Source organism: Drosophila kikkawai, chromosome 3R, assembly GCF_030179895.1.
Source record: "Drosophila kikkawai strain 14028-0561.14 chromosome 3R, DkikHiC1v2, whole genome shotgun sequence".
Classification (NCBI taxonomy): domain Eukaryota; kingdom Metazoa; phylum Arthropoda; class Insecta; order Diptera; family Drosophilidae; genus Drosophila; species Drosophila kikkawai.
In genome coordinates, this window is record NC_091731.1 from 25802298 (window position 1) to 26033914 (window position 231617).

The 231617-nt window shown below is 41.9% G+C and overlaps 23 protein-coding genes across 54 annotated transcripts; 10 read left to right on the forward strand and 13 right to left on the reverse strand.

Moving 5' to 3' along the window:
• Window positions 1-4504: 4504 nt before the first annotated feature.
• Window positions 4505-7086, reverse strand: Neurochondrin (neurochondrin). Its single transcript, XM_017175251.3, has one exon. The coding sequence runs from the start codon at window positions 6845-6847 to the stop codon at window positions 4676-4678; it is 2172 nt and encodes a 723-aa protein (XP_017030740.1). The 5' UTR covers window positions 6848-7086; the 3' UTR covers window positions 4505-4675.
• A 2931-nt stretch (window positions 7087-10017) lies between these two features.
• LOC121501910 (uncharacterized) lies at window positions 10018-11812 on the forward strand. The gene is made up of 2 exons (XM_041774479.2): window positions 10018-11556; window positions 11612-11812. Exons 1-2 carry the CDS (start codon window positions 10144-10146, stop codon window positions 11618-11620), a joined length of 1422 nt encoding a protein of 473 aa, XP_041630413.1. The 5' UTR covers window positions 10018-10143; the 3' UTR covers window positions 11621-11812.
• A 10362-nt stretch (window positions 11813-22174) lies between these two features.
• Window positions 22175-24406, forward strand: Cyp28a5 (Cytochrome P450 28a5). The gene is made up of 6 exons (XM_017175813.3): window positions 22175-22398; window positions 22516-22762; window positions 22834-22938; window positions 23054-23600; window positions 23661-23927; window positions 24098-24406. Exons 1-6 carry the CDS (start codon window positions 22211-22213, stop codon window positions 24262-24264), a joined length of 1521 nt encoding a protein of 506 aa, XP_017031302.1. The 5' UTR covers window positions 22175-22210; the 3' UTR covers window positions 24265-24406.
• A 1367-nt stretch (window positions 24407-25773) lies between these two features.
• Zif (Zinc-finger protein) lies at window positions 25774-27401 on the reverse strand. The gene is made up of 4 exons (XM_017176368.3): window positions 27140-27401; window positions 26480-27078; window positions 26282-26416; window positions 25774-26215 (listed from the first exon to the last, which is right to left on the reverse strand). Exons 1-4 carry the CDS (start codon window positions 27281-27283, stop codon window positions 25963-25965), a joined length of 1131 nt encoding a protein of 376 aa, XP_017031857.2. The 5' UTR covers window positions 27284-27401; the 3' UTR covers window positions 25774-25962.
• A 672-nt stretch (window positions 27402-28073) lies between these two features.
• Window positions 28074-34880, forward strand: LOC108081187 (uncharacterized). The gene is made up of 4 exons (XM_017176245.3): window positions 28074-29374; window positions 29442-29684; window positions 29749-30190; window positions 30259-34880. Exons 1-4 carry the CDS (start codon window positions 28605-28607, stop codon window positions 32740-32742), a joined length of 3939 nt encoding a protein of 1312 aa, XP_017031734.1. The 5' UTR covers window positions 28074-28604; the 3' UTR covers window positions 32743-34880.
• A 1964-nt stretch (window positions 34881-36844) lies between these two features.
• Window positions 36845-82931, reverse strand: gpp (DOT1 like histone lysine methyltransferase grappa). 9 transcript variants are annotated; one of them, XM_070287437.1, is made up of 10 exons: window positions 82719-82931; window positions 82201-82259; window positions 81913-82100; window positions 47445-48770; window positions 46764-47347; window positions 46521-46696; window positions 41942-45742; window positions 41648-41881; window positions 41093-41584; window positions 36845-38446 (listed from the first exon to the last, which is right to left on the reverse strand). In XM_070287437.1, exons 4-10 carry the CDS (start codon window positions 47721-47723, stop codon window positions 37398-37400), a joined length of 6615 nt encoding a protein of 2204 aa, XP_070143538.1. In that variant the 5' UTR covers window positions 47724-48770; window positions 81913-82100; window positions 82201-82259; window positions 82719-82931; the 3' UTR covers window positions 36845-37397. The 9 variants fall into 9 exon arrangements, with proteins under 9 accessions (XP_070143538.1, XP_070143543.1, XP_070143542.1 ...); XM_070287442.1 differs by having other exon boundaries at window positions 82824-82923; XM_070287441.1 differs by having other exon boundaries at window positions 82818-82923.
• A 1300-nt stretch (window positions 82932-84231) lies between these two features.
• Dmtn (transmembrane and coiled-coil domain 2 protein Dmtn) lies at window positions 84232-105191 on the forward strand. Of its 6 annotated transcripts, none has more exons than XM_017176205.3 (10): window positions 84232-84836; window positions 99292-99474; window positions 101915-102583; window positions 102651-102715; window positions 102783-103300; window positions 103426-103546; window positions 103622-103726; window positions 103835-103948; window positions 104037-104212; window positions 104639-105191. In XM_017176205.3, the coding sequence occupies exons 2-10, from the start codon at window positions 99333-99335 to the stop codon at window positions 104763-104765; spliced, it is 2037 nt and encodes a 678-aa protein (XP_017031694.1). In that variant the 5' UTR covers window positions 84232-84836; window positions 99292-99332; the 3' UTR covers window positions 104766-105191. The 6 variants fall into 6 exon arrangements, with proteins under 6 accessions (XP_017031694.1, XP_070142900.1, XP_017031697.1 ...); XM_070286799.1 differs by having other exon boundaries at window positions 84232-84366; XM_017176208.3 differs by lacking the exon at window positions 99292-99474 and adding an exon at window positions 100565-100647 and having other exon boundaries at window positions 84233-84366; window positions 101751-102583.
• Window positions 105192-106246: 1055 nt separating this feature from the next.
• Window positions 106247-106655, forward strand: LOC108080871 (PI-actitoxin-Axm2b). Its single transcript, XM_017175774.2, has 2 exons — window positions 106247-106352; window positions 106418-106655. Exons 1-2 carry the CDS (start codon window positions 106271-106273, stop codon window positions 106606-106608), a joined length of 273 nt encoding a protein of 90 aa, XP_017031263.1. The 5' UTR covers window positions 106247-106270; the 3' UTR covers window positions 106609-106655.
• A 666-nt stretch (window positions 106656-107321) lies between these two features.
• gzl (godzilla E3 ubiquitin protein ligase) lies at window positions 107322-114866 on the reverse strand. The gene is made up of 9 exons (XM_017176286.3): window positions 114530-114866; window positions 110309-110589; window positions 110073-110245; window positions 109911-110005; window positions 109653-109846; window positions 109403-109598; window positions 108979-109341; window positions 108789-108921; window positions 107322-108723 (listed from the first exon to the last, which is right to left on the reverse strand). Exons 2-9 carry the CDS (start codon window positions 110417-110419, stop codon window positions 108366-108368), a joined length of 1623 nt encoding a protein of 540 aa, XP_017031775.1. The 5' UTR covers window positions 110420-110589; window positions 114530-114866; the 3' UTR covers window positions 107322-108365.
• Window positions 114867-115131: 265 nt separating this feature from the next.
• On the reverse strand, window positions 115132-117289 carry TfIIFalpha (transcription factor IIFalpha). Its single transcript, XM_017176364.2, has 4 exons — window positions 117130-117289; window positions 116140-117059; window positions 115483-116082; window positions 115132-115417 (listed from the first exon to the last, which is right to left on the reverse strand). The coding sequence occupies exons 1-4, from the start codon at window positions 117151-117153 to the stop codon at window positions 115216-115218; spliced, it is 1746 nt and encodes a 581-aa protein (XP_017031853.1). The 5' UTR covers window positions 117154-117289; the 3' UTR covers window positions 115132-115215.
• Window positions 117290-117486: 197 nt separating this feature from the next.
• LOC108081168 (uncharacterized) lies at window positions 117487-119447 on the forward strand. Its single transcript, XM_017176223.3, has 2 exons — window positions 117487-117719; window positions 117787-119447. The coding sequence occupies exons 1-2, from the start codon at window positions 117585-117587 to the stop codon at window positions 119323-119325; spliced, it is 1674 nt and encodes a 557-aa protein (XP_017031712.1). The 5' UTR covers window positions 117487-117584; the 3' UTR covers window positions 119326-119447.
• On the reverse strand, window positions 119386-121035 carry LOC108081169 (venom allergen-1). Its single transcript, XM_017176225.3, has 3 exons — window positions 120811-121035; window positions 120304-120692; window positions 119386-120250 (listed from the first exon to the last, which is right to left on the reverse strand). The coding sequence occupies exons 1-3, from the start codon at window positions 121018-121020 to the stop codon at window positions 119542-119544; spliced, it is 1308 nt and encodes a 435-aa protein (XP_017031714.1). The 5' UTR covers window positions 121021-121035; the 3' UTR covers window positions 119386-119541.
• A 174-nt stretch (window positions 121036-121209) lies between these two features.
• On the reverse strand, window positions 121210-123189 carry LOC108081167 (HEAT repeat-containing protein 3). The gene has a single exon (XM_017176222.3). It carries the CDS (start codon window positions 123127-123129, stop codon window positions 121240-121242), a length of 1890 nt encoding a protein of 629 aa, XP_017031711.1. The 5' UTR covers window positions 123130-123189; the 3' UTR covers window positions 121210-121239.
• A 61-nt stretch (window positions 123190-123250) lies between these two features.
• LOC108081201 (transcription elongation regulator 1) lies at window positions 123251-129242 on the forward strand. 3 transcript variants are annotated; one of them, XM_017176267.3, is made up of 8 exons: window positions 123254-123551; window positions 123617-125127; window positions 125185-125518; window positions 125586-125736; window positions 127669-128106; window positions 128166-128530; window positions 128604-128933; window positions 128994-129242. In XM_017176267.3, exons 1-8 carry the CDS (start codon window positions 123349-123351, stop codon window positions 129118-129120), a joined length of 3459 nt encoding a protein of 1152 aa, XP_017031756.1. In that variant the 5' UTR covers window positions 123254-123348; the 3' UTR covers window positions 129121-129242. The 3 variants fall into 3 exon arrangements, with proteins under 3 accessions (XP_070142755.1, XP_017031757.1, XP_017031756.1); XM_070286654.1 differs by lacking the exons at window positions 127669-128106; window positions 128166-128530; window positions 128604-128933; window positions 128994-129242 and adding exons at window positions 126022-126233; window positions 126297-126516 and having other exon boundaries at window positions 123251-123551; XM_017176268.3 differs by lacking the exons at window positions 127669-128106; window positions 128166-128530; window positions 128604-128933; window positions 128994-129242 and adding an exon at window positions 126022-126517 and having other exon boundaries at window positions 123251-123551.
• A 1642-nt stretch (window positions 129243-130884) lies between these two features.
• Window positions 130885-140617, reverse strand: Pak (serine/threonine-protein kinase PAK 3-like protein). 6 transcript variants are annotated; one of them, XM_041775590.2, is made up of 8 exons: window positions 140569-140617; window positions 136108-136375; window positions 135868-136022; window positions 134698-134863; window positions 133993-134634; window positions 132157-133364; window positions 131866-132084; window positions 130885-131787 (listed from the first exon to the last, which is right to left on the reverse strand). In XM_041775590.2, exons 2-8 carry the CDS (start codon window positions 136250-136252, stop codon window positions 131704-131706), a joined length of 2619 nt encoding a protein of 872 aa, XP_041631524.1. In that variant the 5' UTR covers window positions 136253-136375; window positions 140569-140617; the 3' UTR covers window positions 130885-131703. The 6 variants fall into 6 exon arrangements, with proteins under 6 accessions (XP_041631524.1, XP_070142756.1, XP_041631522.1 ...); XM_070286655.1 differs by having other exon boundaries at window positions 132157-132881; window positions 140527-140609; XM_041775588.1 differs by having other exon boundaries at window positions 140527-140609.
• A 276-nt stretch (window positions 140618-140893) lies between these two features.
• On the forward strand, window positions 140894-141651 carry Bin1 (histone deacetylase complex subunit SAP18). Its single transcript, XM_017175828.3, has 2 exons — window positions 140894-141067; window positions 141152-141651. The coding sequence occupies exons 1-2, from the start codon at window positions 141002-141004 to the stop codon at window positions 141536-141538; spliced, it is 453 nt and encodes a 150-aa protein (XP_017031317.1). The 5' UTR covers window positions 140894-141001; the 3' UTR covers window positions 141539-141651.
• LOC108080923 (proline-, glutamic acid- and leucine-rich protein 1) lies at window positions 141646-147266 on the reverse strand. Its single transcript, XM_070287317.1, has 3 exons — window positions 147118-147266; window positions 141992-142857; window positions 141646-141930 (listed from the first exon to the last, which is right to left on the reverse strand). Exons 1-3 carry the CDS (start codon window positions 147136-147138, stop codon window positions 141705-141707), a joined length of 1113 nt encoding a protein of 370 aa, XP_070143418.1. The 5' UTR covers window positions 147139-147266; the 3' UTR covers window positions 141646-141704.
• An 809-nt stretch (window positions 147267-148075) lies between these two features.
• Window positions 148076-158327, reverse strand: LOC108080904 (organic cation transporter protein). Of its 2 annotated transcripts, XM_017175808.3 has the most exons (7): window positions 157766-158327; window positions 155081-155281; window positions 151225-151624; window positions 150358-150625; window positions 148867-149426; window positions 148477-148622; window positions 148076-148403 (listed from the first exon to the last, which is right to left on the reverse strand). In XM_017175808.3, exons 1-7 carry the CDS (start codon window positions 158144-158146, stop codon window positions 148311-148313), a joined length of 2049 nt encoding a protein of 682 aa, XP_017031297.1. In that variant the 5' UTR covers window positions 158147-158327; the 3' UTR covers window positions 148076-148310. The 2 variants fall into 2 exon arrangements, with proteins under 2 accessions (XP_017031297.1, XP_017031295.1); XM_017175806.3 differs by lacking the exon at window positions 155081-155281 and having other exon boundaries at window positions 157766-158317.
• A 250-nt stretch (window positions 158328-158577) lies between these two features.
• On the reverse strand, window positions 158578-178311 carry LOC108081251 (organic cation transporter protein). 9 transcript variants are annotated; one of them, XM_070287078.1, is made up of 8 exons: window positions 173654-173791; window positions 172565-172914; window positions 163830-164251; window positions 163522-163768; window positions 162618-162885; window positions 162034-162325; window positions 160669-160995; window positions 158578-160600 (listed from the first exon to the last, which is right to left on the reverse strand). In XM_070287078.1, exons 3-8 carry the CDS (start codon window positions 164235-164237, stop codon window positions 160427-160429), a joined length of 1716 nt encoding a protein of 571 aa, XP_070143179.1. In that variant the 5' UTR covers window positions 164238-164251; window positions 172565-172914; window positions 173654-173791; the 3' UTR covers window positions 158578-160426. The 9 variants fall into 9 exon arrangements, with proteins under 9 accessions (XP_070143179.1, XP_017031829.1, XP_070143177.1 ...); XM_017176340.3 differs by having other exon boundaries at window positions 172565-172925; XM_070287076.1 differs by having other exon boundaries at window positions 173597-173791.
• A 4155-nt stretch (window positions 178312-182466) lies between these two features.
• On the forward strand, window positions 182467-185082 carry Fer2 (48 related 2). Of its 2 annotated transcripts, none has more exons than XM_070286589.1 (5): window positions 182467-182595; window positions 183939-184138; window positions 184199-184481; window positions 184586-184797; window positions 184859-185082. In XM_070286589.1, the coding sequence occupies exons 1-5, from the start codon at window positions 182549-182551 to the stop codon at window positions 184984-184986; spliced, it is 870 nt and encodes a 289-aa protein (XP_070142690.1). In that variant the 5' UTR covers window positions 182467-182548; the 3' UTR covers window positions 184987-185082. The 2 variants fall into 2 exon arrangements, with proteins under 2 accessions (XP_070142690.1, XP_017031642.1); XM_017176153.3 differs by having other exon boundaries at window positions 184199-184454.
• Window positions 185083-185141: 59 nt separating this feature from the next.
• Window positions 185142-187780, reverse strand: LOC108081131 (growth hormone-regulated TBC protein 1). 2 transcript variants are annotated; one of them, XR_011445128.1, is made up of 5 exons: window positions 187386-187780; window positions 187088-187297; window positions 186384-187015; window positions 185881-186322; window positions 185142-185827 (listed from the first exon to the last, which is right to left on the reverse strand). XR_011445128.1 is itself a non-coding variant. In XM_017176151.3 (4 exons), exons 2-4 carry the CDS (start codon window positions 187114-187116, stop codon window positions 185991-185993), a joined length of 993 nt encoding a protein of 330 aa, XP_017031640.1. In that variant the 5' UTR covers window positions 187117-187297; window positions 187386-187780; the 3' UTR covers window positions 185142-185990. The 2 variants fall into 2 exon arrangements, 1 of the variants encoding a protein (XP_017031640.1); XM_017176151.3 differs by having other exon boundaries at window positions 185142-186322.
• Window positions 187781-187907: 127 nt separating this feature from the next.
• On the forward strand, window positions 187908-188950 carry Mic26-27 (MICOS subunit 26/27). The gene is made up of 2 exons (XM_017176154.3): window positions 187908-188196; window positions 188261-188950. Exons 1-2 carry the CDS (start codon window positions 188045-188047, stop codon window positions 188796-188798), a joined length of 690 nt encoding a protein of 229 aa, XP_017031643.1. The 5' UTR covers window positions 187908-188044; the 3' UTR covers window positions 188799-188950.
• A 587-nt stretch (window positions 188951-189537) lies between these two features.
• On the reverse strand, window positions 189538-203455 carry Sb (serine proteinase stubble). The gene is made up of 10 exons (XM_017176149.3): window positions 202709-203455; window positions 195032-195094; window positions 193637-194257; window positions 193297-193496; window positions 192922-193220; window positions 191772-192210; window positions 191046-191235; window positions 190674-190971; window positions 190117-190266; window positions 189538-190057 (listed from the first exon to the last, which is right to left on the reverse strand). Exons 2-10 carry the CDS (start codon window positions 195070-195072, stop codon window positions 189923-189925), a joined length of 2373 nt encoding a protein of 790 aa, XP_017031638.1. The 5' UTR covers window positions 195073-195094; window positions 202709-203455; the 3' UTR covers window positions 189538-189922.
• Between the last annotated feature and the right edge of the window lie 28162 nt (window positions 203456-231617).

Here is a 231617-nt window from a genome sequence, read left to right on the forward strand (position 1 = left end):
CGTGGGCGGGCCAATTAAATTGAATTGAATTCGGCAAGGCAAAGCACGGAGGAAAATGTTTCATAAATGTAGCCAAAGGACTACAGAACCCCCGAAAAACTGTAAGCATTTTGGTTTTGTTTTCAACTTCAATTGCATGGTAATTTAATCCTTTTTTGTTCGACAACGAGTTTTGTTCAGGGATTTATAGAGCGCAAAACCTGTTGGCCCCCTAATCGACACTTGGAAATAATTTACATACTTTAGATACTTGTAATTGCTAGTAAAAATAGGATAAGTAATGTGAACAACTATGTAACTCTTAAATAATATATGTATATAATTCTAAAGCAATGTTATATTTATTTCATTCAATAAATTAACTCTCTGTAAATTAGAACTTCGAGCTCCTGCGTTTTTCTAGTGCACCCAAAAACTCGCTTCTGAAACTGTAATAAATATTATTTATTAAATGGCAACAAGTGCACTTCGCTGGCTGAACTCCTTGCCATAAAGCAAGGGCTTGCCACAAAATTTCGATTAAGATATTGAGAGAGGTAACAAGGGTAATGGCGAAGGGCTGTCATTACAGTTAGCATAATGGCATTCATAACTATGCAAATATTTCAAATTCTTCCGCAGAACTCTAAATAACATTATAGACAATAACTTCAAAAGCAATTACCGTTAATTGTTATGGCCATTTAAATTTAACGCATCATTAACAGCGGCAAGGGAAATAAAATAACAGAAACAGAAACAAGCGGAAAGCTACAAGAATAATATGAAAATCGAGCTTTGGGACAAAAGCTTTTCCCAGCGTGGAAACCCCCCAAAGAGAAGGCTAAGAGAGCGTAGGAAGAGAGGACATCGTGGTCGTTGGTGAAATTCCGAATCGCGTTGCCTACTTCTGGGCGTCAGTTTTTATGACCGTTGACCCACGACCAATTGCCAGCTGAGCGTGATGACAAATTTAATTACCAACACCCGAAATAAAATAAAAGAAACCCGCCCAAAGAGCACCCACAGCAGGGGGAAAAAACCCAAAAATAAAGGAAATATGAAGAGAAGCTGCTGCCTTCGCTGCGATAATCCGAGTTCAATGAGACGCACAAAATTTATGGGGATTATAAAATTTGCGACATGCCTTTGGGGGACTCTCACTTTCCGCCGCCGTTCATGTCGTTGGCAAGGTCAAGGCTTAAATTTGCCCGAATTAAAATTTAACCAATCCGATATCTATTTGGGATTAAGTTTGGAGCCCCCCTTCAGTGGCATATGTTGCAGCGGGTGTCCTGGCTGGCTTGATACTTGCCAGTTGGAGCTGACAAGTGTCCTGAATAATTTATGACTTGCCCAGTTTCGATTGCAACATCTGGTACTGTTACCCATCCTTTGTGCTTCGGCTCCTGGTTGTCCACAAGCTCTGCATTAATTTTAATTTGCTGTGGGACTCGAAATTCGTCAGGACATTAAACGGGAACAGGGACGAATTCCCCGCTGGTAAGACAGAAGTGTTAAGAGCATTCCCCGCATCGACCATTACGTTCAATTGGAAATTTGTGAGCAGCATTCACTTTATTTTTCGCCTTATTATTGCTTGGGGTGGAGCCTCAGTCTGAGTCTAACATTGCTTGGGGTGCGCATTTGTGCGTGCATCATCCGCACCCTTTTACACTTTCTCTTTAACTTTCACTCTAACCAATTGCTTTTTTTTTTGCAGGGGCCAAAAGCCAACAAGTGGCAATTGAATATAGCAATCAAAATCGCATATAGAAGCGGATATTGTTATTGGATGTTAAGCAGAAAAATTAAATGGCACGCAAATCCTTGTTGCCTTAGCACCTCAGATGATTATTTTTATATTCCTTTTAAATCACTTAATTTATAAAAATGTATAAACAATATCTTTAGTATAAACCTTAATATATTTTTAACTAAACTTTAAAAATGATTTGCTTAATCCCTTAAACGATCATTTACCGCCGGAGGTACACAAATTTACACTATTGCCGCAAAGTAAAGCAAAGCTCAGAACTTAAGCAGTTGGCTTAGTGGGGGAGGCAATCCTTGACAGCGAGTCCTCCTCGAAACGTTGCCGTGAAGAGCGGACTTGAAATTCTCTTCGCTCCGTCGTTTTCCTTGGCTTTTTCCAACTTTGTTTTCATTTCATTAAGGTGGCAACAATGTCGGAGAATGCTACTAATTGCAATCAAGGTGACTTCAACTTGTTGCTGCAACAGCCACTTGAATCCAGTGCCACATGAGCTCTAATTTTTTGCCCCGGTTTTGATGCCGCTTTTGCACCTTTCTTCCATTTCGCCTTGGCTGATTGACGAGTTGACCGGCTTAATGAATGGATCATTGAGTGCAGGACCAATTGCATTCCAGCGTAATTACATCTTACACCTTGGCCTTAGGACATAGATATGCGGCTGACATTAGTAATTTATTTCACGGCAGTTGTCAGCCGCAAAAACCTTTTAATTTTAATTAGAAGCAAACACATTTAAGCCCACAGAACCCAGAACGGAAACGGCAAATGCCAGAGCATGTTTGCTCGCCCAAAAAATGAGGCAAACAAACAGCAAGAAAATAAAATAAAAATACATTTTTTTTTCGTATATATTTGTATATATTTTATAGCTTTGAGACGAGCAAACAGAGCAACAAAATCAACAAGCAGGCGACGACAACGCTTCAAAAGCCAAAGGCCCTTTTTATTACCTTTGTCAAATGCACAAATAGCCCAAAATCCAAAGCCACTGCCGGGTCACCCCTTCGCCGTTCGTTGTCACCCCCTGGAATTGGCCCAGCTAAGCAATTCCGGTGACAAAACACAACAAACGGCTCAGGCAAATTTACACATTCTGTAGACCAGAAAAAGTAAGAGTGCTCTAGGCGAGTGTCACGACCATAGAATTCCATGGAATTCTCTTCAGGCTACAGAGAACTTAAGCTTTAAAAGAGTCTACTTTAGGAGCCGACAGTAAAATATAAAAAAACTAAAGTGTTTTTTTGTAAATCTTGTACACTTTCAGAGATACAATATACCCCAGTTTCTCGCAAATACCTCGCCTGAAAAGTATGGCCAAAAAGGGTTGAAACTCAAATGTAGCGAGCCAAATATCCCAACATCTAAAGGTACACAATAAAATATTATATCGTAATAAAACCCCAATGCCCACTCCCTTAGATATGGAAGAGAAATGGCTGGCAGGTGTTGAGGCTGCGGAGATGGAGAGGTCCAACCCACCCATAGTGGCAGATAGCACGATTGAGCGATACTTTTCGCATAATATGTATTTCTTGGGCCAGAAGCGAGCCCCGGCCAGGCATCGCAATATGTATTTAAGATTTATTGGAGATTTATGCCCGGCTTTTGCTTCGGCTACCAGCTGCTACAGCACCAGCTCCGGCTCCCTCTCTATTTTCATTCATCGCTAACAAGCAATTTAGCATCTCAGCGGGGCAAATCCGCTCAGATACGGATATGTGGCCGATTTAGTGGAGGTAAATCCGAGGGCCAACCGACAAGCCCTTTAATGACAATAATTTTCATAAGCTCAGCAGGGAAAACATTTCCTGTCGGTAATTTGCATTAAAAAAAGAAACAAAACAACGATGCTTTATGTTGTAGTTTTAAAGTGTCTTTAAACAAATAAAGCGGAGCAAATATTTCCAACAAATATTATGGCCGGAAAAAATGCAAATAATGAATGCAACAAAAAAAATAATAAAGAATGTGCATGGGAGATGTATAAATAAGCAAATTAAGTACAAAATACACTTCATTTAACAATGTTTTAATTTAAAGAAAATTCTGTGATTTATGCTAATTAATGGTAATAAACTTTAACTTTTAAAGCTATAAAGTTTGCTTCAAAAATGCCTAACATATTGACCAAGTAATTTTATATAATATAAATATATTAGTAAAAATGTCTGATTAAAAAAGTTATAAAGTTATAAAAGGACTTTCAAAAACCTTGTTAGTACTTTTGATATTTTCTGCAACAAAAAGAAATGTTATCCAGCATTGTTAAATTTTATAAATGAAATTAGTTTTGTCAGGATAAAATCACAAATGTCACCGGAAAATTGTTGTACAGTCACAAAAGTTGTCATTCCGAGTCAACACAGTATTATTAATTCGCTGCTTCCTGTCCGTGTTTTGGGTAAAAGCGTAAGCTAAAAGTTTTTAATTAAATTTCACTTATTATTAGTATTATTTTCGGTCACCCCTTGCACTCGTCATCGTCGCACTTCGCTCTGCGCTGACAAACAAATTTGTTGGTCTGGCAAATAAGCAAATGTGACGTGTTTCCCTGGTCTATATTCGACCGTACATACATATAGCGCCATTGTTCGAAAATAAAACATACAACGGGAATGAAAACAAGCAAAAGTTTTAACTAATCCCATCGAGTGGGGCGCTGAACAAACGAAACTGAAACTGAATGAATGCCGAAACAACGTTTTGACGAGGGAAGTAAAAACTGAAAACGAAATTTATGTCCGGATGTGTTTTTAAAAATGGCTGTATTTATTTTTTTGTTTTATATAAATTTAGTTGTTTAATCATTAAAATAGAGCATATAAAATAGAATAAAATCCATACAAAATATTTCCATTTTTCGCTTGTTCACAAATCACACACAAAAAATGCCTCCGCAAGGTAGGAGAGTGTTGAGACTTAGTCGCCAAAGAGCTTCTTGCCTAGATCCATCATCCTGTGGTTGCGGCACACGCGCAGGGCATCCGCCTTCTTGAGCACGGCCTGGACATCGCCATTGACGTCCACCAGCTGGGAGAGGAAGTCCTCGTAGGCGGATTTCACATTGGCCGGCAGCGTGCCGATCTTCACCTTCTTCAGGGTTTTCACAATGCCCTCGGCCCAGCCGGATTCCAGGGCGAACTCTGATAGCCAGGGCACTAGAGGTAGTACTCCGCACATGGTCTGCATGCCCAGGAACCACAGTTCCGAGAGGTCCGACCAAAAGCCCTTGTAGGCAATGGACACCACCAGGGCGGTGGGGTCGTTGCTTTCGTCGATGTTGTAAGCGTCCCACAGGAAGCGGATGGTGGCCTGGATGTAGCGACAGATGGAGAAGTCGTTTTGCTTCACCTTCTTGGACTGCTGCTTCAGGAGGAGCAGTCCCAGGACCGCTAGGTTGCCGTGGATCACCAGGTTGTCGGGGGTATCCTTCAACTCGGGCAGGTTCTCGACCACGAACTTAAGCAGGCTGGCAAAGGTGGCTCCGTCCTCGGCCTTTTTGGGCTCCAGAACCGTGAAGTTCATCAGGATGTTGCACAGCGCCACGATGGCAGTCCTGGCCACCTTCATCTCCGCCTGCTGCTCGGGCGTGGGAACCGGATCCGGCTCGTTCATACGCTTCAAGCGCTCAGCTCGCGGAATGGGCGGCCTCTTCCAGTGGGCAATGCTGAAGTAAAACTCCAGGGCTTCCAAGAGCACCTCATCCTGTTTGTGAGTGAAAAGCACCCTCCTGGCCTCCTCCTCCACGGCAAAGTGGCAGAGGGCCGGCAACATGATCCTCAGGACATCGATAGGGGGTTCGCCCTCCCTGGGGCCCGCCCTCCAGGTCTTCAGATCGTGGAAGCTCTCGTTGGCCACTTTGAGCATAAAGGGCAGAAGCTTGTAGATGGCCGGTCTCATGGCCGTGGTTTCCTGGGCAAGCCAAGCGGACAAAACCTTAACGATGGCCACCACAAACTTCTTGTCCCGGGGATTGGCACTGTCCCGGATCTTGTCCTGGCTAACTCGGGTCAGAACAGCTACGACCTGATTAAAGGCACCCTTGAGAGCCGTGTAGGTGGTCTGCTTCTCCTTGGGTTCCAGGTCCAGCTGGTCGGTGGCCATGTACTCGATACACTGCTCCAGGATTACAAAACAGCAGGAAAGCAGATCCGCCTGCTTGAAGGTGGTCTCCAGCTTCTTTTCATCCATCTGCATGCGCACCTCGATGGCCGCCAGCTGGAGGAGCTGCAGGAAGAACTGCTTCTGCTCGTCCATGAAGGCCCACTGGATGCCCAGAACCTGCAGGGTGGTGGCTATCAGGTGCAGGGCTGGATCCCTCTGCTTGGGCCCAATCTTGGCCTTCAGGATGTCGCCGCAGCCCTTGAACAAGCTCTCTGGCCAGATTTGACCCTCCAAAGAATTAATCACAATCTCCTTACGACAGGTGATCAGGATGTCGGCCAGAATCCGGCACAGCTCGTACTTCCTGTCCGTGTGGTCGGTTTCCATGTCCAGTGCGATCCTCTGGATCAGGGCGTGGAAGGCGGTGGGGTCCTCGGGCCAGGAGATCTTTCCGAACTGGTTCACCAGCAGCACGATCAGATGAAGGGCCTCATCGGTCTGGAAGCTCTGGGCGGAGTAGATCTGGGACATCTTGGGAATGGCACCGGTGGCCAGGAGAGCCTGCTGGCCCGGCTCATGGCTGGCGATGCTCTTCAAGCAGCTGTAGGCCTCGCTGACCACAATCAGGTTGTCCTCGTAGTCCTCGTCATCGGCCTGCTCCACGATCTCCAGCAGCGTGGGTATGGCATCGATTATGTCCTTGTGCGTGGCCAGCTCCTCCTCCTGGCAGAAGCAGGTGAGGATGGACAGGGCCACGCTCTTGTACACCAGCGGGGGACAATCGCTGGGCAGGTCCTTGGACACCAGCAGTTTCTTGAGGAAGGGGAATCCAATGGCCTCGAAGAGCAGCTTCTTGCCCTCCGCATTGCAGTCCTTGCCCTTCACCAGCTTGGTGACCATGAACAGGGTTGCGAACTTCTCTGTGTCGCTGCGCGTGCCCTTCAACAGGTTGGCGCACTTGCGCACGGGCTCCGGCACGTCCGTCATCCTGGTTTCCAACTTTCCGGGTGTGTATCTCGCGGATCGCCTATATACAGCCTTATATACCTAACGGCTGCTCGCTGTGGATGTGAATATGGACGTGGTATGTGCGCAGCGTGGCCTTCTATAAATATCTCCTCACACTTTCACTTGGCTACAGTCTTCCCGTTGGCTCTTTTTTCGCCGGATTCTTTGGGTTTCTGGGTTCTGCGTTCCGTGTCTTAGCTCGACGACGCACTCTCGCGCACTGATCTCCGCCAGCGGAAAACTCGCGAGTGGCTTTCCCAATTTTCCAAAAGCTGTGCAGCTGTTGTCGTTCGAACGGGGAAACCTACACATAATTTATTTATACATATCATGCCATACTCTTTACTGATACGCTGGGAAAACTCAATTGAGGATCTATAGGGCATTATTATTTTTCTGATTTTTACAAATTTAAACAAATTCATTAAAAATATACTGTGATTCATTGCTCATTTTAATTTGTAGAGTTTAAAACTTATTAATAATTCTTTCTAAAAAAAAGTAATAATACTACAAGATGCGTAACATATTTTAAAACAAAATCAAGCAATCATAAATGAGACAAGGGTATAAAACCCACCTTAACAATTAAGAAATCTGATGAAAATAATGTCTTTTTATACTGTAATATTAACAAATTTTATATAGAAGGTAAATATTATACCCATTTAATAGCGTATTTCAAAGTTCATTTATTTTTTTTGGCATTAATTTTCCCATTTTCTTCGGCCTATTTGAAAAACATTTGAAATCAAACGGATGACCAATGCAATGCTTTTGGCTCTCTGCTTTTCCTTCTCCACTTTTCCACTTTGCTCTCTTATTTTTTCCGGCTTTTCACTCTCCTGAGTATCGTTGTGTATATTTAGAAAATGATTTTTCGTTTTTCCGACTTTTTCGTGTTTACATTTTAGTCAACTCTGAAATGTTCACCGCCGGCTGCATTTCTTCCAGAATATTTTGAATACGTATTTGCATTCTACGCGGCACGTACATAAGCTCCTATGTGGCCACAAATATCTATTCGGATATGTATAAATATGTTTGTACATAGGTGTGTCCGCATCAATATCCAGCCAGACATATAAATAAACCACTCCGGTGCAGCGGGAGTACACATATTTTTAAATACATAAATTAAAAATTAACTTAGTTATATAGACACATTGTTATAGGCATATATGGATCGCAAATTTGCATATTTAATTTGAATGTGATGCTTTCTGCCATTTCATGCTGGGGTCAATGAATTTAATTGCACATTGCACTTTGTTTCAAATTAAATGGATTTCATTAGGACTCATTTTAAAAATCTATTTATTTTCAACTGTACACAAGCTGATTTATTGTTTATTTTTACTAAATGACGTACACTGTTATGTTTTGGCTCATAATTATTATATTTTTTCCTGCTTTGTTGCCTTAAAACATCTGTTTATGTATATTTTACACTGACAACGTCGTCGACAGAGACATCATTGGGGGCTATTTATTCTTTTTGGCATTTAATTCTTTTAGCACAATTTTACATATTTATTGGCTAATGAGGCATACAATCTGACACATTCTCGAAAGTTGGCCTTAAGGCGAGAGAAATCTCTGGCCATTTCACGCTCTCTCCACATAACCGAACATATATAGTCGGCCATTAAATCTTTAACACGATTTCAGGGCCACAAAAGTCGGTTATTCGGCCTCATATTGATCATAATGCAAATGAAAAACTTTATCCATTCTGGATTATTTACTGCCGCGCACAAAATGCAAATTTGTCTGGACCAGCAGCACCAGCAGTCCCGCTTCATATCAGAGGACCCGGAGAATATATACATATATGCATAATATATAGTAGATGCAGCAGCACAAATCGGATCCCATATCTGCTGCTGCCGTTTTGCGTTTGCCTTTGTTATTATTATATTTGGCGGTCCTGCCGCGAACATGAGCCAAGTGGTCATTGAATGCGGTCGTTTGACCGTTTTTGGGCAAACGCGGCTTAATTGCGTTGCTAGCAATTTCAATAATTGGGTTATAACGAAATTGATTAATTTTTACATTTCACTAATTATGTGCCGGGGCAAATCCGCTGCTATTGTTATTATTATAATTATAAAGCGGAAATATGCTGGCCATCCATAGCGTTCATTTGTCTGTTGGCTCTTATTTGTTTACTCAGCTGCACTTTTGTGTGGGTGCTTGACCATTTTTCGGACTGGCGTTGCCTACTCTCGGGCTGCGGTGAGAAATTCGCTTAAATCAGAAGAGCCTAGCTGTGGAAATTGCGAAAAATTACCCACAAACTGGCTACTTCTTTGGACACATCACTGGGCTCTGCCCTTATCTAGCTCGGCACATAACCAGGAAGAGCTAGAAAAGGCAACATCAACATCAATAATTGAAATAAATCGCTTGACAAACGATGTTCGGTCCAGAGGCAGCAAAGGAAACACAAAAACAGAGGACACAAAACCAAGGACAAAAAATAAAGAGGAAAAACCAGGACCAGGAAGAGTGAGAGCACAAAAAAAAGAAAACACTCTTATCACTAATCATGAGAGCAAGTCGGAGTCCAAGCCAAAAGGGGGAAAAGTGAACCCACAAATAGGAGAGGAGGAGTAACTTACACAAAGGGAAAATTATGATAAAAAAAACTATTTTAAATACCCTAATTAACTTTATAAATGTACATAAAAAGACTCATTAATTTTAAAATAATTCTTAAAACTTGAGAAGGATTGCTCAACATGCTCAACTTAACAAGTTCCTTATAAATATAGATTAAGGTGCCATAAGTTAAAGCATAACATGTTATAAATATCACATAATATAGTCACAAAAACCCAATTATATCCCTTTGTAGCAAGCAGCCACACTAACCGATTGTAGCAAGCAGCCACACTAACCGATGTAGCAAACAGTCACACTACCCTATACACTTACACACCTATTGTACATACACGGCTGGATTATACGATAGTTATAAGCACAATAGATACATCTCGCTCTCACATGAAGATCGTGCTTAGGAACATTACTCTGTATGTCCCTTTCGCACGATCGTCAACTGACACACCAATACATACATGTAATAGGCTAAGCATAGAATGGAAGAATGAATAAAGAACACTTCGTTTTGTGACCACCGAAAAGACAAGAACGTGCCTTCCTACAATTCAGAAGTGGGATAACTGAGAATAAATTTTTCTCAGACGCTCAACCTACAAAGTGAATAAAACATTAAAAATAAACAGTGGTGTTACAAACAACAACGGAAAATGGAAACCATCGGTGCAGACGACTACACGGTGGCGGAACTACGCAATTGGCTGGGAAGGCTCAACATGCCGAAAAGTGGAAACAAGGCAACGCTTGCGGCGAGGCTCAATGGAGTGCCCCCCGAAGCGCGAGGAGTTTGCCCGGCGATGGAGGAAAACGACGCTGGTAGTAGCGGTTTGGAGCACGAGGACGCCGGATCGGCGGCGCCAGACAGCGGCGTTGAAACCGTGAGCAACATGATCGAACACGAGGCTGGAGCGGCGGCGCCAGGCAACGGCGTTATAACCGTGAGCGACATGATCGAACACGAGGCTGGAGCGGCTTCCCCAGTGGCTGAGGGAAGCGTGCATGTTCGCGATGACGCCGGGCCTTCGAAGTTCAACAGCCGGGGCAGTCGGGAGCCGGCAAACGAGGTTTCGACGCAATTGGATGCCCTAAAGCGTCAACTCGAGTTAGTCCAATTGGAAAACGAGATTCTGAGAATGGAATTTGCTCAGCGTCATAACAGTGCTGCCACACCGAACCAGAACAGTGCTGCCACACCGAACCAGAACTGTGCTGCCACACCGAATCAGAACGGTGCTGCCACACCGAATCAGAACGGTGCTGCCACACCGAATCAGAACAATGTATCCACACCAGATCGAAACGTCGCTGGCGGAGACGCCAGATCGGAGGGGACACCAGTAAACAACAATTCTTTGCTGGCCATGGCCAGAGAAATGCTCCCAACATACGACGGCGCCGCTAACAACAAACTGCCTGTCAGCACCTGGATCGCACAACTTAATGCTATCACGAAAATGTACAAGCTGAGCGATGACGTGATCCGCATGTTAGTAATGTCGAAACTAAAGGACCGCGCTCAAGTTTGGTTGCACTCGTCTGAAAGTTTGCTGACCTTGCCGATTCATGAACTACTACGACAGATTGATGAGGCTTTCAATAGCAAGGAGAGCAAGATAATGTCTCGACGCAAATTTCAAGGGCGCAAGTGGAATCCGTCTGAAGATTTTTCCACATACTTCAAGGAAAAAACCCTTCTAGCCACACACATCCAAATGGACGACGAAGAGCTAATCGACAGCATCATAGAGGGGATTCCCGACACTCTTCTGCGACAGCAAGCACACATGCATTGCTTTAACTCGTCTGCACAGCTGTTGCAGGCGTTTGCGAAGGTTGCTTTACGTAAGCCACCACTGTTTTCGTCAGGACGAGCTAAAGTTTCGGCCGGGGATGGACCTACTTCGGCCCCTCCAAAAAGGTGCTTCAACTGCAACTCCATTGGACACTTCGCTGCTGACTGCCGCAAACCCAAGCGTGAGCACGGAGCCTGCTACGCATGTGGCAGTATGGATCACCAGGTGCACCACTGCACTGAGAAGAAGTTCGTGCCCAGCAATGAATATGTAAGACCGTTTAAGATTTATTTTGGTTCAGAACCTGATCAATTTTTGTTTTTAGAATGCCTAATCGATTCTGGGAGTCCAATTAGTTTCATCAAGATGTCATACGTGGAAAACATACTAGAAAAGCAAAATATCAAGTCAAATGAAAAGATTCTCACAAATTACGTTGGCTTAAACGGTAGCCCCTTAGATATAATCGGAAAAATATCATGTTTTGTTATTATCAATAAAGAAATGCTTAATTTTGAGTTACTAATTGTGGCGAACAAATCGATGGCATATGGAACAGTTTTGGGACGAGATTTCATGAGCATTTGTAACTTTAAGATTGTGAGAGAAAATGATAGTTCAAATGATAGTTATGCTAAAAATGATAGTTCAAATGATAGTTATGCTAAAAATGATAGTTCAAATGATAGTTATGCTAAAAATGATAGTTCAAATGATAGTTATGCTGAAAATGATTGTTCAAATGATAGATATGCGAAAAATTATTGTCCAAATTACAGAAATTTAGAAAATGATTGTTCAAATAAAAAAAGTGGCGAAGACGATAGGTCAAAATGTAATGATAACAAATTTAAGGATACGAACAATGTCAAGTCGATACAAAATACAGTAAAGTCACAGTATGATGAACAAAGTCGTGAAAAGGGAAGCAAAATGAATAGTCAATATGATAACAGTTTTGAATCAGAAATGTTATTAATAGAATATCCCGAGGCAACTGAATGCAGCCAGCTGAACATAAATGAGAATTGCGGTGTGAATTTAAGAAGCAGAATGATAACTATTTTTGAACAATTTTATGTAAAAGCGAAACGTCCAGTACTCCCATCAATAAAATGGGAAATGAAACTTAATTTTGAAAAAACTAAACCGTTCAACTACCCTCCGAGACGTCTATCGTTTGCGGAGAAAAGCCAAGTTCAAGAGTTATTAGACGATTATATAAAAGATGGTATTATACGTGCAAGCGAGTCTGAATATGCGTCACCAATTGTTCTAGTTAAGAAAAAGTCAGGAGAGTTAAGAATGTGCGTTGATTATCGCACACTTAACAAAAATATGCTAAAAGACAACTACCCCACCCCCCTCATAGACGATCTAATTGATAAACTTTCTGAAAAAGTCCTTTTTACGAAGCTAGATCTTAGAAACGGATTCTTTCATGTGCACATGCATGAGGATTCGGTCAAATACACCGCGTTCACTACGCCAATGGGACAATACGAATGGCTTAGAATGCCGTTTGGGCTAAGAAACGCCCCCGCAGTCTTTCAAAGATTTGTAAATAGAATTTTTGCTGATTTGGTTAGAGAGGACAAAGTTCTCATTTACATGGACGATATTTTGATAGCAACAAAAGATAGTAAGAGTCATTTAGAAATATTAACAGAGGTGTTTAAGCGATTAGTAGATAACAAGCTAGAGCTAAGAATAGACAAATGTGAATTCCTTCAAAGTGAAGTAAAGTATTTAGGATATATTATATCAGGAGGTGGCATTAAACCAGATTCAAAGGGTATGCAAGCAGTTAAAGATTTTCCTGTGCCAACCAAAACGCATGAAGTTCAGAGCTTTCTTGGATTGTGTTCTTATTTTAGAAGATTCGTTAAAGATTTTTCGACGAAAGCAAAACCGTTATACGATCTTATACGAAAAGATAGAAAATTTGATTTCGGTGCGACAGAGTTAGAATGTTTTGAAACATTAAAAACAAATCTTCTAGAAGCCCCAATTTTGGCATTGTACAGTCCGACAGATCCAACGGAATTACACTGTGACGCTAGTGCTTTAGGGTTTGGTTCAATTCTTATGCAGAAAAAGAAAGATAATAAGTTTCATCCAGTAATTTACTTTTCCAAACGAACGACCGATATTGAAGCGAAATATCATAGTTTCGAATTAGAAACCCTTGCGGTGATTTACTCCTTGCAACGTTTTAGGATCTACCTTCAAGGAATAGAGTTCAAAATAGTCACAGATTGTAGCGCTTTTACCCTAGCATTAAACAAGAAAGAACTAAGTCCAAGGATAGCCAGATGGGCGCTTTTTCTGCAAGATTACGATTATGTTCTAGAACATAGAGCCGGTAAGCGCATGCAGCACGTGGATGCACTTAGTAGAAACACACACATACTGACAATAGATTCTAACTCATTTGAGGAAAATTTAATTATTTGCCAAAGCAGAGACGAAAAAATCAAACCTATAGCTGAGCAGCTTCAACGGACAGAACTCAAAGATTACGAAATGCGGAACGGAATAGTTTATCGAAAGAAAGATAAAGGAGCACTTTTGTTTTACGTACCAAGCGAAATGGAAAGCCATGTTTTGTTTAATTATCATGATCAGTTAGGACACGTTGGCATAGACAAAATGGTAGAAGTTATTTCAAAAAGCTACTGGTTTCCTAAAGTTAGAGATAAATGCAAGTTACACATTAGCAACTGTCTAAAATGCATTGCATACTCTGAGAAGTCTGGGAAGGAAGAGGGATTCCTTCATAATATTCCTAAAGTTAACATTCCATTTGATGTCGTACATATAGATCATTATGGTCCTGTTGATAAAAGTAGATCGAACAAACACGTATTAGTGATAATAGACGCGTTCACAAAGTTCGTAAGACTCTATCCGGCAAAAACAACGAAATCTAGGGAAGCAATAGTAGCGTTGAAAGACTACTTTAGGGCTTACAGTAGGCCGAAATGTATCATTTCAGACCGCGGTACGTGTTTTACCTCTAAAGAATTTCAGGACTTCTTGGAGGAATGCGAAGTAAAGCACATTAAGATAGCTACCGGATCCCCACAGGCTAACGGTCAAGTAGAAAGGGTGAATAGAAGCATAGGTCCCATGATCGCTAAGTTGACGGAACCAGACAAAGGATTGTACTGGGACACAGTTTTAGAAACAGTTGAATACGCTTTAAACAATACAATGCAAAGATCAATTAATCAGCACCCAAGTAAAGTTTTGTTCGGAGTATCTCAAAAAGGCAGAGTTATAGATAGTTTGAAAGAAAGGTTAGAAGAAATAAATAAAAATAGCGAAGATATAAATCTGAATAAAATTAGAGATAAAGCTAGTGAAAACATCGAGAAGTTGCAAGAATACAATAAATTACGAACAGACTCGAAAAGAAAAGACCCCTGTAAATATGAAAAAGAAGATTTGGTGATGATAAAGAATTTCGACTCGCATGTAGGCGTTTCTAAAAAACTAATTCCTAAGTTCAAAGGTCCGTATAGAATAACGAAAGTTTTGCGGAATGATAGATACGTCGTGGAGGATGTTGAAGGTTTCCAACAGTCCAGACTTCCTTATAAAGGAGTTTGGGCTGTAGCAAATATGCGCCCGTGGATAAGCAAAAGTCAAAGTTAACGTTAAGAGATCAGGAGCTCTCCGGTCAGGATGGCCGATTGTAGCAAGCAGCCACACTAACCGATTGTAGCAAGCAGCCACACTAACCGATGTAGCAAACAGTCACACTACCCTATACACTTACACACCTATTGTACATACACGGCTGGATTATACGATAGTTATAAGCACAATAGATACATCTCGCTCTCACATGAAGATCGTGCTTAGGAACACTACTCTGTATGTCCCTTTCGCACGATCGTCAACTGACACACCAATACATACATGTAATAGGCTAAGCATAGAATGGAAGAATGAATAAAGAACACTTCGTTTTGTGACCACCGAAAAGACAAGAACGTGCCTTCCTACACCTTGAATATGTTTTAATTGTTGTTAACTTGAACAATTAACTCCTATTTTACCCTTCATTTGTAATGAAAGTTTCGAGCGCTGAAATTCCCTTATTTTTGTTGCCATGTAAGCTCGATTGTATAGGCAGGACCCCCCAAGGACTCTGCGAAAACTCGCACTCGCACTGGCACTCGTGCTTCCGCTTCCAATTCCGCTTCCGTCCTCACACGCCGCCTTTTGTGCGAATCGAAGGCTCCGTGCATCGCTTTTCAGACCGCTGTCCAGAGTTTGCAGAGCCGTTTCGAAATGTTTTGACAAATGATTTTGTTTATATTTTCCATTTCATCGACACTTCTGAGGGCAGCCAGGACCCCTACACCACTCCTTGGTGAAATCGCATAGATAACAATGAGAAAGTTTCGACTTTTAGCTGGCCTAGAGATCATCAACATTGATTTCAACTTTTTTGGCAGACGGGGCGGTCGGTTGGTCGTCGTCAATAACATTCAGTGATTGTCATCATCACGGCTGGCCCGCCCAGGCTAAGTTTATTTTGGGGGGCGAGGCACTGGTCCAATTTGCAGACCGGGACCCACAAAAAAATAAATAAATTGTCTGTCATTACGAGCTTTAAGTTGGTCAACGAATCATTTCGCTTTCGATGGGCCCGAGAGTTCAGGCCGAGATCCATTTAAGTTCAGCCAAGTTTGCGGCAGACGGAAATTAATCTTTGTAATGCGGCCAAAGTCATTTTATACAAGCAAACGGCTTTCATTATATTCTTAACAAAAGGACAATTTAAGCTAACAACTCGGTAAACACAACCACACAATATTGATCTTATTTTGTGGGGAGAAATATTTGCACAATTTATTATTAATAAAGTAGATGACTCTGATGGCCCCAATCTTCACCTGTTGATATTATTATAAATAATTGAAACTGGTAAATTGGCAAATCATAATTAAAGAAAGCAAACTGTGTAAATTGACTGATTGTTTATATTTTAATATAAATATTTGTATTTTAAATTCAGCTTAACTAATGGCAAAACTAAAGTTTTAAATTTCAATTACCATCACTTTATAATAAATAAAACTGCCTTAACTTGCAGTTATTTACCAATTTCTTCTTACAATTTCACATTTTCTCTTAAGGGTGGATTGCTTATGAAGCCAACTTTCAAATACAATAAGATCCTCGGCCGCTAAATGAATTTCTCCTGTAATCCCAGAATTTATTCGGTTGAACGTTTCCTTGGAAAAATCCCCGCGAAAGCTGTTACAATTAAAAACACTTTGGAATCATAAGGAACTGTTTCCCTCCCGGCCGCAAGAAACCCCACAGCTGTTCCCAAAGCACATGAAAGTGTGCATTAAACCTTCCTGCCACCCAAGGACCTTCGGCCACCCCAAAAGATGAGTTCAAAATAATCACTCATACACGTGCACATCGTTGTTCCTCCGGTTCGCTCCGTTTCGATTTCCCCACTTTCGAACCTTTTTCGCCGGCGAGCGTGTCCTGATTGTTTGCGCAGCTTGGCACGTGTCAATTTATATTTAAATTTAAATGCAAAAACCGAATCAAAATTCCAGCGTACCGAATAGAATTAAATTTCAAAAGGCGGCAGGAACAGAGGCAGCACAAAACAATCATATTTTCGGAAAGGCATCTGCCGGCTGTTAACGGTTTTGGTTTACACAATATTAATGGCTGATTAATGTGGGCGACAGCCAGCTGCGGCGGAAAAGAGCGTAGTTTCCTAAAGGATTCAGCGGGTTAACCGATTCCCTCGAAGCGTCTTTGAACAGATCGACTTTCCTGTACAATGAATGTGAATGAGTGTGAGCACGGAGCAAAATAATGTAATTTTCAGAATCTGATATTAATTTAATGCTTAAAATTTCCAACTATTTCTGCTAAAGGTATTTTATACTATTTATTAAATTAAATTTGATAATTTGTATATTTATATTGAAAAATGTATGAATACATTTTAGTTTAACTATTTCTTTCAGATCAGTCAGCCCTCAGCCAAATATGTGCTTACAATTCCCAACTCCTTTTAGCAATCCTTAGGGGTGAAATATACAAATTTTTTGTGTGTATGCATTCTTTATCCACTTTAATATTTAACCGTTTTTAACAATTTATGAATACATTTTCATTATGCTGTTGAGTGTACGGCCTGGTGGGTCGTCGTCACTGGGTAGAACTTTTGTAATTGTGGCCCCATTGTTCACTTGAGTTGTATTGTGCGAGAGCAACAAGAGAAGTGGCAACAGAGGAAGTTGGGCCAAATGGGAAATCGGGGGTCCAGGAGTCGGCAACAAATTATGCAAATCCCCTTTTGAATGGCTTATCCTTCATGAATTTATATCGAAACGGAAAGCCAATGACGACGCGGCTTTAAGGCCTCCTCGGTCATTGGAACAATAAAAGCTCATTTGTTGCTATTATCATTTCACTAACAAATAACAAATCATCGGGCAAAACCGTCCGTTTATCCTTGGGAGCAAGGTGGTGGCATTATTGGTGGGTGGGTGGCTGACCGGGATGGGATCACTGGATTTTGGGGGTCGGGGTAACCCCAAAACGTGTTCACCTCAGCGGCAACAACAATAACGGGCGGCGGCAAGCTGAGACTGCAGAAACTGCTGCCAATAAATTCTGTTAATAAACCAAAAGTTGTTAATTTAAATGATTTATATCTGAAGAGGAGAACGTGGGAGCGAGAAACGAGCAACGGAAGTGGTGTTGGCACAGCAGGAAAGGTACTGTGGAGTGGGCGGGTCGGAATTCCTGCCGGTAGCCAGGCCAATGCGCTTGTTATTGCTGAGCCTCAAAAATTCTCGTAATATGGCATAACCTTTTGGGCAGGACCACAGGGCCAGAGAGAGCCGTATTTGCCTTTCATTTGTTTGCTTAGACCCAATACAGTGAAGAAAAATATTTATATTTCATTTTAAAAACTTTATGGAGACAATTTTTAGTTTTATTTTACAATTTTCAAGCTAAAGACAATGCCTGAAGATCCAGAAATCCTTTAAAACATTACGAAATAATTACATTTAGGAATAGGAAAACATTGAGCTCTTAATAAGAACAATATATTTATATAAATTTATGTAAAAATATAATATAAAATGTAAGAAAAAAGTTTAATTATTGGTCTTGTACATTAAAAGAAGAATCAGTAAGACATCAAAACAATATCATATACTTTGTTCAGTGCAACCTACCTCATCCCCTTGAAGCCCCCACTATCCGTAGACCCCCACTTTATGTGCAAGTTTTGCGTGGTGGGGCAATAGGTCAAAGTCGGTGTGCCACTGGATGCCCTGGGAGGATCCTAGGAAGCTGAGTGCTGAGCTTGGGAGATTGGGTGGGTGGGCTGTCCGTTGCCGTCAGCTTAAACCAATTTACGTAGACGATGTCTTCATCACAGGCCATATCCGTGGGCTGTGTCCGTCTTCCCCCCGTTTCTGGTCCCCTGCCCCCTGTCCGTATCCGTATCCGTGAGTCGTGCGCCGAGTGCCGTGTGTCATGAATTATGGCGCCTCCCGCAAGCGGCACAACTGTGCGTATGCGTAATTTAGCAAAGCGGACTGGACAAGGCCGTCGGCCCAACCCAGTGCCCCCCCACTGTCTATGTGGCGCTTTCCCCCTCCGCTTGGATTATACATTATACATAGATAGGCATACATATAGATGTTCGGATTCAAGCATACTTGGACCGGACTGGGGCTAGAATTATATGTATATTATATATACCCCCATAAACGTACATATAAATTTATGCCCTTTTGTTTGCAGTCGAAATTATTTCATTTGTTTGTGTTTATTACGGCCAAATCTCGTCCGATGCCGGGGCCACGTTTGAAGAAAACATCGTTCATTTTCCACAGCGTTTACTTTTAATGCTTCGACTGTTTTTTCGGGGGGATTTTCCACATCTTAACTTTGGCCGAGACCTACAAATATTTGATGCTCCAGAGCGCCAGTTGTTTCGGGGTTTTATTGATTGGCGGTGGCGTGCCTGGTTTATGGGGCAACCCCCTTTTCCCACGCCCCGTTTTGGCTCCTTTTCCGACTGCCCCCCACCTACCCGCTGATTGCTGCTCTTGTTTTTGCCTGGCTGTCAAGCGTGAATGTTGCGCTACATTGAAGGGGATTTTTCGGCATTTAAATGGGTTTCCCTTTCCAATGGAAGGGAACTTTTAAGGGTTTGGTTTGGGGATCTTTACGAAAATGTATTAATTATGCTTAGATAAAGCTGGGTAATTGCCGATCAGTTACCATTTAATGTAATAACAATTTTATAGATTTTAAGAGAGATATTTTAGAGGTCATTTAATTATTGAGATATATTATATTTTAACTTGATTAACTTATATATTGCTAATTATTATTGCTAATACAAGAAATATATATTTAGTAAATGAGATTAACACTCTTGTTCCGTACACACACCTCTGGCTCCTTCTCCTCCAACTATTCCACTTTCTCTGGCGGATACCTCGACTATGAGCAACTAATTTCCTCGGATGAGGCAGCCGCAAATGGAATAGCATCCTGTTGCACATGCATTAACCATGGCATTCACAACATATTATGCAAACTTACACACACATCCCACGTTTGCTGAACCACACATCATGGTATAGCTATACCCTATACCTATACTACACTATCGCATATCCCGGCGGCACAAGGAGCTCATCAAGTCTTCCGGTTTGTCGTGGATGCTCACATTGTTTATGCTCCGGAATAAATGAATATAAAGCATTTAGTTTACAGCTGCCATTTGACAAGCACTCGCCCCAGTTGTTCAGCGAGGGGATTGCGGGAGCATTGCGGAGGCGGGGACAGGATTCGTTGTTGGTTTTGCATTTTCTTTTAATAAAATACATGAATTATGCAGAATAGTTGACGGAGGGCGAGCGACAGCCGCAGATGAAGACGAAGATGGCGACACTTCTGAGATGCTTTCTCAACTTTTCCCGAAAACCACTTGACATTGACACGCAAATGCATATACACTATCACCGCGATACAGTGGAAACGAAAGTACAGTAAATATTCTTTAAAGAATAATTTTAGCTATTACAAAAGTAATAAAAATAATCAAAATAATAATGTTTGAATATGCTTTGAGTAGCGTATGTTCTTGAGGTATTTAAATCTCCTTTTAACGTGTCTAAAAGTATGCAATAAATAACTAAATAACTAAAAATAAAACAGAGAAAAATGATAGTATGTAAATAAATTGATTTTTTGAAGTACCTTATAATATTGTATATTTATTAACGAATATTTACTGTGCTTGTTTCGAGCTCTTGCCATTGGGAAAGTTGGGAAGGCAACCAAAAGTTCCTCGCCTTTTTCCACCTGTTTCGTATGCAAAGACTCAAAGATTTCCAAATGCCAGCAAAGAATTTGCAATTCAGCTCGTAAATTTACTGATTTGTTTGCCACAAAAAAGGTGGCGGGACTTTCGTGATGAGTCAAATCCCAAACATTCTCAGTCGATTTCCACAAATGCAAAGTCAGGGCCAGGTCAAGGCCAGAGGTGAGCTCCCCCAAAAAAAAAAAAAAAGGGTTTCCATCGCTGCGTTCTACAGGGGGTATGTGGAAATAAATTCGCAATTGATAGCCCGGACTGGCTCGTAATCAGTTTAAAAGGGCCGAATCTCAATTTGGCAATTGAGTTCAGCGGCTGGCTGACTGGTGGCTTCGCGTTCACACCCATAATCCAATCGTTTGAAGCGCTTTTATGGATTCCAGTTGTCAAATCGCGTGCAAATTTGTCTGAATTTGTTTTCGCCCCACCATACTTTTTACGTGCTTCATCTGCTACACTCGGAAAATAAAGAGTATAATTTAATAAAAAAAGCCCCATTTTGATAGACTTGAACTTATAAATAAAATTAACCCCATCTCATGGACGCTCAACCACTGTGCACTGATTGATGTTTGTTTTGAATCGCAGTAAATTGAAACACGTTTTTCCCGAAACTAGTTTTTATGATGCGGGCGTAAACAAATCTCTCTCAACTCAGCGTTTGTTCTGTTCTCAAAAAATTATTATTTTTATCACGATATAACTGGCTCTCTAGACAAAATCAAAAACGTAAAAGATTTGTTTATAATTTGTGATGTATGATGTGATGTTAATTTGAATCTTAGAATATTTTCGTAGCTTAAGCTTTTTAAATTAATGCAAATTATTTTATTAAAAAATTTAATAAAAATTAATATCTTAATTTTTATGGTTTCCTATACCAAATATTATTATTAAAGCTCGCATAAATATAGCATTCTTTCTGAGAAGTACAATAAATACAATCTTAAGTTTAATCTTTACAAATACCCTTAAAAAAAAACGAATGGTACTTATAAAGATTAAACTTATTATTTTTAGAATTTCTCATTGATTGACCATATTGCAACATTAAATAGGTATTATTTACCACAATTTTTTATTATATTATATATATTATATTACAATATCTCCTATATTAAAAAGACAAGAAGAAAAAATATATATTTTTCTATATTAAATGTTACTTTTTGGTATTAAATTAGTTATTTTCTGAATTTCGTATAAGTTCGGAAGGATTGCAACACATAACAACAGTTTATTTATGAACGAGATTGTAAAAAAATAATAATTGTATGCGATGGAGATCGCCGCCTGCAATCGCGATTACCTCTTATCTGTACACCTTCGAATGGAAGTCTGCTGGGAGACCGAGCTCGTTGGCGAGCGCCACGCTCTCCCGGTAATTATCTATGGGAGCAATCCAGCCCCGATCCCTGAGAATTCGTTCCAGTCGGTGGCTACAAATGGAACACAATTAATGGTGCCGCCTCAGAAGCTTTACGGAACTCATAGCGAGCGGAGGCGAATTTCAGAGCTGCGAGAATGATTTTGATTACTTTGACCCTCGGCCTGTTGGCAGCTGGTCTGGTGTATGTACTCATGACATGGAACTTTAACCACTGGCGAAAGCGGCGGGTGCCGGGACCCAAGCCCAAAATATTCACTGGCAACTACCCCAATATGTACACCATGAAGCGTCATTTGATCTACGATTTAAACGAAATATATGGGTGAGTTTTTAGGAACCAAAATAAGAATATAAAAATCGATTTATAGGTTGAAATAGCCACTTTTTTTTTAATTTAAAATATTGTGAAATTCACGAGCTTTAACTTAATTTCTTTTAGAAAATATAAAAACAAATACGACGCAGTTGGCATTTTTGGTGGGCGTTCTCCCCAGCTGCTGGTGATCAGTCCGGACTTGGCGCGTCGCGTCTTTGTGTCCGACTTCAAGAGCTTCCACGACAACGAGATATCGAAGAGCATTGATGAGAAAACCGACTTCATTTTCGCCAACAACCCATTCTCCTTGACTGGCGAGAAGTGGAAAAATCGGAGGGCTGATGTCACCCCCGGCCTAACCGCGGGACGGGTGAGATACTGCAGCTAATGGAGGGACAATTAAACATCAATAATGTCTCAATGTATCCAATGCCCCCACAGATCAAAACCGTCTATCCGGTGACGAACAAGGTGTGCCAGAAGCTGAGCGAGTGGGTGGAAAAACAAATACGACTGGGTGCTCCGGAAGGTATCAATGCCAAGCACGTAAGTGATTATTTTAGAACTATATAATATTAATTAAAAAAGGTAACCCTTCACATTAACTAATACTTATAATATGTCGAATTTTATACTGAGATAAATAACCTTATTCCCCCAGATGAGTCTCTGCTTCACCTCAGAAACAGTCACCGACTGCGTTTTGGGTCTAAGCGCCGAGAGCTTCTCGGAGAAGCCCTCGCCTATTATGAAATACATCAACGACCTCTTCAACCAGCCCTGGACCTTCATGCTCTTCTTTATACTGACCAGCACCTTTCCGATTCTAAGTAAGGTGATCAAGCTACGCTTTGTACCGGCGCACGTGGAGAAATTCTTCGTTGGTGTCATGGGCACTGCAATAGAGGCACGCCGTGCTCAACTGGCGAATGGAAAGCAGTTTGAACGGACGGACTTCCTGGACTACATTCTGCAGTTGGCGGAGAAACGTTCGTTGGACACGCGCAATCTGTTGGCCCACACCATGACCTTCCTGCTTGACGGATTTGAGACGACGGCCACGGTTCTCGCTCACATGTTGATGCTGCTGGGACGCGACCAGGAGGTGCAGCAGCGTCTGCGCGAGGAGATCCAGGATCACCTGAAGAATGGCATTATCGAATTCGACAAGCTCAATGATTTGCCCTACTTGGATGCCTGCATACAGGGTGAGCTGATGCTAACATCAAACTAAAAACTCCTAATTAAATCTATGTGCTTATCTGCAGAAACAATCCGCCTCTTCCCGCCCGCCTTCATGTCGAACAAGCTCTGCACTGAGGACATCGAGTTGCCCAATAAGGATGGACCCAACTTCTTGGTGGAGAAGGGCACCGTGGTGGTTGTGCCCCACTATTCATACATGACGGATTCCGACTTCTTCCCCGATCCCCAGGCCTTCCAGCCGGACCGCTTCATTGAGCCAGATGCGGCCAAGAAGTTCCGCGAGCGTGGTGTCTTCATGGGATTCGGAGATGGTCCCCGGGTTTGCATTGGTAAGGCTTGACTTTTCCATATACATTATTATATTATCTAAAGTGCAATTAACTGATAACATTTTCATATATCTAATTAACTGATAACATTACTTTGATAAACCTTGATAGCTTTAATAGCCACTAAACTCATGATAAACTTTATACCTTATCGATTTATTTTTAAACAGGAATGCGGTTTGCCACAACACAGATTAAGGCAGCGGCTGTGGAACTCATCACAAAGTTCAACATCAAGGTTAATCCCAAGACCCGCAAAGACAACGAATTTGAGCCCACCGGAATAATCACAGGCATACGCGGCGGCATATGGTTGGATCTCCAAAAGCTCCAGTAATTCAATCAAGCGACCACTACCCCCTAATGCGACCCAGTTAATGGTACTATATATACTGACCTGTCGTTGTGATTGTTTTTGTGTTTTAGAAATACTCGCAATTTGTTTAACTTTATTAAATAAACTATGTTTAACAATTGAAGATTCTATTTTTATTCTTTCTGGATGTATAATAACAGGGTATTTGATTCGTTGTATATTTATAAAGAAAATATATTTGTGGGACTGTAGTTGTTTTTACAGGAAATAAGCTAATAAAAAAAAGTGTTCAAGCTCATATTGTTCAATTTAATATAATTAAAAATACAATTTAAAAGAGCTAAAGTTGATGATGATGCTTTTTATGCCCATAAATTTTTTAATGCTGCATTTATTTATTTAAATTTACATGCCACTGATTTTTCAAACTATAAAATTTTAATTTAAATATATATTTAATATATTTTAATTATTAAAAAAAAAAATTATTTATAAATTTTTATCTGTTGGCTTAAAAATAATTTTAATATCCGCATTATTTAACATTTTCATAAACAATTTCAAATCAAAGTAAATCGAAATTCTTTTTTTTTTTTTCTTTTTTTTTAATATATATTTTCGACGGAAACGTTAAAAAAATCGAAATTCTGCAACTGATCATAAAGCAACCTATCCGAAAATTGAGCCAAGTTTAAACAGTTTCTTTAAGTGAACCTCCCCCTTTTCAACCCCTGCAATCAAACGCAAAAAGCATAGGGGTCCCAACGGGTTTTCTCGTGTCCATAAGAACTTTTTGGTTGTTTATACTAAAGTGGTAAAAATACGCGGGGGACCAGAAAAAAAAAACGCCAGGCGATGAAAAAAAAACTTATTCAAGTCAGGTAATTTGGTCTTTTTTCTTTGATATGGTACATTCGGTTATGTTTCGTATGCATTCGGTTCAAATTGGTTTTGTTTCGTTTGTTTTCATTTCATTTTATTTACTCGCGGCAACATGAAGCCACCCACATTTATTGCATAATTTTCAGCATTGCTCCCTCCCACACACGCACGAACATTGATTGTGCAAATAAAGGAACTCAAATATTACACGGCACTTCAATAACGTTGTGATTTTTGCTCCCAGGATAATTGGGTTGACAGCTCTGATTTTTTGTTTGTTTTTTTCATCACTTGTTCAGTCCTTTATCAAATGCATTCGTTGGTCAATGAAAAAGGGACTTGAAATTGATGTTTATAATGGAAGTTTGGAAAATTAACTTAATTAACATTTTAAAATGTTGGGAAAAGATAGTTAGTACGTATCAGAATTCAAATACATTAAAGGATTTAAGGAATGCTTAAAGCTCAAAAAGTTTTTTGTATCCTTTTTATAGAAACTTTATAAAAGCTGCTATAAAATGTTATCTATAAAGGGAAACACAAAAGTGGTGCAAGAATAGGACAAGGCTCAAGGCTACCGATCTAGGATTGTTCTTCAATGTTATTTAATAAATAACTTTAAAAAGTTCTAAAATCAATAAATTACTATTATTCAAACATAAAATATATATTTCTTATTGTTTTTTTTTCTCGAATTCGTACATTGAGTTAGCAGAGATCCCTTAAATGTATGCCTTAGAACTAGTATTGAAATGGTCCTTAAGGATTTTGTGGGATAGCACTTAAGATTACCTAAAATAATTTCATCTATTCTGCGTCCTTCATGAGTTTGGCTTCTTAGCTCATCGCCCCGTCGACTTCGCCCACCATCTCTTCCTTCATACTCTCGGCCAGCAACACGGCATTTTGATGCAGCTTGGTCTCCTCGTGCTGCCGCATATGATGCAAGAGACGGAAGTCCTTGTGGCAATAGTCGCAGCGGTATTGCTTGATGTCCGTGTGAATGAGCTCGTGCTTGGTCAGCGAATGGGCGTAGGCGAATGGCTTGTCGCACACCTTGCACACGTACGGCTTGATGCCACGGTGAACACTTGAAGAAAAGAAATTTAACATCATTATATATTTGATCTACTATTAAGTATATTATTTCACTTACTTTTCATGGGACTTGAGCACGCTCTCGTAAAAGAATTGTCGGCTGCAGAAGCTGCACTTGTAGGGCTTGCTGCCGGTGTGGGAGAACATGTGCTTGCGCAGCTGCTCTCGCACCTGGAACTTGGCATCGCACAATCTGTAGTCATAGAAGTAAGACCTAGTTACATACATGCACAGGAGGATAATCAGTCACACTTACTCGCATGCATACTGGCAAACGGCATCGTGCCTTCGCCGATGCTCCATCATCCTTCCTCGCTTCTCGTAGAAGTTTCCGCAGACGTCGCAGATGTAGCCGCCCTTCTCGGTGCCGTCGGATGTGGTCAGCGAGTTGAGACCGCGACGAACGCGTCCACGCCGGGCCTTCATACTGGTCTTGGCCGCCTCCTGCAGCACCAGCTGCTGAGCGGGTGTCTCCTCGTACTCCTCCCTGGCCTCCTCCACCACTATCTCGCTTTGTTCTTGATTCATGTCAATCGTATAGTTATCATCTAGGTACTCGATGGTATCACCCATGCACTCCTGCTGATCTGTGGCGTCCACATCCAGGTACTCCTCATGCTCTTTTTCAACAGTGCTCTCCTCAATGACATACTCATCGTCGCACTGCGTTTGCGAGCCCTCCTCTTCCTTGATCAATACCTCCTCGGACTCTTCTTCAATCAGCCCCATTTCGCGGAGATAGGCCTCGATCTCCGCCTGTTTGCGGAGGGCCTTCTCGCGGAACTGAAAGGCCATGTTGAGCTCCACCTTGCATGACCGGCAGATGCCATCGGGGATGTGTTCGCTTTCATTTAACTAGTGGGAGGACAAGGATATAATTAATACCTTATCGGTATTATCAGGTTGTTATTTGTACCTTGCTATAGGAAACTCCCAGAAGTTGGGTAAGCATCTCGTTTGGCGTCTCCTCGCCCTCCTCGCGGCACTCCTCCAGTCTCTGCAGACGTGTACTCGGCTCCAGGCAAACCCGGCACGTCTGCGGTGTTAGTTCACCGTGCATCTTGTTTCCTGGTCTTCGATTTAATTAAAAGAACCGCTCGACGCAGTATTTTAGTGTTAAAATTTGTATTGCTCAAAAGTGTTGTGTAAAGCGACCGAAAAAAAACTCTGTCTGAAAATGGCGACTTCACTTCCAGGGCTGCAAAACACACAAGTGTGGTTCATTTCACTGGTTCCACGCAGCTGTGAAAATGAGTCGGTTCTTGGAAAATATAATATATCTTATTTGAAATAATCGCGTTGATTTTGAAGTAATGAAGAAACATTGATGTTGGCAGATAACGATTTTTATAATGTTAAGAAGCAAAATTCAATAAACATCGATGTTTTAATAACAAAGAAAATATATTTAAGTAACTAGTTAAAGAAAATATGGGTATAGCTAAAATTAGTTATTTATTGATGTAATGTTAATATTTTATTTTCTAATCTCAACTTAAATGTGTGTAAAATTTGAAAACCTTTTTTTTTTGTAGATATACTTTTGCGCATATTGAAAATATAATTATTACAAAATATCATCAGTAAAATGAAAATATTCCTGAATTTAGTACTGATCTGTGTTTCTTTCAATTATTTTTAAAGAAATTACACAGTAGTATCCAAATTTAGAATGAAAATAATACAGCTCAAAAATCACATTACAATGCAGTGATTTCACAGGTTCATTTATATGCAGCCCTGGTCAGTGGCGATAACGATAACATAATATAATCAGAACAGATTTCTGCATTTCCGAGGTCTGCTGCATTGACCAGGCGTATATTACATCTAATTAGCTATTTACATTGATATAAGTACCTACAGTTTTATTTAATAAGATCAATAACCGAATACAAAACCGTGTTTACATCCGTGGACCGTGGCAAAAATAGTACTTTCCTGCCCCGCGCCAGTCTGGCAACTCTGCATATTTTCGAGACGCAGAACGCAAGATATTTCTTATCTCTGTTAAAAAAAATGGATTATTCCATTCCGATCGGTGCCTGTCTAATTGGAAAATCGCACACTAGTTGGCAGTAGAGCACGCCACGCACTTTCCACGCCCCAGGCCAGACCACCGCCTCCCGCCCGAGGGGAAAATGGGAAAGCAACATTATCTGGCATCCGTATCTTCGTCAAAATGTTAGTTATCGACTCCGCAATCTCCGTCTCCTAAAGCTCGCACGCACACAAACGTACCACACGCGCCAGCTGCGTAACCTTCCAGCGGGAAGTGGCTGTAATCTCGGGCAGGAACCACAACAAAAGCGCAAGCAACAGGGGAGGAGCTGCATCGAAGCAGGAGGGAAACGGAGGCGCCGCTAGCACTAGCACCTAACATGTCCGAGAAGCACGGCCAGCTGGGTGCGCAGTGGACGAAATCAGCGGCGCCAGCAGCACCATCCTCCACCACCATCCCCGTTCAAGTCCCTGTTCCTCTTCCGATCCCAGTAGCAGTTCCCCTCCAAAAGGCCAACCCAAATCCCTACGGCAACTGCAATCTACAGCCAACGGATATCACCTACACCGCCGCCCGTTTCCAGGCGCCCGTCATCCATGCCAAGGCATCCCCTCTGACGATTACGGCCGTGGGCAGTGTGGGAGCAGTGCCTGCTGGCTCCCAGATCTCACCCACGAGCCACACCCATGTACCTGTACCTGTAGCCACGCCCAGCGGCTTTGTGCCGCCTCCGTTTCCCAATGCCGTCACTGGAGCCACCTCCGTGCTCACGCCGAATCCCTTTGTCGCGGCTGCCGGAAACGCTGCTGCCGGACTGGCCTTCGCCAATGCCTTCTCCTTTAACACAGCCCAGCAACTGGGTCTGGGAAAGATTATGCACGTCATGGGAGGAACGCCGCCAGCTGCATCAGCACCAGCTACAACAGCGCCGGCAGTCGCTGCAGCACCGACCGCAGTTCCAGCAATACCGGGTCAAAGGCATCCCAACGAGGCTGGACCAGCGGCCAGTGGTGTAATTAATTCTACCATTGCCGAGAACGTGATGAATGCCTTGACCAACTCGCAGTCGTCGGCGGCTGCAGGAGGAGCTCCGGTGCCCAGTGAGGAGAAAATGCGACGGGTGCAGCAAGTCATTGAGTCCAGTTTGGAGTGAGTATTAACACTTGGTTGTTACCTGACTTTCTACAGCTCATATTGTTCGGTATTCCTTTTACAGTGACACTGCCAAGCTGCAGATCTCGCAGATTCTGGAGCGTGTCTCCGTATTGAAGCCCATCGAGAAGCTATTCCTATACCTTCGCCTGCCCGGCGAATGTGCCGACACGGATCCGCTAAGGCAGCCTCAGAATCCGTTGGGAACGCGCTCTGAGATTAATCACACCATCAATTGGGTGCGTTCCCATCTGGAGCACGATGCACAGGTGTCTATACCCAAGCAGGATGTGTACAACGATTACATGTAAGTGGTGTCCGTCCACTTTCGGATTTCCCAGAGGTAATTTTTTCCCCAAATTTTTTTTCAGAGCTTATTGCGAACGCCTGAGCATCAAGCCCCTGTCGACAGCGGATTTTGGCAAGGTAATGAAGCAAGTCTTTCCTGGCGTGCGCCCTAGGAGATTAGGAACGCGAGGTAACTCCCGCTACTGCTATGCGGCAATGCGAAAGACCACCAAGCTGACTCCGCCTCAGCTGCCGCAATTGAATAAGATCGAAAAAGGTCTGAACGATGATCCCTTGACTGATTCCAAGCAATTGGCGGCTGGCCCCAATATGGTGGGACTACTGACTACTGCAGGAGCAGGGGACTCCGAATGTTGGGATGTGGTGCGAGGATGGGCTGAGAAATTGCTAAACACCAAGCTGGAGAGTGTGGCTGATTTAAGTAACCGCATTAGGAGCAACAATGCCACAGTTTCGGCCAAGAAATATGCACCGCGAGAGCCCAAGGATAAGAGAGTTCTAGCCGTAAGTTGGAGAGTTTAGAGGTTCAGTTAGTAAACAGTAAATTAATCGAAACGAAATTCCCTCTGCAGGACATTGGACCGCTGAAGAAAAGACGCAAAAAGAAACGCAAGGGCTCAACATCCTCGGAATCCAGTTGCAATCAATTGGCCACTGGTCAGGATGCGGGCAGCAGCCAGGAAGCCAGCGACGAACAGTTACTCAAGATCAAGCAGGAGATCATAGACTCACCCATTCATAACCATCAGCAGCAAGCACCCCTGGCTTACCTGCAGCAGGTAACGCCCATGAATCTGGCTACAGACCAGCGAAGCAGCAGCGCTGTGCGCAACCTAACGCCCAAGATCTTGGAAATGGGCACGCCGTCCGTCGTGCTTACACAGCAAGAAGAACCCTCGCCCACGGGGTTAGTGATCAAGGACGAGGTGGAGGACTACACTACAAACATTTTCTGTAAGAAAGTTTTAAAGGCGCAGCAGACGAAAGGCTTCTGGGCCAATTCACCAAGCAGCGGGACAACGGGAGGCGGTGGTGGTCTGCTGGTGCCGCCAACGATCACCACTACCTCGGCCACGCCTCCGCCGCCAAACTCGGGTAATTCTCCTGTTCCCGGCCCTGGCCCCGGACTCTCAATGGGTCCGCCCTCGCAGATGATGATTGTCAATTCGGTGAGTCCATCGAGCAGCATGGACGCCACCCCAAAAGTGGCCTCCCGCAATCAGATGATGATCCTAAGAGCCAAACGCTTGATGGCAGCGGAAAATGCCGCACTGGCAGCGGCCGCCGAAGACTCTGGATTGCCCGAGAACTTGGGTTTGCCCAGAGAGCGAGTGATCAGCATCTGTAACATGGACAAGCATGAGCTGGATGACTATTTCTTGCCCGGCGAGGATGAGGAGAACTCCGAGGAGCCCGACAACGAGCTACTCCAATATTTTCAGATGGGAGACGCTGAGGAAAAACAACTAAATTCCTTGGATGCTGTAGAACCAAACAGGAATCCACAAGAGCCAACGTCGATGGGCTCTGCACCGGAGGCGATGCCCGCTCCCGGCCGCGGAGCTGCAGCCGTCGCAGCGATGTTGGCGCCGGTCCCGGCGCCTTCGATGCTGCCCGGTCAGGCGGGAGTGGGTTCTGCCTCAGCGTCTCTGGCCTTAATGTCAAAAAAGCATCAACAACAGCAGCAGGAGAAGCAGCAGCATCAACAACTGCACCAGCAGCAGCAACTGCAGCGACCCAAGCAGCTGACCAGCATCATCAACAACAACAACAACAAGCGAAAGATCAGTTTGAGCAATGCGTCCAGCAATGGTAGCAACAAGAACCATTTCCTACCCATTTCGCCGAATATCAATGGATCCAACGGAGCTGCAGCAAGTGCATCCACCGCGGCATCGGCACCGACTTTGGCGAATTCCAGCCAGAACTGTTTTGCCAGTCCGGGCGTGACCCGGATGAAGCAGCGATCCAGTCTGCTTAGCAAGCAACAATCCCTGGACTGTGACAATCGAGATCCCATGATTGGAGCCCATCGCAAAGGACGTGGCTATGTGTACAGCTATCCCACAAGCACATCGGCTTCCGCACCCCCGAGTCCTTCGCTTCTCCAGCAATGGATGGGTCCCAGTTGGTCGTTCAGTAGCGGCGGCAATACCTGCAGTTTCACGGAGAGCAGTCAGAGTGCCGATCCGCTGGTTAACCAGAACTCAATGGATCTGGAGACTAGTCTGGCCCTGACTGGCGCCAATGATCTCGATTCATCGGAGATGCAGCGCTCGCAGTCGGTGCCCCTGTCACAGCTGCAGCGGAGGTGCAGCCAGCAGTCGCCCAGCCTGAACTTCTACTCGGAGAACAGCAACAGCCAGCAGTCGGCGCCACTGAAGGATACAGGTTTGCTCTACGAAGATGTGGATGTGAGCTCGCTGATCTCGCCCAGTTTCAATCACAAGTTCAACAGCATGGCACAGCAGACGGCTACGACATGCAGCTCCTCGGCGGGCTCGTCATCGGGCTACAGCAGCGGTGGCTCTGCGGGAATAGTTTCGCGATCGGTGCCCTCCACCCCGCTACCCCACCAACAGCAAAGCGGTCTGACATCAATGAATGGAAATGGGACGCCAGCCAACGGAGCAGGTGCAGGTGGAGCAGGAGCAGGAACTGGAAATGGGTCAGGTTGTGGAGTAGAGAATGGCTTCTTTAACATCTCACCCTCGTTTAACTGGGGCAAAGCCTCGTCGGGAAATGGAAACCATTTGTCATACGCAACGCACTCTTACGGCGCCCGGAATCCGCTGGATATATCCAAGTCTATGCCCACAACGCCCATTGCTAATCAATGCTTCCGTTATAGTCCCGCCGAGATGCCCCGCGATTTTCTTATCAACGGCAACACCATTGACAGTTTACCCTCGTCGTCGGCCTATGGAGCGGGCATGGTGGCCACAGATCCTGGTCTGGCCCTTAGCACGGATACCCTAATCGATGATAGTGCGCCCAGCAGCGCCGATGTGGTGGAGGCGATGATTGGTGTCGAAGACATACTCGATGATTTTTAGAATTTGCATGAAGAGAAGGCTCAGGAGATCGTATTGCCCCAGCGACAGGAGGTGGATGCGGCGGATAGTGAGGAGGTGGAGAAAGAGGAGGCTGCCGAGAAGGATGCCAATGTGGTGGCCTGTCTGTTGCAGCATGTGGATCAGCTGTAGAGCCACCCGAACTCTTAAGGGAGTTGACTCCATGTTTTAAAAAATCAATAAATTGCTTCCTTAACTTGTAACTATAAGTGCTTAAAAGGATTTTTTGCATCTAAAAAACGGCAGCCACATGAGTCAACCCCCTTAAGATCCACCTCCATCTCTTGTCGCTTTTATATAATTAATTTGTTGTTGTGTTCACTCCCCGTTTAGTTAGTTTTTAGTGTAAAGTTGATCCTGTTTCGCTGAAATCAGACAAAAATAGCAGGATCATCAACCCCTAACCAACCTCCTCCTCCACAAATGAGCTTTCTCTTCATGTTACTCGCAAGCATAAAATCCCACAAAATCCCATCTTCCTTCTGTCTAATCCTAACGTTAACTAATCACCAGCTTAATCGTAGCCTCTAATTGGTTTCATCAAGTGTCGCGACAGCATTAGAGCTACATATCTGTGCTTAAGTCGACCCTTATAACCTAATCGTTACCCTCAGGCCCTCGTTGTATAAACATATATGCACTTGGCATATTGTTATTATCACTAATACATTTAACATTAACACGATGACGATGATGATGGCATCGGAATGTAGTTGCATAGTTTTACAAGTTGAACAACCTTACAAATGAAACGAACTTAAAGTCTGAATGAAGGAAACGTGTGCAGCGGTTTTAAAAACGAAAACAAATTTACAAAATTGTAACTGTAAATGTATGTAGTACTATAGACCTGCCTCGATTGTAATGCATATACTATATAATGTATACCTCCGTTTCTAAGGAGCTTTTCCCCGTCGGATTTACAAAAGGAGTTGCAGCCAAGTTGCAGTCTCTGTTCAATAATTGTCAAATTGAAAATTGTGTGTTTGTATGGTGTTGTAAGAAAGGTATTGAGTAGTAGCGAGCTTCGTCAATTGTTCACTTCCTTTGCTTTTACTAACACAACCCCCCCACATCTAAACCTTTTATTTGTTACTCTCTTTCAACTTATCAATTGGCTTGGATTCTTCTAATTAGTTGTAAGTGTTTGATTGTTATATCTGTTTATTATTTTTGTTTAATTCGAGCTATTACTTTAGTTAAGCTGTCAATGGATTTGTCTATCGGTTGCCTGAAATTCTAGTTGTAATGTCGTTTCTTGTGCCCAGTTGTTCAGCAGACTCTTTCAGTTCTGTTTAATTGCTTTGAACCGAGCTTAGCTTTAATCACTTCGATATAAAACGATTCACATTGCAAATGAATGTTAGTTTGTTTGTAAAACAAAGTAAAACACAAGCCCCGAACCACTTTCCGTTCTAATACACACACAAAATTCAGCTGCAGTGTGAGCAAAAAGGCGTTTTTAAAAAATGTTAAGAAAATAAATCATAAATGTGCCTCAGGCCTTATTGTAAAACAATTAAATATATATACCACAACAAGAAGAAGAAGAAATATTCATACAAACATACAAAACGCATAAACGAAAAGCAAACAAAAGTAAAAGAGGAAACAGAGAAGTTAGCTACGTATACACACGAAAATAAATAGATTAATAGAACGTTATACGAGTATAATTAAATATACACTCATTTACAATACGCAAGGCTAGGAAATTAATGAATTTGTTAGAGAACCTCAGATTCAATCTATAATTCAAACACATATATAGTCAACAAATAATAATACAATAGTCGTCGCAGCAAAAATACACCCATAGCCTATCGTATAAACATTGTCATATAAATTCTAAACCGATATCCTGAATTCAAACCGAGTATTTATTTTTAAGCAGTGAATTAACCCGCGGTCCGCTTTGAACAACAAACACAATATATATACCTACGATTTAATAGCAATAGCCCTAAGTATGGTAAATAAATTAAACATATTATCACCGGGAACACTTTAGATGAGATACATGCAATTATACAGAAACAATGCATTAAAGTTAAACGAACCAAAACTGTACTTTTTATAAGATATTTGAATGACATGCAAATACAGATAACAAAAACGAATGTTTAGCAAATTTATTTATTTGGGTGAAAGGGGTTCAAAAAAAGGGTTTCTTAATAATTTTATTGTTAAGTAATTATTAAATCGGAATATAAATATACTTTTATGCCCTTATGATGACCTGAAATATCATTAAATCGATAGTTTTACAGAAAAATTTTGATAAATTGAAGTCTTAAAAAAACATAACTAAGTCAAAAAATCATAAATTTCAAATCAAAAAGCTTTTCTGTGTTGGTTTTAATTCGGTTAATAAATCTGTATATTAAATTAAAAATTCGTAACAATTTTTTATTTTTTAATAAAGTTTAATGATGTATCTTTTAAAATGTTTGATAATTATTTTAATAGATCAAAGTTTTAAAAATTGATAACTAAGTAAAAAAAATATTAATTTGAATTCGAAAGCTTTTATGTCTTAGTTTTTATTCGGATAATAGATTTGCATGCTGAATTGAAAATTCTTAAGATTTTTTTTTAACATTTGAAAAGTTCTGTACAATATTTTTTCTTTAAATTACAAAATAGTTTTTTTGGTCATACCTTCCCAAAATGATGGCCCAGAGTCAGACGAACTTTCCCACGATCCTTGACTACACTGCGAGAAAACCAAGTCGCAATTGGGATTTAATAACTTTTGTTATTTAACCGCAAGCCATACCCATCAAAAACCCTGTAAGATTATTGTTAATTATATTTTAATATTTTTTATTAAACGTTTAAGTTTAAAATAATAATATGCAATAAATATTTGTTAAATATACATAATAATACCTTTAATGTTAATATGCGTATGTGCTCATTTAATGTTTATCATCTGGTTTCCCATAATAACCATGACTTTTTTAGGTTCTTCGTTTATTGTTTTATGAATTTTACATGTAAATTTAACTATTTATTTTTATATGCACTTTACATGACATTTGTTTTAATGGCGCCAAAATTATTATATTTTCATTTGCTACACAACTCTTTCGTCATAATATATATATTACGTATAAAAATCATTTAGCGCCCATTATGCACTCGCCCTCCTTGCGTTTAATACCGTTTAATTTTATTCAGTTTACTCTTTCGTTAATTATTTATATATAATATATATTACACTACGCTAATAGCACATTTGAAATTCCCATTATTCGCTATAAGTTACTGTTACTCATACAAGTTTTATGTTTTGCTAAATATTTGTTTGCTTATGCTTGTTGTTTATTTTAAATGCTTGTAAATCATTTATTTGTTTGTTTACTGTTCAATTGGTTTCCTGATATTCCCTTACCCTCCCGCTGCTGCTTGCATCGTATATAATATATATATATATATAAGTATCTATATGTATATATGTTGTATATGCCTGCTATAATATAATATAATATAATATAATATATATAAAATTGTTGTTTATTTCGCTGAGGTGGAAAATTCATTAATTTATAAGGTTACTTGTTGTTCTGCTTCTGTTGCTGCTGCTGCTGCTGCTGTTGCATATTGCATGTTGCTTGTATACGTTATCTAATTCCTCTACATCAGTTTAGAATTATTGTTTTGCGATTAATCTGTTAAAGTATATATTGTATATATATCTTTTCTGCCTATTTGAGCGCACACACGCGATATCTAAAAATCTATGCGCGAGTACAGATATTAAAGAATTAAGAGTTATAAAAAAAATAAACTATAAATTCTAAAAATTGATCAAATTGTGCCATATATTAGCTAATTCGCAAATGTGAAGTCTCTTAATGGAAAGTTGTGTACTTTTCCTAAAATATTTCCTTTAAAATGTTCTCGTATATATTCGTTTTATGGAAGCAACTTTCATCTAAGCCATTTTCGTAGTACTGAAAACAGGAACGGGTTCGGAATGTGAGGGTTGGTTGGTCCCAATTCAACATGGAGGAGAGAGACTGTAACAGCGTTGGTTTTTATTTCAATTATTTAAACGAAAATAAAAAAACAAATCATAACCTTTTCAATTAGTTGACAATTTTATTTAAAAAATTATAATAATAATAAGGACTAAGGACAAAACACTTTCAACTTATAAACAATAATAATGCAAATTAAATACAATAATAATAATAATAATAATAAAGTATAAAGAAGTCAGTAGTAACATTGTTCATCAGCAGTTTGGGTTCAACCTTATACTTATAACCTAGCCTAATTATAGAATTCGCAAGGAAATAAAGAAAAAAACACACACTGGTGTGACACACAGGAGGAGAGCTGGTGGCTAGCAATTGATTAATTAAATAAAACAAGGCAAATAATGGAGAGCTGTGCTATACAAATTAGTTTGCTATATGCGTACACAATTCATTTAGTTAAAATTACAAAAAATCTTCATTTAAATACAATATATATAATTCACAGGGATCATATCCAGTCGCAGATCCAAAATGTACAATTCATTTGGCTAAAGAGCGGCAATCGAGTTGCTTGCTCTTCCGCCTTCATGCTTCTCGTTTCGTCCTTCGTCATCCTTCAGCAAAATTGAACTAAATTAGTTTACTAAATTAATTACTCGTTGTGGTGGTCGTGGAGTTGTTTATATTTTGGGGCAGCATGTGGTCGCCCGTCTGGCTGCGACTGTCCATCGACCAGTCCCAGTCCTTGCCCTTTGGCCGGAATTTCGAGGATTTGTGGTGATGATTATAGCCGCTGTTATGGTGAGGCGATAATTTCTCCTTCGGTGACTTGCCCGACTTTCCCAGCTGAAGTGGTGCAGCAGCAGCACTAGCAGCAACGATTCCTCCACTAGTGGCCGTATCCACCAGACTCTGTGGCCCATTGCCTGCCGCATCAGCTGCTGTTGGCGGTGCACTCGAGTTGGAGTAGGCCAGCAGTTCATCGCAGTCGTACTCCCAGTTCCGCTCGCAAAACTTCTTCTTGTAGTGCTTCTCCGAGCCGCTCTTCGACTTGCGTTGATACTTCAGTGGTATTCCAGCCACATCTCCACCGGATAGAGCTGGGCCACTGGCCAGTGGAGGCGTGGCCACACTGGCAGCACTGGGACTCGGTGTTCTGGGCAAACCAACGTCCGACAACGGTGGCGATTCAATGGCACTGGGATCCACCGGCGAAACTGTCTTCAAAGAGCTGCTGCCAGCTCCGTGCAGCGATGAGGAAGCCGATGACTTGATGCTACTGCTGTCGCTCAGATGATCGGTGGTCAAGTGCTGGTGCTGTTGCTGTTGTTGCTGAACCTGCAGCAGTTGCTGCTGCTGCTGTTGCTGCTGATGGCTGACCGCCCCATTATTCCCACCGCTGTTGTACAGACTGTTGTTGCTGCTGCTGCCACCGCTGCCAATGGGCAGCTCCAGTTGCGACGAGGAGCTGGACGAGGTGGACAGGAATGTGCGCACTGCATCCGAATTGCTGCTGCTGTGCGTTATGCCCGAGTCCGGCGAGGTGTTGCAACTGATTGAGGCTGGCACCGTGTCGATGCCATCGATGCTGCGCCGCGTCTTATCCAGTTCAGTGCTGGCGAAGGCCACCAAGCGATCGAAGCCAGAGCTGACTCGATGCTGCCAGTGGGACTCGTCATCGGCGGCTATAACATCATCTGTAGTTAGATTATACAAAAATTATGATTAGTTATTTTCCATTTAAGCTTGTCCTAAAAGTAGTGCGAGTTTTTTGGCGTTATGGGCTGGAATTTTGGGGTGAGATATGGTGAGTTTCGGGGTCAGTCGATGATTTGTGATAACGATAACGATAACAAGTCGTGTCCTAAGCTTCTTTCTTTCTTTTTTTTTTTTTTTGGTACAGTTGCGTTGCGTGCAGGGGACATGTATGTTCTTGTAATCCTCAACTTTTTGTGGGTGTTTTTTATTTATTTTTTTTATGTGTGTGTAATGCATGTGGTAAATGTTAAAAAGAAAAGTTTGTTACATAATGAAACTAAAAAATAAAGTAAATCATAAGTAAAAAATCATAATTAAAAGAAAGAAAACCAATTAGGCGCAACAGAACTTACCTCATGCTCGATTTAAAATTTCATATTTTTTTCTTTCGGATTTTTTATATAATTTTTTTTTCATTTTTTTGGCATATAAATTCTGTACTTTTAGTAGGTAAATTATTAAACGCAAAAATTAAAAGTTGTCTTTTTTGTCGGCTGTTATTTTGATCATCGGGTTTTTTTTTTGTACTTTTGCTTATTATTTATTAGTTATTTTAAAGATTTTTTCTCTTAATCGCCCAACAACAAACATGTTCTTTTTTCGGTTTTCGCTTTTCGCGTTTTGGTTTTTCAGTTTTTGAGGAATTTTGAAGTATGCAATGTCAATCAATTTCAATTCGATTCAAATCAATTTCAATATCAATTTCAATTCAATGTCAGTTTCAATTCAATGCAATCGATCATTGGTTATTGGGGTTACTTGTGGTGTGTGGGAGCAACTACTACTACTATCTGCCAGAACATATCCATTCAGACTGTGATTACTAGTACTGTTAGGCTGGGCAGCTGATAGTTTCGTTGGGCCCCCAGACAGAGTCGTGCGAAGGCGACGTCTGGGATCGTAATTAGTTATAGTACGTTGCGCTGCCAAATCGTTAACTGTATGGGAGGAGAGCATAATATAGAAGGGAGTCATAAGAAGAAGGATATGGGGGTTTTTTTTTTCTTTTGTTTGTTTTTTATGTAAATATTTTGAGGTCTTGGCATTACCAATTTTCATTTGCAGTCTTATTTTTTATTTGAATTTTTTAGTAAAATTGAAAATTAATTATGCATTATAATAACATTCCAAGAAAGTTGATTTTTTTGTTGTTGTTAATTTTGAAATAAATGTTTTGCTTTTATGGGGATGTGTGTATTGTATGTGGTTTTAATGTATGTTTGTTTTTTACAATTATGTTTTTTTGTGGGTGGATTTTTGGGGTGGTTCTGAGTAAAAGTTTATATATGCTTAGATATAGACGACTGATTTGGCATGACGCTTAGGGGAAAGGAGAAAGGAACTATTATGTACTTTTAGTTTTTTTTCAGGATGTTGTTGGTCGTCGTTTACTTTGATTTTTCTTATGTTACAAAAATGTTTTCAGATGGAATATATATGTGTGTAGAAACTAGACATATACGCCGCCGCGCCACGCCGCCGCCGCCGCCGATTTTTGCCTTATTTGACGCGCCGCCGCCAAATTATGAAAATAACGGCGCGCCGCGGCGCGCCGCTGGTGCGGCATCGGCGCAGCTTCAGCGCGGCCTTCAGTGTCATTGTTCTTTATAAAACTTAAAAAAAAATAAATAACTCATTAAAATGGCCTTTTTGCCTTATTTGACGCGCCGCCGCCGCCGGTTCTTTCTGACTACTACGCCGCCGCCGCCGAGTCATTTTGACCTCTACGCCGCCGCCGATGCCTTTAACCATCGGCGTAAACCTCTAGTAGAAACCCCATTTAAATATTTATTTCATTGGGGATTACTGTTCTTCAATCTTACACTCTGAATATTTTTTTTTTTGCTTGTTAAATTCTTTGAGTTACGCCGTTAGTTTTGTTGTTTTTTTTCCACCCTCTAAATAAAAATACAAATTACCCAAAATGTTAATGGCAAAAATAAATAAAATCATAAATTGAAAGCAATAACAAATTATAAACAAATAAAACATAAATATCTAAAGGCTACTACAAAATAATAAGAAGAAACAACAATACAGTGGATGCTACAAGTACAGATCAAAAAGCTACGGAACAACACGCAACAATTGAAATAACAATAATTACAATGATTTCATCAAAAAGTGTGTGTAAAAATTAACAAAATTTTGGATTTGCAGATGCGTGTTGTGTATTTACAAATAGAAAAAATTAAAGTGTTTTCAAATGTGTATGAGTGTATGAGTAATTCAAGCCGCCTCAGAATCGGAATTGGTAGCACTGGAACTAGAACTGGAGCTAGAGGTGGATTCGGACACAGCTTCCTCCTCTCCCTCTCGCTCAGATTCAGATTCAGACTCCTCCTCCTTCTCCTCCTCCTCCTCCTCGCCTGTCTCGTCTTCCCCCACTTCCGATTCCGCTTCGGCTCGCTTTATGGTTAAATCTTCCGCCACCAGTTGGGCGGCGTGTCGAGTTGGGTATTTGTGCTGGTAAAGATTATGCTGTTCTTGCGGATAGGCTACATGTGCTGGTGGTGGTGTTGGTAGTGCAAATGCATGTGTGGGTGGTGGCCAGGCCGAAATAGCTTGGTCTACGTATAGCTTACCATCGTCGGCGGCATTGGCATTGCTACGCTGTCCGCCCAAGGTGGGGGTGGTGCTGTGACCATGACCATGACCATGTCCAAGATGTGGCACCCTGAGCTGCTGCAACTGTTGCTGGTGGTGCTGCTGCTGCTGCGATTGGTGGTGATGAAGCATCTGCTGCTGCTGCTGCTGCTGTGAGTGATGCGACAGCTGCAGTGGTCGCTCATCGCCCATCAGTGAGTTGATCTCGGGGCTCATCAGCAAAGGAGGATCCACCAGCATCTTGCCATTGTTATTGCTATTGCTGCGCCTACCGCAGGACGACGATGATGAAGAGGGCGTCGGTGAGGGCGTGGTGGCATCATGAGCTGGTGGCGGCGGCGGCAACACTTGTCCGTTGGCATACAAATGGGCTTGATGGTGCTGCGGTGGCGGTGGCTCATAGTGTGCCAGCTTTGAGGGACGCGGCGGTTGCTGGTGCGGTGCCAGCGGCGAGCTTCGTTTTACTCCAACTGAAAAAAAGGATGGAGAAAGCTTAGAATTATTTCATTTTGGTAAATTTAGACCTGGCTTACGCTCTACTTTGTGCGGTGTTCCATTAAGACTGGCGCCATGGTGATGATGATGATGGTGGTAGCTATGGGCTGGCGGCGCCTGGTGGGCATAGTGAGCTGCCATTTCCAAGCCAGAGGGCGGTACTCCCGCAGAAGACGATGACGAAGCGGCGGCTGCCGCCCGGCGTTGACGCTCCTCGGTCTCCTCCTTGTACTTCCGCGCACGAACGTGATCCTGCAGTGAAGCAGCTAGACCTGCAAGCATTAAAAAGGGACTTAAGTTTCCTATTTTTAAAAGAAAATTCACCAAGTTACCCTCCAAAGGCGGATTGGCTCCGTTGAGTCGCGTTCCCCGCAAGGCGGCCGCTCCTGTTGATCCTGAGCCCTTTGACTGCTTCTGCTGCTGCTGCTGCTGCTCCTCGTGGAAGTAGGCCTCGATGCTACCCTTGAGCTCTGCGCGTGGCAGGGCCACCGGCTGATAGTCCCTTCCCGAACGAGCAGACGAGGAGTGGCTGCTGGCTGGAGGCGGCGCTGTACCCACGTTCGCTCGACCTCCGCCTGCCTGCGCCTTTTGGACATAGGCCACATGGGCCAGAGTGGCCAGATTGCTGTTTCCTCCAGACGCCGCCTGAGGACCTGCTCCCCTCTCCTGGGCATAGCTGGTGGGATGCGGCTCCTGGGACTCGTCGGAGAGCGGACGTACATGAACACGCTCCGGTCGCTGGGCATTCAGATTGATGAGCAGCCGTTGATCGTTGGATCTATCGTTGAGGAAGGTGGTTCGCTCCATGAAATGGGCACCGCCGGTGCTCATGTTCACAGCTGCATTGATGATGCTCTGATGTGAGATCTCCAGGGTGCGTTCAATCTCCCCATTAACCAGATCCCCAATAGTTTTTCCCGAGGTGCCAGCTGTGGTGACACCTCCCTGTCCCGGCGGCGGTGGTGGTGGCGTGGCCTGCGGCGTTGCATGCTGGCTAAGCTTCTCCTGTGACAAATGCCGGCGCAGGGCCATCTTAGCGGGCGAAACCTGAGTGTAATCCGGTTGCGAAGAGTTGGAGCTGGGCCTGCTGGGCGGACGGATGCGATAGCCACCATAGTCAGAGTTGGCGGAACTGGCCCGAGGCAACAGCTCCAGTGGTTGTTGCTGTTGCTGTGGCTCTACTATCAACTGCTCCCGGCTACTGGAACGCTGCAGAAGAAGGTTATCAGCTGGCGGAGCCTTGAACTCATTGGGATGGTGATGATGGTGGTGTTGAAGGTGCTGATGCTGCAGGCGATGTTGCTGAAGGTGCTGCTGCTGCTGCTGGTGATGGTGATGATGCTGTTGCTGCTGCTGTTGATGATGATGCTGTTGCTGTTGCTGTTCCTCGACGCGCATCTGTTGACGCTGTGCAGCATGAGCGGCTGCCGCCAGCATTAGGGCATGCTGCTGTTGGTGCTGCTGCTGCTGCACCATAAAGTGCTCATAGCTGCTTGCGCTGACGGAGCTGCGTCTCCTCTGCTGGTAGGCCAAGTCCGCTGGAGTCGACGTCTGCTGCTGTCCCGCCGAGTACAGGGCTGCCATGTGGGATGATGGCGGCGGCGGCGGCGGTGGTGGCGCATACTTGGGCTCCTTGGCTGCCTGCTGATACTTGCTTGATCCCGGAACCTTGCCCACTGCCCCACCGTAGGCTCCGTAGGGAAGATTCGCTGGCGGTGGCGGCGCCGTAGAGGCTGTGGCTCCAGCTCCCGGACCCGGCAAAGGTGGCGTTATCGGGGATATAGTTGTGTTGGCATTCAGATGCATCAGGCCTTGCGTCGACACCGTGATGATGTTGTGCAGCGACTGGGTGGGATTCAAGGCTCCACCGCCCGGCTGCTGCTGCTTGGAACGCTTGGGCGCTGGACTGTGAAGCGGAGAGGGCGATGGTATAGGATCTACCGCCTTGCTGCGCTGCTCCTGATCCTCGTTTAAGGCCGTGGTGATGATACTCTTCAGCCGATCCTCAAAGTTGGCCACCTTGGGTGATTCCTGCTTCCTACTTCCAGCTGACAGACCCGGCAACTCACACTTGGGCAGCAGGGAAGAGGGCGTCGTCACCTGTTGCTGCTGCTGCTTGGGAGCGGGCATCAGTGTGCTGTCCTTGTAGTGGTGGCCAGGTGAAGATTTGATGCTCATTGCTGGAGCAGCTGGCGGCGCCTGCGGTGGTTGTGATTGTGCCTCCAGAATTACCTTATTCTTGCCATTCACCTGGTAAGCGGGCACAGCTGCTCCTCCCTGGAACTTGCCCGCCTCGATTTGACGGCAGGTTTCCACGATCTTCTGGGCAAGCACCTCGGGATTGCTTTCCTGGATCTTGCCCACCTCGGGCACCTCTGGCCACTCCTGGGAGCGGGCTCGGTGCTCGCGACTGCGTCGGGAGTTCTTTACATTATTTATTTTATTATTTGTTGGCACGGTTATTGGATTCGAAAGTGGGGTGGATGTGGTAGTGGAGGAGGACGTTGACGAGGAGGAGGACGACGAAGACGAGGCGGAGGCTGCTGTGGTGGGCACGGTCATCATGTTGGTACCCTGCGCCAGAAGCGTGGCTGCTGTGGACCGCTCCTCGGCCGTTTTCTGCAAAGCCGTCGTCTCCTGCTCAATGGTGGACACCTGGGCGTAGAGCTTCTTTCGCTGGCTAAGCGTATTGGCAATTTCCTTGAGCACCAGCTCCTGGGCCGTCGTCTCAGACAGTTCCGGTGGCACTTCCAGCTTCACCTTGCCATTAACACCGCCGCAGAGTTTCTGGTATTCGGGTAGATTCTTCAACTGGTTCTTCAGCAGATGCTTCTGCTCGCCCTCGTAGAAGGTAACCTCGTTCCGCATCCGGTTGACAGTGTGCTGGAGATCCTTGTGCCTGTGCACAATCTCCTTGGCCTGGGCAATGAGATCGTTCGAGGAGTTCCCATGGATGCCAAGCTCGTTCATTCGCACCTTGAGCAAGGCCACACTGTCGTTGATCAGCACCTTGATCTGCTTGTCCAGCTGATTGGCTCGATTCTTTAGCCGCGCCATCCTCTCCTGCTCCTGGGCAATCTGCTTCTGGACCTGCGGCACATAGGCACTGGACTTCATCTGCTCAATCATCGTCATATACTGCGAGCGGAACACATCCAGCAGGATTTGCAGGGCATATGGTGTGTCCTGTGGCGCCGTCGGTATATCCAGCTCCGTGTGCGCCATATTCTCGGTGAGCAGGGCCGTCAGCTGTTGATCCACTGTTCCTGGCGCTGCTGGCAGCTTCTTGGTCATGGCATCCAGGGACGTACTCAAGACCGTTTGCGTATGCAGCGCCTCGAGACCAACAATCTTCAGGGATTTCCTGCCCCGGGCTCCCTTCTTCAAGCGCCCCTTGCGACCGGGTCCCGCACTGGCGGCCCTTGGCTGATCCTCCTTGGAGCTGGAGTCCTTGCTGGCCATCGCTGCCGAGGCCGCCGCCGCCGCAGCCGCTGCCTCTGCTTCCCTTTGAGCAGCTGCTGCCGATTTACTAGCTATCGCCGCCTTCCTGGTGAGCTTTTTGCGCTTCTTTTGGGTGGCAGCACGAGCCTGACGGCCAACAGCTCCTCCGGCTCCGGGGCCAGCAGTCCCACCACCATTACTGCCTCCATTGCTATTGGAGTTGTTATTCTCCTCGTCATCCGACTGCGAACTCTTGCCCTTGGAACTGCACCAATCGGACCACACCTTCCTGGTCATGGGACCATTCGAGGCTGATGTGGTATTGGTGGCCGTGGTGGTGTTGCCGCCATTGCCATTCGTCGCCTCACCATCGCTCTCAGTGCTGCTCTCCATGTCGAGGCTGCGTTGTTGCTGCTGCTGTTGCTGGCGTGTCTTGGAGGCTGCTGCTGGATGCCCAATGGCAACCGTTAGTCCCCCACCGCCGCTGACATTGGCCGGCGACTGCGATTGATGGCGCTGTTGCTGCTGCTGTTGGCCAGCGGTGTTAATGGATCCGTTCGACTGCTCCCGCTCCCGCTGATGGTTGTTATTGGCGTGATTGTTGATGTTATTATGATGGTTGTTATTGTGATGGTGGTGCTGGCCAACGTTTGCCTCACGCTTGGCACGATCGCGAGTGGTGCGCACAGTTCCTGCAGCGAGAAGAGAGAAATTCGGTTATAGAATATTAAAAAAAAAAAAATCGATAAAAACCTGAGTCCTCATTGATTGTTAAATTTATAAGAAAAAAAAATTATTAAAAAAAGATTATAAAAAAAAATTATAATAAAATATATATAAAACAAATTTATAAAAAAAAATTATTAAAAAAAATTATTAAAAAAAATTATAAAAAAAAAAATAAACATAAAAACAAAATTATAAAAAAAAAAAATTATAAAAAAATAAAAACAAAAAAAAAATTTAATTATAAAAAATATATAAAAATAAAAAAAAATTTATAAAAAAAAATTTTTTTTAATTATAAAAAAATATATAAAAAAAATATTTAAAAAGAAATTCGAAAAAAAATACCTTTGTAAAATATTACTATTACTACTACGTTAAAAGAATTTTTTTTTAAAACTGCAAGATCTTCCGTGTAACCTGCTTAATTCATTAATTATTAATAATTAAATTAAATTTAGTATGACTGTCACATTATATTGATTATATTGAGCAACAAATAATCTTATTAGATATTTTGATTGCGATAATGAAATGATTGATTCGAGTGAGAAAAACCATAAGACATGAAAACGAATTTTTGATTTTGACAGTGATTGATGGACAGTGTAGGGATTTATGCTATGACGATAGATAGTGACTGTTTTCTGTAAGTGTGTGTGGTCTCGGTTCTTTTCGATTTCATTTCCAATTGGTGCATCCTGCATCTTCTTCCTTCGTCATTCGCCCTGCTGATGAACTTACCAACACTGTCGTGATCATTACCGCCTTTCGTTTTCAGGCGTTGAAAGTATCGCTCCAGTATAGTGCGATCGATCACATGCAGATAATACGAAACGGGCTTGCAGGTCCAGGACACAGAGCCCTTGAGGGGCGGAATCTCGCTTACGTGCATAATAGTGCCGATGTCGCTGAGGTTTCTGCAAGCAAAAATGTCAATAAATAACACATTTCAATTTTAAAATTTAATTATAAACAAAAACTCACCTGTCTGTAATCCGAAAGTTTAGTGGACAAAACGATTTGGAGGAAACAACTCTCGCTCCATCTCTCAGATCCGCAAATCTCTCCTTCAACTGGTGATCCACCGTCGGCCCAAAGGCAAAATTATTTACAAATACCAGCGTCGAGGAGGTGATCTTCTCCCGATGTTCGTCCACCAGGAAATCGCCCTTGATTAGCTTGTATTCGCAATAGCGCTTCCCAAACCAACCCATATACTGGCGAAAGAACACATCCATGCGCTCCGCATAACGCGCCGGCGTATCTGCCTTCTCAATGCCAATGCAGGTTTTTAGGGGAAAGGATCCGGCCATCTGGAGGACAACCTGGCCCACTCCTGAGCCAAGATCAATGAACGTGTCCTCCTTGCCGACGGTGACGTGCTTGAGCATTTGCTGCACCAGCTCGTAGCTCGTCTCGCCATAAACCTCCGGCGAAAAGGGCTCATACTGGTTGAGCTTATCCGGATCGAGTACGGCAGCATTGTAAACTAATTGCAAAATATGTCTTAGAAGGCTAGGATGAGCGAACTTGTTCAGGCGCTCGGCGGGCAGTGAAGTTCCTTTTTCCTAAAATGATGGAAAGAGAGAATGTATTACTTCAAGATCTTCAAGATTTAACTACGAATTTGATTTTGCCATAAATGTGCTTGAGAAAAGTACTTACCAACGCAACGATACTGTCGACGGCCTTATTGAAGCGGTCGACCAGTCCGGTCATAGTCTTATAGCAGGCAGTGTCAATTTGATTGAGATTGGTCTCCTCGAAGGCCGATGACATCGATGGCAGTTCATCGCAGACAAACTTGATGGTATCGATAATGTCGATGCCATTATCGTGTTTATCTTGTCCATGTCCGATCTGCAGGGGCCAGGCGAAGGAAATGACATCGGAGGAGCCAGCGGGCGAGCGCAACACCAAGTCCTTGACTTGAGGTGTGGCCATATTTTTCCGCTTTCCTTGGCCAGCCTTTTATTTTGTGTTTCTATTTTGTTGTTGTTTTTATTTTATGTGTGTGTGTGGTATTTTTTGGTGTGCGTGGCAAGGGGCGAGATCGGTTTTTGGTTTCTGGGATTTTGGGATCTAAAACAACTTTTGCTTTTTGTTGCTTTAGGTTTTCTCGTTGATGGATCGCTTATGGGAGTGAGTTTATGTTACGTGCAAAACGATTCGATGATCAAAATTGGCATAGGGTTTGTGTTTCTGTAGTTTGTTTTTCTTTTCTTTTTGCGTTTACGTTACGGTTTACGGTTACGGCTACGGACTACGCTTATTTTAAATGGTTTCTTCTTCTTCCGTTTCTTGTTGTTATTGTGGATGATGATGTCTTAGGAACAGTGGCAGCGTTGGGTTAATGTATTGGGCTAACAATATTAATAGTATTATGCTTCAACTACTCTTCACGTCGCTTGGCGTTGCGTTGCGTTACGTTACGTTGCGTTTGCTTTTAACGTTACTGTTGCTGTTTTTGCTGCTGCTGCCGTTCTGCTTCCTCTTCTTCTACTACTACTTCCGTTGCGACCGCTTCTTCTTCCGGTTCCGGTTCCCTTGCCTCTTGCTCTTCCTCTCACTTCCGCCCGTCCTCCAGCAGCAGCGACAAAATACAAAAGTAACTGATGATAGTTGCGTAATTTGATATTTTGCTGGATGTTAAGAAAACGATGCATTTTCTTCAGTGTACGGCAACAACAACATTTTCCAAATGTTCCTCTTCTTTCTTGCTATTGTTCTGTTTTCGTCTTCTGCTCCTTCTGGCTGCTGGTATATTTCTTGTGGTTGTTCTTGTTGTTGCATTATAGATTCCACGCGTCTCGTTTCAATACAGTGCGTTCCGTGGCACGCGCGCGTTCCCGAATACCGTTACGCATATTGCACGCGCGCCTCGATTCAGTGTTGTTAAGTGTACTGTGTGTTAGCTCCCTTCAAGAAGGTTTTGCAACACTTGAAGTTTGTTTATGTACAGTTTTTGAATGTGTTTTTTATAGTTTGAGTCTGTAAAAAGAGAGAAAAGAAGAAAAGAGAAATGGTAAAAACATAAATAAACTGGGTTCGGAATATGATATAATCAAAATAATTGTGGGAAGAATAATGATTGGGGTTCAAATAGGTAATTTATGATTAACGAATATGAAAAATGTAGTTTAATGCAAATATTTTGAATTCATCAAATGGTATTTAACACTGGTGCGTAGCAAGATATGGCCTTATAAGGATTACGATCTATAGATTAGCCTATATGAATTCTATATAGTTTTTTTTTTTTATAATGGTTAATATTTCAATCTAAGTCTGTGAGGTTGTGTGTTCACTGATTTGGTTTACTTCCTCTTATAAAAAGTAAACTATTGTGCTCATGCTAGATAATATTATTTCAATTTCAAAAAAACCGTCTCAAAATAACTGAAATTGATTCCCACACTAAGCCTTTTCCGTCATTAATATGCAACACAACATATCTCCTTTACCTGCGTCTTGATTTATTTTACTTATTTTGTTCAGGGTGGCTTTCGTTATATATTTTTGTACTAAGCTAATTAATCATGCCTGGCACGTTTCAGTTTTTTTTTTAATAAACTTTTTTCGCTTTGTATTTAATGTTATGGCATTCATTTTTTCTTCTATTTTTGGTGGGCGTAGACGCAAGCCAGCGACAATGTGACTTCATTAGCATAAACAGCGTTGACGACAGCTTTCATTGCGGGGGGTGGCGGTGGTGGCCGGTGTTAGTAGCTGTGGAAATGCCAGCCAAGGAAAATCGATAACAACCCCCGGGGTCTGATGGCTCAAATTAAAGAATAACTGAAAATGGCCGTCATTTGGGTATTTTCTAATTAAAGCTTACACACCAGGAGCCATTGAAAATCCCCATTCACCGAGGGAAAAGGCATAGCGAATTATATATTTTATTAACTGAAGCTATTTCTCTAAATCCGTGTGAAAGGGCGGGCTTACTCGCAGCTTTAAGCTTCAATAAACCCATATAGCGAGAAGGTATCCAGTGTAGCGTTAAAAATTTTTGGCTAGACAAGCGCCACATTAAATTGAATGGGTTTTTGGCCTGTACACATACACACACTCGATATGCCCAGATGTACGTTTATATATAGAAAGATATACATATATATATATATATCCTAACCCCGTCTGGAAACTGGCAAACAAAACTGCAGTACATTATATGGCCGATGCAAACATACTATATATGTATATATACATTGGAACGAGTTCCGTTATGTGGCATCGCATCGTTGTTGTTTATGCATGCACGTGTGCGCATCTCGTTTCGCAATATGTATCTCTGCGTCTCTGTATCCTGTGGGTGTGTGTATCTATATCTATATGTGGCACCATGACAGCCCCCAAACAGACGGCCAGACAAAAGCTCCATGTAGCATCCGTCTGCTTCGCTGCTCCGCTGCTCCCTCAAACCGAAAACCGAAAACCACCGCCCACAGGTCGCCCATTTCGCCGGTCAAGCCGACAAAACGACAACAATTGACCATAACAACAACGATAGCGGCGACAACGAACGACAGCGCCACATCGACAATTTATTGTTAATCAATACCCGACTGGGCAATGAATTTTATTTTCAGCATTTAAGCGCCACCGGACATTTGCAATTTAAGAGAGCTCTTGAAAGTGTATGTGCGTATGGCATTGAAAAGCCAGAGAAAAATGTCTGGGACTGGAACAGCGATAAATAGTCGATGTGGAAATAGGAGAAAGTGTTGAGAATATAAAGAAAATATTAAGAAATGGGAAAAGGTGATCAATTTGAGCAATTATTATATCAGTAGCCAAGGTTAAATATTAAAAAAAAAATTCTTTACTCGAAAAGAGATTATTTCTTAGGTTTCTTTAGTTTAAAAATGGCATTTTAAACATGCGAAATCACCATAAATAATATTATTTTAATCCATCATTCTCTGAATTTTCCCAATATAAATATGTATGTTATATATATTTATTGAAATTTGTTGGCTAATTTGTAAAGCCAGACCACCCCGTTGGGTCCAATGTCTAGACCTGTGGTGTGGCCAAAACCAAACAAGACCATTTATCAGGCATTGAACTTATAGTCTGCCAACTGAACAATAAAGCAGACCAAAACAACAAAAAAAAAAAACCGAATGTTTTGGTCGGTGGCCATAACCGTAAATTGCGGCTCACAACCGAATATCAAAAAGTCAAAGTCATTTCCATTACGGCAGCCCAGACAGTTGTCGGCAAAGGATCCCATCCTATATTTCTATATCATCCTTATGGCCCTTTTGGCTGCTGTCTAGCCGCAGTCGAGGAGGCATGTGTGCGTGCCTCTGCTTATTTCCAACCAAAGAGCCATTGAAAACATCAGACTTTTTGGAAAGGGTTCTGGGGAAAAGCCCTTTGTTTGGTAAGTACTCTGGGTGAAGTAGCTACAAATTACGCATACGCAGTATTTGCGAAAGGCTGGTGATACACATATAGAATAAACTAGAGTTCTTTGGAATTAAAAACTTGGGATACTCCTATTTATTACTCAGAAATTCGAATTATTAAGTTGGGTTTATTGAGAGCAATGAATGAATTCCCTCTAAATTAATTAACAAATTCAATTTAAGCTGAAATCCATTACTGTGGGATTTATGCTCGAAGCTGGTGTTTTTTTTACAATAATAATATTTAAACTTTCCCCCTTAAAAGTCTTCTCTTAATTAATGTAAATATTTCCCTTATTTATAATATTTGTTGTTTATCAACTTTGTGGCAAAAGCATTTCAAAGCTAATTAGACACGGCTGCGCTATTTATATCATATATGTTTGTTATATTTTGTTTGCATGCCCGTGGAGACGTGACACACATTTCGCTGATCTAGTATACACAAACATATTCTGAGAAAAGCTGACACAATTATGAGGCTCACAGAGGAATGAAAAAGGGGACGGATTGGGGGTACACATTGCCATCGGCAGAACGCGCTTTTAATCAACTTAAAAGGCGCGCACACACCACCCTCTCGTTCTCTAGCAAACAAATACACAACAAGAAAAAAAGGGGTGTAAATAATTATCTTTTAAGCAAATAAACCTTTATAGGCAGGCAATATAAAACAAGTCTTGCTAAAGAGTTTGAAGTTCTTCGTATATCTGAAATATCTTTAAATTTTAATCAAATCTTTCTAAACAAAGCGGCTAAATTATAAAAAAATATATTCAACAATCTTAATTTAAAATTATTTTGGCTAGTTTTAATATAGATTTCCTTGTGGTGTAATAGATGGCAACGCCCACGCGTACCACTTTTATTATTATTATTTTTCGCAATTTTATTCGCATTTGTTGTTTTCTGTTTTTGCCTTTCCTTTTTATACCCTTGCAGGGTATTATAATTTCAGTCAGAAGTTTGCAACGCAGTGAAGGAGACGTTTCCGACCCTATAAAGTATATATATTCTTGATCAGCATCAACAGCCGAGTCGATCTAACCATGTCCGTCTGTCCGTCTGTCCGTCTGTCCGTCTGTCTGTCTGTCTGTCTGTCTGTCTGTCTGTCTGTCTGTCCGTCTGTCTGTTTCTACGCAAACTAGTCCCTCAGTTTTAAAGCTATCTGAATGAAACTTTGCATATAGTCTTCTATATGCTTTCACTGCTATATATGTCGGAACGGGCCGGATCGGACGACTATATCATATAGCTGCCATACATATGTTCGATATATTTGTAGAAAAAAATTATAACTTTGCTGTTTTTCAACATTTTTGCACCATTTTTTAGATATGGCCATTTTATATTATTTCAGAATTTTGGTTAAAATTTTATGAAAATCGGACGACTATATGATATAGCTGCCATAGGAACGATCGGAAAATGAATAGGAAAAAAAATTATAGTTTCGTTGTTTTTCAACGTATGTTTATCTACTCTGAGATATAAGCTTTTTTTATTATTCTAGAATTATTGAATAAATTTCATAAAAATCGGACAACTATATCATATAGCTGCCATATAAACCGATCGGTAGATGTAGAGAAAATGTAAAACTGGGAATGTAAAACTGTAACTGTAGACATAATAAGTATAAGTAAAATGTAATGAAACTCTGTTTTGTGAGTGTTTTCAGCATTTAAATCTATAATATAAACATCGAAACCAATCTGCAAGGGTATACAAACTTCGGCGTGCCGAAGTTAGCTTCCTTTCTTGTTTTTTTTTATTTTATGACTCTTTGCCTGCCACGCTGTCTGCCATCGTGTTCAGACCGCTCCTCTCCCACTCACTCTCGTTCTCGGGTTTCTCTGTGCTTTTGCTGATATCCCAAACTAAAATAATAAAAACAAATTGCCTATAAAATGTGAGCTATGTACACAACAGTTCTAAAAATTTATATTTCAAGAGAGGAAGTATGGGAGAGATGGGGGTTGTGACTAGTTTTATTATTATGGCGATTGCGTTGCGTTGCCTTCCTTTTGTGCCCGTTTTTCTAGTGTGTCAAGGTCAGCAATTGTGGCAGCAATTAAAAAATTTGTCAATTATTCCGTTAAACATTTCTAGCGTTCCATGTTAAGTACCTTTTTTTTATATTTTTTGTGTTATTTAATACATTTGCATTTCGTGTTCAAATAGTTTTTCATTCAGCGTTCTAACAATAAACATTTGTCTATATTTATTCTTAGTTGCATTTTACATGCTTGTATTATATATATATTTTTTTTTATTTTTATTTCGCTGCTCCCATGGTCACGTGTCATTGTAGTAATTGTTGTTGCTGAAACAAGGTCGAATTAGTTTACGCTTTGATTTCTCGTTAATTATTGCTGTACTGCCTGTGGTTCTCAATGCCCAATAAGTTTTACATTTTCTCTTCTCGTGTTTTATGTTTGTTAGCTCAGAGAATATTTGTGCAAACATCTTTAGCTATAAATCTTTGTTTTTATTTCCTTGTTGAAAATACATCAATAGCATTAGTTAAAGCTTTTTTTTTTTAATAAATTTGTAAGGTTTAAAAGCTTTTTAAAGCAGCTAGAAAAGTGTATATTAAAATTTTGAAAGGTATTGCTCACCAGTTAGCTTTAAAGTAATGTATTATTTGCGATATTTCTGTTGAAGAACAGAGGGGTTTTTCAAGACTTGTAAAAGTGGAATATTTAAACAGCTGTCTCAATTGTAATTTGTGAAATTCCTTTAAGGGGGTCTTCTCATTCAAAAGCTGTTTTTTGGACCCTTTTTAAAAAAATTCTTATTTGAAAACGCAAAGAATAATTGAAAACTTTTTTATTTATTGTATTCAAAAATGTTCAAAGTAACTAAAAAAGTTGTTCTTGCCTCGATACGAGGGTTGTTCAAAGAGTAATGAGACTTCAAACTTGGTGGTCGAAAAAAAAGGTGTCGTCCTGGCGGCCACGATTCAGGGTCTCCAGAGCGTCCGAAATGAAAAATAAAAACGGGGTTATAATCAGAATAGATGTCATTTTCGGCTGACGGAACAGATTTTTTTTTTAAATTTTTTAAACAAAATGGCGGCCATTCAAAAAAAAAATTTCGATTTCGGGCGTTTTTTTTGTAGTTTAGTGTAAAAAAAAAAATCTGTTCCGTCAGCCGAAAATGGTGACAATTCTGCGTCGATTCCACTTTGTTTCATGAAAATCGGTTCAGTTGAACTGGAGATATCATGGCCGCCAGTTCGAAAAACGTGGTTTCGAGATAAACGCGTTTGAAGTTTGAAAAAAGCTCATTTTGCATAGATCTTGCTTCACAAAAAAGGCTGTATCTTCTAAAGTATTTCGAATTTCTAAAAATCCTTTTGGGGACATATACACACCATCCCAAGCTATAAATAAATGCAAAAAAAAAAAATCGAAAAAAAAAAGTTGCCCAATGAGAAGACCCCCTTAAAGAACAAATGTTAAAAAAAAAATATGAAATAATTGATTAATTAATCCAAAGAATTTAGCAGCTGTCACTATGAAGGGTTAATATATTAATTATAGTTAAGTTAGGGCTGATGATTGGTATTATATATGCTTTTAGCATAGGATCAAAGTCTTATTTTGTGTTTGTATCATTGTTTTTCAAACCCAATTGAGGTCACCCATTATCTGTTTATATATATAAAGAAATCGTACTGAAAAAATATAGGAACAAAAAGTAGGTATTTTCTTGAAAAACAAATGCAAGGCTGTGATTCCGTATGTATATTCTACTGATAAGTAATGTTTCCTCTACGTAAAATAAATATTATAAAAGCGCAACCTGTTGTCATGTAGGGGCCTTCAAACGTTCACTCTAATGCCATAGACAAACAACAAAAATGACTGATAAGATATGAAATTCTTTGACCTAGTTACAAAACAAATGCTTTTTATTAACAAAATATTTATGGGTAACAAAAAAAAAAATATATATATACATAGCATGTGACACAGCAAACCGCAACAAGGAAGTTGAATATATTTTCCTGTAATTTAAAAAACAGGCTGCAAGTCAAACACCTGCCGTTAAGAGGGAGAAGCGGAGAAAAACAAAAGATCAGGGGCACTTTGGTACGTGCCAGGGGGAATTCCCCTCTTCTTTTTTTTTTACTGAGCTCCCCTTTTTTTGAGATCCGTTCGGAAGGTCATCAATCGCATTGCGTATACATATATAATTTGTTGTCCTGCGGTTTTGTAAGATGAAAACACATCTGCGTTTTGAAACCACATGACAGAGGGGGAAGCCAGAGCCTATGACAGGAAAATGCAATGCAAACATGTGCAAGAAGTTGTCTGGAGACACTTGCCAGGGATGGCAACCAACATTGCAATTATATATTCACTGGGAATTAAAATAATAATACTTTGTAGGAGAAGCTGTTGAAGTTTAATTGATGAAAGGAGCACATTAAACGGAAATTACTCGTTAACAAGGTGGAGTTAATGGATATGACATGCCAAGTGGTCTTTATTCAAGGTAACATCTTGTTTAAATACTTTTAAAAATATAGTTAAACTATCTGAAACCGGGAAATATCATCTCAACCAAATTGAGAAGTACTTGATTTGATTTTTATTCAAGTTTATTAGTATTAAGTTCTTTCCAAGTTTTCTATTAACAAATTCGCTTAAATTTTCATAATTCCCAGATCTTAAATTCAAGTTTACTAAAATCTATGTTCTTAAAGTTCCCTATCTACCTTGTTGCCAAACTTCACCCAAATACACACCATTAACGCATTTTTAAGCTGCCACACCCAGAACTTGAAATGCACAAAGGAGCACCAAGAGAACCAACCAAAAATACAACAAAAAATTATATATAGCTATATACGTACAAGAGGGAACAACGAACGACCCCACCCACAAAATTTGTTGAATTTTCCTGCCAGCAAAGGTGAGCCAGAGTTCAAAAGAAGAGCAAAAATTAGACAAGAGCATGGAGCTCAGAGAGTAATCGATTTTAAATTACCATAAAGCACTCCTCTCGCCAACCAAAAACTTTGCACTTCAAAGCAGAACAGCAGAATCGCCGCTTTAAATGATTTTAAAGGTCCGCCATAAAACAGAAAATCAGAAAGTTAAAGCGGGGTGGTCGAAATGCTTCCCAAGGAAAAGTCACTTTGGGCCGAATTTTCCATTCTTTGTTTGTTCATGGGGGTGAGTTGAAACCCAACCCCCCAAGTCGAAAGAAAATATCCACCCCAACCCCCCAAAAAATACACGAATGTGGGAAAAATGTAGAAAATGCCAAAAGCCATGACGAAAAAAAAAATTGGAATGAAAAAGCCGAGGCAGAGCAGATGACGATGATGATGACGGCGAGAAATAACTAACCTAAAGCTTGGGCTGTGGAGGAGCCCAAACTTATAAAATATACAGTAATGTGGGCGGATGGACTACTGTGCGGGGTTTTGGGATCCTGAAATATGCAAAAAGTTGTTGAAAAGTTGGCATAAAAACGCAGACCTCGACGGCGACGCTGACTGAGCGCTGTTCTGTCAGGAAAGATGATGTTGATGGCTTTTGCAGAGGGCGAGGCGAGGGATGAAAGGATAAAACTTGAGTAGTACATGCGTTGTATACTATAGGAATTCTAGATTCTTAGGGTATTGGAACTTCAAAGGCACAGTGTGAGTATTCAAAGACTTAAGACCTAACCACTATAACAATTTTGGGACCTGTTATGTCGAATCTATTACAAAAATGTAAAAAAGAAAAATAAACGAAATTTAAGATTTATATTTTTTATTCAAAATATTAATTTTTAACTTCAGCAGTTTATATTATTTTGTATCCAATATCTTTAGCTGCTTGTTGTTCTTATTGCATCACATTACCCATAAGTTAAGAGGTTTTCTTGATATTGGACACATCAGAAATAGTTTTCTGATGGCTGAAGTTTGAATACAAGCCGACAGCTTTCATTTTTGGGGAAGAGGAGGAAAAGTTGTGGCAGCTAAGGGATTTGGCTGTTAAATAACGGCATCAGCTTAATCAATAATGTTGGCAAGGAAAAGAGAATGCCAGATAAGCCTCTGGCTAAATTTGCTCTTAGTAATTTCAAATCCAAGCATGTGCCTTACATTTTTTGTTTGTTTAAGGACCAGAATTTTCCCTAGGGCAGACTATTAGCTATTAGAAATTGTTTGTTTTTCAGGATATCCAATGAAAACGAAGAAAGAAACAATATGTTAAGTTAACAAGTTCTTTAAACGAAAAAGGAAAAACCCAATTTTTAAGATGCAATATCTACATTTTATAATATATGAGTCCCACAAATTGAAATATGTGTATAAGAATATATATATATTTTTTAAATTTCAGACCAAAACTTAGATCAAGTGACAGGAATGGGCGTTACGAAGTCAAGTAAGGAAATTAATTAAAATATATTAAAGCCACACACAGAGACACGCGCTCACCAGCAAATAAATAAGTAATGTTCATTAAAGCTAAGCTCATCTTTGTACATTCCTCTCACTCGCTCTCGAATGGTTTATGCAAGTATTCCCGCATAGCAACGAGGGATGGAATAACAATAACAAAACCAAAACAAAAAACAACAATATAAAAAGCAGTAGCAGCATTAAGACCGCTATAAGGCCCAGTAATAAACACACTCGAGTCGAAGTAAAAAGGGGAAGAACATAAAGAACGGAGCTACTTTACAAAATCAGTGAATGCTCTAATTAAGACCACCCTTAGAGGTTATATTTTATATTTATTAGGTGAATAGTATTAAGAATTCCCTCCGAGTAACTTAAACTTAAAGAAATATCAACTCAAAATCTAAAATCTTATTGGAAAGCTAAGAAAATTTCAATTTAATTTAAACGAAAATAAACCTCTTTTGCTGAAAATTAATTAAAATTTAGATACCCAATACTTTTTTAGTAAGGGTATAGAAACAGCAGCATCGCACCAGCAAAAGTCTGGGTATAGGTAGGATGGGAAACTGATGATGGCGGTCGGCGGTGGTGTTCTTGGTGGCAATGGGGAGGTTTTATTAACACAGACGACTGACTAGTCGTCGCTGCTTCCTTTAGCTTCTCTTCTGGTTCTCCTCCTCACCACATCTTGTTTATTTTTGTGCACAGGGTTGCTTGCTGCTGGCTGATTCGGATTCGGATTCGGATCCCGATTTCCATTTCATATTCTAGTGCCCGGTGGGTGGAAAACGGTAGTGTGCCTGCCACTCTTTTGGCATTAATTGCTTTATCGATTTTTTTCCTTTCGAGCATTTCCCCCAAGCAAACACCCACCCTCTCCGCCTCATGCTTGTTGTTGTTTTTGGCACAAGGACGACGTGGAAAATAAAACAAAAGCCAGAAACAGCGGATTCCACTCGTTTGTTGCCGTCTCTTTCACTTGATGTGCCGCGCTGCTCTCTCCCCCCACTTCCGTCTGCCTTGGTTACTGTGAATGAATGCTAAGAACCATTGGAAAAAGCGGGCGGCACTGGGCTGGGGACCGATGAAAATGCAGTGGAAAGCTTGGAAAGAAAATGCACTCTCTGAATGAGGGGAGTGGTAGAAGCAGAGAAAAAAAATGCACCTGCCGCAATTTTCAAAAGGTTCGCAAACAGCGGCGAGAAAAGCAAAATAAAAGCCGGAGCAACAGAGAGACAAGTGAAAGAGAGAGAGAGAGCGAGAGAGTGCGAATGTAGGCCAACCCATTTTCCCGCCCACTCGGAAAAACCAAACAGCGACAGAGTTGCCATCCCAAAAAGGAAAATGGAAAAAAACAACGCAAAATGCATGCATGCAAAATGAGTTCAGCTGCAACTACAGACCGCCAGGCGGCGCCTCAACAAAAACTTCTCTGTTAATCCATAAAAAACAACCTCCCAAAGCAGGAAAACATAAAAAAAAATTGTATATAAAAACTGCAGTAAAAGTGTGTGCAAGCAAAAGCCCCCCAAAAAACGAGGTCAACTATTTCTGCGAGAGAGCGAAAGAGAGCGAGGGGCGGCAAGTGGGCGCTAGTCGACTGCATTTGTTTCAATTGCGTGCTTAGTTAGTAGGTTATGTTTATGTAAATTTGCATAATTACAAGCACACTATACTTGCAAAGTAAACATAAACTATGTATGTATGATATGTATGCGCACATATTTTCTCTTTAAATAAATTATTTTCTATTCTTTTTAGCTAATTCAAACTGCCTTAAAGTGATGCATGGTAACACTGCACTGAAAGAGGAAACGAAATGAACAATTGCTTTAATTTAATTTAATAAAATACATTTTCAATAAAAATATCAAGTCCTCTGCTCTTTTTAAAACATTCAAAACTTATTTAAATAAGCCGTATTCTATAAGTCAGCTTTAAATATTAGCACATCTTTAAATTCTTCCTTTGTCTTAAACTAGAGTGTGGCAACCCTGTAGCGTAGGAGGAAGCCAGTGAAAATGGGTCATTAATTAAAACTCAACGCCTGCAGACTTCAACTGTTAAACGTTGCACAAATAACAAAAAACAATATATATATTAAATTGCTAAAGAAATGTCTAACTAATATCTAGAGAGAGAAAGGGAAAAATAGAAGAATTAGACATAACTGGGACAGAATCGGAGTAGATGAAAGCAAAGCACAGAAGCAAAAGAAACTAATTGAAAACTGGCAAATCCCTTGAGGCTCTTGAAGTTGAAAGGAATGTGAATTGCGTTTCTCTGATTTTAAATTAAATTTACTTAATTTGAAGCATATTTAATTTCTTGTTTATTAGAAGCCTCTTGTTTTTTGAAGCCTCTTTCTAGTTTCTACAGATTTGTTATTATTGAGTTAATGAACTCTGATTCCTTATTTAATTCTTATTTCAATTTATTCGATATTCACTGTATGCTACGTGCCAATGGTCACGTTACGTATGTACAATATAATGCAATCAACCCATCCAAACCGAAACCCAACCCAAAAAGCAACCGTTGGACCCGAAATAGCATTACTAAAACATGCTGAAAATACAAAAGGGAGCGACAACGAACACAACTCAAAGGAAATGGCAGAGTGCCTTAAATAAATAAGAGAAAAGCCTAGCTAAATTACAGAGTTAAAAGAAAATAATGTAGAACGAAACAGCAGCAACCTACACCAAAACATAAAAAGAGAAGAACAATAAATAAAAAAGAAAAACAACAACCCAAATCAAAAGAACAGCGGCAGCAAGCACACAACACAACACACACACCACACACCCACCAATCGAGAACAACAAAATCAAGAGGACAAAGAGCCTCAATGGAATGGAGAAGCCCGGAATATATAGAGCGATGTTGCCAATTTTCATCGTTCTAAACACACAGACAGCAGCAGGGTTGCTCCGTCACTTGCAGAAGCTCAAACGACCGATAAAAACGGAATGAACCAGCGAACAAAGGGAAAACTATATAAAACAAAATAGAAATTGAAACATCCTTCCTTGGTAGCGTTAGTCAGGTTGGTGGTTGCCCAAACTACTGATGAAATTTATATGGGAAAGCAGGAACAATGCCCGGCCCAAGGGGGTGGTGGCGACCATGCGGGGGTGAGTTTTCCCAGCACCAGAAGTGCAACAATTTTCCATGGTGTGTGTGTGTCTGTGTAGCCGAAGAACCTGCCACAAGGGTTGCCAGCCAGAAATGCTCGAGACTCCGGAGTTGCCCCCGAGGGGATGGTTATGGATGGTCGAGGTGCATGCTTTAATGCCAGTGCAGTGCGGAAAAAAGAGCATAACAATATTAGTTTCACTTTTAAGGGTGTTATAGGAGAATATTTATTACAAATTCCAATTGTAAATCATATTTAATATAAAAAAAATGTCTGCTTAGCTTTGAAGTTATCTTTTAAACCTCGGCGTCAATCCGAAAAGTTAACTCAACCCTAGGGTACAAAAACAATATCTATACATCATCGTAAGAAAGCACCAAGCTCTAAGGATAATACATTTTTAGATTTATTTTGATTTTCTCGAGTTCACTGTTCTATATAATTTCCATTTTAAACTAAATAATAAAAGTCCCAACTAACTTATTATGTTTACGATAAAATAAAAAGGATCCCGATTTTCACTGTGTAGGGACCCACGTTTGCTTGCTTTGAGTTGGTGTGGAAAGGGTGCGACGAGCATTTCCGGGTAAGTAGCAAAAAGCGCCATAATAAAATCTGTCTAACATTATTGGGTGGTTCGGGTTGAGCAGAGTTCGAGTTTGGGTTTGGGTTTTAGGGGCTTTCTGTGTTAAAGGTCTAGGATGTTCCGGGGAGCGAAAAGTGGGCGGCAGCTCACTTGAAGTATCCGCAGTTGTTGCTGCCTGGTGACAGCGTAGAAAATAAAGCACATAAAAAAATAGGTAGAAAAATTAAAGGGGGTTGGTTCACGGGGCAGAATGTCAGATGAAAAATATGGTAAAAAATGTAAATTGAAAAAAATTTGTTGTTTGAGGTTGAGGCAGAAAATTTATGGTGAAACGAGCAGCGAGAGAGAGTCATAAACTAAAGTAATAGAAAAGTTGGGCGAAAAAATAATATTAAAATGAAAATAGAGGAAGCAAGGTACAAAGCAAGTTGAGAAAAGCGATTAAATTTCATGAATTATGGCTAGCACAGCTACACGAGGATGGGAAGCTGTAAGTAGAGATGAGTTACGATAGATGGAAATGTAACTGGAGAGTAGAAAGTTTAAGCTTAAACCGTCAGTCAAGCTCTAACTAAGGTTGCCAACAATGCTATTTGGCAATGCTGAACTGCAAGTGAAAAGTATTTTTGTATATGTGTCACTCTATGATTCACTCTGATGTCCATCTAAAAATTAATTTGCATTTTATATTTACGCAATAAAAATAGCTTGCAAAAATAAACAAAGAGCAATAATTTATATGCGCAAAACACGTAAAAAATATTTGTATTTGCATTTCGCCCAAAAATGCGGGGGAATGGAACAGAAAAGGAAAAATAAAAATTAAACACACACAGCAGAGCAGACGTTGACAGTTTCAGTTCATTGAACCGAACTTAATTAAAAATCAAGTTGAAGGTCGCTCTCTCGTTCCAGAGTGCGAGTAAAACATGGCCAGGCCACAAAGAAAATATGCCGAAATGTGTATTTAATTTGAATATACAACGTTTCGGGCCGACAAAACCAACAAATAACAGACTTTTACATGGCCAACCAAAATATATACATACATATACACCGATTCCACGAAACTGGTAATTCGGCAAAGGTCAGTGAACATATTTAACAATAATAATAAAGAGAAATAACAACAAAACCCAAAACCAGACACAACAAGTGAAGAGCGGCGAAGAAAAGGGGGTAGGAAAGGGGAAGGGAAGGGGATGCGGACCATCATTTCGATCATGATCGTTTTCTGAGCAATGTCTCGCGAGAAAAACCTGTTTTAATTGAAGCCAAGTTTTCGGTGGCTGTTGCGTGAAGTTCGGCAACGCCGCTCGCACGCAACAGACGAAAATGTAAAGCAAACAAACAGTTGGCAACGCTGCACAACAATCGCGTCGGCACCAACAGAATCCCAATCAGAATTTCAAGCATTTTAATATGAGAAACGTGACGTAGCAACAATAGAATAAGCAGAAGGAGAAGAAGGAGGGGGCGGATGAGGAAACAGTAGACAACAGCAGACAGGAACAATTGGTAAATGAAACGACAGCAGCAGCAGGCAGCAGCATCAACAAACAAAATAAAAAATATACATATATGCTTGCAGCTGCTTGTATCTACAATTGAGGTCAACACATTAACACCCTGAAGAAAGCAGGTGTAATCAGATAGAAAGGTGTTTCTAATTGATAGCTGTTACCTTGATATTAAAGGAATTTCAAATAATATTTTTAGTTTGGGTTTCAAATCATTATAAAGTTATTTAAAAAATTATGCAAAATTTGCCACATACATATAGCATAGTTAGTTTTTTGTATATATGCAAAAATATTATTAAAGAGGTCTGAAAATTGCACTAAAGAGGCATAATAATGCTCTGCCATAACAGTATCGTCTCAAATTAGGTGGATTAAAAAAAACCGCAATTTTTTTATTGCGTTTTTATGCTACTTTTTGTGATATAACTTTGAAAGTAAGCTAGTATCTTAACCACCGCTGTATAGAGATGCGCGTTGATAGCATTAGATCGACTTTACACTTAGAGAGTGTTATGTGCGAGTGGGAAAGAGTTCTGTTTGTATGTGTTAGTGACAGGTGTTCGTTCGTGCGTGCCTGCGTTTAGTATCTCTATCTGCAGCTGCTATATCAGTATCTGTGTTTGGGTTAGCGTATGCGTTGGTGTCCGTGAGTGCATAGACGACGTAACAGCATAGCATAACTGCATCGATTGCCAGTCACGTACGCCACACACCACACAGCACAACAGTGAGGCCCCGAAAAAAACAACGCAACAAAAGCTAACAATAAACCAGACCAAACCAAACGCAGGTGTTCATTTTCATTCGGCGATGGAGAGCTTAGAGAGCTTCTCAATTTCAATGCAACTTAACGACAGCAACGACAACAACAACAACGGCGACTAACAAGTGTCACATTAAATAAGGAAATGACAACAAGTTCTACTTGCCCGCTTTTTTTTGTTCGTTTCAGTGCTGCTGTTATGCAATGCATTTCGCCTTGGTTTTTTTTATACAGCTGTAATACAATAATCACTCACTATGTGGCGACTAAGGCTTTAAAATAGGCAGAAGGAACTTAAAGGTCAACGGTTGGGGGTATATGCGCCATTAGCTATTAGCATCTGAGTGTGCGTGCTCGCTGCCTGCCTGCCTTAAGGCTTGATTAATTTCAGCTTTGAACTTGCAACCTAAACGGAATTTGGTTATTAACTCTGGCCTGTTAGAAGATTCAGCATGAGGTAATCACCGGTGGCCCTGACAACTTGTTTCGTATTTTTTCCAAGGGCCCAAAAGTTGTTCCTTTGTCTAATTTAATTTGCATCATGTGTGCTAAAAAAAATTATGTTCTTTAAATTCATTATGACTTATAAGCAAGATTTTAATCTGACAAATTAACAAATTTTAACCTACAATACAACATATCCATGAAAGGTGTAGAACGTAAACTAAAGTTTTAGTTTAATATTACATTTTCGTATGTAGCATTTTATGAAATTGAAACAAAATAAAAATAACGTCCATACATATTTTCACTTTTAATACATAAATATAGGCTATGTTAACTCGAGCTTTCAAAATATTAATGTTTCAGATGCTGCAAGCATTCTTAGTTTTCAAGCTTCCTTATATTTTCACGACTTTATCGCATTCCATGACAGTTTATCAGTTAAACGCATTTAACTTCTAGGTTTTTAAGGCCCTTCAACTTTCGGTTGACAGTAGTGCACGGGGTCTCTCTTATTCATTTCCATTCTGATTATGGCCTTAAAAAGGCTGACAAACACGCCCACACAAATGCACGCACACACACAGTAAAGCCTTCGCCGCAGACTCTTTCCGTCTCTTTTGCTGACTGCGTTTCTTGTTTGTGGGCTTTTGTCTATTTTGTGTTTGCTGGAGTTGTTGTTGTTGATTTTGTTGTGCAGGGAACGTGTTTTTTACAGACGACCAAAAACTAAAGCGACCTATACATAGCCACAAGAGCAACAGCAATAGCAACAGCAACAACTGAGACTGCGACTGAAAAAAAAAAACCTGCAATACATTTCATGCCCTTAGGCTAAATAAGTCGCCTTGTGTTGCTCATCGTCAGTATTCTCTCTCTCTCCATCTCGTTTTAGCCCTGTTTTCCCCCGACTCGCTCCCTGACTGCCTACATTGTTGTTGGTTTTGTTGTTGTCGCGCGACTTCAGCGTCGCCGCATGGCCAACGACCTTTATATCACGCTCATACCGCAAACACACACACACAGGCACACTCCTGTACGGTTGCTCTTCTTCTTCCGTTGCTCACTCACTCATTTTATAACCAAACGAGAGATTACAGTAAGATCTCTATATCTTGAACTGTGTTAAGGAGGCGTTTGCTATTTTACCTAAATTTTGAGAGTTTGAAAAGATATCACATTTTACAAAAACAATTGATAAATATAAAAAGTAAAAAAGCATGTTGCAAATATGATTATGTGAGGGAGTTTTAGTTAGAGTTATAGAGGTACGACTGTAACTTCCAACTCAGTCAGACAATTTAGCTTTTTGTCTGCTCTGCTTTGGTCTCTCTCTTCTCTGTTTCTTTCTCCCACTCTCTCGCCTCGTTCGCTTTTACTCATGGTTGCTGCCTCGCCTTCTTCGTTTATGCGTGACTTGCGTCGTCCCCCCGTTGCCTACGCCCCTTCACCCCTTTCCACCCTCGCTCTTTTTTTAATGGAGCGTCGTCTGCAATTTAATAATTTCGAGTTTGAGAGTCTCATTTGAGCCTCTTTTTTATTTTGCACAAAACACATACACACACGCATAGAATACACATGCATGGTGCGCAACAACCTGTCTGGCACATTCGATTTTTATTTATTTTTTATGCTTTTGTAGCTTCTATTTTTTTTTATTCGCCTTGGCATGTTTTCCAATTAAAGTGCAGGCGGCCGGTGGTGAATTTTTAGTTTCCTCTAGTGCCATCTCTTTTTTTTATGCACGCTAAGCACCTGTCAGGTGAGTATGTTGTGTTTGTTGTTTTTGTGTGTTGTAATCGCCGCTTACAATTTACCGTTACGCGCCGGTGTAATAAAAACAACGGGTAGGTTTTTTTTTTATATTTTTGTTAAAAAAAAAAATAAAAAAATCTTCGTGAGCGATTTTTATCGCATTTTGCACGCACAATCAAGCAGTGGCGCCTTGGTGTGGGGGTACATAAAAATGCAATTGCAATTTTGTACGCAATTTTTGTATATTTTTTGTTGTTTTTCGAGCTTTGTTTTATTTGTGTGCACTCGGTTGTTGCTCTTTTATTCCACCTGAACTTGGTACCGCTTTTGTGAATCACGCATCGCCTTAAAAAGCAGGTCAACCCGCTATAAATGACACATAAAAGCAACAACAGAGAGTACAACAACATTTCCAAGCGAAGAGAATTCGCCATTAACATGCAAAGTTTATTTGACACAGATTTTATTTATAAGCTAATATGGGTTTTACGTTGACGTAGGAGCTTGTGCGTCTGAAATTGTTGTATTTCTTATTATTTTTTATAATGAAAATATAAATTATAACTGAAGAGTTTTCAATGCTAAAATTTAATAACAAAATATTTTAATAATGAACTTGGAAATCGGTCAGAGAACTGATACTGAGGTAGGATTAGAAGGTTCTCTACTGAATCAGCCGCATATCCTATTTTGCTGAATTTATTTTTTACAATTTTTTTGTTATTTCGCCTTTATTACTTTTATTTGTTTGTCGCACAAATCTTATCATCGTAGATTGTATAATTACTGATTAGCAGCAAAGTTTATCAGTAGCGGAAGTAATTTTCTTGAATAAGATTAATCCATCTTATAGCGAAAAGAGCTTATAAATCGAATCCATTAGGGAAACTCCATAAAAAAGATTACTCATCTATAAATCATCTATAAAAAGGCAAAAACCCTTTCCCTCAAATTCTATATCCGCATTCAACCAACTTTCTTTCCCACAATTCAATGGGTAGTAAAACCTTTGACTCACATCAGGCATAGGAAATTATATACCCGCATATATCAATGGCAAAGCCACCACCGACATCATGAGGTTTAGAGATTCCTAGGAATCCAGCGAAAATTCCATACAATTTAGTTTACGCTCATTGCGCTAGCTGGTCGCGATTAAATGTATCATATATTATAGTACACTATGTACCCTGTGGTATCGATTACAACAATTTGTGGTTTTCATTGATGTGAGGGGAAAAAATGCAACTTAAAACAGACCAGCAAAAACAGCTGTGGAAAAGTGAATAGCAAAAAGTTGCACAGTTGTTGGAATTGCATGGCAAATAAGCAAAAAGTGCAAATGGAAAGTAAGTAATTAACTCGACTCTGCTCTAATTATAGACCCGAAACCAAGTGATAGAGTGAGGGAGACCCATTGAACTGGGTCCCCCTCTCATCGCTTGGATAAATTATGGTGTTTGCCTTTCGAAAGGGGGCTCTATCTGTCTCTATCTCTTGTTTCTCGCAAATTACCTTTAAATCAATAGTGCAGGTATTATTATACAATCAAGTATCATTATATTTAAAGTGGAGGTGGCAGTGGGAAACACATTTTAAACGAACTTCACATGCAAATCGAAGGGAAATTCAAACATCTGGCAAAATGGGGAAGCAACTTGGTGTGGAAGTCTTTCCAATTAATAAATATATACTTTTTGTGGCATTTAAATGGAAATATAATATTTTTAAGATACTTTAAACCCTTTATTACGAATAATTTCTCACTTGATTTCCTGAAGTGTGCATTTCTAGTATCGTCATATCAATTAAATCGATTTAAATTACATTTATAATTATTTCTATTTAACCAGACCTGACCTACACCTACCTCTTTCGCTCTCACACTACTGCCCGCTATAGCTATCTCTCCCTTGAGAGGCCAGAGTTGCTCAGCGGATATTACGCAACACAGCAAATGCAAAATTGGAAGCGAAGCACAGTCACAGCTAATAAATAATGCAAATGCATTGCTGCAGTAGTGGCACGAAGGAGGAGAGGCGGAACGGGTTTTCAGGCAATTGAACTTTTGCTGCAGCAACTTTCTTAAGTCAAACAGCTGTTGCGGCAAAAGACAGGGCCAGAGACAGGCGTAGAGGGAAAGAAAGAAAGACGGGGAGGAGAGTGCAATAACTTTTCGCTTGTGTCCCGCCACATTTATTATCGCTTTATTTTTATCGCATAAATAAAAGTGCAAGAGCGTAAAAAAAGGGCTTGTCAACACACTGGCAGCAGCAAAGTCGCGACGACGTCGAGTGGAAAGAGATGAATGAGTTGAGTTGAGTTGAGCTGAGTTGAGGCGACTTGAGTTGAGAGTGGGACAGGAAATAAGACCAAGAAAGAGACGGTGGTGCACACAACACATCACATTGGGGGTAAAAAGTTTAAGGACATGTTTGTCATGTTTACATTTCACTTCAAGTGCCTTGCACTCTTTAAGAACTTTACCTTGGAATTTTATTGGTGGCAACAAGGGAAAGGGGGCAAAGTCGCGAGGTCAGGGGCGGTTTTTACGAAGGGTTAAGTTGCGTCTTCCTGTGAGTTTTATATTTATGATGGCTAAGCACGCGACTCGCATTTTATTACATTCTTCTGAGGATTTTCACGGAACGGTAAGGCTGAAACCTGAACCACACCCAACTTAAGTTATAGAACTGTCTGTCCGCAGACCCTCGTTCCCTTATTCTCAGTGTTTTACCGTTTAATGGTGTTAATAGCCTTTTGACTAAACTGGGCGTGTTCCCGGTTGGTAGACAGTTTTTGTTTTAGCCTTGCCTTTGTCTTGCTCTCATCTACCCAAAGAGGGGGCAACACACTCGTTTTGGATGGCAAACAAGAGGTGCTAGGTACGATCTGATAAGCAAACCAAACCAGAAACCAAAGACAGCTGAGAAATTATTGGTCTGGCACCGGGATTTGTGAGTAATGTGCGGTTACTAAGAGCTCCTACAACCAAAGAAGAAATGTGTTGCTGATGGGCAATTCTTTAAGTATTTTCAAGGGAAGATTGTACATTTTTAGATTCATAATTTAATATTAATATAATCTTAAATATAATTTCCTCTACTACAATGCCTGTTTAATTTGCAATCAGATGACAAAAAATAAACGGGCCTTGCCCCTTTTAGGAGGAACACACCCTGAAAACCACCCACACACAGAGAATAAACCAAGCTCTGACTACTTACACCATTCTTTTAGAATCTCCTATTCTCGTCTTCTATAGTACAATTTTGTTATGGCTTTTGGGCTTAAGCCCACACTCTCGTTTACGTAAGAACATTAAGAACAAAAATAAAACCACTCCTCTTGTTTCTGCAACATCACGAAAACCTTTTTATACTTTATAAATCTTTATTTAAAAAAAAAAAAGAAAAAATATGTGGCAATGGATGTTGACTTTGGGTTGGCTTTACTTTCTTTCTGCCTTTTTTTGTTTTTCTTTAATAATTTATTTGCAGCAATGGAGGAAAAATGTATTAATGTACATAAATGTATTTCATATATTAAAAAAATTCCGCACATGTAAAAAAAAAATAACATTATTTTTTTTTTTTAGTGATAATAATATAACAAAATTTAAGTTTCTTTATTAATTACTTGATTTTTTAACTGCAAATTTCGAATATCATTGAAATTTAGTGTTTGTTTCTCTTTAACAATTGCATTTACCAATTGATTGCCTCACTTTAAAACACAAAGCGTATAAATTAAGTTGGTCAACTCTCGAAAACACACACAAAATACCAAATACCAAATACAAAATGCACCTGCACATGCAAAGACAAACAACCAAACACACTATACTCGCACAAACATCAACTAAAATAAAACTAGCAAAGCATTTGAAAATTAATTGCAAAATCCATTTTCATTTTGGACCTCCGACAACAATTTCAACGGAGAGAAAGACAGAGATAGAGAAAGAGAGAGCAATGGAAACGAGGGCGTTGGTCACTTAAACGGGCGAAAAATGGAAAACTTAAATTCACCAAAAAGTGGTCGATAACGTTTTGCGAATTTAAATGCTGCAAAAAGGTATTTGCCGGCAAAAGATTAAAGCGTACGTTTGCTGCATGTAAATGTATCAAAGTGTGTGTATATATATGTACAAACATATATATTGGGTTGAATAAAGCAATTTCAGTGAGTGGCTGGTTGTGCTAGTGGGTGGTGCCGGGTGGCGGTGTTCGGTTCGACCCTCGTGTGGGGTTAAATGCCATAAATAACGAAACAGGCGGCAGTCAGCACATAAAATACAAAACCAAGCATATAATGTACGAAAACACAGAGCAAGCGAGATGGTTAGCAGCAGGGGAGAGACTGAAAGGGAAGGAGCCGGCCGGGGAATACACAGAAAGCTTAGCTTGTGTGCACCACTTGTGAGTGTGAGAGTTAGAGAAAAACAGAGAGAGAAGGAAAGAGAGATTGTCTTTGGGATGCTCTGAAAATTTAGATATTTTCTAGCCAAATATGGTCACACTGAACCAGTAGTATTATCTATTAAATTTAACCTACTTTGGAAAAGTAAAACAAAAACTAAACGTATTATAAAGTGTCATTTAAATTTTTTTTTATTTTTAATAATATTTATTACATACTATTTATTATTGATTTATGTGTTACTTAATGAAAATACATATGTATTCAAAAGATTTTATCAAACTGAAATTTGTATTTTCAAGGAGTGCTGAATAATTTTTTTTTTTTTTTTTTCAAACAATATATCTTATTAAAAAATAAGTTACATTACAAAGTTATATTTTAAATTCTAAATTAAAATCCAGCAAATACTTCTGTTTAGTTTAAAACTGGCAACACTGATTTCCGAGACCCGCTGACGTCGCTGCCAGCAACCGAAAAAGGCCAAAGGACGCCGGGTGGGTGGGTGTGAAAATCGATATAATCAAGGGCAGACAATGCTGATGACGCGCTGCCGACGTCGCTGCTTTTGATGGCAGCGCACGTGAGGCTTGTGCTTCTCCTTATTTCGTCCCCCTTGGGGGGCGTCGCAGCTGGCAGCGGCAGCGGCAGAGCAGAGGCAGCAACCCCCAAGGCAGCATTATTGTGAAAGTTTCCGACTTTCAGTGAGTGTGTGTGTTTATGTTTGGCTGTGTTTGTGCGAAGGCAGTAAAATGAAATGAGAAAGCATGAAAAATAATCATTTTGGGGCGCTGCTCCAACATTTCCCATCCCTTAAATCCCAAGTAACTTTTTTGGGGCGGTGCCTGGCAAAATATTTCAAATTGCAGAGCAGCAGCTGAAAAAAAGTAGAGTCCTTAGAGGGATTTTGTTGTTGGGGCTTTTCATCCGCTGCCATTTATACATTTGGGGTCAAAATACTAGTGTCCAACCAATTTACTGCTGTTATTCGCCCTTCAGATATGAGGGTCTCAAAATGTTTACTTCAGGTTTCCTTTTCTTTTATGGCAGGACTATTTTTGACACTTTTTTCAATCTGTTAACATGTTAACCTATTCTCTAAAATTGTTTTTACAATTTAAGGCCTTAAGGCTTTAGAACATATTATTATTTTTATTTAATTATTGGTCAGAAAGCTTCGGAAACTGACAAATCTTGATTTGAGACAGTCAGTATGCTATTATTTTGGCCAGAACTATAATACCCAAACTCTCCTTTTCTGTTTTGCCGTCTCTGTCTTAGTTCCTTCCTTTTTGGGCTCTGTCAGCTGCAGAAAGGACGAAGATGACAGCCAAAGGAGCAAGGAGCGGCGGCTTCTGTTTCGTTTGCTTTTATTTTGGGCTCGCAAAACTTTTTCGGGAGCTCCGTCAGGATGAGTGGGTGTGGGTGTGGCTGTGCTGTGTCCTGGCGCAGGATATTGTTTTTTGGTATAAGAAGGCGCGCCATCAACTTTAATGTGTGGACTAATAGAAAATGGCGTCTGCATTTAAATTTGCCTCAAGCTTTTGGCAAGGACGTCAAGGCGGATTCCTTTTCTTTCCTTTTCTGTTACCAACATTTTTGTGTTCTTTTTGTATTAAATTAATGTGAAAATGTCAAATTTATGGATGGCGGCAGGGTGTAGTCATCGGGGATTGGCTTTTGTTGTTATTGGTAATGCGATACACAGCGGCAGGGAATGGGCGTGGCAGGTTGCCTTCTTTTGTGGTGCTGGTGTCATTCTCATTACGCGTTAAATTTTGTTCCTTCGTTTCTTTTCAAGTTTGGAATTTAATTCTGTTGGCCGAGCTTTCAATTTTGTTGTTTTTAATTGAATGTGTAAAAAGAAGTACGTGTCTTTAAGTGAATATGAGAGAATATTTAAGACGATAAGATTTGATGGAAGCTTACAAATATGTATCATTTCCACTGTACTATACAAAGTACTATAAATCTTTTAGCCATATGATAAATCTATTTTAATGTCGCATATGTTTCAGAAATGTAAATATTTAAATGAGAAAATAAAGGCCATAAATTCACAAATCGATTCAACTAAACTTGATGCCAATCATTAATTTATGCTAAGTAAATCTATTCAGAAAGCTATAAATTAAAAGAAGTTTAACACAACAAAGTGGTATGTATAAATAAAATTCAAACCACAAGGGGTCAGGAAGAATTGATATCTCAATTTAATTGTGTGTTTGTAAAGAAAAACAACGACTTTTGCTGATAAATAAGCCATTAGCCAATATCAAGTCAAACCCCAGAGCTTTTTCAGTTTTGTTTCAAGGATAAGTTATCACAATTTGGGCAATCTAATTGGCCATTAGGATCCTGTCCACAATCTTGCTCGTATTTCATTGTGTTTTCCCTTTTGGCCTGCCTTAGCATTATCTTCGCAACTTATCGCAGAACACTTAAAGCTTTGCAAAAAGTTTGAAGCATTTAACTTTAGGCTTTAATATCTAAGTTACAGAAGAAGCTGAACAGATCCTAACTGTTGGTACACTTTTCACAGCAAACCTAATTAACCGAAATAGCGGCAAGGTCTGTTATCAAAGCAATCAAGATTCCTCAAAGTTTAAGTCATTTAAATTCTGGAAAAGGTTCCGAATGCAGAATGAGAAAGCCATCGCAATTTATCTTCATATTCAATGAATTAAATTATCGGCATCAAAGTGAAGCGGAGCAAGATGGCTTAGGCGATGGGCCTTTGGAGCCTAAGTCAGGTGCACTGAGAATACTTTAACAATATAATTATATATGTATATATCTTACCTAATCTTGTATTATTTATTACAATTTTTTTATTATTTCTTATTTATTATTTTTTTATATTTTGTGCTTCAGTACGTTTAGATTCACCTAATTTTAAACTTTTACTTTGGGAATACTTGAATACCACATTGAGTTTATTTATGTAAACTTTATTTTTTACAGTGCTTTTGTGTGTGAAATGCGGCAACAGTGGAGCGCCAAAGAATGCCAAAGTAAAAATGGGCGCAAAAACTAGTTACACAAACACAAGCCAACACACAAGCACAGCTACATCCACGGAGCAGACAAGATGCCAGAAACCAAAACCCACCCAACCGCCACCCACTGACCTGGCACGTTTCCTCCCACCAAACCCCTCTCTACTCTCAGCAGACACTGCCACCCAATGTCTCTTTCCTTGGAGCTTGGGGCGTTGTTGCCGCATTATTTTTATCAAAAAAAAAAAAAAATGTTATCAAAATGTGCGTTGCCAGCTGCGGCTCTAGGGGGGAGAGTGTGGAGGAGGTCTGAGGGTTTGAGAAAAGTGTGCTGAGCTTTTCACTGTGTGAATGAGGTCGAACGGTGGGCGGAGGAGGCGGCCAAGTGGGTGGCTTAGATGGCACGAGAAAAAGTTGAAAATGAAAATAATGACAGCGTTGACTGGGAAAAAGAAAATGGAGAAAAGGTGGGGTGCAAAATAGGGAAGAGAAGCGGACTAAATAGGGGGTGGGTGCAAGTGTGTAGGCGTCTTTTTTTTAGGGATGGTGTGCGTGTGTATGTGCTGGATTTCCAGCTTTTGTTCCTTGCCTTTTTGTTTTGTTTTGTTTTGTCTACGAGAAAAAGTTGCACCAAGTCTATATAGTGTGTAGTGTGGTGTGTGTGTGTGTGTTGACTGTGGAATTTTGCGCATGTACAGCAAATACATAATACATAAGTTCACTGATAAAAAAAAACAAGAATTTTGGTCATAAAAACGAGATTTTTCGGTCACGAAAATGGCTTAAGCATATTTTGGTCTTCTTTGGATATTTTCGGTCATCTTTTAAGTACTTTTTCATTCTACATTTGAGATTTTTCAAATATTATTTCAATCCTTAAAAAAGTTTAAAATAAGAACGATAAACGACCGAAAATCTTAAAAAATGACCATAACAAGGCTTAAATTAAGAAAAAAAAAAAATTTGTTTGAATCCTAACGAGACCGGCCTTAGTTAATACTACTAAACATTCGTAATACCAAACATTTTAAATTAAACATTATTGTTAAAGAATTTGTATAATCTGTAATTATAGAGCTAGAAATGATTATTGTAAATTAAATTAGTATTAGAAATTTTATTAAAAGCTACTTACATTTTTTTTCCCGGCTGGGATCCGAACCCATGTCTCAAAATTCACAGACCGACCGCTTACCAACTGGGCCACTGAGGCAAATCAAACACTAATGTCGGGAACGTAAATACATACAGTTCCAAGGACAGAGAAAACAAAAAAAAAAATGTATCTCCCTCTCTGAGCTAAAAATAGTTTTTTTAAGAATGGTCGTAAGAGCGAGACGGCACTATGACTTCCATTTTTGTGTGAAAAAAAAAGAGACAACACTAGAAGCCGTCTCTTCTGAATTTTTAAGATTAACAAAAATCTTAATTTACGATTTTTATTTCTTAAAATGAATCATTTTCGGTATTACTTTATGATTTTTTCTTCTTCTTATTAGAATATTTGGTCTTTTTTTAAGATTTTTTTTTTAAGAATGCCAAAAAATGTGCAAATCTTAAAAGTAGATTATTTTGTTCGTAAATACACCCTGAAAAATCTCATTTCTAGAATTTTTGGTCTTATAGTAAGATTTTAAATTAAGAATGCGCAAAATCTCAAAAGAAGATTTTATTTTTTTTATCAGTGTTTATATGTGTGCTTTTGCGTATATATACAGACGTAAATTGCCATCGATTTTCTCTGTTGCCATGTAAGAAGAAGGCAGGAAGCCCTCCCTACCCAGGAGGGGGAATTAAGATGAGGTAAAAGAGCACATGTAAGAGTGTGTGTGTGTGTGCGAGCCTTGTTTATGTTTATGGGATTTTAGCATAACGGCAGCATAGCGGCAAAGTAAGTCCATCTATGTATATCTATCCATCTGAAGGAGCACAGGATGCCGCTACAGCATTTTACATATACAAAGTACACACAGTGACAGTCAGAATAAAGCCATACACAACGGCCAGCATCAACTATTAAAGGTAATCAGAGAACGTTTTTAATAATTATTAAGTTATTAAAAAAAATAATAAATCAAATTGAATCTGACAAATTTCTAAGCAAAATATATATTCTTATCAATTTACAGAATTCAGTTCTACTATTTTGCCTTTAGCTGTACGTATGTATGAGTTTTTCCAGTTGCACGCCCCGATGGCTACAAAAACTAAGATGCTACAACTGAAGTATCCGTGTATCTAGGAGATACTTTTACCTATCTTGACTTCTCATCGAACCGCACGGCCGTGAATAAGAGAAATAAAGTATTTTTATACCATCACCAAAGCAAAGGGCAAAGTTTTCCTAAGGATTCCTCCTCATCTTGTCCATTTAATTTCCCATTCACCTTCTAGCCACTAATTAAGGTTTCATTCTCTGGGGTATTCATTCGCTTTCATTTTGTTTATTTATGGGATTGGGCAATAAATCACCTTAAGCAGCTGAAACTTTAATTTGTCAACTTTTGACAGAATGACATTTAAGACTGAGAGCCGATTTGGTGATTAACGAAATATTTAATTAGTTCATCTTAAATACGTGCATTTTAAGTCAAATTAAATAGTTCAATAAATTATTAAATTAATAATAATAACAATAGGAATATGTAATCTTTATAGTTTTATAAATCTCAATTGAGTTAATTTAAATAAATTAGTTGTTCTAATAAGTATAAAAATTTTGCTTCTGTTCTATTTAAAGTTCCTTATGGTTTTGGGTCTAATCGTCATCGTTCAATAAACCTAAAGTCCACAAAAAATATGGTAAACAGCTTGTTTTGACAAGGAAGCACATGCCAAAATCCTTGATAAATCAGTCAATCACGCCATTTGATCAAAGATCACGACTCCAAATGGAAACCCAAGAAGCCCTCTATTTCCTTACCCAATACGTGTTTGCCAGGAATAAGGAAATCTAAGGGAAAATGTATATATTTTGCAGTACATTTTCCCTATTTTACGTGCGTGTTTTCACCAGGGGAAATGGCAAAGAAAAAAGAGCCAAAAAAAAGGCGAGCTTTCAATGTTCAGCCAAAAAGAATTTAATATGAAAAGGAATATGTTTCTGTGCCACGAATTTGCTCTTTAATATACACTCATTAATTTGAAAGGTAAAATTTGTCTTAAATTCTTAATAAATACGGTAATAATTTTTATGTTTATACTTATCAATACAATCCATTTTGCTTTTATTGGTAAAATATATATCCTAATCTTAACATATTCAATTATTTTAATATAATATAATAATAATCCTTTTTCAACTGCTATTTTAATAAAAATAAAGTATCCCTAGATAGGGTATAAACAAATCCTTTTTGGCAGACGGCAGCAAAATCCATTTTATTAGTTTTCCCCAGCACCTCACGTCCCTGGAATTCTTTTTAACCCTAGAAAGGTCCATCCAACGGTAACCCCTCTCTTGTAGTTTATTTTATTTTGTTTTTTGTTTTCTTCAAGACTTTTACACTCTGACAGGCGACGCCAGTTTGTCTTGACTTCGCTTTCGAACACATGTTTTGCTGCTTTTGGCTTTTCCTTGGCAGCTGCTGGCACAGGAAAATCAGGCAGCGCAGGAAAATCTAGAGCAAAACAGCAAAAACAAAAAACGGAAAATAAAAAGCAGTTCGCATCCTGCTATATACGTAAAAGGTGTGGCCGCCGCGGCAGCCAGGAAAAGGAAAAAGAATTAAGCAAACATTTATCGATTTATGTGCCGACGAGAACTTAAAGCTTAAACTGGAACAGCACGAAAAATGCGCGCGTCATGCGTGGTCGAAAAACAGCGCCCAAAAAATTTGCAAAAAAGAAAGGGAGGGGAAATTGCCGGCGAATTGCTTTGTATATTATACAGTTGCCGTTCAAAAACCGGAACTTTTTTTTAGTATACACACATTAAATAACGTAAAGAAATAAACTATTTATTTGGTTTTTTTTTCACTTTTAATTTAAACATAATTTCTAAAAAAAATAATCTATATCTTAATGTCTGGTCTTCGTGGGTTCTCTTTATCGAGTAACCTCTGTACAAAGAGTCATACATGTGCGTCCCTGGTTGATTCGATTTTAAGCGAAGCCCATTAAACGACGAATCAGCACGAAAAATGCACAAAGCGACGAAAAATTCGGAAAAAGGAATCGAAGAGAACGAAGAACCATTTTGGTTGGGTAACCTCAATTTGTAACATTGATTGGAGAACTGATTCGATGAATGGAAGCCAAACCAACATACATACATATATAAATATATTTAAGGCCATGTAGAATCGATGAAATTATATTTTCATTGTTACCAAAGCATTTGAGAGCCCCTCAAGAAACCCATCAGCAGCCTACATCATCACTACAGAAAAATCTAAAGAAATCCACCCACATCCACTCAGAAAACCACTCCAAAAGAGAGTGAAAATGCATTAGGCACACACAGAACCTGAAAACTGGCAACAGTGTTCGCAAAAGTATTAAAAAAAAAAAAAGGCTAAAATGCCTGAAGACCAACTCAAATACATAGTTAAAGAGATAAAAATCACTTTATAAATATAGTTTGTATCAAATTTATTTATATATTCAAATCTTTAACTAGTAACCTTCAAAGTATAGTTTAATTTAAGATTCTCTAAATTGGCTTATAAAACAAAACACTGAACTTCAATTTAATTTTCCATTTCGTGCTATTTTTGTAAACATTTTCTGTTTATGTGTATGTTTTGCTGACCAAAAAACCAATTCTCTGTTTCTAATGTCCCATACAAAGTTGCATATTCAGCGCATCTGTGTCTGAACGATAGGAATAAAATATAAAGCTGCACAAAAACAACAAACAAAAAAAACATAAAACGAAAGAAAAAGAATTCAAATACAAAAAAGCGAGGCAGCAAAAGGAAAACCAATAAAGGCAACAACAACATTGCCGGGCCAACAACTCTACGTAAACTTCATTTACTGTCTGGCCTGGGACACCCTCCGCCCCTACCTCTTTTGTGTGTCCCCCCCTCCTATTCTCACATTTATTGAAAGGCCTGCACGCAGTTTTTTATATTTTGTCTTTTTTCCTTCTTTTTTCTAGCTCCAACACAAAATTACTTTTTGTGGCTTGACTGGTGAGGTCTTTCTTTTGCCATCTCGCTCTATCCCCATCTCTATCTGGCCCGCTTCCTCTCACTATCAGTATACAGTTGAGGTCAAATTTATAGTTTTCAATAGTTGTTGAAAAGCTTTTTTGAGACTAAACTTATTTAAAATTTGATTTAAATATTTTTGAAAAATCTAATAAAGCTGACATTAACAAAACCCTTTAAAAAACAATTTTTTTAGACATTATTGCAGAAGCATTTAAAAAACTCATAGTTATTTTAGTATGAAAAGAATCGTTACGCATTTCTCCATTTAAATTAAGAGGAATCAAAATATTGAATAAGATTATAATTATGGGTTTCTGTCTAAATTTCCTGTTCAATATTATAAATATAAAATCATTGTGCCTAGACACTTTCTTTAATCACTTTCACACTATTATCTTTACCTCAATTGTCTTACTTTTCGTTTATCTCGCATGCTCTTTCTGTTTGTAATTGTGTGTGCGCTTGTGTGTATTTAGCCTTTATTTAGTTTTTTGTCTCTCTGGTTTTTTTTATAATAAATGCTTGGGTTCATTCAACTGTCAAAATAAAAAGGCAATACACACGCATGGTGAAAGAGGCATAGATATATTAAAAAAGAAAAGAGATGGAAAATAATAAAGAAGATCAAAGCTTACGAAAGTTAATTAAAAACCAATTTCGTTAGCTTCTAATATTAAATATTCACACATACATATATATATAGATATGTTTGTGTATCATTAAACTCCCAGTTTTCCCCATTTTGTCTTTAGTTTCTATTCCCATTTTCCTCTTGGCGCTGCAGCTGCGTTTGAACTTTTCGGTTCTAAATTTAAGTTTAAATTCTAAACAGTCAACAACATTTTACAGCAGGCCATTTACCACACTCGCCATCGCTCCGCCACCGCCTCCACGGCTCCCCGAAATCCGGAATCCTCATTGCACATTCACATTCTGTAAAAGTTTTTCCTTGTTCTTTTCTGAATTTATTTATCTATTTTCGTTACAATCTGCCTTTGTGTGTGTGCATGGCATATTTGTTGTATTTATGGCATTGTTTCTCTTTTCATTTTTCCGCCATGAAAGTGCAGACCTCCAAAATGCAACTATTTCGGTCTTACACAGATACAGATAAACAGCCAATTACGGATGCTGATGCAATGGATGCAAAGATACATAATACAGATACATAGATATACCTATATATCTAAGATAAAAGAATCGAACAAAGCATGGGGAATAATCCACAATATGCCTCTGGGTGTCAGAAATTCCCTATGGGGGAGACTATTTACAATTCCCATTCAGAATATGTTAGGGTCACAAATAGAAACTGAGAATATGTTCAAAATTTAAGATAAATGCAAAGTTTTAAACCGCTCAAAAAATTTTAAATGTTTATTAAAAATATCTTTTTTAAATAAGTTCATATCTGGACTCATAGCAAAGTATTTAATAAATAAAATACATTTTTGTATTAATATTTAACTAAGCTCTATTAGTTTAAAGAAGTTCTGAATAAAAAGTTTTTAATATATCAAAATAAATTTTCCCGTTTTTACTATTTACTAACAGAAATAAAACTGATGCAAATTGGTGGACAAAGTAGTGCGCCAAAATGTAACGTTGTAATCTGCCAAGGAGAAAAAGACTCAACCAGGAAGAGAAGCGGAAGACAGGCGAAGAAGAGAGCAAAAAATGTGATGGAGACAAGAAAAGCACAAACAGAAAAAAAACTAATACAATCCACTGGCTGACTGGCAACGGTATCTTGTTTCTTCTTCTTCTGCTGTTTTACATGAATACATATGCCGGGAGAAGAAGGAAGAAGCAGAAGAAGATGGTAGAGAGAGGCCGAATGGAGCTAGAAAAAGCAGCAGCAGATTGGAGTGCAATGGAGACAACAACAACAGCCATGAAGGAGATAAAGTGGGAAGCAAAAGAGACGTCTGTTTTTATTTTTTTTTTTCGTGTGTTTGTTTTTATGTATCCAATGCAGCCGCCGCAACAGCAACAACAACAAAAAGAGGAACTTATTTTTGTTTGCCACGTTATTTTTGTTTTTTTTTTTATTCATCTCTTTGTTTTTACTGATTTCTCTTTGGGCAGTTTTTTATTCGACTTATGTTGTTTTTAGTTTGCGCCTTCGGAATTTTGCAAAATCGAACTAAGCAAAGAGAATATATATCTGGAAAAGCTTGCCTTTTTTAGTGTCTTTATATTCCGTATCTGTCTTTTTCTTGATGTCGTCTTCTGTGTATGTAAAGGGGGGGAAAAAACAAGAGGACAGAAACAAGGCAGCAGGAAACTATTGCAACCACTTTTAATTGACAGAGAAGCTTGGGTCCTTTATTTAAATATGTAACATAGATCGTAACCTTTTTTTTAAGAAATATTATTATTTATAAGTTCATATTTCTATATTTCGCTTTTACGATTTGCAATTAAAATTGGAAAGATATCAAAGTTATAAATTTGTTGGCTAAATAAGTTTAGATCGATATTTTTGTTGATAATCCTGCCCTAAGTTCTTAAACTTGGCCCAAGATCGTATTTGGCCCAATGGCTGTCAACTAGTATCAAGTCCAACTAGTTGGCCATAATTGGTTTTCGGCTTTTAGTCTTTGGCCCCATAAGAAAATCTCTCAGAAATGGCTTTCGGCATTTTTTTTTCCTTTTTCTGTTTCCTATTTACGAGTGCGTTGGCATTTTCGTTTGTGTTTTGGTTCTTTTAATTGGTTGTTATAGACTTTGACTGACGGCATGCATAACTTTTGATGGCACAACATCCAAACCAGATCCCTAACTTGGCTGTAACTGTCGGAATTCCTATTGGATTGCCAGAGGCTAATGGAAACTTCTTTTACTTTGATAAAGGCATTTTCCTGGAGTTCTGGGAAAGGAAATTCTAAACGGAAAACGAAAAAATAATGTTGAACTATTTAGCCTGTAACCTTTAGAAAATATATAACATAATTTAGCCACATTGTCAAACAAATTTTTTCCTGTTAGGCATTCATAATAGTTTAAAATTGAATAACAAAATATTTATTTTTATTTTTTTTTCTATTTTATTTATTATTTATTATAATAAATTTTTATAAGATTATTATTTTGATCAATAAATTTTGGTTTGGTTTTCTTTATTTTTCTTCGTTGATTTTTTATAGATTTTAATATTTTCATATTTTAGGTTGAAAAGCTAAAAACAATTTTAGCCAATATTTATTAATATTTATGTTTATGTCGGAATTAAGTTGCCCAATTTAGCTAGTTTCCGAATGCTAACCCGATTGATAAATACGTACATACATGCATATGTAAATAAACGGTTCCCAAGGTCTTTAAATTGCACATCCGCTCTTATCAGATACAATTGGCAAATAAAAGAGAGAGGCAGAAATACTAATACAGTGAACACACATTTTCTCACACTTTTGTGCAGTTTAAGAGCTGCAGATACTTTTTTTCCCTAGTTTTGAATTCGTGTCTTTGTCTTTTTCGGTTTAATAAGATTACTCACATTTCAGCGCAATCAGCGTTTTGGTTTTCCTTCCCTCCTTCTGATGTTTCTGCTTCTTGCTTGTGCTTTGTCAAATGATAAGCTGTTAGCCGACGCCTCTCTTTTTGTCTTCTTCTGTCGCGCTCTCTCACGCTCTCAAAAGTTCTTGTTTTTGTATTTCAATCCATTCGTTGGTGTTGTTATTATTGCTGTTGTCGGTTTTGATGGTTAAAAAACACGGAGAAGAGGAAGACATGCAAAAAAGACGTTTGAAACCGCAGTGTTCACTGTTTAAGCACTATATTTAACCTTGTTGTTGACTTTTCTTATACATATTATATACTATTTATGATTTTCGTTGCTAGGCGCTGGAAGAAATCATGAAATTAAACATTAATTTTAAGCACTCGAAATCGCATTTTTATGACTTTCAGCTGCTGCTTCTTTTTTTTTATTATATACACATGTACAAATATATAAATATGTGTATGCACACAATCACACACACGCGCGCGCAAAAAACTCGCGGCGGCTGCTTATTCTTCTTCTTTTCTTTAAGCAGCCTCTTCTCTTTTTATTCCTACGTTGCTTTCGCTCTGCTATTTGCTTCGTATACTTTATACAATTTTCTTTGTTGCAATTTAAGCATTTGTTTTAGCACACACACGCTCAATTACAAACACAGGAACACACAAAACACACACACAGACAACAGACACACGCCGCGAAGCATTTACAGCAATTTATATTTTGCTGCTCTCCCTCTTTCACGCCGCACTGATTTGCCGCCTCGCTCTGGCACACACGCATACAGAGCCTCTACTCACGTAATTCAGCTAACTTTTTCGTATTTTTGTGGTTAGATAGCACAATTTAGCTTATTCGACTTGCTGCGAGAACAAATACGAGTATTGTATAATAATTACACGAACTTTTCCTCCGTTATGCTGCGGCCCCAAAAATGTTTTTTTTTTCAGTACACACAGACACACCACACACGCGCGCGACGACGAAACCGTTCGTTCGTTCCGTTCAGCGTTAGAGGTGAGATAACTTCGATGGCAACTAGAGATGCGAGAAATATTTAAAAGTATCAATATATCGATATTTTTTCATAAAAATAAATATTTTTATCCAGGGTATTCCCTAGGAGTAATGAATGAATTAGGGTATTCCCGTGACGACTTACTGAAAATATTGCATCAGAAAACAGCAGTTCCAATAAGAACTGATGGAATTATCGGTTAAGTAAAGCAAAGTTTAGCCGATATTATTATTATCAAGTTTTTCAGAAAAGGAAGCGCCACGTTTAATCTTTTCTCTCCTGTTTTTAAGATATACGAAATTCTGTCCATTTCAGTTGATTTTTTATGATGTCTTATAAAAATATATTGAATGGGTTCTAAGACGATTATTTTTACAGTAGCATAAGCATTCACCACAACATACTTGATCACTAATCAGTGATCACTTGTTCTGATAAACACAACTATACAGGCTTCAAGGGAATACCCTTGATGTATCATCGATGCGATAGTTTTACAATATTTTTACAACACATCAACAGGATTAGAGGTGACAAAGCCATTAAAAGTCAAAACTACCAACTATCGATTGTTTTATAAAGCAATACATCGATACAATCTATGTTATATCCTGTAACCGATGAATTAATTCGTCGATAGTCAACCGAATTGTTAATACAAAATATAATATAAAATTAATTTAATTTAAATTAAAAAGTACGTTTTATATTTCATTTACGACTTTACAGCGAACATTGATATTCCTCCACCTGTAGTTCCAAAAAATACTTGAAATGCAGGTTTATCTTATTTCCAATTTGACTAATTATTTATTAATTATTTTTTCCATTTCCTTTTACCCTATATAGTTAAAAACACCCATCAAACCCGCGTAATTTCCCTTCAACAGGAGTTGCACAGTCCGGCAGCGCTGGTGGCTCGAGACTCACATTCTGGCAGCGCCTGTTGCTATAGATTCAAAAGTCTGGCAACGCCACAAGATAAAGTCGCCGCCAGACTTCTCGAAAAAGGTATGTAAAATCGTGTCATTCCCCCTTCTTTTCCGTCAAATTAGGTTATTTTTAAGTGTGATTGCAGGTAAAATTTAAATACAGCAGGAATTCCGACTTTTTAGAAAATTAAAGCAGACTTCATTTAATTTAGCTTTTACTACATATAAAGTGTTGTTTTAATATATGTCAATTTTACTTTCTGATAACTCTTATTTGCCATCCCTGTCAATAAAATGGTGAAAACGCGTTCTTGTTTGTTCAAGTGTGACCAGAGGCCTCGAAGGATAAAAGGTACTTTTTCTGGCAAATGTCAGCATTATTGTCGGAAGCAGCGAACGGTCGAAGTAAATAATCTTAAGCGGCGATTGCTTGTGTCGGGCGAATCGCGAAGTAAAGTGCAGCAGCAAAACATAGTTGAAGGCGAATTAAATTTAAATGTAAGGACCACGACCCAAGTGTTGCATGTTGAATAATAAATAGGCAGATTGCCCCTGTAGAGCAAAGATTTTCCGTGAGCGACTTTGCGCAGAGCGAAAGGAAAAGCGGTTAGCGAAATCGAAGTCCAAGAGGAAAATGTAATACACAAAGAGTGAAAAGCCAAATTGTTGTTAACAACGCGCGCGCGTGTGTTTGTAGCTGTGCGAGTGTGAGTGTGTGCGATAGTTGTTGTTTAGTTTGGTGAGAGAGAAAAACGAAAAAAGGGCGTCGCAGTTTGAAAATTTATGTGTGCATAAAAAATCAAGCGCTGCAGCAGCCAAAAACTACAAATCGAAAAGGGAGAGGCGAGGAGACGGCAGTGAGAGAGAGAGAGAGAGAGCGCACAGAGGAGAGTGGAAAAAGAGCGGAGAGACAGCGGGGTGGCTGCATTACCGTTAAAACCGCTGCTGTCGTTATTGTTGTTGCAAAGGTGAGTGCGTGCCGAATATTGTTTATAGTTCAAAGTTGCTTATTTAAGCCACAACCACACCCACACGCTCACGTACTTGCGGTCCACGAACGTGTGTGTGTTCTTTTTGTTTTAAGGTTGTATTTTTGTTAACAATTCTCAAGAGTTTTATTGAAAAAACGTTCGAGTTTTTGGGTTCCCAAAAATTGATTTTCCTGAAGGTTATACCCAAATAATGTAAAATGAACTTTTAAAATTTCGTAAAAATCATAATATTTTCAATCATACAAAAAACTAAAATTTAATAAAAAATAGTATAAAATATAAAACACCTTCTACAGTATTGAATAATTAAATTTATTACTAAGGTGCCTTTTATATTCGCGCACTGCGGTTTGACGATAAACAATAGTTGGCGCTCAGATGGCAATTAAGTTGTTAGAGATCCTATCAAAAGTTGGGGGATTTGCAAAAACCCCAGGCCCCCTAACTGCGCTCCTGGATGGCGGCGACACGGATGGCCTGGCTTTCGCTGCTCTGGCGGGGCGACTGCACTTTGATTACTATAACTATTCGCCGCTTCCCGTCCCCCGCTGACATCTGCATAACACAATTAAAGTTAATCACAACTTCAATTCAATTCATCGCAGTGAAGAAATGCGTTTTGTGGCTTGGCAACTAACCACACAAAACGTATAAATATATCGCTAGCGAAGGCAAGTCTTGATCAACTAACTCACTTAGCTGCACATTTCTTCTGTGAGATCTTTAGCAAGTTTTTCATTTGATAGCCTCTTCTTCCTGTTTATTATTAGTATTATTATTATCTTTTCTCGCTTTTGTTGTTACTCGGAGACAGGCACGGTTGATCCTACAACAACACGTTTTCGTCTGCAATTGAATTAAATTCAAACGGGAATAATAAATGTAAGCGGACTGAAAAGAATCGTCATTTTCAATGCGACTATTTTTGCACAGAGAGAAATAATTGTTTTGAACAAAAGTCAACGTTTAAAAATATGTATAATATTTATTAAATATTTACAGCGCTTATAACTTCCATATAAATAGTATCAACTCCCCTAAAAAAAGGCTAGCATTGATTTATTTCTTTACTTAATCTGGAGTCTTTATTTATTTATTAAATGGATTTATTATTACTTAATTATGTTAATAAGTATTATAATAAAGGACTTAAACCTCTCTCTGCCCAATCTATTGTGTTAATACTTAAAAAATCGATCTTTAAATAAGTAACATTGACCTACAAACACATATTAAACTAACATTTTGTATTTTTATTTTTTTCTGTGTAGCCTTCTCGCTCGCACTCGTTTGCTTGGCAGCTATTTTTGGGGCTGTGTTTATATTATTTATTTAATTTCGTGTGCAGATCAACCTTCTCTTTTCTCTTGTTTTTTTTTTCCACCAAATAATCTCTTTTGGCCTGTGACAACTGATGGTTTAATTTATGAGACTCTGGGCGCAGGCATATAATTATATATACATACATATCATCTATATCAGCATATCAAATTGTTCATTGAAAAATTCTATTGCCCAAATGTTTAGAATTTGTTTGGAAATTGGCGTAGAGCATGAAAAAGCCATTTCTCCCACTTTGTTGCCAACGGCGCCACAAACACTTGCCTTGCCCACACAGGCAATATCTGAATATATATGTATATATTAGGCATTTTGAGAGCCCGACAGAGTGCGAAGACCTAGACATCAGCCGGTGATGATGACGTCAACAGGCAGGTGGGTGGTGGGTTGGAGATGGATTATGAGAGAGCAGATTAACACATTCCAAAGATGCAATCTGTGCAGAGGTTTGTTGGCTCAAAGGAGAGGCAGCATTTCAAAATAACCGAAAATCATGTGGAGAAAATTTGAGGTAAAATCACAGCCATTTATTTTGTTTCAAAATGTTGATGATTGCGATTATATCTCTTTGGTGGTTTAATGGGCATAACAAATGCTTAATTTAGACAATTTTTCGTGGGACTCGATTGGTTTTTGGGGGTGGGCGAAAGTGGTTTGAAATAACTTTGGAATTTATAAATATCCATTCAATTACAATTGGTAAAAATCAATAAATCCTAAGTGAATTAGTATAGAATAAACTTATATTTAACTTCTTTAATATTTTTAGTATATAGAGGTAATTCCTTTTTATGACCAAATCTGTTTTTTAATAGGAAACTTCATAAAATGCACATTTCCTGAAAATAATTAAACTGGGAATTTTTCACATAAAAAAGACAATACGCCCTCTTTTTGGTGTCGTGGAGATAAATGATTATTCCCCATGAAATACAAACGTTAATTATAATTTACCCCTATGCGGATACGGGTGTTTTTATCAATTTTCAATACCCATCCCACATTGATTGATCAATTCGCTTTCAATCATTAATTTTCCACATTAATTTTCTTCTACATTTGCTTTTCTTTTGCTTTCTCACAACCTTGATCGAAAATGAAATCAAGTTTCTCTCGATAAATAAAGAAATAAATGAGTTTCGGATGTGACCGAGTCCCAGTTTTTCGTTTCTGCGACTTCCAAATCGCATTAATCTCCGAATATCGTGCATTATGCAATATAATCAGAGCATAAAAAAAAAAGAAAACAACCACGAAGGCACGCAAATTATTTGCATATTTAATTAAGTTCGCTTAAGCCGCAAAAACCAAATAAAAGCAGAGGGAAATTCGTGTTGGGTTTTATTTTGTTCTTGAACTTCTCGCGAACCCATTCGATTTGTTTTTGTTTTCCCCACGTTATTTCTTTCTGTTTATCCTCACTTATTTATTCGCACCACCGTTGTTGTTTTGGGCGTGTGCCCAAAAGAGAGGCGGGGAGAGAGAGTGCCAAATAATACTAGAGAGGAGAGCCACGTGGGGACCCGGCTCTTTGAATGGCTTTTGTCCTAGCAACAAGCTAAACCGACGCACCCAAGAGAAAATATTCAAAATGCTATGCTTTTCCGCCTGATTAGCCCTTTTTCGCTTAGCCAATAATTAAAAGATTTCCCTAGATAACCCAAAACAAACACATAAACTAGCTTGTTAGAGGAACCCATTAAGTTTTCTTATCTACTTTTTATTTATACTTCAAAGGAATGGTCAAGATTATAAACAAAAACCTTTAATTCCTAGCTGCTGTTATCCTACAGAAATGTATATTTTCTGGAGCTTACAACTAAAGGAATAACCCTCAAGAAATCCCCCCAGATAACCCAAGTTAATCGCATTTCCGACTTGTAAAAAACCATAATCATCTGCTACTACCATGTATTTCTTTTTTAAAATGCTTGTTACTTTGTGTTCTTACTATATGAAGCAATAAACCCTGATTAGATTTGTCTGAGAATTTTTTTTCCCACTTACCAGCTAATCTTTCTGATTGCGTTTATTAATCATAATTGACTGATAAAAGGATGTTAACTTCTTTCTTTCACATTTCTTTATTTAACACAATGTGTGCAGCTATAACAAACGTTGACTTTTCAAAGGAATTCAGCGCAAAATACGCAGAAATAAGCGCGGGAGCGAAATTTCTTTTTTAGATTAAAGTTCAGTAGCCAAGGTAAAGTTAGAATTATAATGGTCTTCGTTTGACTGATGATGTCAGGCATGCAAATTGATATTAAATACATTTAATTAGAGCTTTTGGCTAGACGAGACTAGGTATTTTGTGGTCTGTTTATTCATCAATTCGTAGAAATCAAGAAAACTAAGCATTAGATCTCATGATCAAAGTGGGGTACATTTTCCGGAGGAGTGCTTCTCAAATGAGTCAACCACTTGAACAAGATTTCGCTAGTAAACAATACGCATTTAAAGCTTTCTTTGTTCTACAATGAACTTCTAGGGAAAGTGTTGCCTGCCGGTGTGTTTTTGTTATGAATGAATGTATCTGTATCTCCCGTATCTGTATCTCGTGTTTGAGGTGACTCATCTGCTCGTTTGAAATATGCTCGACGAGCTGACCAAATATGACACTGACCTTATAAGTTTAACTATAGCGCTATTATTGCCGCAGTGTTACTGGATGTTTTTGCTGTTGCTGCTGCTGCTGTTGCCGCTCTGGTGGCCGTCCCACTATACATAAGTTTCAACAACTTCCGTTGTGAAAATTTACACATAAATTGTTAAATTGTTTTGCACAAACACTAAAAAGAGACAAGCAACAATGGAAACAGTTGTTTTCACTTTCACCTTTTCAGCTGTGCTCATGGCTGTGGGCGAAGGAAAGGGTTGAGGACACTTGTCAATCAATAATTTAATTTTTGATACATGCAACACATGGAAAAAAATAAATGAGGAAGACAGGGGTGACGACACAATGGCTGGGAAATGTCAGCGGTTTTGGGTAATGGAAAAGGCTTTTAACATGGAAGCTGATGACAAAGGCGTTGCTTAAATATAAATATATTGTTATTTCATATTGACAGATTTGCCATCCATTAGGATAACAAAGTAAAAGTACAAATTAAAAGAACTTTCTATTTGTTTTTGCATTATCATAAATTAAATAAGTTCTGTTATAGCTGTAATAGCTGTTCAAAAATAACATTTTTAGATGGTTTAGACTAGTAAGGTCTTTTGTAATACCCCCCCTATTGTTTTACGTGTAAACATTTAGTTGAGAACAATTTAAATTCATCAACCGAATGCGATCAACGTCAGCGGCAGTCGTAAATGAATCATTCCGATTTGGGGGCTCGGGTGGCTGGCTTGTTTTTGACGGAACACCCCACCTCATGCTGTGTGCTGCTGCTGGCTCCTTCCAACCGTTGAGCTCGCAAAAAACATGTTTTTGATTTTTTTTTCCCCCCTGTTTTTGTTCTTTTCGAGCTTGGTCTTTTGCTTCAAGTCCCCACTCCCCAGAACAATGACCAAATTAAGCATAAATATATATGTATAGTATGGTATATGCCAAGTTAGCAGCGTGCTTTGTATTTTCCTTTCCGGTTTTCTCGGTTTTCATGAGTTTAATATTTCATGCACGACACTCGCAGCGTTTCATTTGTTTATATTTACTTTATTTATTTTGTCGTATTTGCATTTTAGTCATGCGAACAGCGACTGCTTTTATAATTTTTTTTGCTGACGGCGTTTGCGGGTGGTCGGTCAATTCATTGAACATTCGGTGTAAAAATGTTAAGCAGGTTGATCTTTGTGTCCGATGATTCGGTGAGTAATATCAACAACAGCTGAACAAGCTGTTGAACAAAAAGAAGACACGACGACAGCAGCGCCAGGACTGTGACACAAAGTCCAAGAGAGCAATGAACACGTGTAAGAAGAGCTAGCTAATGGGGAAATCGAATGATTTTCGGGTTTATTTTTAAAGGAAATGCTTATGAAAAACGATTCGAGGAAAGCTCGCGCACACGACTCACCTAGAATTAAATCTTATTTATCTAACAAGAGGACGGGGGTCGGAAAAATTGTCACATTTTTCGTAGAATAAATTCAATGAGCAATTTGCCGATGTGTGCTAATCAATTTAGCATCTGTCCCACGACTCGTTGGCCAATACAGAAGAAATTGGCAGAAACAGCTGACTCAAAGTGACAATCACAAAATGTGATAGAATAACAAGTTTTCAGGAAACATATGCAGCGAATATAAATGGATCTATTTAAAATACATCTGTATTTTTAAGTGAGTTTCACTCAATAAAATGTTACAAAATGCCTTTTAGGTAGTCAGAATGCAAAGTCATGGCTCAAAACAGGTTTAAGAAATATTTGAATATTGTTTAATACATAAAAAGCTTTCTAGAAAAGCACATAAATAGTGGATATATACTGTTTAAATCATATATACTCTAATGGGTTTGTTTTAATGATAGTTAAGAAGTGTTTTTCCTTTTTTTGGATTAAGTTCTTTATAAATGCATGTAATATATAGTAATATATTTACACAAAGTCTTCCAAGAAATTATGAATCACCTTTAAAGAAATAAATAAAAAAAGTTTTATTCGTAACTGTTTCGGATTTCTTGAGCCTCCGACACCCGTCTTAAAGTTCAACACAGTGTGTCTCGTCTGACAAATGCCGTGACACCATAAAATTGATGTCCGAACCCAACTCAACCTCTTTCGTTTTCCAAACTCTCTGGTTGCCATCGAAAATGTTATTGACCCGCAGCAAATTTCAATTAAGGCGATTCGCCCAAAATGAAATGACGAAACAATCCGCTTTAGGGCGTGGTCGTTGCGGTATAAAAAAATAATTGTATGCATAATTTCCCAACAATTTATCACCGGGTTTTGAGCAATTAGTTAATGTGCAAACAATAATTATTATGTGTGTTTGTTGTTATTTAGCTAAATATATTGTGTAATGAGCAGCGCCAAAATAGATTAACCCGACGATTGACTTTGAATTGTTCGTTATTGGATTAAATAATTTACTTGGGAGAAACCGAATTAAATTGTTTTCCCTATTGGGAAGTTGCTAATGAAAAATTAAACACCGTCTGGAATTACATTGTTATGTGAGAATCTTTTTCATAGCAGCAGACAGCGTTTTATCTTAACCAACTTATCTTAAAAATATTTTAAGGCTGCAGTAAATAAATCCTAATCTGTGGCTAATGCCAGTTCAAGAACTTTTCGATCATCCGACAGACAGACACAAACCTTCACCTGTAGGCGAGGTCAAGGATTCAGTGGTTCGATAAGCTTTAAATTTATATAAACAAAAAACGAAGAAACAACCAAGTAATAAAAAAAAGAGCACCCACAGCTGGCTGTTTGTGTGGAAACACGCCATAAAATAGTTTCAAATGTGTCATGAGTTATGGCCGAAACATCAGCAGGGCAACTAGAAGTATCTGCCAAGTTTTCAGCACAGCATCACGGTGGCCCCACATGCTGGACTCGTGCTGCGAGTGTATCTCAAAGAAAGTGGCACAAACCAATTGCGTTAATGGGTAGCCGCAGCGGAAGAGAGAGCTCTGGAGAAGGGGGATGGGACAAAAAGTAGAGAAATAGCCATACAGAGTTTGCCAGAAAGCATTAGATAACTGTCATAAAGGTAATTGCCTGGCTGACTACTAATACTACTACTTGCTGGTAACTGAAAAACTTTTTCCGCACCACAAAAACCGCAGAGGAAAACAAAACGGGAGAGGAAAGTAATACGAGAATCGATTGGAAAATACTTAGTTTTTCCCTTAAAACAATCACTTGAATAGATTTCACTTTACAGTGACATTTAAAAAAATTAAGCTTTAATAATGACAAGGCAAGAAAAATAATTGCCCATCTATTGGATACCAATAAAGATAATATATTGATTTTTGGACTGGCATAAAAATTCGGTTTACTGACTAATAACAGCCAAAAGGAATTGCCTTTAAAGTTATATTTTAAATATTTTGAAATACAAACGAATAAGAATTAACTGGAATATTTATATATTATACTAGAAAATATTTTGTTTAGATAAATAAAAAAAGAAACAACTTTGTTATCAGCTCTATAATATAAATAATTCGTAAGCAAAAGTCTGATATTGCCAGCTACGATACCCACTATTAATGACTCACAAACAAATGCATTTATTTCCTATTTTACAGGAAACATTATTTGATCTGTTGAACGTGTCTAATAATATACAAATAAGTATATTCTTGTCTTTAAATGAAAAGTTGCTAGGAGGAGGAGTCATTCCGAGACACTCACCTCTATATACTCAATTACGTGAGTGTGTATCCACACAAATAATGATATCAGGTTTCCTTCAGTCGCTGCCCTCTGATTATTAAGAAGGTGAATCAAATTGTTATATTTACACACTCGATGTGGCACCTATTGGATGGACGTGGGTTTAGCCAACACCTGAGGGCGAGGGCTGATTAATGTCAGGTGTGTGGGCTTGTTGTGGACATTAGATAAGACCTAAGCACGGTCAATTGATTGCCAATCTTACTGAGAAAAGCTTGTAGCGCTAATAACTTCTATTTGGCAAAGAAAAACATGTGTGGGATGAGTAGAAATCAGGAAATATGAGTGGGGAAACAGAGTGGAACTTTTTTTGCAGTGACTTGTGGCATTTACTAAAGCTAACTAGCTTTACTTTACAGTGATTAATATAATGGCTGTTTTAAGATTTTACTAAAGAAAGATAGTAGGATGTATGTTCATATGCAACATTATTAATCAACATTTTATAAAATAAAACCTAAAGGAGTATACCTATTTTTCTTTAACCAAATAGCTTAGAAGACCTTAGTTTCGGGGTCATCAGCAAACGGATTATCTACCTGAATTTATCTTTATGTGGAATATTTTTATATGTTTTTCGCATTTCACAATGAACCTTAAATTTTGAGAAATCTTCTCGTTCACCTGGCGCTATCTCTCTCACGTTGAACTCTGTATGAGTTACCGGGAAAACGCAAAATCACTTTTTGTTTTCTGGCCCGTTCTTTTCGGGTTTGTTTTGGTTTCATTTGTTTTGCGGTAATTAGAGGCCGGGTGCTTGACCATAAATCAAATTTTATCTTATATTTTACGTTGCTGAATCACTTGAAGATTTCTACCTGGAATGTTTGCTAATTATTTCTAGCAACATGTTGAAAACATTCATTAGCAACATGTTGAAGTCTTGGAAACATGTAGCTAATGGAAAATGTTTTTCTTTTCTTTTTTTTTTCGTTATCTAAACGATTTGGCTTCAATTTGAACTCGTGTAACCCACTAATTATGCCAGATAGTGAAAGAAATTTCCCCTCTCACTTTTCTGACTTACACAACAATGCCGCTGCCAGGGGCTGATTGATTGATAAATAAGGTTTGTAATTAAAATACAATTGCTATATGGCTGATATCGTTGGGTGGCAGTTCGAAAATAGATCTGCTGGGGATCCATTGCAAGCGATAATAAGCTTATTGGAAATGACAAAAGCGTTTCTGTTTTCCTTTCGACTTTTTCTGCGGTTGCGACTGCGGTGGCTGTCGATTATGACAGTACCAAGTGCGCTTATCTAAAGCGAAAAATAAAAATAAAACGTCGCAATGTTGCGCAAGTTTTTTGGTTTATTTGTTACCCTAGCAAAAAGTATATTTGTTTTGCTACCCTGTGTTGAATAGAAAGTAAATTTCAGTTAAATGAAACTTTCAAAAATAAACTAACCAAGCTTGAGTTGGTTTTGTAAAGACGATCTTACAGGTTCTGTGCATATGCAGCTTTTGTTGCTACTAGAATTCCCAAATAAGTTGCTCAGCATATAACTAGTGTTGATAATAAACAATGGCTGTGTCTGAGAGCAACTACTGCTTGAATATTACCTGTTTTCTATAACTATAAATATTAAATTTTAATAAATTAAAAATAATTCTTCTTCTGACGAAAATAACGTAAAAATATAAGTCTTCCTACATCTTAAACTGCATTCAACAGTTTTGCTCTACCAAATTATCAACAGTTTAAATTTTGTGGGAATTAGTAGAGTGTAAAAAAAAAATTCACCAAAGTATTGTATGTTTATCTTGGTTTTCATGTGTTGGGTGAATCACGGCTAGCTCACGACACCTGCCAGGTGCGCTCTCGCCCCACCGTTTACACACTTTTACACCTCCCTTTCAGCACCCCCTCCTTTTCGCCACCCCATTCTTGTATCTGGCAACGAATGAGAACAAAGTCGTCAGCCACAATAAAAAAAAACGCTAGCTGACTGGCAGGCTACACTTTACTTTACCTTTGGCTTGTCTCGCGAATGGCAATTTAAACACCTGCAACAATAAAACACCACGCAAAATGCTGAAACAACAACAAGAGCAATCAGTAACATCTATAAAAAATACATTGACAACATTGCGTCTTGTTAAATTGTTGAGGTAATGGGGCAACAGTCAAAAGTTTACGCTCTTGTTTTTGTTTTCTTTGGCCTCTTTTCCATTTGCCTTTTACGGGTTTTGGTTGAGCAAACTTTGCAGTTCTTCATGGCAAGTTCAATGGTTGTTTGTATACTTTATAAATGTATATATAAACGAGTATATGTATGTATTACTTAATACCCTGACCTGGGCAACATTTATGATACTGTCGGTTGGAATCCGCTCTTACATAAGCGGCCCCGCAGAAGAAACACAGTGTGACATTCAGCAGAAGTGGTAAGTAACGATAAGGAATTTTTAAGTAGAAGTACAACATATATACAGAAAAAGTGAAATATTACTTGTGAGGAGAAGAACAAGATCAACAGGGAAGGGAAAACAGGAAAACTAAGGGATTTGAATAGTTGTTTAAAATACTTTTAAGTTTAATTCGATGCTTAATCTAAAAACAAACCTTTGAATACACAAAAAAATGACTCATTTAAGAACAATTGTGTAGGAAACTTGAGACAGCTTTCCGCTAAATTTCATAGCTTAAATCGTCTTGAACTGTAGGAACAAATGACCGCAGTCTAATTGGAATTAGAGGCGCTTCATGATGTCATTTTGAATTCAAATTACTACAGACAGTCGGGGTACTGGGTACTGAGCACTGTCTACAACATTACTTAGATGGCAGAAATGTGGACCAAAGTCTATAAAAAGCTTTTCAACAGCATTCTGTCTAATGATGGAATTACTCTCAGTTGGGCGTAAGTATGTGTATAGGGTGGAAATGCAAACGAGACCGAGAGTCGGTCTTGTAATTACTTGTTGACTGGCTGACTGACTGGCTGTCTCGTTGTCTGTATGCACGACGGACTTATAATTTAATGCTGTTCCTTATATTTATAATCCAGCCGTGGTGACCTTCACAAACGATAAGCAGCAGCAGCAGCTGTGCTCCAAGATGCTGTATGCGCTGCGGCTGGTCGGGATGCCCATTAGACATGTGCCTTTCCCAATGTCAGAGTCATTAGGAAAATGCCTTAGCATAATTGAATCTGCATTCAAAGTCTGTAAAAATGCATGTTTTCTGACGGAACAAACAATAAAACGGAAGAGTGTGTTGACAGAGAATGTATAAATAATAATTTGTTAGATTGAAAATCTCTTAAGAAAACCCCAATGATGTAAGGGAATGTTTTAACTTTTAAGAAATTTTCATAACTGTTGATGAGTCATGTATTATACTAAAAGCAAAGGGCCACAAAGATTTAGGGGAAATATTATATAACCTTTTTATGTCAATAGTAGGTGAACTTTGAAGCTATTACTTTAATATCCAGATATCCAGATCTTAAAACTCTATCTCTGAACTCTGCTCACTTCCCATTGTCCTCTATCTCCCATTCAATTCCTTTCTCAGAGATATGGAATGCGGAAGTTACGCCCGATTTGAATCGCTTCCCATTGTTAGACCTACCGAGTGCGTTTGCACTCGAATACAGACAACACTGATAACCGAAGTAAACTGGCACTTAGTAATAAAAACAGTGACTCTACTGTGACTGGAACAAAACGGAATAATCATCTGCTGCTTCTTATCGCAAGAACTGCGACTTGTCCATATTTCTAAGCTGAAATCTTTGTACAAAGTCGGAGACGGCACGGGTTTAACCCGTGCCAAAGTCGCGAGTGCAATGACCCTGAACAATTTCTCAATGTGCATTGCAACAGTTTTTGTTTTTCTGTGCTAAAAGGTTGTTGATAAGACATTTTGAGAAGATTTGTGACTACAAAGTAAATTGCTTGTTTCTTATATTTTAATTGCAGTGTTAATGTTTTTATTTGAAATTTTTAATGACATATACAAAAAATAGCTTTTAATTTAATTGAACACTTTAAAACTGTAGTTATTATCTTAATAAAGATTATGCGTTTGAACCTAATAAGATTTTAATTGGTGTAAGAACTTAGACCTTTAGCTTCTTTAGGATTAAATTTTATTATATTTTAAACGATTTTAAATAGAAATGATGTTTAAAAGATGTTTAGTTAAGCTGTTGCTTACAAATTACAAGTTTATGAAAAGAGCGCACTTAAAATTCCCAAGTACGAATTTAGTGACTTTAGAAATCCGTTGACTTTCTAGTTAAAAAGTTAGCGTATTCCCTAGTCGCCTAGGCATTTCTTCCGTTTCCCATGATATATAATTTCAATGCGCTTATTATTATTTTGTTTCTGTTTTGTTTTCTGTTTAAACATCAGTCAGCGCACGAACAACAACAAAACAAAACAAAAAATAACACAGAAAGCGAATGAGCCGCGAGTCGCGGGAATAACAAAGCACGAAAAACAGAAGAAGGTTACAAAATACGTTGATTAAAATTCACAAACAAACCCAAAGAAGAAAGGGGCACAAAGAAAAATGATTATGCTCGTATTCAGACAGCAAAACGTCGTAGCTGAGGGAGGCACCACCTCCTCCCTTTCCCCAACCGACTTTCAGTGCCCCTGCCACCTATCAGTTGTGAGGCGCAGTCAAGTGCAGATGAGCATTTGGGTTGAAAGCGCAACGGACTGAGTATAAAGTCCATCTTTATCTCTCGTTTTACGTCCCCCAATTTATCTGTATTTATTTTTGCACTCTCTCCCATGCTTCCAGCTGTTATAACAAAAATAAGTGGGTAGCTTAACTATTATTAATCGTTAAAAACATATAAAACTCTTTTAAAATATTATTAAACTTTGAAAGGGTGTTATGTTTAAGAGAAATTTAAGTTTAGATAAGAGTTTTGCAAATCTTTTAACCAAAAATATTTGGATCTACTACTAAAATAAAGATTAATCTTACCTTTGTGGTACTTTCAAGCCTTGAGGTATTTCAAAAAATAGTAAAAGCATAAGCTTAATAACGACCAAGTCGATACCACGGCTCGCTGGCGGGCTTTACAATGCAAAATGATAGACTCTAAAAATGTCTGAACATAAGCGAGAGTGTGTGTGGGGGGCAAAGGAGGGATGAGCTTAAAGGGATTTACCAAACGGAAAATTACCCGAAAAATGTAAGGCGAGCGCACAGAGCGAGAGAGTGAAAAGCGAAACGAGAGTGGAAAAGTGCTGCCTGTGGATTCTCAATTGGTTCAAGTGAAGTAACAATGGGGTAGGTCTCCGGGCGGGTGTGAAAGTGGCCTCCATTAAAGCTGATTACGATCTGGAAAGGCAGAGGCAGTGAGCCGACAAAAGAAGGCAAAGATTAACCTAACCGACTCACTTGAAAGAAAGCAGACATTGATGTAATGGAATTCAAGACATTTCATCGGTTTTGGTTGGGGGATTAACCACAGGGGAATTTTATTTCTAGAAGGGAGTGTCAGCTATCAAGGATTATGTCTGACCAAGAGCTATGAAAATAAACAAAACAAAAATATTTGGGATCTTAAAATGAGAAAAATCGTTGGCTTTGAAAATGCTTTCAGACTATTGGCGCTATAAATTTGTTGGCCAAAGTAAACATTTAAAGGTCATTGCATTGATGTATACATATTGCACTAAACTTTTAGTGATAATTAGTAAACAATTTATACATTTGGCGGCTCAGATCATAGGGGTTTGCTTTTTTAATTCCATTATTTGCTATTTAAAACACTGTTAAAGGAAAGAGGAATTTAACTTTAATAAGGAAAATTCTGATATGCTGAAAACGAAGTACTTTTAAGTTAAAAATTCCTTGAAGTTTGTGTTTATTCGAATCTTCGATAGCTTCCATGTCAGACCTTAAGCTCTAGGATGTTATTTATTGATAAATATACCACCATATACATAGACGTTGTCTTGATAATTCTTATTTAACAATTTGAGAACCTAGCATGTGCTGACGCTGAAAAAAAAAAATAGAGGTGCGACTGAGGGCTGGCATTGTTTATTAATAACTCAATTGGGTGTGCTGGCAACGAAACAAACAGAAACAGACTCAAATGTATAAATGTTTATAATCAAGTTAAGTAAACAATTGTTATCATTGTGTGCCACCCTGATGATGATGATGATGATGCCTCCCTCTACGGGTAACGCTCCAACATCATTGTCATGCCGCCCATGGCACTTGAGTTCTACGTTTTTTTTTTCAGACGCCAATACTAACACGAATCAATCTATATATGGCTCGTCGATATAGTCGATCGGTAGCTATGGCGGGTATATAGGAATCTAAAGGCATTATCTATACCAAATTGCTACCATATCTGGCTAAGAGCACATATAGATTGTATACATATCGCAAGGCTGAGCACGAAGCACTTGAAGTGTGCCAGTGATGTCACTATTTTTGGCCATTTGAATTTACTTACAAGATGGTTTCCATCTGCCACCAGAGACTCTTTGTTTCCTATTAAACAACGCTAGGAATGCATATAATTTATTATTCTTGTTTATTCCGTGTGCTCCAGTTTTCTTCACACTTGTATATGTATGGAATGTATATATAATCGGATTATACACCGATTATCAGCTGGCGGACAGTTGATTCACCTTTAGACTTTTGCAATCTACATAGCCTAGAAAAATGCTTGAAAATAAATATTGTATTGTTGCTCATTGGGTGTCGTCTTTTGTTTCTTGTTTACTTGCAGCCAGCGGCGAAATCGTGGTCATTGAATGGCAGTATGCAATAATGGACTCTACGCCTAATGCGGCCCACAATCCGAACCAGAATCGGGATCTCCTAACGCTGCAGCCCCTGCGCCCGTCCCGCGGTTCCAGCTCTAATCTGCGCGCCAGTCGCTCTCCATCCGCCAGTCGAAGCACCGAGCAAAGTAATTACCAATTATGATCATTAGTCCTCCTCTCTGATTAGTAATCCGAATCCTCTTCCTCGAAAGAAATCATTATTCCTGTCCTTTCCTCCATTCCCCTTAGCAATAGCCCGGCACGCCTAATTGGATTGATTGGCCTGGGTTAAAGCTTGAGCTTCCTGCTGCTTATCGCCGGGTCTGGTGTCAATCTGGTGAAGCTCGATTTGGCTAGGCAACGCTGCTGTCTTATCAGTGGGCGTCTCATTCAATTTGTGCTTCCGCCATTAACTAGTTTATATAGCTGTAGGTTGAGCAGAATTTATGAATGAAGAAGAGCCCTTAAATAGTTGTTGATAATCTTGAACACTTAATTATTGGAGGTTTTCTTAGAGAGATTAAAAGTTCATAGTTAGGGGGATATTTAAATAGTTGAAGATTTAAATTGGTATAGAAAATTCGAAATTGGAATTGGTTTAAACATAGTTTTGATATAATGAATTTATTACATTGTATAAAAAATTTAAAATAACAATTTAAGCAAAGTAATCAAGTAGAAAAATATGAAATAATGTTAATAGTACTACTAGGTAAGCCATAGAAAATATTTAAGAAGATAATAGATTAAAGGAAGAAATGCAAAACATTTAAGATTAACCAAGGAAATGTGTTGTTCAGATAGATCATATAGAATCCAGAATCAGAACTAAGCTTTCCTTTCCATTTCTGTTATGCTTTCCCCATTGCTGTATGTTTTCCCATTAAATTTCACCCCATGACGATGGATGATGGTGATGAGTCATCCTCCCAGAAAGCCACAAAAGCCGCCCAGCTAGCAACAACCCCCTTTACGACCTTTACTACCCCCCATATCACCCCGCCGTTATGTTTGCACTGTTTCTGCGAGTTCTCGTCGGCATCAACAAGCTTACAAATATGCCATGAATTAATTAAATTTGAAAATATTATAGCCCACTTTTGAGTGCTTTTGAGTTTATTTATTTCCTTGTTTTCATTTGGACTCCTCTGCCGTAACATTTGTTATCTGTTTGTGTTTGACTTCGTTCACTTTACATGTTTCCGTTTATCTCTTTTTTATTTTTTCCTTGTTTAGCTTTGTAACCGTTGAATGTTAGCCCGCCTAACTACTAGCCACACTTGCAAATCAAACAATCCCAATCAGAATCATTGATAAATGTAGGTATAAAGAACACATACATTTATTTATTTATTTATTTAGCTAGTTGCCACACACTTTCACACTATATACTCATCACACACACTCACTGCTTAAACATAAACGGATTGTTGCCTATTTTTATTCTATTCGCAGCAAGCTATAAACACGCGATTTTAAAGTCTATTAAACGCCTGCCACCGCTTCTACTTGTCTCTCTATCTCCCTCTTTTCTTGCCCCACGCACAGGCTGTCTAGCTGTCAATCAAAAAAAGTGAAATAACTCACTTGAAACACTTATTCATCGCACACTCAACCTCACACTCACACTTGCAAAAAGCATACACAACACATGGCGCCTATGCGCATGCAACACTTTTTTTGCAAGCCTTGCGAAAATTGATTTAAAAATAAAACTCTTAAAAATAAATACAGTTAGCTAGAAAAATTGAAACGTTTAAAAATTATTTAACCAAATTATCCAGAAACAAACAAATACATTTGCCGACTTCAAATAAAAACTATAAAATGAAAAGCTAAATTTGTATAAATTTAAAATACTAATAATAATACTAAAATTAACACAAATATAAGATGAAATAAGAATCGCATAGAACCTAAACATATTTCTGTATTTTAATAATGATTTTAAAGAATTTTTTTAAATTGTTAAAGTGTTCATAATCTTAAATTCATTTCTTTCTTGTGGTTTCCGAAGTCTTACTTAATCTATCCAAGTATTCCAAATATTGCTTAACCAAAATTAAACAAATATTATCAAAATTTTCAAATTTGGTCTCTACTTTTTGAAATTTTAAAAAACAATCTTTAAGATTACTCCAATTTTTAAAGTATTTACTTAATTTCTCAAATAATAATTATACATTATTTAAGAGGTTTAAATAACCTATAAATATCTAAATCCAAAGCCAAAACGCTAAAACTAACTTTAACTTTAAGAACCAAAGAAAACTATTAAAAAAATCCAACATAATTTCACATTCAGCACACTTGCTACATTCCCTTTATAATTCCACGCCATATGACCAACTGAGCTAACTAAATGAAATATACAATTTAATAACTAAAATAAGTACCTACTAAAAAAAACGCATTCCATCAGCATCTCACAAACAGCACACTCTCCTCCACACGCTAAACATATTTTTTTGGAGCTAACCCAAACTGCGCCTCCCGACAAACTGAATTTAAGAACAGGGAAACCGCTGAGTAGACCCAGAGAATAACCCAACATCACGTACTTTTCTATGCGCCACAATTCGCCAGTGTCCCGGGAGCGTGCCAGCGAGGCAGCGGCAGCCACTCAGACAGCAGCAGCAGCGGCGGGCGGAACGACGGCGTCAGCAGCCGGAGGTGGAGGAGCAGCAACAGCTTCGGCAACAACTGGGGCAGGCGGCACTTCCGGATCCGGAACAGCCTCCGCGAACACGAACAGCAATTCCTCAGCCTCATCCAGCACAGTGGCAGCTGCACAGGCGGCTGTCTACAGCGGCGGCAACACGGTGACCGGCAGTTTGGGCAGCGGCGGGGTGGTGGCTCGTGGCTTCCGCAGCCACAGCCCCACCCATCGGCGGCGTAGTCGCGAACGCCAGAGACGCACCCATGGCTCTGATCAGGGCGGCCTGCTGGCCTACAGCGGTCTCGTTGGTGGCATCAACGACATGACGGATTTCCTGGGTCCAAATCAGGGCGGCGGCGGCGGTGGAGGAGGAGGTGGCGGTGGCAGCGCTGGCACTGGCAGCGGGCTGGAGGACTCACGGTTGTCTGGCAACGAGGACTACTATTCATCATTCGTATCCGATGAGTTTGACAGCAGCAAAAAGGTGCATCGCCGCTGCCATGAGCGCAGCTCAAGCGTCCAGGCCATTGACCGTTTGAACACCAAGATCCAATGCACCAAGGAGTCCATCCGTCAAGAGCAAACTGCCAGAGATGGTGAGTATTAAGATTCCAAAGAAAAATTCCTACAGAGAAGTATTGCAACTTTCCAACTTTATTTCAGATAATGTCAATGAGTATCTGAAGCTGGCAGCCAGTGCCGACAAACAACAGCTGCAGCGCATCAAGGTGGGTTCTCCCTTATAATCCTTAAATCCACTAAAAGCACAAAACCTAACCACTATCCCACTTGCAGGCTGTCTTCGAGAAGAAGAACCAGAAGAGTGCGCACAACATTTCGCAGCTGCAAAAGAAACTGGACAATTACACGAAACGGGCCAAGGATCTACAGAATCACCAGTTCCAGACCAAAAGCCAGCATCGCCAGCCGCGTGAGGTGTTGCGCGATGTGGGCCAGGGATTGCGCAATGTTGGTGGCAACATCCGTGACGGCATCACTGGCTTTTCCGGTTCGGTGATGTCCAAGCCGCGTGAATTTGCCCACCTTATCAAGAACAAGTTTGGCAGCGCCGACAACATCAATCAGATGAGCGAAGCCGAGCTGCAAGGCATGCAGGCGAATGCCAATGCCGATGTCCTGGCGGCCAATGAACGATTGCAGCAGGTGCCCGGTGCGGGCACTTCAACAGGATCGGGCGGTGGCGGTGGTCACAACAACAACAATAACACAGGTGGGGCTGGCAGTGGCACAGGCAAATTCAACAGTGACAACAGTGAATGCAGTAGCGTGACCAGCGAAAGTATACCGGCCGGGTAAGTTCCGAAGAGTATTTGATTTTTCTTGATTTAAATGTTATTTTCATATGAAATCAAAGAAACAAATTCGTACTTTGCGAACATCTATCCTAAGTAATCTAATTTTATATTTTTCTTGACAGTTCTGGCAAAAGCCAGTCGGGTGCCAGCCAATACCATATAGTGCTCAAGACATTGCTGACCGAGCTGGCCGAGCGAAAGGCTGAAAACGAGAAGCTCAAGGAGCGCATCGAACGGCTGGAGGTATGTGTATACATTATACATTTCTAGGGAAGCCAGGAAAGTCTAATCCTTTTATTCGTGTTCTATTTCCGGTAGACGGGCCAAAAGGAATTCAACAATCTGACCGCCACACTCGAAAGTGAACGATATCGTGCCGAGGGACTCGAGGAGCAAATCAATGACTTGACGGAATTACATCAGGTTCGTAGTTCGTAGTTCACTTGGCCGACACGCTGAGCTGACGCCTTGGCAGTTTGCCCAACATTCGTGCGATGCTCATGCCTTTGCCACCTCTCTTTGTTCCCACAGAATGAAATTGAGAATCTGAAGCAAACGATTGCCGACATGGAGGAGAAAGTACAATACCAAAGCGATGAAAGACTACGTGACGTCAACGAAGTGCTCGAGAACTGTCAAACGAGGGTAAGTTCGAGGCGCAACGCCCAAGTCCCCCCCAAATCCGTTTGCAAACACAGAATCTAACCGGAGCACTTGCTTGCTTGCCACACAGATATCGAAAATGGAGCACATGTCGCAGCAACAATATGTCACCGTCGAGGGCATTGATAATTCCAATGCACGGGCCTTGGTTGTGAAACTCATCAATGTGGTATTAACGATATTGCAAGTGGTACTCCTGCTGGTGGCAACCGCAGCTGGCATTATAATGCCGTTTCTCAAAACGAGGTAATAAGTTGGGAATGTGTATTGAATGGGAAATAACTGATAAATCGACAAATATATCGAAATATGCCATATCAAAAATATGATATATCGATTTTTTAAATATAGAAAAATATCAAATTTAACATTTAAAAAATGAAAAAATATTTGTGAATTTATTTGATATATCGACAAAACTATCGAAATATGCCATATCGAAATTATGGTATATCGAATTTATATATTTATCGAAAAATATCAAATTTAATATTTAAACAACTAACAAATATTTGTTAATTTATTTTTTTCGATTTTATTTTTACGATAAATCAAATTGTTTATTAAATTATCGCAAATATATCGCTACGTTAAATATTTTTACTTTATCGATATATAAATATTTGCTGTAATCCTTAGTAATATTACTTATTACTTCTATTTTTATTTTAGGGTTCGTGTTCTCACCACCTTTCTGTCGATATGCTTCGTTATCTTTGTGATACGACAATGGCCGGATGTACAGGATATAGGCTCGGGCCTTGTGCGGCATCTCAAGCAATCGCTGGTGGTCAAGTGAACTCTGCCTCCATCTCATCTACCGAGTAGTTCGTACGTTCTTTAGTTAGCTTAAGGTCTAAAGTGCTGCATACCTTGTATATATAGCTTATCGATGATAACGAGAATAACAATTATTATATTTTTAACTGAAATTGTATCAATTATCCATACGAACATACACTCACTCTCGAGGAACTGTACAAAAACATTCAACCAATCATCAAACACAATCTCGCATCAAATTTAGCAAAATTGATTTAAACTATGTATGTGTATGTATGTAAAAGTAACTTGAAAATGCTGACATGTCTCCGTGCATCACTCAACTACGTATATTTGAGCATACATAATATGTGTATGCATAACCTATATAAAATATATTTACATTACTATATTAAATGCTATTGAAATTATATATAAAATGAAAGTTTGTATAAATCCCCGATTTACTGTGTATTTATTTTGCACAACCAACCACATTGTACGTACGTAACGTTTGCCTAAAGAATGTAGCAACTTTCAAATGGTGGCCTAAATATCTAATTATAGATATATACCAATTTACACAAGTCGCCTAGGATAGTTCGAACAGCTGCCGTCTTTCCCAGCTTAGATCCAAAATAATTCCTAGAGGAGCGACAATTAAAGTTGAAAACAAATATATATATATATCTATGACAAACAAGAATCCCCAATACGAGTTGTGTCTTTATTTATTGCTGTGTGTGGGTCAGGGAGTGGGAAGTTTATTGAAAATAAGCTTTTAATTGAATCTTTCAAAGGGTTTAATTTATTTAATAATATGAAAAGCTAATTATGAACTGGGAACACGCAAGGAAGAGCTTGAATATACAGTTGCCTCAAGACAAACGCGTTGTCTGTTAAGAATATTACATTTTAGATAAGTATTCTAATTGTAATGAAAAAGGAAATTGCTAGCTAAATCCTTAAATCCTTAATAATTCCTTGACATTAAAATTAACGTAAGAATACACTCTACATTAGCAGGGTATAATATAATCTAATATACCAGCCGAGTCGATCTAGCAATGCCCGATAAAAACAAAAAAACCCATTTTTGCAAATTTAAAATTATTTAAAATAAAAAAACGTTCATCTTTAAACTTTAAAATTAAAATTAAAGAAAAGTACTTCTGGAAACCCAAAAAATCACCTTGATACAACAATTATAAAGACAGACCGATGATTAAAAATATCTTTTGCAGCTGTATTGCGCTTGGAAAGTGGAAACTTTTGGGATAAATATACATATGTATACAAAATCAGCTTGGTTATTGTCCCAATACAGATGATTCTGATTCGGATGCCAATGGAAAGTTCAACCATTATAGGACAGTGTCTGTTGACTAGCATTATCCGATTGCCCCAAAATATTATTAACAATAGAGCCCATTGTTAAGTTGTTTTCGATTTGGTAATCGAGTTCCTCCCACTGACTATATAAAGCCATAATTTGACCGATCAGTCAGTTCAAAGTGAGCATCCATAAAGAAACCAACGAAAATGAAGTTCATTCTGATCTTGGCTTGCCTTGTCCTGTATTTGAGTCTCACTTATGCCCAGGACAGTTGCAGGGGCAGTCCTCGTAAGCAGAAATATAATTACATTAATCAGGTTAATAGGTTTAATATGTATGTTCCCCTATCCTAGGCAACCAGACTTGTATTGGCGGCAGGAATGAAGGACATCGAAATGGACGTAATTGCCGGAGATCAGCCATGAACGAAATGTGGTACTTCAACAGGCGAACCAGGGACTGTCTAAAGATGAGATATCACGGATGTGGTGGCAACCAGAACCGCTACTGCTCCAAGAGATCTTGCAGAAGGTCGTGTGGTTAACCATAAAATAGTGGCATGAACTTGATCCCGATATTGAAAAAAAAAAATTATTAAAAAAAATAACAATAATCTAATAAAAATATTTGTGCAAAACTTTATAAATGCAACTTGGTTTTATTGAAGAACTTCATTATTTTTCTAATGAATTTTTACCAATCTATGGTCTAAAAACTTTTCCATAAGTAATATAAAATTAGGTTGTATTATACCCTTGCAGAGTATTATAATTTCAGTCAGAAGTTTGCAACGCAGTGAAGGACACATTTCCGACCCTATAAAGTACATATATTCCTGATCAGCATCAACAGCCGAGTCGATCTAGCCATGTCCGTCTGTCCGTTTCTATGCAAACTAAAGCTATCTGAATTAAACTTTGCATATAGTCTTCTATATACTTTCACTGCCGGATCGGACGACTATATCATATAGCTGCCATAGAAGCGATCGGTAAATGTATAGAATATGTAAAGCTGTGAATGTAAAACTGTAAATGTCAAACTGTAAACATAATAAGTATAGGTAAAATGTAATGAAACTCTGTTTTGTGAGTGTTTTCGGCATTATAATCTATAACATAAATATCAAAACCAATCTGCAAGGATATACAAACTTCGGCCTGCCGAAGTTAGCTTCCTTTCTTGTTTTTCAAGATATTTTCATCTACTTTCAGACCGTTTTACGAGATTGTTATACAGTTAGAAAAACACAGTCGCTTAGTATATATTCATTACGTTTATTTTTGTTGAATGTAAATTAAATTTAGATTACACTGCCACAGCATTGCTATATATCTGCATCTATGCCCTAATTGATTTCGTTTTGTTTCATGAACAGTTTTCATCAGTTGCTTTTGTTATAAGTATTTTTATTTTCTTTATTATTATTATTATTTGTTTTTGTTGTTTTTTTTTTTGGGAAAAATAATCACAAACTAGCGCTTAAGTTTTCTACTTGTAGTGGAGTGTGTTGTGGCAACGACGACATTGACTTTGAAATATATTTTGATCATATTTTGGTAAAGTTATCTCTGCTCTCAAAACACGGGTCGAAAATCAAATAGTAACATTGGATATCAGAGTTTCGTATGCTAAGAAATAGTTAACTTAAAATTAGTTAAATCGAGAATAATGTACAATATACAGGCCAATGCCACATAATCATTTTTAATAGTTTACATTAATTTCATTCTGTTTTTTTAGCTGTTTAAAGTCGAATTAAAATGTCCACTTGATTAACAGCCGACTAATTTCATGAATCAGCAGCTTAGTCGCTGTGTGTAAGTGTTGCATCTGTGTGGTGTCGGAAAACAGAAAAAAAAAACAATAATTAATCCGAATCAGGTAAGCAATTAAATCTTAAATCGTTTTCTAACTTTCTTTCTTTGACTTTTTGGTTGTGTTTCGCTGGCGGGGGGAGGGGCGGACCTTGTAGTAAGCCGATTGGGTTAATTGTAAAATGTATATAAAATAAATCACAATTTGTTTACGTCGTGTGTGTGTGTGTGTTTTGTGTTTGCGTTTTGTCTCTGTGTTTGCGGGAGAATGTCCTGGAAGTGGGACAACAGCGCACAGTCCATCCAACACAGGGTTTGGCTACATATTTATTAATATTAATAATAAACATTAGTTAATTGTTAAAACAAAGCAGCTGGCAGCCACAGCATTGATAGCGAAAACCCAATCGAAAAACTGCATTCCATATTCTTGGATCGAGGATCATCGACTGGACAGACAACCTACAGGCTAAGGACTCGCTACTCATATGAGAAACTGGCGATCGGAGGCGCTGTGAGGCAGTGCGGCCACGCCTATGCCGCCCTGCGTGGGCGTTTGCAGAAACGCTGAATCATCGACGGCGACGGCGGCTCCCGTCGTCTCCGTGGCAGGCGTACTGATTGCTATCGGTTCGTAGATCGAGCGATGCGGTGGCATATCGTCGTCGTCCTTGAAGGAGCCGCTTAAATTCGGATTGAGGATGTTGTTCGATGCGGGCGTGGCCACAGCAACTGTCCCCGTCACCGGCAGACCCATGGCACCCATGGTACCGGACTCCACATGATCCAGAAAAGGCGGCGCCGTCACACTAATTGTGGTCGGCTGGCGTCGGAAGAATGAACTGTAAGAGAAAAGAATACATTTGTGTTTCTGTTTTTCTATATTTTATTGAAATATTTTCCTTACCCAAAGTTGATGCGCGACCAGATCGTGGGACGACGTTCACCCAACTGCTCGGCTAGATGGGCCGGCAGGTTGGGCGCTCGATCGAAGGGATTGATGCGTTCGTGGGCCGGACGCACGGAAGAGTCCAGCAGGGCTGTGTATAAAGCAGGATTAGTTATTTAAACAGTCAGCGACTGTACCAACGACGTACCATTCTCATCGTCCGAGCTCTGGGACTCCTCGAAAGGGTTCCGACCAGCGTCCCCTCGCCGGAACGTGCCATGTCGCGTTGTCCCGGCCGCAGCAGCAGCCGCTGAAACACTCGAGCTGCTACCAGCAGCTGCCCCTGCAGCAGAGGAGGAAGAGTTCACCTGGACTCCTCCCTGCCTGCCGTTCGATTGCTGTTGCTGCAACAGTGGCGTGGTGTCGTCGTCCGTATCGGTGACATTATCCAAAGAAGGCTGTCGACTCCGACTTGCACGTGCTTCGCCCTTCGTAAAAACCTTGCGCTTGCAAATGGGACATACGCGGCGATTTTCGGTGAGCCAGGGATCGATGCAGTGTGTGTGATAAGCTACATGCAACAATAGAGATGAGATGGGTTAATAAATCAGCACAGAAGTCACTTCACTTACGATGCGAGCAGGGCAGTACCCGCAGCTTATCGTCCTCCACAAAGTCCTCCAGACAGATTACGCAGGTATCGTACTTGTTATTTGCATTGTTCTTCGTGTAGCGCAGCACCGGCAGCTTTTTCAGCATGCTCTTGGGCAGTCGATGGCGACGCAAGCGACGCTGCTCGCGGATGCACTTGTAGATCATGTAGATAACCTGGCAGAAAATCATTTAGAGCAAGAACGAATCAATCAAGGATCACACACTCACCATTATGATGAAGCACAGGCCGATAAGTATGGAGAAGGGCAATATAAGTTGGGTGTTAATGTTGAAGGGCAGCTCATCGTTGATGATCAGCACCACCTCGGGCGTGTTGTATGTGGCCAACGCCTTGCCCGTGGTGTGGCCCACAAATACGGAGGGTATTCTGATGCCCGTCGCATTATCGGCGGACATTTGCTCTGCAAAGTTAAGAATGCATTGAGTATTATTGTAGTTTTTTCTTACGAAACTGATTTGGTTTACCCAAGTCATCGCCTTCATTATTGTAGACAATCACAGCAGAATAGCTGGCATTTTGGGCAACTCGCACCTTCCGCTCAAAAGTGCAATCGCCACCACTAAAGAAATATTCGAAAATTAGCCACAAAAGGTGTGGACAGATAACTTTATATGTTCGCTACTTACCGAGATACCAGGGCCACAAATTTGGCATTAACTGGATAACTCTGATGCGGCGGTTTGTCCAGAGTATCACAACCAAAATATGGGCGCCTGGCGGGAACCACATACACCTTGAGACCATTTGAGGGCAGATTACCGCCAAATTGTGCTGGCAGATCATTGAACTCTTCAATCAACTGTAAGTAAGCCACATGCGATTAGTGTTAAGATCTAAATAAAAGGTTTTAATTAGAACCTACCTGACTTGTGATTCGTCGATAGACCAGCACATGACCCCTAGCCACTGCCGCCTCATGACAGACCAGGCACAAGCCCAGCAGGGTAATTATGTGGCAACTCCTCCTGGACATACTGCCACCCAGGACGACACAACTTCCGGCTATAATCGGGTTTTTCACTACACTGTTATTGCTCTAGTCCGTTGTGTCCACTGCTTCTGCGATGCGTTAAGACCATTCGCACTATTAGCATGTCTCATCTGGGTGCCACAGCCAGCGTTTAAGTGATTTCCGACCTTAGACTGTAAAATAGAAAGGAGGCAAGAGAGTGAGTGAGCAAGTGTGGTCAAAATTGTAAGTTTTTAAGCAAAGTAATGCATAAAGCAACATTAAACTAAGTAAAGAAGTATTAGAAGTTGTTAGCTTTCAGCCCCAGCATACAAGAACAAGATACATTTTAAGTCTACAAAGTGTAACCTATGTATCTTTAGCTATGGTATTTACTTATTTATCATATATATTGTTCTTTTTTATTATTAATGTCTAATGTCTTAAGAATATTTTGTCAAAGTTTCACATCGATCATCACCAAATTGACGAAGTTATGCATGGTTAAACCGAGGTCATTTGGTGTTCAATGTATGAGTATCAAGTCGAATTTTAAAAGTCGATGTACACGGTACCTCAAAATCTTCTGGACCAAAGTATGACACATAATTTCTTTAACTAATTCTATAGGTACTCAAGTCGTCCTTTTTTATGTATTTTTTTTTAACAAAGCAACTTAATTTTATGGTACAAATTCAAGGTTTTTCCTTTCCATTTTATTAAAAACAAAATTAGGAAAAAATTTTAAAGAAAAACAAGAAAGAAAGCTAAATTTTGTATACCCTTGCAGGTAACAATTAAAATATATCATAACTAAGCCAAAAATGCATTAATTTCGATTCAGAAAGCAGTTTTGTGTTAGTTTTTATTAATTAGAAAAAACTGCATACAAAATTTAAAATTTTAAGAAATCAACATTTTTGGGAATTTTTGCTAATTTTAATGATGTTACCCCTTATAAAATTTCACAAAATTGGCCAAAAAATCGATTTCTTCCGGACATGTCTAGAAAGATTCCCCTGTTGATGCTGATCAAGAATATATATGGTTTATGGGGTCGGAAATGATTCCTTGACTTAGAAAAATATTATTTTGTATTATAAAATCAGATTTTTTATATTAAAAAACTTCTTGATTTTTTTTTTAAATTAAAAATATCATAACTCGGCCAAAAGAGCATTAATTTTAAATCGGAAAACTATTCTGTGCAAGATTTTCTACACTTAATAAATCTGCATACTTCATTTAAATATTTTGAAAATTCATTTTTTTATCAAAATCAAAAATTTTAATGATGTAACCCCTTATAAAAGTTTGGCAAAAAAAATCGATTTCTTCCTGGCATATCTAGAAAGATTCCCCTGTTGATGCTGATCAAGAATATATATACTTTACAGGGTCGGAAAAGTCTCCTTCACTGCGTTGCAAACTTCTGACTGAAATTATAATACCCTGCAAGGGTATCAGGAAAAAAATGCAAAAAAAAAAAATTACGCTATGTGAGTACCTCGGGAAACTTATCCTTTACCGATTGCATAATATTTTTTGATATTGGATGATTCTGTGTTTAGTTAGGATTTAAACCGCAAACCAATTTTTTTTTTTTTTTTTTGAGGATACTCAGGAGTTTTCCTATAACTCCTATACCTCAGTTAAAAATTTAACACAAAATTGTTTAAATGTTGTGTTAGTAACAGCTCATTTTCTAATAGCTTTCTAAGTTGTCAAAGGTGTTCACTCAGTTCACTCAGTATTCACTCCCTTGTTCATTTAGTTGCTCACTCTGTTATTCACTCAATTACTCACTCAGTTGTGCGTTCTTCACTTAATTGTTACCTCATTTGATCAACTAATAAGTTGGTTGCTGAGTTTTGCACTTGCTTAGTTAATTAAATTTTGTTTAACTTCCTTAGTTGCTCTCTTGGTCATTTGCATACTTTTAAAATTCATTCATTTTCATACGTTTTTCTCTGGGAAATTAAGAAGGTTGCTTCTCACTCTCTCAAAAGCAACCAATATTAATAAATAATTAAAGTATTTAAATCTGCAAATATACGATATGTTGTCCCTGGCTGTGCTATTAACCTGACCGACATGGTAAATAAGGATCAGGCGCGAAGGCAACCTGTGATACATTCGGCTCGGCTTCGCGTTTCAATGGTAAACAAACAGCTCAGCCAGCTGATAAGATAAACGGCTTGTGATCGCTGGTACATTATAATTTTACGACCAAGTGCGCTGGCTGTGCAGGGGGGGTAGGTATGTACATATTTATATTGTATTTACATATGTATGAATTGCCGTTGATATGGCTAAATTTTACTTTTCTTCAGTCATGTCAGCCGAACAGCTGTTTTGTTTGTTGACACAGCAACGACGGTCAGTCAGTCCGTGCGATTTCTCGAAATTATTGCAGTTGATGTTTATGCAAGCAGCAGAAACAATCAACGCATTTGGCCGCCTGTCTGTGATTGGGCTCAATTTGCCAATCAATTGATTTTATCGGCCAAGTAACACGATTCGATATACTGACCGAGATCTCAGTAGGCAAATTCAGTAATCGCTTCAAAGCATATGGGGAGCTTGCCGGCTCAAACCAGATGAGTCACTAGCTGATAAGACCCAGAGACCTATAGCTAGCTCTAATCGCCACCAGGACGCAGATGGATCCCAGCGGATGACAACGAAGCAAAAGTGGAAAGTTTGGTTTATGAAAAATTAATAAATCTGCTAACCCGTTCGGCACTCATACACACCCCCTGGTGTGTACAAATATGCCACAAAAATGTGTATTAAATTCACAGGCCAACAAAGAAAGAAACGTCACCAGGCATTAGCACATCGATAGACAAGCGGATCCGCAGAGACTTTAATGAGAACGTGACTTTGTTTTTATTGGATGGGTAAACAATAAAATGGGGAGGAGGCCGACGACACACAGGGCTAAATATTCCGATGCGAAATTCAATCTGTAAAGGCGCGTGCGTCTGACAGAATTTCAATTTCCAATTGGTACAGGAATTTTACCTGCAAAAAAACAAAACCACAGAGCCTTGGATCCTTGCAATTTTCAAAGACAATAAATGTAAATGTTTATGCAGATATTCTTACACATTTTGGATTAATTTGTAATGTAATGTCTAGTATTAAATTAAAAAAAAAATATTAATAATAAATGTACTCTATTTATTTCATTAATAACTGAAATAGCTGTAGGATTATCTTTTGCCTAATCTGTGAATAATGAGTAATCTTTTACGATTGGTTTGTTAATAAGAGATAAGAGCTTTGCTTTGGGCCTATAACTAATCGGTTTGGCCTAGTTTTTGTTAATAAAATTTAGAACATCTCTTATAACTCTTTATTAATATTAAAAATCTTAGGAATTGAAAAATGTTTAACTTTTTACAACTAATACTATAACTACTTACTGATTACATTGTTTGGGAAAATTATATACCAGGAGGAAACAAAAAAAAATCTCTTAAATTCCTCTGATAAAAAAAAAACAAATATCAAGGCTTTCTACACTTGGTCCTCTCAGGGCCACTTTTTCAATATCCGGTTAAGGCCAACCATTCACTTTGTATTTAACGAGATCCGTTTATTTATTATTTTATTTAAAATGAAATTAAAATCCTGTTCCCTACAATATATCTGCACAAGTGTTTCGTTAATTCGCTTTGTTTAGAGGGCGCCGATATATCAAATTACACATTACACACCACCGCACACACGCAGCTCCCGCCCACATACACGCACATGTACACCTTGAACTTTACAAGGCACCACGAAGGGGGGGCTTATTCAAGGTTTTCTTGTTGTAAGAATATATGTATTAACGTATAAATATGTAGAAAAACGCCCCGCGGGTAACAGGTGAAACGCGCCAAAGGATAAACGAATAAAGCGCCGCCCAATTGGAAGCAGCAGCTAGAAGTTAATGTACTTCAATTTCGTAAATTCGCTTTTGTTATGCTTTTTTCAGGCGTATCTGCTGGGACATGTGCATGTGTGTGTGGGTGCCTGTGACTGCTTCTGTGTATGCGTTTAATTAACACAACAACAAAGCAGCTGAGAGCGATTTCCTGTGTTTTCCCAACCATTTTTCACGTACACTCACTGCAAACTTACTTGCTGATGGTTCGCGCAAAGCTCTTGGCTGGTACTTTTGTTCCCTTTCTGGCCGATTTCCTATATCCAATCCGATTTTTTTTCAACACTCGCTTGCCTCCCCACCCGTCGCCATCGCAGTGGAATTGCGTTTTACTTTGTTTTGACCTGCTCCGGCAGGCTGGGATGCACTGGCTCCGTGTCCGGCAATCAACGGAATCGTCGTTGTGTTACCCCCTGGGCATGACAGTAGTCGCGATAAGGGGAAAACGAAAACTTTTTGGCTCACTTGCTAATTATTGGGATATTACAATTTACATTCCACCCGAACGTTAGAGCTGGCACAACCGATGTTTTTAAAAATGATCGATATAATATCGATTATTTTGATTTTGCCATTCGGCATTTGGGTGCAAAATCGGGATATCGACTACTATCTCTAGATTAACAGCTGCTTTTGAAAAATGTTTGCCCGCTCTCATGAACAATACGACGATACAAAATCCATGAATTCTAAAGAGGAAAGGTAACTTTAACATTATTATAGTTTAAAAAACCATAATAATAAATAAACTAGATTAATTCTCCAAGTGGAACCTAATGACAAAAACAAGACACTAAACTTGGTTTTAATTTTTGAATATTTTTACTTTTGCAGAACAATAGAGCATTTTCGATTATAAAGTTAATTAAATCACATGCGGCGACTACTTTATCCAGAGGTACATCTTTCCCTGTATGGTGTGCTTGACGGGATTGATCTTCTTCAGGATTTTCGTCATGGTCTCAACCAAACGGTCGCTCGAGACGCCAGTCTTCTTGTTCTTGAACTTGGTGAGCAGCTCGGTAGCGGTCAGAGGCTTGCGCTTGAGATAGCGACGCACTGCCTCCTCGGTGATGCCGTAGTCCCTGCAAGTAGTGAATACACAAGTTAAAAGAAGTCTAAAGGAGGTCACTGGGTACACTGTACTCACTCTACTTTAGCACCGGAAAAGGATGTGGGCAGCGAGTTGCTGATCTCGTTCTTTGGCCTCTTCGCCGGTGTGCTAGTGGGACTGTTGCTGGTGTCCGAGCCCGTGAGATCACTGGGCAGGCTGTTCATCTTGCGTTTGCTGGCATCTGTCGAGAGGGTTGGCGTAGCCGATCGCGATTTGTTGGCATTGCTGCTGCTGCTGGTAGACGCCTTGCTACTGGCAGCTGCGCTCTCCTTGTCCTTCTCCTTCTCCTTGTCTTTGTCCTTGGAGGCTGTCTTCTTTTTGGGCGGACCATTGCTGAGATCGTCCTCAGAGTCTGTGCTGTCGGAGCTGAAGTCTGTGTCTGAGGAGTCGCCGCTACCATTCGACTTGCCCTTCTTATCGTCCTTGGCTGCTTTTTTCTTCTTATTTTTGTCCTTGGCGGCATCATCCTTGCCCTTCTCCTTCTTTTTCTTCTCGCCATCGCCATCTTCCTTGTCCGATTCATCGGACTTCTTCTCATCTTCCTCCTCCTCGTCGGAGTTGAGTAGCTTTCGAAGCGCATCCTCCTCGGCTACGCCCTTCATGTCCTTGTCCAGCTTTGCCTCCGGATCCGGTTCGCTAAAGAGGAAACATAACAGTTATTCTACGGAAAAATTAAATATTAGTTGGACATACTCTTCGCTGGAGCTGGTGTCGTAGTCCATTTCCCTGCCCTCCTCGTCACCATCATCAGACTCCTCGAAGGCCTCATCGTCTACGTCTCGCTTCTTCTTCTTTTTATCGGCTCCCTTTTTGCCCTTGCCCTTGGCCTTGTCATCATCGCTGTCCTCCTGCTCCTTCTTTTTCTTATCCTCCTCTTCATCAGAGTCGGACTCGTCCTCGGAATCGATCCATTCGTCCATGTCGGTGATCTTCAGCTCTTTGGACTTTTTGGTGGCCGCCTTCAGCAGCTTGGCCTCCTCTGGATCCTGTTCCTCTTCCTCGTCGCCTCGCAGACGCTTCCGCAACATGAGGGAGAAGTAGTTCATCACCTTCTTGCGCCGCCCAAACTCCTGTTCAGCCTCCTCCGCCGACAGGGACTTGTAGCGCTGGATGGGCTGGAAGTTGTACCACTCGTTCAGGGGATATGCCTCGATGGCTCCGTCCGGAGCATGGGTGAACACGTAGAAGGCGGCATTCTCGCCAACGCCGCCCTCCCGGATACCCTTAAACTTCTTGCCGGTCTTGCCACCGACTTTCAGGATCCAAGGCTGCGCCTCCGGGCGGTATTTCCGCGCAATAATGCCGAACTTCTTGCGACGCGCCTCCTCGCGCTGATCCCGATTATACTCAGATCCGGCGCCGAACTTGGGCTGATCCTCATCCATGCCGCGGAACTCCTTCATGTTGTTCTCCCGCTCCAGTTTCACATTACGCCACTGTGCGAAATCCACATTGAGGGTGGCATTGAACCGCATCACGTGGTGCTTCTTACGCATCTTGGGCACCCGGATCTTGAACTCCTGCACGTTGGAGGACGTTGCCGCGGCTGATGCCGAGGCAGCGGCTGCGGCGGCAGCAGCTGCAGACGTGGAGCCCCCGCTGGCAGCGTTCGTCTGGGAAAAAAAATCAAGTTTAGTGCTTAAATGAAGCGTTGGCGCTAAAACAGAGAGAGTTGCAACCTACCGCCGACTTGGCTGCGGACGACATGGCAAGTCTTGCTTAACTGTTTAGCGTAAAACTAAATAAAAGTCGTTTCTTAAACGGTATTTTAAGATATTTCTCAACTTTTAACCCGAGTCGCGGGCACAGGTAAGTCTGGCGTGCTAGAGATGAGATGGTTTCCGATATACGCTGCAGGTAGTTATCGAATGCGACAAAAAATAATTGTTTTGTGGCCTTTAAAATAAAAAATGAAATAAAATTAAGCCATGTTTATCTAATATTAAACCTTGTTTTTTAAATTTAAGAATTAAACTTGCCTTTGTTTGTGAAATAGGAAAGCGAAAGCTAATTTGGCCACACCGATCTCACAACATTTCAGTTTTATCGCTGATCGCCCATCTCAAATCGATAACACGCAAATCTTTAAATTGTTTATATTATATTGTTTATGGATAGTGGTGAAATTGTTTGCGAAAATGTCAAAGAACGTATCTCTAACGGATGAGCAGAGCCGCCTGAATGCGCGCCTGGAGGCGCACATGGTCTACATATGTCCAGAATGCGGCAAAGCCTTTCGCACTCAGGCCGAGTGGCGTCAGCATCTCAATACGGCAAGTTGGAGGCTCCCGAATACCCCCGTGGCCACTTTTATTAATTGGTTATTTGCTTTACATACAGAAACATGACTACCTGAACAAGACCTACTCGGACTTTAACTTTATCCAAATCGACGAGCGCTTCCATGAGTGTCAGCTGTGCTTCAAATGGGTGGAGAACGCCCACAACACAATCGCCCTGCTGCAGTACCACTACTTCATGCATCTGGAGCACAGTGAGACCTACCGTTGCGTGCACTGCCGCATGGCGTACACGAGGCGCAGGGCATTGAACGTTCACCTGATGGACACCCACATGCGAGAGATCGAGAAGTACGAGAACAAATTGCGCCAAATGAAGCGGCAGGAGCAGAAACCTTCCACAGCCCCTGCCGCGAATTCTGTTAATCCTGGGAATGCGGAGAAGCAAGTCGCAACCAAGGGGCCATTACGTGGACGTCCAAAATTAAATATGCAAACCAAAAAACGCAAAGACCTGCTGCAAACGGCACTCATGGACATTGACCTAGTGGCGGAAATGGAAAAGCCCAGCGCTCAATCACCACCAGCTGCGACCAAGACGACAAACAACACCAATGCCAGCGAACAGAACCTGGACAGGTGTCTGAATGCCTACGAGGACATTCTGCGCAAGGAGGAGGAGAAGGTGCCCAAGTACGAGGCGGATTTGGATGCATTGTGTCAAGAGTTTTTCGAAGATAAAGAATCTCTCACCCAAGATAAAGGAGATGAAGAGAAGGATGAGGCAGCGGCACCGGTGGCCCAGGAGGCGCAGAAGGAGAATCAGGAGGTAGTGATAATCGAGATCGATGCCCTTGGCAAGGAGGAGGTGGCTCAGCTGAGAAAGGAAATGAACACATCGAGCCCACAGCAACAGTCTGCCAAGCGCCGTCGGCTGTCAACGACGCCCACGCGGGACTCCGATACGGAGATATCCACCAATGGTCTGACCAAGCTCATCTCGTATTTGTGCCCCAAGTGCGGCAAGGAGATCGCCTCGATGGACGAATGGCGGGCGCATGTGTTCAAGAAGCATGACTTCGAGCACATCATCGAGAACAGCTTTAAGATCCTGGAGCCGGGTCGCAAGGCCATGTGCTTGCAGTGCCGTGAAGTCCAGCCGACCACCAGGCGGTCGCAGCTACAGAAGCACTGCTTCAAGCATCTGCCCTTCCGCTCCTATCTCAAGTGCACGCTCTGCTATCGCACCAAGACCAGTACGTCGAAGATTTTCAACCACATTCGCTACAACCACCAAGAGGAGCTGCAGCGGAAGAACAAAACGCAACTGCTCATCAAGCCGGAGCCCAAGTGGGCGAGTCCCAAAAGGCCAGCGACAAGGCCGGATAAAGCCGGTTCCGGTGGCAAAGACGAAGACGGGGAGGAGGAGGAGGGAGAAAGTCTGATCTGTGAGCACTGCAACAAGGTATTCAAGACGAAATGGCGATACGGGCGACATATCGCCGGCTGCCGAAGGGCAGGCATGCTTCGGCCCAGCACCCCAGTCGAGGGAAGCATCGCAGCCTTGCTGAGCCACCTCCGTGAGGGGTGTCAACGCATAAACCCCATCTGGAGATCAATGCAGCTTAATAAGACGTAGTACTTGGACTATTTAAGGTACAAAATGAATATTTATTTCCACCAAGGAAAGGCATTAATATTGAATTTTTACAAATTTAATGAATATCATAATTAAACTGTTTCCAAAATAGAGAAATTAAACCTTAAAGTCTTTCAGTTCTATATATTTTTAATGCTTATTCGTTTATGGTAATTAAAATATTAGACATTAACGCTGCAAACATCCCGGAGTACATCAAGTATTGACAACAATCCATTCGGGTTTCTTCTGTCTGCGGGAACTTTTTAGTCTCCTCATGTTTCCGGGCTTATTTTCATTGTGATCCTTGACTTCCTCGAGTTGCGACATTCCAGTGTCTTCCACCTCATGGTTGCTAGTTATTATAACTATATTCCGCCTTTCACGTTTTTTCTCTGCTATTTTCATCTCCCTTAGGAATTTAGCGAATTTTTTCTGTAGCTTTGGTTTATCTACATGAGGCGCTGGTATTGGTGCTCCCGTCGTAGCATCTTCTGTAGTTGCTCCAGCTGCATCTTCTGTAGTTGCCTTCCCCCCATCCCTGGGTTGATTACCACTTCTCCTCTGAACTTTTGGCATAGATGTAGCTTTAGCATTTGAGATCGCCTGTTCGTTATTCTGAATAATCTGTTCTGATTTATAGTCCCGTTGGCTGCTCAAATAATCGAATTTAAGTCTTGATCTTGCCCTGCTGTAGGTTTCATCTTGCGAGCACAGATTTGTGTATACTTTATGTTTACCAGTCTGGCAGGATGAGGCCGGCGTTTTGCTGGACTCGAAGATGGGAGCACCCTTAGTGGGGGCAACATCAAAGTTGCAGGTGAAGAAGGTCTGCCACCATCCGTTGTTGGACTGCTGGAGGACAGCGCAGCCCACATGCTTGGCATTTTCGACTACCATCTGGAGAAAATCGACCTTGGGCACCCTTGGTAAACATTTATTATTAAAAGGAATCAAGTTTTAAAGAAAGAATCTTACTTGGAAATCTGATCATCATTTGTGTCTGTCATTGAGCTGGAAAAGCGGGTCCGCACCCAAGTCCTTCCGATATCACTTAGGATGTCCTCCAAAGTCGGAATGTTTTTTTTAAAGCCGCGATAACCAACGATCTGACCAACGTGTTTATAGTTTTTGGTGTTCAGACAACTATCGGAGTTAAGCATACACTTCTGCACATTGAACTCGGCCAGATGCGATAGCTCCGAGTCCCAAGTTAGGGTGGACATGCGGGCAGCCGGATTCACTCCATTATATCCGCCCTGCGCAGCATTATTTCGCAGCTCGTTAAGGCGATGAGTTACAAAAGTCCGTAGCTTGTCAGTTATTGTTACAAGCTCAGCGTTCATTGAACATCTTTTGTGGAGTTCCTTTAAGAATATAATAATATATATATAAGATAAGAATAAATAAAATTGTATTTTAAATTAAAATTAAGCAGATTTATTAGGCTTATAAAAACTAACTCAAAACTGCTTTGTTACTTACGTTTGTAATGTTACAGGCGACATGGCGTTGACCTTTAAGACATAACGAGGGATCGCAATAGTCTACATTTTTGCCAGCTTTATCCTTCTGTGTTGTTCCCGCTTTTTTTGGTGTGGGTGTTCCTTCTGCAGCCTGGACTACGGTCAAATGTATGGCGAGTCCCAGAAAAAGGAGACCGCCTAGGGACGACGTTTTCGAAACAGAAATCATGGCTTAATAAACGATTTCTTTCCAAAATGAAATAGTCAAGCTCTTAATCCGTGAAATCGTGATATTGCGAGTAAATCGAATAATACATGAACTTAACGAAACAATCCAATATCCCGTGGCATTCAGCGGGCTAAAAAAGTGCTCATCCAGACTGGAGATCCCTTTTTAAATTAAACACAAACTAAAAACTTAATTTTACTTATTTTTGGAAGTTTAAGTTTATTGTTTACAGTTCTTGTTTAAATACGAAACAAAGCGTGCAAAATTTGTTTTTACTGTATAAATAGTAGCTTTACGCTCTTTGAGCTCTCTTTTCTGTTGACGCAACTTGGATTTGAAAAGCTCTTCTAAAGCCAGGACACGTTCGCACATTTCCAGCTCAGCGATGATCTGCGGCCAATCGTCCACTGCAAATATGTCCATGAGAGCATCCAGGCCTTCGGACAGGGCCCACAAATCGTCCTCGCGTGCACACGAGTTCAGCAGGAAGAGCACAATGGCTTTGACAAGCGACTCCGAGAGCAGGGAACCCAAGGTGCCAAGCATCCGGTTCCAGTTTACTCGAATGTCCATTACGGTGCATTTGCTGGCGCCCTCGATGATCATGTTTAGATCGTTCTCGGTCATCTGGCCAAAGAGATCCCTACGTGACTTTAGCAAACTCAGTGAGGAACGCATCAGCGAGGTTATGGCCTCCATGACGGCCGCGTCCTCGGTTCCCTTGAAGGCCTGCTGGCCCAGATTCATCCACATGTTGTAGATGTCGCTATAGCCACCCAAATTTTCGGCAGTCAGCACATTGCATAGATTCTGCAGACAAATGAGGTAGGACACCCGCATTTTCGCCAGCTTTTCCCGAATGTTTTCTTGCTGATCGAGAAGCTTCTCCACAGAAGGATCCAAAGGCTGAGCTTTTTCCCACAGCTTTTGCACCATTTGGTTCTGTTTAATGGTCTCCAAGAAGTTGGCCGGCAAGCCCCCACTTCCACTGTCCGCAGCATCCTCCTCCATCTCGTAGTCGGCCACACTCTCTGTCTCTGATTGATTGCTGTCCGAGCCCCATTCGCTTTGGTCGTCGCTTGATCCCAGGTTTGTGATGATTTCCGCCACCAGACGCTGGGCGTCCAGCAAGTGCTCCAGGTTCTGCAGCGCCTCCTCCCCTTCACTCTCATTCGTTTTGGCCGGATTGGCGCTCTGGGCTTCACTGAGCTCCTCAGTTTCCATGGATATCTCCAGCACGGGGGCCTCGTTCTTAGACTTGGCCGTTTGAATCTCGGATTTGCATCCCAACAGCTGGGCCTGTGTATCGATGGTGAGCAGCTGGTTTAGGCTTGTCAGGATCTCCCGGGTGTGGGCAGCCGCACATGCGGGTACATTGCACAGAATTCCAGCGGCCAGGGCGTTGAGGTAGAGCTGTCCGTGGCTCTCAGCCGGAACAGTAAGAAGCTCCGGCAGTATGTTAGCGTTGGCCAGAAGGTTCCAGGAGCTGGAGTTATTCTCGGACACTACTAGGACCAACTGGGCCACTGAGAGGGCAATATCTAGGCCGAATTTTCTGTAATCCAGGCACAAGAGCAGCCTAGACAGGAGGTTTGCCTGGTTGAAGGCTTCCGTGGCCGTCGGCGAACTCTCGCACAGATTACGCAGCAAATGCACTGCCTGCAGGAAAATGTCCGAAAGGATTTCGCTGTCGAAGCCATTTTTGGTCAGATCATAGTCCAGCAACAGTGACAGCAGGGCCGTTAATATGTCGTTGTCCACGAGAAAGTCGCACACCTCCGAGCCGAACACGGAAAGATTTCGGAAGGCCCCGGCTGCCGCATCTCGAATGGCTGGCTCCCTATCGCACAGTAGGGGGGCCGCAATCCGGACCAGCTCGCTCTCGCAAATCTCCCGCACCTTCTCCTTGCGCAGCGCCAAAACCGCGAAGGAATGCAGTCCGTTCAGCTTGTCCTCCACATCCGGCCGCTGCAGATGCACACAAATCGCCTCGATGGGACCGCAGCCCGTTGCCTCCTCCTCTGTCGCATTGTCAAGTGCGTTTTCCAGATCCACAGAGGTATCCACGCCGGAGGGCGTCCGTGTTTTTACTTTCCGGATTTTGCCCATTGCAACAAGCCGTCCTGCACGTGTTTACCAAACCGCGGTGTGACCAGGCCACTTCTTTGTCAGTCTGGCAGCGCTTTCTGGGCTGCCACTTGCTGCCATTCGATAAACCAATATTTATCGAGAGCAATCTTGGTTTTATTTACATCTCTAGCGGCAGAAAATTGCAGAAAATTTCGGAAAATTTTCTAAATGCAAAGCGTTAAGTGAAAACTGGGTAGAATGGAAGCAAACGTAGATGAGAGCATGGAAAGCGAACTTGCCAAGTCGCCGAATAACAAGCTGGAGGCGAACCAATCGCCTCCGCCAGGCGTGAGTTTCAATGGAAATGGAAATGGAAGTGGCAGTGGCGATGGTGGCCAGGAGGCGGCCAACCCTAATAATGGCGTTGCTATAGCCCAGGAAAAACCTAACGAGGCCCAATGGTGCGTAGTCAAGGAATTTATAGTGCTAAAACGAAAAACACTGACTTACCTTGACCCATTTTCAGGAGCAAACCCTTTAATGCATTCAGTGGACGCCCCATTGGGGAGCACACGGCTCAGCAGCAGGCGCTCCAGCAGCAACAGCAGGCGCTCCAGCAGCAGCAGCAACCAAGCCAGCAACAGCCGCCGCCTGGAGCGAATGGTGTGATCGGAGGACCTCCAGAAATCTGGGTGGAGACCAAAGCTGGGGATGACCGCTCCTACTACTACCATGCAGTGACAAGGGAAACCACATGGACGCGTCCCGAGGGCCCTAATGTCAAGATCATGACACAGGCCGAGGTGGAGGAGATGGCAAAGCGACCAGCACAGGCCGCTAAGGCGGAGCCAAAAAGCACGGAACCGCCCGGAGAGGTGCCGGCAGTGTCTCATCTCACCTCACAGCCGCCGCCACATTTGATGAGCCAGCCCCCGCCAAATGCCGCGGCGCCTCTGCTCTCCCAACCGCCGCCCAATGTGCGTCAACAGCCGCCGCCCATGTTCCAGCCGCCGGGTATGCAGCCGCCTCCTGGATTTGGTCAGCCCCCGTTTTGCATGCCACCGCCGGCTTACGGATTTCCAGGAGGAGCTGCTCCCGCCGGCGCACCCTGGGGTGTGGGCATGCCGCCCTGGCAGCAACAGCAGCACATGCACGGACCTCCTGGTGGACAGGATAAGCCTGCCAAGACTCTGATAATCAAGCCTGGTGTCATCGATCCTGCGGTCATAGCTCGGGCTGCCGAGTGGTCGGAACACCGAGCCCCGGATGGCAGGCCCTACTATTTCCATGCTGGACGAGGCGAGAGCGTCTGGGATAAGCCGCAAGCCTTAAGGGACATGGAGGCAGCTCGAATGGCCGCCCATTCGGGAGTGGCGCCAGCAGTGGCAACTGCTCCGACAGGCCTGCCGCCCCACCTGCTGCCCAATCCAATGATGCACCTGCCGCCGGGCACAGCACCCCCGGGATTTGATCCGCATGCTGCTTTTGCGGCAGCTGCCGCTGCAATGAAGGCCAATTCAGAGAATACCAAGGCGGCGCAGGCTGCCGCTCTGGAAAAGGAGGCCAAGAAGGCGGCTGAGGAGAAGCGAAAGAAGGAGGAGGAGCAGAAGAAGGCGGCGGCCACGGCCAAACAAACGGACAAGAGTCGACCGGTTACAAGTACCCCAATCGCTGGCACACCTTGGTGTGTTGTGTGGACTGGAGATGCCCGCGTTTTCTTCTACAATCCCTCAACCAGAACATCGGTTTGGGATCGTCCCGAAGATCTAATGAATCGCGAGGATGTCGATAAGGCCGTTAACGAGAGACCCGAACAGTTAAAGACGCCACAGGAGAAGACAGCCGAGGCAGAACAAAAATCCACCGAAGAGGCGGCACAGGACCAGACGCAGGCACAGGCACAAGCCCAACAGCAGCAGCAGCAACAAGTGCAGCGGGTGGAGCCGGATGACGATGACGATGACGACGAAGTGATCAAGATACGCACAGAGTCCGAGTCCAGTGTGGAGGAGGTGCCCACCAAGCGAGTGCGAATGAGTAAGTTCTTTACTCTACAAATCATAAAATTCTTAATTATAAATTTCCATTTTCAAGTTTCAAAGTCAAAGCGAGCCGAAGATGCCGCTCTGGAGGCTGAACAGCGGGCGGCCAAGGAGCGGGCCTTAGTGCCGCTGGAGATGCGTGTCACTCAGTTCAAGGAGATGCTAAGGGAGAAGGACGTTTCGGCATTCAGCACTTGGGAGAAGGAGCTACACAAGATCGTGTTCGATCCACGGTATCTACTGCTTACATCGAAGGAACGCAAACAGGTATTTGAAAAGTATGTCAAGGATCGGGCCGAAGAGGAGCGCAAAGAGAAGCGGAACAAGATGCGGCAAAAGCGGGAAGACTTCCGAAGCCTCATGGAGGAGGCCAGGCTGCATGGAAAGTAAGTATTCTTTTATGGAGCCCTAAGGGGATGACGGTTTCTAAAAAATCGAAAATATTTTTTGCAGATCTTCGTTCTCCGAGTTCAGCCAGAAGAACGCCAAGGATGAGCGTTATCGCGCTATCGAGAAGGTACGCGAGCGGGAGAGCCTATTCAACGAGTACATCGTGGAGGTGCGACGGCGCGAAAAGGAGGACAAGTTACTGAAGAAAGAGCAGGTAGGCCCAGGGCATGCTAACGCCCCAATCCCATCCTCCTTACGTATCTCGATGTTAAAACATTTATATGCATATATCTTTATAAACTATATTTAATAACTTACCCGTATGCCAAACGTATTTACATAATGTGATTGATTTTCTGTTAACTTTTAAACCATAAACAACGTGTGAATCGAAACTGAATCAAACCAAACTGAAAATGAAACCGATACCGAATCTGAATCTGAATCCCCCTGAACGAACGTGTTGGGTTCCCGGTGGTTTGCCACCCCGATACTTTAGCCACTAGCTAACAGGTTACAGCACAAATGCACCACCCAACACACCAAAATACACAAGAGCAACAACAGCATCGACCACTACGACCTGTACAAGTACCTCATCGTCCTCAGCAACCCTCAGCCCGTTGCCCGCCGCCGCCCGTCGTCTGTCATCGTCATCCGTCGTCGTCCACTGATCTTGACTTGACCACGCACACGCTTGCAATCTGTGTGGTGAGTTACTTGAGTTACATACAAAAGCAACAAACATTAAAAATTTGTTTTTCTGCAAATAAGAAACAAATTTGGAACAAAAAAGTTAAAAACAGTATCAATCTAAAATCATTAAAAACTATAAAACAAAACTGTGAAGAGGTTTTTACCTGATAATTGTTGGTGTGATTTCCACTTCCCGCCCCACGCCCCACGTCGCCCAAGTCTCGGATGTGATGTGCGATGTGATGAAGAGAAAGATGATGATGTGTGGACGATGTGTGCATAATTGGCATTTGGAAGATCATGATTGATGATGTTTGATGGTCGCGTTTTGGGCTCTCGGATGGATGCCACGGAGGGGAGTCGGAGTCGGAGCCGGAGACGGATCGGTCCAGTGATCCAGAGCGACAGCAATTCGTGTGCAGGTGTCTGCGGCGCTGAGCAAACAGTATGAATAATACTTAATTTTAATTAACCCACTATTTTCGTTTTGTTTACAAATAATAAAAAGAACACTCGGCAGTTTTCACCTGTCACCTGACAGAGGCAAGCCCAAGGAACCAAACCCGGCCCATATATCCGGGCCTGCATAGACCAAAGAGTTGTGAGCTAAATCATTATGGCAACCAAACTCACAATCTTTGCTCTCGCAGGTCCAGCAGGCAGCGGCCGAAAGTCGCTGAAAGGCTCGAATTTACTGAATATATTATGTACCATATGTTTACTATAGCTCTACTGAATATTATTGTATTGTACGCTTCGGCCTGGCCTGAAGATTATAAAAAAAACCCCAAGGTTTCCTGCTAATCGAGTGAGAGAGAATGATAGAGATTGCAGAGGGGTTACGTAGTGGTCCGTTTGCAAAGATTAAGCACGCCACTACGTCCTCGCAAGTAGCGCTTATTCCTAGCACCCTTAGAAAAGCACATTTTCTTTCTGTAACACTAAGGCTATTTATTTTATTTTGCCTTTAAACTTAACCCTCTAGTTACTGAGAGCTTTCAACCCTTTTTATTCTTCACTGCTAACAAATATTTAAACGTAGAAAGAGTCTTTATTACTTTTGGAATTGTGCATAATGTAGTGAGTGCCTCAAGTAACTTTGGGGCCTGAGGGTTAACTCTGTGATTCCGATTTCAGTCTGTGTTGCCCCTGCACATTCACTCCTCTCTCAACTAGCAGGACCTGAGCTAATCTAATGTTTTGTTTCAGTTACGTATCTGACCGCTAATCGCTCTCTTTCAGGAACCCAAACATCTCGTGTAACTATGTTCTTAGTAGTCTTAAAATGCTTAGCTGTAAGCTCTAAGTTCGACATTTAAGTTGTAGAGCGTTAAGCGAAGGACGCATCAATGCCAGATTTCTAATTCGATCTCTTTGTGACATTTCTCTTCTCTTCCGCATGGCTGTCATGTCAATGTATTCCTTTCACACACAAAATCACACAATCTAGATCCGCAAGGACTTTCTGGACATGCTGCGCGAGCGACACGACATTGAGCGCCACACCAGATGGTATGACATCAAGAAGAAGTTTGAGTCGGACTCTCGATACCGAGCTGTGGACTCCATGTACCGGGAGGAGTACTTCGAGGATTATCTGCACATCATGAAGGAGGAGAAGCGGAAGGAACGGGAGATGCGGGAGCAAAGGGAACGAGAAAGGCACCGCGAACGCAAGTCCGATCGAAGGGATAGGGACAAGGATAAGGATAAGGACAAGGATAAGGACAAGGAAAAGGATAAAGACAAGGAAAGGGAGAAGGACAAAGGTCGGAAGGACCGCGGACGCAGTCGTTCAAGGGACAAGGACCGTGAGCGTAAATCGTCCAAGGAAAAGGACAAAGAGGACAAGGCCAAGCCGGAGAAGAGCAAGAAACGGGATTCTCTGGTAAGCCACGATTAAATACTAAATAAAATGTATGTTTAAATTGTTTATTTTACCTGCAGGAGGAGGGCGAGCACCGCGAGGACTCTGATCGTGAAGAGCGAGAAGGCAGCGAAGACAGTGAGCTAGCCCGCCAGCGGGAGGACGAGGCTGAGCAGAAGCAGAAGGAGCGGGAGAAGAAGATGAGGGCCGAGCAGAGTATTAGGGAGCGGGAAAAGGAGGTGCAACGCACTTTGGCCGGTCATCTGAGGGATCGGGACAAGGAGCGCGAACACCATATGCGTGAAGAGTGCATTGGCCACTTCACGGCCCTGCTGACGGATCTGGTACGGACGCCGGACTTTACCTGGAAGGAGGTGAAGCGGCAGCTCCGCAAGGATCATCGCTGGGAGCTGATCGAAACACTCGATAGGGACGATCGTGAGCGGTAAGGATATAAATTAAAAAATATAATATAATTTATATAATATTTATATAAATTATCCCCTGCAATAATTCAGGAAATTCAACGAGCACATTGACAATCTAATGAAGAAAAAGCGCGAACGGTTCCGGGAAATGCTGGATGAGATTAGTACGCTTCAGCTAACCAGCACCTGGAAGGAGATCAAGAAGTTAATTAAGGAGGATCCCCGATATCTCAAATACAATTCAGACAAGGGCGAACGTGAATTCCGCGATTACATCAAGGATAAGACGATGACGGCAAAGACATCGCTTCGAGAGCTTTTGCAAGAGTGCAAATTCATAAACCACAAGAGCAGCGATCTCATCAAGGAAAACCCCAACCATCTCAAGGAGATTCAGGACATCCTCAAGAACGACAAGCGGTAAGATAAAATTCTATAAATAAATGTGAAATTCAGTTAAAAATATACATATTACCATAGGTACTTGGTTCTGGATCATATGGAGGAGGAGAGAAGCACCATTGTGCTAGGCTTTCTAGAGGAGCTAAACAAGCGCGGCCCACCGCCGCCACCCACAGCTTCTGAGTCAACGCGCCGCAACAAGTAGCTGCTGGCTGCTAATAATACTATTCAATTTAATCATAACAATTAAATTAATACTTTATAAGCCGAAGTTCTGTAGCTTCAAATATTTTAAATGAATAAACCACACACAGTAAAACAATTTAAGAGTCTTGTTTTCATTCATAAATATTTATTAATCATTATACGTTATGTTAGAGTTGCGTTTTTCATATATATATATATATATATCTATATATATATAATGATCTTGTTTGTTGTTTTCGTTTTTGCAATTTCATAATTCTATTTCTAGATGTACTTATTTCTCCATTCATCATCGGTTTGCTTCATCGCCACCGTTATTGTTTAATACACATTCTTTCTGCACTTTAGCCGAGCTTCCTACTGGCTACAAAATAAATACAAGTACCATTATCTCGTTTTCAATGCCAGACATTATTTGGCTATCTGCTCGAAAAGGATTCAGATTTGTATGCAAATGTTTTTTGTATTTTAGGAACTAATATCGAAAATAATGCCCTCAGTTGTAGTGTTGTAATCAAATCTTTTCCTCTCGTTTGTATAAAGTTTATCCGTTATGAGTTTTTTGTGTTTAAACCAGGGATTTATGTGTATCGAGTGGAAAAGTTATCGAAAATATCGTACACTTTGATAAATCGGTATTATCAAAAAATATCCGAGAATATGGTCTGACACATCAAGCCGAATATAAAGTTTTCGAAATGTTAAAATATCGATTTGTATCGATTTTCGCATAATGTATCGACACAGTATCGATATATAGATATTTTCTGTAATCCCTAGTTTAAACAATGCTGTTAACTGAAATACTCAACTAATCTACTCCTTGAATGAGGGTCAGGTATACCATTTATGCAGACTCTTTTTTTGTTTTCTTTATTCCGAAAATATTAAACCTTTCTTAACATAAAAATTATAGATTTCATCATGATTTATTTATAAATTAAATGGAAAAACAAAACCACAAACGTATGAGAAAGGGGGTGGAAAACTTGAAACTTTAAAGAAAAGCACTCATTGAGCATGATCAATTTTTGTGTTAATAAAAACATAAAGAAATGCTGTAAATATGACAGCCTCAATATACACGCACCCACATTCACGCTCGCTTTCTATCTTAGCTGGTGTTTTAAGTTGACTGCTCCTGCCTCTTCTCTCTCTCTTTCTATATGCTAAAATTTCGATTCACTATTTTACGCTACAACTTCTAGTTAGTATTAGTATAATGTTTACTTGCTGTTGCTCTTATTGATTTCCTTTTTCGGTTTCGGTTAGGCACAAAGTAACTGGTTTTATATTTATATTTCCCTTTTCTCATGGTTCACGCTCTAATTTTACACTCTATTATTTATTTTCTAGTTATATTTAGTGGCTTCTTTACCAACCAATTCATTGAACAGTGTAGGGTGGATCTGTCATAACCCACCCGAGTTACATTTATCATATTTTCATTTATTGCTACAGTTTTGTTCTTGTTGTTGTTCCATTGCATTGTTGTTGTAAATTGAAAAATACAAGAGTGTGTGTGTGTGTCTTCTATATATGTGTCTAAATAGTAAATTCTATTACAGATAAATGTTTATTTGTTTTTGATTTACATTCTACATACACAGACATACAAAATTGTGAGAAAAGGGGCGGGCGTTGTGGAAGTTGTTGTGTTGTTGGAATAAAGCAAATAGCAGGCTTCATCATTCCACTAGAATTTGGAAGCAGTTGCAGCAGCAGAAATAGAAGAAGCAACGAAAAAAAGAAACGAAAAATGTTTAAATCATATAAAAAATATATTACTTTTATTACATAAAGCAGTTTATATAAGCTAAATGAAACTTTTACTAAAATCAGCAATAATACTCCAAGTCATATTAGGTTAGTAACAGCAAAGTTTCCCGTTTCTCTCATAAATTATTCATACATTCTTTAAGCTTTCTTATAGAAATTGAGTGGGGAAATAAATGAAATTAAGCGTGCTTTATACAATGTAAAAATATGTTGGTATATTTCCCTTTCGTTTTGTTTAAATGCAAAAAGTTACCAATTGTAATGTATATGTATGTATAAATCTTGACAACTATGATGTACGTGTTCCTTGAATGATCGATCTCTCTTTAAGCTTACAATTTGGATGAGCATTCAAAATGCTTGATACAAATTTTGGTTCTATACAAGTACAAGTACAAATACAAATTTAATTTTATGTTTTGGTATAACAAATGTTGGAAACATGTTTTTCGATGGTGTGTGATCTCTATCTTTTCTTGCAGGGATTGTATAAAAATCAGATAACCGAATTGTGTAAATTGAACTACGCGTGTCTCTCGGTTGCTCTATGCAGTTCCTCTTTTGTTTCTGTTAGAATATATATAATATAATATGTGTGTGTGTGTGTGGTGTATATAATACGTTTATATAAATAATTAATAATAGTAATCATAATCATTAATTAATTAATTCATCATCTGTTCAATATGCATAACTGTTATTGTAGCTATTGTGGTTGTTGTTGCTGTTGTTGCTCTTGTTGTTTTCTGCAGTAATAATTCATTAGTAATGGTTAAATAAGCGGCTTCTTCTTGGTTGTCAATCAGTTGCCCTTGGTGGCCTCCTTGGCGGCCATAATCAAAGGCGTCAGACTGGCCAATGGACGGGCCAGTTTCAGGAACGGATGCTGGAGTTTATACGGAGAATATATAATATTAATAAGTAGTAAGAATGTGTATATTGAGAGTAGAGCTGAGAAACCCACCTTCAGCAAGTCCATTGCACTGGCTCGCCGCTCCACCTCCACCTCCAGACACTGGTCGAGGAAGTCCTGAAATGCTGCGGACAGCTTGTCTTTTTCTTTAATCTCGGGCTTGCCATTGGTGGCAATGAGGTACAAGGCTTTAAGCGGATTCTCGTTTAAATACGGCGGCTCACCCTCGACCATCTCGATGGCCATAATACCCAGCGACCACAGGTCCACCTAAAGGCACATAAAGGTGACAGTGGTCAATTCTTACATATTTGTAAAAAAAAAGTAAAAAAAGAATCTCACCTTGGGTCCGTACTGCTTCCGGGTGACCACCTCGGGCGCCATCCAGTACGGCGTACCCACCATCGTTGTGCGTTTGGATTGCTCTGGCGAGATCTGCGCACAGAAACCGAAATCAGTCAGCTTGACGGAGCCATCGAGGCCCAGCAGGATGTTGTCACTCTTGATGTCTCGATGAATGACCTGGTTGGCGTGGAGGAACTCCAAGGCTTGCAGCACCTCGCGGCATACGGCCGCTATCTGGCCCTCATCCATGCAGGTCTCCGTAACGACGTCTGTGAGCGAGCCGCCGGGTAGATACTCCATGACCACCCATAGTTCTTCGGACACCAGATAGCTGTCCAGGTAGTTGACAACATTCGGGTGCTTGTTCTCCCGCATCACAAGGATCTCGTTGATGATTAGCTCCTTTTTGGGCTGCTGCGATAGATTCATTTGCTTGATGGCCACCTCCATGCCCGTCGAAGATTCAATCGCGGTGTAAACAGTTCCCGAGGCTCCCTGACCGATCTTCTCCATCTTGGTGTACTTGCGATTCGGATCGCCCACGGAGACGATGGTGCGCAGCTTCTCCAGGATCTCCTCGTCTGACATCTTCTTCTTCTTGGCATTGGCCGCTCGCGTATTCGGCGTCACCGCGGCCGCCGATGCTGCCTGTGGCACGGCTATCTGATTGCCAGCCGCCGGCGGAGGAACAGCTGCCGCCGTCGTGTCTGGCGTATACAGATCTGATGATCCAGCAGTAGCGGGTGTGGGTGTGGCGGGCGTTATAATTGGCGGCAGGGGAACCGCAACCGGAAGCGGAACGGTCGAGTTACGGGCGGAAGACGTTGGCGTCGGCGTTGGACAATGGATCGAAGGCAGGCCGTGTGGCAGGTGCGTGGTGGCATCGTCGTCGTGGAACGATGGAAATGATGAAAAGGAGGAAGCAGAGGAATGATGATTAGTCGTTGTTGTTGCTGTGGGGGCTGCTGTAGCTGTTTCTGCTGTTGCAGTGGTGGCTGTTGCTGCCTCGACAAGGCTACCACGCGGCGCTGCTGGAGCAGGAGCAGGAGCAGTAGTGGTAGTGGTAGTACAACTAGGGTTAGTAGCAGACAAAAGAGAAGCAGCAGCAGTTGTTGTTGCTGCTGCCGTTGCTGATGTTGTTGTTGTTGATGTTGCATCGATGCCTTCTGTTTCTGCTCTTGCTGTGGTTGTTGGGGATGTTGGAGCTGTCGTCGTTGCAGTTGTTTTTTTTTTTTGTTTTTTTTTTTTTTAGCAGCAATTAGAAGCAGAACAAAACAGAACAGAACACAGAGAGGCGATACAAATACCAAAATACACATACATTAAATATTTAATTAGCATTATCGACCACAAATAGTTCATTAGTTACAGCAAAAAGCCAACAACAAAGAGAAGTTCTTCACGGCACATCAAAGCCCCCCCCCACGGGGTAGCGACATGAGACCGTGCGACATATCTCCGCCAAACTAAAAATGAGCTATGACGTTTAAAAGCAACATAACTTCGGGTGGTGAAATGTCGTTAGTTGGCGGAGATATTTCGCTTGAAAACGACAAAACTCCGCAAAAAAAAGCGAAATATTTCCGCTCGAAAAAGGTATCAGGCGGAGATATGTCGTTAAGCCCCCCTACGAAGCCCTGGCAGGAGATTGGGATTATTTAATTCAAGTATATATGGATATATTTTCCATATGCCTAAGTTATCTGCTTAAAATTTTCTTCCTTCTTCTTCAAATACAAGTCCTTAAAGCTGTCCTTTTCTGAACTTGCTGCCAGGGCTCTTTATTGGGCTGATAAAACTGATAGAATCCACATATCCTAATGCGACACTCACTTGCGTTGTTCTTGTTCTTGTCCAGCGTCGTCGTCGCATTGTTGTGCATCAAGGGTGACGCCGTCGGCGTTGCCATTCCACCCGGCGCTCGATGATTCTGCAGCGGCGTTGTGGGCGTGGTCGCAGGAGCCGCTGGCATGGGCATGCTAATGGCTGGCGGCATCGGTTGCAGCTCCTCGATGGGCCGCGTATAGATGGATTTCGTACGCTCGGGCCTAGAGGCCACCGGCGGTGGCGGCGGCTGCTGTTGCTGTAGTTGCTGCGGATGATGTGGATGCTGCGGTCCTAGCATGTCGTCCTCATTGGCGGATGAATGTTGCGATGTGGAGGAGGAGGCCGTATGGCCGCCAAAGTTGTACGAGTGCGACTGACTGATGCCAATGTGATGCTGGTTGTGGTGCTGGTGCAACTGTTGCTGCTGCTGCTGCTGCTGGAGGAGATGCTGCTGCTGTTGTTGCTGCTGCTGCTGGTAGTGGTTTCCCAGGATTTGTCCAGCGACAGCCACATTATTGGCATTGGGTCCTAGGGTCATGCTGCCCAGTTGCACTCCAATCAGGTTTCCGCCACTGTTAGAGCCATGGAGCTCCGAGTCCGTGGGCGTGCTGCTGGGACTGCTGCTGCTGACGCGGCTAAGCGAAGAACCTGCCAAAAGTAATCAACACTCTTAATACACGTATCCAGATTTGAGTTACCCGAGTTACCCACCTGAATGCGTCGTAATGGCATTTGTCATGTACTTGGAACTTGGCCTCTGTTTGGTTGTATTATCGAACCACTTGAGCACATCGAGCACGGCCTGGGGATTCTTCTTCTGCTCCTGCTTGCTGATGTTCGAGTTCATCAGCAGACGCGCCCACGCCTCTGGCATGCCCTGTAAGAAGGAGAACAGATCAATTAGATTCACGGTAGTCTCGGGGAGCAAGCAAAAGGTCCTGGAGCACAGGTATATGAGAGCACATCGAAGAGGCGAAAGGGTTTAAGGGTAAATTCTAGGACTTTTGGAAACATCAATGTTCGGACAACGATTCCGATGGGGCTTTTTTGGGGATATATGAAAAGCCAGCGACTAAAAGCATTTCATCTACAAAGTCTAGGCTCAGCCATCTTGCAAAGTAAGTGTGTGTGTGTGTGGTGTGTTCGGTGTAATGTTGTGTGGACTAGCGTAGGAAGAATATAGTGTGATAACAAACACATGGAAGGAACACGATCGTAACGAACGAAACGTAAACTATGAGTAATGCCGATCGAACTTGAAACAAACACCGAATCGTCTAATGGACAGACAAAGGAACACAATGGAGGTGTAATACTTTTTGAGTAAATAATGAAGGCAAGTTCCTTGGCGTTAGTCTTCGAGTTTACTTACTTTCATTGGCAGCTTGAAATTATAATGGATAATAGAAAATCGGTATAGAGCACATATGTATGTAACGCGAGAGAGAGATAGAGAGACAACAGATTGTATGTACAAATATGTATATGTTTAAAGAGTACTTTATTTATGTAACTGGAAAGCGCCGAAAGGGAAGCAAATATAATACGACAATCCTGGGTTTAACAGAGGTACTGTTTAGGTGGATATTTGTATATATAACAATCAATCCTCGCTTTCTTACAGAAAAATTCATATAATTATTCCCCAAATCTTAGTCTATCCAAAAACTCCAAGATTGTCGTTAAACTAAACTTAAAAACGTTTGCATATAAAAATAATTCATATTTATATTTTTTTGAAAAGCTTAACAAATGGTGGACATAAAAGCATTGAGAACCGAAGATGTCCGATTTGCTATTCTTAGACGGCAAGCCATAAACATAATGGCGAGGCAAACACGGGCATAAGGTATCCGGAACTAAACATAATGGCAAACTCACCGTAAACTCGCCGGTCACGGCATCGAAGCCCACATGGACCGTATGCTCAAAGTTCGTGGGATATGAGATGTTCGGCTTGGAGTCCGTGTGCGAGGGCTTGGAGCCCTTAATCTTGCTCTTAAGCGTCTTCTTCTTGCGATCGGCGTCGTCGGGTTCTTTGGGGGAAAAGGGAAAGCAGCACATGGTTAAGCGGACCAACGGTGTCCACATGATGCGTACAACTGTTCGAATCGTACTCACCTTTGGGCAGCGGACGCATATCGGGCGGAACATCGCCGCTGCCGCCGCCTCCGCCGACACCACCTCCCGCAGATCGCTCAATGCCACCTCGGTTGCTGGTGAGGCGCACGGGTGGCGCCGGCGGTTTGTCTTCCTCGCTGGACATGCCGTTTTCTTCTGCCTCTTCGTCTACGTCTGCCGCTTCGTCTTTCTGTTTATTCTCCTGCTTCCTCCGCCGCCTCTACGTCTAGCGCCTCTTAATTCACAGCTGTTCTAAGGCCAGAAACAGCTGTTGAGATACAGAGAGGAAAAGAGAGTGAGTCGGAGAGAATTTATCGTTAGTTCAAATATTATAAAGGCGACAAGATGAATCTCATTTTAATACCGAAAACAAATCTGTTAAATGCGGAATGGAATATTTTTAAAGTCATTAATCTTTTGTTTTTAATCATTATCACTTGAAATTCAACTCAAGACCAAGGGATTATATTCCGAATTCTAACGAAATCATTAAATAAAAAGGTTTTTGTCGAAATACTTAAATTTTGTTTATGATTTTTCTTTAAAGTTGAAAACACTCATAAAGCGATCACATTAAATATTAAAAATTACTTCTTAGGAAATGTTCTTAAAATCTGCACCAGTTTATATTCTTAGTAAACATGGTATAAAATCCACCTAATAGAACTAAAAACGGGAACACTGCCCAAGTGATTCAATCCTCTGAGTATTTCCCTGACTTTCATTCTTCTCTTATCTATCGCGAAAATAAATGTAGCGCAGCTTATCTTACTATGTATTATATATATACATTTCGTTTTTTATTTGTCGCCCTATTGCAGTCGCGTCATAAGGTTCCGCAAAACTTAACATTTGTCATAAAAGCGGCAAGGAAACGATTGTTTGAATATATATAATGTACATATTTCCCGAATATACACGGACAACGTCGTGTATTTCACAGAATTCGGCACACAATTATACAACTTTTGCCACTTTAATAATTTTTTTTTTTCGCAATCTTGGTGAAGATCACGTCAAAATTGTATGCTCTCGAATTTTTGGCATGCGAAAAACATTTTGTTTTGCTTTTTTAAAATGGTTTAGACACCCACTCACTCTCGGGGACTCTTGCAGAAGAGCAGAAATACGGCGAGAGTTATAAATTTTTCAATATCGGCCGTCCGGCGAACTGAATCGGACTGTCGGCGCTGCCTCCGCTCAGTGCTCAATGCCTTCGCCTTCCATCGGTAGGCCGCCGTCTCTCCCGCTCAGCAGTGAGTGTCACTGCCACTAGAGCAGCCGGCAAAGTGCCCCAGACGACAACAACCAGAAAAGCCTATCGCTCATAAGAGAACGGAGAATCGTAATCGTAGAGAGCATGTCTGGGAAGAATTGAGACGAAGTCTGGGCACAGTGCTTGAAAAGCGTCTTTTACTTGACTAAAAGCATCTTCTTTGGCAATCTTTTAATTGTAGAATTGTTGAAAAAATTGAATGGAATTCGCTAAAATTCTCAACAGGTTCTAGTTTGAGCCGTGAGATAAATAATAAGAGAAAAGAAATGGGTACCAACGACTTTTTATTACCAAAACTGTCCAAAGATCATGAGTTTATTTAAATAATCGGGTTTTCGGCTTAATAAAAGTGCAATTGATTCTAGATTGCTATAGCGGAACCCCACTGTACAATGTCCAACCAATTTTAACGGTACACACGGTGCGCTCTCTCCCACTCCCGTTCTGGCCCACGCCTGCGATCGGGGGTCGTAAAAAATACGATGCGATAACAAAAGTGGCTTCGATTAGCGCACGAAACAAAAACAAAGCATCTCACGCATTTGGAATTACAGCAACACAAAAGAGGAAATTAAACGCTGGCGACAACAACAAAACTTCAAGAGTGTGTGTGGGCGGCAACGCAGCCAAACATATGACCAACCTGAGAGAGAGAGAGATGTGGTGGGGAGAACCGAGAGCAAGAGCTGGGCGACGTTGGCGCCTGTCTGCTTTTGCCGGCTGACGTCGACTGCGCTGCTTTTATGATTCATTTATCAACGTCAAAGCGTTAAGAGTCAATGCAACTAACGGGAGACGCAAGGAGGCAACTGAAGGGTGTGCAGCATAGTGTGAAATTTCTGGGCAAACAGCAACAATCAGTACAGCGGTGGTCAAATTAATAAAGATTATAAATACAAATGAAAGAAGTTCCTATTAAACTGCAGTTTTAAGGAGACTTCAATATCAATACCCAACGCTATAAAAGGAAAATGTATAGCCAACAGTATTTCTTATCTGTCAGAATAGGGGGGCAATATATCAATAGCGCTGTAAAATGTAGCCTATAAAAGTGCAGGGCCTATAAATAACAATGAGATCTTACGGACAGTAGGTATTCAAGTTCGCGGACTTGTGATTCCCAACAAATATAAATAACTTAACAAACAAATACGGAAGTTAAACCCTGAATAAAAACATATCTTACATTTCCAGCACTATTAACTTGCCCAGATCTGTGTATCTGCACTATTTGTAGGTTTGTTGGCTGCTTGCCGAGAGATCTATACAGGCATACATAGGTAATTTTTCGTTTTTAGATCAAGAGGCAACAACAAACTTTTCGGGAGCGTGTGGGCGCCCAGAATTGGGTTAACGGTGTACCGCATTGGACTGCTTTTGTTTGTTGTTGGTGCTGCTGCCAGTCGAACTTCAGGTAAAATCAATAAAATATTTTTTGTTCATACTGCAGAGCCTAATGCAGAATTATTCCCTAATGAGCAAGGCACACTATACACAGACAACCACTCGCACAGGAAGCTCGACAACACTTGCGGCATTTAAATTAGTGACAGTGACAGAAGGGGGGGGACGGCGGACGCGAGGAAGAGGACTCTCGAGTGGTGCAGGCATAGAGGTGCATGTTGCAACAACGGCTGCAGAAACAACTACAAACATGGCGTGTTGCAAGTGCATTGAGTGGCGCTGCTGGCTCCAAGTGCTGAAAGAAGCCACAAGCATATGCAGACGACTTCTTCGCCATGTTCATGCGGAACAGGGAAACGCAATAACTCTTTAAAATGGAAAATAAGGTAACATATTGCTTACAAGAACTAAATGTACATAGTTCTATTGGAAGTAATTAAGGGCTTTAGACGGGTATGTTCCCTGTGAGGGCGGCAGATGAAGAGCTTTTTAAACTTGAAGTTCTTCTGCCAAATATATAGGAAACTCTGTGTTACATCTTCTTCAAGAGAGTGAAATGGAAATGTCATTATCCGCGCGATCTTCTCGATTTCCCACGCATAACCGAGGGATGGCTGGCTAGCCAGCTACCTCTCTGCGGCGCTGCGACGTTGTCTATTTTGGTTTTGGACGCCAGCCGAAAGCAGCAGGCGGAAATGCTATGCCTTTTATATATTTCTCTTTGCAGTTCCCTTCTTTAGCCACTTCCCCACGCCCGCCGACCCCCTCTCCCAGGCACCGTTGTTACCTGTGACCGTGCTAAACAAATATGTTTTTCCATAAGGAAAATGGATTGGGGGTGAATGGGGAGGGGGAATGGGGACAAATGGACATGTGCCGTTGGGGGCTAACTGTTAAATGCCAAATCGACTGCGAAATGTTCTTAGTGCTTTATGTAAATGTCTTGTGTCTTGTTTTGTCACGTTTGCTTCTTTTTTTGCCGCATTGCACGTGTGTGGGTTAACGGGAGGAGTTGCGGTGGTGGGGTCGAAGCACATGGGTCACCCTATAGGGGCAGCAGCTTGTTGACATTTTTCTCAAACATTATTTTTATGCTGGAGAAACGGGAGCAGCAATGTGTTAATCCCAAATAATGTGGCAGGGAGGCGGAAACCACTTGAATAGTTTCTTAATCCAGGGAAAACACTCACACATAGGCACAAACATAGTGTTTATGTGTGGGGGAAAAATCAATGTGTGCAACCTCCTGAGCCTGTAGCTGTATGTGCGCCACTGTGTTTGTGTTGGAAGCCAGACCAATTGGACTAACGGTGCACTCTCTTTTTATGAATGAAACTCCCTGCTCCTCCCACCATTCCCCCTCCACAAATACCTTACACTTTAACTCACTGCAGGTACACATGTATGTCTTGGTTGCGTTTGCTTGCCCGGGTCACCCTGTTCGGCGCTTGCAGTCGAAGAAGCGTTTAGAATTTATTGCTGGGCCCCCACTTTTCCGTTGGCTTCTTGAAGTTTTCCGAGCCCACAACACTTCAGTGCACACTCGCACACACACACTCACGCACGCACAACACACACTCGGTATTGTTTTCCCGTTTTCTCTTGTGTGGTGTCATTAATGGCCGACAGCAGGAAAAGCCAACCAAACAGTTCGAAAGCGGCGACGAGTCTCGAATTTGGCTTGAGTTCGGCAACGCGCGCACATTCCGCCCACTTGTTAAACCAAGAAACTAGCTTACATTATCCACGATCTCGTTAAATATAGTATGAAAAATAATTACAGAAAGACGGCCGCAGCAGACAATGTAGCGATGGCAAAAATATATCAATACATCAATATATCGATATTTTTCTATAATATTTGTATCGTGATATTTTTATCGAATATGGCTTTTGTTTAACTATATTTTTTGATACATGCTGTTTTTTAGAATCAATGAAAATGGGCATGAAGAAATCAAAGGTTTTTCTAATCAATAAATGTGCAGTCAGTTGAAATCCAATAAGAATACTTTATCGAGCTGGCAGAGCCAGTGTATCGTTTTAAGTGTGCCCAGATTGCTGAGGTGAGAAAATCCTGGCCTTTTCTGCAGAATTTTTAGCATTATACAGTTGGTAGAATTTTAATATTCAAGTCCAAACATTTAAGAAAAACATATAATTTTGTATAAAAACTCATTAAATAGACTGAAACTGCTGCTGAAAAGGGTGATCATGGCCAACGTGGAATCTATGATTGTGGAGGAGAAGCCGCAAGTTAAGCAGATTGACCGTGAGAAGGTTTGTTTTGAGGGAACCGGCGTGGGGTTGGGCGTGTTTTTCGTATATTTAAACTTGTTTCTTTAATTTCCCTGGTCTTTGCAGACCTGCCCGCTGTTGCTACGCGTATTCTGCTCGACCGGACGCCACCACTCCGTCTCGGAGTACACGTTCGGCAATGTGCCCAGCAACGAGCTCCAGATCTACACCTGGCAGGACGCCACTCTGCACGAGCTGACCTCACTGGTGCGCGACGTCAATCCGGATACGCGCAAGAAGGGCACCTACTTTGACTTCGCCGTGGTGTACCCGAACTTCCGGAACGGACACTTTCTAATGCGCGAAATCGGGGTTACCTGCACCGGGCAGAAGGGCATCGACGACAACAAGACACTGGCCCAGGCCAAATTCAGCATCGGTGACTTCCTGGACATCTCGATCACACCGCCGAACCGGCTACCTCCCACCGCCAGACGCCAGCGCCCCTACTGATGATGATGGATGCGCCGCCGATCTCTACAAACTAATAATCCTTTTTTATTCTTTCACTTGACACTCAATGAAGTATGGACATAATTATAAGTGGAATACAAATTAGAAGACGACCTACGTGTACGAGCTGCTTGACTTAAGGGACTATACTGCGAGCTGGTGGCTATCAGTTCCGGTAGATGCTGTTCGGGCGCTTCGACTTCTTCTTGCCCAGCTGCGTCATATCGATCTCCAGGCCGTTGGGCAGCACGGCGCGGTTCTCCTCGTAATTGATGAAGCCGTTCTCCTGCAGCTCCTCCTCGTTCTCGCGGGCATTGGGATCGCACTTGATTCCTGTCTCGTAGTGATATTCGCGCTTGTTGCCATCGGGATCAACGTAGCCGTAGGTGCCCCTAGGGGATGAGAATACGTTTATAGATGGATTTGGTTTTGATATCATTACGCTGTACTCACTTGGTGATGCAGTCGGTTCCGATTAACTCCTCTTTGAAGGATCCATCATCGTTTTCGTAGCCCCAGGTGATGCTTCCATCCTCGTTCTCCTCGCGCCACTTTCGGATGGTCTGGGCCACGGGTCGCTGACGTCTCTGCTGCTGCTCGCCACGCTCGTCCTGCAGTTGATTCTGGTCGATGATTGGACGTGGTTGAACGGGCTTGGGACGTGGTCTAGCCACTGGCTGCGGTGCTGGTGGCTCAGGACGGAAGGCTGCTGGTGGCGCTGGTCTCGTCCGGATCACAGCCACCCTTTGCGGCTGAGGTGGCGGCGGAGGTGGTGGCGGAGCAGCTGCCGTGGGCGTTGGTCGCTCCAAGCCGAACCTCTGGGAGTTCTCGAACCGTCCGATGCCGAAGTCATTAAAGGCGGCTGGCCGGTTCAGAGGCGTTGGAATGGAGGGGCGTTCGGCGGGGAAGCGAGGAGGAGCGGGCAGGATGGCCGCGGGCTGAGAGTCCTCGTTCTGGAGGAACTGCTGCACGGGCGATGGCTGCTCGACGGGCTGCTGGCCGGCAAGGAAAGCGGCGGCTGCCTGCTGGAACTGCGATTGCTGGGCCTGGGCCAGCTGCTGTTCCCTCAAAAGATTCGGCAGATACGGCTCCGGTTGCTCATCCTCCGCCGCCTCAGTGACTGGGCGCTCCTCAATAGCCACGCGCTGCGTCACCGCTGGCAGGATGGCGTTTTGTTGGCGCAGCGACGGTCCCGGACGACGGACCCTTAGCACGGGCTGACGGTGTGGCAGTTGGCCAGGTGATGGCACAGCTCCGGGGATGCTTAAACGCTGCGGGTAGTTCTGGGCCTCGGCCAAAGCGAGGGCGCTGCACACGAGCTGCAAGTGAATTGGAGTCATTCATTAGTGGAGGCCATACAAGGACCGAGACTGTGCCAATTGTCGGAACAAGGCAGTCAGCCGCCTTTGGCAAGAGCATGCCGCACGTGGCCAAGTTGCTCCAAGCATTTGGCTCTGCCCCTTTTTAAACGTTTTTATTTGGTAAGTTTTTTAGTTGGTTGGGCAAACGACAACGGTTTCTTAGAATTCTCTTTGACAGTTTTTTGACGGTTTTGGGGGCGGAAAACCCCAATCTTAATTGGTAAATTAATTCCAAAAAATTTGTCAATAAGTTAGCTTAAGGTTTGAAAATGTATTTGCTTTGCAAATAGTTTAATTGTGAAATTTGCGTTAGTTTTGATTTCTTAGGTGCTCCTTTTAGGTTTAATTCGCCATTAAGCTTGGTTTTACACATTCGTGAAAGAATTAGTTATTGGTTCTTTTAGTTTTAATTTCCATCTAGCATTCTTTATTTTTACTGTAACAACTTTTAATTTCAGAAAATTCAGGACTACCTTTCCAGCTTTCCGCTTCGGTGGCAGACACACACTTTTCAGGTAGCTGGCTCAACTCACACCTCCGTAGAAACTGGTTTAAAGTTTATCAACCGCTTTATGTACAGCGCCAACAATTTGTAATTGTAACGGTGTGGTGCTGCCACCAACAACAATTGTGGCAATAATGTAATGGCAGTAAATGTGGAACATAAAACAAATCGCGATTTCTGCCCCGCCTCGCTGCCGATCGATCATAAAAGCCGAAACCCAAAGCCAAAAACCAAAGCCAAGACAAGCCAAGCCGAGCTCTGAGCCAGTAACGAAACTAAAAATAAAAAAAAAAAAAATAACAGAAGAAAAACGAAAACATTTCAGACTTGCCGTCTGAGTTGCGTAATTTGCATGGCCCGCCGAGTTATGCGACTCTCTTGGCGGCGGCGGCATGTGGCATGTGGCAAACACATTGGCCAAAAAGTTTCCGGTCCGCGAAAGAAGTCAAAGTCTAGGACAAGTGACCGACTAGCGACTACCGAGTTGTTGCTTACCGTTTTTAGCCACGATCTCGGTGTTTCGGCTTTTAATTAGCCGTAGTCTTTGTTCATTACACAATTCTAAATACTCTGTGAGTATGTGGCCGGCTTATTGCCTTTGAGTCTCGCTTTCGGTTTCAGTTTCAGTTTACATCTGGCCACGGATCCGATAACTTTTTGCCCCACTTTATATATAGGAATCACTGGAGTTGGGGAAGTAAATAAAAGTCAATACGGAATTACGATTTCCATTAGAGTTCTTCACACTATTGGAAATCTCAGCTGGGCTTTGGCCAGAAATGGTTGGTCAGTAAAAGGCTATTATGTTGGGTAATATGATAATATGTGATTAAAAAATAAGCAGATTTTTTGGGTTTGGACTTTTGGACAATCCTTATATTAAGGCATACAAATACTTATTATTTTTAAAATTAACATAAAGAATAAAATGGAAATAATTTTGGCTAACAACCATGGACCAATAATTATGGTAAATAATTAAAAAAATAGATTTCAATTTTAGTAAAGATTTAATGAAATAAACGTACTATTTCTTAAGCACATAATCCCAGGTACCAAATACTAACACTTCAAATAGTTCACACAACTAAACTCCAGCATTTTTATAATGATTTTCCAATTAATATTTTTACAATTTCAACGACCTCTTAAAGTCACTAAACCCCATTATTTAATTATCAAATATTTCCCAGTGGGCATACAAATAGTCCACTGTGTGCTTTTGTCTCCCATAATTCAATTGTTCAAACATGGATAGCTTTTTTTCAGGTTTATAATCAATCGGTTCAATGAAGCCTTCGGCTCATGCAGATTTTGTTATGTGTTGCAGGCAGTCAACACATTTTTCAGCTCTTGTTGTTGCTGTTCCATTATTATTATCCATTACTTTCCTGTATTTGAGCCACTGGCCTGGCCATTCAAGCTGAACATTCCAGTGGCTTGGCTGGCTGCCCAACTACCTGGTCAAGTGAACTACTTGGCTTTATAGCTAATGAAAAGCCAGGCCAGCCAGTGGTACAGTGAGGCAAGGCCTGGCAGACACTTGCAGCCATTTATTTGGGGTGCATTGCTCGGCGGGGAACTTGATTTGGTTTAATTGCTTTCATGACTCCGCCTTGCGTCTACGTCGCAGTTCAAGGAAACCGACAAAAATTTCGAAGCCATGTGTGAGTGCAATGGAAGGTGTTCCCGTCGTCTCTCGAAACCGAACCAGGTGAGGCCAAGCCCAGGCCCCAGCTGGAATGGTTCAGATCGGTTCGTGGGCGTAGTCGCTGGCGGAGGAGCATCATCAGCGAAAAGACAACAAAAGATGATGGTGCAGACGGCCGGTGGTCCATCATTAGTAACAATAACTTGGCTAAGGACTCCTGGAATAATGGCCTGGCCTTGACTGGACAACGCTGGCTATTGACCGAACGAAATTGAAATCGAAATCCCAGGCGAACACAGAAAAAAATTGAAGAAAAGTTGCCACTTGCAAGGCATTTTTGAAAACATTTAATTGTGTTTCTTAAAAAATATACTTTTGACCTTCCATCATTTAAGAGATTTACTTTTCATTATTATTTTAATTTAAATTAAGTCAAAACTGACCCTCAATTCAAGTCTATATTTTTCGCTGTGCAGGAGTCCGAGCTCGTCGATCTGGGATAGTTGCCAGTGCACTTTCGAGCCGGCTTCAGTCTCTCGGATATGTAACACTTTAGCATGTATAAAGACTTATTTCTTATTTATGTAGGTTTATGTATATACCATACACCCGTTCATTACGTAATCCTCGAGCTCAGTGCACACTACGCCCAACTGCGTTGCCGTGTGGGCCTGTATCTGTATCTGTATCTGAATCTGCGGCAGCAACTGCATCTTGAGGTGGAGTGTGCGTGCCGAGAATTTGCATCGCTCCCTGGCTGCCTTGGGTGCGTTTTAGTGGATCTCGATTGGCCACAACTAGTTATTAACTGCGACCTTGATACACATATACTCGTAACCTGAAGCTCACAGCACAATAACGTGTCGTGACGAACTGCGCCCGAAAATAACCGGCAAATTAAGTGTTTCTTGTCATTAACAATTCATTTTCTGGTCCAAATTTTTGGCGAACTCATTAGGCCATATCCACAATTCGGCCAAGCCACAACAAGTCAATCAATCAATCAATCAAGCAATGGCATGAAAAATCTTATTAGATTCGCTAATTTATGGGGTTTTCAAGAGTTACAATTATTTAGTGGAAAAATTATGGAAGGATTGCAGCAAGGAGGCAACAGATTAGAGACTCTGTTATTAGAATGATTATTTATTGTTACGTTTATATTTATTTATTTTTTATTTTTCCGATTCTTTTTTAAATATTTGTTCTAGTTTTAAAGTTAAATTGAAGATAAAATTAAAGGTTAAAAATATCTTTTAATGCTACTTTTTCGCATTTTCAATAGGGATTCCTAAATTTCATCATCAAAAAGCAAGAAATAAAGATTTAAATAATTATCTTTTCATTTGTAAAAACAAATTTGACTTGAAAATTATTTACTCGTTAAGGAAACAAAGCTCAATTATTGTTTTATACTTCTTCTCTCTGTCTTTTTAGATTTCAGCGATTGTAGCCGCAATTAATTTAATTTATTTAATCCATTATTGACAATTTATCAGCTTTGTGCAGTGGCAAATTCCTTTCAAACAACAAATTGAACTTAAGCCAATTGTGAGTCCATTTTGCGAGCTGAGTTTTTGGGTTAATGGGTAGGGTGGAGGGAAATAGGGGGAGTAGGGGGAGTTTTGGCAGACTTAAGGTGGAGCTGGGCCTGAAGCCAACAAATGCTCGTTAAAATTTCTGACCCGAGGGCTGCCTGGGTTGGGTAATTCCTCAAATTCCTCATTCTTTGCAAGACAATTGCTGGGTGATTGTATCGCGTATTTATGATGCGAGTGCTTTTGTGCCCAGAGTCTGATCTCTGATTTTATGATCAAATGAAATGTCAGTTGGCCAACATTAATTGCTAATTGCATTGCATTGACTCGGTCACTTTCTATAAAATGCAAATAAATACGAGTAGCAAACGTCTCAATCTGCGATTGAATGCGCGTTTTTAAGCTGGCAACCGAATGACCTTCAACTAGCAGCACTATTTTTTTACGTGTGAATCATAAATGGCTTATAAACTGCTCACTCGCCAGCAGGGAACACACAGGCACTGGTTAATCCTCCGACTTACCGCGATTAGTTGGAGTTTCATGGTGGATCCGGTGGCACTGGCACTGGCTCCTCTTCGCTGTCCCAGTTTGTGGCAACACTTCCGCAAGGTATAATATATTCCCGAAATTAGTGGACTAACCGCAGGGCACTGGTTCTTATTGGCCAGACGCTGATCGCTCAAATGCTGGGCCCGCCAGGTGCGCAGACGGTTTTATAGCCGCTGCTCCGGCTACAGCTCTGGCTCCAGCTCCAAGCGGAGCTTTAGCCAGGCGCGGGAAATTTATGTGAGGCGTGTGCTTGGCATGCTTGGATATGCAACTGAATGCCTAGGCCGAAAGTGGAGCGCATCTCTCGATGAAGTAACGAAAGTGACAGGGCATTAAGCCCACTTTTTTCTTTATTTTTCGCACTCATTTGTGGACATGAGAATGGTTTGACTCGATCAGCTCCGGGAACGTGATGTAGTTTTAAATTACTTTTACCGCCTCCAGCGAGGTCCGTTAAAATATGGTTTGCTGGCAACGCTACAAATCAAGCTTTTCAGTAGGGCTAAAAGCAGACAAAGTAATGCCAACGGAGCGTATGCGCAATGGTTGTTGCCCTGGCTGAAGGACAGTATAGCAAAGTTAGCAGTGTTTCAAACCAAAAGTGTGAAAGACTTGGTTTTATAGCAACGTTTAATTAATTTTTACTTTAAGGAAAAGGATTATATTATTTTATCAAACTAACAAATAAGTTTATAAACTAAAGCAATTTTTAAATTAATTGTTTTTAAATTAAATTAAATTAAAGTAATTTATTAATTTAATTTAATTTATTAAGAAAGAAGAAGTCAGCAGAAATTTAAGTATGTCTAAATAAAGTTTTCATTCTCAAATTAAATTAGTACTTAAAAAAATTCATTAATACCCAAAATATTAGTATAAAATACCCAATTATATTATTTCACAAAAAATAAAAAAAAAACAAGAAACAAACATCTTTTTGCATATCATAAAAATAGTGCGTTTTTAATGCAATCAATGTAAAATAAGTATAAATAAAATAAAATCATATAATAGATAATGGTCGAGTGAAATGAGAAATAAAACGATTAAGTGCGGTGTGCCATGTCCCCCGTAGTAGGTCCAATATATCACAGTTTTAGGCATGTCATAACGGATAGTAAGCTCGAGTCCCTGTTGCAGTTCCTGTTTTAATCCCACCTCCGGATCATTCCACATCCTTCATGAGGCTGATGGCAATGGCGCCAATCAGGCCACTGACCCCCATTATGTTCAAGGGCAGCAGGGCGTCGATGTGCTCCTGCAGGACAATGAAAAAACAAGGTTAACAAGATTGCAAGATAATCAGTGTAAACGGGGAAAGGAGCACCCACCAGTTGCCAGAGGAAGGGCACAAGGATTAGGGCGATTCCCGAGGCCAGGTTGCCCATGCCGACGCCAAAGTTACGAACAATTGTGGGATACTGCATTGCCGTATAGGTGGGAATGATGGCGTTGTTGGCTCCTATGAGGCACTTGGCTGTGGAGGATTATTAACGTTTAGTTATTGCAATTATAATGTTAGGCAAGGAAACTATAAGGAAACTTGGGAGTACTTCTGCAAGAAATCGGAGCATTAGATTTATGTTTTCGTTGAATACAACTGTACAGTTTTAAAATCTCAATTTAACTTCTACCAAGCTAGACTTTCCCTTAATAACAGCTCAGTTTCTTGAAGTAGCTTACCTAAAACCCTTGTAAAACTCCCCAAAATAACAACTCACCGATGGTGGCCAGGGCAATCACTCCCGTCTGATTCGGCACCAGATTCGTGGCCAGGCAGCAGAGGCCCGGCAGCAGCATGTACCCGATAAGACTCCGTCGGATGCCCACTTTGAGCACCACTACAATGCTGATGCAGATGGACGCGGCCTCTACCGTACCGGCCACAGCGCTGTTGATGTACACATTCCCGCCCAGGTTGCTCAGGTGAAGGGTGAGGCCAAAGTATATAATGATCAGCGTGAGCCAGATTATCAGGGTCAGGCAGGTGGTGCGCCAGTACTTGGCGCCGAACACCACCAGCAGGGGATTTACATGGCCAGTCACAGCGGGATCTGCAGCATCCGTTCCAGCGGCACGCACCTCTTCTACTTGGCCGGCCAGCTCTGGTGGAGATTGGGGGACGACCGTCCGTGGCACCGCCGCCTCGAGGGTCTTGCGATAATTGCTGGGCAGGTTGTCCGTGGTGCCGTTCATCCGGGCCGCTCGCTCAATTAGAACGCACAGCTCATCCAAGCGGCCCTGGGCCAATAGCCAGCGTGGCGACTCCGGCAACCAGAACCTAAGGGAGGAGGAGGAGAAAAAAGTAGAGCAGAAAAAGAAGGTGGTGAGAATCACAGTCGTGCTTGGGTATTTATTGGCTGCTTGGAATTTTTTCATTTGATTTCAAAAGCGGTCAACTAATGTGGCCTATCATTCCTCTGCCCCACTTGGCACCGAAGGATAAACACTAAGGAATGTCCTGGCCATGGGTTGCTTTGTCCCTGCCGGAATCTAATTGATCCTACGCATTGTGTTGTGCTCGGTTGTGAGCTCTTTGCTGTCAATTTATTTCGTTGACTGCCTGCTGAAAATGTTAACGCTTTGAAGTTGAAATCGAACGAAGCGAACCATTCCAAGAGTTAACAACAAATGGAAACTAAAGTTTAATGTTTGTGGCGTACCTTTTCTGGTTAAACCATTTTAAGTTCAAAATATACAAGGTTTTTCCCTAGAAAACCTAGTGAAAATTTGGAAAATAGCCTTGTTTGAGACCAGGCACGGTGATATATGCGATTGTAATCAGTTTTAATAAATATAAACTAAATAAGTGTCATTAAAGTGTAATACATCAATTAAAAGCACTCATGACAATCCACTTTATTTAATAGACTGTAATAAAGGCATCCAAATAAGCATAGTTGATGGAAAATTTTTTATGAAAATATAGATTTTGCATAATTTTAACATTACCCAATTAAATAAAACTTTTTTGTTTGAATTACCTTTATAAATTTCATTCTAAAAAAAGATACTTTAATTGGCAAAACAAATGTTCTATAGAAATACTCTAATTATGCAAAAGAACAAAGGTTAAATTGCTTCTATTAATGCATTAATATTCTTGTTTGATTTCGCTGAGTGAAACCATCCGTGTTACTCTACTTTAATTAATGAAACAAACTAAAATCAAAGCAAGAAATCAAATTAAAAGACCCCATAGCAAAACTTACCAAATGCTGAGCATGATTAGCCACGGCCAGGAGATGGCCAGCTGAAGGTGCCGCCAATCGCGAATTAGATAGGCCAGTCCGGCGGAAAGGACATACGAGATGGCAACGGGCAGAATGTTGAGAATGCCGATTATGGTGCGCCACTTGCCAGAGACCAGTTCCACCACCAGCACGAAGCTTACAACAGTCACGGTCATTGATGCGAATCCAATTATAACACGTAGCGACATGAACATGGCCACCGATGTTGAGAAGGCCAAAATTCCACCTGCAAAAACGGATGGTGGTCAGCAGGACGCCGTAGAGGAGGTGTAGGAATGTCAGTGGCAAGGTCGGACACGTAAATAAGAGTGTAAAGTCAATTAAAATCCCAGCCCGGCCCACAGAGCAGGACGAATGCAAATGCAGCTGTTAGTCGAGCGATTCACGGACAAAGCTGCATATAAATGACAATTAGAAAATGAATCCCACTCAAATTGCCATGGCCAGAATGGCAACAACCCTGCTCCCAGGCTTAAATCTGACTGTTGCAACTTGTTTGATATAATTTACATGGGAAAAATAGTAATTAAAGTGAAAGGATATCTTTAAAAAGTTGTCCTTTCAAAAAAGAAATAATAACTTCTCAAATAAAAGTACAATTTTTAATTTTTTTCTATTTTTACAAGATTTTTTTAAGCTTTAGTTTGTTTTAATGCAAGCAAAACTATCAATTTATCAGATCTTAACACTATTATTTATGTTATGGCTAATAAAAATCTATTTTAAAGCAGCCTTTTTAAATTGATTTTCTAGTTTATAACCAACCACATTCATTAAGCTTAAACTTAATAACCTGCTGACGTAATTTTTTGCATCTTAACTCACCAAAAACGCTTTGTATGGTCACGAAGGCCATCAACGTGTGGCGCCTGCCAAATCGATCCGATATCCAACCACTGAGCACAGCTCCAGCCGCCGCACCCACCAGGAAGCAGGTCTCAACCAGGCTTAGGATGTCGCGTCCGCAGACCAGCTCGAACTCCTGGACCAGTGTCTTGGCCGGTCCATCCACATCGGAGAACTCAAAGTGCGGGCATTGCCGATAGCCCAGCTCACTGGCGTTTGCTGGCCAGTTGATCAATTGATTGCCATTGTACGACACCTGCGAGTAGTCCACATCCAGTAGAAGGCAACCATTAGAGGTCTGACTTAGGTTGCGCCACTCGGAGAGGCTCATCTGCCGGAGATGGTCTGGTTGGGCACACCAGAAGTCTTTGGGAGCAGTCTAAAAATGAGTTATGAATAGTATTTGCTTGAGAATATTTTATTGAAATATAACCTTGCTTGAAGGTTTTCCCACTAGGTAAATATTTATATAGGTTTTTATCTCTATGTATACCTTATCTAGAATTTGCACAACGATCTTAGAGATAAGAGTTTGCCGAAAGGAGATGGCAAATGATCTTGATAAGATGACTTTCTTTAAACCATAAATCAATTTGCTTATAAAACTCCTATTAAGAGCCAAACCCTAAACTCAATTTTCTTAGAATTTCGGCAAGTTCTCTTAGGAATATAAAAAAATGTAGGCATTTTTTTTAAAGATTCGATTCACGTTTAATGGCAAACGTGTCCTACATGAGACATTAACTCTTCCGAAACAAACTTCGAGTGGGAAGTTTTGTACTTGTACAGCTATAAATCGAATCGAATCAGATATATATTTTAACCAGCCGACATTCCGGTCGGTAGTAAACGTTTAAAATTTCTTCCGCCTGCTGATTGCGATTAAACCGTAGTTAGTTTGTTTTACAGCAGCCCCATTTGTCAGTTGCGAGTGTTTCGTGACAGGTTAACACGGTGGAAATTACTGCATGTTGTTGGGCTGCAACACGAACACGAATGTGCGGCCATCTGATTGATGATCGAATCGATGAAAGCGGCTTATCAATCGCGGGAGGCGAAAAGTCTCCGTTGCCGCCCCGAAAAACAACTCGCTGTACAACAGGTTGATAGCCCCTGTCGGACATGGGACGTGTCTCAATTAAACATTTAGCATGCGGCTCCGAGGAAATGGTTTCAAGTTCAAGTCGGAGTGTAACAAAAAGCGAAACATTTTCAATAATTAATGGCAGTGAGAGGCGGCGGTAAAAGCGAGAGTTTCTGGTGAGGTTTCCTACGGGTTTCCCTGGACAGAGCGACCAGGGGACCGTTGATCGCGTGGCAGGTTGTGGCCGGCCGTGATGTCATTTGCCGCCGCCGTGGCAGGTTGTTCTGTCGCCCCGGCGGTTACATGTCACGTTTCAGACATTTGCATTTCGACTCTCGGCCAACAATGGAATTTCTGTAGCCGCCGTAGCCGCGTGGGCAGCTCTCGACTCGGACTACACACGGACCAGATACATTTCGTTTGATAAATCGGTTTGCAGCCGTGCCCCAGCTGCATCTGAGAGTGCGCTTTTATTCAAATGGCACACTGGGCCAAAGCGAACTCCTCCCAGCTTGGGATCATAATCTAAGAGAGCTGGCACTCAAAAGGTTTTCTAATTTTAATTTCCCATTCCCATTTAGGGAAGCAGGGAATTTCCCGGGTCAACAACCCTAGCTGAATGTTTTCCTAATAAAAACTCACTAATCATTTGATCTAACTAATGGCTATTGTTCGCTTCACAAGTGACAATAAATGAACCATTGTCTCTACATCAGATAAAGTGCATATCCGTAATTGATTGGTTCATTAAATCTTAATTAAATTTGCATTCAATTGGTTAGATGAGTGCTTGTTGTGTTTATTGATATATAATAGGAATGTTAAAGTTGTCAAGAGAACAACTTCCTTTTAGAAATGACTAAGAATATCAAGGAAATGACTAAATCTAAAGCTGTTTCTTATGACAAAATAAATGCAATTGGTTTTTAAAATGTAAATATTTCCCAAAGTTTCAATATTATTCCACTTGATTTATAGTACATCATTTGATGATTTCCTCTTCTTGACTTAACTGTTTTTAATCTTTTTAAAACAAAGTTAGCTTTACTCAACTTCTCCTCTTGGTTGTCTTTAGTTTTTCAAAAACCATTACCTAAAATAGCAAGGCCAAGTCTTCCCTTTTAGTTTAATTAAATTTAAACAATTTCAGTTAGAAACAAAGGTTTGTCTTAAAATATCTGTCATCTAGCCTTCTGAAAGATTTTAAGATCATAGATCTCCCTCCCAGTCTTATAAATATACACAGTACATGTGGCTTTGGTGCTCAAGGGGTGTTGTTAACTTAATTGCCACAGGGTCACCCACTGACCCTAGATGAGAAAGTATTTAAATTGCAATTTCAAATCCCAGTTCAGATCCGATTCGGTTTCCCCAGCGAATTGGAGACCAGTGTGCGCACAGTGCCTGCCAGTGGCATGCTGAGTGGCTCACCAAGTATCTCTGAGTATTTTTATTATTATTGTCTAATTAATATATTTAGACAGTTAGCGGTCAATATTGGCCTCTGGCAGGGAGTAACCTTTCGAGCCCAACCTTGGGCTGGCCGAGACTCGACACCATCGATACCAACACCAAACAACCACCACCACCTGATATGGATCAGTTGGGAGTGGAAACTAATTGAAAAGTCTTGCCGCACGGCTTCGTTGGAAAATCGTGTTGTCATGGTATCTGAGCCACAGAGCTTAGACCTACCATAATCCACAAAGTTGTCATCTTCACAATAAATAACACAAAGCGTGCAATTTGCGGATTTAGTCAATTAAGATAAGGCAAGCCGACACGAAGACCGTGTCAGATATATGCCATTAAATCAGTGTAAGCAAATCAACGACTTTTGGTTTGCAGGGCGAACAGATATTTTATATACATATGTGCTGGATAGTACAACAGCAAACTCGTTTCGGCCGTCTCAGACAGTGTAAATTTGTTATTACTTCACTGCCAATTATTGTGTGTCAATAATTAAGCCAAAAGCGGTTCAGTTAAGGTTGCTTATGTTGTGTTACTTAGTCTAAGGCGCACTTTAAGCCCATTAATATAATGAAGACTTGCCTATAATCGATCCATATTTTAAAAATATAGAGGAAATGTTAAAAAGAAATATATAGTTTAAAGTATAAACAAGAAATAGTATACCTTGTGTAAGGCTAGTTTTTTCTTTTACTTGACCATAGAATACCTGGTCTTTAGTTAGTATAAAAACCATTGCATACTTCCAAGCGTTCTTAGGTTCTCTTTCTGAAAACATACTAAGAACAAGTAGTAAGTTTCTGATTGCTACTCTTTACTATTAGTTAATATTAATACTGAAATTATCTTGTGTACTAGAGCTTAGTAATTTTAGTCTCCCAAAAAAACCCAACGCTTTTTATCCCCTACATTCAGGTTAATAAACACATTTATTATAGGGCAATAAAATGCATTTGATATTCGCTCTCAAAATCGCTCATTGAAACTGTATCTTTCGCCGATCAGGCAGTAGCTCGAGTAGCACTGGAGCACAAACGGGTTTGTCTCGCCAGCAAAAATAATAATAAAATAATAATAATAACGCGCTCGAAGACACCTTATCACTGGTAGGCACTGATAACTGGCATTGGGGGCGGTAGGCGGTGGGCACTGAACACAGAACCTTGTTAGTTGTGGTTTGCTTCGAGTAGTTGGCAGTGGAGCGAATCGGTGGCCAAACTGCAGGTTGTGGGGTGTTGGCCTCCAGCCGAGCACTCAACCCTCGCGAGTCGGACTCACCTGGAACACGTAAACGAAGATGTGGAAGGTGCAAATGGCCTGGAAGATCGAAAGCAGGCCGCACCAGAGACTCTGCCAGGCGCTGATGCATCCAAAGAGGCGCTCTAGCAGCCGGGTGTGCAGATGGTCCAGCTCGTCCAGATCAACGCAGCCCTGCAGCATGGGCGAGGCCTCGCCCGATCCCACGTCCATGTCCGTCAGCTCCATTTCTCGCCCGCTGCAGGTGGCAACCGTGTGCGCCTTGCGATGCAAGTCAACTGAATTAGAATGTCGGCTCTCGAAACTGAGACACAGACAGTGTCTTTTGAAATTCAAATTTGAGCTGATCCAGATGCCAGTTTGGGCAGGTCGCTGGTGTTGCTCAGGTGTCGAGAGCCGAGAGTGCGTGTGTGCCCCGGAGAGATCCGGCCGAGTCTCAGCTCTTTTTCTTTTTTTTTTGTCAGCGTTTTATGCAGGCGCGGCGTTATTACAGATTTCGGGGGGGGACCCCGAAAAAGATAATAACAATAATGTCCAACACAACGCGATGTTACGATAGCCGACGAATTGCTTGTTAACTTTGAGTCATTAAAGAACCACTTGACCTTTCCGTGGGGAGTGCCTTGAGCAACTCCTCCTCCCACAAGGCTGATGCACACTCCACGAAGCGCCGAATTCTTTTGGTGAATCCCGCCAGCATAAAGATATCTTTATACTTCGAACCGAACTTTCTTCGGGTCTAGTTCGGGGCCGCAATCTTATCTGTCTCTATATTTGATTGGTTCATGTAAATGTCAACGATGGTTTCGGCCAGATTACATTCTCCGGCCATTAACAATTGCTTATTGTGTTTCTTCTTTCCCCGATAACATTATGCCTATCAAACGAAAATAGCGCCGAGGCTATCAAAAAGGCGCCAAAGTATAACTAGTCTTATGCGTTTAATAATAGTATTGGCCAGAAGTGCCAGCTTATTGTCTTTTTCGCTACCATTCTCTTTTTATCTCCAATGAATAAATAGAAGTCAGTGGCACATGGGGAACTGATAAGTGAATCTTAGATTATTTTAATAAGCGGAGTAGAACCCGCAATCTCAGCACAAGCCATTAGGTTTGTTATCAGCAAACGGTTCGACAAACATTTTAATTAAATATTTATGGACAAGGGTTGCAGAGCAACAATAATTTTAATTGTTTATAGACCTTTTTGGGTTATATTTCAAGTAAACTATAATAATAATCTGGATAAACTCTTAAATTCTAATTTGGTTAAGAATTAGCAGCCGCCGCAGTCGGGGTAGGTAATTAATGCTGAAATGCAACCAAACCACTTATTGTTTTAAAAGTCTTTTTGTTTACTACCTTTAGTATATAAGTGTGAAATTAGCACTTTTAATTTATCTGTTTTATTTTCAAATGTCAAAAAATATTGCCTGCTTTGAGATTATATTTTATAACATCTTTGCCATTATGTTTTATGGTAAATATCTATGTCTATTTATTGATTTCTGGGAAAGCTGCTCCAATTTGATTTCGGTTGTATATAGAATAGTCTCACGAAAAATACGCTCTATAATTATAGTTTTGTAATTGTAATCAGACCTAACAAAGTACTAGTTAGTTGAAGGCTATATCAATACATATTTTATAACTACAAAATCACGATAAGTTTACCTCATATCTTGAGGAGTTCAGATAGAGTCATAAAGTCATTTCCTCTAAGAAAAGAAGGCTATCTAAGAGAAGGTTTCTTCTATCCTGAAGAAAATGACCCAACAAATGATCTCTCTTGCATCATTCGCCACTCGTTAAGGTCGACTGTGGCCAATCTCTGTTCTTATCGCCCAATTTATTGGCTCTCAATTAGTGTAATTAACCTCCCCTCCATTGGTCGAACTTCTTGTGTCTTTCGATGACTGTTGCAACTTCTACATCGATTATGGCTCCAAGCTCTATTCGCCCACCGATCGTGTGTGTCAAGGTCGTGAGTGTGTGCCTGTGTGTGCGGTTTCAGTGGGACATTAGCACGCTAGGCGAACGATTACCGTGATTGTGGACCTCGAAACCATAGGCAAATGATGCGCACGCAACTCCCTGCTATAAATGGCTTCCAAGTGGAAAAGTGGCTAGGTGACAGCCTCCCTGGAAGTTGGTCAAAGGTGCTCCAAGGTCACCAGTGTGCGTCTCGAGTGGCGTTTGCGAGCCAAGTGCTCCTCCGCCGCCTGAAAGTGATGGCCGAAATTGGCATGCGAATTGTGAGTCGTCGGCCAGCCAACTCAAGTGGAAGCCCCCCGAGAGTGTGTTATCAATTGTTTTCCGTCGTGTGTTTTGGCTGTAGCTCCATGTTACTCATTTTACGCATACTCATCTACTCAAAAGCAGGTGATAAATAGCATTTTGTAATAACCCAAACGGTATTTATCTCTACTACTTTCCCCTGGCAATTACTCCATTGTCAACGAGTTGCATCGAAGAGATACACTTCCGAATCACAACCAATCAGGGTGTTATTAGTGTGTGTCACTTTACAGCTATTAATCAATCAATTGCACAATGTTTTTTTTCCGGGGGAGTGAGTGTGTTTATTTGTGTTTTTTTGGGGGAGGTGGGTAAGCTATATACCTTTACTATGCCCACCAAAAATATTGGGTTTTGCGACGCAATCAACTGGGCAAATATTTGGCCAGCCATAAAAGCCAAAACTCACCTGGAACACAAACATAAACAGGTGAAAAGTGGTGGGCAGCTGGAACAGACAGAGGAGCAGGGTCCACAGGAAGCTCCAGCGGGTGTAGTGTCCCAGGAAATTTGATATCACATCGCTGTCCGCATCCTGGCTGAGGTCCCTGGCCGTCGGCGGTAACTGCTCTCCGTCCTTCTCCTGCTCCCCCTCCTTGGGCGGCTTCTTGAGGTCCTCGGAGTAGCGACGGAAGTCCAATGCAATGACACTGATTTCCGGAGTCTTGGAACCCGGCCTCGTCTCCCGATATCCGCCATACAGGTTCGCCTCGAGGCTACCCCTGCCCTTGTCCCGCGGCCCGCCCACGCAATCGAAATTCAGGGATCCGCGACGCAGCACGCCACTCATAATGAAGCTATCAGCGAGTGGTTTCTTGGAACTTCCAAGACTTCCGATCGATCGATTGATTGGGAAATTGGAAAGGAACTGTGTGGAAACTCGCGGCGATCGTTGGTTTCTCAGCCGTCGGCGGCGATCTGGAACCGTTAAAAGTTCCGCGGCTCTGTTATAAGCACTCTGTAAGTTGGCAAGAGAGCGAAAGCTCGACGGCTCAGAGGCATTGCCAGCAGCGAGAAAGATTGGGGTAAAGCTACCACCTTGACTACCCCACGATCACTCCACTTGGCGCAGGTCTTAAAGCTCCGCAAAGCTTGTAGTGGAGAGATTTATTAAAAAAATTTTTTATAAAATTATGTTATAAACACTTTTATATCGAGGAATCTGAAAAATGTTTCCAAAAGTTACCCCTCATCTTTTTCATATCCCATCCACACCATAAATTCAAAGTTATCTATTTATTCATACTTTATTTTGACACTATAATCGCGTTTGCTTTGGTAATTTTGATTTACAACAATTTTCATAAATTTATTCAAGTGTTTTTAGATTCGCTCAACACCGTCCAACTTATCAGTTAATTAAATTTCGTATTAGATTCTAGTATTCTTCCATTTATTTGAAGCTTAGAAAACTGACTTATAACAAATACATAACGAAGCTGATCCTGATCCTGATCCTTAACGGGTAAGTACAATAGGCAACAGAAGTTCAACATACAAGTTAAATAGGCGAAATAAAAATACGAAAAATAATACAAAAAATACACGTACAATGAGCAAATAACAACTTGGTAGGTTTTTAATAAGTACAACAAGTAATTCAACAGTTTTGTGTTGTCTAATTGATTGCTTCTGTTTTGGTTTCTTGATCTGTTTTTATTTTCACTAAATATTCATACACAAACGCACACGTATCCATATACACATAATTGTATACATTGTTAAATGCATTATATTGGAAATTGATTTAGTTCTCTTCATATACATATACATATATATATATTCATTGATGGCTCTTTAAACAATAAAACTCCTTGTATGTTCCATGTCCCTGCACACAAACAGACATATATACAAATCCATAATTGACCGATGCTTAGAGACTGATCTGTGGTACATATATAAGTATATATGGTAAGGATTAATTGACTACGATTACTAGAGATTACAATTTGCCGCTGGAGTCTGCTTTCAGCTTCGTTTCTTATTGATCTCGTATTGGGAAAAAACATTTATTAATAGACAACAAGAAGACAACGACGACGACGACGACGACAACGACAACGACGAGATTATGTGTACGTTGAGATATTGACAAGACGTATTGACAAGAATATATTTTTGTTTGTTTGTTTGTTTTTTTTTTGTGTTTGCTGTGCGAACATTGATTCGTTTGTAATTAGATTAGCAATACAGTAATTGTAAGGCTATACGTTTAAGGGTATTTTACTGGGCTATTATTTATCCATTTAGAAACTTTTCTTAGGGAGGAGCACCAAACGGAGAATTTTAATTCAATTTTTAATTAATAAAAATGCAAAATGAAATACAAAAATATATTATTGAAACATGTAAATAAAACAAAAAAATAAAAAAAGAGTCAAAATAAAAAGATATATGATATAAACTCAAAATAACTGAATCTTTACATAAAAATCTAGGAATACATAATTTTTAAGGTAAATAAGGAGAGTCAAGTAATGAATTTATTTATTTTACTTATTAAAAAATATTATATCTTCAATTTTGATTAAGATTTAACTATTTAAATCAAATAAAAACGTTTAAAATTATTAGTCAGTAATATTACAAATAAATAGCATTTGCAATTCCTCCCTAAGTTTCCGTTTCTTACCTCCGGTTGATCACCGAAGAACTTAAACTATTTCGAGGGTTCCTGGTGACGATCAGCGATCACTGATCAGTGTGTGTACTTAGACTACGACATAAGCTACAAGCCATGGTTGTTAGTTAATTGTTAAGATACATACTCACTACGTGCTACGCAAACAAGGTCCTGCCTGACATACGACATTCTCTAGCGAATTGGCATTACTCTTGGACTTTCATTGGATCGATTACCGTTAATTGCAGGTGGCTTAGAAGCGTGGCAGGTGGGCAGGTGAGCAAGTGCAGCAGCAGATGCAGCAGGTGGGGTAGGCTGGGACTAGGGTCAGGGTGGGGGCAGAGACAGCTCATTTTCAATGTACTTTTGGACCAGCCAAAGTACACTCTTCCTTCAGGTGGGGCGGCGAGCAAGTGGTAGGGTTTACTTGGGCATCAGCGGTCATTACACCTGCTTGGCTGCACTGGCATTGGCATGGGCATTGTGGGCATTGGCGCCACCCTGGTTGGTCATAGCTTTCGAGCGCACAGCGGTCTCCGGCAGGAAAAGCACAACGACGCCGCCGAAGATGCTCCAGGCGGTTAGCAGGCTCATCAGCAAGTGACCCTCGATCTTGTTCTGTAAATGCGGATTAATCAGAGTTAAAGGTGCCTTTGTTAGGGGTTTCTCCATGCCAGGACACATACCAACAGCGACAGGTAGGGAGTGAGAATTAGGGCCAGGCCAGCGGCCGCATTGCAGGCGCCTACGCCAACGTTGCGTATGGGCGTCGGATAGAGCTCCGCCGTGTAGACCGGCATTATAGTGTTGCCCGCACTGATGGTGAACTTGCTTATCATCAGGAATGTGATCTTCAGCCAGAGCATTTCCGGCTGGCCCTCGGTGATTGCCGCGCAGCAGCAGGCGACGCCGGTACAGATGAAAGTGGCGCAAAAGAGCCACTTCTTGCCCACCTTGGTGATGATGTACATGGCCACGGCGATGGCGGGTATTTCGACTAGGCCAGCTAGCGCCTGTGGGGGAGACGAGACAAGGAGGAGAGGATGAGCGGATGAACTGGGCAAGTGGACAAGATGTCAACTGTCGGCGGGCCGCATTAAATCAGAGCGGCATCAAAGGTGCGCCCGGCGATGTCAAAATAAATTATGCAATAAATTAGCTGAGAAGCCCGTTGGCGTACCCATTGTTACTTTTTGGCTAGAGATGAACAATTAGCGTGAATTTATTTAAGGGAAATTAAATTTAAATTTCTCTAACATTATTGATTATAATAGTGGAATTGATATTAACTTGATTGTGATAAAAATAATTTAAAATGATTTATGAATATTTTAATTATTTCATATTCTTTCCTTTAGTACAAATTTATGTTTTCAATTCACCAATATAGTAATAAAGACCATAAGTTATATGCCAGACAGTGCTTTGACATGGCAACTTTCCATTTTAAAGTCAATACCCCACAAAATCAAACTAATTACCGAATTGCTCGTGCAAAGGAAAGCAAACACAGAGATCAGACAACCTTAAGCGCTTTAGCGTTTTAAAACAATCAAATCCCGAAACAAATGCCGAGCATGTTTTGCATATTGTTTACTCTTTGGCCGCTAATCCAAGGCCCGTCAGCACTGTGCTCAACATCCATTTGGCCAACTGCCAGTTGGGGGGGCTAAGATGGCTGCGGCTGCGGCCGCGGCAGGAATTATCCACGGGCACATCTATTATCTATTTGGGCTGGGAAAGGGCAGTGGGAGGAGGCAACATCATAATTCGATTGCAAACACATTTTCACACAGTCCAGTGGTCGAACCAGCGGCACTTGACATCCAACAGACATTCTTCTCGCTCTTCGGCTGATGGAAGCGCTGACAAATCCAATTAGGCGCCCATCAGCCATCAGCAGCACCACTTGGCACTTGCTAAATGCGCTTGATTGATCCTATATGCTGACACGATTTCGGATGCTGGATGAAGTCTTTCCAAAGTGATTGTGCCAGGCGACCCTGCGTATACTTAACGCGCCCCCGCTGCGTATACGCAATAAAACTCACCGAATTCAAGTAGACATTGCCGCCGAAGGAGCTCATGTTGAGAATGATGCCGTAGTAGACCAGATTCATGGTGAACCAGATGCAGAAGAAGCAGATGGAGATGCGGCGCAGGTAGCTGGAGCGGAACAGGTAGGTGACGTCCTGCGAGCTGCTCTCCTGCGTCGGCGGCGTCAGCTGATAATCGGGGGGCAGCTGACGTCCATTGAACTTGGCGGCTGCCTCAATAATCCGACGCACCTCGTCGAGTCGACCCTTGACCAGCAGCCAGCGCGGTGATTCCGGTACCACAAACCTGCCGGATATCGGTACAGAAAGATATATACTAGGAATATATACAAAAGCAAAAGAGATCGAAGGGAAACAGCGCCATTTATCAAGCGAAACATGTGCCGCGGCAAATGATGCCCCTCTTTTTATAGTGGCGGGGAAACACCCACGCACCTGCTTTCCCCCATTTATTCACCAGTCCGTGATCTATATACACCCAGATGCGGACACATGCGAATAAATCTGTTATTCTGAGCACAATACCTTAGCTTTTCGCTGTTTGTTTACCTTCCGTTCAAACGGTCAAGAATTCTTACCAGAGAAGGCAGAGGAAGATGCCGGGAACCCCGATGCACAGCTGCAGGCGCTGGTAGTCCTGGGTAAGATAGGCCAGGCCCGAGATGATCATGTACGATATTGGCAGTGGAAACAGGTTGTACATTCCGGCAAGAGTCCGCCACTTGCCGTCCACATACTCGATGGCCAGGATCAGGCCCGAGTAGGTGACCGATACGGATACCAGGCCCAGCAGGGCACGGAGCGTCAAGTAGAGCTCAAAGGAGCTGCAGATGTACAGCCAGAGGCCTGAGAATATAATTAAATAATAATAATTTAAAAATAAATTAATCTATTGCTCTTAAAAAGTAATGTAAAGTAAGTCTGTAAGTCATATAAATGTTCAATACGCTAAACTTAAGCACCTTAAGAATTTAAACTGCTCAGAACTTAAGTCAAAGCTATAAATTTAAGGATAAAACTTTAAGCTCTCCCTTAGTAACCCAGTGACATCTTAACCAAAGTAATCCGTCGCAATGCAGCAGAGCAATCAGTGGGAAAGTCCGCACACGTGCCAGTCCCTCATTAGTAATGTCCTTTTGGATGCAAATTTCAATTATACATTGTGTGAGATTTAATCAACAAGGACAACAAGGCTGGCTGGCTGGCAAGAGCCGCCTGGCAGCCACAACTGCAGCTCGAGTCCCCAGCCGACCCTCTCAGCCACTCGACACATCGACCACTCGACCACCTGACAAACCGACCCCACACAAAACCCACTGAGAGCCACTCGATGTGCTCGTGTTGACCCCCCGTCGGCATGGCCAAGTTCACAGTCACCGGAGGAGGACATCGTCAGGGCCAATGTCGCTGTGACTTCCGTGTGTGCAGGGGCACACAAACACAGGAGAATGCGATGGCCTTTATGCACAGAGCAGTACTCACCGAATAGGGTCTGCAGCACGGCCGATATGAAGAGCATTTTCTTGCGCCCGAACTTGTCCGATAAATAGCCGGAGAGGATGCCACCTGTTGCCACGCCCAGCAGAAAGAACATCTCGGCCACGTTCTTCAGGTGCTCCTTGTCGCACACCAGATCCCACTCCGATGTCCAGGTGTTGCCCACATTGTCATGCGTCTCGTACTCCCATTTCTCGCAGGCCACCAACTGCCTATCCCCATCTGGTGGTTTCTAAAATAGGATGGATAGCAGTCAGAAGGTGTTTAAATTTAAGGTACTCCCTCCCGCTCACCTTCCACTCTGTGGGCATCGCTGTGCCATTGCCCACCTGACTCCAGTCGATGCCCTCCCAACGGTGGCAGTTGTCAAGGGAGCCGGTGAGATTGCGCCAGACGTCCACTGGCAGCTGCTGCAGTTCCTCTGGCCGCTGACACCAGAAGTCCTTGTTGGCCGCCTGGTAAATTGAAGAGGATATGTGAAAGGTGTTGGGCACCTGGAAGAGCGACAGCAGCACGGTCATCAGCAGCTGCCATTTGCCGTAGTGGCCCATTAGGTCACCGATCACATCGGTCTCGTCCTCGTCGTCCGTTGGGGCCTGGGGATCCAGACCAGCTGGTGACTGGGGCGTTGCTGTCATCTTGCTGGGCGGGATGGTGGGGCTGGTGGTTGCGGTGGGGGACGGCTTGCCGGTGTCGTGCATAATGCACAAAGGAACTGGAAGGTAAGTTGAAAGGGAAAAACATTAAAATATGGAAATTATTGGAAGATAAAAGGGTTTAGGATATATTTTTAATTCACTGCTAAATAATATAGTAATTTTCTTTATTGTTTGTGAGGATTTAAGTAATATTAAAGCCAAAAAGCTCCCTTTGAACTTTATAAAATTTATTAAAATTTTTAAAGATGAATAAAAACCTATCAATGGTATTCATTGCGGAAAACTAAATGTCTCTTTCTTTGACCTCTTAATAAATATTTTTAGTAAACAGAATCTCCCAACCAATATGATTCTCTTAACCCAGTTTTATTTATCAAATAAACTACTCAATTAAGTAACACACCAAACACAATTAGAGCCTCAAGACATTCGGTTCTCCATCAACCGAAGATAAATAAAGGCCGGGAATGCAGATTGGCAAGATTTAGCTGAGGGGAACATGCAAATAATTGACTTGATAGATGCCAAACGCAACGAATTCTGCGGTTGCTGTGGATACAGTGGAATTAATTTTATTGCCCGTGTCAGGAGCACACAAAGGAGCAATTAGTTAAGTGGTCAGTGACTGGCCATAAACCAAGTTGGAGGCAAAGGCAAAGGCAAAGGCAAAGGCAAAGGCAAAGCAAAGGCAAAGGCAAAGGCGAAGGCGAATCCGAAAGCCTCTCAGAAACAGTTCGAATGCAGTCAAGTCAAGCGGCTCTATTTCATTTATTAGGGCAACCCCCGCTCCGAGCTAGCAGCTTCCAGCTCCCAGCTTCAGGCCATCAGCTCCCAGCTTGTGATCCCGGCCAAGGATGCCTGTGTCCGGTCATTGGTCAACCTGCGTTCGATGGAATTCAATCACGTTGGAGGCGATTAACCACAGCAGCAGCCCGAGACCGGCGAAAGTTGGGTGCTGAGCACCGAGCACCGAGCACTGAGCCAGGCCGAACCGAGGCAGCTCTACAAAGTAGAAGAATAATAGCCAAGATTTAATGTAATTGCGTTTGGGGTGGAGCCGCCAGAGGAGGGGATGCTTCGTGCTCCTGCCATGTTCGTGTCCTTTTGCTGGTTGAACTTTTTCCCCCATTCCAAGCGCCGCATCCTTTCTCCGCTTTGCCCCGTTTGCGATTTCCTTTGTGGCTTTCGCAGCAGCGCATTGGCTTTGTCTGGGCTTTGGCTTTGGCCGGAATGGATCCAAAGCATATATGTAGTTGAGCCCGAAGGTATCAATGCCCAAAAGTAGGCAGCAGACGGACAAACTTTTCCTCAGGCATTACTTTACTTGGACTTTAGTTGGCCGACTTAAGTGTTTAATTCTTTTCAGTTGATTTACCAACGTGGTATAATCAAGCCAAATTAAGCGATTTACCCGCTGGATAAAGGCAATTGTATAGGTAGGCCAGGAAGATTTTAGGATTACCCAGGGATTATTCAGTAAAGAGAACTACAGTTGATGTCAGAATGCTAAAATAAATAACTCAAAGGGTTTCAAATCAAATCTCCTAACTTCTCTTGTACACAGCAACTTGTCAGCGGGGCGGGTATTCCAGGACAAGCCATGAATCAAATACTCTCACATATCAATCAGCAATGCCAACATTTATGGCGCAAACTCTGCGGGCCCAGAGCTAAATTTGCATATGTCCAAGCTCCCGGAAGAGATATTCCATTTAGGACGGGATTTAGCATATGTGACCGGGTGGCCACTGGGCACTGCGGCTGCGGTGGCACGAGAATGAGGATTTGGATGTGGCTGCGGCAGTAAAATTCACGCCATACGCCGCACGTGATAAGCAGTTGAGCGCACATTTTCACGCACTTGTAAACAGGAATAAGCGAAGCGTGTCCGCGAAAAGCCGCGGGCACAGACCACGTCACATTCGCTATTCTGCAGCCTCCGTCCCAGTACCAGTTTCCTGTCCTGTTACCCAGGCAGGATAATTAATTATCAATTTTATAGGCACCCTTCCTTCCATATGGCTCCATGTCCTCGTCCTCTGGCAGTTTTAGTTGCTGCTGGGGCTTAGCTTTTGGCCAATGGAGTTACTGGGCGCTGATGGGCACTGCTGGGCGTTACTGCCACAGATGCAACTGCTGGCGAAGGTCGTCGCCATGTCGTCGTGTGGGCACAACGGCTCAATTTCAATGCTATAAACTACGTAGTCGTCGTTTACCTTCAACTCGCACGGCGCACATGGCGTATGTGCAATATCATGGCACGCTGAAAATAACGCTAATTGCATTCTGCAGCTGTTGTCGGCCTGGTCACACCCCAGCTGCCCAGCTCCCCATCCCTGCTCCTGCTGCTCCCCTATCACAGATACCAAATGATATGATCGGACAGTTTGACAAATCGACAGGTTCCTGGTTTTGAGATTAAAATAACTCAATTAATAAATGAAAAGCTGACGTTAAGGGATTTTGATTTAATTATAAATCATTCATTTTAAATGATGGAACCTTATGACAGCTAATAAATATTTTTTCTCAAGAATTTTTAACGTTTAAAGGTATTAAATTCTACATAAACTAAAGGAATGGTGTCATAATAAGGTTATTTTGTCAGGGAAATGAAATGTTTATGTTTGAAAATATCAAAAGTTTGTTACAAATTACATAAATGTAACACTTGGTCTGTGAAAACACAGAAAAAAATATACATAAATTCCTTATCTTAGTTTTATTACATTGAAAAACTATAAATAATATTTAATCTGTCAAGAATTCACTTCTATGAAGTGTTTGGTTATAAAAATAATTGAATTTATGGTTTGATGTGCACATTAATATTTAATTGACTTGCTTTGCATTAAGTTATTCAAACCACAGAGAAGTACATCAGTCAATTCCTAGTTTATCTCCCCGACAGCTGTCCATAAAGAGCAGAACTGGTCATTGACGCAATATATCTACGCGATCTAGTTCTCGTTCTGTTTTTTACTATATTTTTTTATTCATAACCCAACAGCGAGCTCATTGTAGTATTAAAGATACATGGTTAGATAGTGCAGGCAATTTTCACACCCCATGCTAATCGAGCTGCAATGGCCCATGTCCAATTGGTAATTACGTTTACATTGCGGCCATAAATAACTAATTATAATTCCATACACGTTCATAGAAATGCATGCTGGCACCATAGAACCATCAGTTCCCAGGGAGGAGATTCCGCTTTGGATCTCTTGACACGATCCGCCAGCGCCGGGGCGCCGCAATTGAACAAGATCCACACACAAGCTCCTCTAATAATGATTTGTTTCAATTGAAAAGTCAATGCCAGAGCTCTCTCTCACTCACCCCCACTGGCCATTAATAATTTGCTTAGCTTCCATTCCTGGTTAATTAACAACAGCGAAAAAAAAAAATTAATAGCAGACGGCGCTAAAGACAATTGAGAAAGGGTGAAAGAGAGAGCGAGGCTTTCTTGTTGCTCATATTTGCATAAATATGCGAGAAATTGTTCCCGGTATCATAAAAGATGAATGAATAATAAATTTAATTAACATAGGGAGTGTATGTGTGCGGAGTTTCCCTCGCACTTAAGTCATTTTCACACATATATTTCAAATTTACGATAAGTGCACAAATTTCTTTTGACCAATTTTCTTGGGAATATTGTTAAACTATTTCCCAAAGTTAAGGTATATTAAAATTAAAGGAAATTCCAAACACACTCTAAGGTTTGGTTAACAAAAAAAAGGAAATATATATAAATATAAATAAAAGTTTTATCATAAATTACTTTCAAATAAACAGTGAGGTAAACAACTTAAATAAATCTTTAAAAAATTTCTTGTACATGAGATTTCTTAGGGCATTCGTTAAATTGTTATACTTAATTTTAATAAGTTTGCTATCATATTTTTTAAGAAGCTTATGAAAAAATAAGTAACTTCTTATACCTTTTCTTCCTATATATATTCCATTATCACTTCGTAATGCTTCCGCGGAATTCTCAGCCGCTTAAGCAGCCCCAACGAATCTCGCACAATGACAAATTCAGGGGGGTTTCCCCAGACAATTACAACTGGCCGGGTGTAAATAATCAGAAGCGAGTAAGAATCGCAGCAGCGTCATAATCACAAAAGCCGAAATGTGCTAAATATTTGTAATACAAAGGCAAAGCGTTTATCTTCGGGGAGGCAAGGGAATGGGAATGAGGTGCGGGGCGGGGCGGAGAGAGGCAGACAAATTGTCGCTGTAATTAGCCGTCATGCATATAAAAGTGCATTCACTTTCATGCCACGATAGAGAAGCGAAATAAGAGTGCCGGGGGCTGGTGATGATGACGATGATGATGATGACGCCTGCTGCCGCATCTGCATTTGGATTTGCATTTGTGCACCAAGCATGGCTCGGTGACGTTGCCAGCTAATTTGCACATTTATAGGATTTGATTTGTTTATTATGCAGCCTCCTCTCCGCGGAGGAGGAGGAGGAGGAGGAGGAGCGAGGAGGACTGCTACTGCTGCCAAGTGGGTAATAGTAATCTTCAGACACTTGCACGCAGCAATGAGCTGCGCTTCCGTTGCACCGACAAGTGGCCCTCGGTGCGGATGAGCGATGACGATGACTGAGATGGCTGTGAGATGGAAGCTTCGGGTGGGCAGGGCGAGGCAGAGCATCCCGCCGGATGACGGCCCGTCATCTTATAGCATTGGCCAGCCTCACTTCATCACTTGTCAGGCTAATTGCAGCTGTGTGACAGCCGCTTTCAGATAAGTAACGGCACAAACAACGGCAGACAAAAGGCAGCGCACACCACGGGGCGTATGAGCAACGCTTAGTTAGCAAATTGCATTTAGTTCGGCCCGCGGCTATTGTTAATATTCGATTTTCACCCCCTGCGAGTTGTAAACAATTCCATTTGAACTTTCCATATCGCCAATTTGCGCACGAACACACTGCAAACGGACCGTCCTCGGCCCGATCGTCTTTCGACTTTAGCTTTTGAAATTTACGAGTTCACGCTTCGCCATTAAACACAATTGATTCTGGCACTGAGTAAACAAATTGGAACACAAAACTATAAACTACAGTGTTTAGAGCCCCCGCATTAGCTAACTAATGCGACTAATTGGGAATTAAATCAGGCAGTTAACGATCGAATTTTGTTTCTTGACTTTACGCCAAATATCGCAAATTTACGTTTGCTTTTCCAGAGGAAAAAACAAAGGAAAATAAATATATGGAAGGCCCTATATACAAATTTCAGGCATCATAAACTTTGAGAAAAACAAGACGAGTGAATTATTCATAGCTTACAAAGCTTAAATAATTATTATTCGCGTGCTATAACACCTTTTCTAACAATTACAATGAAAAGTAATACAACTGTCATTAAGGATTAGTAAGTTAAATATTTAAGTAAAACAACGTTACATGAAGCTATATCATTTTCAAATTTAAACTCCAAATAATGAGCTATAAAAATACCATAAATTCCTGGAAAACCAACAAAACCAATGGCATCCAAAAATGAGCAGTTGTCAGCAATTTTCATATCAATGCGAGAACACATTTTGCAACTTTATAAGCCACAAAAGCCCACCGAACAGATTGGCGCACATTTGATTGCCACAAATTGGAGGCAGCTTGACAATTTTGTGTGATCGGATTCCATAAAATGGCAAATTTTCACAGAATTTCGAATGCCAAAATCATTACAATGAAGTGGGCCTCCCCCCATCCCCTTCGAATCCACTCCCACGCACAAGGATCAAATCAATTCAAATCAATTGAAAAGCCAGCCAAGCCACAAAGTATTTTAAAGTTTATGAGGTGGGCGTGCCCGCCCCCTCCCCTCCGTGTGTGTGCGTGTGCATGTGTGCTTGTTTGTTGATATATTATGCAAATTTTCGCTACCTTTTAGGGGGATTTAAGGTCCCAAAAGCCCTTTGGTACAATTTCATCAGCGGATATCTTTTATTTAGCAAAAAAAAATTACAGCGGAAGGAGCAGCGAGAGGGCTGGAAACATTGTAATATGGCAATTCCGTTTCGTTCTCGTTCACATTTGAAGGGTCCTTACTGGCTTCCTTCCTTCCTGCCGTTTGCCGCCTACCTTGGGCACTCGGTCCAGGCTTGCAGCTGCCGCTTGGATGTCCTGTCCAGTCCCTGTCCCTCTCCCTAACCGCTTCGGCTTGGTCCTGCAGTTGGCCGTCCGTAAACAAAGTCAGAGATGCGATGAAGCAGAGGATACTGGGACCGGACTCGCAGCCGGAATCCGTCCGTCCGGTGTTGTAGAGCCAAACAAAGGAATATAGGTCATCAGCCGAGGGCGAAATGGCGCCAACAAAAGGTATATATGTTGTCCATTTTAATTTAAGAATTTTCCTTTAGAAAAGCTTAGTTAAATTGCTAAAAAACTGCTCAAATTTTTAGTTCAAAAGGGGATAGCAAAAGCAAACCCTTCTAACTTCCAACTCTGTATCATAAATATTATAGTAATGATGGAAATTCAATATAAAATCCTTTCTAGTAAATATTATATATTCTTTTTGGTAAGGGTATTTACAATTTTACAAGCCTAGTCTGATGTAGCACCATATTTGGTTTCTATTTAGCTTCACTTTTAATGTAAATCCATATGGATGTTTAAGCGAATGCTGCCGCTGATCCATTGTTGTCAACATGAATTCACAAATCTATTTCCATTTCTGCTTGTCTGCCGCTGATGATGTGTCCTTTTGCCTTTGCTTTTGCCTTTTACATCCATTTCCCCATGCCCCGCGGGCCGTGTCTTGTTAATCGAATAGCAAATCGTTTGGCAATTTCAAATTTAGCCAGCTAAGCAGCAGAGATGCCCCCAACTCTGAGCCCCCATCCATTGTTGAGGAGCGCGCCTTTTTGATTAGAATTTCCATTTCAAAGTGCGCACTGATTTGCTACTTTTATGCGCTTCCAATCAGTGCCAGAGCGAGAGTCAAAGCATCCGCCATTAGCATAACCTAACGGCAAAGAGGAATAGCTGGAGGTGGGATCAGAATGGGGATGGGGATTGGGAACCGGCGCCAGGTGATTGCCAGCTATGTTTGTTTGTTTCCCTCTGCCGTCTGCAAATCTCTTGCTGGCTGCATTGTCGGGATTTCCCATGCCCATTAAAATATGCTTATGAGCCACTCAATATGTTCAATGCCGGGTTATGGCTCGTTGGGTTCAGCCATGTGGAGTTTTCAATTTCATTTCCATGAGTCTTTGACTTTCCAGACTCGCCTCCTTTATTTGTATTTCGTCTCTGATTCCTCGGAGGTATTCGAAGGCAAATGCCAGAACGAGATTCCTTTGAATCTGACTTGTGACCGGCCCATTAATCCATAAGTTTGAGCTTTGGGATGTTATAAATAAATGCAAAGGGAATGGAGAAATGTATATTAGCTTAACCCTTAATTTCCCTGAGGTATGAAAAAATATTTAAATTGGAATTTTTAAAGGCAATTTATTGGTCATTAAAGAGTTTTCTGGGATAAAAATCATAGTTAGATGTATATATAAGATGTATATATTCTAGGACACAATAAAAACAAAATATAAATCGATTCTTAATTTAAGCAGCAACATCCTACTTGCAAATCCCTATAGTTTGCATCGATAAATCCTCTCAAAATCACTTAATTTTCCCATGTTAGCACTGACATGTTACAGGCCTTTTTTTAAAGACCATTTCCGTTTATGTCATTTATGGTTACAATTTACGGGAAAATCCTCGTTGCGAATTCAGATACTTTGAGTGGGCCCCGTACATATATACATAGATGCTACACCAGAGGGACTAAAGCTCTGGCTTCAACAATCTGTCAGGATAAAGTCATTGTCGTTGTCATTGTTGTTATCCTCATTGTTGTTATCCTGCTGCTACCATTTATGCTGCCTTTGTTGTTGTTGTTGCAAGAGACAAACAAATAGACTCGGGCGGCAAAAAACAAGAAAAAATATACAAAAAAACAAAAAAAAAAAGAAAAAAACAAAAAAAAAGGCGCACAAATAAACAAACAAAGGAGAGCAAAGCAAACGTCGCTGGCGGCACGTCCGCGAGCAAGGATGCCATGCCAGGACTATCGCACACACACACTGGCTATACCTAGTACTTGGAGAGTTAATGGGTATATTGAACATTATGTAAAGATAATAATAATAAAAACATATATCATCGTATAACAAATAATATTAACAATACCCTCTGAAAAAAACACTTTAGAGCTACTAAAAAAGGAAGTTCCTTTTAAAAGAAGGCCTTGATTTGAGAGCCCGGTATTCTGTGGTCGGTACTTTCTGATTTTGGTTGCGTTGTCAACGTTACGAGGCAGCCTGTGTCCGTAATGAGCTTACCTTATGGATGTAAAAAACAAGTTGCTGCTCCTGCTACTGTAAAGCCGCTACTGATGTTGCTGTTGCTGCTGCTGCTGCGGGAGACACTGGCGCAGGCAATCCTGCAGCACGCGTCCTGCTGCACAATTGGCAGTCTGATGGCTCAGATGGCTGATGGTGACTTCCTAGCCCGCTTCCTGTTGCTGGAGCTTTTGTTTTGATGGTGTCTTGGCGCGGAAATCCGTCGCACGTTTGTCGCTTGTGTTTTTGTTTGTTTTTCTTTCCCCTTTTTTTTTGTTGTTGAATTTTACTTTATTTTTCTCGCTGTTTTACGTTTACGTTTGGAATAAATTTACGGGCAGAGAAGCGCACTGAACGGAAACTGACACATAACATAAAATCAGGCAGCAGTTCTTGTTCCCCTTTCCGTTCCCGTTCCCGTTGCCGTGCTGCTGCTGTCTGATTTTACGAGCGACTACGCTGCTGTCTCTTTTTTGGGGAAAATACGATATGGCTAAAGCGGCATTACGCATTCGACACGTGGTCCGGTGGCGTGCATGAATTCGGATGCATTTCCATTGCTCATACGCAGCGTGGTGCGGCCTATGGGCAAATTATTCGCGCGCGCTTCCCGCTAAACCAACAGCAATTTGCAATTTGGAAACAAACACGAGTGGACCAATGAGCGACGGCACTCTAGTAAATAATAACGTCAAATAATAATAATACTAATAATAATAGAGCGAATGAAATTATGAAATTTCAGCCAGGGCTGTGTGGGCCGCCGCTGATGCTGCTGCTGCTCGCTCCCATTATTTATGGCTTGTCCAAACATTGTCTGGCCGCCCGTCTTGGGAGGAAACAGCAGCAGAACCATGAGTCCCAGCGTCCGTATATATCGGCACATCGCTCTGCCCGTCTCATCTTGGTATATCAGTATATATAGCATCATTGTTGCCACTCGCATTTGTTGCTGCCGTTGCCGTTGCTGTTGTTTCATTTTGTTTCATTTCTTTTCGTTTATTTAATTTTATACTATGCGCACTCACGCACCCACACGCTCCCGCTCCCACGCCACGGATCTCGATGCTAGAGTCTCGAATCTCGCACCTCGAACCACGGACCGCTGCTTCCTGCTCTTGATTCGCACTATTTCCTAGACGCTGAGGCTGAGGATGGGATTGCGATTTGACGACGACGACGACAACGACGATGGCTGTTCCGTTGCGCGACCAAGCACATCACACGGCGACTGACCAAGAGCAACTGAGCGCTCGTCTCTGCGGCGAACCACTTTTATAACCTTCGCCTCTGTGGCTCCCTCTCTGCCGGCCCCAAGGCAGCGACGCCAGCAGATGTTGCTGTGGGGACACGATGCTCTTACTCGGATGCTCGCATCCTGCTGCGAACTTGGACCATTCTTTGCGGCGACGCACAGTAGCGCCTCTTGAACAAACACCGTTGCAGAAATAAGAAATAAACCATACCGTCAAGGTTCCGAATCTGCTACCCAAATAATTTTAGGATTTTTTTAGAAAATATGAGCTTTTAAAGTTGAACTTTTTTCGTTTTCTGCATTATAACAAAAACTGGGTAAATTTAATAAATAATATTAATAATTGATCACAAATTGTCATGGTTTTTTCTCTTAATGATGGATAAATTAAAAAAACTGTTTAAAAAAACCCCACCTGAAGGTCATTCTGATTTAAATACATTCGAATTTTATTTGTTATTACAATAGACATCAAATTTAAATAATTGAATTAAAAAAAATCTGAATTACAAAATAAATATGTAATTTTTTTTACAGTTTAAAAAAAGTAGTATATATATATATTTTTATTATCATTTTAATTCACATTTTTTCTTGTAAACAAATTGAATTTTTATTCTTTGCAACACTTAAAAAAGGCAAAGGTGGCACATTGTGCAATATATATATACATTTTACAACAATTACCTGCCGAATGTTGTTTAAAATATTTAATTTTTTTATTTGCTTTTTAAGTAATGATTTTTGCAACGTTAAATGAGAAAAGGCTCTACTGTGCGATGCCTAGCGCTGTGTTGTGTTGTTGCTTCCGCCGCTGCTCTGCTACTGCTGATGCTACTGCTGCTACTACTGATGCTGCTATTGCTACTGCTACTGCTGATGCTGCCACTGCTACTGTTGCTGCTGCTGCTGCTGCTGCACCTGATGCGCGTTCTCTTTAGCCCCACTCGGGCCTTTTCTAATGCCTAAGAGCGCGCTCTTCGGCTTTCGCTTCGCGTGGCGCGCAAAACTGTTGCTGTTGTTATTTAATCGCCGGCACCTATTGCTTTACTCAGCATTACTGCCAGTACACTGCCATAAAAATGGTTCTTCCGACTAATGATACTGATGATGCACTAGCCTGGACACTTGAGCAATAATTAATTATTACAAAGCAGTTAAAAAAGGTATAATGTTTTAGAGGATAATGATGATCATAACAGAAAGTAAACGTATGGAACAAAAGATTGCCCCAAAAGTACAGCTTTTGAATTCTTAAAACTCTAAAGTTTTATACATTGAACTGTAATTATTAAAGAGTGGTTATCTGCTTTGAACTAAGGAAAATTCATTAATTTTTTCTGTTAATTTATTATAAAAATATATATAGGGAAACTAATAATGAAATTATAACAACAACATACCTTGCAGTAACAATTAAAATATATCATAACTAAGCCAAAAATGCATTAATTTCGATTCAGAAAGCAGTTTTGTGTTAGTTTTTATTAATTTAAAAAAACTGCAAACCAAATTTAAAATATTAAGAAATCAAAATTTTTGCTAATTTTAATGATGTAACCCCTTATCAAATTTCGCAAAAATGGCCAAAAACTCGATTTCTTCCGGACATGTCTAGAAAGATTCCCCTGTTTATGCTGATCAAGAATAAATATGGTTTATAGGGTCGGAAAGGTCTCCTTCACTGCGTTGCAAACTTCTGACTGAAATTATAATACCCTGCAAGGGTATAAAAATGCTTTCTTCATTGACAATCCCACCCTTTTCTTTTCTTTCAAGGAAACGTACTGTCTCTTTACTATACGTTACTTAATAAAATAGCTTACTTTAATGTTGGATAATTATTAAATAAAGATTTAAATGCATAATGGAATCGTATCTTTTAAAAGCTATATTTAAATTAAATCAATTCTTGTAATATATGTAAAATTAATATATGTAAGATAGTGTATTCAAGTTTCGGCATAAACAAACCCAAAATCCTCTCTATTTCCACCAACCCCTTTCCATTTCCGTCAGAGTTGTAATGATATTAACCAATTGATCAAATGGATAAGGCTATACGGCTATATCTCTGGTGTTTGAACTGCAGTTACACCGAAAACCCTGGCTGAGATCGGCTGCCGATTGGCGGAGCGTGCCGAGAGAATCGTTCATCACTCGACGATCGACGGGGGTTTTACTCTAATGCCTATTGTCGTGAACAATTTGCCTGATAGATCACATCAAATATTATTCTGACAACTTGTTGACACTTCTGTGGCGCTGATGTTGCCTTTGTTTTGTAGCCCGTATTTATTTCGGGATGGTTAGTTGATGATGATTGTTTAATGGCAATTTTCTGGGACCCATATTTGTGTGTTTTATAATACTATTGACAGAGAGAGAGCGAGAGAACGGAGAGATCTCCAGCTATATGATTTTTCTCTCTACGATGTCCAAATAATTGTTGACGGAATTCGGCTACAAAGTGTGCCGGTTTATTATTGATTTATGGCTGGCGGGGCCATGGGGTCTGCCGCTTGTTTATTGTTAGTTTGTCTCATTACGCGAAAATGTATTATTTATTTGCTTTGAATAAAGCCAACTACAAGACAAAGTTGCCCAGTGAGCTCTGCCCAGTTCCATTCACATCCATGATAACAAACAAGATTCCTTGTCCGCTGGGTAAATTGTTGCTAATTGATTGCCATAAACGGCGCTAATTGTGAAATCAAGCTTGAACCTTAAATTATTAGTGGCGGAAAAGATTAGGATATCTTCGCCAAATATTTCAATTCCCTATCAGTATTTACCGACTTCGGGTTGTTACTATCTCAATATTTTGATTAAATATGTACACATGATTCATTGGTGGGCCAACCCAATTAATTCGTCGTAAGTGTACATCTTAATCATGCATCCTGTTGACTTGCCATTGCTGAGGAAATACCCACTTTCCAAGGGCAAATAACAAAGAAATGTTCTTATAGCTAATATAATAAATTTGTCATAGCCATCGGACAGGTTGTTGTCAATAAAGAATTTCGTATGATTGCTCTAGTTAAATTTAGAATTCATCAAAGAATGCAATGGGGTAGTTTCAAAAACTATTTTTGGTATAAGTGACTACAGAAAAAATTGTAAAGTGAGTGATCGAATTAATTAGAAAAGCAGTCAATTTATTCTTATGAATGAAACATTTTTTAAAATGTAATTTTCAAATGAAACATGATATTTATTAGCTGTGGAACTAGGTTATCAAATACAATGTTATGCCTTTTGAACTAAAAATTGTGACTTTAAATCGACTACCTTTTTTAATTAAATTAAAATTATTAAAATTGGGTTGTTGCGGTTTCTTATATTCTCCCAATATTTTCCAAATATATCCCATATTTATTTAGAAGTTTTCCCTAAGCATTTTCCACCCTTAATGCTAAGCGGTCTTTTCTCGCATGCGATATTTCTTGTTCAGCATGCGATAGAAAGTGCCTCTTTATCTTTTTACAATGTTTTCCCATAATAAACGTTACTTCTATTGTTTTTGTTTGTAGCATTGTTTTTGTGGGCTGAACAGATGTGTGGGCAAAATGTGCTGGGTTTATTTTTAATTCACAAACGACAGAAATAATTAGCTTTTGAGTGGGGAATAAACTGATGCCGAGCTTTTATCAATGAACCAAACAACAACAACAACAAACGAGGGAAAGGGGTAGGGTATAAACACTGTTGACATATAGAAAGAAATAATAGAAATACCAGACGGGGAGGAGGGGCTCGACTTGGTCCAGAGTTTTGGTTTTAATTTCAGGCGGGACTTGTGTCAGTCTTGATTTTATTGGCAATATTCTAATTGGATTGGCGCTACACGATTTCCATAAATTAAATGGCAATACAAATAATTCCTATTCTCATTCGATCTGCCAGGGGCATTGGGAATACAAAGCGAGGTCCGCAGTATAGCTTGGCCCCTTCTTGGCCCCCCAACTCCGGCTGTTGCATTGCAACGTGCAAGTGTCACTGATTTATGGCCAGTGTGTGTGTGGTGTGTGCCAGTTAGCCAGTTGTTTTGACCAAGTTAACTGGTTTAATGGCCCAACTGGGAGGGAGGGGTGACGAGACCACATGGTAGGGTGGTATACTCACTTGTCCCGCTCCTGCTCCGCGAACTCCGCTCCTGCGGCGCCAGCAGCGGCAACTCCAGTTCCAGCGATGGGCTGTCGTGGGTTAAGCTAGCACGCTTTGCCATTTTGCTGCCTTCTCCGTTTGATTGTATACTAATTATTATCGGGGTTTCTATTTGTTTATTTAATTTCAGTTTCAGTTTTAGCTTTTGGCTTTTGGCTCACTTCATTTACGACTTGGCGCCTCTTTCCGCACTCTTATCAATCACACTCGCGGCGCTTATCAAACCGGCATTGGCTGGGTTCCGTTGGACACTGACCAGCGACACTCGCGCGGATCCCAGATCACCAGCTCTATGGGGGGGCCCACTCGGAATCGGAATCGGAGTCGGAACCGCGCTCGGTTGCCCCACATAAATCACGTTCCAATTGCCCCAAAATTGGCCAGACGTGTTGGCATTCGCTGGGATTAGTTCCTCCTCGAGGGGTTCCAGAACAATGGCCAATGGTCAATGGGTTCCCGATAAAACCCGGGTCACTCAATCCGGGAGTGTTTCTTCTTGACGCAACGTGCGAACCCAGCGGCGGACGGTGGCTAACTGAGCAACTTGGCGACTGGACAAGTGACTACTGACTGGCTGGTCAGTACCAGAGGCTAAAGCGGCGACTATCGAAATTTAGCGACACGCCGCTGCAGAGGGTATTACGCGAATATTTCTGGTGCTGGCAGAGTCCCGAAACCCGAACGAAAATCGGCTATTAACACTGTATTAAAAAAATATATAGTATTAACTCGGTAGGGTATGCTGTAGTGTCCGTAGCCTATTGCTATTTATAATGCTTAAAACCATTACTGCTACTTTAAACGCTCATCTTTGCGTGCACTGAAAAGCTCTTTAAAACTCAATAGAAACAAATTAAAACACCTGTAGCTAACATAAAAATACAACTATTTTAAAATAGTAATAATTTTGAAGTATCGTTTTTAAAATACTATAAATATATTAAAGCTAATAAGGTTTGTTTCTGTATACTCTTTTAAATTAATATTTAATACTCATCTTAAAAAATTATATAGAAATATTAGATAAAGTTTTTATCTTATGAAAATTCAAGGAAATCAGTTGTATCTTTAATATTTAGCTTCTAAATAATATTCACAGCAATTTGAGAGCATTTAAAGATCGGCATGCACACATCTAGTAGTTAAGTTTTTGTTCGTGTTTTTCGTGCCGCCTGTTTGTTTTGCTTTTGTTTTATAATTAACACAAAGAACGGCATTAAAATGTATTTACACGTTCATTGATCACTAACTGCTAGTCTCGGAGCTAAAAAGCTCGCATGTTTGCCCATTCAGAAGCGATGTGAAGTGCGCGCGGGTGACAGCTGAATGTCATCCGCGACTGAATCTCTGAACCCCATTGAACCCGGGCATCAGTACATATTTCGGTGTTATTTAGTTGAGTTTTTCGAAAGATATGCAAATTCTAGAGAAGCGTGCTGAAGTTAGCCAAAAATCGGGGACAGGTTGATCCACCCGAAACCTCGATATTTCCGAAGTATTTCACTTGAATTATGGTATTTTGAGCGCTCACAAAAACGCAAATAAGCAGTATTTCGTATGAAACTTTTTTTATTTGACTTTATTGGTGACTTTATTTGCATTTTAAGTGTTAATACACTGAGAAATACCATCGAGGATAGAATGTTTGATTCTCAAGAAGATATGCAGTACATTTTTTATTGAAAGGAATCTTATAGAATTTAAAATTGAGTTCAAATTTAAAAATGCTACAAAATATTAACGAAAGTGTTCTATAAACTTTCCTTTTTAATATAAACTAAAGTTATTATCCAAAAAAGCCCAGGAAGGACCTCCAAAGCTCCAATCCGTATTCCTGCAGACAATTCTCTAACCAAATTTCCAATGGAAGCTCCTTGAAAAGCTTAAAAAGCAAATTTTCAAGCGGAAACTCACCTCAGGCACTGGCGCTAAGGATGTTTGCTTTTCCCAGGATCTACTCGGGCAAGGCGAATGGGACTTAGCACGCATTAAACAACATCAAAATAAACAAACAATTTCACAGACAATTGCTGCGAGGCAGTTGAAAGCAGCCGCAGCGAATTGCGGTTGAAATGAGGTTGGGCGAGGAGTTGCGGCGAGTGGAGCGGGGTGGGATTATCCCTGCCGAAAAGTGCTCGGTGCTTGTGCTTGGTCGTGTGCCGGTATACGGACCCTCAGAATGGATTTGCTCTGGTTTGGCTGTCTGGGCGCTAATCGATATGTACCAGACAAGGGTCTTTTGTAGAGCGGCCTTGGTAAGCATCCTGTCAGCATTTTGGCCTGCGGTTGATGGGTGCACCAACTCCTTGACACCATCAATCTGTTTTTCGTAGTATTTGCTCAGTGTGTGTGAGAACCATTTGATTCAATTATTCCGACGTGACTGCGCCTAGATCGTAGATTATCTTTCGCCAATTATTTCTTGATTTCTTTAAAAATAATCAAAGTCACAGAGAGTTCTTTATAGCTTGGAGAGCGCCACCCACCTTGATTAGAAAGCGAACTTTGAAATATTACGTCTTGAAACTATCACCAGAGAATATCAACTACTGTTTTTGATATTTTTAAAAGAGATAACTTAATAGAGGCTTGGCTTTAATCAACTCGATTATCGAATTTAAAATAGCCAATCTTACTTTAAGGTAAAAAAGAGCTCCGATTAGTTTTGATAATAGTAAAATTCTTAATAATACAAATCTTAAATTGGTTTTATATCAGTGATAACCCAAATACAGGTTATTTATGACGTGGAATTTCCCTCATATTAAAGTTTAAAGTTGAAATATCTACTTCTTCCCACACACAAAGCTAGCAACTCAATTAGGCACCTCACTTTGGGGTTACAGATTGGCCTGTTCCAGTGCAGCTTAGACCTTGTGGATAATTCTCTTATATGCAAATCAAATGGGCTTAGGTTATTCATTCTATTTATTTTTGGGTTTCCCACAGTCCGAGATTTACACTTCCTTGGGCGCACTCGCTTGAAATGCGATAATTTAATTGTGGTGCGATGACAATTTAGGGTTACGACCAGAACCAGTGCTCGTAGGGCGGTTTTCCTGCGGCAATTGCAAAAGTTAAATTAACAATCGTGTTTACATTGGTTTGTAACAAGATTTCACTTATGGATGTCAGCTTTGTCCCCGCTGGCACAGTCCTATCTGCTGCTCTCAATCGCTGGCACTGCGCCGGACCCGGGCACTTACCCTCCATCAAACCTGATTACTGTCATCAGAGCTTGGAGTTCTAGGGTGTGCGGGGTGTGTGAAGTGTGCGCCGACGCGTGCGACGACGAATTTGTCTGGTAATGAAAAGGTTTGCGCATCCGCCCCAACATATTGCCGGCCTTTGTTTGCCGGATCGCAGAGCTACGGATTTTCGCGCCTCGGGTCAGGGCACGCGACCTGGTCGCTCGGCTGGGCGGGTCTGACGGAGCTGACGTGGCTAATTTGCGAGGAAACCAAAACATCAAATAAACATAATTCAATTTCAACAATTGCACCGTGACGACTGCGGCTTCGAGTGGTTCCTGATCCCGTTTCTGGTTCTGGTTAGGGTAAATGATCCGTAAAATGTAGCGGCCAGCTTTATCTCTGCCTTGGATCTAATTGCTCTGGTCCTGATCCCGTGGGAATCGAACTTCAGTTAAAAGTCAGATCAACAGGTTACCCTAGGCCCCTATAAGGATCTCCGATTACTAGCAGACTTGTTTAGTGGGGAATTTTTCAGAGTTTCGAAGGCCATATGTCTGCAAAAGTTAGCTTTAAGGGTTTGTGATAGGGTTATCTTGGGCATGGTTTGAGCTGTCTCCCATCTCCTGCGTATTTACTTTCCGAGTCATTCCCCCATCATCAAAGTTGTGGACACAAACATGGCGGCTTCCTGCTGAGCGAAGTATAATGGCAAACTGTCAAAAACAGGTGAAGGAAAGCACAAAGCGAATGCTGGAGCTTAAAACCGAAGGGGAGTGGCCTGCAAAGTGGGGTTGTCGGTAAGGATAACCAAGGGATGCCCTACAGGTCAGATAAGTATAGTGCAAAAGTTGGTAATGAGAAATATATATTTATAAACTTGTTTTAGTCTCTACACAATTTTAAAATATTTTATTTTTAATTTTCAATCCAAGACATTCTTCAAATATCCACATCCTTAGGAGCTTGACAAATCAATTACCATAATTAACTCCAGGTCCACATCCTACGCCCATCAATCGAAGGGTAACTTCTTTCGGTTAAGTCCAACGGCTTTCCCACAGCATCCTTTTCGTTGGCAATGGGCAAACACCCTGTACTTTGCTGTACTTGACAAGCTCCGCCCATCGAGTTGAGCGCACGGCCACTGGCTGCCAGGATGCTCGGGGGTTGATGAGGTCCTGGCCTGAGTACTGGCATTTCCAATTGGAACTGCGGCACTATAAAAGGCTCACAATTCCCGGGAGATGGACTCATTAGGAATTTAAACTTATTGGGCAACGGAAGTGTCGAAAGAAAGTGCCATTTAGCAGAAAATAAGTCCAGTGAAAAAAAGAATATAAAAAGTGCAATATTTGTAGGGGGATAATGTCGCGAAATCAATTGCCGGATTCGTCCTCATCGCCGCCCATTAGGTGAGGTTTTTTTGTGAGATTTGTGATTTTTTTAGTTAAATAAAATATGTAAACATTATTGGTAAAATATCTATTATTGACATAATTGGTGAATATATTGACAAAATTGAAAGAAAAAAGTTAAAAAAAAAAAAGACAGGAAAGTGGTCGTTTTATTTACATTTATTTTGTGCCGTCGGAAGCTTATACACAATTAAAACAATGCAAATTTTTAAATTAAATTCTTGAGTTTATTGTATCCCAAAATATTGAAACAATAATTTAAACTAACTTTGGGGAGTTAAAGTTTGAATACTCTTGCATTAAAGATTTGAATAACGACTCGAAGTATAAACAAGAAAGAAAGCCAACTTTGGCCAGCCAAAGTTTGTATACCCTTGCATGTAACAATTAAAATATATCATAACTAAGCCAAAAATGCATTAATTTCGATTCGGAAAGCAGTTTTGTGTTAGTTTTTATTAATTTAAAAAAACTGCATACCAAATTTGAAATTTTAGGAAATCAAAATTTTTGGCCATTTTTGCTAATTTTAATGATGTTACCCCTTATCAAATTTCGCAAAAATGGCCAAAAAATCGATTTCTTCCGGACATGTCTAGAAAGATTCGCAAGTTGATGCTGATCAATAATATATATGGTTTATGGGGTCGGAAATGATTCCTTGACTTAGAAAAATATTATTTTGTATTATAAAATCGGATTTTTTATATAAAAAAACTTCTTGATTTTTTTTTAAATTAAAAATATCATAACTTGGCCAAAAGAGCATTAATTTTAAATCGGAAAACTGTTCTGTGCAAGATTTTCTACAGTTAATAAATCTGCATACTTCATTTAAAAATTTTGAAAATTAAATTTTTTATCAAAATCAAAAATTTTAATGATGTAACCCCTTATCAAATTTTGCAAAAATGACGAAAAAATCGATTTCTTCCTGGCATATCTAGAAAGATTCCTCTGTTGATGCTGATCAAGAATATATATACTTTATAGGGTCGGAAACGTCTCCTTCACTGCGTTGCAAACTTCTGACTAACTATAATAGGTAAAATAATGTCCTTCAAGGGTATACAAATGCTGGGCAGTACTCAAACAGATCATGTTAAGCTTAAAACTTGACCACACATTTTTTATGTCTGCTTCCCTATTTTTAAAACATTTTTAAAAATAGCTACAAATGTAATTTATAAAGGCTCTGAAAATAAGGTTCCAATTTTATTAATGAAAATGTAATTATTCAAATGATTTCTTTTTTAAATACTATAAACAAGTGTTACTTGTGATTTCTAATCTAAATTCCAAATCATAGTTTCTAACCAAGACTTCGTTTCCCCCCTTAGCCATTTACCCTTTCACAACTTTGACGATGATCTGATCAACGATCTGCCGTCCTGCATTTATGCTGGCCAGCATCAAGGGGGAAGTGCCGCCGGAACAGGAGGTGGTGGCGGGTCAGGTGGAGGCGGTGGCAACTCGGGGCTGCGTCTCAGCTCGAATAATCTGCGCCACATCCAGCAGCATTACCTGCAGCACAGCGGAGGTGAGACTTAACGAAAGCGATCTTTGGGGCATTTTCTCAAGCCCTACTTCCAACTTACAGAGAACCTCCTAGATTCCTCGACAAATTCCATGGGAGTGCACAATTCCGGCGGTGGAGCACCCTTAATGTGCAACAGTCCCAGTGCCAGCAGCAGCGGAGGAGGAGGAGGAGGCGGCAACGGAGGCTCAGGCACTCCAGGCGGAGTGGGCGGCGGTGGCCCCAATCCCGGATACGGTTCCGTGGGAGCAGCAGCTGCGTCCAGCTACAAAATGCAACGACAGGCGGCCAATGTGCGGGAAAGGAAACGCATCCAGAGGTCCGCACCAACTGGGTACACCAAATGGTCTTTTCCATTTTAAATCTTCCTGTCGCAGAGCCTAGACCTTGATTGGTTAACTAACGAGCATTCCTTGGTCTCCCTTTTTGGTTTTTCCTTGCGTCTTGCAGTAGCATCAATTCCGCCTTTGACGAGCTGCGGGTCCATGTGCCCACCTTTCCGTACGAGAAGCGTCTAAGCAAGATTGACACTCTTCGCCTGGCCATAGCCTACATATCCCTGCTGCGTGAGGTACTCCAAACCGACTACGATCCGCTGACCTATGTGGAGAAGTGTCTGCGGGGCGAGATCAAAGCGGATCGCGCCAATTGGAATACAAGTGGTGCGTAGAACGGGGTCGTTGAAACCCAGAAAAGCTTGCTAAGCCTAGTTTTCCTTTGCAGATCTCACAGCTCGCTTGTCCTGGATCAATTGGGAGAATCTGGGCGTCCATCCGGGTCGGCGAACACTGCTCACCTCGCTGGCCCTGTCCTCGGAGCCCATGTGCGGAGCTCACTGTGGAATGCCATAAAGTCATAGTCCTAGACCGGCTTACAATGGAGTGCAATCCAGTGCTGAAAGCAATTCCCCTCGAACTTATGATCTTCCCTCAAGATGCCAAAGTCTTCCCCGTTTTGGTTTAGACCTCCGAAATTAGTTTAAGGCTGTACAGGTTTCTACAGTTACTAACAGTTAGCAGTAGTATTTTATTTGAAAAGCATATTGGCTGCATCCAAAAAATACAAAACCCGCCGGCCATTGAAGTCCTCTTCCGAGTTCCGGAATAGTTTAGTTATTGGGTTCAATGGCCGTGGGGATAGTGCATTTACAAATCAATTCCTCAAATCATATTTCAGGATAAATCTTTTGTAAATAGTATTGAGTATTAGATTGCGGCTAACAGACGTCTTTCCAGTTAGGCAACTATGTAACAACTTTAAAAGCATTTTTTATATATATATAAAAAGTAAATACAAGTGTGTTTAATCTAGACGTAGACATTTACACATAGCTCCTATCGAAGTACATACACGTTATACTCGAAAATAAATACTCCTTCTTCTACTTTGATCAATAACAGAACCAAGAATCAACGAACTAAGAACACAAAACAGTTGCGGGGTGAAACGTGGGCTAAATGCGCTCGCGGATGACTGGACATGTACTCCGCTACATGCTCTATATACGGAAGATATCAACTAGAAATTTTTGGCTACTACTCTCACTACATACGCGGCTAAATAAATAAGCTATTTTCTGTTCTGTTCCGAATTTTCGCTTTGGTAACTCGTTTTGATTTCGTTTGGCTAATACTCGAATTGTTTTGGCCTTGGCTACAATATTGGTCGGCAATGGTAATACAAATGCGCGCGCTATATAGAGACGATTACATAATGAACACTCACAATCATGAACATGTACGTACGCAATGACAAAGTTGAACTACGCTCCTAATAATTGAATTTTTCGATTGCTTCTCCAATTTGTTATTTTGGTTTCTTTGCTATTTCAATTTGATCTGCTCCCGGGGGTCTCCTAGGCCGGATTGAGCACGGCCACCTTGCGCAGGCTCTCCAGCTCGCTGCGTTTCAGGCGCAGACTAAACATGGCCTGCACAAAGCCGTGACAGTCGGTCACAATGCTGTCCTGGATCATGGTGTCCCGGAATAGGTTTGCCAAAGCGGCAATATCGTCGCAGCCCAAAATGGCGTTCTTGTGTGTAATGAACATGGCCAGGGCAGCGCGGAAAACGATCTTGTGACCCTCGGCGAAGACGCAATCCCAGATGCGCAGCACCGTCTCCACCGGCAGCACCTCGGCAAAGATGCAGATGAACCATTTGCTGGCAATCACCGGATAGGGCAGGCCTGCCATTGAAATGTGAATGAATCATAAAGAACTCGAATTTATCACAATTTCCGTACTCACCCAAGTTCTCCACATGCCGATTCACAGCGGGTATCCGCCTGATGACCAGTTCCCGGAACACAGCCAGGTCCCGCAGCAGGTTGGCCATGTTGTGCGAATGATACTGCGGTACAATATTCTCCACTATGTGCTTTAGCAGCCAGAAGGACTTCTCCTCGTCGTCGGTGACGATGAGCAGCAGCCCGGCGATGTAGTTGAGGCCCTGGCAGTAGCCCACATCTCGATTGTGGTGGGCATAGGCGATGAGGATGTTGTACAGACGTTCCTTTTTCGAGTCAAAGTGAATATTGTCGGGGAAGGTACGAGGTAGATCGATTGATATGGAATCACTGATTTCCTTGTTGTAGGGCTCTGCGTTGAGCAGACTGCGATAGAGATCCGGAGAGCGGCGCTGGGCGGCGGCGGCGCCGGATATCTTCATCCAGACGTCGGGACGGTACGGCCCGGGTATACCTTTGCGTATGTACCGCTTAAGCTTGGGGTCCATCTGGCTGAGATCGGTGTTCTGCTGCAGTATGGCCTCCCACTTCATGCGGCGGCGCGTCAGCGTCTTCAGGTAGCCGTCCATGAACTTGCCGTAGTTCTTGTAGTCGAAGTGCTCGCCCCGCTTGAAGCCATACTCGTCCACATCGCTGGCCGCAGAAACCAAAGAAAGTTGAAGTTGCGGTGAAAAGATACTCTTTCGCTACGAGCCCACCACTCACCTGAACTTTGAACTTGCGGTAGCATCCATATGAACTAATGACTAGAGTTACTATATTGCTCGCTATTTAAGGTGTGTCTTGCTGGCCGTTCCGCTGTCAGCCGCTCCTCATCCGTTGCATGGCAGAAAATCCAATAGGGGGGAACTATTTGTATTCGGGGCACGTTGCGCGGTTACGTCGCAGCCTTTGCCGCTGCCACTGCAACTGCAACTGCAAGGGAATCAATGGTCAATAAACATTGTTCGTTACTGGGACCCGGGCCCTTAATTTATTTATAAGCCTATTTAGCCTTGCCTACCTCTGCCTACGCTGCGTCCTTGAGCGGTGGCCTTTTGTGCGCGCCCACTCGTCGTCGTCGCTGCCTCTGCCTTAGCGCGCCTCGGACCTGATAACATCCACGGACGAGGGCTGGGGGGCGGCCGACGCACAGGTGCGAGGTGGAGCGTCTGGGGCCGGTCCGCTGGACGTGCGCTTGCAGGTGCTCGATGGGATATTATCTGTGGCTAGTGATTTCATTGAAGATTGCTGGTCCGCTTATCAGTGGGCTTAATTGGTTTATTTATTTAAAGTTTCACTCTGTTTTCATAACTAATTGGATTTTCCCTAAAAATCTCAAACAGTTGAAATTCCCCTAGAAATTTCCACTTTCGGCATTTGGACACACTAAATTTGGCTTAGCGGTTAATTTACAGTGTCAAATGTAGCAATGGTGTAGAATTTCCAATCGGTTATGTAAAACGCGCCACCAAAAGTGCCAGATCGTTCAGCTTTTGTCGTGCTATCTCGCTTTCCGTCATTCCACGCCATTCTACTTCACGCCACGTCAAGCAGTCGTTCCGTGTCGTGACACATTACGCAATGTTAAACAACTGAGTAAAACTTATAATTTAGACCAGTTGCCCAAATTCCGATCGACCCACCACGCGAGGCTCTAAATCCACTGCTGAAACCTGCGAGATGCTGCGCAAAACGGCGACAATGGGACTCGTGGCGGCGGTGGCCGTGACTGCGGCACCAGAGCAAGGCAAACAGAGCTCCTCCAAGGCGGACAGCAGTTTGGTGTGCCGGCCCAGCGAGTTGCCCATCTACGACAGCTTGCGCAAGCCAGAGTGAGTGCCCTGCGGCTCATCTTCCCAATTCCTTTCTAATCCTTCCGTTTGGCTTCCTCCACAGGCCCAAGCTGGAGAGGCACAGGTCCTCGGATTCGGCGCTGCACCGCAACCTGGAGAGCGGCGTACGGTACGTGCGCGAGAGTGTAGAGGACAGCTACAAGTCCGTCGCCGACCAGGCCGGCATTGTGGGCCATTACCTGGAAACGGCCAAGGCCCATACGCAGCACACGATCGACATCCTGAATGAGCCGCAAAACTCACTGCACCGCAGCGGGGCCATCGTGGTAGGCGGTCTCGCAGGTTTCATCTTCGGCGCCCGCGGTGGTTTTATTAAGAAAGTGGTGTACACTGGCATCGGAGCGGGGGCGGTGGCCTCGCTGTGCTATCCCCGCCAGGCGGAGGAGAACTGCCGGGTGGTGCTGTACGAGGGGCGCAAGATCTTCGCCGTGGCCTACAACTTCGTGAAGGGCGTGAAGCCCGGAGAGGAGGTGCCCATCGAGCCCATCCAGAAGTTCCCTACCTCACTGGAGGACCTCAAGTATTTGGCCAGCGACCTGGTCGACGAGGCCAAGGAGTTGATCTTCCCCAAGAAGAAGTAGGAGCACCCCCATCCGGCCGAGAAGTGTGCATCGACTTAACATGAGCCTAGTCTCTCTCCGATTATGTGATCCAGCTGGAATTCGTTATCTCTATTTGTGGTAATCTTTCTTGTTGCCAGAAATAAATTGGCCTCGCGTCCCAAAAGTGAAAAGATGGCTCATTGCTTGCGCAGGTACCATGTGTGGGCCGTGGCCCAGGTCAGAACCAGCTGTCGATGCCGCCAGATCTCCCATGAGCCGCGTCAAGTGATTAATTGTTCAGCCGCTCGCGAGGTGTTGGTGTCAAGTCAAATGTCACTGGCGGAGCTGGGAGATGAGAGCTGAGGCTGTTGAAAAGTGAAATCCGTAGGAAAGTGGCGACTGCGGATGCCGACTGCCTTCCCGCGTACAAATCGATTGTGCCAATCATCTTCGATGGCCCGCAGCCGAACATGGCGATGACTGCAAATTGTGTGAATGGTTCAGGTTCGCCTGCCCTCGGGGGCCCCCAATTGCCGGAGATTGCCGACTGGAGAGGAAGCCGGCTCTTATGGCGATGGGCATCTCTCTCGACGGCCTCCCATTATGCTGGACAATGTTTTTCAGTTATCTTTTATTGCTCTCGAGCTTTCGCATCGCTATAGATAGACATGTTCTTTGGGCAAGATACAGACAACGTTGAGGTGTCTGCACGCAATTGTTTACAATAAATATAGATTTAGTTAATTGTTAAATATTACTACTACTTCTAAAATACCAACAACTTGTGGACATGCAAATGACTCTCCATTTCCCCCCCCGTTATCCCCGATAATCCCTTCGGCTATGTACAAATAGATAAACCCTCTTCGGGGACCCGATCGATATCTGACCGAGCGATTCCCATATGTGTTAGACTTACAGCGCTAACATTTTCGCTACACTAACTTAGTGGGCGTTGACTGTGTGTGTTCGGACAGGGGCGTGGCAGTGGCCCACGAGGCCAAGTCAAGGTCAATGCTATTAAAATTGTTAAATTGAAGCTAACTACGCTTAACATTCCTTTAAGATAAATCACACAAGACTTAAAGATACAACTGATAAATTAAAACAATAACAAATGTCGGGCTGCCATCATCATCATCGTCCAGATCTTCATTATGTCATCATCTGACATGCTCGAGTATCCAGGGCGTGAACTTGGAGATGCGCGTGCAGACCCCAGGCAGATTGGCTTCGGCACAGCCAATGCCCCAGGAGATGATCCCGGCCAGGAAGAAGCGACCGTCCTGGGATTTGGCCTGACAAATGAGAGATAGTGGATTAGTTTTCTCCTTGTGGTATCTGACATGGGTCTTACCTGTAGAGGTCCTCCCGAATCGCCTTGACAGGAGTCCTGTCCTCCTGTCTCGTAGCCCGCACAAAGGAATATGTCCGGGATGAATTCCTGGCGACCTGCGCGCATGAACATCGATTTGCAATTGTCGTTACTCACAATGGGCACGGAGACCTGATTAGGGAAGGAAAATAATTAATTATCTAATTAATTAAAGAGTTTTTTGTCAAAAAAATGTAGTCCTATGTATGTCAAGTCCTTTAAGTCGGAGCCATGACAATAAAAACTACTCCTGAGCAATGACTAAACAAAGCTGTCCGAGTTGACGATGTTTACGTTTTGTTTTTTATGAAATATATTCACATAAAAATAAAACAGGCATCTATTAATTCTTTGATATATTCTCCTCCTTATTGGTCCCTATGCCTTCCTTACCGATTATTCATCAACACAATCTCTCTAGAATCTCCCACTCCAAAAAAAAAAAAAATCATAGCTCAATTTGCTATGGTTTTCATTGTCGCTGAAGCTGAAGAAAAGGAGTTTAAACTTCAGCTGGAGCTGGAGCATTGGATACTCACCTCTTGGAGGACCGAGGGCAGGGTGCCGCCCTCGCTGAGACGACCCCAGCCTGTGACCGTGGCGTTCATGCCAATTAGAAGGCTCTCCGTCTCGGGCAGGCAAATGGGACTGACATGCGGCGCAAATTCGAGCGGCTGCTCAAGCTTGACCAGCGCCAGGTCGTACTCGTACGTGAGGAAGCTGTACTTGGGGTGCACCACCTTCTTGGCCACGCCGCGCTCGATGTAGGGCAGCTGCTCCTGCACATGCGAGAAATCATACTCGCCCACGCGGATGCGTATCTGCGAGATGAGCAGGCTGCGGATGAAGAAAAGAGGGAAACGCAGATTAGCTGAATGTGGTCCGGTTTCGGGCTGGGCTGATCCACTCACTCGTCCACGCAGTGTCCGGCGGTGGCTATCCAGTTCTCGTTGATCAAAGCGCCACCGCAGCGGTGGGTGCTGGAGAAGCCGAAGAAGGAGGTGCGCCGCACCGACACCTGCCAGGGCCAACGACCGAAGGCCGCGCTCTTGCCGCCCACGATTCGTGTCTCTGGCCGCGCCAGCGTCGGCACTCCGCACTCTGCAATTGCGGCAATAACAAATGGCATTGTCAAGTTAGATCTTCGGACTGGCAGATCGACTATTGCTCTATTCTTTAGAGCTCTAACTCGTGCTTGCTAAATCGAATTTATAGGGCTATCTCAATGGGTTCTCCTTAACTGGTTTGAAAATATTTGGTACCGCCAACGAAATCTATTTAATTGGAGTCTACTCTACTTCACTAATTCTTGACTTCTTATAATTAATTTAAATATATTTGTTGAAAACTGTAGAAAGGAAATATTGTAAGTCATTTTGGTGGCTTCTAAAGGCAAATATAGTTATATTCACCATTAAATTATTGAAAAGAAAATATTAGAAAAAGCAGAAAACCTTTCCGGATTTAAATTAATAAATTTTGGCCTAATCGATAATATAATCCAATTCCAAACTGCAAGGGTATACAAATTTCAGGTTCCTGAAGAGGATTCCTTTTCCCGTTTAATTTAAATACTATTTGCAGGTCTAAATCCAAGCTTAAGTGATTTTTTACAAGTGTAGGGGCGTGGCACTTACCGCTCCGCGCCGCCGAAATGGTCTTGACATGGCCAAGCGCCCCGGAGTCCAGGCTGGAGGAGTCCGTTATCTCGTTGGTCTCGATGCCGGAGGTGGCCAGGCCTGGCGGACGGTGCGTGGGCCGTTGGCTGCTGCTGGTGACGATACCACTACTGCTGCTGGTGCTTCCGATCGTGGTGGGTGTCTTGCTCGGATGGGCTGTTGTTGTTGTTGTTGTTGTTGTTGTTGTTGTGGAGCTGGAACTGTAGCTGGAGGAACTCGATATCGCCGTGGTGGGCCGCTGGTAGGGCTTTGTGGGCTTACTGGCCGGTGTTCTCCTTGTTGTCGTGGTTGCTGGCGGTGTGGTTGTCCGTCGAGTAGTCGTTGTCGTCGAAGTGGAAGTCGATGTTGATGGCCACACTGCGGACGAGGATGCGGCTAATGATGTGCCCGGCGACAGCTGCAAGGCAGGCCAAAGTGGTAAACATTATGCTAAAATACTTGGCCAGGCTCGGGTGGCAAATCATTCTCCATCTGCCTCTGCACTATCCTCATACCCATTCCGATTACCATTCCCATTCCACGCAAAGAATCAATTTTTCATTTCGACGCTAAATCTGCATTAAGTGGGATCTATGGTAGGCTTATAGCTTGACGTGTGGATGCTCTAACCAAGGACACATCGTATATTAACATTATTAACACCTTTCCACCAGCTTTTTCTGTGGAATGTGCTTGACAACTTATGTTTCAAGAACTTACTCCCATTTAAATTTCCTTCGAACCTAAATTGGATATTTTCCTAGAGTTGGCAAGTGGCTTGCTCCGCTCGAAATACTCTTTCCTGGAAGAGTTCTGAATTTCACACACACCCCTGAGAGCGGCCGCGGCCTCGTCATTGTCAGGCAGGCAAAGGCAGGCAGGCGAATCTTACATCAACTTTTGGCTCCGGCTCCGCATTGTGCAAACAATAAAATGTCCCCCAAGGCTGTGGCCTGCCATTATGGGGGCCCAGTCCCAGTCCCAGTCCCGGTCGCCGTGCGAGGAGTAAATGACCTCGTGGCTCGTTTGTTTCGCTTTCGACATCAATGCATCACCCAGACTCGGACTAAGAGCGAGACCCAGAACCTAAACCTGAACCTGGACCCGAAGCAGACTCGTATTTACATACCTGCGGCCTGGTGGGGCGATGCGGCTGCGTCTGGCCCGGCCAAATCAGGGACGTCGTCGATGTCGTCGACGGAGAGGGTGGCGGCGGAGGCGGTGGCCGTTCGTAGACAATCGGTTTCTTTGTGGGCTTCGACGGTTTCGAGGGTCGCGCGGGCATTGGCAAATTGACGATGCCAGGCTTGGTCCAGCCGGTGGGCCGCGGCTTGGTAATAAAGCTCGGCTCGGTGGTCATCTGCCAGTGGTTCTGTTGATTCTGCTGATGCTGCTGCTGCTGCTGGGTCGATGTATGCCAAATGCTATCTGTGTATAATATTTGTTTGTTACAAATTATGCTAACAATGCACCACCGTTGGGCGGGGGCGCCAGGCCCACTTACTGGGACTCGAACTAGAGCCGGAACTGGAGCTAGAGCTAGAGCTGGGGTGCGAGGCGGAGCTCTGCAGGTCGGAGGCAGTGGTGGGCTTGCTCTGGTAGGGTTGCGGATGCGGCCGGGCCAGAGTGCCCTGGTGGTGCGGCCCCGAAGGACGAATCACGATGGTGCCAGCGCCATGGGGACGCTCAATGGTGGTCATGCCGCTGTGAAAGGGACAAGAACGGGGAAGTAAATAAGAGGGAATAATTTGACTTGACTAAGCTCATAATACTTTAAGCTGAGATTAGTGGTAATTACTAGGATAAGGAGCTATATTATCTCAAGATCCTGACGGATGGCTCACCTGATCATGGGCTTGTAGGGCGCCGGTGGGCGCGGGCGCAGCGTGAGCGGCTTGGTGGGCCTCGTGTAGGAGAAGGCCGTCTGCGGCAGGACGATGTTGTCGGTGTAGTTGTGCGTGCAGCAGGAGCCAAACATGAACGAGTCCACGCACATGCCCACGTGCCGGCCCTCGGACTTGATGCACTCCCACACGAACATGCAGGTGCCCTCCACGCGACCAAAGGAGCACGGCTTGGGGCTGATCTTAAAGTTTTGTCCCCGCTGCTGCTGCTGCTGGAGCTGCTGCATCTGGGGATAGCCCTCCAGACGGTGGGGGCTGCGGTAGAAGCCGGTCACGTCATCCTCGGAGGAATCCGCGGAGTCGCCAGAGGTGTAGGAGCCGAGGGACAGCGACTCGAGACTGTCGGGCGGTGTGATCAGCGCCGCTGCCGCCGTGACCAGGCAATTGACTAAGATTAAGGCTACTAATACTTCTACTATTTGGTCTAGACTGCGCCGGCTCCTAGCTGCCGATCCTCTGGAGCCTCCTGATCCCGCTCCCGTTGCTTTACTGACTAGCCAATGCCGTTTGGGACACATGTTGGAGGCTGCCGCTGCCACTGCTTCTGCTGCTGTGCTTCTTCTGCAAAGGAACGGCATGACAGTTTTCGGACATTAGTCTTGTTTCGCCTGCCGGAACCCATCCGCCAGAACAGCAGAACCCCAGAACCCGAGAACCTTAGAGCCGCCGAGTTCCCGTGTCCCGGTGGCTAAACCCCCACTAATTAAGCGCACTTGTCGCAACAAAAAATGGTTGAAAAAAAAAACTCAAGTCAGGCAACGATTTCTACTCTTTATGATTGCTGCTGCAGATGTTGCTGCTGTTGCTCTTGCAGATGTTGCCGTTGTCGCTGTTGCAGTTTGTTTTTGTGTTGCTGCTGTGCAGTCAGTGACTGGTTTAATTACAACTTTTCACTTTTGCTTCATAATCAGTTTTTTTTTTCGCGGCTGCCGTCTTGTTTTATTGTCGAACAAGACTGGAAAAAATGTATTGCGATCGCACGACGTCAGACGACACATGCTACAATTAATAATTTCTTGTCCCAAAAGCAAGTGCAGCGATGGCGATGGCGATGGCGATGGCGATGGCGATAGCGTTGCCATGCCCAGCCCAACCCATCCCATTCCATCCTCCAGTGCAGCTCATCAAAGCGGAATCGTTGCCGCTTCTTTCTTTCTTTCTGTTTTGTTTTCCTTTGGTTTTTTCGTACAAATTTAATTAAAGTTTAGCCAATCCATTGCTGGCCAAATTAGATGTTTGCCTTTATAGTTTGTAACCTAAACTGGTAGCACACATCGCTGGTTTCTGCTGCATCCCATCCCGTGCCGCGTCCCTTCCCCGGGGTTGTCAACTCACCTGGGTCTGTGTCTGGGTCTGATTAAAGTGGCTTGCTTCATCGGTAACGTGCCGGGCGCATGTCTGCAATGGATTGCACGGGGAATAATAATAATCAGTATCGGTATGGCCACAAGAAGTCGGTTGTTAGAGAGTCGTTTTTATTTTTTTTTTTTATTGTGCCGCGCCGCACCGAGCTATGTTTTATGCTGTCGAGAATGTCGGGCGGAATGTGCCCGGCTGTAATTAGTGGGCTAACTGCGGAATATCTAACTATAAGCGGTCATGCATGTGGAGAGCACTTGAGCTGGAGTTGGAGCTGTAGCTGGACCTAGAGCTGGAGCTGGTGCTGGTGCTGGTGCTCCTGCTGGTGCTGGAGACGGCCCACCCACCAGACAACCCACACTCACGAGATGGCGGCATTAGCCGGGCCAAGATCGTAATCACCAGATCTCGTCATCATCACGATGATTGCCGTATATGACGACGACGATGATGATGATGATGACGATGATGATAGTGGGGGCAATGTGCCAATGTGGCAAGGAAATGTGGCAGGAGTCGTGGCTATCGCGGATGTGCTGACAACACTTCGGAGGCGGGCTGGGGGCAAATGTGCGACACTTGGGAACATTATGCAATTCGCGGAAGCGGAGATCAAGGAACTTTGGAGGAGAAAGTGTTTGATAAAGTAGGATAGAAACTAGAAAAAGGATGCTGAATTAGATGAGGATTCTGGCCAAAGAATGAAAACTACTTGTTGAAAACAAATGTTCAAACATAAAAAATAAATAAGTTAAGATACACACTTTCAATTATTTTCTAAAACAATTACTGGTAATGATTTATAGACATAATTCCGAACTCTACTTGAGGCACTTGTACCCATCTCATTCCCATCACTGAGATCCGCTTTCGACGCACATTACCTGCAATCAAATACTCATTGATATTCACCTTAAAATGCATTCTCCCAATCAATACTCATCCGATGAACGATCATATATACATCATGCATGGGATGAGCTTAAAGTAGACCCCATAAAAATCCCGTTTATCGCCTAATCATCTTAATGTTGATTATAATTACAAAACGTTCAAATGCAATCTGATACCAAATACTTTGTGCACATCATTGGCTTGGAAAACGCTTCATGTCCATGTTGATTGAAACCGAAATTGATATTGATGTTGATGCTGATGTGGCTCTGGCGGTAGTAGTTGCTGTTGCGGATGAACATGTGCCCCGAGATTAATTTCAGCTCTGGCCCCAAACATTTTGCTCACTCCGTGGCCGATTTCGTGCCGTGTTCTCTATGGGCCTCTCGAATCGATTCATGAATTGGCCATCCGACCGGCCGACTGTCGACTACTCAATGGACTCCAGTGGGCCAGAAACGCAAACGCAAAGGCAAACGCAGAGGCAAAGGCAAACGTAACGCTAACGTTCACTCCTAATAACTCTATTTCCAATTGGGAGCGGCGGGGGTAAAGATGTGCTTGCCCCTGCCACACGCCGGCTGTATGGCTATATGGCTTTATGGCTATATAGCGATCCATTCGGCGCATGAACCGTTGGAAATCGATTTCGTTACGTTTTCATTTCCTCAACGAAAGCGGTGGCAGCTCGCTTTTTCCACTCTTTCTGCAGAGTTTTGGGCCCGGTAGTCTTAGTTTTTGTTATTTTTTTTTTCGCTAGCTGGTCGAAAAATACCCGAAACGTAATTACCCCGTTTAAACGCCCCAAAAACAAAAACAGAAGCAGAAGCTGAAACTGAAGCTTGGGGAAAAAGCCCAAGTAGTAGCAACAGCCAATCTCTCGTGCTAATGACTATCTTTAGAAGGCCAAAACGAGCCAAAGACGGGTAGCCACGGCCAGAACCACCAGACTGACAAACAGTCAAATCACCAGACATCGTCTTCGGCTTCGACATCGACTCAGGCCCAGACAGACGGACAGTCAAGACAGATGGAAGCGGCCGAGGGCCAAATAATTTTCCAGCAAACAACAACAAATAACTGCTCAGTATTAGAAAAATGTTACCGAAACTGCAAAGAACACTGACCGAAATGATCTAGGTTTGAATTAAATTCAAAAAAGAATTCTTTATGGCCGACAATAAAAGTATAATTGGATTTCATTTGCCGAAATCAGCACTGAAGCATAGAAAAAGTTTCTTAAAGAATGAAAATAAGTTCTGCTTCTGGGTTTCACTTTCTCTTTTTTGTATTATTTAATTAAAACTAAAATGAAATTAAAACATACCTAAAAGTTAGAGAAACTTAAATACAAATATAAAAGTTACTTCAAGTTTTTTGTTTAAAGATTTTCCATTAAAAAAGTTTAACAAAACGTTTAACTAACAAAAAAAACTATAGAATTTTGTTAGAGATAAGGAGCTGTTTCAGAAGTGAGCCAAAATATTAGCTCATATTTTGTATATAATATCTAGTATTTATTTTTAATATATATACCATTATATTTAATAAAAATATTTATAATATCCAGTATTTATATAAAACATCACAAACTTTATTTAATCCAAAACTAGCTCAAGAACTCCTTCAATTAACCCCCTTTTTCTGTCACTGCAAGTACGTGCTTAGTAGCTCCGCTCATCCCAACTGAACTCTTGGCTCAGCCCAACTTAGAGCCCGGCCTGCAGCAGCCAGCCAACTTAGTGGAAGAGAGTAATTGTAATAACAATTGCGCAATTTGCGTCAGTCACTTAACTTCCTCGTGCCTCTGCCCTTTGCCGCCGCTGTTGGCGTGTAGTAAAGTGAGGAAAAGTCTCAGCCCGTTTAGTTAAGAGCACTGAATGGAATGGGACAGGGATGGAGGCTGAGCCTGAATCCGGGGGCATCGGCTCCACCATCAGGTATCAGCTTCCGAGGAGGTGGAGGTTACCCGGTAGGCGTTTTGTCAATCGGCTGGCGATCGACAGGCGACGGCACAGATGACAGGCCGCCCAGGCTAATGAAAAAGATAAACAACTGGATCACACAAGCCACGAGCGACGGGAACCAGCCTGACACGCAGCCATATGGTGCACAGGAAACTATTTGCGGTGTTTTAACATATATTTCATCAATAATCTTTGAATTCAATTCTTAAACTAATTATACAACTAATAAAATCTTTGAAAATTAATCAATCCCTTGCGGAAATAAGACATCTTCTGAAGGATAATTATAAATAAAAAATTTCTGGGAAATTGATTATTTTATTTGATGTACAACTGGCCCTCTTTTTTTCTTACTGCAACTAAGAAGGGTTTCCTTCGAAGCGGCCAGGGGAGAATCTCTCCAGCTGAAGCTGAGCTGGCGGCATCTTTTGAGATTTCGTAAGAGGGATTGTGAGCCAGGTGGGGGCATGGAGGCACAGAGACTAGAAGCACGGGACAGAGAGCTTGTTATAATCACTGCGCGTAACGCAAACACAATTTTTGAGTGGCCCGGCCATGTGAAATCCATCCATACCTGGAGGCGGTCACTCACTCACTCGATGCTGCGACGACGACTACGGAAGAACCTGGCACGGAATAAGGGAATAATATCTGTAGTATATGCCACAGTGAGGGGGAAAAGTCGTTGCACCTGAGCCGGTCGCTTATCACTGTGAAAATCAAAAGAGCCAAGCGACCGACAACTCGACTCGCGCTCCGAGAACGGAAGCAGAAGCAACGCAGTAAATTGAAAGAAGTGTTTAAAATCTCGTTATAACCTGGGAAATATGGAGCCCGTGGTTCAGCATGATAAATGACAGGCATTTGATATAGCGATTAATGGCCAGAAACCGTTTTACGCGATACGGAAAATGTTCTTTGGGAGTAACTTATTATTAAAAGTCACTAGAAATAAAGGAGTAAAGAAATAATGCCAATTTTACTACCAACTCAAAACATAGTTAAAGACAATTAGTTTCAGCATATAAAGAGCCATAAACAGAGCATCTCCGTAACGATATATTTATTTGAAAGTTAATTTACAGCCTGTATGTTCATTATTAAGATATTAAGTATGTTTTTGGTTTCGTATTTTTAATTGGGTTTTATCTTACAGCTTGTTAGTATCGCAGGATGTTGATTGCTCCTCAACTTTCATTTTCTTATTTTTTTTTCGCCCGTCAGTAGACTTTATGGAGCAACTGTGGCACTCTGGCGCCTGTTTTTGCTGATTGAATACATCAAGTCAAGCGGCGAGCGTTAATTAATTGCGCCTTAGCTGGCTCGCATTACGCATACGCAACGTGGAACAGTGCATCCTCTGGATGCGCGCCATTAGGCAGAGCATCCATTTCGGACGGTCCGAAATAAAAGCAACACGTTTCCAACCTGTTAAGTGTCCGAGACTGGGCCACGAGCATAAATCACAGCCGGAGCGGGCTCGGCTCCCCTGGTTTATTAACCTCACGCGGCTAATGGCCAATGGCCAATGGCCGGTGGTCAGTGGCCAGTCACCACCAGTGGGCATGGTCAAGTGCTATGCAACCTGTGGCTGCGTCTGAGCTGCACTTGCACCTCTGACTGAGCCGAGTTGAGGGCCCCCAGGTGTTATTGTTGTTTGTTGGACTGTTTGTTTGTTTTCCCTCCTTTCTTCGTCTTTGTTTTCGCCTGGCCTTTGTGGGTTTTCCCTCGTTTCCGAGGGCCTAGGAGAGGGGAAAAAAGGGGCGGGAGAGCGACTTGGCCCTGCTTTGTTTTCCATTGTCCAAATATTTACTTTGTCTTGGCCAGGCTCAAGCCGCATGACGCTGCAGCTTTTGAGGTCGGCCTGTTCTAAAGTGACTTCTCGTAATTTATTTTCCTCTCCTCGGCATAATTAATTTTGGTTTTCATTTCCACTTTGATTCAGCTTTTCTTCTACTCATCCCAGCCAGCTCTATTCTAAATAGCTTCATTTTCGATTTCATAACGGTCGCAGCGGCGGATTGGTAAATTGAAAGACCCCATTTCGGGCACGATCATGGTCCCTTGAGGAAGTTACCGCAACACGTGCGTAACCGTAACGATCCGAATTGGCCGCAAATGAGGGCCGCCGATCGGAGTTGAAAAGTAACAGTCCCTCCACGGCAGCGTAACACTTTCGGCGAGGAGAGGTAAATACCAGGCCAGGCCAGCGAATTCGCGACGAAGTCGTGCAATCGCAATCACTTTTCAGTTCAGCTCTCAGCTTAGCAGCGCTCGGTGTGTGACAATTTGACAGATTGAAAGTGAAAAGAGCTAAAAGTAAGTGTCCCTAATGATGGCAGACGAAGGGATCGGATAGGTTGGGCCTTATCGTTAATTTGCATGAAATGCACGTTGCCCAGTCGCGTCACTTGGAGCACGCCCCGGAGCGGAGTTGGCCATCCAAGCACTGGCAGAAAGCTACCTGGATTGAAGGTGAAATGTAACTGAGTTGGTAATGATGGGAATTTGTTAAATTAGCTGAATATTCCTTTCATTTGTTACCGATCTTAAGCTAATTATTAAATATTACGCTTTTGGTATAAAATAAATACATTTTTATTATAGATTTTATATTTTAAATATTGAATACCTATTTACTTATAAATTTCCTTTAGAAATTTACAATATTTCCGACAAGTGTAAACCCTTATCCAGTGGGTCAATCAGCATTCACTTGTCTCTTATTTTTCGCTGACAACTCGAGTGCCTCCCCGGGCAGATGAGATGGGCAGAAAGTTGTAAAAAGAAAAGAAAAGTGGCGAAATAGAATGGAGCGATGGCCCAAGGGTTTTTCACGCTCTCAAGGAGTGCCAGAGTGCCACATCAATTGGACCGATTCACACCTCCAGACTCATTTAAACTAGATTCGCGGGCCGCTCGAAGAGTGTCAAGAGTGTTAATGTTAATGGCTCTGTGTGTCCGCAATTAATGCAAAAATAATTACATATCTGCTGCTGGATGTTTGCCATTCATAATCACAGACCGTTCCGTTCGTTAATTCATTCATTCATTCATTCATTCATTTACTCGCCTCTCAGTTGGCCAATGATTAATTCGACGATTGCATTCGCCGTCTAGACTTTAATTGCTGCTTGTAGCTGTAAATGCTAAATCTGTGTTGATGTCATAAAATCAGCCTAATGGCCAGTAATCGGGGGCAGCTCTTATGCATAGCATGTTTATTCAGTGCGTTTATTCATGGCCAGATCTTCCTATTGATCTCATTTATTGATTGACTGTGAATGACATCTAAATCTCGAATAATAATGGAAACCCAGATCATTTTCGGGAATAAAGTTGCTCCACTTGGCCCCGTTTATGGCATAACTCATTGTCATTGTTCGCCTGGGAACTTCTTTGTCAACTCTTGAATAATGCATTAATCATTTAGGCTCAAGGGCGGGAGCCCCAGGTATTGCCTCATACACGCTACGTTCTGAAAGGCATCGGGCATGAATTATGGAAATTAAAACCACAGGAACCGACCATCAATTATATGGTGGGAAAATATTTACAAATTCTGGAGTGTAATGACAGAGCTGTGGTTAAGGCTAACATGATTTTAAGAACCGCCCATTAAGCTCTCCTTATGGCATTTTCTTTATTGATACAATAAAATGTAAATACATTTATGCTCTCCATCCTACATCTTAGCCAGGCTTTTTCTTGTAGTTTCAAGACTGCCAATTTAGGCAACTGCGGCCTAAGGCCACTGCACTTTTATTGTATAACTGTCCGAGGAGCCAAGGTCTTTCCCAATCGCCATAATAATCAGAAATTAAACTATCGCTCAGATATAATTTCACAATTTCCCAGAGCGACAGAAACTTTTGACGCATTTAAATAATTTTGCGCCTGAAGTTGTACAAATGGAATAATGGGTTCGGTAAATTATATAACCGCTGGAAGCAGTCGCGCCGCCAAAAGATGGTCACAGTTTGCTGGAGCTGGCAAGCCGAAAGGCCCAGAGCCACCGAAATTGGTTAAGAGTAAGAGGACAAATTTTGTTTTACGCGCAAGTGAATTGCGCTTTATGAGCGCGCGCTTTGATTGCCGCCTGAACGGAGTGGTGGTATTGGTACTGCCACTACTTACTACCATATATAGATATATATATGCACATGTAGGATGGCTATGTTGGAATACCGGAGGAATTGGGGGAACAACAATTATTCTGCTCGATGACTTTCGCTAATAAAACGACAGAAACGCAGTTGACACAACCTCAGACGGGCTGGCACTTCGGCTTCGTCGTGAGTTTTATAATACCACACGCCGGATAATGGCCAACCTCTGATTTATGGACAAGATTTCGATGCGGCAACTATTGCGAAATTAGAATGGCTGGGCAAATTAAGCGGGGCCATCAAATTAGTCGGGAAAATTATTACCTACAGGTGCCAACAATTTTCGGGATTATAAAACAAATGTTGATGTTAATTTAGCAGTAAATAGGTAGGTTCAGGAAATTCTTAAGGTCTTCGTAAATTAGGCATTGGACCTAACGGGCGATTCCCCAATTAGGCCCCAGACTGATCATTAAGATATTAGTCCGGGATGGGAACCGTAAATAGAATCACTCTGGCTATTAATCCAGCTATGGACATGTCTTCAGTCGGTTTTAAAGATTGTTTAATAATATAAGTAGTAGTTGCAGGTGAGAGGGAAGTTTATGGTTTCGAAATATCATCGTAAACTTTGGCGGCAGGTGAAAGCTTGGACAGTAAAAAGAATTTATGCATCGACTTACTCTGGACGTTCGGTTCTGTGTCTGTTGTGCTATCTGGCGTAAATCGTTAAACTTCTGGCTGGTTTATCTAGAGTCTGTTTAATGTTTAATAAAATATTTAGAACGGCGCACTTCGGACGGGTTATTAACTTTGAATTTCACTCATTGCCATTTTGGTCACTTGGCGGTTTTTCGATTTACGATTTTCCAATTATAAACTAATATTTCTTTTTCTGTATTATTTGCACGCACACCTCGATGGAATTTTCGTTAATTATTTTGCTGTGGACTTTCCATAGTTTTCATGGCCAGTAAAACACATTAAATCCTCGGCTAATGGCAAATCAAATTGTAGCGTTTTCGGGTTTTTGGTATTTCTGTTATTTCGATTTCTTTTCTTTTTTTTATAATATTAATATTGCGTTCAATTGATTTGCATTTCACTGCGATGCCGTAAAAACCTGTGTGAGTATTTGTGTGAGCCAGTTTTTGTGGTCGATGCGAGGCAATAAATGCAACGAAAGCAGCACTCTTAATTAATTGAGGATGGGACCCTTTCTTCTCAGCTCCGTCTCAGGCTGTGGCTTTATTTGTTTTCTGTTTATTGCTGCGGCTCGAACTGAAAAATATTTATTTCGCCTGTGATTTAGTTGGGCTTTTTTGTTTTATTGCACCGCGATTTTCCTCGGCCTTTATTGTTTTTCACTTTTGTTGTTTTGGTTGATTTCTTTTTATTTTCTCACCACCTCGCGCAGACGTGGGCGGGCGTTCGTGGGCTGCAAAACAGAGAAACAGAAGTAGAGCTGTTAATGGAAATGGGCCAACGATCGAATTAGAAATCACATGCCTGCCCAGCATCGATTTTCGGCTTCACTCTTAGCCGAAATTTATGCAAAAACAAAAATAACAGCCGTGTGATTAGGCCAAGCTCTAGCCCTATTTGCATTCGATCCGCTGGTAGCCGCCACGGAATCGCCAAAAATTGATGTATATCAGGGAGTAGCACACATAGTCTGCAGGTTGGTAACTGCCAGGTTGGCCCAGGCCCAGGCAAAAAAAAAAACTCAAAATTGATGGCTATCTCGAGTTATGAGGCGTTATGGAAATGGAAATTGCATTTCACAGCCACAGACCACTCAAAAGTGACAGTTGAAAGCGACGACGATTTAACGAATTAATGTTTCGTGTTTATAATTTCGGATCTCTGATTCGAAAGTGACAATTCCGGGGGAGGCCTCCACGGGCCTCCACGGGCCGGACGGTCTTTAAATTTAAAGATGCTTAACTGGGTGAGAGGAACATTAGCGCCGCCAGTAATTGGGCTAACAAATTGAGGTTTCTCCCACTTGGGGCAATAAATCGGAATCAAATGTGCATTAAACACAAATTTGATTGACTTGAGAAAAGTTAGAGGTAATAAAACAAGAGAAGAGGCAAAGCTGTAACTAATTATTTGAATTTTTTAAATAAACTGAAAGAGAAGTATGTTTAAAGAAAAACATAAAGAAAAGGTATAAGTTTAAGCCAAAAAAACAAATAGTTACCCTTTCAAAACAAATTCTCAAAGAATAAGTACGAATTTGAGAACATAGTTTAGTTTAATAATTCTCGTAGTATTATTTATTTATATTTTTTCAAAGAAAATCTAACTGTGAAAAAATGCTCTTGTACCTTTTTTTCTCAATAAATAAATAATTTGTACATAGTTAATTTTCTTCATGGTAATAATTTTGCAATTTACCACTTATTTCCTTTGTTTATCTTTTCCCTGTGGCACTGGCATTAGCCACTGGATGGCTGGATGGACATGGCACCGCAAGAATCACTTTCAGATGCCTCAGACCGCAGCTTCCTGCCCCCTTTCACCTGGCTCCCCCCGCTGCCAGTGGCTCATTAAATGTGAATTTGCACTTCTTTGCGGCCTAATGGTATGCTTCCTTGTGGCACGACGACGACGACGACTACGACGAGTGGAAGTTGTCAACGGCCAACAATTAACTGGTGCAGAGCCAGTTGGCCAGTTAGCTGTTAGCCGGGCCAGGTCTTTTGTTGCCAGCCCCTTGCCTTAATTGTGCCAAAGTGCTGCCAATTTTTATTGCCGACTTATCGCTTGATTTCCCCCATTCCGTCCTCTTCCTTGCAGCCATCCCATTTCGCTGTACTTCACTTAATGAATACCGTTAGCCAGTTGCAGCCGCAAGTTGCAAGTTGCAAGTTGATTTTTCGCAACGCATTCAAAGAACAAACATCAAACTGCTGGTGCTTCGGTTGCCTCGGCTGCTGGGGACCCATGGAGCGCTATCAAAACTAATTTATATGCAAATGCAGTTCAAGTAGCTGCAACAAAAGACAAAGTCAAAGACGTGGCAGCGGAGGCCTTGGCGGAAAATTCGCGGCACCAGCTCAGGCGGTGGAAAACTCCTCAATAAACAGTGGGAAGTGGGCAGAGTTCTGATCTCAGTTCTTATGCCAACAATGCACATGGAAAAATTGAGCATGCTTATAGGGAAATATTTTAAAATATACCTTGAATTGTTAAAAGAAATTATAATAAATACAAAGAACGAAAAAGAAGGCTCTATGTAAAATGTTGTTTTTCAGATTAAAAATTGAAGTGCATTTCTTAACAATTTAAATAAACTATGAAACAATATTTATATAAGCTAATCTGGCAGATCCTGCTAATTATTATATTTTTATATTTTTACTGCAAGCATTATCAGCATTCAAAAACTTATTTGCGTTTAAACATTAATATTTTTCACAATATAAAAATTTAATATGGTTTTGAAAAAATTAAAACAGAAATTAATAAGAAAACTAAATTTTAACAAAAAAAAAGGTTATATAAATAAGAATGACTATAAATTTAATAAATAATTCAAAATTCGACACAAGATTCCAGGAAATATTTGTAAGAAAAACTTGAACCTACTTCAGAAATTCTTTAAATTCACTTTTTGATCTCACACTTTTTCAATTTCACTTTGAGATTTTTAAACAAAATATTGCAATAGATTTTCCGAAAATTTTCAATTTTCCCCGAGTGCTTCACGTTCTGTGTGTGTGTGCGAAAATTCAGGCGAAGAGTCGACACCAACACCGGAGCAGCACACACGGCATGATTTACCGTAGAGAACAACAAAGAAATTAATTAACTGCACTTGTATTAGATCCCTGTCCAGGGTGGCTGTGCGAGTGTGTGTGTGTGTGTGTGAGTATCTGTGAGTGAGTGCATTAGCTTGGCAGTTAAATGCCCCACGAGCAAGTCGCAAGTCGCCTAGCCCGCAAAAGTTGGCATTTGACAGTGTCGGGAGCAGGAAAAACTGGCTGGCGCGGCATTAACTCACTTTGCATTTGCAGCTAAAGTCGAAGCGTTTTTCGCTGTTCCTTCTTTTATTTTTTGTGGATTTTTTGCGCTGTTCAAGAGCAAGTGGCGGCGAGCCGAGCTGCGATTGCATTTAGCATTTGCAGCGACTAATTAGTGCTCATGTCGCCTGCCAAAACCCATCGAGCGGCGGCCAGGGGTCATTCGCCTGTCCGAGACTGGCCTGGCCACGGTTGTCCTGCTGTCAGCCTCGGCAGCAGCAGCATCAGCTGATAACTCTTTATTTCTTAATTAGCAGCCAGTGTGCTCCAGTTGCACCTGTCCCCCTGTCGCCCCTCTGGGTGTTAATTTCAAAATTTCAACGCGTGCCGCCGCAAGCAGAAGCAGAAGAGTTGCCTCAGTGGCGACTACGGCTGCTGCTGCTGCTGTTGCTGGTGCTGGTGCAATGCGTTGACAGCGAATGCAATTTGAACTTGATGGCCGACAACGTGACACGCATATTAAGGAGCAGCCGAGCTCCGGTTTTGTAATATATGTGGTACGGGATGGTCGACGGGGCGAGGCAAGGCGACCAGGCGGCGCTTTAAATACGCACAAAGCGGCCTCGCATGCGCAATTAGCCGTGATTGAGTCGCAAGTTTGTTTAGCCATCGAGAAGAGGCAGCTCGAGATGAAGAAACTACGGCAAAATTGCTCCAAACACGGGGCACACACCGCACCACACACCACACACAGGCCGAGGCGTGGAAAACTCTCACTTTTGACGGGCTCATGCTTATGGCTCTGGGCTTTTGTGTCTTAACAGTTTCTTCCATTTTGTGTAATTTTCGATTAACAATTTCGATTAGGTTTTGCGTCTTTTTGATTGATTGAAATGTCTTGGGTTTTCGGTTTCGGAAACTACTACTACATCTTTTTTGTTTCTTAAACATTTTCGTTGGTTTCTAGCCGGGGGCATACCACGTTTCGAGTGTGTTACAAAAAAATTAGGCACCTTTTCTGTTTTTCTCTGCTGGGCTTTTTATGTTATCCGTAGACGTAGACCAAGAATGGAGCTGGACGTAGCGCGATAACGAAATCGAAACCGAATCCGAGTCGGAAACCGATCTGAACCGCACTCGAGCGCGGTTTAAGCCAAACTGCGGCCGATCTGAAGTCGAGTTTAAGCCAAACTGCGGCCGGCACACAGTGCCGGCAAACAGTGATGTCAGTTTTTTCTGAGCAAAAAAAGCTGCTTTAAAATAAACAGCTAAGAAAAGCCTAATGCCAAGGGAAAAAAGCTAAGAAGAAAGCTGATTTTTAGTTTTTTGTAAATTTTTTAATCGAAAATCTTCAGCAAACGGTTCCCAATTTAAGTTCCAAAATATTTTAAGCTTTTGTTAGAAAATTTAAAAAAGATTTGTAAGTTTTTCTGGACGCTCTCTAAATATATATTTCTTAAATGCTTCACATATTCCTCTTTATTTTGGAAAAATTGACAATGAAATACTATTTTATTTAATTTTTAAAAATCAACTTTAATTTTCTTTAAATTTTTGAATTTTTTTTATATATATTTAGTTTTTATTTATAATTATTATTCATATAATAAATATTTAGCAAGAGTGAAAAAGGTTAAAACAAAGTTTTAACTCGGGACGACGAGATCGATCTCTCTCACTCTCTGGGCTCTCTGCAAGTGCCAAAGCGAAGAGCAAACGAAAAGAGAGCTGCCGTTGCGACTGCGGCCGAAGAGAGATTTATGATGGACAAGTTTGTGCCTTAAGTCTTTCGTTTGAACAGCTGATTGCGAACGCGCCCGCTCGCTCACAAATTGATAAGTGCACAAATGTTTATGGCCACAACGACGACGGCGACCTCGACCCCCCAGGCTGGCTGGCTGGCACTGGCAAACAAATAGCCGCACACATTCGGCCATAAATTGTTGGCCCGCCGAATGCTTTTCGCCTGCTGGCGTCCACCACTTTTCCGGCCATTCCCAGACATTGTCACTCCTCCAAAGCAACACCCCCATCCCGCGTGCAGGTGATTCATGGGCGGCCGTTCAGACCGTTCGACGATTATTTAATCTGCGTATTAGCGCGAATATCTTTTATTTTGGTCGCCGCATGCGGTTTCTTTATTGACTCACCGACTTTTGAAAGTGGGTCAGTGTTAAAGATTTTTCGCCTCTCATTTATTGGGATTTTTTATGAGTTATCAGTGTAGCGGTTATATAACACTGAGTGCAGTCTATTGTTGCCGTTGAGAGGGAATGATTCAGTTCGGTTTCACGCGAGGATGCTGAAATCCGAATCCAAGCCAACAAAAATACTTGGTGAAGCACATTAATGCTTTATGATGCGGTCAGTAATCAATGGTGTTTTTATGAGTATTCTAAGGAACGCATAAAATGTGCAGCATAAATTGTGGAATTAGAGTTGGAGTTAACTTCCTCTATAACTTAAATCGCCCCGGGGCAAGAGGCTCATAGTTAAATAAGATTTTACTTTGTGTAATTAAGTTAAATAACAAACTATATATGGAATCAGAGCTTACCTCAATTTAGTCACCAAAATTCCGTTAAGCAATAAAATATATATCGAAATGTCACAGCAAATCAATGATCTCTCAAACATTATGCATGTTCAGTCGATCAAGAACATGGGTAATTAGTAATCACTTATCTTGCAGGCTGATGTTTATGTTCTGGCCGAGATCCCTGCTGATCACCTCAGATTACTGCGAACTGAGGCGATTAGCATGATGCTATCCCTCAACTCCTATCAAATTCAACTCAAATTGCCGGCTAGAGCTAACCGGCTTGAAAAATTAACACTCGAACAGTGTAAATGGCCTAGCAATCGGTTTAGTGCAGTTCAACGAACGTTGTGCCGGGTTCTCGATCGCTGATCATGGCGAAAAGTCGGGGCACATTCATTCATGCCTGACTGCGCGCTGATAAATGGATCCCCGAGTGGATTCCTGCACAGCAGAGCAGTTCAATGACAGAATACTCAACACTGATCGGCGATTGTCGACGGATCGGGGAGCGGGGATTGGAGATCGGGGTTTGTGGATCCATGCCGATTGCTGGGATGTTACTACTGAATTACTCAGACATCAATTTAGCCAAGATCATTTAACACTGCCATGGCCAAGCGATCATAAATCAGCAGCGAATGAAGTTGTAGCCAACACATAAAGTAATCAGTTGATACAGGAATTAAAAGGATTTGCGGGGGAAAACAAGAAAAACTAAAAAACTTTCAGCAGTAAAAAAATATGTAAAAAGCTAGCTTCTCTGGTTCTATAAGACAATTTTACGCTGCTTCTATCTTTATTTTTAACCCACCTATTTTTCCTTTTATTAATTCCAACTGTTATGGGTCTGCCAATTTAGCCCGAAACTAAAATATCTCAATTCTGCCATAAAAACTCCCCATGACATCTTTTTTTTATCAATATTTAATTTGGCTCTAAGCGTTCGATGTAAGCCGAAAATCGAATTCCACCTTACTGACCCATTTAGCCAGCTCCTCAACCCCGCGGCTGGGTAACCCAACGCAGCAAGTGGCACTCTGCGGCTGCTGGCCAAGATGTGGCGATGGAGATGAAGACGGAAACAAAGTTGTAGCCGCAGACGGAGATGGAGATGGAGATGGAGATGGAGGCCGAAGTGGCATGAAGCAGGAGGACGGGGCAGAGCCAGTTGGAGTCGGAATCACCGCTTGAAACTTGATTAATCGTTTACACGTGAATCAAATCTCGAATCGTTAATTTAAATGGGTAACACAATGGCCGGAGCTGGCTACAAAATGCTGCCAATATATTGCCAATTATGCTGGCTCCCAGAGAAACATTGTACATTTTAAGTAAGGCGTTACATTCGAAGAAATACTTGCCGAGAAATTAGTTTAAGATATTTGTAGATTTTCTATTAAAGTTGGATCTTAGGAAAGTTTCTTTCGAGTTAGGTCCAGAATAAAATCTATTCTATAATAACCCAAAAGGAAGAATCCCTTTTATTTCAATCCTCGCAAAATTTTGCTTTTGCATTTAGTTAAATTCCAGTGTTGGCCCCAGTTTTTAGCATCCTGTCAACGCTTCTCTGATTGACATTTGCATAATATAAATCCATTGGAAGATCTCTGCCAGTCGTGTGTGAACTACGGGCTTTGGGCTTGGGCCTTGGCCTGGGCCTGGGCCTGAGCTGGGGCAAAGTGAAAGTCCGTGTCAAGATTAATGGGTCGCAATTTGTCATGCCAATGAGGCCTCATTCGAGTCGGACTTATACGCAGTCGATAGCCGATAGTCTGCTCTGGTTAAGCCCGATCTTGGCGTGCACATCATGTCATTTTCATTCGGAATCGTTTTGTGCTGTCAACAATGCCACAAAAGCGCTGCAAATGACATGTACGAACTCAATCGATTATCGAGTAGGAAGTGGAAAGCTAGGCGAGTTTGTGCCTTAAGTCTTTCGTTTGGACCACGAAAGCAGCAAGCGAAGCCGAGAGCCAATGGCTAGACGACTTTGTTGGCTAAAGTCTATGGAATGCGGTAATTAATTAAGCCAAAACCAAGAACTGCCAACGGCAGCTGTCGAAGAATTTTTCTTTCTTTCATTTCCAGCTGGAAAATCCACAAGAGACGGGACCAGACGAGAAGAGACGAGACGAGACGAGCCGAAGCGATGGATGCAGTAGGGCGGCGAAGGGAGGGACATGGTGGGCGGTCGATTCTCGAGAATCCAAACATTGCATGCATGAAATGAGCGTAATTATTAAGTACAAGCCAGGCAGCTGGGCACTCCGTCCCCCTCTCCGTCTCCGTCTGCGTCTCCGTCTTGGCCATGTCTTTATTTAATAGTTGTGTAAGTATTTTTCACAGCAATATTGAATTTTCCGCACACACATGTGACATGGGTCAGTAACCTAGAAATGAAAATAACACCTTGCTGCGGCTGCGGCTGCGGCTCTAGCTCTAGCTGCCAACTGCCATAAATGTGGACGGAATGGAGATGGACATGGGATGGAGCCGGGACTATAGCTAAGGCTGGGGAGCTAGGCCTCTGCCTCTGCCTCTGCCTTGGTGGAAACGAAACGAAACGAACCCACCTAGCCATCGACCCCCCTCCTGTGTGTGAGTGTGTGTGCGAGTTTGCTAACGTTTCAAGACCATATCTATATCTAAGCAAGTGTACGGCAGCCCAAGAGAAGCAAGAAAATAACCTGTATGGAGAGACAAGACCAAGACCAAGACCAAGACAAGACCCAGGCCAGTAGTCCCGGCCACATCTCCAGAAAATTTGTTAAACCGCAGCAGAGAAATGTTGAAAACATAAACCCAAAACCGCAAAATGTGGCAAAAAATACACACCAAGTGGAAAAGCCAAGTGGCAGCAGCAACAACAATAAAATGGCAGCGAACTCTGGAGGCAAATTAAATTAAAAGCACTCACAAATGTAACCCTAAACATTGTCTAATGGCCAAAAGAACACAAAAGGCCCAAAATGTGTGGCAATGCGAGCGAATAAGCATCCGAATGGGAATGACAACAGGAAACCGCATTAGGAATCGCGGAATAAAGCGAAGATTATATGCTCTAACAACAGAAATGAGAAGATATACAGTTGCTTTCAGTTATTAATAAAAAAGAGAATAAGGAACAATATTTTTTAAGGTATGATTTGAATTAAATAAACACTCATTTTAGTTTTAAAACATATTTAAAAGTTTCATGTCATTGTCATTTATTGTTGTTATTTTGTACCCTGAAATAACATCACATTTCTCATATTTTCAATGAAATTAATTTTAAAATGAAACAAAGTATTTTCTGCTTTCGCCAAGCCATGATTAATTCCCAACAGTAAAGTCTATTAATTACATTCAAGTTGTTCTAGTTTTGATAACACAACCTCTCTTTATGGCCCCCATCCCAGTCGAGCTGCCAGAGTATCGCCCCTGCCGGCAGGGGCAGTGACTTTCCAGGTGAACTCTTAGTCAGAGGCAGACGGTCACAGTCAGTTAACAGTTGGCGTTATGATGATATAATAAACAATGCCAGGGCCAAGCACCGATGGGAATGGAAATTAGGAGGAGGAACGAAGTGGAAGCGAAGGCGGAGGAGCGCTGAGACCTGCTTAGAACAGATAGATGGGGCAGATTAAAGCCAGGTCATGTCGAGGGAAGACGGAGTCAGCAGTCAGCGCTTTGGCATGCGTTTCAATTTGGGTGTCAGACCGGACAGAGCCTCAAACAAATCACCCAACACCCCAGATCCAGAGCCAGAGCCAGCACAAACACCAGCACCAGCACCGACACCAGCGGAGACCCAAGTTGGACGCAGGTTAATTTCAGTTGACAAATTACACATGAATTTCTAACGGCAGTCCAATATTTATGGGACTCTTCCCACTGCCCCTCGATGTGATGCGTGCGGATCCGGATCCCCTTTGGAGTTTGCCTCCGACTCCGACTGCGACTCAACCTGAACTAGAGCGCTGGCTGCACAGTCTGGATAGCAGAGACCCGGGCTGCTGCCAGGTTCCAGGCACGGTTGACAGCTGAAATTGAGATTAATTGTGCTAAATTAAGTGAGTGAGAAATTACGAAATTATTGCAGCGTGTGTTGCAGTTAGAAATCGCAATCAGTTTGCCCGAATCAGCTGTTGCCCGGCCCCAGAGGGTCCTACAAATTGTCTTCGTCTTCGTCGCCATCCGGACTTGGAGCTGCTGAAAATTACAGGTGTGTGGTGTTGTGGTGTAATGTCCATCGCGAAAGGTGTGAAGCCCAATCCCGATCCCGATCCCAGTGCCAAGGAGTCAGGGCCAGAGCTGCCACTGCCTCTCCAATTGGATCCACGCCCAGTCTTGGAGCGGAGGAGCTGCTTCTGATGACTGATGATAGAGCTGATTGAAAGTTAACAGCCAGCGAAGGGCAGGCATTGCCTTTAAGTGTGCCTTGTTGCTGGCTGGGCAGCCTGCCTGAGCATTTCCAGCGTACTTCTCTAATGGCAAAGCCATCTAACACTGGACACCAGACCTGACCAGACCAGACCAGGCCAGGACCAGCAGCGACAGTTGTACAGACGATCAGATAGCCCGACAGAGTAGGCCCCTTAATTTTACATATTTAATTTCTATTAGAGGTAATTAGAAACACTTAAATGAAGAAGCAGGCAAGACATCCGTTTGCAGAGAAGAAGCCCCTATCGTGATAGAGTTGATTGAAGGTTGCACATCTTGTGAGAAATTCCTCAGGCAATTAAATGGCATGAGATTCATCAAAGATATATCTGTTCTGGAAAGTTTCAGGAGGCATCACGGATGGGTCTCAAGCTCCTCACCAGATGATTTATTTTATAAACAAGGCAAAAGTTTGATCTATTCTTTAAGTTATTTTTATTTAATTTATATTAATAATATGGTTTTAGAAATTTGTCTGCAAAAAATATCTCTTATCATTTCCGTGAAAAGCACATTCCAAGGAGCCCTCCTCCTCGCATCAGAAACCGCATTCCGGGTGTCAGAAGGAGCAGCCACAACAACACCCACCGCGCTCAAAGGTGACACATCACAATCGGAGCAGTCCAGTAGATGTGGGCTTAGGTCCAAGCAGGAAGGCTAGGGCGTGGCCCAGCAGTCGGATTCAGAGTCTGCTGCAGTGGCAGTTGCAGTTGCAGCTCCCGGCTGAAGGCCAGATGCAAGGTGTCACGGGGCAAGGGGGCAGCAACCGTCAAAAGCTGTTACAAATTGTGCAATTGGTTTTGGGCTAATGCCAGGCACAAGGAACAGCCGCGACTCCCTCTCGCCTAGCTTCGGCCAAACTCTCCTCGTCCAACTCGTCATCGGAGGTAGCATCTTGGAGGCTGCAGCAAGATGCATGTGTGAGGAAGCGCAACAAACCGAAAATGGTATACGACCACTGCAACCTGTTTCGGCCACAGAGCTGCTGCAGATGGAGTCGAAGTTGGAGTTGAAGCCAAGGCTCCAGCCAGAGCCATAGTGGACTCGAGATGGAGTCAGAGACCGCGTCGCACTTTACAGTTTGATTTCTCACGAGGCAGACGCGGCATCTGCCGCAGGACCGTTACTACATGCATCTGGTTCCGCACTTCAAGTTCAGGTTCGGGCCAGGCCACTCCAAAGGGGCAGTGGCAGGCTGGAAGAGGGGGGTCCACGCCACCACTCCAAGGCTCCTCTCCTAGGCGGTTCTATGGAGGGAGCCATTTGAATAGGGATTTTGGTTTCACTTGTGTCTGGGTCGCAGTCAGCCGCATCAAGTGGCACAAGGTCAGCAGTGGTGAGTCAGATGGAGATAGAGCAGGAGTAGGAAGGGGGCAGGAAGGCCAGTTCCTACATTTTCATTGCCATCTCCTTTGGCACTCATAACGATGATGATAATGATGATGAGGAAGAGGAGCTGGGGATGATGGGCTGGCGGCGGGGCAGCGTAATGAGTTCAAATCACAGTTGCATCCATGAGATATCGCTGCTCGTGTAATTGTTGGCATTGGCATTTGTCAAACGTTTTGCCCGGCAACGAGCCGACCAACAGATGCAGTGCAGCAATTAAAAAAGAAACTGAAGAGAGTCCAACTGGGATCTTGGGATGCTGGGATGCTGGGACGCTGGGATGCTGGGTTACTGACGCTAACGCTGCCACTGCCACTGCCTCTGCTGGGAACTTGAGACTGGCGAACTGGAGAAGACGGACGTGATTGAACTGCAACTGGGGAACCTGTTTGCTTGTCTATATTAGATATGAGGCAGCGATAAGTGGAGCGTTCTCTCTCTGTCCCGCGCTGGAAGCCAGAGTTGAGATCGTCAATACAAACATGGCCAAGATATCAGCGACAAGCTGACATTCTCTAATAATTGGCCAGTGGCATTCCTTCGCGCTTTGAATTTGCAGAATTTATGGTCAAAGAGGAAAGATCCCAGGCGATAGCTCACCCAAATCCAATTCCCATCGCTACCAGCATCCGCTGGTGTGGAGTAACCCCATCCCGATTTTCCATTCCCAACGCAAGGCCATTATTCCAAATTAAGTGGCAGCCGTATGCAAGTTTACAGCCTTTCATCCCATTAAGAGAGCCCACTCCTGAACTCTCAGGGGCCCGGAGGCGCCTCCAGCTCCGTTTGCATCCCGGCCGGGGAGCTGGGAGCTGGGAACCGGGAAGAGCCATAAACACAGGTATGAATATATGGCCGCAAATCCTTGTTGGTGCCATCATTCAACGCCAGTCGAGCAATTAGCCGGGTGAAATTCAACACTCCGCCAGTGGTTCCATTGTCCAAATGTGGCTGGGTTTGGTCGGCCGGGTTTGGTCATGTGGCGAATGCCTCACGGAAAAGCTGATCGGTTGCTTCCTGCTTAACATTTTTCGGATAATTATTCTAGTTGCTAGATTGTGATCTGAGACCTCAGATCGAAGCTCTCAAAGGTCCCTCAAAACATCTAGTTGAGAATGTAAAAGGAAATAGCTTGTTAAAAAGAATTATTAATCACAATGGAAAAAGAATCTTTCAAACATCTTATATATTTTATATATTTTCTCAGGCTTTCAGCTATGAAAGATAAATAAAATAAAACCCAACTTGATCACTCGAAATCTGCTTTCGCTTAAATAAAATGTGAACAAAGTAACTCGACGATGGGTACAACTTCATTTGCTGCCGGGCCGGGCATCTATTTTTATTAGCCAGGCAATTTGGCCAAAGGCAACGGGCAAAATAATAAAACAAACCCGCCGAGATAGGAAGAGAGAGGAGCCTAACTGGGAACATGGACCGGGACAGGGACAGGGACAGGAAGAGAAGCGAGTCTCGAATGGCAGTCGCAAGCGCTGGGACACAAAACGGTTCCGAGATCTGGAGAGACACCTGTCATGAGAGCCTCTTAACAACGGCCATCAGCGGAGTGGAGGCCGCAACACCTTTATTCAAATAAGCCACAGACTCCGATTTGGGATCGGCTCCGAGGCGCTGCGGTGTCCCCACTCCACCGTTGTGCGGACTGTAGTGGTTCTTCGTCTGTTTTCTGGCCCATGCGTGGTCCCATTTCACAGTGAAACCACTCGCGGTTGACCCAATGCTAAGCGGGCTAAGTTGGACAATGGCCCACAGCGTAATTTAACGGATGCTTCCTCGTCGTGGCGAGCTGGAAGCTTGGAGCACGGAGCTCGGAGTGGTGGTGTGCAAACACAAAGGGTGGAACGGGAACGGGTCTGGAGACATGTTGCTGCTCCATGGAGTGCTGCAGATCGGCCGAACTTGTTCCTCGCAAACGTGTTTGCAGCTCTGTTCGGTTGACCACAGGCCAGGCCAAGTCCCAGTCCAGTCCGAGGCCCAGTCCCAGTCCCACTCCCGTCTTGGACCAGTTGCATATGGCCTGGCCGGCGATTTCCGAGGAGTGCCCGCTTGGACCGTGCCTCAAAGTGTGGCCACAAATCGAATTGTTGTTAATTAATAACAGCGAAACACCTTTGTCTGGAGCCCACTCCCGATGCCCAGTCACTGGCCTGGTCAGCAGGTGCTCCTAATTTGGGGTGGCGCCCCAGTGTTGACGCCCTTTTCTGGCTCGCTTTGGGCTTGGGTTTGGGTCTCAGCCTGGCAGCCGAGCTTGTTAGCATGGACTTTTGGCCACAAAGTGCAGTTAGCCAGGCGGTGGCACTCGGTCTTTCTCTCTTTCGGCCCCAACTATCGCCATCGCCTTCACCGTCGCCGTCTCCTTCTCCGTCGCTTAATTTGTGGCATAACTCGTTTCGTAATTGAGAATTACATTAGATTCGTGACGAGTGCGTGCAGCAGAACTAGTTCCACCAGCTACGACTATTGAGTCATTTGGCAGCACGGAAAGCAAAGCCAAGAGAAGCCATCGTGTGGCATCGAAACCATGGATACCGAGTATTCAGGAGAAGTAAACAGAGCTTCTTCTACACTCGATTTAACAAATAGTATCCAAGGATGTGGTCAAAGGTCAAGAATCGGGCATAGACATAAGCTCGACCTTTCTCAGCATTTAACGTAATTACCATTAGCTTAATGCTAGAATTAGTTTGCAACTTAACTTAATCACCCGACATAAAATCACTTATCCTCAGGCTGCTTATTGTAGAACATCGTTTTTTATGTTCACAGATCGTGAGTTTGCCAGGCTTATTAAATAAAATCATTTTTCTTCTCCTGCTCGTACAGCCTTTTCTAGGATATTAAAAGTAAACTAGCGCATTTAGGCAAAGGTTGATGTTCCTATTAAACAAACTCTTCAATTTTCAGGGGCCACCTCACCTGCTGGCCCAAAGGATGGAACCCAGCTAGAATGGGCAATAAATTGACCGAGATAAGCAGAGCGTATGCCAATATTTATACGTATGGTGCTGCTCTCCGCTTCTTTCGATGATCAGCGGCTGATAGTCGGCCCCCAAACATATCTATCTTTTATTGCACGCAATTTCCTTCCAGCTCAATTCGTTCGCCAAATCACTGCCCCCCCTCTGGCCTGGTCAAACATTTTGAGTGCTCCTCCAGCTTCAGCTACAGCTCCCGATCCCGATCCCAATGCAGTTGCCTCTGCTGGAGATAATCAGCGGTTGGACCGGGGCCCGCTACCAAAACGAGCTACCAGATTGCCCCTTGGAGTGAGAGTACGGAATGGAATGATAGCCAAGTGCCAAGTGGCTCTCGCTCTGTGTGTGGGTATTACCATGGGTAATCAGAGATGGGACCCAGCCCTCTCAGGATGGCCTGACGAAAGATGTGAAGGGTGAAGATAACACCATAAACTGTATGTTATATCGAATAGATTATGCCAGCTTAACACGAATCTGGGTCCTAAGAATATCCACCACAACATGTTATTTGACTAGCGGATTTAGCGCATGGTAATTGGATTTAACAATGGTTCGTACCACCTCAACTTCCTACCACAAAGTTGGAGCTGAAGAAATCAGCGGTTGGAAGATCAAATCATATATAAAATCTCCAATCAATACCCGGCACTGGCAATCGGTTTGAACTTCCTGTGTGCCAGTGGCTTCATCTGCTGCCACAGACCCACCGATATCCACATCACGATCCGCGATCCACCCTTTGCCCGGCTAACCACTAACCACCTGGATATGGGTCGTCAATTGATTCGACTGCTAATGACTGCTAACGGTCCGGCCGACACTAGCAGCACCTCCGAATGGGCCCGCGGAAAGGAAGCCAGCGGTTACCTAATGTACCGCCCAGCAATGTCCCAAGTACTTGGGAGTTTCTTCTAAGGTGCAGATATCGACGCACTGCAGCCGAAGCACAGGCAAGCCTCGTCACGTGAACATCTAATGTTTCAATTAAAGTATTCAGACTGCAAATTACAGGGAGCCACCTTATCATTAGATTCCATCAAAACAGATTAGAGTGAGGATCGGGTAGGAGTGGGATAATCGTGGGAAGTGCGATAATCTTTCCTCCATCCGAGGCTCCACTGTTTTTGTGGCTTCCGCAGCCGCCAGTCCGAGATTGATTGGCCACTCGTTTATTGTCAGTGGTGCTGGCTTATCGCATCATTGCAATTTGTTTACGCTGCTGCTGCCGCTGCCGGCGGCTCTTCAGCAGAGCTTCTCGTGGAGCTTCTAACCGTTAGAGTAGGGGCCAAAGGAATGGATATGGCTCAACAAGTGGATTTATGCCCGTGCCATCTGGAGGACTCTGAGCCGCCGGCCAGACATGCAACGCAGGCGCAGGCGCAGCCGAGAATGGCGGCTTAATGACCCCGCCAGCCTTAATTCAGGCCCAAACTGAAGCACTTTGATTGATTCACACAGACGGAGTCCGAGACCGAGAGTGAGTCCGGTTCGAGCGAGCCACAATTAAGAGGGCGGAGTGCGGCGTACGGCGTACGGCATGAGGAGATGCGAATCCGGCTGCCTCTGCATAATTACCACATAAGACTCAATTAACTGTAAATTAAAGAAAATGCTCGCTTACATTATGGCTGCACTTAATGTCGCGTGTGATAATGGCTCAGATCTGCTCAGGCACTCCACTCTCCAGTGACAAGAAAGTGAGTCTAGCTGAAAAACCGAGGCTTGGAATATCGAAACAGATTCGACAAGTGCACTTCTTTAATATAATAATAATTAATTAATATAATAATAATAATTATCGTAATAGTAACTTTAGGAAAACTCTAAATTCCTATTTTAAGCTCCATATATAACAATTAAATGCTGATGAACTAAATCAAGTAATTAAGAAATTTGCTAAAGTAAATTCATGATATTTTGAGGGAATTTAGAGTCTAGTTTAATGAGCTACACCTAAGGCTAGAGTGATAATACCCCCAGAAAGGGTATAGTAAGATCATCTCAGGGTAAAAGCATTTTTGTTGCTTCCTTTTTTCAGAGTTTCTTGTTGTTTTTTTTTCCCCTTTTCCTTTGCACACACATGAAATTAGAGCGGGTAAAATGCACGAGGAGATAAAAGAGAGGCGAATTAAGTAACAAGGCACTTAACGTTAACACTTAACAAGGCTGAGGCAGTGGCTGTGGCTGAGGCAGAGGCAGAGGCAGAGGCAGTGGCAGTGTCGTGGCCATATGCACAGTGCACGGGGAAGTTGGCCATAAAGCGAGGCCTTAGCTGGAGATTCAGCTGCAAGAGCTGGCAACGAAATGCCATTAAGTGTCATTGCTCATTCCTGCGAAAGATTGATATCGGGCCTTAAATATGCGTGCTCCGGACACAGCAGGCGACGGGCGTTGGGATGGCAGAGAACATCAACACTGTCACGGGGTCGCCAGAAGGGTGAGGTGAGTGACAGCAACCAAACAGCCCACAAGTGCCGAAGGTGAAAGACTCTTAGAACGGAAGCTAGGCACTTGTAATTACTTAATACTTAAAGAGGCGGAATTATGCAACTTTAATGGACTCAAAATGCTAGCCAGGGTTACGGCTTTTTTACTTCAGTTCTTGGCACAAAAAGAAAGCATTTAAATAAGGCAGTTGAGCTGCTTTAGAATCTTTTTACTAAATACAAAGCTAAAGATCATCCCATGCGTTCTACAAGTTTAAGAAACTATTTTTAAATCATTAAAATCCTGCTATTTACGACCTCAGCTGACAATTCAATTTCCAAAAATGAAAAAGAAAGAAAAATAGTTCTGAAAGATACACCTGGTTCCCCCCCCAAAGAACTTTGATTGATCGTATCTCTACAAACCACAGACTTCGTGTTCGATACATACCCAAAGGCCTGATCGCCAGCTGGCCCGCCTTGAACTATAAGCCAAAGGCTGTTTTGTGGTTAAAGCGGCTTATCACATTAGCACACTTCCAGAAGACAGAAGAATCAGCAGAAGTTGTAGACGCGAAGCGGAAGATTTGAGAGTCGCCGAAGAACCGTTAGCGAGCGCCACACTCGCATCCTGCTTGGAGGCCTGGGATCCTTAACACACACACGCACGCGATAGTCGGATGCTCAGATACTAAGATACTCGAATTCTTCGATTCTCGGATACTCAGTTACTCAGGCACCGAGCGGAGACAACTGCCGGCCGGCTGCACTTAACTCTTCGCCTGGACGAGATCTTAACAAAACTAACTCGATCGCCATTGATCGGACGCATTTCAACTGAAAGTCAAGTGGAGAATGCCGGCGCTGACGCTGGCGTAGACGCAGGCGTCGGCAGCGAACTGCATTCCCAACCCAAGTCGGGCTCACTCACAAAATAAATAAAACAGAATGATACAAACACAAATAAATACAAACAAACATACAAAAAACATATATAAAAAAGAGAGAATAAAGAATAAAACTAAGCCAAACCGTACCGCGTTCAACTAAACTGTGTGTGCAGAAATTTATGGCTTGGGCCTTGGCCGTCCAGAGAAATGCTCTACAAGGTGGCCACTTAATAGATCTCCGCGGATGGATCTCCCCGAGCGAACAATCGATAGCTTTCCCAGACCCAGCAAATGAAATTCGCTTGCGTAAGACAAAAGACCCGAAGGAAACCGAAGCCCGAGTTCAAGATCAATCTGTGAGGTACCAAAGAAAGTGGCGCTTTTGTCGGGGAGACCACCCTATGGGAGTGATGGAAAACGGAAGATTGGAGAGTTAAGATCTCGGGTAACAGTTGTTATTTATACTTTTATTCTCTTCAAACTGGTCCTGGGTTTGTGTTAAGAAGTTCTGGCCAAGAAGAATGTGTTTGAAAATTTGAAAATTTTAATCATTAAGAAATTAAAAGAGAATTACTTCATACACATTTATTATTTGTAATTTTAGATACTTTACTGCCAGGTATTTCCCACCTTTATAGCTTTCGGCTTTGATTAATGAAGAAAATTAAGGCTTCAGTCTGGATAGAACGTCTTTTTGAACATAATTCATGCGGAGAACCTGAAATCCACAGAACATCCTCCACATCATAACTCCCTTACTTTGTGTTGATCCTCCGTTGACATTCTTTATGGCAGCACTTTGGGAGCCAGAGAACCGAGGGACCCAAAATACCCCCATGTAGCGCACAACAAAGTGTGGAGGAAATGCAACGTTCTGCGGCCTGCTCAGTGGGGCAGGTGGCGGGGCTGCGGCACAATCGAGTTTCCACCAATGTGAATTAAATAGTTGGCCAAAAGAGAGGCAGGCGACAGAGAGCTCAAATGCCGCTAAAAAACGCAACAAATCCCAGACGCTGGCCACAAAGTAATGGAAATATTGAGAATTCCTGGGCCGCCGCCTCGACTTCGACTGGGACTTAGACAGAGACGGAGACGGAGACGGAGACTCGATCTCAGCCAGAGTCTCGGATGTGGCATAGCCGTAACTCAAACCGACCATTAGAAACGAACATTAGCAGAAGAGCTGCAGAGGAAAAAGAACTAACGAACCTTGACAATTAAGTTTGCGCCACTCTGCCAAACCCAATTGGAATTCAATGTGCATGCAATGCCAGCAGAAGCAGCAAGGGATTGGCGATTGGCAGCAGGAGGAGTGAGCGAAGGAGAAGGTGCAGGTGGAGGAGGAGTAGCTGACGTTGATGATGCTCCCCAGCCTCCCCATCATAACGAAGCCAGGGTCTCCAGTCGGGAGTCGGTAGATGGGAGCTAGGTAGACGGGACTCTCGGCTCTGAAGCTGGAGCTAGAGCTGGAGTCGCTGTCTGCCGCTTGCTAATTCCCCAACAAATGTCTGCTGTTGCTGTTGGCGGCTCCTGCAACATGTGTTCCAACAAATCGGCAACCGACTGCAAATGCAACCGCAACGGCAGCTGGAAAGTCGCGTGATGATGCGCCAAGTGGAGAGGAAAATCTCGTTAAAGGTCGTGTCACAAATTCGCGAAAAGGGGACAATGCCAAGTGCCAAAAAGCAGCAACAACAGGCGCAGCAGAAGCAACTGCAACATCCACAACCAAAGCCACAGCAGATGCAAACTCGTGCCACGACTTAGACAATAAATTTTCTCTTTCAGCATGGGCGAATCTCGCGGTGAACTGCGTACATGGGTGGCCGTAGCCACCTCTTCCTCCTGCTCCTCAGATCTTCGTCCCCAGTAAATGGTAGCAGAAACAATCTGAATAAATTTGTCGCTAACTTCGGTCTTTGTCGAGATATTTGGTCTGTGGGGCGGGTGCAAAATTTATGAACTTGTTGGGATAGGCTGCTGACGGAAATCTTTCGTAGAAATAGGTTGAGAGGAGAGACAGAATAGCTGCCACTCTTAGATTCAATTATTGAGTAATTGTTTGTAGCCTAAAGGTAATGAGCAACTTGGAACTAGTAATTATTTTGATAAATAAATAATAATAATAATAAAATAAAAAAAGAACTTTCCAAATTCATATTAATGGTTTCTCAGGGTTTTTTACATTTTATTTATTTTTTAATGTAAAAAATCATGAATATTCTTACTAACAAGAATAATTTTTATATAATTCAGTTGAGAATAGACTTCGCTTTTGGCTGACAATTAATATTAACGTATTATTTTTAATGGTAAGCCAACACTTAATATTACTGGGTTCGGGTTTGTTCCAATACCCATCCATCCGCCCATCAATATTATCCTTAATACAGTGCAAATTCCGCCATAAGTACTTGCCATTAAACATTATTGCAGTAACTTTGTCTTGGCCATAACTCGGTACCGAGTGCGTTCATCGGAGTCTTTAATCTCCCGCGGCTGCCGCTCCTCCAGCCCCATCCTCCAGGCCAGGACAGGCACGACCAGAATGGACCAGACTTTCCATGTCCGCAGCTTCATGCGTGACCCCGATTCCCACTCTTTATGGGTGGAGATGGGATGGGATGGGATCGGGATTGGGTTAGGGATATGGATGGGCTGCGATAAGCGATCACGGAATGAGGGATAACTGGCCGCTTAATGAATGGGTTCGCAATAATTGATGCCACTTTAAATTGGCCAAATGTTGATGGCCGGACAGGACAGAAGAGGACAGGACAGAACCGCCAGGAAGGGAAAGTTGGCCAAGGGACTGAGACTGGGATGGGAACTGGGACTGGGACCGGGACTGGAGCTGGGACTGGAGGCTGGGACCCAGATGCAGGTGATACTCGGACACGGAGTCGGGAGTGATATTTTACAGCAAACCTTTCTCCCGCTACCCAAAAGCGAAAACATTTCGCGAACGTGCTCGGGGACGTGAATGTTTGGACATGGCCTTTTAATCAAGCCCACATTGCGAGGCAAGTGATTTTATGTGCTGCATCGCATTTCTCACTGCTCACTGACCAATTTAGCCGGCTGAGCACAAAATTTCACCGCAAGATCATCGCACTTGGCACGCAACCCGAAAAGCAGAGCCAGGCCCAAAAAAGCCCCCAACTTGGCACTGGACTCCCGACTCTGACTCCATCTCCGCCTGATGTTTATGTATGAGTTCAGTCACATTTTGGGCCAGGCAAAGACAAACGGTTAGTTGTTGGATGCTGAAAATTTGAAAATGGGATCACTGCAGCTCTGCGCCGCGGTGCACTGGCTCGCTGACTGGCACTCGCATGCTCCAATTAGTGGCCGGGAGATGGGTTCGCCGTCCACCTATCCAGCTGTCACTCCTGGTTATATCACCGAATCCAAGCGGAGCGCGCAGTTGAATGCACCCGCCAGCCAGCTAGCCAGCCAGCCAGCGAGCCAGGTATCGGGAAAGCGCGAATTTCATTGGCCTCTGACTCCCAAGAAGCTGTGGAAATCGACTGCATCACATCTGCGGCCCACAGACAACATCGCTCATACGTGAATGATTCAATGATTGCATGATCACGAGGCAGATGCTCCACCGATCCTCCGGTCCGCCGCCCACCTGTCCATCTTCGTTGGCCGCTGGGGTGTTTGGGGTGCATGAATTTGCGCAAATCTCCTAAAATTTAATTAAAAACAATTATTTAAAAATAAAATTTAATTAATTGCAATGTTGCATGAGTAGACACCCCGCTGCTGATACTGTAACGGTGGCCACTGGCCTCGCCGCATGGGGCATCCACACCTCCATCTCACGGGTGGCATCCCAGCACAGGGAAAAACTATGAATCGCTGGGATATTTATGAATTTCGAGATTGTGTAATATTAATAATATTACAAAGTGATATAAATATTAATAAGAAGCTAAATATGCTTAAAAACTAATGCTTAAGAGGAGAGCCAGAACATCCTTTTTACTTTATAATACTGATCCAGTTTGCAGCTAGCTTCCTAGAAGGCCGTTAACTTTGTTAACATGTCTTTATTTATAAATATAATAATATTTCTGCCAGTGCACCTCTGCTCAACTGCATGCGAAATGAAATGCAATGTTCTATAAATGGCCTATATAGCCATGACGGTGTGGTTCGGGAATAATGAAGTTATGCTATCTGCTGCCTGGTTGCATAATCAACAAAAGGCGATTCGAGATTGGAGTTAATGGAAAGAATAACATTCTGCGGATTAGGATTAGTCTGCGTCTGCTTGTTTATCGAGCGAGAAGAAATGAATTCTAAAATGCGGAACAATGAACTATAAAGAAGCAAAGTTAAATTGATTTTTTAAGACACAGTAAAGATCAGTATGAAAAGATAGATATGGTTTCGTGCGTCTCTTAATATTTGTATTCTATTAATACATAGAGTTCTTAATACTTTTTTAAATAAATGGAAAGAAGAACATTCTGCGGATTAGGATTAGTCTGCGTCTGCTTGTTTATCGAGCGAGAAGAAATTAATTCTAAAATGCAGAACAATGAACTATAAAGAAGCAAAGTTAAATTGATTATTTTAAAACATAGTAAAGATCACTAGAGAAAGATAGACATGGCGTATGAGCCTCATAACCCTTTAAATTTTTAATATATGAAATTTTTAATACTCTTATAAACAAACAATATAAAAAGACTATTAGTTACTTACGCTGGTATTTGTGTATTTTAACCTTTATATTGTTTATTAATAAATTCAAACATTGACACTTATTTTATGAAGTGATACATAAACAACAGTGTTAAGTTATGATAACGAATCTGAGCTGTCAGTGTTAAATTAGATGAAATCACTTATTTACATAAACTGCTGGCTCCAACCGCTAACCGAAGAAAGCGGCGGACCCACTCCCAAGCCCACTCCAGGTGCTGTCCAAGGCTGGGAATAAAGAAATTAACATGTTGCCACAAAACTGCAGTTATGCCCTGGAAGAACCCAGAGCCAACAAGCCGGAATCGGAGCACCATCCACTGATAGCAGTGCCCACGGCAGGAGGCGGGAGGCAGCACATTTAAGAAATGCGCCCAAAATATGCCGAGAACAGGGAAATGTTTACTTTGGCAGTTAACATGCCGCTCCACTTGGACCCAATAATTGCTGGCCAGAACAAAGCACGGCCCAACTTGGTCTTGGCCGAATGCTGCACGCATAAATTTAGCCTTAATTGGCTTTAATATTATGTTGTCAGTAAGAGCAACCAAAAAATAAAAATAAAAGAAAAAAAACAAGGAACAAAACCGAAATCAGCAACGCCAATCAAAAAGGGACAGGAAGGGAAACGGAATTTGGACAGCGACAGGGATCGAGAATGGGACTCGAACTGAGACTGGGACTGGGACTCGCCAAATGTGGCACGTTTGTGGATGCCACGGTGTTGGGCTTAATCAGCGGTTTCCAAGCAATTGCCAAAAAACAAGAAAACTTAACAAAAAATGCCTTACACAAAGGAGGTGGAATGCAGATACTCATGTGAAAGTAAAGAACAGGCCCTTAAATAAGCCCAGATCACTGTGATTGCCAGTGCACCAGCAATGAGGATGAGGATGATGATGACTGGCCCTCCGCCACCTCTGCCTCCTTGCTGGCCAACAACCTGTTGGCCTTTTTGGCGCATTAACGGCTAGTCCGAGTGGTCGAAAGGTAACATAACAGCAGCGGCGAGGCGGAGCCGTATGATGGGGCAACCTCTTGGACAGTCCCAGGTTCAATGCCACCCAATGCGATGAGGGCAATAAAAACAAACTACCAAAATTGAAAAAAAAAAATGTATATACATATATCCCACCAAGTTGGCCCAAAGCGGCGGGAAAAAACGAAGAAAACCCACAACGTTTATATAGCAATTACCAACGCTGCTCGTGTTTCGGATCATATGCAAGCCAAGAGCGAGTGTTACATCAGAGCTAGAGATGATCTAGTGATTAGGGCTGTGAATTAAGACTATTTAGTGCTGAGTTAAAAGAGATTTTTAAGTTTAGAAATAATATTTAAGGATTGATTGTGATTTAATTTGAATATATTAATGTATTTAGATATTTTGTTTTAATGTTCTTCACAGATTTTGCAGATATCGTTGCTTCATATAATGTTCTTACTCCAAGAAAATAGTTTACAGCTTCCTTAAAAAAGGAATATACAAGAAGGGTTAATCCAATTTCCAAATGAATTATGATTATAATTATCATTTTGTTGAACATTCCTTCACATCTACTTTAAAGGAACATTTTAAGATACAGAAATTCTTTAAAAATGTGTAACTACGGTAAAAATGTCATCTGTTCTTTATATATCTATACCTATATCTTTTCCTCAATACTCTATAAATTAGTTCGTATTAAGCTCTCAAAAAACAAATTAATCCAATATATCAATGATCCTATTTGGATTTCCTTTAAAGGAGAACTCAATTCTCACAGCAGGAATTATCCCATAGACTAGCTCATCTCTAAACAAAGTCAGCTGCTACTTGGCGGGACTTACATTGTGGCTGGTGCTGCTGCTGGTGGGATATACCTAGATACCAATAGAGGAGAAGGAGTGTGTGAGATGGTGGGTTTTGGCTCTGGCCAGCAACAACATCAAAAGTTCATTATGCGCGCTCGCGAATCGTGACATTGCATAATGGCAGCTGCAAGTGGACTGCGAGTGGCCAACGGACGTGGACATGCAAGGCGCCGCCGACGTCTTCGTCTCTAGTCGCTGGTCGCCAGTCGTTTTCCCGGCCGTTCCCCAGTCAAAGGTGGTGTATACACACACACAGAAACCCAGACGCAGATGAGATGGGTGCCACACCTACCGGGAAGGTGCAACAGCTTGTGTTGGGAAATTGATTCCCTGGCTAACGGCAGAGTTGCGCCGCCCGCTGATCCCTGTCCACATTCACATCTACATCCAAGTCCACGTCTCCATTGCCATCTCGATCCCATCCCCATCAGTCAGCTCATCATCGTCAGCAGCTACCGCACACAGAGTCTAGTTGTGGCAGATTCCTTTGAGTTGTGGGTCAACTTGGGCCCTGTGCTCCTCATCGTCCTAGTCCTGCACAGAAACAAATAGCCGTCAAGCTCTTTGGCTAATTAATTTCAAGAAAATATAATAATTATTAACAAAATATGTAAAGAATATTTCAGTTTTAGAATATGCATGAATAACTTACATTAAAGGGTCAATAGATAATTGATTTATTAGAGTCCCTTCTTTATGAATTTCTTATTTATTTATTTGGAATTCTGCTTAACTTTCTCATTTTTTTCTGTGTGCTCCTTTGCCCGCCATCCTTTGTCCAAGCTGCAATTAGAATCTTTGTCGTGTCGCTGGCTTATCGCCGCACACTTTCTGACATTTTCAAGGTGTGTTCTCGGCCAGCTTTCTTCTGTCTTGCCAGCCCATTCTGGCCCATCTTGGACCATCCCATACCATTCCGATTCCCATTCGCATTTCCCCTCCTGCAAAAGATAAAAAAGAATATGTTGCGGGTATTTTTTTTTTTGTTATTTTGTTTTTCTATTCCTCTTTCTAGGTTATCGCTTATAACAACTCGTACATGGCTCTCTTTTTTGTCATACTCCATGGCCTGCGACTATGAGTATGAGTATGAGTTTAGACGGAGTCATATAATAAAGGCGTTCCGAGGCATGCTCGGAAATTGTCCAACGTCTATATTTGGCGTCGTTGCTGTGTTCCTCCTCCGGATTCCTCCTCCTCCTTAGCTGACCGCGGCTTGACCACGGTGCCTTGGAGCCTGGCAGCCAAAGCCAGAGTCAAACTCCGAACCAAAGACTGGGCATCGGAATGGGAGTAGAGATGTGTGCCATGTTGACCCGTTTTTATTATGTTCAACATGCGGGAGAAGCGAGGAGGCGGAACTGGAACGCTTGACATGTGCACCGAAGCCAATCCAAAATGCCGCTGAACATGGCCAAATATTTGCAATGCGGTCAAAGTTGAAAAGGTGCCCCCAGTCCGAACTGGAGTGAGTGCATCAAGTAGTGGTCGACGAGTGCTTGTTTCTAGATAAAAAAATGTCGGCTACCGTATCCGAATCTTTGAGTGTGTCAAGTTCTTTGTACTAGTAGCAATTGCCATGATAAAAGTAGTGGCTTGGGGTTCGAAGTATGGTGGAGTTTACGAAAGTGACGGGGGAAAAAAAGGAGTCTGCAGTTAGCAAGGCATCCGGGCAGGTAATTAATTCTATTAAAAGAGAGCTTCCTGCTCTTGACTCTTGGCTATATCATTTTAGAGAACAGAGCATCGATAAAGGATTGTTTTGGGAGGCAGACAACCTACCCCTTATTTATCCTCTAGAGCTTACTTATTACAAATACTTTCTGAATTTAAGCTCCAAACATTACTTAGTAATTATGGGAAAATTTTTCTAGCCATCAAAAGCATTTCCCCGACAAATTCTAGCACATATATCCGCATTTAAGAAATCAATCCGTCAGTAGACTATGCCAATTGGTAAACTAATTGGATTTCCCGCTACAAGTACAACCATAAGCTTGGTCGTGTTTTATCCAAGTGATAATCTGCAGACGAAATGCCAAAGTAGATCATCGGTGGACCATTAGCAGATCACACATAGTCCGTCGTGTAAAAAGTGGATCACTTGTCGTCACACTTTCCCCCACTCCGACAGCAATTAGCCAGCGGATTGAAGAGCCATCAGTTCCCTCTCAATCAGCCTCAATCACGGATTGTCCGCGGAGCGATGTATCGACGCGATCCCCTTAAAGGCGAACAAACGAAAATTGCAGGCGAAATCGAGAAACAAATAAATAATTGCCCGCTAAAAAGTCTAACAAATCTTCGGCTACACCAAAAAGGAGTTACAACCGCCAAATACTGACAACGCCGTTTGCTATATATATAAACGGCAAATAATATTAACAACAAACAGACGCCGATCAATCAATCAATCATTTTCACTCAGACATCGATGGCAAAGTCTGTGCTGTGCCGTGCCGGATTGCTGGATCGATGGATTGAGTTGCGTTGGATCCAGCCGGCTGGTCTTGCCCTATGGATCTCATCTGGCCATAACCCATAAAGATGCCGAGGTGCCCCCTCTTGTGGGCCACCAGCACCAACATCTTCTGCCCCGTCTGGGCAGCTGTGCAATTAAATAAACGAAAGTTTTTCATTAATTTCGATTGCAGCTAGACGACGACACTTAGACCAAGGCATCCTCTGCCAGCTCCACCAGCTCCCCAGCTCCTCCCGCAGATCTTTAAACAATTCCAATTCATTAGCCACGCTTTGGCTGGGCCTTTGGGCGCGCTTGACGCGCGACGGGGCAGGAGGTGGTGGTCAGCCAGTTTCTGGTGGACCTGGTCGCGGACCGAGACCTGCTCTGCTCTGGAGTGGGGCGTGCTCTCGTGCTGCTCATAAATGTCTGATGGATGTGACGTGCCTTGATGTATTTCACTTTTCTTCTCCGCTTTTCCTAGACTCTGCCGCGCTACCAGCTCGGATCTCTGCGCTCAGAGCTGGAGTTGTTAAGTGCCAGCACATACTCACGACGCCAGCCGCGGCTGCCCAACAAGCACAGCAGAGGCCCGCACGGCAACAACAAATAGTTGTTTGTTATTTTTCTAGTTTCAGAAATTTTCACATTACTATAAAGCAAAGAGAGCCCCGAGAGCTCGAGGTGAAAATGGGAAAAATTGCTTGGCAAATGAAAAGCGCGAAAAACGCGCGTAGCGAACAAAGCAAACGCGCCGCAGTAACCCTCCACATTTCCCTCTAACTTACAGATCGCTCAGGGATGTGAGTAAGGGTATAAGTCGGTAGGAAAACAATGAAGATTTCAATATACAAAATATATGAAAAAGTAAACGATTTCCGAGATGCACTTGTCTAAGCTTTACTTGCCTAACCCTTTTCGTGGGATTCTGGGCTTGATACATGAGCAGGACTTTCTCCCTATACCTTTAGAATATCTAAAACCTATCTATGATAGTTCCTTGAATATTGCTCACCATTCCTCTAATTCAAATTTATTAATCATAGCTTCCCTAGAGCATCTCACATTCGCTGCAGGCTTGTACTTGTATTTCCGATAACTGGCTTTCATTTGGCCTCGGTGTTTGCCATTTCATTTGTCGTCTTATCCGTCATAAGCTCTCTATCCCGGTTTCAGCTCAACTTGGCTTGGACAGCTCTAAAAAGGGAAAGTACAAATCGCACTTTTCCTAAGCACTTAGGGCTTGCCGCCAGTGCAGTCAGTCAGTGTTGGGTTAAGGATGCACAGCCCAACCCAGTCCAGAAACCAGCCCAGCCTATAAAACCTCATCTCTCAAGTTCAATGTGATTCACTTTGATTCACTTTCGCTTTCGTTGCGTTGCGTTCGAAATTTAATTTCATCGCTTTGTCTCGGCTATTTCGGTTGGGCGCAGTTGCTAAAAAATTAATAGCTTTTGTGTCTCGGGTAAATACGCGCATATCGACGCATTTTCGCGAAAGTATCGTATGTCGAAAAATCCAATTTTACAGGAGAAGCTTTTTTGTGCTTTAATCTCTTAGGAAGCACTATAGAAAAGACAAAATTGAAACTTAATTTTTATCGGGACTATAAGGTTTTCAGTTATAATATTTCACAGGGTAGTGAGACATTGGGTGCCTAACAATTTTGCATTAAAATCTCAATTTCGAAAAAAAGCGACATACGATACTTTCGCGAAAATGCGTCGATATGTACATATATCCGCCGTCGCCTGCTGGAGCGACACACATTCTGCCTGTACTTATGTCGCGAACATATACGGATATATATACATACATATATCCATGCGAGGTTGGAGGAAAGCTGTCTCCACCGCTTCCGCGACTCTTTGGCCTCCAAGATTGCGTTGCAATTAATCATCGGACAAAACGCA

Bases quoted from the DNA above. Each gene is read 5' to 3' on its own strand.
- Neurochondrin (XM_017175251.3), bottom strand. From the start codon at position 6,847: ATGACGGACGTGCCGGAGCCCGTGCGCAAGTGCGCCAACCTGTTGAAG.
- LOC121501910 (XM_041774479.2), top strand. From the start codon at position 10,144: ATGGAAACCATCGGTGCAGACGACTACACGGTGGCGGAACTACGCAAT.
- Cyp28a5 (XM_017175813.3), top strand. From the start codon at position 22,211: ATGATTTTGATTACTTTGACCCTCGGCCTGTTGGCAGCTGGTCTGGTG. The intron at 22,939-23,053 runs GTAAGTGATTAT...TTATTCCCCCAG, and splicing joins AAGGTATCAATGCCAAGCAC to ATGAGTCTCTGCTTCACCTC. The intron at 23,928-24,097 runs GTAAGGCTTGAC...ATTTTTAAACAG, and splicing joins TGGTCCCCGGGTTTGCATTG to GAATGCGGTTTGCCACAACA.
- Zif (XM_017176368.3), bottom strand. From the start codon at position 27,283: ATGCACGGTGAACTAACACCGCAGACGTGCCGGGTTTGCCTGGAGCCG. The intron at 27,079-27,139 runs GTACAAATAACA...TCCTCCCACTAG, and splicing joins TGGGAGTTTCCTATAGCAAG to TTAAATGAAAGCGAACACAT. The intron at 26,216-26,281 runs GTAAGTGAAATA...CTTTTCTTCAAG, and splicing joins GTGCTCAAGTCCCATGAAAA to TGTTCACCGTGGCATCAAGC.
- LOC108081187 (XM_017176245.3), top strand. From the start codon at position 28,605: ATGTCCGAGAAGCACGGCCAGCTGGGTGCGCAGTGGACGAAATCAGCG. The intron at 29,375-29,441 runs GTGAGTATTAAC...TTCCTTTTACAG, and splicing joins GTCATTGAGTCCAGTTTGGA to TGACACTGCCAAGCTGCAGA. The intron at 30,191-30,258 runs GTAAGTTGGAGA...TTCCCTCTGCAG, and splicing joins AGGATAAGAGAGTTCTAGCC to GACATTGGACCGCTGAAGAA.
- gpp (XM_070287439.1), bottom strand. From the start codon at position 47,723: ATGGCCACACCTCAAGTCAAGGACTTGGTGTTGCGCTCGCCCGCTGGC. The intron at 46,697-46,763 runs GTGAGTTTTTGT...TTTTGCTTGCAG, and splicing joins AACTTTCGGATTACAGACAG to AAACCTCAGCGACATCGGCA. The intron at 38,447-41,092 runs GTAAGCTATACG...ATCTAACTACAG, and splicing joins TGCCAATGCCGCCGACGATG to ATGATGTTATAGCCGCCGAT.
- Dmtn (XM_017176205.3), top strand. From the start codon at position 99,333: ATGGACTCTACGCCTAATGCGGCCCACAATCCGAACCAGAATCGGGAT. The intron at 99,475-101,914 runs GTAATTACCAAT...ACAATTCGCCAG, and splicing joins CAGTCGAAGCACCGAGCAAA to TGTCCCGGGAGCGTGCCAGC. The intron at 104,213-104,638 runs GTAATAAGTTGG...TTTTTATTTTAG, and splicing joins ATGCCGTTTCTCAAAACGAG to GGTTCGTGTTCTCACCACCT.
- LOC108080871 (XM_017175774.2), top strand. From the start codon at position 106,271: ATGAAGTTCATTCTGATCTTGGCTTGCCTTGTCCTGTATTTGAGTCTC. The intron at 106,353-106,417 runs GTAAGCAGAAAT...CCCCTATCCTAG, and splicing joins CAGTTGCAGGGGCAGTCCTC to GCAACCAGACTTGTATTGGC.
- gzl (XM_017176286.3), bottom strand. From the start codon at position 110,419: ATGTCCAGGAGGAGTTGCCACATAATTACCCTGCTGGGCTTGTGCCTG. The intron at 109,847-109,910 runs GTAAACCAAATC...TTAACTTTGCAG, and splicing joins TAATGAAGGCGATGACTTGG to AGCAAATGTCCGCCGATAAT. The intron at 109,599-109,652 runs GTGAGTGTGTGA...ATTTTCTGCCAG, and splicing joins GCCTGTGCTTCATCATAATG to GTTATCTACATGATCTACAA.
- TfIIFalpha (XM_017176364.2), bottom strand. From the start codon at position 117,153: ATGTCGTCCGCAGCCAAGTCGGCG. The intron at 116,083-116,139 runs GTATGTCCAACT...TTTCCTCTTTAG, and splicing joins GACACCAGCTCCAGCGAAGA to CGAACCGGATCCGGAGGCAA. The intron at 115,418-115,482 runs GTGAGTACAGTG...CACTACTTGCAG, and splicing joins TTTTCCGGTGCTAAAGTAGA to GGACTACGGCATCACCGAGG.
- LOC108081168 (XM_017176223.3), top strand. From the start codon at position 117,585: ATGTCAAAGAACGTATCTCTAACGGATGAGCAGAGCCGCCTGAATGCG. The intron at 117,720-117,786 runs GCAAGTTGGAGG...CTTTACATACAG, and splicing joins GGCGTCAGCATCTCAATACG to AAACATGACTACCTGAACAA.
- LOC108081169 (XM_017176225.3), bottom strand. From the start codon at position 121,020: ATGATTTCTGTTTCGAAAACGTCGTCCCTAGGCGGTCTCCTTTTTCTG. The intron at 120,693-120,810 runs GTAAGTAACAAA...ATATTCTTAAAG, and splicing joins TCGCCTGTAACATTACAAAC to GAACTCCACAAAAGATGTTC. The intron at 120,251-120,303 runs GTAAGATTCTTT...ATGTTTACCAAG, and splicing joins AATGATGATCAGATTTCCAA to GGTGCCCAAGGTCGATTTTC.
- LOC108081167 (XM_017176222.3), bottom strand. From the start codon at position 123,129: ATGGGCAAAATCCGGAAAGTAAAAACACGGACGCCCTCCGGCGTGGAT.
- LOC108081201 (XM_017176267.3), top strand. From the start codon at position 123,349: ATGGAAGCAAACGTAGATGAGAGCATGGAAAGCGAACTTGCCAAGTCG. The intron at 125,128-125,184 runs GTAAGTTCTTTA...TCCATTTTCAAG, and splicing joins CACCAAGCGAGTGCGAATGA to TTTCAAAGTCAAAGCGAGCC. The intron at 128,107-128,165 runs GTAAGCCACGAT...TTTTACCTGCAG, and splicing joins GCAAGAAACGGGATTCTCTG to GAGGAGGGCGAGCACCGCGA.
- Pak (XM_041775590.2), bottom strand. From the start codon at position 136,252: ATGTCCAGCGAGGAAGACAAACCGCCGGCGCCACCCGTGCGCCTCACC. The intron at 134,864-135,867 runs GTGAGTTTGCCA...TCCTTCTTACAG, and splicing joins CCGTGACCGGCGAGTTTACG to GGCATGCCAGAGGCGTGGGC. The intron at 131,788-131,865 runs GTGGGTTTCTCA...TATAAACTCCAG, and splicing joins GTGCAATGGACTTGCTGAAG to CATCCGTTCCTGAAACTGGC.
- Bin1 (XM_017175828.3), top strand. From the start codon at position 141,002: ATGGCCAACGTGGAATCTATGATTGTGGAGGAGAAGCCGCAAGTTAAG. The intron at 141,068-141,151 runs GTTTGTTTTGAG...TGGTCTTTGCAG, and splicing joins AGCAGATTGACCGTGAGAAG to ACCTGCCCGCTGTTGCTACG.
- LOC108080923 (XM_070287317.1), bottom strand. From the start codon at position 147,138: ATGAAACTCCAACTAATCGCG. The intron at 142,858-147,117 runs GTAAGTCGGAGG...ATTCACTTGCAG, and splicing joins TGAAACTCCAACTAATCGCG to CTCGTGTGCAGCGCCCTCGC. The intron at 141,931-141,991 runs GTGAGTACAGCG...CTCATCCCCTAG, and splicing joins GGAACCGACTGCATCACCAA to GGGCACCTACGGCTACGTTG.
- LOC108080904 (XM_017175808.3), bottom strand. From the start codon at position 158,146: ATGAGTGGCGTGCTGCGTCGCGGATCCCTGAATTTCGATTGCGTGGGC. The intron at 155,282-157,765 runs GTGAGTTTTGGC...CGAGAAATGGAG, and splicing joins TGTTTATGTTTGTGTTCCAG to CTGACGGACATGGACGTGGG. The intron at 150,626-151,224 runs GTGAGTTAAGAT...CCGTTTTTGCAG, and splicing joins GACCATACAAAGCGTTTTTG to GTGGAATTTTGGCCTTCTCA.
- LOC108081251 (XM_017176336.3), bottom strand. From the start codon at position 178,050: ATGGCAAAGCGTGCTAGCTTAACCCACGACAGCCCATCGCTGGAACTG. The intron at 162,886-163,521 runs GTGAGTACTGCT...TTATATTCTCAG, and splicing joins CGTGCTGCAGACCCTATTCG to GCCTCTGGCTGTACATCTGC. The intron at 160,601-160,668 runs GTATGTGTCCTG...CCGCATTTACAG, and splicing joins CTCCCTACCTGTCGCTGTTG to AACAAGATCGAGGGTCACTT.
- Fer2 (XM_070286589.1), top strand. From the start codon at position 182,549: ATGTCGCGAAATCAATTGCCGGATTCGTCCTCATCGCCGCCCATTAG. The intron at 182,596-183,938 runs GTGAGGTTTTTT...TTCCCCCCTTAG, and splicing joins TCCTCATCGCCGCCCATTAG to CCATTTACCCTTTCACAACT. The intron at 184,482-184,585 runs GTCTTTTCCATT...TGCGTCTTGCAG, and splicing joins CCAACTGGGTACACCAAATG to TAGCATCAATTCCGCCTTTG.
- LOC108081131 (XM_017176151.3), bottom strand. From the start codon at position 187,116: ATGGATGCTACCGCAAGTTCAAAGTTCAG. The intron at 187,016-187,087 runs GTGAGTGGTGGG...TTCTGCGGCCAG, and splicing joins ACCGCAAGTTCAAAGTTCAG to CGATGTGGACGAGTATGGCT. The intron at 186,323-186,383 runs GTGAGTACGGAA...TTTCAATGGCAG, and splicing joins TCGGCATGTGGAGAACTTGG to GCCTGCCCTATCCGGTGATT.
- Mic26-27 (XM_017176154.3), top strand. From the start codon at position 188,045: ATGCTGCGCAAAACGGCGACAATGGGACTCGTGGCGGCGGTGGCCGTG. The intron at 188,197-188,260 runs GTGAGTGCCCTG...CTTCCTCCACAG, and splicing joins GACAGCTTGCGCAAGCCAGA to GCCCAAGCTGGAGAGGCACA.
- Sb (XM_017176149.3), bottom strand. From the start codon at position 195,072: ATGAAGCAAGCCACTTTAATCAGACCCAGACACAGACCCAG. The intron at 193,221-193,296 runs GTAAGTGGGCCT...TATTATACACAG, and splicing joins CGGCTCTAGTTCGAGTCCCA to ATAGCATTTGGCATACATCG. The intron at 192,211-192,921 runs GTATGTAAATAC...CCTGCCTTGCAG, and splicing joins ATCGCCCCACCAGGCCGCAG to CTGTCGCCGGGCACATCATT.